The 207952-nt window shown below is 43.4% G+C and overlaps 1 protein-coding gene across 2 annotated transcripts; it reads left to right on the top strand.

The window, feature by feature from the left end:
• Positions 1–67160: 67160 nt before the first annotated feature.
• Positions 67161–207314, top strand: LOC134346686 (uncharacterized). Of its 2 annotated transcripts, XM_063048195.1 has the most exons (17): positions 67161–67282; positions 73327–73618; positions 98861–99121; positions 100163–100279; positions 103970–104071; positions 106979–107092; positions 117908–118009; positions 119451–119555; positions 124246–124359; positions 138661–138735; positions 144574–144687; positions 147830–147922; positions 160136–160243; positions 178850–178942; positions 182090–182185; positions 204540–204586; positions 205091–207314. In XM_063048195.1, the coding sequence occupies exons 3-17, from the start codon at positions 99112–99114 to the stop codon at positions 205166–205168; spliced, it is 1368 nt and encodes a 455-aa protein (XP_062904265.1). In that variant the 5' UTR covers positions 67161–67282; positions 73327–73618; positions 98861–99111; the 3' UTR covers positions 205169–207314. The 2 variants fall into 2 exon arrangements, with proteins under 2 accessions (XP_062904265.1, XP_062904266.1); XM_063048196.1 differs by lacking the exon at positions 119451–119555.
• Positions 207315–207952: the final 638 nt, after the last annotated feature.

The raw sequence follows: 207952 nt of genomic DNA, 5'->3' as shown, positions 1-207952 counted from the left end.
GCTTCAGAAGACAGTCCTGACTGCAATCTGGGACATCAAATGCAGGCTCCCACACACAGTTCAACTGCTTTGCCTGATGAAGACAACCACAATCAGGTTTATTGTCACGGTGTTATGAGATGAAATGTATTGTTTTGTGACAAGATCACTGTCTCTCAGATTCCTCGCCTCGGGATCATTCATTGCTGATCTCTACCACATCTCACACTTTACTCCTTGCTGCTGCCTGGCTGTAGACCTGGAGGGTCACCAAGGCCCCCTTGTACAACAAGCACCTCTTGTGGTTAATGTTCCCCACCAGAATGACAAGGTCTCTCTGAGTCCCTCTTCTTTCCCATCATTTCATGTGAAGCAGTAACACTTCCTTTTGCTTGTATTTGTTTGTGCTGTCGAGGCTGACTTCCCCTGTCGTAGCAGAGAGGTGAAATGCTGGCAGCTGAGAGAGATCAAACAGAACATCCCGATGTCACCATTTTCACTCCCGGCCATGGCATTGCTCTTCCATCACGTCGGTGTTACAGGAGTTACCCTTTGTACCCTCGCAGTGGTCAGTTGGAACTGGAGTTCCTCTGTTCACCTGTTTACTGGAATCTGTGCAATGAAATCACCAGGCTACAGTTTCAGGACAATAATCCTCATTCATACACGGATCGTTAACCCTGAGTATAATAATGAGGCCGGCATCATCCAACTCGGAGTGACACATCAGTGATGAGCATTTTCTTCATCAATCCACAAACATCGAACTATTACTCCTGGGCCATCCTGAGAAGGGTCACAGAGTCACACAGCACAGAAACTGGCCCTTGTTTCCCATCTACACTGATCCCATTTGTAATCATTGTGGGATCCGCATCAAATTTGTTATTTTCCTGCCTAGATTGTCTATTGTTCATCAAACTGAGGACAGTATGTAGACTCCACCCCACCTTTGTGTTGTTGTATCAGACTAAACCAATGAACCCAAGCCCAGAAATCCTTTCCATTTTGTACAAGTATTAAAACTGCTCTGGCTGTTACACTAATGCAGTGGGTGTGTGTGTATTTACATCAACACGGAATGGTGCACGAACTCTGTGCTGGTCTCCAGTTACTGCTCATCGCTAGTGGAGTTTGTGACTGTTGGATGCAGATCATCTTGTTTACCACGGGAATTCACAGCTGTCCTTTTAGTCGGTGTGTACATTCCACCACTGCTAAAGCTAAGGAGGCGCTCTGTGAACTCTATGGGGCTATTAGCGAACTGCAGAACGCACACCCTGATGGACTGTTTATTGTCGCCGGTGATTTTAACCATGCGAACCTTAAGTCAGTGCTCCCCAAATTCCATCAGTATGTGGACTTTGCAGTGAGAGGGGCAAATGCGTTAGATATTGTTTAGACAAACATTCCCAATGCGTACCGGGCGGAGCCCCGCCCCCACCTCGGTGACTCAGACCACATCTCTGTTATGCCAATCCCAGCATACAGACCACTCGTCAGACGCTCCAGACCAATTCAGAAGCAGGTGAAAACCAGGCCAGCAGGAGCCGTCTCTGCTCTTCAAGACTGCTTTGAGCACACTGACTGGCACACGTTCAGGGAGGCTGAAACCGATGGCGGCTCCACCAACTTAGAGGAGTACACGGCATCAGTGACTAGCTACATCAGCAAGTGCATTGATGATGTCACTGTGTCCGAGACCATCACTACACGCGCTAACCGGAAGCCATGGATGACCGCGGAGGTGCGTGCGCTGCTGAGGACCCGTGACTCCGCCTTCACAGCAGGCGACAAGGCAGCCCTAACAACAGCGAGGGCCAATCTGTCCCGGGCCATCACAGAGGCAAAGCGTGCACACGCCCAGCAAATCCACAGCCACTTACAGGATAGCGGCGACACGCGGTGCGTATGGAAGGGCATTCAGGACATCACCAACTACAGGAAAACATCGCCTGCCTGTGCTGGTGATGCCTCCTCCCAGATGCGTTGATCAACTTCTACGCTCGTTTCGAGGTGGTAAATGACGTGGTGGCGAGGAAGGCCACTCCTCCTCCAAATGACCAGGTGCTGTGTCTTACCGTGGCTGATGTGAGGAACACTCTATGCAGGGTCAACCCACGGAAGGCTACTGGACCAGACAATATTCCTGGCAGAGTGCTTAGAGGTTGTGCAGACCAGCTGGCAGATGTTCTCACTGACATATTCAACATCTCCCTGAGCAGTGCCGTCATTCCAACATGCTTCAAGGCCACCACCATCGTCCCCGTACCGAAGAAGTCTTCAGTGTCCTGTCACAATGACTACTGTCCCATTGCTTTCACATCCATCATCATGAAGTGTTTCGAGAGGCTCGTCATGAGGCAAATCGAGACCCTGCTGCCCCCCTCACTGGACCCCCTGCAGTTCGTGTATCTTCCCAACCACTCAATAGACGACGCCATCGCCACCACCCTCCACCTGGACAAAAAAGACACGTACGTTCGAATGCTGTTTAAAGACTTCAGTTCAGCATTCAACACAATCATTCCTCAGCACCTGATTGGAAAGCTGAGACTGCTGGGCCTGAACACCTCCCTCTGCAACTGGATTCTAGACTTCCTGACTGGGAGACCTCAGTCAGTCCAGATTGGGAGCAGCATCTCCAACACCATCACACTGAGCACGGGAGCCCCCCAGGGCTGTGTGCTCAGTCCACTGCTGTTCACTGTGCTGACCCACGACTGTGCAACAATACACAGCTCGAACCACATCATCAAGCTCGCCGATGGCACGACCGTGGTGGGTCTCATCAGCAAGAACGACGAATCAGCATACAGAGAGGAAGTGCAGCGACTAACTGACTGGTGCAGAGCCAACAACCTGTCTCTGAATGTGAACAAAAGAGATAGTTGTTGACTTCAGGAGAGCACGGAGCGACCACTCTCCACTGAACATTGATGGCTTCTCCGTTGAGATCGTTAGGAGAACCAAATTTCTTGGTGTTCACTTGGCGGAGAATCTCACCTGGTCTCTCAATACCAGCTCCTTAGCCAAGAAAGCCCAGCAGTGCCTCTGTTTCCTGCAAAGGCTGAGAAAAGTCCATCTCCCAACCCCCACCCTCACCACATTCTACAGAGGATGTATCGAGAGCATCCTGACCAGCTGCATCACTGCCTGGTTCGGAAATTGCACCGTCTCGGATCGAAAGACCCTGCAGCGGATAGTGAGGTCAGCTGAGCAGATCATCAGGGTCTCTCTTCCCGCTATTACATACATTTACACCACACGCTGTACCTGCAAAGCTAACAGCATTGTGAAGGACCCCACGCACCCCTCACACAAACTCTTCTCCCTCCTTCCATCTGGCAAAAAGTACCGAAGCATTCGGGCTCTCACGACCAGACTGTGCAACATCTTCTTCCCCCAAGCTATCAGACTCCTCAATACTGAGTCTAGACTGACATCTACATCATTTATTATTGCACTGTAATTTGTCCTCTCCTGTGCCTATTGTCTTGTTTATTAATTATTGTACTGTCCTGCACTGTTTTGTGCACTTTGTGTAGCCCTGTGCAGGTCTGTAGTCTAGTGTAGTTTTTACGTAGTCTGGTGTAGCCTTGTGCTGTCTCACATAGCCTAGTGTAGTTTTGTGTTGTTTCATGTAGCAACAGGGTCCTGGAGAAACGTTGTTTCATTTTTACTGTGTACTGTACCTGCAGTTTATGGTCGAAATGACAAAAAAAGCGACTTGACTTGACTCTCTTTAGAAATCCCATAAAGATTGTGATTTTCCCCAGTACCAATACCAGGTACAGCATTTCCTCACAAAATCCCTCCCATTTCTGTACAGTGAGCAGTGAAACTGCAAGAAAACTCTGTATGTATCATGGTCTGGTCCATGAAGTCCATATTCCTGTTCACGGTCCGACCATAGTTCCTTATTCCAGGGTTTCTGGTTTTCCCCAGTTTCTGTTGTAGGCACATGATTCTCATTTTGGGTCTGAGACATAAATACCTCTGCAAACAAGGGATTCCATGCTGGACTGTTCTGTTCCCCTCCCTGTTTTTCCCCCCTCGCCTGACTCTCTGCCTGCTCACTTAGCCTGGATACCCCGCCTGTATTGCTGAAGTTTTACTGCCAGAGCAAGACTGAAGCCTTGTTTGGTCAAGATTAGAAACTGTCTTTCATTGTGTGGAATTGTCTCTCTGTGTCTACGCCTTCGCTAGGTAGGTCTGGTCGTTTGCCGCTACCTAGTGTTAGGAACTGTCTCTGTGTCCTCGCCTTCAATAGGTGGATCTGGCTGTTTGCTGCCACCTTGTGTTGAGATCCATCTCTTCATGTTCAGTGTTCTGTGTATGAGTCCCGGACCTATGTCCTGTTCCCAAGGAGGGGTCTCAGCTCTGTGTTCCGTGCTTCTGTCTCTTCTATTCCAAGGCTCCGTGCTCCTGAAGGCCTTCGTCCAGTCCACGCCTAGTCCAGTCCTATCCAAGTCCGGTCCAGGTGCCTTTACCTGTCCTTGTGTCTCGCGCTACCCAGGAGTTCCTCACCCAAGCCATGTCCAGTCCTGTAGCCTCGTCTTGTCCTCGCCTAGTTCTGGAGTCCGAGCCCGAGTCAATTCCCAGTCTCTGGCTCGGAGTCCATACCCAAGCCTCGAAGTACCCTTGACCCAAGACCCCAAGCCTGTCTCCAAGCTCAAGCCTCAGGACCCCAGCCACGTCTGTCCTGTAGTCATATCATGTCCTTGCCTGGTTTTGGGGCCCGAGCCCGCGTCAAGACCAAGGTTCTGGGTCCTTGTCCAGTCTCTGGCTTGGAACCCAAGCCCAGGCTCCTAGTGCATAGTTCCTTGTCCGGGTTCCCTGTCTTATCCATGTCCAAGCCCAAGTCTGCGTTCTTGTGCCTGATCCTTGTCTGTATCCTGTCACGCCCCAACTCCAGTCAAGTCCTGTTCCTTGTACTTCAATGTCTGTCTCTTGCATTTGGGACCGTTCCCAACGCCCCCCATTATGACAGTATGAGTTTGAATGTTGTATTGGAGGGTGTTTTGGGGATATTTTAATCCTATACTGTATGTATATTTTGTATATTTTTATTTTAAACATTTTGCCTGATGTCTCTTTGTGATCATTACTGATTAAATAAACACTTCTGTTTTACTGTTGGTGATAATTCTTGCACAGAATCTGTCTAATTATGGGATATTTACAATGTCCGATTAACCTCCCACCTTTGGACTGTGGGAGGACAGCGGAGCATCCGAGGAAACCCACACAGTCACAGGGAGTGTGTACGAACTCCTTATAGACGGTGGGAATTGAACCTGGGTCACTGGTACCATAAAGCGTTCTGCTGACCAATACACTACCATGGTACAGAAAATGCTAGAAACAGTCCGCAGTTCAGACAGCATCTGTGGAAAGAGAAACAGAGAGCGTTTGAGAGGGTGAAATGGCAACGTGACGTTCAAGAGATAAACCGTGGTGAGGGGTTTAGTGTCAGTCGAGAAATTAAGTTAGTGTCTTCATTTGATGAAGCAGAAATTGATAGGTATTTCCTACATTTCGAGAAAGTGGCCCGTAATTGGAATTGCCCGAGGGATCAGTGGGCGGTGCTACTACAGAGTGTGATTAAGGGGAAGGCTCAGCAAGGATATGCAGCCCTGTCTCATGAAGACGCAGATGATTATGGTGAAGTGAAAGGTGCTGTGCTTAAGGTTTATGAGTTAGTCCCGGAGCCATACAGGCAAAGGTTTCCAGGGTTGAGGAAGCCTTGGAACGAAACGTATGTGGAGTTTGCCCATGAGAAACCGGTATACTTTCATCAGTGGCGTGCTTCAAAGAGGTGTTTGAGGATATCGACAACTTGAAAGAGTTGATATTGATTGAAGAGTTTAAAAATTGCGTCTCGGCTGAAATAAGGACGCACTTAGATGGGAAAGGGGCAGCGACACTGTCAGAGTCGGCTAAGTTAGCAGACGAGTATGCCTCAACTCATAAAGCTAAGTTTTTCCCCACTGAGAATAACCAACAAGGGAATAGAGATAATCCACCGGCTAGAGCAGAGAGTAAACCGGGAACTCGTGACAAAAGTAACGAGGAAGGGAAACAGTCAGGGCGAGGGGGAATTTCCCAGTTTCAAGTGTTATTCTTGTGGAAAACCAGGCCATGTGGCGTCTAATTGTTTTGCTATGAAAAGGGGAAAAGGAAAAGAGAAAGAGAAAACACCAAATGCCTGTGTTCAGACAGTTAAAACACCGCTGAAGTAGGGGGGGTGGGGGTGGTCTGACCGAGTTCAAGAGGGACTCGAGAGATTTATTTCAAAAGGATTTGTGTCTGTGAAGGAGGTGTCAACCCCAGTTCCAGTAAGAATCTGGAGAGATATTGGAGCTTTTCAGTCACTGATATTAAAGCGTGTTTTGGAATTTAGTGCTGAGACGGAGACTGGGGAAGTAAGTATTATCAAGGGCATTGGACAGGGAACTGAGACCGTGCCTTTGCATAAGATAATTTTGAAATGCGACTTGGTATCCAGACCAGTCTCAATAGTGGTACGATCTGAACTACCGATAGACCATGTTGATGTCTTACTCGGTAATGACCTTGCAGGTGGAGATGTTTACCCAGCAGTTCAGCTCACAAGTAAGCCTGCTGCGGCTGAGCACCGGCCCATAGATGCTGATGTGTATCTCGCATGAGCAGTGACCCGAAGCACGTCCAGAAAGGCTGCTACTGCTAATATTGTTTATCCGAGACTTTCCTACCATCCCTATACCAGCAGGACTTAGAGGGCAGTAAGGCTGAGGAGAGCAAGGAGAAAGGAAAGACTTGTCCTTATCGAGGAAGGAATTTATACAGGAACAGAATAAAGATCCTGAAATTGTGCCTTTAAAAGAGACAGCCTTCTCTGAGGATGAAGTTCAGAGAGAGACAGTGGGGTATTACCTTAAAAATGGGGTGCTGATGAGGAAGTGGAGACCAGCCACTGTGCCTACAAGTGAGGATTGGGCTATTAGAACATAGAATATAGGACATAGAATAGTACAGCACAGTACAGGCCCTTCGGCCCACAATGTTGTGCCGACTTTCAAACCCCGCCTCCCATACAAGCCCCCACCTTAAATTCCTCCATATACCTGTCTAGTCGTCTCACTAGCATATCTGCCTCCACCAGTGACTCAGGCAGTGCATTCCACACACCAACCACTCTCTGAGTAAAAACCTTCCTCTAATATCCCCCTTGAACCTCCCACCCCTTACCTTAAAGCCATGTCCTCCTGTATTGAACAGTGGTGCCCTGGGGAAGACGCGTTGGCTATCCACTATCTATTCCTCTTATCTTGTACACCTCTATCATGTTTCCTCTCATCCTCCTTCTCTCCAAGGAGTAAAGCCCTAGCTCCCTTAACCTCTGATCATAATGCATACTCTCTAAACCAGGCAGCATCCTGGTAAATCTCCACTGTACCCTTTCCAATGCTTCCACATCCTTCCTATAGTGAGGTGACCAGAACTGGACACAGTAGTCCAAGTGTGGCCCAACCGGAGTTTTATAAAGCTGCATCATTACATCGCAACTCTTAAACTCTATCCCTCGACTTATGAAAGATAACACCCCATAAGCTTTCTTAACTACCCTATCCACCTGTGAGGCAACTTTCAGGGATCTGCGGACATGTACCCCCAGATCCCTCTGCTCCTCCACACTACCAAGTATCCTGCCATTTATTTCGTACTCTGCCTTGGAGTTCGTCCTTCCAAAGTGTACCACCTCACACTTCTCCGGGTTGAACTCCATCTGCCACTTCTCAGCCAGCTTCTGCATCCTATCAATGTCTCTCTGCAATCTTTGACAATCCTCTACACTATCTACAACACCACCAACCTTTGTGTCATCTGCAAACTTGCCAACCCACCCTTCTACCCCCACATCCAGGTTGTTAATAAAAATCATGAAAAGTAGAGGTCCCAGAACAGATCCTTGTGGGACACCACTAGTCACAATCCTCCAATCTGAATGTACTCCCTCCACCACGACCCTCTGCCTTCTGCAGGCAAGCCAATTCTGAATCCACCTGGGCAAACTTCCCTGGATACCATGCCTTCTGACTTTCTGAATAAGCCTACCGTGAAGAAACATCAGTGCAGTGGCATGCACATCTGAATGGACTGCAGATAGGGAAAACCCCAGGTTATCAAATGTGCTTCCAGAAGCAACAACAAGCTAGTTTTTGTCTCTCCCAGTGTCTCCACACCTGCCTGTGTCATTGAACTCACCGCAGATTCTTCATTCCCGTGCCCTGATGTCTGGCCCATCTGGGAGATGGTTGGGTTGCATCGTATTGAGGAGGCTCGATACCAACCTGACCAACTTGGTACGGTGTAGAATGTTGGTCTGGATAAGTACCTCAGTCAGTACATTGTAGGCTGCTTTTTCTGGGACAACTACACTGACATGCTTTCGTTAAGTGTAGTAGTTTATGAAAGATCAGATAGTGTATTGGGGCCATAGAAAGCATTTGATAAATCCATGATAAGTTCAATTTCACAAAATGGAAGACATTGATAATTGGGTCAATGAATGAAAAAAAAGGTCACTCGCAGGAGGCAGAGGATAAGGATAACTTGCAAAGACACAAGTTGGTAGGATGTAAGTAATAGTGTCCTGCAAGAATTTCTGGGTCTGCAACTTTTCACATGCTGACTGACGTGATTAGATAGAGTCATCGAAGCAAGTTTTCCTAAGATGATAGTCAACAGGGTGGATGGTAATGTTACATCAGAGAGACTGAAAGATGACATAGGATTAGAAAATGTAGAATCTTCCAGTAGAGTTAAGAAACTTCAAAGGCAAAAAAGACACAGATAGGAGATAAATAAAGGCCTCTGAACAACAGCCAGGATGTAGGGTACAAATTACTGAGGGAGCGAGAAAAGACATGTAAAAAAGTTCATTATCTTGGGCATGGGGGATTTCAATACGCAGGTAGGTAGGGAAAATCAGATTGGTGCTGGATCCAAGGAGAAGGAATTTGTGGAATCCCTATGAGATTCAAGATTAAATTTAATTATCATTCAACCATACATGAATACCCACGAATACACCCAAACGAAACAGTGTTATTCAGGGTCAATATGCAAAACACAGTACCAACAGTCATACACAGCACAAGCCACATATAGCACATATATTATATCAGTAAAATACAGTCACAAAAAATATACAGTACCAGGTCCCTGAGACCATAAACATTGCAGCAGTCTGCAGCTGAACACAATACGGCTCGTCTTTGCCCAGCGAACACTGGAGCTGCGCCATACCGCCTTCGGCCCAACTCCAATACCTCTCTCCTGGATGGCTACAAACAGGCAACACCACAGCTAAAGGCCTAGTCCTCACTACAACTGAGGTCACACTGCTCCACTGCCATTAGTTCCACCAATAAACCAGTGAACCAGACTTGCAGCATTCCACATTACCAATGTCCAACAGGTCCTGCATTCACAAGAAAAGCGAATAAGACAATCACTCACTATGAGACTGCACAGCTCCTTCACACACCAACTCCGACTTCTCTCTGTAGCAGGCAGCAAAACAGTCCACACCAAGTCCAGCTTCTTCAGTTTCTCTGCCAATGAACAACTCACTGATGGGGTAGACATGTGGTGTTTTAAAAACACGAGAAAATCTGTAGATGCTGAAACTTTTGAAACTAAACCTCTAGCTGCCTCAATGACTCTCGCCCAGGGGCACTCACATCAACTGTGATAATCTGCTTTGAGAAACTGATCATGGCTAGAATCAACTCCTGCCCAAGCAAGGACCTGGGCCCACTCCAATTTGCCTATTGCCACAATCGGTTTACAGCAGATACAACCCCACTGGCTCTCCAGTTGCCTGGATCACCTGGACAATAGTAATACTTACATCAGGTTGCTGTTTGTTGACCACAGCCGGTGTTCAACACAATCATATCCTCAGCTCTAATCAAAAACTCCAAAACCTGGGCCCCTGGGCCTCTGTACCTCCCACTGCAATTGTATCCTTAACTTCCCCACCGGGAGTCCACAGTCTGTGTGGATCAGAAATAACATCTCCCCCTCACTGGCAACAACACTGGCGCACCTCAAGGATGCATACGTAGCCCACTGCCCTACGCACACTACACCTGTGACTGTGTGGCCAGGCACAGCTCAAACACCATTTATAAATTTGACAATGACGCAATTATTGTTGTCAAAATTTCAGATGATGACAAGAAGCCGTACTGGAGTGAGATAGTTCTGCTGGTTGAGTGGTGTTTCAGTAACAACCTTGCACTGAATGTCAGTAAGATCAAGGAATTGATTGTGGACTTCAGCAAGGGTAAGTCAAAGGAACACACACCAGTCCTCATCGAGCGATTGGAGGTGGAAAGGATAAGCAGTTTCAAGTTCATGGGTGTCAACATCTCCGGATATCTATCCTGGGCCCAACATATTGATGCAATTACAAAGAAGGCACAACAGTGGCTATATTTCATTAGGAGTTTGAGGACAATTGGTGTGTCGTCAGAGACACTTGCAAATTTCTACAGATGCACCCTGGAGAGAATTGTAAGTGTCTGCATCACTATGCGGTATGGAGTGGCCACTGCACAGGGTCAGAAAAAGCTGTGGAAAGTTGTAAACTCAGCCAGCTCCACCATGGGCACCAGCCTCCCCAGCATCCAGGGCTCTTTCAAATGGTGATGCCTCAAAAAGACAGCGTCTGTCATTGAGGACCACCATAATCATCAAAATACCCTCTTCTCATTACCACCATCAAGAGGAGGTACAGGAGCCTTAAGATACACACTCAGTATCTTAGGAACTGCTTCTTCTCTACCATCAGATTTCTGAATGGACATTGAACCAATGAACACATTCACAGTGTTTTCCCTCTCATTTTGCACTGCTTATTTACTTATTTTACACATTTTTTTTCTAATTTTATGACTATGTATTGCAATGTACTGCTACTGCAAACACAAAGTTCACAGCATATGCCAGTGATATTAAACCTGAGTCTGGTTCTTATTCGTGGACACTGAACTGGGGAGGGGTTCAGCTCCTTGTAGAAATGAAAGCTGGATAGATTCATTTTGTTGAAGTGAACCGTGTATTCAGAAAGAAGGGTAGGTGACGCCACTCGAACCTGCTCTGTCATTCCATGAGATTGATCACAACCAAGGACTCTGGCCCGGGATCTGCACTCCCTCACAGGCGGTCTGGGGAACAGGTTTGGCAATCACACTTGGTGCAGACAATTAGTGTTCCATGGCAGCAGTAGTTAACTTCCTTCCTCTTGTTTCAGTCTTGTTGAGATTTGATCAAAACCAGAGCAACATCAATGTTCCCAACTGGTTCTGGAAAAGAAAACAACCATTTAGACTGACACTGTTAGAAGTGATACTTAGTATTAAACTACTATTGCAAGTCAATGTCCTGGTTGGCCAAGCGTTTATTCTATTTCCCTTATTTCTGCACATTTCCTGTTGAAAGTCAGTGAGCTGTTTCATAAGATTCAAGTCCTAGGCCTCAATACCCCCTTGTGCAATTGGATCCTCGGTTTCCTCATTTGCAGACCCCAGTCGGTCCAAATTGGCAACAAAATTTCCTCCACAATCTCTACCAGTCCAGGTGTACCAGCAGGCTGTGTGATTAGCCCCCTGATCCACTCGCTTTACACTTGTATCCCTTGTGCAGAAAAGTCTAGAAAAAGTGGTGGATACAGTCTATCACCAGTATAGCACTCCCCACCACTGAACACATCGACATTGAGCACTGTCACAGGAAAGCAGCATCCATCATCAAGGACTCCATCATCTAGGCCATGCTCTTTTCTCACTGCTGCCATCTGGAAGAAGATTCAGGAGCCTCAAGACCCCCCAAACATCAGGCTATTGAACCAGAGGGGATAACTTCACTTGCCCCAGCACTGAACTGTTCCCACTCAACTGGACTCTCTTTCAAGGACTCTTCCATCTGATGTCCCTGATATTTGTTGCTTATTTATTTGGTAGTATTATTTTTGTTTCTTTTTTCTTTCTTTTTGTATTGCACAGTTCAGTCTTTGTTTTTTTGAAATTGGTTGATGTCCATCGTGTTAGGTGTGATCTTTCATTGATTCAAATCTGTTTCCTGTATTTACTGTGAACACCTGTGAGAGGAAACCTCGGGGTTGTATATGGTGGCAAATATTTACTTTGATAATAAACTTACTTTGAACTTTGATCAGCTTCAGCGTGTCTCTCGTTGTACTTGGGTCATAGCGGATGTTTACAGTATCTCATGCAACAAATAACCAGGACGGAGCATTCCAATGTTCTTTTAGCAACAAAAATTTCCACTTTTGTATTAAATGGCCTTTTCCTTTTTAGTGGACTCAGAGGTATTTGACGCCCTTTTTACTGGATATCTCTGGAAATGTAGCTTGTTAACCCCTCGCTAACAGCCGTGGGACTTTGCGGTGAGTGAAACCCACCTTTCAGGTTTTGTATGTCTAGGGTGTTTATGACTTTTGTCCCACCAAATCTGTGAGGTTGGGATGTCTCGCCCACCCAAACCCTGGTTTGTGTGAATTAATATCCTCGGCAAGAAATAACAAATCATACACTGCATACAATTATAAAGAAGTACATTTAAGAGTCTAACTTAAGCAAACATTTATTGAGGGAAAGAAAGAAAAAAACCAGAAAGGGCCCATTATACTTAAACAATCAAATATGCACACAAGTGGAGCTCATCTGTAACTCGTGTACTGGAACTTTGATCTGCATGAAAGCACACACGACCTTCTGAATGTTGTTCAACATCCATCTCGAACAAATGGGTTTCCCACGAGAGTACTGGTCCTTCTTCCTTGAAGCTATTCATCCACACAAAGCACCTTGTGCAACAGGGACTGCATCATCAGCCATCTTTCCTCCTGTCTTCTCCCAGCTCCCACCAAAAAGACCTCAACCCTCACCAATGTTCCTCACAAAACTTCTCCACTCAGCGTTCTCAAGAACCTTCTCCCAATTTCACCATCCTGATTGGCTGACACCACATTCCTAAGTTGAATCACAATGCCTCTTTACTCAGCTCAAACCCAAACAGGCTGAAAGTAGAACAGACTGCTCTTACAGAACTACCAAAGTGAAATACTTGCAGCATAGCAGTAAAAATCCTAACAAAAGCATTACATTCTCCTCCCGCCAAAAACAGTCATGTCCTCATGACTTTGAAACTTATCAACCCATCATTAATAACACCGTTTTCAAAGGAATTTCGTGATGTCAGGACGTCCAATCCATTTGTGAATGGTAGTGAAATATTTCACCAAGAGGATAGCTGCAAGCCTCTTTTCACCCGCTTCATTATAGACCAGCCTTGATACACTGAGAGGAACATATTGTCTCCGAAGCATCAGTCCGTTCCTTTACTGGGTCCCTCCGTAATTTTAATTCTTTTCTTCTCTTTTTGATTAACTGCTGATTTACTTTCTGAAGATCTTCCTGTCCTTTGCACTCCCTTCTTGAAATGTCCAACTTCTCCACAAGTGTAACAGGTCACTTCTCTCGTCAAGGGACCCCACTCAGTAGCTGCCCTCACCTTGATACGTCCCGCCAGTGAGTCTAGCTTCCTATCGGCTATGTCAGGCTTGGTGACAGCACCAACCGATATCATCCGAAATACCTCAGCCCTCAGATCTTTCCTGATGTCCTGCAAAACCCCTGCTTCTATGGTATCAGGGTTCGCTTCAGCAACAGAGGCTGCCACTGAGGACAGTGTCCCACTGATGGAAGCCTCCCACTCCTCCATTACGTTTTCCTCCTCTCTAACTTCTGTGAGTAACTCGGGAAAAGATGGCAGAGTCATTCGAATATGTAGAGCAATCATGTCATGTGACAGCACGCCCTTCACAACTTGCTCCATCCTCAAACAATTTCTCCCGGACAAGTTGAATACCCCCTTTGCAGCACAAACAGTGCGGCAGCTTCTCCAACTTGAAAATGTAGACAGACAATTACCCTCCTTCCCTCCTGAAATGTGTGCCTAAATTTCACCCGAAGGTCGGCTACACTTCCAGCAGAGCCGAAAGCATCTTCCACAAAATGCTGGAGGAACTCAGCAGGCCAGTCAGCATCCATGAAAGAGTACAGTCGACGTTTCTGGCTGAAACCAAACCGCCAACTGTACTCTTTTCCATAGATGCTGCCTGGCCTGCTGAGTTCCTCCAGCATTTTGTGTGTGTTGCTCGGATTTCCAGCATCTGCAGATTTTCACTTGTTTCCGAAAGCATCTTCCAGAGCTTGTAGGTAATTAGCTGACATGGCTCATGGATTTTCTTCTTTGAGGAACTTCACCATATCAGCTGCCGGCCCCTTCAAGCTCTCTGCCAGTCGCTGTCTTTCATATTATCTGAGCACTGCCACTCATCCAGTAACTGGGATGTCTGCTCAGCCCAAGCCACATATTCTTCTTCCCCATCGGGTGTGGGCTTGACTCCAGAAAACACTCCCAGCCTACAATAACTTTGGCCCTCCACAGATATACTTCTGCATTTATCAGCCAGTGATACAATAGCCAAAATGTGCTCAGTATTTAAATCAACAGCTGAAGGAATCAGTAGACCTCTCACATCAGACAACTCCTTCTCCTCACTCCACAGAAACGAGAGCAACTTTCATTTAAAGTCCCTGCTATCAGCTATGGGAAACACGAATTCCAATTGGGCACCCACGCCTCCTCTCTCCTCTTCTCTGAAAGTATGGACGGCCTCTCCCGGGACCCCAATGGTAACAGGCAGATCTATTCCTGTTATGTCAGCGCTGGTCTGAACTAACACCACATCTTTACCCTCCATTTGGTCAAATTGCTGCTCCATGATTGTAACTTTCCCTCATGCTCCAACAGTACTTAAAACCCTAATCAATATTCATCTGGGCTGCGAAAGCACACACGACCTTCCGAATGTCACTCAAAATCCATCTTGAACAAATAGGTCTCCCACAAGAGTACTGGTCCTTCCTCCTTGAAGTCATTCATCTGCACAAAGCCCCTTGTGCAACAGGGAAGGTATCCTCAGTCATCTTCACTCCTGCCTTCTCCCAGCATCCACCAAAAAAGACATCAACTCTCTCCAATGTTCCTCACAAAACTTCTCCACTCAGCATTCTCCAGAACCTTCTCCCAATTCCACCATCCTGATTGGCTGACACCACATTCCTAAGTTGAATCACAAAGCCTCTTTACTCAGCTCAAACCCAAACAGGCTGAAAGTAGAACAGATTGCTCTTACAGAACTACTAAAATGAAATACTTGCAGCATAGCAGCAAAAACCTTAACCAGGCCATTACATTGAAAAGAAACAATATAATTTGTTAATTTTCTCTGATATAGCTTCCACTCAATTCCAAGTGGCACAATGTTGTTCATTCACCTATATGGGACTTCATGAACAACAGCACGATTTCCCTTTCAAAAATCCCATATCAATTCTGCTGATTTTCCAAGCTTTTTAATATTGCATATTCCAGTATTTTCCCCAAATACTGATTTCAGGTTAACAGGGTTAGTATTTTCTTATTATTTTCTATCTTGCTCCTTTCATAAATGGTTTGCTTCCATCCATCTGCAGAAGACATATTAGAATAAATTAATTTTTAAATGATACTGAAAGGTTTCACTATCTTATTTATCCAGCTGTTTCAAATATCTTGGTTATAGTTCATAGACTCATTGGGTTTGAATTTCAGACCCACTAACTTCTTCAGTATTTCTTTATTCACAGTTATCCCCCCACCTCCCCGTGGATCCTATGTTTTCTATTTCTGTAGGTGTAGGACCCTACACTGGACCATCAGAAAACTGTCTCCAACACCATCAATGACCTCATCAATGCTGGCGAATTCCCACCCACTGCCAGCAAACTCATAGTTCCCTGACCCAAGATCCACAAACCAGACTGTCCTGGTAGGCTTACTCCTGTGTCGTGTCTTCAAATGTCAATTCCATTCTTACACCTTGGTTCAGTCCTTTCCCACCTACGTTCACAACATTGCTCATGCCCTCAATCTCCTCTGTCTGGCTCTGACCGTCTCATTTTCACCATGGATGTTCAGTCCCTATACACTACTATCCCCCAACAAGAAGTCTTCAAACTTCTCCACTTCTTTCTCAATAAAAGAACCAACTAGTCCTCCTCCATCTGGCAGAATTGGTCCTCAGCCTCAACAATATTTCCTTTGGTTACTCTCACTTTTTCCAGCCTTGGGTATCCGCATGGGAAGAAGCTATGCCTGCCTCTTCATTGCCTACGTAGAACAGTCTATGTTCCAAGCACTCCCTGATAATGCTCCCCAAATCTTCCTCTGCTACACTGACCACTGCATTGGTGCTGCTTCATGTACCCATGCTGAGCTCATCAATTTCATCAGCTTTGCCTCTAACTTCCACCCTGTCCTTAAATTCACTTGGTCCATTTCTAATACCTCCCTCCCCATCTCTGGAGACAAAATGTCAACTGACATCTTTAATAAACCTACTGATTCCCACTGTTTTTAACTATACCTCTCCCACTCTGTCTCTGGAGTGGACGGGATGGTGGGAAAGAGACCTGTCTTGCTGTTGTCTTATTTTCTTCTGTTGTTGCTGCTGCTTGTGTTATTGCGTGTTGTGCTGTTGTGCTGAACGTTGTAGACGTGCTATGTTTGCGTTAGAATGAGTGGCAACACTTGCAGGCTGCACTCAGCACATTCTTGTTATTACAAATTTAACTATATCTTTTGATGTTTAAGTGATAAATAAAATGAACCTGAATCTATTGTCACTATTGTAAGATGCTGAAGTTATGTCATGAGAGATTACTGACACTAGAAATGTAGTGTAATTGCTATACACTTTACAGTATCAGCGACATGGGTTCAATTCCCACCGCTGTACGTAAGGACTTTGCACATTCTCTCCATGACCACGTGGGTTTCCTCCAGGTGCTCTGGTTTCCTCCCAAAGTCCAAAGACATGCCGATTGGCAGATTAGTTGGTCTTTGTAAATTGTCGTATGATTAGGCTAGGGTTAAATCGTGGGTTGCAGGGCAGTACGTCTGGGCTAGAAAGGTCTGTTCCTTGCTCTATCCCAATAAATTTAAAATATCTGGATCAACACACACAAAATGCAGGAGGAACGGAGCAGCCGGACAGCATCTGCGGAGAGAAATGCACGGTTGATGTTTTGGGCTAAGACACTTCATCAGGACAGGGAAGGTAAGGGTAGCAGCTAGGATGAAAAGGGAGGGGGCTTGCAGGTGATAGGTGAATCAAGGTGAGAAGGGGAAGGCAGGAGGTAGGGACAATAAAGAGAGAGTAATGTGAGAAGCTGGGAGATGTCTACAAGACAATGAATCTCGGTGTAGAATATGGTGACAGAGACACCCAATGATAAATTTACATTTAACCTTGAACTTAGATAAACAAAGGGCTGAAGTAGAAGGAATCTGATAGTCAGTCATACTTTATAGATCCCGGGGGAAATTGGTTTTCGTTACAGTTGCACCATAAATAATTAAATAGTAATAAAACCATAAGTAGTTAAATAGTAATATGTAAATTATGCCAGGAAATAAGTCCAGGACCAGCTTATCGGCTCAGGGTGTCTGACCCTCCAAGGAGGAGTTGTAAAGTTCGATGGCCACAGGCAGGAATGACTTCCTATGACGCTCTGTGTTGCATCTCAGTGGAATGAGTCTCTGGCTGAATGTACTCCTGTGCCCAACCAGCACATTACGTAGTTGATGGGAGGCATTGTCCAAGATGGCATGCAACTTGGACAGTATCCTCTTTTCCGACACCACCGTCAGAGAGTCCAGTTCCATCCCCACAACATCACTGGCCTTACGAATGAGTTTGTTGATTCTGTTGGTGTCTGCTACACTCAGCTTGCTGCCCCAGCACACAACAGCAAACGTGATCGTACTGGCCACCACAGACTCGTAGAACATCCTCAGCATCGTCCAGCAGATGTTAAAGGACCTCAGTCTCCACCTCTGACTGTTCTTGCAGACAGCCTCAGTGACCAGTCCAGTTTATTGTCAATTCATATCCCCAGGTATCTGTAATCCTCCACCATGTCCACACTGACCCCCTGGATGGAAACAGGGGTCGCCGGTACCTTAGCTCTCCTCAACTCTATCACCAGCTCCTCAGTCTTTTTCACATTAAGCTGCAGATAATTCTGCTCACTGCATGTGACAAAGTTTCCTACCGTAGCCCTGTACTCAGCCTCATCTCCCTTGCTGATGCATCCAACAATGGCAGAGTCATCAGAAAACTTCTGAAGATGACAAGACTCTGTGCAGTAGTTGAAGTCCGAGGTGTAAATGGTGAAGAGAAAGGGAGACAAGACAGTCCCCTGTGGAGCCCCAGTGCTGCTGATCACTCTGTCAGACACACAGTGTTGCAAGCACACGTACTGTGGTCTGCCTGTCAGGTAATCAAGTATCCATGACACCAGGGAAGCATCCACCTGCATCGCTGTCAGCTTCTCCTCCAGCAGAGCAGGGCGGATGGTGTTGAACGCACTGGAGAAGACAAAAAACATGACCTTCACAGTGCTCAGGACATTAGACCCCAGGAGTAATGGGAAGGGGAAAGAGGTGGGGAACCAAAGGGAGGAAGATGAAGTGATAGACTGGTTGGGAGGGTGGGGAGAGGAAAGAAAGAGAGTAACAGGGCCACTGTTAACCATGTTTTTGGGTTTGCTTCTCCTTCTTTCGAATGTTAATATTTTATCACCTTTGTGTTTATTTGCATCCACTGCATCGTCTTAAACAGTCTTTTCCACAAACTCGTGTCGTACCCATCTAATATAATTGCTGCAGCAAGAGTCTAAAGTGATGTGTTGATGGCTTTTTTTTATGTTGTCTTCAGAAAACTGTTTTTCAGTTCTTTGTTAGCCTGAAGTTTTGTGCTAACTCTTTGGAACCATTAACTCCCTCCACCCCACCCCCACTGTGACTTGGAGTTATTTCCTTCCCTCAGCTACTGCTGTCTCAATTGTCACTCATTCCCAATAGGATCTCTATCGGGGTGTGGGGCTCTCTAGAATAATCCCCATAGGGTGATTGCTCCATTCCTATTTCTGACACAGCAGACGATCCCACCAGGACATCCACCAGCTGAGATACTCTCCCTGATTAGCAATGCCGCTCCCCCATCTCTTTTACTTCCTCCCTGTCTCCTTTTAAACTTCTGACTCCTGGAATATCCAGTAGCCTTTCCTGCCCTTGTGACAGCCAAGTTGCAAAATCATGGTACCATGTATGAACCTATGATCTAAGTTCACCTCCTTATCCCTGATACTTCTTGCATTAAAAAAGGCACAATTCAGTTTTGCTCTGTCAACTGCCTGTCCTTCCTCACCACTTCCCTATATCCTGTACCAACCTGTATACTAATTGCCCATCCTCTGACCCAGCCTTTCTCAACCTTTCTGCCCTGGGGAAACCCTTGAAATAATTTTCAGGTCTCAGGGAACTCCAGTATAAAAAATCATTACATCTACAGCTCATGGTACGTTAGCATGAACAGTAATTGGTAGATGCTTATTTACTTACTTATTGATTTACTTATTTATTATTATTATTATTTACTTCATTCATTTTTTCTTCTGTATTGTGTATTGCATTGAACTGCTGCTGCTAAGTTAACAAATTTCGCATCACATGCCAGTGATAATAAGGTGATAATAATTGGGAAGTTCTTAAAACCTTACAAAAGGAAATTAAGAAGGTCATTAAGAGGGAAAAGATTAACTATGAAAGGAAGCTAGCAAATAATATCAAAGAGGATACTAAGAGCTTTTTCAAGTATATAAAGAGTAAAAGACAGGTGAGAGTAGATATAGGACCGATATAAACTGATGCTGGAGAAATTGTAATGGGAGATAAGGAGATGGCGGAGGAACTGAACGAGTATTTTGCATCAGTCTTCATTGAGGAAGACATCAGCAGTATACCGGACACTCAAGAGTGGCAGGGAAGAGAAGTGCGCGCAGTCACAATTACGACAGAGAAAGTACTCAGGAAGCTGAATAGTCTAAAGGTAGATAAATCTCCCGGACCAGATGAAATGCACCCGCGTGTTCTGAAGGAAGTAGCTGTGGAGATTGCGGAGGCATTAGTAATGATCTTTCAAAAGTTGAAAGATTCTGGCATGGTTCCAGAGGACTGGAAGATTGCAAATGTCACTCCCCTATCTAAGAAGGGGGCAAGGAAGCAAAAAGGAAATTAAAGACTTGTTAGCTTGACATCGGTGGTTGGGAATTTGTTGGAGTCGATTGTCAACGATGAGGTTACAGAGTACCTGGAGGCATATGACAAGATAGGCAGAACTCAGCATGGATTCCTTCAAGGAAAATCCTGCCTGACAAACCTATTACAATTTTTTGAGGAAATTAGCAATAGGCTAGACAAGGGAGATGCAGTGGATGTTGTATATTTGGATTTTCAGAAGGCCTTTGACAAGGTGCCACACATGAGGCTACTTAACAAGATAAGAGCCCATGGAATTATGGAAAAGTTACATACGTGGATAGAGTGTTGGCTGATTGGCAGGAAAAAGAGAGTGGGAATAAAGGAATCCTATTCTGGTTGGCTGCCGGTTACCAGTGGTGTTCCACAGGGGTCCGTGTTGGGCCCGCTTCTTTTTACATTGTACATCATCAATCTGGATTGTGGAATAGATGGCTTTGTGGCTAAGTTTGCTAATGATACGAAGATAAGTGGAGGGGCCAGTAGTGCTGAGGAAATGGAGAGTCTGCAGAGAGACTTGGATAGATTGGAAGAATGGGCAAAGAAGTGGCAAATGAAGTACAATGTTGGAACGTGTATGGTTATGCACTTTGGCAGAGGAAATAAACGGGCAGACTATTATTTAAATGGGGAAAGGATTCAAAGTTCTGAGATGCAACGGGACTTGGGAGTCCTCGTACAGGATACCCTTAAGGTTAACCTCCAGGTTGAGTCGGTAGTGAAGAAAGTGAATGCAATGTGGCATTCATTTCTAGAGGAATAGAGTATAGGAGCAGGGATGTGATGTTGAGGCTTTATAAGGCGCTGGTGAGACCTCACTTGGAGTACTGTGGGCAGTTTTGGTCTCATTATTTAAGAAAGGATGTGCTGATGTTGGAGAGGATACAGAGAAGATTCAGTAGAATGATTCCGGGAATGAGAGGGTTAACATATGAGGAACGTTTGTCTGCTCTTGGACTGTATTCCTCGGAGTTTCGAAGAATGAGGGGAGACCTTATAGAAACATTTCGAATGTTGAAAGGCATGGACAGAGTGGATGTGGCAAAGTTGTTTCCCATGATGGGGGAGTCTAGTATGTGAGGGCATGACTTAAGGATTGAAGGACGCCCATTCAGAACAGAAATATGAAGAAATTTTTTAGTCAGCGTGTGGTGAATCTATTGAATTTGTTGCCACGGGCAGCAGTGGAGCCCAAGTTATTGGGTGTATTTAATGCAGAGATTGATAAGTATCTGAGTAGCCAGGGCATCAAAGGTTATGGTGAGAAGGCGGGGGAGTGGGACTAAATAGGAGAATGGATCAGCTCATGATAAAATGGCGGAGCAGACTCGATGGGCCGAATGGCCGACTTCTGCTGCTTTTTCTTGTCTTATGGTCTAATAAACCTGATTCTGATATAATAATCCAAAAATAATTATCAACGCTCTTTTGAGTAGGGAATACATTTTTAGCTTACATTTCTTGAAATTAAACAAGTAAAAGATTGCTCACACATGAATGGCAGGACACTCTTCTTACATAGAAATCCAGAACTTGTCCAGGAGCAGGTCAGTAAATCCCATCTTCAGTGCGTGATCAGACTGCATCACACAAAGTTCTTCCTCTTCTCTCAAAGACAAGTTCTAAGCTGAGCAGCAGATTCAGAGAAAGGGTCCCTCACCTAGTCATACACTTGTGTTGAAAGGAAGGAAAATTACTGTTCAATTTTGTTCTGCAGTTCTTTCAGGTGATTTTCAATAAGACTCGAAACTCTCTGATATGCATCCTCACTCTCAAGCCCAAGCAGCATTGGAAACATTTCAAGATTTCCTTTTGCAACATGATTTTTTCAAAGATTCAGTTTCCTTTTAAATCCAAGAATGTTGTTACCTGAAGTCAAAATATTTTCTCCAGAGCCTTGCCAGAGACCTGGTCAACGAGTTCATATGATGAAAAATGTTTGCTAATTCGGCCAGTTTCTGCAGCCATTCTTCATCTTCAAAGCACTTAGCAAGATCTGGCTGACTATTTTCACAGTTTTCATTTTAATAAAGGGAACTATAGGAAGACATGAGGGGTAGGTTGGCTGTGACAGGTTGGCAAAGTACTTCAAATGAATGTGAATGTAGACAGAAAATGGCTCAAACTCAAAGAAATAATACATGATTTGAAACAAATATACCTGCTTTCATGGCACAAAAACAACAGCAATATTGGTTCAATTCGAATTACAGGCGACATTAAGGTTGGATCTGGAACAAAAGAAAGGCAGTAAACCTGATGATTGGGAACATTAGAATTCATGGAGTCATAGAGCACGGCAGCACAAAAACAGGCCCTTCAGCCCATCTAGTATATGCTAACCTATTAATCTACTGAGTCCATTGACCTGCACCAGATCATAGCCCTCCATACCCCTCTCATCCATGTACCTATCCAAATGAGCCTTAGATGTCAAAATTGACCCTGCGTCCATCACTGGCAGCTCATTCCACACTCTCATCACCCTCTGAGAGAAGAAGCTTCTCATCATGAGCCTTTAAACATTTCACCTTTCACTCTTAACCCATGACCTCTAGTTGTTATCTCACCCAACCTCAGTGGAATAAGCAGCTTGCATTCACCCTATCTATGTACATTCTTCATAATTTTGTAAATATTTATCATATCTCCCCTCAATCTTCTACATTCTCGGGAATAAAGTACTAACCTAGTCAACCTTTCCCTATAACTCAGGTCCTCAAGATCCAGCAACATCCTTGTAAATCTCCTCAGCACTCTTTCAATCTTCTTTACATCTTTCCTAAAGGTAGGTGACAAAAACTGCACACAACCCTCCAAATTAGACCTCACCAATGTCTTATACAATTTCAACATAACTTCCCAACTCCTCTATTAATTTATGAATGCCAATATGCCAAAGCATTCTTTACAAACCTAATACCTCATCTACCTGTGATGTCACTTCCAAGGAACTATGGATCTGTAGACTGAGATCCCTCTGTTCTACCACACTGCCCTACTACTCACTGTGTAAGACCTACCCTGGTTGGTCCTTCCAAACTGCAACACCTTGTACTTGTCTGCATTAAATTCCATTTGCCATTTTCCAGATTCCACTGCAAACTTTGATAGTCTTCCTCGCAGTCCACTATACCCCCAAACTCAGCGTAAACACTAAATTTGCTGATCCAGTTAACCACATTATCATCCAGATAATTGACATTGATGACAAACAACAACTGACAAAGCACCGATCCCTGTGACATTCCCCTATTCACAAGCTTCTCGTCAGAGAGGCAACCATCTACTACCACACTCTTGCTTCTCCCACGAAGACGTCTAATCAAATTTACTACCTCATCTTGAATGTCGAGCAACCGAAACTTCTTGAACAACCTCCCCTGCTGCACCTTGCCAAAGGCCTTACTAACATCCATGAAAACAACATCCACTGCCTTGCTGTCATCAGCTTTCCTGGTAACTTACTCAAAAACTCTGTAGTTCGGTTTGGCACGAATTACCACATATAAAGTCATGTTGACTAGACCTAATCAGACCCTGTCTACCCAAATATATCTGGTCCCTTAGAATATCTTCTAATAATTTTCCCATTACTGATGTCAGGCTCACCAGCCTATAGTTTCCTGACTTTTTCGTAGAGCTCTTCTTAAACAACAGAACAACATTAGTTAACGTCCAATCCTCCAGCAACTAAGGATGTTTTAAATATCTCAGCTGAGGCCTTTGCACTTTCTGTACTAGTTTCTCACAAGTAGGCACATTATTGGCTGTGTGAATTTATCCACCTTAGTTTGCCTCAAGGCAGCAAACACTTCCTCCTCTGTAACCTGTGTAGAGTCCATTTACTCATTGCTGCATTGCCTCACATGTATAGACTCTGTGTCTCTGTGTCCATCTCCCAATACAGAAGGAAAAAAAATCCATTTCAGATCTCCCCCATCTCTTTTGGCTCCTCAAATAGATGACCACTCTGATGTCCCAGAGGACCAATTTTGTGTCTTTCTATCCACTTGCTCTCAACATATCTGCAGAATCTCTTAGGATTCTCATTCGTCATGTCTACTAGAGCAACCTCATGTCTTCTTTTAGCCCTGCAGATTATCTTCTTCATTGTTCTCTTGCATTTCTTATACTGCTCAAGTACCTCATTTGTTCCCGGTCCTATACCTGCTATGCACTTCCTCCTTTTTCTTAACCAGGGCCTCAATATCTCTTAATATTACCAAGGTTCCTAAACCTGTTGTCCTTGCCTTTTATTCTTTTAGGAACATACAAATATTGTACTCTCAAAATTTCACTTTTGAAGGCCTCCCTCTTACCAAGTACACCTTTGCCAGAAAGCAACCTGTCCCAATTCACATTGGCCAGATCCTTTCTAACACCATCAAAACTGGCCTTTCTCTAATTTAGTATCTCAACCCAAGGACCAGAGCTATCCTTTGCTATAGTTACCTTGAAACTGATGTCACTATGGTCACTAGATGTAATGTACTCCCCACACAAACTTCTGTCACCAGCCTTGTCTCATTCCATGATAGTAGATCTAGTACCACATTCTCTCTGGTTGGGACTTCTATGTATTCATTAAGGTAACTTCCCTGAACATAGTTGATAAACTCTTTCCCATCTTGTCCTTTCACATTATGGGAGTCTCAGTTAAAATGTGGCACATTAAAATCACCTACCATCACAACCTTATGTTTCTCGCAAAAGTCTGCGAATTCTCTACAAATCTGCTCCTGTAAACTGCTGGGTAGTCTGTAATATAATCCCATTATCGTGGTCATACATTTTTATTCCTCAGTTCTGCTTGCAGAGCCTCACTGGATGAGCTCTCCTGTCTATCCTGACTGAGCACTGTTGTGACATTTTCCTTCATGAGTAAAGCCACCCCTCCCACTTTAATCCCTCCTGTTCTATCACATCTAAAACAGTGGAAACCCAGAACATTGAGCTTGTTCCTTCTGCAAACAAGTCTCACTGAAAGTTACAATGTCATAATCCCACATGCTGATCCATGCCCTAAACTCATCTGCCTTTCTTACAATACTCCTGGTGTTGTAATATACACAGCTCACAACATTAGTCACTCCATCATCAACCTTTTGATTCCTGTAAGCTTAACAACATCTTTCTCCACAACCACTCCACTATCCATTCTGGCGCAGTGGTTCCCATTCCCCCTGCAGCTCCAGTATAACCCCTCCTGTGCAGCACTATCAAACCTTCCTGTGAGAATATTAATCCCCCTCCAGTGCAGGGGCAAACCATTCCTCCTGTAGAGGTCCAACCTTCCCCAGAAGAGAGCCCAATTTTCGAAAGTGGTCAATTCCTTAAAGGATCAGCAAACAATTGATAAAGAGAAAATAAAGTGTGTGTAAATCAGCATGAGGCAGAACAGGCTGACCCAATATGTGAAAAGGAAAAGAGTCGAAGGCAAAAATACATCCCCCCCACACACACGCACACACCATACCTTGCACTCAATGGCCACTTTATTAAGTACAGCAGGGGAACCCGGTGGGGTATTCTGCTGCTGTCACCATCCACTTCAAGTTACGACGTGTTCTGCATTCAGAGAAGCTCTTCTGCACAGTACTGTTGTAATGTGTGGTTATTCGAGTTACTGTCACCTTCCTGTCAGCTTGAACCAGTCTGGACATTCTCCTTTGACCTCTCTCATTACCAAGGCATTTCACCCAGAACCTCTGCTCACTGGATGTTTTATTTTTCCTGCCACCATTCTCAGTAGACTCTAGAAACTTTGTGAGTGAAAATCCGAGGAGATCAGCAGTTGCTGAGATACTCAAACCACCCCATCTGGCACCAACAATCATTCCATGATGGAAATCACTTTGATCATATTTTCTTCCCCTTTCTGAAGTTTGAACTGAACTTATTGGCCATGTCTGCAAGCTTTTATGAATTGAGTTGCTGCCACAAGATTGGCTGATTATATATTCGCATTAATGAGCAGGTGTGCAGGTGTATCTAATGTTGTGGCCACTGAGTATATCATGAGGAAGCAGAAAAGGACACATGGATTCAAACAAAGGCTTCATGTCCATCTACATGAAAGAGAAAAGTCCCTGAAATAGCAAACTGAGGATTGTCTGATGGAGAAATAGGTATCAATACTTCAAGAAGTTAATGAGACTGAAACTTGTCAAAGCCCATTGGGTACATGAACTACAATCAAAGGTTTGAAAGAGCTGGATAACTGAAATAGTGGATCCTCTGGGTATCATCTTAAAAAAACATATTCTAATATGTCTTCTGTAGATGGATGCAGGCAAACGTGGCCCATTTCAAACAGGAGCAAGATTGAAAATATGGAAGTTCTAAATCTGTTAACCTGAAATCAGTATTTGGGGAAAATCCTGGAATATTATACAATATTAGATTACTTCAAAACAGTCAGCATTGACATGGGATTCCTGAAAGGGAAACCATGCTGTGGTGTAAAAAGTCCCACAATAGGTGAGTGAACAAGATTTAGCCACTTGTAGTTGTGGGGTGGTCTATACCAGTGAAGGTTCAGAGATGAATGTTGTTACTTTTGTTTCTCAGAACCCTGTCAGTCCAGTAAAAATGAACAAACTATTTAATAGGTGAATGGAAATCTTCTTCACTCAGAGGACTGTAAACGTTTGGAATTCTCTGTCTTGGTAATTTATTGCATTAGAAATTGTGAATACTGAAACATAAGGTGTTTTATGAAAAGGTGGAATCTTGAACTCATAATCTACCTTGCTGTGACCTTTCACCTTACTCTCTATCTGCATTGCACTTTCTCTGTAACACTTTATTCTGCAATGTTATTGTAACACCTCAGTGCAGTGTAATTAATTGATCTGTATGAACAGTACATGAGACAAATCCTTTACTTTATTTGTGACAATAATAAACTCATTTACCAGTTTCATGTGAGGATGATCGGAACATCAGCTATGATCTTGTGGACTGACACAGCAGACTCCAATGGCATAAACTACCCTTATTTCTCAATACGTTGTTCGGTTCTGTAATCAGACTGAGTCTATCTTCCTTTCATTTTCACAGGTAGCTGAACCACTCCCTGGTTCAATGTTCAATCTTTGTGATTGGAAGCTGTTGTTAATTTTTCTCTCCATACATCCCCCAGTCTCAGTGCTCAGAGTGTAAAATCCAGGAATCTGAGACGCTGGAAACTTCCCTGAATTGTCTGGAAACTTCGGCTCCCACGTGGTGTTCGGACATGTTGTTCCTCGCTCTTCTCTTCACTCTGGGAGTGTTTCTCACGGAAGGTAAGGAGATGGTTTTACACTCAGTCAGGACACAGGAATGTTTTACACAGACACTCAGTCAGAACACAGGAATGTTTTACACAGACACTCAGTCAGAACACAGGAATGGTTTAGACAGACATCCAGATGGGACATCCCTACTCCGGCACTCAATACCACAGCCCCACTCAGGGACAAAACGGCACCCGCCCGTCATCTCCTCAACAGGCTATCCAGGCAGCCTCCTCCTGTACTGTCATGTGGAGGCTGGATACAGATCAGAGGTACAGCACCTCTCATTATTAGAACATTTGGAAGTTTTGACAAGAACACGGCAAGAATCGCCCCACTTACCAGATTCCTTGTCACATGATGTGTTGTACTAACTATTGAGTTTAGATTTGAACGTCTCCAAGTCACTACTATCAATGACATAACTAGGTAGTTTGTTCAATGTGTCTGCAACTCACTGTAAAAAGAAATGCTTCCTAATGTTAGTCTGAAATCTCCATTTAATCTCCACCGAGCCCTCACTGATGGATTAATTTTGAAGTACCAGCTAGCAGCTACCATACTCATACCCTTAATGATCTTGAACACTTCTATCATGTCTCCTCTCATTCTACATCTACTTAGGCTAAAAAGATTTAGTTCTTTCATTCCTTCTTCATAGCTTATACCCTGCAGATCTGGAAGGAGTTTCATCACCCTTCTCTGAACTCTCTCCAGTGCCTTCACATCCCTCACAAAATATGGAGACCAAAATTGTGCACCTTACCCAAGGTGTGGCCTCATAAGCACATTACACAGCCAAAGGAGAATGTCTCTGGACTTGAACTCCACTGAGCGCATTATATAGGCCAACGTTCTAGAAGCCTTCCTAATCGCTTCTGTGCTTTGTCTAGATGTTGATAGTGATGAGTCTACCAGGATGCCCAAATCCTCTCATACAGTGCACGTTCTAACTCAAGACCCCCATTGCACATTTCCACTCCCTATATGTATTTATTTATATTTATTTACACTACATTTCATCTGCCATTTATCTGCCCACATCCGGATTTTGTTTAGATCTAATTGTATTGATTCTGCTGCCTGAATGTTATCATGTTGTTATGTTCTGAATGTATTATGCCTTGGTAGTCTCCAGCCTGATGGCATGAATACTGATTTTTCTAACTTCTGGCCACTGCCCCACTGACCCTCTACCTCACCCACCAGCCACCATCTGTCTATCACCCACACATTCCTTCCTCTGGTTTCCCTCTCCCCTCCTTCCATTGATTCTGTCCTGTCCAGTCAGATTTTTCATCCCTTTGTCAGTTCCACTTATCACCTCCCTGCTTCTTACACCAGTCCCACTTTTCATAATCCCTCACCTGCTGATCACTCCTCCATACCTGGATCTACCTCCCACCTACCAGATTTTGCTCCACCCCTCCCACCCCACATTTTCTAGCTCACTCTCCCCACTTTCTTTCCACTCCTGAAGAAGGGTCTCAACCTGAAATGTCAACTGTCTATTTCCCTCCAGAGATGTTGTCTTACTCCAGGTTATGGGTACCTCACATCAGGCCATGGGGTCTTATCAACCTTAATGTTCTTCAAGAGACCCAGTACCATTTTTATCTCTATCTGAAAATGCCCTGGAATATTATCCCACTCCACACTGATCTTGCTGTCCTCCTCGTCCCTCTCCTTGGTACATGCTTCATCCTTCATCCTTATGGTGATGTTTTGCTGCAGCTTACAAAACTAATAGGTATTGCTTTTTATGAACTACCATTGCTGATACTTACTACCTGTGATCTCTCTTTAAGAAGTGTGCTTTTGAACTGTCTAAACAAACTAGCAATTTTATGATCTCCTGAAGGATTCTTAGTTGCTTAACTTAAGTCCATCACCCCTACTGGAGCATAGCTCACCAAAGTCCTCTGTCCTGGGCCAGTCATTCCAGTATTCCCCAGGTGTAGCCCATCAGATGTCTCTGTAGCAAAGATTTTTTCTCTCCCAGGGATAAGGTCTTTAGAGCTTTCGTTGCAGTTTCTGTAGCTCTGGGTTTTTTATGGGATTGGGCTGCTGGCCCCATGCCAAACTCCTCCTTTCTCAGCCCAAGCTTGGGAACATCCATGACAGTTTCCTGAAAGATTCAGCTCAGATTGATTGATTGGTTGATTTATCTTTTAATCAATTCATCAATTGATTGATTGATTAATTGAATTTGCACCTTTTGTCTTCTTTTGCACATTGGTTGTTTATGTGTTGGTATGTGTGTGGTTTTTCATTGATTCCACTGGTATTTCTTTGTTCTACTGTGAGTGCCTGCAAGAAAATGAATCTTAGGGCACAAACCAGTTTCTGGGCTGACTTTGTTTTCTTATAATTTTCATGTTTGTTCTTGTAAAAATGATGTTTATGTTTAATATATTTTCTCCTTGTGAACACTGCTTATACTATGTATCAGTGCTGATGTTGCAAGTAAGTATTTCATTGCAGCCGTGCACAGAGGTACGTGCACAGTTGACAGTCAAATGGGTGGGAGCTCAGAGTGTGGGTGAAGATATGAAACAACAAATGGCAGAAAGCATTGATAAGGACATGAGAAAACAGAAGCTGTTAAGGACAGGAAAAGAAAATAATAGGAACTGTATTTGGCCATCCACCCTGTGAAACGTACTGTCATTTATCTGACCATGGCTGATAGGCACCAAGCTTCATTTGATATTTTGCATATTCTTCAATTCCCTAATCACTCAAAATCATCTATTTCCTCTTTAAAAGGCAGAGTCTCCATTACCCTTTGGGGTTGAGTATTCCAGAGAGTCTCTGCCTTCTGTGAGAAGAAATTTCTGTGTACCTCAGTTTTAAATCAGTGGCCCCTAAACCGCCTGGCCTGCTGAGTTCCTCCAGCATTTTGTGTGTGTTGCTCAGATTTCCAGCACCGGCAGGTTTTAAAAACGCAAACACAAGAAAATCTGCGGATGCTGGAAATTCAAGCAACACACACAAACTGCTGGTGGATCGCAGCAGGCCAGGCAGCACCTATAGGAAGAAGTACAATCGACTTATTGGGTCGAGACCCTTCATCAGGACTAATGGAAAAAAGAGATAGTAAGAGATTTGAACGTGGGAGGGGAAGGGGGAGACCCAAAGTGATAGGAGAAGACAGGAGGGGGAGGGATGAAGCCAGGAGCTGGGGAGTTGATTGGCAAAAGGTATACAAGGCTGGAGAAGGGGGAGTATCATGGGACGGAAGGCCTTGGAAGAAAGAAAGGTGGAGGGGAGCACCAGAGGAAGTTGCAGAACAGGCAAGGAGTTATTGTGAGAGGGAAAGAGGGAGAGAAAAAAATTATATTTTTAAATTAGGGATGGTGTAAGAAGGGGAGAAGGGGCATTAACGGAAGTTAGAGAACTCAAGGTTCGTACCATCAGGTTGGAGGCTAACCAGACGGAATATAAAGTGTTGTTCCTCCAGCCTTAGTGTAGCTTCATCTCGACAGTAGAGGAGGCCATGGATTGACATATCGCAATGGGAATGGGACATGAAATTAAAATGTGTGGCCACGGGGAGATCCTGCTTCCTCTGGTGGACAGAGCGTAGGTGTTCAGTGAAACGGTCTCCCAATCTGCAGATTTTCTCTTGTTTGTGATTTTAACAGTATCACTCTTTGAGATTCTGTCACTAGAGGAAATAACTGAACATTTTCATTGACAAGCCCAATTCTTCTACCTCCAAAGAATACAAATGCTCTGTCCACAACTGGTACAATTTGATGATAAGATAAGCATCTCCTATCAGGAATTAGCCTAGTGAATTCCTTTTGGAATGCCTGCTATTCTGAAAATAGAGCCACAGTATGTGTGAAGGTGTTATTACAGCTAAGTTGTGTCTTTTGATATCGAATGGGCAAAACAAATTAGTGATAATAATACGGATCAATTCTACCGAAGGCCATATACCTTGGGGCAGCACGGTAGTCTAGTGGTTAGCACAACGCTTTACAGTACAGACGACCCAGGTTCAATTCCTGCCACTGCCTGTAAGGAGTTTGTACATTCTACCCGTGACTACATGGGTTTCCTCTGGGTCCTCTGGTTTCCTCCCACAGTCCACAGATACGCTGGTTGGTAGGTTAATTGGTCATTGTAAACTGTCCTGTGATTAGGTGAGGATTAAATCAGGGGATTGCTGGGATTGCTGGGCAGCGTGTCTGGAAGGGCCAATTTCACACTGTATCTCAAGAAATAAATAAACCCTTTGGGTGTTGCAAGGACATGGCTACGGGGGGAATCCAAGTGCTGGACACAGGCACGGAGGCAGGATCGAGAGGCGTTAGCACAGTCGCGACCGTGGAATAGGTATTCCATAGAGTCTTAACACAGAGACAATGTTCACGTAGAGAATCCAGGAAAATGATGCAGAACTTAGAAATGACAGTCCTAAAGAACCATGAAACAAGGTTACTCATACAAGAATCAACCAATGAACTGGCAGCTTCTACTTCTTCTTCTTCTATTTCCGGCAGTTTAGACGCATCTAGGTGTATTACTGCCCTCCGCAGGATGTATAATTAATTATAATTCTGCTTGCAAATGCTGTATGTGCTCATTAAATAGCATGCCGCAGATTGTTTTCCTTCTCAAATTTTGTCATGTGGTTTCCAAATAATGGCATTGCCTCAAATTACATTAATTTCATTCGAATCATTTGTAAAAGTAAAAGCTTCTTGCTTGAGAATATTCATTATCGCATGCTTAACATTTAAAATTGTTGTTTTCCAAGTCTATCTGTTATTTCCAAGTTTTCCTTTCCTTGAATCAAAACCTGAATACTGAGACCTTGAAATTCTTCCTCAGTTGATTCCATGTTTTCATTTTATAATGTGAATGCAGATAATTCACTTTGCAACGAATTCCTTTTTCCTTTTGTAACTTTGGAATAAGTTCCTCCATTTTTAATCTGTTTTCCATGTCACTGAATTTTGGCAACAAGCATCTTTTTCTGTAATCGTCTCCTTTAAATGCAGTACCGTTTCGTCCAATCTCTTTCCAACTCACAATTGTTCTCATTGAGTACTTCTATTTGTTGATGGAGGTCTGCACATTTACCCTGGGTTTCAACCATGTTTCTTGTAACATAAAATCTGAGGTTTTTCCTTAAATTCTGGTAAATATTTTGTAAATTCTTGACCATTTGCGATGACTCCTTTCATTCCCTTGTAATATATATATATATACAGCCGTTAATTTCCCGCCTCTCCTGCCTGTGAACTGTTTGATCCTCCATTCAGTGTATCTTTGACTGTTTCCCACCTAAGCCCTGTAATACCAAGATATTTTTCTGCAGAGTTGACTATAATTTTAATTTTTTTGGTTCTTCTGTCTGTTTGCACTGAACAGTTAATTGCATCTACCATAAATCAAGAATCAAGTTACCAAACGTTGGGGAATTCAATATTGAGTCCAGAAGGTTGCACTGTGTAACACTGTGCACTCATTGTAACAGGGCGGGAGGCTGTAGACATTGAGGTCAAAGTGGATGGAGTACTGAAGTGACAGGCAATAGGGGGGCCAGAATGGCTGCTCTCTGTGGATTGAACAGAGGTGATCCTAAAGGGATCACACTATGAGCTTTTGATTTTCCAGTGTCCAGCACTGAATGCAGTCACTCGATTGGGGGAGGTACAAGTGAATCACTGATTCACCTGAAAGACCACTTGTGCCTCTGAATGATGGGGATGGAAGTGGGGAAAATATACACTGCATACCCTGAGGGTGCAGAAGAAAATGTCATAAGATAGCAAGTGGTTGGTGAGATAAAAAAGCAGAAAATGCTTGAAATACTTAGCAAGTCAGGCAGCAGCTCCAAGAAGAGAAAGTTTCAGTTTGAAGACTGACTATTTCAAGCATTTTTTTTAAAGATTTCCAGCTTCTGCGGTACTATAGTATCTAAATGGTTAGTGTGAACAGAGGTAAGACAAGGAGTCAGAAAGGGACCAATATTTCTGAACTGCTGAAAGGAGGAAGAGAGGATGTGCCTGATGGAATTTTGCTGAAGCTGGAGGGAATTGTGAAGGATGTGGAGACCAGTGGGGTGGAAGATGAGGAGCAGGATAGTTTCTGTAGTTCTGTCTTCATGAGTCAAGCAACATTACACAGAGACCCAATTGTTTTCAGGCCGGAGGTGATTATAGGCAATTAGTTACTCCACTTGTGATGGCAGAAGGATTTTGAATAGGGAAATGCTTGCAGATTTTTCAAGGGTAGTGTAAGATTGTCCTTTACTGCTACCAGTCCTGATAAAGGGGAGTAGTAATAGAAACATAGAAAACCTACAGGATAATACAGGCCCTTTGGCCCACAAAGTTGTGTCGAACATGTCCCTACCTTAGAAATTACTAGGCTTACCCATTGCCCTCTATTTTTCTAAGCTCTATTTACCTATCCAAAAGTCTCTTAATAGACCCTATCGTATCCACCTCCACCACCGTTGCCGGCAGCCCATTCCACACACTCACCACTCTCTGCATAAAAAACTTACCTCTGACATCTCCTCTGTATCTACTCCCCAGCACCTTAAACCTGTGTCCTCTTGTGGCAACCATTTGAGCCCTGGGAAAAAGCCTCTGGCTATCCGCACGATCAATGCCTCTCATCATCTTATACACCTCTGTCAGGTCACCGTTCATCTCCGTCACTCCAAGGAGAAAAGGCCGAGTTCACTCAACCTGTTTTCATAAGGCATGTTCCCCAATCCAGGCAACATCCTTGTAAATCTCCTCTGTATCCTTTCTATGGCTTCCACATCCTTCCTGTAGTGAGGCGACCAGAGCTGAGCACAGTACTCCAAGTGGGGTCTGACCAGGGTCCTATATAGCTGCAACATTACCTCTGTTCCTAAATTCAATTCCACGATTAATGAAGGACAATACACTGTATGCCTTCTTAACCACAGAGTCAACCTGTGCAGCTGCTTTGAGTGTCTTATGGACTCGGATCCCAAGATCCCTCTGATCCTCTACACTGCCAAGAGTCTTACCATTAATACTATATTCTGCCCCACTCCTCCCTGTCTGATAGTGATTGGAAGTGTGGGGTGGAGACAATCGTGCTGTTGGTAGCACAGGCTCTCCTTGGTGTTATGTCAGCGGGAAATCTTCGGAAGGAAGCTCCTCATCATAACCATATCGAGTGGTCTTATCTGCTAAGTCATTCCAATCCCTACCTCCATATTCATCCACCTCCCCTCTTTCAGATCCAAAAGCACATATTAATTCTCTCTGTGCAGCAAGTTGGTCCCGCAGCTTTTGTATTTGCTTTAAACACTTTGCATAATCCCCGCTGTTGCTTTTCTTTTCATCTACTGATTTCTCTATCACATTTTTAGCTGCTTTTAAATCACTCCACTGTTTCTTTAATTCCTCCACCTGGCTCTTAGCTCCCTGAATGGCTTCCTCCTGTTTACTCTTTTCTTTACCCAGTTTCTCACACTTCATCAGAAACTGGTTCATACTCACCATCCGTCCTTCTCTGCATCTCTACCTCAGCTTTTCCTTAACGTTTTCTACCTCCTCACAAAGCCTTTAGATTTCCTGTTCCGATATATCTCACTCGGCGTCAGATTTGTGTCAACTTTCTATCAAATCCTCAGTCAGACAGGCTACTGCTACTGGCTTTTGTGATCGGTTAAATTCCTTGTCGAAACTTTACCCTGAGCGACTTTGAAAAGTGCTTCGCCAGTGGTTTTCCCTTCAGCGCTGGTGTGACGAGCATTCTCCCTGGGTCTCTGGAGAGGGTTAGCACAGCCAGTGCACTTGAAGTGTCTGCTTTTCTATTCATTCCTTAACAACTCAAATGTTGCATTTCAGTGTTATTGGCTACGGGTCATCTGACTGACCTTCACCACCTTCTTATTGGCTCTGATCCAAGCTGGCATCCATTTATTGCCTTTCTCTGTTCGGAAGAAAGTGTCCTGCCAAAGGGTTTCGGCCCAAAACATCGACCGTACTCTTTTCCTAGATGCTGCCTGGCCTGCTGAGTTGCTCCAGCATTTTGTGTGTGTTGCTGGGGTTTCCAGCATCTGCTGATTTTCTCTTGTTAGTGAACTATGTTGGCTACGAGCACAACCAACACAACCTCAGGATGTTCTGGGGCCGCCCACAAGGGTCACCACACATTCCGGAGCCAACACGGCATGTCCACGATGTCCAGCAGAACAACACAAACAACAACAACCACAACAGCATCAAAACAAAACTACATCAACAAAACAAGCCCCTTTCCCCCTTCCCACCCACTCACACACACCGGACTGGCTGTGTCTGGGTTTCCAATCTCCAGTCACTGTTCTGTACTCGCAGACACACAGACTATGAGTGTGTGAAAGAGAATAGACTGTGCAAATACAAAACAAAAGAAATAATAATAAATAAATAAACAGTGTTGGCACGTGGCGAAGTAGTTAAGGCGTTCATCTAGTGATCTGAGGTCGTTAGTTCGAGCCTTGGCTCAGGCAGCATGTGTGTCCTTGAGCAAGGCACTTAACCACACATTGATCTGTGACGACACCGGTGCCAAGCTGTATGGGTCCTAATGCCCTTCCCTTGGACAACATTGATGGTGTGGAGAGGAGAGACTTGCAGCATGGGCAACTGCTGGTCTTCCACACAACCTTGCCCAGGCCTGCGCTCTGGAAACCTTCCAAGGCGCAAATCCATGGCCTCATGAGACTAACGAATCCCTATTAAGCAATAACCATCGAAAACATGAGATGAAGAGTCCTTGAAGGTGTGTCTCTTGGTTATGAGAAAATCTGAAAAGACGGGGCAAGTAAAGTAGAGTAAAGTTATCCCCTTGGTTCAAGATCCTGATGGCTGAGGGGTAGTAACTGTTTCTGAAACTGGAGATGTGAGTCCTGAGGCTCCTGTGCCTTCTCTCTGATGGCATCAGCGAGAAGAGCCTGACTTGGGGGATGGAGGACCCTGATGATGGAAGCTACTTCATTGGTAAATTGAACAGAAAGCACTTGACCATTAGGAGTTCAAGGTTGGGGGAACATGAGTTTGACAAAACCACCACATTGGAGCACCACCAACAGTTTATCATGAATCATTCACCTTCACCTTTTGCTTTTTCCAAATCAACAGTTCAGTTCTTATGGAAAATCAAGAAGCCTTTCAGTTTGATTGTTGTATCTGGCATGATGGGAGAAAGCCAAGTTTCACACAGACATAGAACACAACAGTCCCTCATGTCCCTCCAATACGGCAATCTTGTCGTCAGGTTCTCAATTTTGTTCTCCAGTGACTGCACATTGGCTAACAAGATGCTGGTAGAAGAAACCTCATCCCTTTGATTTTCAGCCTTGCTTGGAGTCCCCCCCCAACAAACCCACCTCATTTCTGGCTGTACTGACGATCCCTCATCCGCTTAAAGGTGTCCGACCTGCCTGGTCTGCCGAGACCTTCAGACGATCATGCAATTGCACCCACGACTTTACACTCATGTCTGTGTTGCTACACACAGTTCCAATCTGTTGATCAAATGACAAGACATTGATTGGCCTTATTTCTAGTGGTGACAAGACAGCCTACGGAGGAGCGGTTAACACCCTGACACAGTGGTGCCAAGAATACAACCCCTCCCTCAATGTCCAAAACTCAAAAGACCTGATCGTGGATTACAGGAGAAATGGAGATAGGTTCACCCTGATCAACATCAATGGGACTACAGTTGTCAGGGTGAGTAGTTTCAAATTCCTCAGTATACACATCAATGGAGATCTCACCTGGACTGTACACGCTGGCTGTGTGGCAAACAAAGCATCCGGTCAGGATGCTCTCAATGGTGCCCCTGTAGAAGATCATGAGGATTTCGGGGCTCATGCTGAATGTCTTCAGTCACCTGAGGCTCTTCCACCTCAGGTGACTGAAGACGTTCAGCGTGAGCCCCGAAATCCTCATGATCTTCTACAGGGGCACCATTGAGAGCATCCTGACTGGCTGTATCACCACCTGGTACAGGAACTGCACCAACCTCAATTGCTGGGCACTGCAGAGAGTGGTACAGCCAGCCCAGTGCATCTGTGGATGTGAACTTCCCTCTATTGAGAACATTTACAACAGCAGGTGCAGAAAGAAGGCCTGGAAGATCATCTGGGACACCAGTCACCCCAACCATAAACTGTTTCAGCTGCTTCCATCTGGCAAACGCTACCACAGTATTAAAGGCAGGATCAACAGGCCATGGGACAGCTTCCTTCTACAAGCTATTAGACTTTTAAATTCACGTCTGTACGTCATAACGCAAAGATCTTTAGTCACTCACATTGTGGAATGGATGTAAGATTTTAAATAAATTCAAATTCAAATCTGTGGATCATTAAGTTGATTTAAATGTACATTGCTCAGAGGGAAATTACATGCTGCAGACTGCAGTTCTGTTATAAATGTATCAATCCATGTTGTTAACTGTTTGTTTCTATGTACAGACATTGACTGATCTCCTGGGCATTTCCAATATTTTCCACTACATCCCTCTCTCTTCATCTCCCCACTCTGTCTCTGTGTCTTCCCATCTCCCACCCCCTTGCTCTTTCAGCCTTCCTCTCTCCCATTTCTTTCTGCCCCGTAATCTCTCTGTGCTGTTCCCTCTATTCCCCTCCCTCTCACTCTCTCACAATCTATCTGCAGTTCTGCTGTTCCTCTCTGTGCATCTCTCTCTCTCTCTCTATCAATCTATCTGCTTCCCCTCCATCTCTCTCTGTCTCCCACCACCTCCCTCCCCACATTCCCCACCCTCTGCCATCAGCTGGAGCAGCTGAAGCTCTGAGTACTGGAGCTGATGTAACTGCAACCTGTAAGAACATCGGGAGGACATTGGGAGCAGGAGTAGCCCACTCGGACTCACAAGTCTACCCCTCCATTCAATACGATCTGTCCCAGGCCTCATCTCCTCATCTGTGTCTTTTGCACACCAGTTGAACACCCAAGTCTTTCACTGATATTGTTATGGTTATTATTCTCTGGATTTATTGGATATGCCCACTAGAAAATAAATCGCAGGGCTGTACATGGTGACACATATGTAATTTCATAATAAATTTACTTTGAACTTTAACTTTATAACAGAACTGTCAGATATGAACATTTCATTGGAACTGATTTTTCTTTTTGCCAAAATAAATGTAATGTTTCACACAGATCCAATCAAAACATTGCACAGTTGTAGCGAGACCACCTTTCTTTTGTTCTCCTTCTTTCTTACATTAAAGGTCATAATCATTTTGCTTTTTTTATTGTTGTATTTGAAACTTCACTTTATGTTTTGTTTCTGAGGGTGTCTGATCTCCCTCATCCTGAATATTCATTAGCCTCACTCCATTTTAAATTCCAATGTGGCTGTTCTTCTATCATATTCCAATTACTACATTGTTCTCACTCTGTAACTATTCTTTATCCTGCGTTAGGATTCCTTTGTCTTGCAATTTATTTTCCAACCTAAGTCCTTTCATTGTGGTCATTCATATAACTCTAACCAAGACTAACTGGAAACACAAGAGATTCTGCAGTTGCTGGAAATCCAGAGCAACTCATAGAAAATACTGGAGGAACTCAGCAGGTCAGGCAGAATCTACAGACATAAACCGTCAATGTTGGGGCGAGATCGTTCTTCAGGACTAATTGTGCCCCTTTACTCGTTCTTCATCCAGCCAAAACTATAAAATGATGAACTATATGGTTTCCCTGTTTTTGCACAGTAACAAATCCTCTGTCTATGCTAATAAGTTTTTCTCAATTGGATGAGTTTATGTTGTGTGATTTTTCTTTAATGGGGTCTCCATCCCTCTGAAGATAATGAGAAGAGGACATGTTCCAGGTGGTGAGGATCCTTAATGATGGGTGTCATCTACTTGAGACACTGCCTTTGGAAGTTGTCCTCGACGGTGGGGAGGGCTGTGTCCGTGATGGATCTGATTGAGTCGACAACTCTCTGCAGTCTCTTTCCCCTCATTCCCACTCATTCTTCCCATGCCTTCCCCGACATTCATAAGTTCATGGCTGGCATTTTACCTTCGTACCACTCTCCTGCACTAACCCCATGATTCTCTTCATATTAAAATCTTTCTCTTTCTTTTTTGAATCGATTATACTCGATGAAGCCTGTGTGTGAAGAAACTTGTCGTTTCTGTACAGTGTAGACAATGTCTTATTTTGAGGTTGTGGACACCCTTGAAAACGTAATCCTATTTTTAGCAGATTTAGTAAATCTTATTTTGATTATATTTTGTTGTTTTAAACTCTGGCAAGTACAGACCCATTCTGGTTAACCTCTCCCAATTCAACAAGCTTGAACAAACTTTCAAAAGTATGCACTCCAAAACTCAAGCCAACTTTCATAGTTTCACAACTGATCTTTAAAACTTAAAAATAAATATTCATAATACAACATATATACAAAAAGATTTGTTGGACAACGAGTATTGTAATTTATTTTTAAATACTTAGTATCATCTATTCAATGTATTCAGTAGTTTTAACTTCTCTTAAACAATAGCACCATCACAACTGATGTGGCCCTCGGTGATGTTCAATGTTCGAGGGGCTTCCCCACCCAACTCTGTCCCTCCACATGTGGTGGCAGAAGGAGTTTGGACTGTGATCTTTCCCCACAGACCCTTTGCATTGTCTGCACTGAGCCTCAGCACATACTCCCACAGCCTGGAATGTGTCAGTCAGAAGCATTCCCTTACAGAAGCATTGGTGAGGATCCCTACCACCCATCCCACAATCTCTGTCAGGAAGGAGGTACGGAAGCCTCAGGACTAGGACTGCCTGACTGGGTAACAGTTTTGTGGAGGAAGATTATGATTGAGAACTAAGGGTTAACAGAATCATGGGGATATTTTCTTTTGGTGGCATCTGTTAGTCTCGCGAGACCATGGATCTGCGCCTGGAAAGTCTTGCTTCAGTCTGTGTTAGAGCAGCGTCTGTTGTGGCTGTAGAGTCCCACACAGGAGTGACAGTCTCGGCTGCAGCGACTGTACTTGAAGGCGCTGTCCTCCAGTGTTTTCTTGGTGCTGTTTTTCCGACGAGTATGCTTTTCTTCAGCAGCAAGCCTCAGCTTCTCTTCTCCTCTTTTTAAACCTCTGCGTAGTTCCAGCCTTCAGTGAGAGCGATCGCTTGCAATGTCCTCCCACCTCTCGACGTTCATTTTCAGTGACTTCATGTCTCTCTTGCAAACCTCTTTGCGGTGAAGATGGGGCCGCCCTTGTGCTCTCTTGCCGGAGGACAGTTCCTTGTACAGCAGGTCTTTCGAGATCCTCCAGTCTGGCCTGCGGTGTACGTGGCCCAGCTAGCGGAGACGGCATTGTTGGAGCAGGGTGAAGAGGCTGGGTATCTGGGCATGGGCCAAGACCTCATTGTCGGTGACTCGGTCAGTCCACGTGATGTCCAGGATGTGTCTCAGGCTGCGAAGGTGGAAGGCGTTGAGACGCCGCTCTTGTCTGCAGTAGAGGCTCCAGGCCTCGCTGCCTTAAAGCAGTGTGCTGAGGACATAGGCCCTGTAGACTGCAACTTTGGTGTGCATTGTCAGCTTTCTGTTCTCCCAGACTCTCTTTATCAGCCTGGCGAATGTTGAGGTTGCTCGTCCGATCCGTCTATTGCTCTCGCAGTCTAGGGAGAGATGGTGGAGCCAAGGTATGTAAACTCATGAACTACCTCCAGCTTGTAGTTGTTGATGGTAATGGCAGGGGGGTGCTCAATGCCTTGGCCCAACACGTTGGTTTTCTTCAGGCTGATGGTCAAGCTGAAGTCCTGGCAGGCTCTTGAGAAGCTGTCCATGAGGCATTGCAGTTGCTTTTCAGAGTGTGTTGCCAGTGTAATTTGTAATTTTGTGTAATTTTGCTGTGCTGGACACCAACATATTCCATGCAGACCAAAGACAAGGATCCTTGCATCCGTCTCTATATCACAGCCATTAAAGAGGTGGAAGACCATCTCTTCCCCACCACAGCTGTCCTGGGGGCAGTGTACCATGGGGATTAGATACCATGTACCAGCCAAGCGGTGTCTCAGTGCGTGGTGAGTTCTGGTGATGAGGCATTCTGTGAGATGGTGCATACAGTTTGCTTGGGAAATTGACCCACAAATCCCTGCCCAGTAGTGTCTGTAGGACATTCCATACTGACCACCGCCTGATGGACTTGTGCTCAGAAGTGTTTCCTTGGAAGAACTCTTTCACTAAGGACAGGTCGTGCGGCAACGTCCAGTTGACTGTGAAGTTGTACGCCAACAGGACCAGACCAGTTCTCTGCAACATTATGGACAAATAAAACCTCAGCACAGGGTGACACTTGGTGTCCATATACTTTGCTTCTACACACACCCTGATGCAGCCACGGATGCGAACAGGTTACACCTGTGCCAAGTACCACAGCACTGACAGAACATCAGACCCTGACGGCTAATTTCTTTCTAGTTACTGACAGAGAACGCCATTTCCACAAAGTCAGTTTTTGTTTTATTATCCCAATCTGCTCCAGCTATTTTTGTTACGTGCTTCAGCAACTCCAAACAAGATGCCCGGCTCCTTCAGGTCGTCAGACCTGATGGTGATTGTGACATTAGATCAGTCCAGTGACCTCGCTCTGACCAATGATTGTGATTCAAATGGTCATAGATGCCGGTGAGTTTGTGAACTGACCATGGATCTGAGCACAATACAGTGACATCATGCATGTTGAATGAGGTTTAGAACTGGGTACGTCCATCGCCTGACAACAGCACCTCTCGACTACCTCGATTACCTCGACTATACCTCTTCCCACCCTGCCACATGCAAACTTGCCATTCCCTATTCCCAGTTCCTCCATCTCCACTGCATCTGCTCCCAGGATGAGGCTTTCTGTTCCAGGACATCTCAATGTCCTCTTTCTTTAAAGATTGTGGTTTCCCTTCTGCCATCATCTATGATGCCCTCACCCGCATCTTCTCCACTTCCTGCACTTTGGCCCTCACCCCATCCTCCCGTCACCACAACAGGGACAGAGTTCCCCTTGTCCTCACCTACCACCCCACCAGCCTCCAGATCCAGCACATTATCCACTACAACTTCCGCCACCTTCAACAGGACCCCACCACTAAGCACATCTTTCCCTCTCCACCCCTCTCCACTTTCCGCAGGGATCGTTCCCTCCGCAACTCCCTGGTCCACACGTCCCTCCCTACGGATCTCCCACCCGGCACTTAACCCTGCAAGCGTAAGTGCTACACCTGTCCCTACACCTCCTCTCTTGCCACCATTCAGGGCCCCAAACAGTCCTTCCAGGTGAGGCAACACTTCACTTGTGAGTCTGTTGGGGTCATCTATTGCATCTGGTGCTCCAGGTGTGGCCCCTCTACATCGGTGAAACCTGACACAGATTGGGGGTCCACTTCGTCGAGCACCTCCACTCCATCCTCCACAACAGACAGGATCTCCCGGTTGCCACCCATTTCAACTCTGCTTCACGTTCCCATTCAGATATGTCCATACATGGCCTCTTCTACTGCCATGATGAGGCTAAACTCAGGTTGGAGGAGCAACACCTCATATACCATCTGGGATGTCTCCAGCCCCTTGGTATGAACATCGAATTCTCCAACTTCCGGTAATTCCCTCCCCCTCTGTTCCCCTATCCCAGTTTCACTCTGCTCCCTCCCCCAGCTGCCTATCACCTCCCTCGTGGTTCCGCCTCCTTCTACTACCCATTGTGCTTTTCCCTATTCCTTCTTCACCTTCCCGCCTATTCCCTCCCTGCTTCCCCTCCCCCACACCTTTGTCTTTCAAATTACTGTTTTTTCAACTGGACCTACCTGCCTTCTCCTTCCCACCCTCCCCCACCTTCTTTATAGGGCCTCTGCCCCGTCCCTCTTCAGCCCTGATGAAGGGTTCTGGCCCGAGACGTTGACTGATCATTTCCACGGATGCTGCCCGACCTGCTGAGTTCCTCCAGCGTGTTGTGAGTGTTGCAATAGCAACTCTCTTTTCCCTTCGTTCTTCCTGATGGTTTCCCAAAGGTTTCTATACAGCACACAAACAGGGGAGAGTAAGCACCTGTGCCTGACACCAGAATTGATGGGGAAGCTCTCTGTTTCCCACCAGTGGATTTGAACTACACTACATATGTTTGTTTGGAGCAGTTTGATGCAAATCCTGACTTCGGGGAGCATTTCTGTTGTGATCCACCCTCCACCAGCAGATGAAGTCCTGAGTGATCGGCAACAGAGATCTCTGAGTTTTTGATCACAGTTTCTCCCCTTCCATTGTAAACACCTGGCCTATCTTCCAGTTCATCTGGATATGCAGGATGGTGCGAATCCAACAGGTCACGGTGCACAATTCCACAGAGAAAATTGCACCAAATGTTGCCTTCATCCTGGGACGTGTCCCCAGCACATCCTCATACAGCCTGAGAGAGCTGGCAGCATTCCTTACAGACGCCTCACTGTGCTGGAAGAGCAACAGGATTCAGACACATCTAAGGGAATCCTTCACCGAATTGATCTCCTAGCAGCACCGGCTATCTATCTCGCATGTGTATGTGTCCGGAGAACAGGGCAGACCCATCCGCCACAACACCAGTGACGGGTAGAACCTCAGCACATTGATACTCGGTGTCCACGTGCTTTAGATCCATACACAACTTGATGCAGCCACAGACCAAATATTGACACGTATTAGGAATTTGCTGTAAGCTCAAAAGCGTCCTAATGAAGAGTGTCAGCCCGAAATGTTGACTGTTTATTCATTTCCACAGAGACTGCCTGACCTGCTGAATTCCTCGATTGTTTTGTGTGTGTCGCTAGGAATTTGCTGTCGGTGTGCTGGCGTGATATGCAATGAAATATTTAATAACTATAAAGAATTATATAAAATAAATTTATAAGTTAAGGTACGGATAAGGAAGAAAATATGTATAAATACACAAATACCAGCATCTATTCACAATGTAAACAGCATTCAAAAACGTGGTTCAAAGTCTTTACAGTGCAGTATTGAGGTGGGGCTAATTTAAATGATTCATCAGATTAACTACTGGGGAGGAAACTTTTAAAATGGTGTGAAGTTTTTGTTTCAATTATCTCGAACCAGTGGGCAAATTGAATTGACTTTATTACTTACATCCTTCATATACATGAGGAGTAAAAATCTGTATGTTACGTCTCCGCCTAAGTGTGCAATTTATAGTAAGGAAAGGTACGTTGCATCCGGAATTCCTCTGGTTAGCGGACAATTTCCCTCCACGCCTCTCTGATATAGTGGGGAACCATGTACAAGGCAAGTTACAGCAGTGGTTTGTCATTGCCTTCTGCCGGGTGAGTTTCCAAAGAGATCACCAGCTCGTAACCCAGCACGGATGGAAAGCGTGCGGGAGAGCCGGCTGGATTTGAACTCGGGACCTTTCCTCCTGAAGTCCGGCACTGATGTCACAACGCCACCAGCCGGGTCGCAATTTATAGTAATTTATAATAAACAGTATGTACAACAGGACAGTCAATATAACAGAAATACAACTGTATCAGCATGAATTAATCAGACTGATAGCCTGGTGGAAGAAGCTGTCCCAGAGCCTGTTGGTCCTGGCTTTAATGCTGAGGTACCGTTTCCCGGATGGTAGGGGGTGATTCAGGTCTCCATTGATTCCTCGGGCCATTTTTACACACCTGTCTTTGTAAATGTCCTGAAGACTGGGATGTTCACATCTGCAGATGCACTGGGCTGTCCACACCACTCTCTGCAGAGTCCTGCAATTGAGGGAAGTACAGTTCCCATACCAGGCAGTGATGCAGCCAGTCAGGATGCTCTTAATTGTGCCCCTATAGAAATTTCTTAGGATTTGGGGTACCATACCAAACCTCCTCAACCGTGTGAGGTGAAAGAGGCACTGTTGTGCTTTTTTTTACCACACAGCCTGTATGTATAGACCACGTGAGATCTTTGGTGACGTGGATGCCAAAAAACTTAAAACTGTTCACCCTCTCAACCCCAGATCCACTGATGTCAATATGGGTTAGCCTGTCTCCATTCCTTCTGTAGTCCACAACCAGCTCCTTTGTTTCTGTGACATGGAACGAGGGGTTGTTTTCTTGACAGCACTGTCAGGGTTATGACTTCTTCTCTGTTGGCTACCTCATTATTATTTGAGATTAGGCCAATCAGTGTGGTATCGTCAGCAAATTTAATTAGCAGATTGGAGCCGTGGGTGGTGACACAAACATGGGTATTGTTACGTACCCCGTAACTGGGTTGCCAAACCAGCAGAAATGGATCACTCAGTTGGAGTCTGGAGTACTAGAACTAAGGAAGTTTTATTAAAGAAACAAGCAACACAGTAATCGAAAGGATAATAAATGCAACAGTTCAGCGATGATAAACACACATGTGCACAGAATTAAGATAACAGCATCAATCAAGCTCTATCGTTGTCTAGGGGTAAATGACCAAATTTCAAAGTGACTCAAAGTTCAGTCCAGTTTAGTAGTTCAGTTCGCAGTAATCGTTGCCATGGCGATGGACAACGTGGGGGGAGAGAGAGAAAGGGAACAGGAACAACTGATCATTCAGACACGGCTTCAATCACAGACCGGCGATATGGCTCACAAGCAACTTTTGGGCAGGTTCTTGGTGATGTCACCTGAGGTCACCGACTGTGACCCCTCCTCCAGATGCGGTCGATCCTCTGCAGTGAACCCGGCACCCAGGCAAGGGCGGACACACACCGGGTTCCCGCTGATCGTACCTTTCCACCCTGGCCGTTGTCTGGTACTTTCCACCGACTCGTGAGAAGTGTACCGCTTCCAGGGTCTCGTTACCTCGGGTGGCGTGTGTGTCCTGCCTTAACAAACCTGTCCCTTTTTATCCCCCTGCTGGGGTATCGCCTATCCATCACTTCAAACAGTTCAAGGTTCAAAGGGGGGAGCCGCTCCAGACAGCTCTCTGTCCCACGTCCCTTCATTACACATCTCCAGACGCTGCTCCATTGTTCCTTATCTCTCCTTCCCTTGAGGGCAGGTGGCAGACCACTTGCTGATGTCACTGATGCTAACCTAGGCCAGCAAACATCTTAATTTTATGTGTATTCTCGTCACAGTATCCAGAGAGTAAAGGAGGGGCTTAGTACACAGCCCTGAGGGCTCCTATGTTGAGTGTCAGAAGGGCACAGATGAGGGAGCCCACTCTGACCACCTGCTGGCGATCTGACAGGAAGTCCAGGATCCAGCTACACAAGGCAGGGTGAAGGTAGAGGTCTCTGAGCTTCCTGTCGAGCTTGGAGGGAATCATGGTGTTGAATGCTGAACTGTAGTCCAAGAACAGCATTCTCACATAAGCATCCTTCTTCTCCAGATGTGTGAGGACGGTGTGTAGACCTGTGGCTATTGCGTTGTCTGTAGATTGGTTGTGTCGGTGGGTGAATTGTAGGAGATCCAGTGTGGGTGGTAGCATCCTGCAGATGTAGTCCTCGACCAGTCCCTCAAAGTATTTGCTTATTAATGAGGTTAGAGGTTTTTCTTCAGCCCAGTGGGATAGGCTTTCAGGCTTTTGTATCTACTGCCCGAGGGGAGAGGAGAGAGGAGAGAGTATCTGGGGTAGATGAGTCTTTGGTTTTGTTGGCTGCTTTCCAGAGGCAGTGAGGAGAGTAAACAAAGTTCAGAAACTGTTGTTGAACATCGAGGTGTAGGTCTCTGGGCTCCTATACCTCCTCCCTGATGAGGGCTTGGCTGGGACTGTCGGTATCCTTGATGATGGAATTTGAAGAAGTTTCATTTTGATTGTTATGTAGAGTACTGTGCAAAAGCCTTGGGTATATTTATATCACTAGAATGCCTTTTACTTTTGCACAGTCCTGGAGTAATATGTATTGTTGTACTACTGCAGAAAACAAAAACTAATTTTGTGGCATTTGTGAGTGATGATAAACCTGATTCTGATATAGGATCTCTTTTGTTGACTGAGAGTGGGATGGGGGCAGGGAGAGGGAAGGGAGTGGAAACCCCTGAGAGAGATTCTGTAATGAACAGTGAACCAGTTGTTTGGAATGAAATGCCCTTGCCTGGTGTCTGAGGGCTGGGTATGTATGTAACTGTGCCATCCCTGCCCCTGGCAGGCCTTCTCTGCCACTTGTCCCATACCCTTCCTGCAGTGCTCTACCCTCACCATTCCCAACATCCTTTAATCCCACCAGATTTAAACACTCACTCTCTGCTCCTGTTGACAAATGCAGTACCGTGCAAAAGTCTGAGTCACCCTGGAATATCTGTGTCTGAGACTTTTGCACACTATTGTGTGTGTGTGTGTGTGTGTGTGTGTGTGTGTGTGTGTGTGGGGGGGGGGTTGTGTAGGTGTGGGTGGGAAAAAGGCTCTGAAGCTCATTCCCACCACTGCAAAGCAGGAAAAGACCTTTGTCTCACCACCAGTCCAGTGCAATATCCTTTAAAACTCGCCACTGACGGAATGCTTTAGAGCGACCAACTGACATATTGTAAGCAAATCTCATGGAAAGAACAGAATGTAGTCCTAATTCATATATTTATAGATCAATATATATTTAGTCTAAGAAAAAGACTTAACACCTCCCCTATTGAATGGATCTGGGATTGAGGGGGTGAACGGCTACACATCACCAAGGATCTCACGTGGTCTGTACGTACAGGCTGTGTGGGTAAAAAAGCACCTCAGACTGTTGAGGAAGTTTGATATGGGTCCCCAAATCCTAAAATCTTTCGACAAGGTCGGGTTTGGGAGCATCCTGACTGACTGTATTACTGCCTGGTATGCAAACTGTACTTCCCTCAATCTCAGGTCTCTGCAGAGAGTGGTGCGGACAGCCCAGCCCATCTGTAGATGTAAACTTCCCACTATTCAGGACATTTACAGAGACAGGTGTGTAAAAAGGGCCGGAAGGATCTTTGGGGACCCGAGTCATCACAACCACAAACTGTTCCAGCTGCAACCATCCAGGAAACAGTACCACAGCATAAAAGCCCGACCAACAGGCTCCAGGACAGCTTCTTCCAGCAGGCCATCAGACTGATTAATTCATGCTGATACAATTGTATTTCTATGTTATATTGACTGTCCTGTTGTACAAACAATTTATTACAAATTACTATAAATTGCACATTGCACATTTAGATGAAGACATAACATGAAGATTTTTACTCCTGATGTATGTGAAGGATGTAAGTAATAAAGTCAACTCAATTCTATTCTATTCAGTTTTGTACGAGAGATGTCCAGTCAAACTCTGACAATCAGGCACACTCGGGACATTGGTGTTGGACTGTCAGAATCAGAATCAGGTTTAATATCACCGACATATATTGTGAAATTTGTTGTTATGTGGCAGCAGTTCATTGCAGAACATAGTGATAAATCTGATGGTGGAGGGAAGACTACCAGACCTTCAGGATTATTGGGTGTTATTCAGTGTTAATGCCCCAACAGACTTTTTGCTTGAGATGTTTCACAGTATTACACATTCTCCACAGAATCTGGTCAGTGTCAGGGGAGATTGAAACCTGGAGAGCCTCGGGGATAGTGTGGGAATTGTTACCGGGTGAACCAGATCCCAAACCACTGGAATATCTGAATGGATGATTGTGAATGATTGGATTTTTATTTTACCTTTAGTGACCATTAGGACAGAGACTGCACAACAGTGTGTGTGTCCTTTCCTGATTAGTCCTGACATGCAGTGGGGAATGGGTTCATTTCCCAGGTTTTGGTACTTGGATCCTCCAGACCCTGGAAACTTTGCTCTTGGATCAGTAGGAGGCTTCACCTCCTGTTCAGTAACTGGATGTTGTCTGTCACTGGCCTTTTCCAGCTGCCATTCCCACCTCTGTGTTCAATGCACAAGGTAAGGAATTGAGACAAAGGATTAATGGATTTCAAAAGAATTTAGAGAATAAAGTTCAACGCTCAAAGTACATTTATTATCAAAGTATTTATGCAGTATACAACCCCCAGATTCATCTTCCCACAGCCAACCAGGAAACAAAGAAACACCATGGAACCCATTCAAAGAAAACATCAAGCACCCAAACGGCAAAAAATGAGCGAACAACACACAGAACATTAAACATCAAACCACAGAGCTTTGAAACATTCCAGGAATGTTCCATTTAGTTCAGTTCAGTTCAGTTCAGTGTAGTGTTGTTCGTTGACTGCAGGCAGCAGAGCTGCTCCGATCAAGATGACAAAAAAATAGCAATAAAATGAGAGCAACCAGAAACCAGGAATCCACATGACATGAACTGCAGATTGTAAACAAGTCCAGCCCACAAATTGTGCAGATCAAACCTTGCCCAAGGTCAAAGACTCCGGCACCTTCCTCCTGCAGCAGTGAGCGAGAGGGAGAGGAAGACCGGTCAAACACCAACAGATGTATCTGAACACCTGCTCGCCTTTTGCTCTCGTCTTCATTGATTTCAATCTTACTAGATGCTTTCATCTTGGCCTCCAGGCTGCACACTCCACTCCAAACTTCACCAAACTCCCTCAGAGACAGCAAAGTGCCAGATTGCACAGTCGGCCCAAAACACACCATCAAAATGTAGATCACAGCTTCCAATCCCATGCAGTTTACTAGAATCATATTTGAAAGAAGAAGGTGTAAAAGAATTAGTTTTGTGAACCATCTGAAGGACATTGTCGTTGGTCATGTTGTTTGCTAAAGCCATCTTATATGGTCAACCCAATGGCAAGAAACATAAAAAGGCAGAAAAAATAGCAAACATGAGGATTGGGAGTGGTTTCAGCAACTGAGGGGAAAAAATACAATGGGAAGGGAGAAATAGTACGAGATCGAGTTTGCGGTTTACATAAACTGAGTGTAAAAGCTCCTATAAACATGTGAAGAGAAAAGGATGAGAGAAGGTAAATGTGCATCCCTTGTGGTTAGAAGCAGGGAAATTGAAAGTGAAGGACAAAAAAATGGTTGAATGAAATGTATTTTCAGTTCTGCCATTACAATGAAAGATACAGGTACAAACATCTCCCTGGTGATGAATGTGAATGAATGGAATGGTGAGAGGGATGATACGAGTACACTTGACTCCTGTGAATTGCCCCCAGTGTGTAGTTGAGTGCTGGAATTTGGGAGAGTTGATGGGAAGTTGAGATGAATAATATGTACAATTGGTGTAAATGGCTGGTGGGCTGTTGGTGGAGATTTGCTGGGCTGAAGGTCAATGCTATGTCTCTCTATGACGATGACAAACTGTGATCACATTGTGAACTCCAAATGTGGGGCATGAATTTGCAGGAAGTGCAAGTTAGTCACTGCTTCACCTGGAAAGACAGTTTGGTTACGTGGGTGGTGGGAAGGCCAGAGGTTGAAGGACTGATGTTGCATTTGAAAACTGCAGATGCTGAAAATCTGAAAGAGAAACAGGAAATTCCAGAAAAGCTGCAACAGTTCAGGTAGTATCTGAGGAAAGAGACACAGTGACTGTTTTCTGTCGGCAAACCATCATCTGTAACTGTTCAGTGTTTCTGGAATTTTCTGTGTTCCAGTTTGGGCATTGCCTGTCCTGTGGTTGTATGGGGAAGCACCTCATGATACAGAAGTTTGGGTTGGGGTGGAAGAGTGGACGAGGGAATCACAAAGAGAGTGATCCCTTTGAAAAGCTGTAAGGAGATGGGATGGCAGTGTGGGTCTGCTGAAATCCTGGCATCAATTGTGAGGGATAAACTCATTAAAGCTGATGGAGGAGAAGGTGAGGACCGGGGACCTTTGTTCATGCTCTGTCCAGGAGGAGAACAGGGTGAAAACAGATGTGTGTGATTCAGTCAGGGGCTTTGCCTGCTGAGGGGAAGCCACTGTTTGGGAAGAAGGAAGACCTTTCTGAGGCAACTGCAGAATGGTCATCACTACAGCAAATGCAATGACGTGGAGAAACTGGGAGAATGGAATGGAGTCACTCACAACAAGAAGCGGGGAGTGAAGTACAGACAAGATGGGTGTTAGAATCTTGGCTTGTGTTAGCGGTGGTCAGTGATGGAGAGATCCAGGAAGGGAAGAGAAGAGACAGATGGACCAAGGGAAGATGAAGGGAAGGTGGAAATTGGCAACAAAAATGATGGAACTTCTGAGTTGACTAAGTGCAGGAAGCAGCACCAACAGATTTGTCAATGTACCAGAGAAGATGTTGTGGGAGTGAGATACTGATGTTCCAAGCACCACACAAGAGGATGATGAATGTTTTGGCCTAGGTGAGTGTCCATAATGAGGCCTTTGATATGGAGAATGCAGCTGAAAGAGAAAGTGTTCAATGTTAGGATGAATCTAATCTTCAGACCCTCCTGATATGAGACCAGTGCAGATGGATTGCACATCCATAGTGAAGATAAACTGACTGGGAACAAGGAATTGACAATATTCTGATAAAATTCAAAGATCAGTTTTACTTTGCTGATACTCAGTTTATATTAACTTTCAAGCCAATTTATTTATTTAGTGATACAGTGCAAAGTAGGCCCTTTGAGGTGCATCACCCCAGCAACCCCCAAAAACCTGAGTAGTCCTTACTTAATGACAGGACAATTTACAATGACCAATTAAATTACACGGTAGGTCTTTGGACTGTGGGAGGAAACCGGAGAACCTGAAGGAAATTCACGCATTCCACCGGGAGGATGTACAGAGACTCCTTACAGAACGGCGCAGGAATTGAACTCCAAATGCCGGAATGCCTCGAGCTGTAATGGCGTCATGCTGACCGCTACACCACTGTAGCACTTGCTGCATGCAACACCACAGGTAAAGTGGCTGCAGGGAAGATGTGTGAGAATCATGTGCAAGATGTTATGTGAAAAGTTTGGAAAATTTCTGTTATTCCAGTAAGGGCTGAATTGTCATTGTCATTGCATTGGCTTTCAGGAAGGCAGAGATTGGGGGTGTGAGACAGGGAGGGGTAGGCAGAACTGAACGATGGTACAGATGGTAAGACCAGTTTGTAGCCAACGGCTTTTGGAAGTTGTATTTGCAAATGATGGGGAAATGCCCACTTTCTCCTTCATGAGAACCATGGATTTTGAGTCCACATCATGGACAAACACCCAGTGAGGGGGGTGGGGCGCAATGAGTGAAGTTGCACAAAGCAGCTTGCAAAAGAAAACCCCAAGTGTAAGAAGTAAAGTATGATTAAGTCAGTGGACTAATGAGAGAGCGCGAGAGAGAGGAACGACCCATGATCAAACCAGTGGGCAGACAGATATAGACATTTGGTGCTGATGGGTAATCAAAGCAATACTGAAATTGTTTTCAGACAGAAACTGAAGAAATGAGATTCAAACTCATCAAGTGAGCAAATAACTCTCCTTGGTCGATTTGAGAAGGGACAGAAAATCCACACTGGTACAACATTTTGTGGGACAAAGCTATTGTAAAGAGAAATACCTCCACATCTATAGAGTGAGAGGGAACAGCCGTGAAGGGTTGATAGAAAGCCTCTGTGTCAGGGATGAGGAGATCAGATCTGGATAGTTAAACATTATGTATCTAACCTGTCATCGTGTCCCAACTAAAGTAAGGCCGTAACTAATTTGATTTGGTAGTCTTCAGCATTATTACCGAGAATACATGTATATTAAGAGATGAAAAAAGGAAGTTTTGAATATAAAATGTGTATTCTACTTCTGACTGTATCTGCCCAGAGTCTTCCTGCAGGACACAGGAAACAACCAGTGTCCATGGGTGGGCTTGTAATTAAAAGTCATTGGGTGATTTAAAATGAGTGAACATACCAATAATACACACAGTAGCTACTTCTGGAGGAACCTCATAAAGTGGACATTGAGAGTATGTTTGTGGTCTGCTGCAGATACAGCCAATCCACCGTTAGGTTTGATGTGTTGTGCTTTCTGAGACGCTCTTCTGCGTACTGCTGTTGTAACAAGCGGTTATTTGAGTTACTGTCACATTCTTGTCAGCTTGAACCAGTCTGGCCATTCTCCTCTGACCTCTCTCATTAACCCACAGAAATGCAACTCACTGGATATTTTTGTTTTTCACACCATTCTCTGTAAACTCCAGAGACTGTCATGCATGGAAAAAATAGTACATCAGAGTTTCTGAGATAGTCAAACCATCCTATCTGGCACCAACAATCATTGCACAGTCAAAGTCAATGAAATCACATCTGGTGTTAGGTTTGAACAAGGACTGATTGTCTGCATGTTTTTATGCATTGAGTTGCTGCCTGTGATTGTCTAATCAGATATTTGTGTTAATGATCAGGTGCAGGGGTCTATCTAATAAATGGCCACTGAGTGTATTATCCAAGATGGTGGTCAGTAATCAGTGAAATATCAGAAAGAGATTCTTGACAATTTGTTCTTCAGAAGTATCCTCATTACTGTACTTAAAATATTGTAAAAATATATTTTATTTCTATCAAGCTAAGGTTTTGAAGAAATATGCTTGAACAGTAGAAAGCAGAAAACCCTTCAGGGAGGCAGAGATAGAAAAACAGCAGCTGAAAGTACACTCTACCAAAGCTTTGTGAATCTAGATATATGCTAAAGAAATGTTTACAAAATCAGGATCTTATCTAACCAGCCCTGCCTCTAGGAAAAGAAAACCTGTTGATCCACCGCTTTTCGCCAGAATGGAAAGGGAATGAATCATCTCCCTTGTCTGATTTCACATTTTCCAGAACATTCCTACCCGGGACAGGGTGGGGGGAAAATCCCCTGAGTTTAGTGAAGGATGTACTGGTTGGTAAACAAGTGTAGGAACACACAAATTCCATAGTATAAGTAACAAATATTTCGAAGGTATCATTTGAACCAAAACTATATGAGAGATGTTCAGAGTCAGGAAAACAGACCCCTTTTCAAAGTTCCACAGATGGATAATCTGTGAAGTGAATGAAAGTGTAGATGGGTGGGTTAATAAGTTTGTTGATGATATGAAGACTAGTACCGCTGTGGGTAGCGTAGAAGACTGTCAGAGATTACAATAGGTCGTAGATCAGTTGCAGATATGGGGAGAGAAATGACAGATGGAATTTAACCCAGCCAAACATGAAGTGTTGTACCTTGGTAGATCAAATGTAAAGAAACAGTATACTGTTAGGGACAAGATCCTTGACATTTTTGATGAGCAGAGGGATCTTGGAGTCGAAGATCATAGCTCATTGGAAATGGCTCGACAGGTTGATGGGGTGGTTCAGAAGGTGTATGGCATGCTTGCCTTTGTTAGTCGAGGCACTAAGTTCAAAAGTCAGGAAGTTATGTTGCAGCTTTATAAAACTCTAGTCAGGCTGCATCTGGAGTAATGCAAATAGTTCTTATAGGAAGGAAGTCCAGGATTTGGAGACGGTACGGAAGAGGTTTACTGGGACGCTGTCTGGATTAGAGGGAATGTGCTGTAACGAGCGGCTGGTTAAACTTGGGTTGTTTTCTCTGGAGCAATGGAGGCTGAGGGGAAATCTGTCAGAGTTTTATAAGGATATCAGAGGCATAGATAGAGTAAACAGGGGATTTTTCTCAGGGTAGGAATGTCTAATACCAGAGGGCATGCATTTAAGGTGCAAGGGGATCATTTCAAAGGAGATAAAAGGACAAGTTTTTACACAGAGTGGTGGCTGCCTGGGGTGGTGGTAGATGCAGAAACATTAAAGACTTTTAAGGGACATTTCAATAGGCTCATGAATGTGAGGAAAATGGAAGGATATGGACAGTGTATGGAGATTAGTTTAGTTAGCCATTTGATTACAATTTAATTGGTTCAGCACAACATTGTGGGCCGAAGGGCCTGTTCCTGTACTATACTGTTCTGTGGATCACCCATGGTGGAAGTTGAGAGGAAAACGGGGTTCAGTGTTTCTGTTGAGGATGACAGCAGACAATAGATTATGACAGCAGCTCGTAAACTATCAGAAACCACGAGTGCACAACACACTGAATTAGTGACTATGACATGGACAGTTAGTGATTCAGAATAATTGGAGAGTCATAGAATCATTGAGCACTACACCACAGAAACAGGATCTCCAGCACATCTAGTCTGTGCTGAACTGGTATTCTGTCCAGTCCCATTGACCTGCACCTAGAACACAGCCCTCTTACCCTCCAATCCATGTACGTATCCAAACCTGTCTTAAACGTTCCAGTCAAACCCTCATCCACCACTTCTGCTGGCAGCTCGTCCCATGTTCACACCACCCACTGAGTGAAGAAGTTCACTTTCAGATTCCACTTAAATATTTCACCTTTCACCCTTAACCTATGGCCTTTCTCCTTACTGTCTGCATCACCCAGGACATGTCCTCTTCTCATTGCTACCATCAGGGAGAAGGTACAGGAAACTGAAGGTTCACACTCAACAATTTAGGAACAGCTTCTTCCCCTCTGTCATCAGACTTCTGAATAGTCATTGACCCCTTGAACACAACCTCACTACTTTTTTTTTGCTCTTTTAGCACTATTTATTTAATTTAGCTATATATACTGTAATTACTATATATAGTTACTGGCATTTAATTATTTTATTATATATTGCAATGTACTGTTGTCGCATAACTAAAATTTCATGACAAATACCAGTGATATTAAACCTGATTCTAATTCTGCTCTTCATTTTGTTTGTCACGTAACAAGTTATTCTGCATTGTTATTGTGATGAATTGCTCTAGTGTTAAATCTACTCTTCAATGGGAGGTCAGTGAAACCCTCTCTCACTGCCTCTCCTCTGTGATGTCTGCTGCTCCTCCGACTCTTCCACCATGTGCTCACCAAGACCCTCTACCACAACCACGTAACCTTTCTGGGAGCTTGTCTATGCCACCATCTTGTGCCACATGGCTTCCAGCACCGTTTTCAGGTCTCTAGGTCTGGACCCACTGAGGATTCCAGGTACTCGTGTTTAATTGACTGCTTCTCCCTCCACATTCCACACGTCACTCTTTCTGCCATGCAGAGATACCTGGAGACTCTGTCTCAGTGTCTGCCACAGCTCTGGGCCTTTCTCTCTTCAGCCTGTCATGGGCCTCTCTGAAGTTTTATCCTCCACAAGATCCATGTCTTCACCCGCCAGATCTTCACCTTCTACACATCCGGCAAAGGTTGAAAGATTAACCACTCTGCAGCCCTGTGTCTCTCACCTCTCCAGCTTCGCTGAACACCCCAAACCTCGTCTTTACTGTGACAACACCAGTTCTCTTCCCCTCTCCGATCCCAGCTCTGATCCTTGCAGCGTCTTCTCAATTTCCTCTGACATTCCCCTCTTTGAGGCAGAATGTTTTTTCCTCAGTGGGGGCCTCACCTTTGTACCCCTTCGCGTGCACCTCTGTGAGTTCCATGCCCACCACAGCATTGAGCTCTTCTTCCATCACTGCAATTCCCAAGCCAACTTCTTTGGCAAGGATTTCACACCCTGTGCTGATAATACCTTCCCTCATCTCCTATCTCTCATCAGTGAGGCCTCAGAGATCTCCGCTTCTTTCTTGACGAAGAGCCAACCAATCTTCCTCCACCACCATCCTCTTTTGTCTGGCAGATCTAGTCTTCACCTTCAAAATTTTTCAAAATTTGGCTCCTCCCTCTTTCTCCAAACTCGAGGTGTAGCCATAGGAACTCACATGGGCCCGAGCTCTGCCTGCCTCTTCGTTGGCTACGTAGAACAGTCCATGTTCAGCCTTCCCAGTTATACTGCCCAACTGTTCCTCTGCTACAATGACAACTGCATTGGAGCTACTTCATGCACCCATGCTGAGCTCGTCAATTTTATCAACTTTGCCTCTAACTTCCACCCTTCTCTTAAATTCAGTTGGTCCATCTCTGACATCTCTCTCCCCTTTCTCATTCTCTCTGTCTCCATCTCTGGAAATAAACTGTCAACGAACATCTTTTATAAACCTCTCATTTCTATTATTATGTTCACTAAGCTCTTCCCTAATAAAAATACTGTTCCCTTTTCTCTGTTTCTTCGCCTCCGCTGCATCAGTTTGTGATGCAGCACGAAGTTTCTAAAGAGCTCAAGAGAGTCAGTTTTCTTTCTGCTGGCTGAAATCAGCTCTGCCTCAATAAAAAGAAAGGAGGTGTATGTAAACACAGCTGCCATTGTAGGAGTGGTCATTGTAGGAGTGGGCCAGCGTTAGTGGTCCAGATTTGGCTCAACAGTCTTGGGCAAACATATTTAGAGGTTCTAAGTAAGTAAGCAAGAAAGTTTCTGGTAATAGTTTTATCGGTTAGTACACAGCTAATGTGCTGAGAATGGATCCGGAGTTGGTGTGTGTTACTTGTGTGATAGCTACATCTGCATGGAATGCACTGGGTTACATCTCCTTAGAGACTCTGTTAAAAAACTGGAACTGCAACTGGATGACCTTCAGCTCATATGGGAAAATGAGGAGGTGATAGACAGGAGATACAGGGAGATATTCACCCCTCAGGTACAAGATGCATGTACCTGGCTGACTGTCAGGAGAGGAAAAGGGAATAGGCAGTCAGTGCACAGTATCCCTGTGGCTGTTTCCCTCAATAATAAGTTTAATACTTTGGATACTGCTGAGCAGCGGCTGGGTCTTTGGCACTGAGTCTGTCTCTGTAGCTTCGAAGGGAATGAGGAGAAGAGGAGTGCAGTAATGACAGGGGATTCCATGATTAGAGGAGCAGAAAGCAGGTTCTGTGGATGTGAAAGAGAAACCCGGATGGTCTGTTGCCTCCCAGATCCCAGGGTTAGAGTTGTCTTGGATCGAGTCCACAGCATTCTAAAGGGGAGGGTGAATAGCTGTAAGATGTGGCACCTATTGGTACCAGCGACATAGGTAGGAAAAGGGAGGAGCTTCTGAAGAGAGAATCTAGGGAATTAGACAGTAAGCTGAAAAGCTGGACCATCAGGGTAGTAATCACTGGATTATTACCTGTACCACGTGCCAGTGAGGGTAAGAATAGGATGATCTGGCAGATGAATGTGCAGCTGAGGAATTGGTGCAGGGGGCAGGGTTTCAGATTTCTGGATCATTGGGATCTCTTCTGGGGAAGGAACCACCTGTACAAAAGGACAGGTTACACCTGAACCTGAAGGTCCAATATTCTTGCAGGCATGTTTGCTAGAGTTGTTGGGGAGGGTTTAAAGTAATTTGGCAATGGAATGGGAACTGAAGTGATAGGGCTGAGGTTGTGCAGTTGGTATACAACTGGTTGCAGTGTGCAGTGAGACCGTGAGGGCAGACAGGCAAATGACAGGGCAAAATTGCAGTCAGTGGGATGAATTAAATTGTTACAAGGGGCCAAAAACAAAAAGGGTGATGAAGGTATTATAATTCAATGTACACAATAGATGGAATAGGTAGTTGATCCTGTGGCGCAGTTAGAGATTGGCAGGTATGAAGTTGCAGGCATCTGAGTTGTGGCTGAAAGAAAATTGGAGTTGGGAGCTTGATATCCAAGTATACACATTGTATCGAAAAGATAGGCAAGTAGGCAGAGGGGTTGGGGTGGCTCAATTGGTAAAAATTAAATTAAATCCTTGGAAAGAGATCGACATCAGAAGACATAGAATCATTGTAGGTAGAGATAAAAAAACTGCAAGGGTTAAAAAAAACCCTGATGGGTATTATATACAGGCCTCCAAAAAATAGCCAGAAATAGTAGCCACAGTCTACAAATTACAAAGGAAAATAGAAAAGGCATGTAAAAAGGGAAATGTTGTGATAATCATGGGGGATTTAAATATGCAGGGAGATTGGGAAAATCAGATTGGAAGTTAGGTTTCAGCAGAGGGGCCATTGTGTGAGTGGGCCAGTGTTAGAGTGGAATTTGAGGCTTTGGCTCATTCAGGCTTGGGGGAGGATTAGTCCGTAGGTAATTTTTCTTTGCCATTTATTCTTTCATTCTTTCTTTTTGAAAATTTAGAGCAGTGGGGTTGCCAGACAGGGCAGTGGAATGCTCTTCTTGCAGGATACGGTAAGGCAGGGAGACCTTCAGTGTCCCGGACGACAAAACCTACAAGAAGTGTATCCGGCTGCAGCTTCTAATAGACTGTGTGAAGGAGTTGGAGCTGGAACTGGATGAACTCTGGATCATTCAGGAGGCTGAGATCACTTACAGACAGCACACACAGTCAGGTAGTTACACACACTGTGCAGGACACGGGTAAATGGGTGACTGTCAGGTGGAGAAGGTGATAGGCAGCCAGTGCAGAGTACCCCTGTGGCCTTTCCCCTCAACAGCAGGTAGGATGTGTTCGATACTGCTGAGGCGGGGTATCACCTAGCAGAGGAAAGCCAAAGCAGTCAGGTATCTGGTACTGAGTCTGGCTCTGTGCCTCAGAGGGGAAGAGGGAGAAAAGGCAAGTGGCAGTGATAGGGGATTCAAATTGATTGGGGTAACAGAAAGGAGCTTCTGTGGCTGAGAGTGAGATTCCCAGATGATATGTTGCCTCCTGGGTGCCAGGATCAGGGACATCTCTGATGATCCACAGTATTGTTAAGTGGGTGGGTGAGTGTCCAGAGGTCGTGGCCTACGTCAGTACCAATGACATGGGGAGGAGGGTGACGAGATCCAGCAAAGTGAGTCCAGGGAATTAGGTGCCCAGTTAAAGGACAGGATCTCCAGGGCTGTGATCTCAGCATTGCTACCCATACCATGTGCTAGTGAGGCCAGAAATAGGAGGATCATACAGTTTAACGTATGGCTGAGGAGATGGTGCAGGAAGGAGGGTTTCAGATTTTTTGATCATTGCGCTTGCTTTCTGGAAAGTGAGACTTGTACAGAAGGTATGGTTTTCACCCAAATTGGGAGACTAATATCCTAGTGGGAAGGGTTATTCGTGCTGCACAGGTGGGGGTGGGGTGGTGGTTGAGTGGTGGTGGAGTTTAAACTCGAGTTGCAGGGGATGTGAACCAAAGTGCCCAAACAGTCATGGAGTGGTTGTAGAGAAAGATGTTGTTCACCCTATGCACAAGGTCAGGTAATTGTAAGATTGAGTGTAGTAGGCAAATGTCCTGAGCTGTGTATGTTTCAATGTAAGGAGTATCGTAGGAAAGGTGGATGAGCTTAGGGCATGGATCAACCTGTGGAAGTATGACATTGTAGCCATTACTGAGATTTGTTTTCAGGAGGGAGGACTGGCAGCTCAGTGTTCTGGTGTTCCGTTGTTTTAGACATGATGGAGCAGGAGGGGTGGCATTACCAGTAAGGGAAAATGTCATGGCCGTGCTCAGTCAGGACAGATGGGAGAGCTCATCTCGTGCGGCTTTTTGGATAGAACTGAGGAATAAGAAAGGTTTCTTTGATCAGAACATCATGACCTTCCTGTTTGGTTTGAACCCGAAGTCATACCGACCCGAGATGTATATTGTTTATGAAAAGTGCCTTCTCACCACTGAGTCACGTGGCTGTTGTTGCTCCAGGAACGCTGAAGGCAAAGCATGGATGTTGTTTACATAGACTTTAGCGAGGCCTTTGAAATGGACCCACATGGGAGGCTGCTCAAGAAGGTTCAGTTGCTTGGCATTCAAAATGAGGTAGTAATTTGGATTGGACATTGGCTTCACAGGAGAAGAGAGAAGCCAAAGAGTGGAAGTAGATAGTTACCTCTCTGACTGGAGAGCCATGATTAATGGTGTGCCACAGGGATCACTGCTAGGTCCATTAGTTATTTGTCATCTAGATCAATGATCTGGATGATATTGTAGTAATCTGGATCAGCAAATTGAGCCACCCCAACCCCTCTGGTGGGGTTGTACAGATTGGATGGGTTGTACCTGAACTCGAGGGGGAGCAATATCCTTGCAGGTAGGTTTGCTAGCATGGTTCGGGAGGATTTAAACTAATTTGCGAGGGGGATGGGACCCAGAGCGATAGAGCAGTGAAAGAAGTGCATGGAGTAAAGCCAGATCTAACATACAGAGAGGCTTTGAGGAAAGAGAGGCAGAATAAATGGTGTAAAGACAGTAAGGTAGAAGGGCTGAAGTGTGTGTACCTCAATGCAAGAAGCATCAGGAACAAAGGTGATGAACTGAGAGCTTGGATACATACATGGAATTATGATGTAGTGACCATTACAGATACTTGGCTGGCACCAGGGCAGGAATGGATTCTCAAAATTCCTGGATTTCAGTGCTTTAAAAGGGATAGAGAGGCGGAGGAAGGGGAGGAGGGGTGGCATTACTGGTCAAGGATACTACTACAGCTACAGAAAGGGTGGGTAATGTAGCAGGATCCTCTTTTGAGTCAGTACGGGTGGAAGTCAGGAACAGGAATGGAGCAGTTACTCTATTGGGGGTATTCTATAAGCCCCCTGGTAGCAGCAGAGATACAAAGGAGCAGATTGGGAGGCAGATTGTTAAGAGTATCAAGGATGGATTCCTGTCACAGTATTTGAACAGGCCGACCAGGGGGAATGCCATATTAGATCTAGTACTAGGTAATGAACCGGGTCAGATCACAGTTCTCTCAGTGGGTGAGCATCTGGGGGACAGTGACCACCGCTCCCTGGCCTTTAGCATTATCATGGAAAAGGATAGAATCAGAGAACAGGAAAATTTTTAATTGAGGAAGGGCAAATTATGAGGCTCTAAGGCTAGAACTTGCGGGTGTGAATTGGGAAGATGTTTTTGCAGGGAAATGTACTATGGACATGTGGTCGATGTTTAGAGATCTCTTGCAGGGTGTTGGGGATAAATTTGTCCCGGTGAGGAAGATAAAGAATGGTAGGGTGAAGGAACCATGGGTGACAAGTGAGGTGGAAAATCTAGTCAGGTGGAAGAAGGCAGCATACATGAGGTTTAGGAAGATGGGTCTATTGAGGAATATAGGGAAGCAAGAAAGGAGCTTAAGAAGGGGCTGAGAAGAGCAAGAAGGGGGCATGAGAAGGCCTTGGCGAGGAGGGTAAAGGAAAACCTCAAGGCATTCTTCAATTATGTGAAGAAAAAAAGGATGACAGGAGTGAAGGTAGGACCGATATGAGATAAAGGTGGGAAGATGTGCCTGGAGACTGCAGAAGTGAACGAGATCCTCAATGAATACTTCTCTTTGGTATTCACTAATGAGAGGGAACTTGATGATGGTGAGGACAATATGAGTGAGGTTGATGTTCTGGAGCAGGTTGATATTAAGGGAGAGGAGGTGTTGGAGTTGTTAAAAATACATTAGGACGGATAAGTCCCCGGGGCCTGACGGAATATTCCCTGGGCTGCTCCATGAGGCGAGGGAAGAGATTGCTGAGCCTCAAGCTAGCATCTCTATGTCCTCGTTGTCCACGGGAATGGTAACAGAGGATTGGAGGGAGGCGAATGTTGTCCCGTTGTTCAAAAAAGGTAGTTGGGATAGTCCGGGTAATTATAGACCAGTGAGCCTTACATCTGTGGTGGAAAAGCTGTTGGAAAAGATTCTTAGAGATAGGATCTATGGGCATTTAGAGAATCATGGTCTGATCAGGGCCAGTCAGCATGGCTTTGTGAAGGGCAGATCATGTCTAACAAGCCTGATAGAGTTCTTTGAGGAGGTGGCCAGGCATATAGATGAGGGTAGTGCAGTGGATGTGATCTATATGGATTTTAGTAAGGCATTTGACAAGGTTCCACACAGTAGGCTTATTCAGAAAGTCAGACGGCATGGGATCCAGGGTAGCTTAGCCAGGTGGATTCAGAATTGGCTTGCCTGCAGAAGGCAGAGGGTCATGGTGGAGGGTGTACATTCAGATTGGAGGATTGTGACTAGTGGTGTCCCACAAGGATCTGTTCTGGGACCTCTACTTTTCATGATTTTTATTAATGACCTGGATGTGGGGGTAGAAGGGTGGGTTGGCAATTTTGCAGATGCCACAAAGGTTGGTGGTGTTTTGGATGGTGTGGAGGATTGTTGAAGATTGCAGAGAGACATTGATAGGATGCAGAAGTGGGCTGAGAAGTGACAGATGGAGTTCAACCCGGAGAAGTGTGAGGTGGTACACTTTGGAAGGAATGCACTGCCTGAGTCAGTGGTGGAGGCAGATACACTCGTGAAGTTTAAGAGGCTACTAGATAGGTATATGCAGGAATTTAAGGTGGAGGGTTATATGGGAGGCAGTGTTTGAGGGTTGGCACAACATTGTGGGCCGAAGGGCTTGTAATGTGCTGTACTATTCTATGTTCTATGTTAATTTCCTGGGCTATCTCTACTCCCTTACTTGAATAAGAGAACAACATCTGCAACCTTCCAATCCTCTGGATCCCCTCCTGTCCCTATTGGTGATGCAAAGATCATTGCCAGAGGCTCAGCAATCTCCTCCCACTGGGGTGTATCTGGGGTGTATCTTGTTCGGTCCCAGTGACTTATCTAACATGATGCTTTCCAAAAGCTCAGCACATCCTTTTTCTTAATGTCTATATGCTCAAGTTTTTCAGTCCACTGTAAGTCATCCCTACAATTGCCAAAGTCCTTTTCCGTAGTGAATACTGAAGCAAAGTATTCATTAAGTACCGCCGCTACCTCCACCGGTTCCATACACACTTTTTCAGTTTTACAATTGATTGGTCCTGTTCTCTCACATCTTATCCTCTTGCTCTTCACGTACCTGTAGAATGCCTTGGTGTTTTCCTTAATCCTGCTCACCAAGGCCTTCTCATGGCCCCTTCTAGCTCTTGTAATTTCACTCTTAAGCTCCTTCCTGCTCGCCTTATAATCTTCTAGATCTCTATCATTACCTATTTTTTTGAACTTTTTGTAAGCATTTATTCTTGACAAGATTTTCAACTACCTTTGTTCCTGTACCCTACTATACTTCCCCTGTCTCATTGGAATGTACCTATGCAGAACACCACACAAATATCCCCTGAACATTTGCCACATTTTGCCATATATTTCCGTGGGAACTTGGAAGAATAAATTGGAAACATGTTTCTGCCTGATAGCTTCATATTTTCCCTTACTCTAATTAAACGCTTTCCTAACTTGTCTGTTCCTATCCCTCTCCAATGCTATCGTAACGGAGATAGATTTGTGATCACTATCTCCAAAATGCTCTCCCACTGAGAGACCTGACACCTGTCCAGGTTCATATCTCAATACCAGATCAAGTACATACTGTGTCAGGAAATCTTCCTGAACACACCTAACGAACACTACCTCATCTAAACTCCTTGCTCCAGGAAGATGCCAATCAATATTTGGGAAATTAAAATCCCCCATCATGACAACCCTGTTAGACCATAAGATATAGGAGCAGATGTAGGCCATTCGGCCCATTGAATCTGCTCTGACATTCATTCATGGGCTGATCCAATTCTTCCAGTCATCCCCACTCCCCCGCCTTCTCCGCATACCTTTGATGCCCTGGCTAATCAAGAACCTATCTATCTCTGCCTTAAATATATCCAATGACTTGGCCTCCACAACTGCTCGTGGCAACATACTCCACAGATTTACCACCCTCTGACTAAAGTAATTTCTCCGCATCTTTGCACTAAATGGACGTCCTTCAATCCTGAAGTCGTGACCTTGACTCCCCTACCATGGGAAATCACTTTGCCATATCTAATCTGTTCAGGCCTTTTGACATTCAAAACTGTTATTACTGGATCGTTCCAGAATCTGTCTCCCTATCAATGTCCCTTCAATGTCACTGTTGCTATTGTGTGGTCGATAAATAACACCCAGCAGATCATTTACACCTTCCTGTTTCTAATTCCACCCATGACTTCCTCCTTTTCTGCAGTCGTAACACTATCTCTGATCAGCAATGCAACGCCCCCACCTCTTTAGCCTCCCTCTCTGTTCTTTCTGAAACACCTGGTACATGGAGCTTAGAAAAATAGAGGGCGATGGGTAAGCCTAGTAATTTCTAAAGTGGGGACATGTTTGGCACAACTTTGTGGGCCGAAGGGCTTGTATTGTGCTGTAGGTTTTCTATGTTTCTATGTTTCTATCTAAAGCCTGGCACTCTAAGTAGCCATTCCTGCCCCTGAGACATTTAAGTCTCTGTAATGGCCACAACATCATAGCTCCAAGTACTAATCTACGATCTAAACTCATCTGCTTTGTTCATGATTCTCCTTGCATTAAAATAGACACATCTCAAACCATCAGTCTGAGCGCATCCCTTCTCCATCACCTGCCTGTCCTCCCTCTCACACTGCATACAAGATTTCTGTATTTCTGAGCCACCGCCGCTTCCTCCGTCTCTGCAGATCAGTTCCCACCCCACAGCAATTCTAGTTTAAACTCTCCACAATAGTCTTAGCAAACCTCCATGCCGGGATATTGGTCCCCCTGGGATTCAAATGCAACCTGTCCTTTTTATACAGGTCAGGCCCGTCCCAAAAGAGGTCTCAATGATCCATAAATCTGAATCTCTGTAGCCTGCTCCAATCCCTCAGCCACACATTTATCCTCCACCTCCTTCTTTTCCAGATGCACTGTTGCGTGGCATAGGCAGTAATCCCAAGATTACTACCCTTGTGGTCCTGCTTCTCAGCTTCTTTCTTAACTCCCTGTAGTCTGTTTTTAAAACCTCCTCCCTTTTCCTACCTATGTCACTGTATGTACCACGACCTCTGGCTATTCATCTTCCCACTTCAGGATATCATGGATGCGATCAGAAACATCCTGGACCCTGGCACCTGGGAGGCAAACTAACATCTGTGTTTTTTTTCTGCGTCCTGTGGCAAAGAATTCAATGGATTCACCACTCTCTGGGTAAAGAAATTCCTCCTCATCTTCCTTCAATCCATGGTTGAAGAAGTTTGGTATGGATCTCCAAAACCTAAGGACTTTCTGCAGGGGCACAATTGAGAGCATCCTGACTGGCTGCATCACTGCCTAGTATGGGAACTGTACTTCCTTCAATCGCCAGAGTGAGTGGTGCGGACAGCCCAGCGCATCTGTAGATGTGGAGGGCAGGTAGTTCTGAGGAAATAGGGAGGCTACAGAAGGGCTTAGACAGGTTCGGAAAATGGGCAAAGAAATGGCAGATGGAATGTGTTGTCGGGAAGTGTATGGTCATGCACTTCAGTAGATGAAATGAAAGGGGTGACAATTTTCTAAATGGAGAGAAAATGCGAAAATCTGAGGCACCACAGGGATTTGAGAGACCTTGTGCAGGATTCCCTGAAGTTTAATTTGCAGGTTGAGTCTGTGGTGAGGAAGGCAAATGTGATGTTATCATTCATTTTGAGAGGACTAGAATATAAAAGCAAGGTTGTAATGTTCATAATCAGAACCGTGGGAATGATTGTACTAAACGCTGAGCTGAGGCCAATAAACAGCATCCTGACATAAGTATTACTATTGTCCAGGTGAACAACGCTACCCTGATCAAGTTGCCCTGCACAGCTTGGTCCTGAAACTGCAGTAAAATGTCCAATAAATCTGTTCATGTAATATTACTCCTCTGCTGTAGTTGTCTCACTTTCATCTGCTCTACAGTTTAAATGATTATATTTTCTTTTTATTCTAATCAGCTGAAAGTGAAGAAGTGGTTGGTGTCCTTGGTTCATCAGTTTTACTGGATCCTGAAATCACCGTTGATTCCAGCAAGAATGATATCCTTTGGACTTTCAAAGCCAGCAACAGAAGCGATGATGTTATTGTGGATCACATCCCAGGTGTCGCCACATTGGAACCAAGTGAACAGTTCAAGGACCGTTTACAATTCAACGCTTTGAGTGGTGCACTGACGATAAGCAGATTAAATGCCAGTGACCAAGGAGATTACACCTTCTCTGTTGATGGGAAAGAGTTGAAAATAATGGTGTTGCTTGTCTTTGGTAAGAAATTTCACATATTTGTGATGTAGTGTGTGATTTAGTAATGGCAGAATCTGCCATAGAAACTATGATCTGTGATTTTTATTTATATCAAAGTCTAAGTAGGATAATCTCTGCTGTGACTAATCAACTGAGTCATCGGAGAGACATTGAAGCTGGTGATATAAAAACAGCAGAATTTCTGCAGAGAATATGATTCTCCTCTCATCACACACAGTCTTACATTTTTAAACACAAATAAAGTGATAAATGAATAAACACAATTTCAGTCGCTATAATTACCAACCAACCTCTAACATTTTGAATATTTGTAGAATTATATATTTACAATAGTCATACATCCCAGCTAGCAGAATCCTTTTGGAAGCTTCAGAGCACAAACTCCAAACACCCAAAATACATCTCTTTTGTTAAAGTGCTGAAGGATGGCTCTATGAATATAGCACTGGCCAGAATATTAACTATGTATTGCATTGAACTGCTGCTGCTAAGTTAACAAATTTCACATCACATGCTGGTGATAATAAACCTGATTCTGATTCTGACAAAACAGACCTGTCTTGACCTATGCATCGTGACAGGGATACACTTTGACATTGCACTAATGCAGACAAAGGGCACTTAACAACTTCCCTGATCACACCCTGAGGATTTAAATGACCACCAATCAACATGATCATTCATGTATTGTCTTCCCCTGGGGCAGAATTAGAATGTCCAAAAAGCTTCAAAATCTGGGCCTCTGTACCTCCAATCTTGACTTCCTCACTGGGAGATCAGTCAAAGCAGATCAGAAATAACATCTCCACCTTGCTGACAATCAACACTGGAACGTGTCTAGAATGAATGCTTAGCCCACTGTTGGTGACAAGGAGGCATACAAGGGTGAGGTAGATCATCTGGTTGAATGGTGTGACAGCAACAACCTTACACTCAACGTAAGTAAGGCTAAGGAATTGATTGTGGACTTCAGGAAGGCAAAGTCCAGAGAACACTCCCCAGTCCTCATCAATGGATCAGCCATGGAGAGGGTGAACAGTTTCAAGTTCCTGTGTGTCAACACCACTGAAGATCTGTCCTGGCCCGACATAGTGATGCAATTACAAAGAAGGCACAACAGTGGCTATGTTTCATTACGAATTTGTGGAGTCTTGGTATGTCATCAAAGACTCGTGCAAGTTTCTACAAGCGTACGTGGAGAGCATTCTAACTGGTTGCATCGCCGTCCGGTATGGAGGGGCCACTGCTCAGGATCAGAAAAAGCAGCAGAAAGTTGGAAACTCAGCCAGCTCCATCATGGGCACTGACCTAGTATCAAGGATCCTTCAAAAGGTGATGCTTCAGAAAGATGGTATCCATCATTAAGGAGCCCCATCACCCAGGACATGCCCTCTTCTCAATGTTGCCATCAAGGAGGAGGTACAGGAGCCTGAAGATACACACTCAGCATTTCAGGAACTGTTTCTTCCCCTCTGCCATTAGCTTTCTCAATGGACAATGAATTCATGAACACTCCATCACCTTTTTTTTGCTCTCTTTTTGCACTATTTATTTAATTTATTTTTTAATATACACTTATTGTAATTTTTTGCTTTTTATTATGTATTATAATGTACTGCTGCTGTAAAAGAACAAATTTCATGACCTATGTCGGTGATATTAAACATGATTCTGATTTGATTCAATGATTATTTTCAGTCGCCTTAAACTGTCAGTTGAAGGTGGAGGGGCAGGTAGTGTTGAGGAAGCGGAGAGGCTGCGGGAAGACTTTGACAGATTTGGAGAGGTGTCAGATGGAATACAGTGTCAGGAATTGTATGGTCATGCACTTTGGTAGAAGGATTAAAAACATAGATTATGTGCTAAATGGGGGAAGAATGAAAAATCTGAAGTGCAGAGGGATTTGGGAGTCCTCAAGGATTCCTGAAAGGTAAGGTTGAATTGGTGGAGAGGGAAGTGGATGGGATGTTCACATTCATTTCAAGAGGACTAGAATATAAAAACAAGGATGTAATGCTGATGCTGTATAAATTACTGCTGAGGCCTCACTTGGAGTATTGTGATTAGTTTCGGGCCCCTTATATAAGAAAGGATGTGCTGACATTGGAGAGGGTTCAGAGGAGTTTCACAAGAATGATTGCTGGAATGAAAGAGTTATCATATGAGTAGTGATTGAAGTTTCTGAGCCTATACTCAGAGGAGTTTAGAAGAATGAAGGCGATCTCATTGAAACCTAATGAAAGTTGAAAGGCCAAGAGGGAGTGGATGTGATGAGGATGTTTGCTTTCGTGGGCGAATCGAAGACAGAGGGCACAGCCTCCAAAGAGAGGGATGTCCTTGACGGTTCAGGCTGAGTGACCTGGACAAGAAATCTAATTCAAGAACTAATCATAGAGACAAAATTGGCATGTTTGAATGTGATCAGTGTAAAGAGAACAGTGCGATGTGTCAACACCTTACAATAACTGGCCAAGGTCAAGGCCGATGTGACTTTTTACGGGAGTGTGGACAAGCTCACTCTGTAACTACCAGAGTTGTTTGTGATGGTGGCCCCATGGTCTGTCTGTGTGTTTGGGGGCAACGATTGTCATCCTTCTGCCTGGGAATTCTGTTACAGGGTGACACCTCCTCAATCACCCAAGTCAGAGAGGTGGTTGGTGGATGTGGCTGCTTGTGGCATGCATAATGTACTGAAACACTCTGCTCTGGTTAATTAACACGTACACCTCACCCGTGCGGAGCGAGAGACTGGCCATCCTCGAGCCGCTCCCACCACTGCCGGTGACGTCACAGCTGGTCATTCTGGTTGGTGACTTCAACTGCATCATCGATACAGCGGGTAGTGCCGACAGCAGGCTGGACAGCACCTCCAGATCCCTGATGAAAACAAGCTGCACAATGCCTTCAGCACCCCTTCAGAAGGATGGTGATGGTTTACTGACTGAGTTGTACTCGGCTACGTGGAACTGATGGGCCCAAACCTACTGGGAGTGTACAATGCAATACTTCCAGCTGGCAGCATGTCAGACTCCATGAGGAAGGGCATCATTCACCTCATATACAAACAAAATGGGTGAAGGGATGATATCAGAAATTGGAGACCCATTTGACTGTTAAATGTAAACTATGAGATCCTGTCCAAGTCCATCACCAATTGGGACAAGTTTGATCTGATTCACCTGACCAAACCAGTGCAGCATCTGGCAGTAAGATCAGCACAATCTCCATCAGCACAGGAGCACCACAGGGCTCTGTGCTTAGCCCCTTGCTCTGCTCGTTTTACACTGATGACTGTGTGGCCTAAGCACAGCTCTAATGCCACATTTAAGTTTGTTGACAACACCACTGTCGTAGGTTGAGTCAAATGTGATTAATCAGCCTCTACTTCCTCAGGGGTTGGCAAAGATTCAGCATGACATCTAAAACTCTGACAAACCTCTATAGACCTGTGGTGGAGAGTATATTGGCTAGTTGTGTCACAGCCTGCTATGGAAACACCAATGAATTTCAATGGTAAATTCTCCAAAAAGTATCAGGTACAGTCCAGTACATCATCAAGGAAAGCCCTCCCAACCACTCAGCACATCTATACAGAGTAATGTAGCAGCAAAGCAGCATTCATCATCAGGGACTCCCACCACCCAGGCTGTACCCTCTTCTCACTGCTGCCATCAGGATATATAATGTTAAATAATCTCCGAACATTTGAAAAAGAATAACGACCCTTTATAAAGCCTGTTTGATCTTTAAAAAGAACTTTACCCAAAATATTTTACAACCGATTGGCCATTATCTTTGACAGAATCTTAGCATCGACATTCAATGATGAAATAGGTCTATATAAGGCACAATCAGTAGGATCTTTATCCTTTTTAAGAATTAAAGAAATAGAAACCTCATAAAAAGTAGAGGGTAAATCACCTTTCACAAAAGAATCCTTAAACATTTCCAACATATACAGAGAAAGCAATTTTCCAAATTTTTAATAAAATTCTACAGGATAGCCATCAAGTCCAGGGGCCTGACCAGATTGCATCGAAAAAATAGCTTTATGAATTTCGGCTTCAGTAATTTGGGTATCAAGAGTTTTTTGATCCTCAACAGAAAAATGATCCTCAAACTTCACTTGCCCCATCATTGAAATGTTCCCACAACCAATGGACTTGCTTTTAAAGACTGTTTATCTCATGTTCTTGATATTTCTGCTTATATATTACTAATATTTTTGTATTTACACAGTTTGCTGTCTTTTGCACATTGGATGGGGGTGGTTATTCTTTGATTAATTTGTGTTTCTTGTAGTTACTGTGAATGCCCACAAGAGAGTAAATCTTATTGTTGTATATGGTTATGTATATAGCCTTGGGAAAAGTACACACTCAGGACAACAAATACTTTTTCGGGTTTTAATTCCTTTATCTGTTTTAGATGTTTAAGTGTCAGAAGAGGGTCGCAAAACAAAATCAATGAATTTACAACCAGTACTTGCCGTTACAATCTCAGTTTAACTTTGGATCCACACTCTTGTGTATGGACAGAATTGCGTATGCAGTATAAAAAACACCAGAACTAATACGGTACTAATACAGTAGTGCCAATCCTGAAGGAACACAATACAAACAACATTAGAATCCCACTCACCCTGCATCTTATACATAACAGCGAAAAATTTAAGTGAATACATCTCAACTAAGACGTACACACATGCTGAACTTCTGAACAGAGACTAAACATTAGGCTACGCGGTTGCGTGCACAATCAGTCCTGATACAATAAAGTTAGACAAAAAGTACACTTTGGCACAACTTTTACAAGATATTGCCTAGTAGTTAAATTACAGGAAGAATGACCTACTTGGCTGGTGAGGAACTTTGCCCAAGCCATGCGATCCAGTGTTGAGTCATTTACTCGAGAAAATCTAAAGCATCCACATGTAAAACTACCAATATTCTCGATTCACCAACAAGAATAAATGAATTCACATGGATATCATCAATTAATGCTCACCTTTCCTCACCATGCAGAGCACAGTCTGGGAGGAACCCAATTCCAATGCCCTACCACATCTTCAGCAGAAACAAAATGGTCTCCCCACCGTCCCACGCATGCGTAATGACATCACCATCTCCCTTAAAGGCACAGACAACTATTCTAGCATTACCTGGATGGATGCCTAAGTACACTTTTAATGATACTGAATAAGATCCAATGGTCACCCAGTTACACATGTATATACTTTGATAATAAATTTACTTTGTATTTTGAACTTTGAATAGTTGCCTGGACTGGACTGAGAAGATAAAACTGAAATTGGGACTGTGGGGAGGGCGCTCCCTATCAATATCTGGGAAGAACCTGGTCATCAGGTGTGAGGGGCTCTCAGGCTGCTTTACTTGGTGCAAATGTTGCCCATGCCCCACTCCTCCAGCTTGAGAATCACCCAAGTTGTTTTCAGGTTCATCTGGGGGTCCAAGGTGGAGTGGGTGAGGCACAGATCACAATGTACAAATCCCTGTATAACGGGAGCAAAAATTTACCCGATGTCACCCTCACCCTGATGACCAACTTCATGTGTGGCTGCATCAGGCTGTGTGTGGAACATGGGCACCAGGTACCACCATGTACTGAGGTTCTGCCTGTCCCAAACTGAGGGACGTTCCTGAAAAGAGGATGAATGAACCCCAGAGAAATCTGAAGGTGAGGCAATTCAACTTTCTGAGAGATGGAGAATAGAGAAATTTGAAGCCAGTGAATTGCCAGTTTTGGAGCCAGTGTAGATCAGCAGCACTGGGATCTGGCTTGAACAGATATAATGTTAGAGTCTTGATCAGCCAAAGTTGATGAGAGGTTTGAGGTGGGAGGCTGGGCCAGAAAGAATTTTCACAACATTCTTGTCCGAAAGACAAATTCCTGTCACCCGAGTAAAGAGTGGCACAATATCTATTCAGTAGTATGTTCTCATTTGCTGTAGTTTCACAAAGTTCCCTGTTTAAGTGTTTCACAGCCACCACATTTTAAATGAGTACAATTATTTTTATTGACAGATAAAGTTAAAGAAGAGGTTGGTCTCCTTGGCTCATCAGTTTTGCTGGATCCTGAACTCCAAAGTTAATCCCAGCAAGAGTGAAATAGTTTGGACCTTCATCAGCAGGAACATTTTGCATCATGTCCCAGGTCACAGCTCAGTGGAACTGAGTGACCAGTTCAAGTTTCGTCTGCACTTTGATACTTCTAATGGTGCTCTGACTGTGAATGGAGCAGAAGATGGTGACCAAGGAGATTACACCTTCATTGTGGATGGACAAGAGCTGAGAATAATACAACTATGCCTTGTTGGTAGGTAACTTTATGTTTCATAGAACGTAGAACAGTACAACACAGTTCAGGCCATTTGACCCACAATGTTAGGCCAAACTTTTAACCTGTTCCAAGATAAACCTAACCCATCCCTCCCTCATAGACATCCATTTTTCTTTCATCCGTGTGTTTATTCAGGATGTGATTGGGTACAGAATTCATCGTAGTTTTTGTGGTTGTATTTTCCAGTAGAGGCTAAGTTGGGTGACTCACCTGATAGAATAAACACAGAGGTGTCAGATATTGAATGCAGCCGTCATTCAACCCCCATCTCTGTGATGTAACTGTCATCCCAAGGAGGAGCCTGTTCAGGATTTGATCCACCATTCTTGGCTGCACTGGTGGGATGAGAGAAGAACTGTTTGTCAAACCTGAGGCTTAGGTTTTCTGTTGGAGAGAACAGAAGGAAATGGTTGTGAAGTGAAAGTGTGGATGGATGGAAAAGGTGGAGAAATGGAAAATGTAGCAAGAGAAGGGAGGGGAGGGAGGTACAAAATGCATTAGATTAGTGTGGGAAGGTTCAGATCATGCCCTTGTTTTTTTTTATCTTTAAATATTTTGGGTGTTTCTCAATCAAACAGATTTTGTTGCTTTAATCCAATTTTACTATTGAATAAGACTTTTTTTTTACAATTTTTAAGAGCCAAATTACTTCTTCTTTCTTTCTTTTCAATTTTTTTAAATATTATTATCCAAAATTAACAAAAGTACATTGAAGTAGGCAACACTTAGAATGTCTCAAGAGAAAAAAAAACATTATTTTAAAGATTGAAAAAAATTTTGGTGACAAAAAAGAGAGAAAAAACCTACTAAAGCAAAGAAAAGTGAGGAAAAAACCCCATTAGGTGTTCAACCCCAGAGCCATGCGTCATACAAAAAGCTTCTAAAGAGAAACATCAACCACCAGCAAGAAAAAAGATGTACCAAAAATTTACAATTAGACCATGGAGGAAATCTATCAATTAACTCAAATGATAGTAACGAGCAAATGAACCCCATCTTTTCTCAAAATGAAATATAGGGTCAAAGGTTCAACTTCTAATTTTCTCCAAACTAAAACATAGCATCACTTGAGAGAACCATTGTGACAAAATAGGAGCCGACGTATCCTTCCACTTCAACAAAATGGCCCTCCTAGCTATCAATGTAACAAATACAATAACATGTTGGTCAAACAAAGAGATACCATGGACATTTTGAGAAATTATTCCAAAAAGCACAGTTAATTTGTTAGGTTGTAAATTGATTTTACGTGCTTTAGAAATTGTAGAAAAAACTGACTTCCCAAACTGTTCCAGTATAGAACAAGACTAAAACATGTGTGTCAGTGTAGCTGTCTCAGTTTTACATCTATCACAACAAATCTCAACATTAGGAAACATTTTAGACAATCTCTCCTCTGTCAAATGGTGACAATATACAATTTTAAATGGAATCAGTGACTGACTAGCACAGACCGAAAAAGGGTTAACCAACTTCGGAATCCACGTCCAGTCTTCCGTCATAAAAGTCAAATTAAGTACCTTTTCTCAATCTTCTTTAATCTTAAATAAAGGACACTTATCCCATTGTAATAGTAAATTATAAATTCTTCCAATGGAACCCTTCATCAAAGGGTTCATACTCATAATAAACACTGATTCCATTTAAAATTGTATATTGTCACCATTTGACAGAGGAGAGATTGTCTAAAATGTTTCCTAATGTTGAGATTTGTTGTGATAGATGTAAAACTGAGACAGCTACACTGACACACATGTTTTAGTCTTGTTCTATACTGGAACAGTTTGGGAAGTCAGTTTTTTCTACAATTTCTAAAGCACGTAAAATCAATTTACAACCTAACAAATTAACTGTGCTTTTTGGAATAATTTCTCAAAATGTCCATGGTATCTCTTTGTTATTAGCCAGAGAAAGTGGCTCACCTGAGGACTGGGAGAAATTCAGAGTTCAGCAGAGGAGGACAAAGGGCTTAATTAGGAAGGGGAAAAAAGATTATGAGAGAAAACTGGCAGAGAACATAAAAACGGACTGTAAAAGCTTTTATAGATATGTAAAAAGGAAAAGACTGATAAAGACAAATGTAGGTCCCCTGCAAACAGAAACAGGTGAATTGATTATGGGGAGCAAGGACATGGCAGACCAATTGAATAATTACTTTGGTTCTGTCTTCACTAAGGAGGACATAAATAATCTTCCAGAAATAGTAAGGGACAGAGGGTCCAGTGAGATGGAGGAACTGAGCAAAATACATGTTAGTAGGGAAGTGGTGTTAGGTAAATTGAAGGGATTGAAGGCAGATAAATCCCCAGGGCCAGATGGTCTGCATCCCAGAGTGCTTAAGGAAGTGGCCCAAGAAATAGTGGATGCATTAGTGATAATTTTTCAAAACTCGTTAGATTCTGGACTAGTTCCTGAGGATTGGAGGGTGGCTAATGTAACCCCACTTTTTAAAAAAGGAGGGAGAGAGAAACCGGGGAATTATAGGCCGGTTAGCCTAACGTCGGTGGTGGGGAAACTGCTGGAGTCAGTTATCAAGGATGTGATAACAGCACATTTGGAAAGCGGTGAAATGATCGGACAAAGTCAGCATGGATTTGTGAAAGGAAAATCATGTCTGACGAATCTCATAGAATTTTTTGAGGATGTAACTAGTAGAGTGGATAGGGGAGAACCAGTGGATGTGGTATATTTGGATTTTCAAAAGGCTTTTGACAAGGTCCCACATAGGAGATTAGTGTGCAAACTTAAAGCACACGGTATTGGGGGTAAGGTATTGGTGTGGGTGGAGAATTGGTTAGCAGACAGGAAGCAAAGAGTGGGAATAAACGGGACCTTTTCAGAATGGCAGGCGGTGACTAGTGGGGTACCGCAAGGCTCAGTGCTGGGCCCCCAGTTGTTTACAATATATATTAATGACTTGGATGAGGGAATTAAATGCAGCATCTCCAAGTTTGCGGATGACACGAAGCTGGGTGGCAGTGTTAGCAGTGAGGAGGATGCTAAGAGGATGCAGGGTGACTTGGATAGGTTGGGTGAGTGGGCAAACTCATGGCAGATGCAATTTAATGTGGATAAATGTGAAGTTATCCACTTTGGTGGCAAAAATAGGAAAACAGATTATTATCTGAATGGTGGCCGATTAGGAAAAGGGGAGGTGCAACGAGACCTGGGTGTCATTATACACCAGTCATTGAAAGTGGGCATGCAGGTACAGCAGGCGGTGAAAAAGGCGAACGGTATGCTGGCATTTATAGCGAGAGGATTCGAGTACAGGAGCAGGGAGGTACTACTGCAGTTGTACAAGGCCTTGGTGAGACCACACCTGGAGTATTGTGTGCAGTTTTGGTCCCCTAATCTGAGGAAAGACATCCTTGCCATAGAGGGAGTACAAAGAAGGTTCACCAGATTGATTCCTGGGATGGCAGGTCTTTCATATGAAGAAAGACTGGATGAACTGGGCTTGTACTCATTGGAATTTAGAAGATTGAGGGGGGATCTGATTGAAACGTATAAGATCCTAAAGGGATTGGACAGGCTAGATGCAGGAAGATTGTTCCCGATGTTGGGGAGGTCTAGAACGAGGGGTCACAGTTTGAGGATAGAGGGGAAGCCTTTTAGGACCGAGGTTAGGAAAAACTTCTTCACACAGAGAGTGGTGAATCTGTGGAATTCTCTGCCACAGCAAACTGTTGAGGCCAGTTCATTAGCTATGTTTAAAAGGAAGTTAGATATGGCCCTTGTGGCTACAGGGGTCAGGGGGTATGGAGGGAAGGCTGGGTTCTGAGTTGGATGATCAGCCATGATCATAATAAATGGCGGTGCAGGCTCGAAGGGCCGAATGGCCTACTCCTGCACCTATTTTCTATGTTTCTATGTTTCTATAATAGTATCAGCCTCCAATATGTAAGGAAAATAACTTAAATATTTTTGTAAGAAATGTCTAACTTGAAGGTAGTGTAAAAAGTGTGAGTATGGAAGAGAATATTTATTTACTAACTAATTGTTCAAAAGACATCAATCTATCTTCTTTAAATAAATCCAAAAAATAATTTATGCCTTTATTTTTCCATAGTAAAAAAATTGGATCACTCAAAGAAGGCTTAAAAAAGTAATTTTGATAAATTAAACTACAAAGTTTAAATTTTTTTAAGATTAAAAAAATTACAGAACTGGAGCCAAGTTTGTAAAGAATGCTTAATCACAGGGTATAAATTTAAATTAGCAACTTTAGCTAATTGTATAGGTAAAGCAGCTCCCAATAACGAGGTTAAATAAAACTGTTTCACAGCTTTAATTTCCAAGTCTACCCAAATTGGCCGATCGTTCTTATCAACCCAGTGTAACCAAAAGGACATATATCGCACATTAACAGCCCAGTAATACATTCTTAAATTAGGCAAAGCAAGACTTCCATCCCTTTTCAACTTTTGTAAGTGACATTTACTAATTATTCCAAATAAAAGATAAAATAATAGAATCAATCCGATCAAAAACTTCTTAGTCAGAAAAACAGGGATATTCTGACATAAATACAAAAAGTTTGGTAAAATATTCATTTTGACTATATGGATGCAAGCAACAAGTGAAAATGTAAGTGGGTTCCTTCTACTAAATAAATACTTCATCGAATCTACCAAGGGAACAAAATTAGCTTTATAAAGATCCTTATATTTTTTAGTAATTATGTAAGGGGTTTCTTCCTTTGTGTTACAGTGCAGTCTAATTAAGTGGGCACGTGGCCAAGTGGTTAAGGCATTGGACTAGCGACCTGAAGGTTGTGAGTTTGAGAACCAGCCAAGGGAACGTGTTGTGTCCTTGAGCAAGGCACTTAATCAGACACTGCTCTGCGACAACACCAGTGCCAAGCTGTATGGGTCCTGATGCCCTTCCCTTGGACAACATTGGTGTCGTGGAGAGGGGATACTTGCAGCATGGGCAACTGCTAGCCTTCCATACAACCTTGCCCAGGCCTGTGCCCTGGAGAGTGAAGGCCATGCAGATCCATGGTCCCACAAGACTAACAGATGCCTTTACTTAGTCTAATTAAAATGGCTTCTTTGTTATATTATAATTGAATTGGCTTCTTTGTTATGTTAACTGCTGAGAAAGTCCTCTCGCTAGCAGTTTTTTTGGATTATGTTATTGATAAGAAGATGTTATAAACCAATTGGGATAGATGTTATTCTTTCTGTGTGTTTGTAAGATATTGTGATGCGTGAGTTTTTGGCCGAAGTCGAGAGAGAGAGAGAGACAGAGGATGGACCAGGTGCTGTGAGTCCGCTAACGCGGTCCGACTCCGAGCAGGAGTCCGAGGTCCAGGGTGTTTGGCGAGGAGAGGAGACGGAGACGGACACATGTGGAGCGTCTGGTCGACCACCTTTGTTGGTCCCAGGCGGCAGGTTGAGGTGGTCCGAGGGGTCACAGGGTGAAGAAGGAGGGTCCTGAGCTCCAACTGTTTGTGCACGAAGAGATTGAACTTTGATAAATGTGGCGCCTTTTATTTTCCTTTTATATTTTATTCTCCATTAATTATATAGTTCCAGTAATATCTATAAACTGTAAATCATTTAATTGTATCTGGTGTATTGTCTGTTATTTGGGTGGGGTGGGGTAAATCACACAGCAGCCACACAAACTATTACCCAGTTTGGCGGGGCTGAGGGCTGTTTCCCTAGACGACAGCAAGCTGAGCAACCCTGAGGCTGGCCGGGGGAGGGCTACATTGTGTGGGCTTTTGTCCGGGATTCTATCTAGTGGTATGCTGTGTGGTTGCCCTGTTTAAGTCAGTAATGTGTGTCTCTGTGGGTTATTTGCTGGTTATTGCTGCATGCGTGGTGGGTGAGGTCTTTGTTCGAGTTCAGACTAGTGTTGCCGAGTTGGGGGTGGAATTCGGGGCTGTCCATGCTGTTGGGAGAGAGAGGAAAGAGTGGTCTGATTTGGAGGTAGTGTCTGCAAATAAATGTTCTAGCTCTGGCAGGCTCTGCCTGGCGTTTGAGATAGTGTTCACCCCAAGAGGGGCGGAGGCATGCGAGATGTGGGCGGAGCAGATCTCTGAGTTTTTACATGAGTGGCAGTGCTCGGTTGAGGGAGAGCAACAGGGATTGGTTGAAAGTTTAAGTAGGCGGGCTGGTGACAATGTTAGAGCTGTCAGGTTCAATTACACTGTAGTGACAGCTGTCAGTTATTTAAAAGAGGGGGAAAAGTTTTCAGTGTGTCTTCTCTGGCTAGGAGGGCAGCTAAATTGCTTACAATGCCAGGGGGATCATTTCAGGGTATCAGCCCCTCCTTCAGTCGTCCAGCTGATCAGAGAGGTGTCGGGAAACTTAGTGGAGGCCAGTGGGGGAACGGCTTGGGGTCTCTGGGGGAGCACGTTCCCAGCAATGTACCAATGAATTTCTGAAAGGAAAAGACCCTATTCCTGAAGGCTTAGAGGGACCACGCCCCAGGGTGTCGTGACGGATAGAGGGAAGCGATGCTAAAGCCATCCTCGACCCCGGGGCGCAGGTCAAGTAGTTGTACAGTTCGTTTTACAGCTGGTGCCTGTAGCATTTACCCTTGACAACCGCAAGGGCACCGGAGATTTTGGGTACCAGTGCCAGTAATTATCCAGAAGACGATGATTGGTTAATGACCCTGAAGTTCATGGGGGCATTGTCTGGGCATCCAGCGTGTCGAGTTGCTTCTGAGGACGTCTGTAGCAGCCTTGAGCAGGTACCGAATTTAAACGAGACCCAGCGGTGGTACGGCCTGGGGAAAGTAGCTGAGGGGGAGACCCTCTCAGTAGATGCTCCGAACTACCACCAGGGCGGGGAGTTGACTGCTGAAGCCACCTCAGTGAGAGAGAGGTCGCGGCGACTGGACCCTGGCGCCGTAGAAGACGTAGGCAGCGTGTGTGCAGATTATGCGACGTGGTTTAATGTGCTGGATCTGAGGAGAGGATGTTGCTAGATCCCGAGGAGTGCGGCTGATGAGCAGCAGACGACCGTTATTACTTCCCTAGGATTCTTCCGATCCGAGAAGATGCTAAAGTGTATATCCGGAGCCCCTGCATCCTTCCCGCAGGGCATGAGGAAGACTGTGGGGGAAGTGAAGGTGTGTGGAGTTTTGGCATATGTGGATGACGGCCTAGAGCTTGGATTCGCCTGGGGGGACTATGAGGCGAGGTGAATGGCTGAGCCCGGGCGACAGAAGCGAAGTGTCAAATGTGGAGGAGTTTTTGGCTGGAGGAGTTTGGTGCAATGTGAGAAAAATGACCCAACATACCAGTTGAACTTCCTGGTGCTAGAACAGACGGTAGTGGACCTGGGGATGGAAACCCAGGTCGTCTTTCGGAATGAGACACAGGGGAGAGAGGGGATATGCACCGCTGAACTGAGTGCTCAGAAACGCAGGTCGGAGACGGAGTGCTGCTCTTGCGGGACGACCACTGCAGACTTGGAATTCACGCTCATCAAAGTGAAGGAGAAACGGAATTCCGAGCCGAAACTGCGGTCATGTACTGATGAATTAATCCAGCGCGACGAAACAATGAACCACCTCCGAAGGGATCAGCAGAAACTCAAGACGTTGATCCAGTAAAGATTGGAAGACTTACAAGTTGGGGAAGATCAAGGAAGTGTTCTGACTAAGGCCAACAGAAAACCGAGAGCCCAGGGAGGGGAGTTTGACTACACTCCCGAGGAGGTGAAGAAATGGAGGACAGATCTCGGAAAAGGGAGGCGGACGCTTGAAAGGAGCCGGAAGATGACTATCGACGGTTTAAATGAAGTGGAAAAACTGAAAGTTGACCTGGAAGAAGTCATCAGGAGGAAAAAAACTGGAGGCAGAACATCCTTTAACTGCTGCTTTTCAGGTTGGGGTGGAAGAAGCTGGTGGGGTAGCTGTGTCCCAGATTGAGATGGCCAAGAACAGTGAGTCAGAACTGCTGAGGCTGTGGTGAGAGTTGAAGGAGTCATCGAAGAAGCTGACGTCTCGACTGCAGGAGGCTGAAGGGGTAGCCCCGGATAAATGCTTCAGTTTGGAGAAACTCAAACTGCAGCTACCGATCGAGGGAATGAGGAAGAATACGGAATCGAAGGATGATGTGCTGGACATGTGGTGCATGCTGCCTTTTGCTAACTTCCTCGTGATTGAGGAAGAGACCTTTGTCCCTTCTCCCACTGAGTCAGGTGTAGTGGAGAGGGCTAGCTGTGGGCAGCCTGGGTTACAGCAGGACCCGGAAGGAAAAGAAGCGGGGCCCCGGACACAGGACTGGGGGCTCCGAGCTGTAGTGGTGGCATGAGTGACAGAGGAGTTGGCAAACAGACCCGAGGTATCCCTAGTAGTGTCTGAGCCTTTTGGGTTTAGGTGAGGGGGTACGGAGGTCTCGGAGGGTTAAGAAGCTCCCAGATAGGTTGGCCTATGTAGCGCCCGTGGGGCGGGCGGTAAGTCCACTGTTTGGGGAGCAATGTCACTGTGTGAATCTGGATTGAGTTTTTGTGTAGGTAGGACTGGTTGGCGAGTTATTTAGAAGTCATGAGGACATGACTTTATTTGGTGGGGGGAGGGTGTAAGGGGTTTCTTTTTTTTTGTCACTGCGTAGTCTTATTAAAATGGCTTCTTTGTTATGTTATAATTGAATTGGCTTCTTTGTTATGTTAACTGCTGAGAAAGTCCTCCAGCTAGCAGTTTGTTTGGAGTATGTTATTGATAAGAAGACGTTATGAACCAATTGGGATAGATATTATTCCTTCTGTGTGTTTGTAAGATATTGTGATGCGCGAGTTTTTGGCCGAAGGCGAGAGAGAGAGAGACAGAGGATGGACCAGGTGCTGTGAGTCCACTAATGGGGTCGGACTCCGAGCAGGAGTCCGGGGTCCAGGGTGTTTGGCGAGGAGACGGAGACGGACTCATATGGAGCGTCTGGTCGACCACCGTTGTTGGTCCCAGGCGGCAAGTCGAGGTGGTCCGAGGGGTCGCAGGGTGAAGAAGGAGGGTCCTGAGCTCCAACTGTTTGTGCACGAAGAGATTGAACTTTGATAAGTGTGGCGCCTTTTATTTTCCTTTTATATTTTATTCTCTATAATTATATAGTTCCAGAAATATCTATAAACTGTAATTCATTTAATCGTATCTGGTGTATTGTCTGTTATTTGGGCAAGGTGGGGTACATCACACAGCATCCACACAAACTATTACCCAGTTTGGCGGGGCCGAGGGCTGTTTCCCTAGACGACAGCGAGCTGAGCGACCCTGAGGCTGGCCAGGAGGGCTACAATTTTTACACCTAAATATCTAAAGGAATCTGTGGCTTTGAAAGGAGTATTCTCATATATAGTAACAGATTCATTTAAAGGAAACAGTTCACTTTTACTAAAATTTATTTTATATCCTGAACAATCTCCAAATTCATTTGATAATTTTAGCAAGGCAGGAATAGATTCCTCGGGATTGGATATATAGACCAGTAAATCGTCAGCGTAAAGAGAAATCTTATGAATGGTCTCATTCACAAAAACCCCTTAAATATCTTTAGCTTCACAAAGAGCAATAGCAAGGGGTTCTAATATTAAATTAAATAACAAAGGACTTAATGGACAACCTTGCCTTGTCCCCCGTGAAAGCTGAAAAAAGGGGATCCACAGTTATTAGTAATAACAGTAGCAATAGGAGTTTTATATATCATTCTAATCCAATTATTAAAATTGACACAAAGCCAAATTTCTCTAAAACATTAAATAAATATTTCTATTGGACTCGATCGAACACATTTTCAGCACCCAAAGAAACGACACATTGTGGAGTTTTAAAAGAGTATGAATATATAATGTTAAATAATCTCTGAACATTTGAAAAGGAATAACGACCCATTATAAAGCCTGTTTGATTTTTAAAAATAATTTTACCCAAAATATTCTCCAACTGATTGGCCATTATCTTTAACAAAATCTTAGCATCGACATTCCATAATGATATAGATCTATATGAGGCACAATTAGTAGGATCTTTATCCTTTTTAAGAATTAAAGAAATAGAAGCATCATAAAAAGTAGAGTGTAAATCACCTTTCACAAACGAATCCTTAAACATTTCCAACATATACGGAGAAAGCAATTTTCCAAATTTTAAATAAAATTCTACAGGATAGCCATCAAGTCCAGGGGCCTTACCAGAATGCATTGAAAAAATAGCTTTATGAATTTCAGCTTCAGTAATTTGGGCATCAAGAGTTTTTTGATCCTCAACAGAAATTTGAAGAAAAGCAATCATTTGTTAGAAAGCATTCATTTTAGAAGAATAACTATATGTTATAATTATGTGGTTTTTGTTAGTTTTTCAGTCTTGGTCTGTCCTGTGTTTTTGTGATATCACACCGGAGAAATATTGTATTATTTCTTAATGCATGCATTACTAAATGACAATAAAAGAGGACTGTGTGTCCTCATAATCTAATCTACTAGAAATTGAGATTTATAAAGATCAGTATAAAAATCTTGAAAAATCTTATAAATTTATTCCCAAGCCAGGGTACCATCTTTTCTACGGATTTTCAAAACTTGCCTTTTAGCTCTAGCCATTTTTAATTGAGATGCAAGCAGTTTGTTATTTTTATCTCCAAACATATAAAATTGGCTCTTTAGCTTAAGCAAGTAACCTTCAATAGGATAAATTAATAATAACTTATATTGTGATTGAAGTTCCACCCTTTGTTTGAATAAATCAATACTAGGGGAGATTGCATAAATTTTAACTAAGTCTTTAATTTGTTTTGAAATCTTATCTAATTCTATTTTAGTCTGTGTTTAAGCTTAGCTGAATAAGAAATGAACTGACCACGTAAAAATGCTTTAAATGTATCCCTTATGGTTAATTTGGATGTACTCCCTATATCATTAAAAAGAAAAAAATCTTTTATCTGGGTTTCAATGAAGCTGACAAAGTCAGAGTTCTGCAATAATGTCTGAGACAGGCGCCATGGTGGGTGGGCAAGATTGACATCATCAAATTCAAAAGACAAGCTCAGAGGCGCATGATCAGATATAGCAATAGCATCATATTCACAATTCTTAACACTAGGCAAGAAGCAAGGATCATCTATAATATAATCGATCCTCAAATATTTTTTATAAACATGTGAGAAAGAAATATTCTCTGTCATCAGGGTGTAAATATCTCCATAGTTCAATCAATCCAAAATCGGTCAAAAAAGAGTTAATAAGTGACGCAGAGCGATTTGGACGTCGCTGATTGGTTGAGATCTTGTCGATCAAAGGATTTAAACAACAGTTAAAATCCCCATCCATTATCAACATATATTCATTTAAATCAGGCAGTAAAGCAAATACCTTTTTTAAAAAAGGATCATCTAAGTTTGGACCGTACAAATTGACCAAAACAACCTTTCTGTTACAGATTACTCCTTTAACAATTAAAAATCTACCATTAGAATCTGACTTAATATCCTCTTGAGTAAATATATTGGATTTAATAAAGATGGACACTCCCTTTGTTTTACTCTGAGACGTGGAGTGAAATTGCAAACCTCTCTACCGTCCAAAAAATCTATTTTGATCTCCCACCCTGATATGTGTCTCTTGGGCAAAATTTATATCAGGTTGGAATCGGTTATTAATTTTAAAAGTCTTTTTTCATTTGATAGGATGATTACAACTACATACATTCCAACTTATTACATTAATCCGTTTAAATACCATACTATAATTTTATTCTACTTTACACATGCGCAGAGCACATATCAATACAGGATGATCAAAAATGGCAGCGATGAAGAATACAACCACATAAAAATTACGCATGCTCCAGAACCACCCAATGGGAAATAACCCCCAACTCTGACCCCACCTCCCTCCCCCCATAGCCTGAAAAAAAGCAGGCACCCTATGATAGAATACGAAGCCAAGGACTGCTCAGTCTGCTCAAAACAATTTTTTTAAAGATTCTCTCTCCCTCCCCCAGTTAAAAAAAAACGAAACCCACTGACCTTTTGAGAGGAACAACAAAGTCTCAACAAAGGAAGGTGTTTACATTGCAGCATCTACAAGCTATCCCATGTTTATATTTAATTTTTTTTAAACAAGAAAGAACCAAAAAAAGTTATCTCTTAAAAAGAAAAAAACAGTACCATCTTAATTTTAACATTAAATCCCTAAAAAAGCATTAAATTCAATTATAAGACACTATAATATTTTATTATATGAAAACATACTAATATATTGAAAAGAAATTTTTAAAAAAAGGATTTATTAAGATCTAAAATATATTATCTCGAAAAACCTAAGCATAGTGTTTAATAACAGATCAACACAGTTTGAAAGAAGCAAAACAGCAAAAAAAAGTTAATAGCATATTTAATCCAACTAAATTTTCAAAAATATTAACGAGTAATATTATATAAGTAATTGAACCCTCCCCTAAATATATATATAAAAAAAATATATATAGTCGGAAAAGCTACCAATTAATTAATTAAGAAAGAAAAAAAAACATCAACCAGATATTAGGTCAAAGGAACAAGTCCCTTTATCTTCCTTTTCTCAGTCAAATGTCCGAATAACCATTTAAACAGTCATGCTTGAACCATAGATCTTCTTTCCAAAAAAACCAATGATATGCAATAAATAACAAATCCCCTTATCTTCTGTTAATAGTCTCTCAACGAAATGCCCAAGTAACTTCATAGATCTTCTTTCCGAAATGCCAATAATATACAGATAACGTCTTCCAGGCAGTTCATATGGCAGTTGCTCTTTCTATAGTAGGCGGCTGTGATAATATGGTAGGAAATAAGGTATGAAAAAGCTTACCAAAGTAAGCAGTTAAATCTCCATCTTCAGCTCCTTCCTGCAGCCCAACAATTCGTATATTCCTTCAGCGAGACCTAGTTTCAAGGTCTATAATCTTATTTGGATATCTTTCCAAACGAGTTGTAGTTTCAAGCAATTTTCGCTTAGTTATCCTCAATACCTCTTCATGTGTAATAACTTGAGTTTCCAGGTCTTTAAGTTTTCCCAGAAATAACTTCATCTCATTACTTTTCTTTTCTAGTTGGTCTTTAATTGAACCATTCTGATCTTTAATCGAATTCAATGTCCGAACCATATCTTCATCTCATGGTGGCATTTCATCAGATCTTTCCATTTGCATCTTTCCTTTCCCATTGCCTGTATCACTAGGTTCAGACAAGTTCTTCCCACTCCTCATAGACATAGACATAGGCATAATATTCCCCTTCAAGAATCAGCAAATAAAAATTTTAAATTAGAAGTTTAAACTAGGGGGAAAAGAACAAAACTGGGAGCAGCACAAACTGGAATGCTGCTATTCCATTCACAGACAGACGCAGTCTCTCTTACTGTTTTCTTTGAAGAGAATACACTAGATGGCACTTCTAGACTTATTATTTGGGATGCATTCAAGGCTCATATTAGAGGCCAAATTATTTCCTTTACAGCAAGTATTAAGAAAAAAGCAAATAAGGAGAGAACTGATTTAGCAAATCAGCTGAAACATTTAGATCAAAAATATGCTTCTGATCCAGATCCTGTCTTATATAAAAGACGTGTGAAAGTTAAAACTAAATATGATCTGTTCTTAACTTACCCTGTTGAAACTCAACTTGTAAAAGATAAAAAAAGATAAAAGTCTATTTTTTGTTCATGGTGATAAAATGGGCAAACTTTTGGCTAATCAACTTAAAACTTTAACAGTTAAATGTCAAATTAAGGAAATCTCCAAAGCAAATGGTGATAAAACTTCTGATCAATTAGATTTAAGCAATAGTTTTAGAGAATTTTACTCTAAACTGTATAGTTCCTATTCCCCTGAAGCCAATTCTGCTATGAATAATTTTCTGGATCGTTTAAACATTCCCTCACTTTCTGAGGTTAATCGAAAATGGTTAGATCAACCTTTTTCTTCTGAGGAAATTGCCCGGGTTGTTCATTCTCTGAGATCGGAGAAGGTTCACAGTCCTGACGGATTTTCTGAAGAGCTCTACAAGGCTTTTGCTCATTTGCTTATTCCTCACTTGCTTTCTGCCCTTTCTGACTCTTAAATTAGGTAGGTTGCCACAATCTTTTTATGACGCCTCTATTTCACTTATTCTCAAAAACAATAAAGATCCTACTGGTTGCTCTTCCTACAGACCTATTTCTTTACTTAATGTTGACGCTAAAATTTTATCTAAACTTTTGGCTCATAGGATGAAAACATTCTGCTTTTTATTATCTCTGATGACCAGACCGGATTTATTAAAAATTGTTATTCTCATTTTAACATCCGTCATTTACTAAATGTTATTTATTCTCCCTCTAAAAAACTTTGGAATGCATGATTTCTTTTGATGCTGAGAAAGCTTTTGACTGGGTTGAATGGCATTATTTATTTAAAATATTAGAAAAATTTAAATTTGGGTCCAATTTTATTCAATGGATTAAATTACCTTATTTATCTCCCACTGCACAGGTTCTTACTAACTGTCAGAGTTCTAAACCATTTAATCTCCAATGTGGAACCAGACAAGGATGTCCTTTGAGTCCTTTGCTTTTTGATTTGGCTTCAGAGCCTTTAGCAATTGTGTTTCGTGAATCCGTTGATATCTCAGGTATTTTAAGGAGGGGTATCACTCATAAGTTGACGCTTTATGCTGATGATCTTTTGCTCTACATCTCTGTTGTGGAGTTCTGTCTACCCTCAATACTCTCTTTACTTTCTGAATTCAGTCAGTTCTCAGGATATAAACTTAATCTTCATAAGAGTGAATTTTTTCCTTTGAAAAATTTGGTATCAGTCAACTCTGACCTTCCTTTTAAAATTGTAAGAAATCAATTTACTTATTTGGGTATAACAATTACTAGGAATTATAAATTTCTTTTTCACGAAAACTTTATCACTCTTTTTGAATATGTTATAAAGGTACTATTAAATTTGTCTCCCCTTTCTTTATTGCTGATTGGACATATTAAATCTATTAAAATGAATATTTTGCCTAAATTTTTATACTTATTTCAAGCCCTACCTGTTTTTATTCCTAAATCCTTTTTTGACTCTTTAGATTCAATTATATCTTCTTACTTATGGAAGAATAAAACCCTCCCGATTAAACAAATTCCATCTTCAGAAAACTAAAAAAAAAATGGGGGATTAACCCTACCCAATTTTAGGTTTTACTACTGGGCAGTCAACAAACGCTACCTTACATTTTGTTTATACTACATTAATCGTGAAGACTGTCCGGTTTGGGTTTCTTCAGAAGTTAATTCTGTTGATAAATTTTCTATTATTTCTCTTCTTGGTTCTTCAATTCCTCTATCCTTAAGTAATTTAATCGATAATTATGTAGTTAAACATTCTCTGAGGATTTGGTTACAATTTAGAAAATTCTTTGGGTTATTTGGTTTTTGCACTATCTAGTCCCATTTTTTCTAATTTTTTTTTAAACCTTCTTTGATTGATGTAGTTTTAAAAACGTGGAATAAACTAGGCATTAAATGTTTGCAGGATCTGTTTGTGGAGATAGTCTTTCCTCATTTGATCAACTATCTATTAAATATAATCTTCGTAAAGCTCACTTTTTTAGATATTTACGAATTAGAGACGACTTGAATTCTCAACTTGATACATTTCCTAAGTGTCCAGATAAGAATTTAATTGATACAATTTTTACTTTTTCACAATAGATCTATTTCTAATATTTATAGTATGTTGTTGGCAATGAGAAACATTCCATTAGACAAAATTAAAAACCTCTGGGAACAAGACCTACAGATTTCAATTGATGAGGATACTTGGAATGAAATTTTTAAACTTGTTCACATCTCTTCGTTATGTGTGCGTCACTCTCTTTTACAATTTAAAGTGGTTCATAGAGCCTATATGACTAAAGATAAGCTCTCTCGTTTTCACTCAGATTTTTCTCCATACTGTAATAGGTGTAATGTCGAAGGGGCTTCTCTAATTCATATGTTTTGGTCCTGTCCGCGGCTTGATAAATTTTGGAAGGAAGTATTTCAAACTTTCTCGGAGCTTTTTAAAGTAAACTTTAAACCCAACCCTCTGACTGCCTTGTTTGGCATTGTTGGAGGAAATGATTTTACTCTTAAACTGAACGATTTGCATATTTTGGCTCTTATTTTTCTTTTAGCCAGACAAGTTTTGTTGCTTGAATGGAAAGATGCCGCTCCGCCTGCTCATGCACATTGGTAGATTAATGTTATGTCATGTTTAAATCTAGAGAAGATCAGGTGTTCTATTTCTATACCTAGACAAGATTTTTTCCCATTATGGGGAACTTTTTGGAACTACTTTCACAATTTGCGATTTGTTCAGCAATGATGATGGTTATTATATATTTGAATTTACGACTATATGTCAGAAATTTTTTTTTCTTTTAACCAAACAGCTGTTTTTGTCTCTCTCTTTTTTTGTTTTGTTATGGGGTTTTGATTTTGCTTCAGATTAGACTAAAATATACCTTTTCAATATTATGGTTAATTTATAGGGCATTCAATGTTTATGGTTAATTTATAGCTATGGGGCTTTTCAATCTTGTTTCTGTTTCCATAATATCATAATGTATTTTGTATTCATCTGTGCAAGTAATTAATAAAAATTTGAAAAAGTAAGATTAGTGTGGGAAATGGGGAAAGGGGCCTGACATGATGGTGAAAGAAACTTCAATAACAATGATAATAAATAAAAGAAGATTAAATTTATTTATGAAGCACTTTTCACACAGATGATGTAGTTCAAAGTTGTTTGCAATGAGATAAAAGTACAAATATGAAAAATAAAATAAAAATAAACGTAAATAAAAGACAAAACGATGTTCATCAAAAGCAAGGTTAAATAAAAAGATTTTAAGCTCTCATTTAAAAGTGTCAACTGAGTCTGCATCCCCTTTAGATTTAGGTATCAAATTCCACCACTTAGGGCATAGTTTAAAAAAGCTGACCTGCTCATTTTCTTCTGAGGAGATTTTTTTTTAATTTAAGAGGCTGGTGGAAGAAAACCTGAGAGCTTGCACAGGATAATGAAAGAAAAGTGATTTTGTGATGTACTCTGGTCACAAACCGTTAAGAGTTTTAAAAACAGGGAAGACAAGATTAATATTAACTTTAAAAGATGCAGAAAGATCCTGGAGCTGCCAAATTCCACCCCACCAAATTTTTATTTGTATGTTTATGTGGGATAAAACCATTGTCTGCACTGGGAAGTCAGCAATGTTACAAACCCCATTTCCAGAAAAGTTGGGATATTTTCCAAAATGCAATAAAAACAAAAATCTGTGATATGTTAATTCATGTGAACCTTTATTTAACTGACAAAAGTACAAAGAAAAGATTTTCAATAGTTTTACTGACCAACTTAATTGTATTTTGTAAATATACACAAATTTAGAATTTGATGGCTGCAACACATTCAACAAAAGTTGGGGCAGAGGTATGTTTACCATTGTGTTATATCACCTTTCCTTTTAATAACACTTTTTAATCGTTTTGGAACTGAGGATACTAATTGTAGTAGATCTGCAATTGGAAATTTTGTCCATTCTTGCTTGATATAAGACTTCAGCTGCTCAACAGTCCGTGGTCTCCGTTGTCTGATTCTCCTCTTCATGATGCGCCATACATTTTCAATAGGAGATAGATCTGGACTGGCAGCAGGCCATTTAAGCACATGCACTCTGTTTCTACCCGTGCAGAATGTAATCTGGCATTGTCCTGCTGAAATAAGCATGTATGTTCCGGGAAGAGACGTCGCACCATTATTCCCAGATCTCTCTGTTCTACAGCATTCTTCAATGCCCTACCATTTACCCTGTATGTCCTATTTTGATTAATCCTACTAAAATGCAGCACCTCACATTTTTCAGCATTAAACTCCATTTGCCATCTTTCAGCCCACTCTTCTAACTGGCCTAAATCTCTCTGCAAGCTTTGAAAACCTACTTCATTATCCACAACACCACCTATCTTAGTATCATCTGCATAGTTACTAATCCAATTTACCACCCCATCATCAAGATCATTAATATATATGACAAACAACATTGGACCCAGTACAGATCCCTGAGGCATACCGCTACACACCGTCCTCCAATCTGACACACAGTTATCCACCACCACTCTCTGTCATCCCCCATCCAGCTACTGCTGAATCCATTTTACTACTTCCATATTAATGCCTAACGATTGAACCTTCCTAACCAACCTTCCGTGTGGAACCTTGTCAAAGGCCTTACTGAAGTCCAAATAGACAACATCCACTGCTTTACCCTTGTCAAATTTCCTAGTAACTTCATGAAAAATTTCAATAAGATTTGTCAAACATGACCATCCACGCACAAATCCATGTTGACTGTTCCTAATCAGACCCTGTCTATCCAGATAATTACAAACCCCATTTCCAGAAAAGTTGGGATATTTTCCAAAATGCAATAAAAACAAAAATCTGTGATATGTTAATTCACGTGAACCTTTATTTAACTGACAAAAGTACAAAGAAAAGATTTTCAATAGTTTTACTGACCAACTTAATTGTATTTTGTAAATATACACAAATTTAGAATTTGATTCCTGCAACACACTCAACAAAAGTTGGGACAGAGTTAAAATAATATTGAAAAGTGCACAGAATATTCGAGTAACACCGGTTTGGAAGACTCCACGTTAAGTAGGCTAATTGGTAGCAGGTGAGGTATCATGACTGGGTATAAAAGTAGCGTCCATCAAAGGCTCAGTCTTTGCAAGCAAGGATGGGTCGTGGCTCACCCCTTTGTGCCAAAATTCGTGAGAGAATTGTTAGTCAGTTCAAAAGGAACATTTCTCAACGCAAGATTGCAGAGAATTTAGGTCTTTCAACATCTACAGTACATAATATTGTGAAAAGATTCAGAGACTTCTCAGTGCGTAAAGTGCAAGGTCGGAAACCACTGTTGAATGCGCGTGATCTTCGTGCCCTCAGGCAGCACTGCCTAAGGAACTGTCATGCTACTGTGACAATTATAGCCACCTGGGCTCGGGAGTACTTTGGAAAACCATTGTCACTCAACACAGTCCGTCGCTGCATCCAGAAATGCAACTTGAAACCGTATTACGTAAGGAGGAAGCCATGCATCAACTCTATGCAGAAACGCCGGCGAGTTCTCTGGGCCCAAGCTCATCTCAGATGGACCGAAAGACTGTGGAACGGTGTGCTGTGGGCAGATGAGTCCACATTTCAGCTAGTTTTCGGAAAAAATGGGCATCGAGTTCTCCGTGCCAAAGATGAAAACGACCATCCAGATTGTTATCAGCGAAGGGTGCAAAAGCCAGCATCTGTGATGGTATGGGGGTGCATCAGTGCCCAAGGCATGGGTGAATTGCATGTATGTGAAGGTACCATTGACTCTGAGGCGTATATTAGGATTTTAGAGAGACATATGTTGCCATCAAGGTGACGTCTCTTCCCAGGACGTCCATGCTTATTTCAGCAGGACAATGCCAGACCACATTCTGCACGGGCTACAACAGCATGGCTTTGTAGACACAGAGTGCATGTGCTTGACTGGCCTGCTGCCAGTCCAGATCTATCTCCTATTGAAAATGTATGGCACATCATGAAGAGGAGAATCAGACAACGGAGACCACGGACTGTTGAGCAGCTGAAGTCTTATATCAAGCAAGAATGGACAAAATTTCCAATTGCAGGTCTACTACAATTAGTACCCTCAGTTCCAAAATGATTAAAATGTGCTATTAAAAGGAAAGGTGATATAACACAACGGTAAACATGCCTCTACCCCAACTTTTGTTGAGTGTGTTGCAGCCATCAAATTCTAAATTTGTGTATATTTACAAAATACAATTAAGTTGGTCAGTAAAACTATTGAAAATCTTTTCTTTGTACTTTTGTCAGTTAAATAAAGGTTCACGTGAATTAACATATCACAGATTTGTTTTTATTGCATTTTGGAAAATATCCCAACTTTTCTGGAAATGGGGTTTGTATTATCAGAATCTTTTCCATTCTGTTTAATAATTCCAGGTACTGAGATAAGGACTAGAATTTTGGGAAACTGACCAGGGAGGAAGATGGAGGATATAAAAAGAATTAAGATTTGTGTTTCTGTTTATGGTTTTGAAATACATACAATGCTCACAATGATCATATTAATTTTGTTGTTTAAACCCTGCTTCTGACATAAACATTCGGGCCCTGGAGAAGGTGATCAATGAGAAATATTTCGAGCCTGAAAGATAAAAAGGCAACAAACCTGACAATGTTCTCTGAAGTAACAAGACCAGAATCTTATTGAAAAGACTGAGATGTCAGTGTATCGATGTTCCCTGTGCAGATGGGTCACTGGTGGGTCAAAATGCACTAAAGGAGTGTGAGGGAGGGGGTAATTCCACAGCCTATTAAATGTACACCTTCCCCTTCCTCCTGAGGTGCCGTGTCTAATTGTTTCCACGGCAGTGCCCGTTTCATTGATTTCAATGTCTATTCGTCATGACAAAAGTCTGTAAAGTATTTCCATGTGTGAGGCTGCTCTGTCCCACTGGGAAAACAGCAAGAGTTCTTGGAGCTGGTGGTAATTCTGGGATGAAAGGTGGTGATGAATCAACATTTAGGAGGGAGACTGAATATCAGTCTGAGTGGTGCCACAGCAATAACCTCCTCCTCAATGTCAGCAAGACCAAGCACCTGATTACTGACTTCAGGAGGAAACCAGAGGTCCATGAGCCATTCCCATCAGAGGATCAGAGTCGGAGAGGGTCAACAACTTTAAATTCCTTGGTGTTATCATTACAGAGGACTTGTGCTGGGCGCAGCAGTTAAGTGTAAAATGAAGAAGGCACAGCAGTGCTTCTACTTCCTTTGGAATTTGTGGAGATTCATGTGACACCTGAAAATATGACAGATGGGTGGTGGAGAGTATATTGACTGGTTGCGTCATAGCCTGGTATGGAAACACCAAAGCCCTTCAACAGAAAATCCTCCAAAAAATAGTGGATATGTCCCAGTCAATCATGGGTAAAACCCTCCCCACCATTGAGCACATCTACATGGAACGTTGTTGCAGGAAAGCAGTATCCATCATCAGGGACCCCCACCACCCAGGTTATGCTCTCTTCTCATTGCTGCTATCAGGATGAAGGTATGGGAGCCTCAGGATGCACACCACCACATTCAGAAACAGGTTTTACCCCTCAACCATCAGACTCTTGAATCAAAGTGGAGTGTAAGAAGATGGATGATTGGGAAGCTTTTAAAATCCAACAAAAGGCAACTGAAAAGCTACATGAAAGGAAAAGATGAGGGCAGACTAGCCAATAATATAAAGCAGGACACCAAAAGCTTTTTCAGTTATATAAAGAGTAAAAGGGAGGTGAGAGTTGATATTGGTCCACTGGAAAGTGATGCCGGTGAAGGAGACAAAGAAATGGCAGATGAACTTAATTGGTACTTTGTATCTGTCTTCACTGTGGAAGACACTAGCAGTGTGCCAGAGGTCCGTGAGTGTTACTGCTATTACAAAGGAAAAAGTGCGTGGCAAAGTGAAAGGTGTTAAGGTGGATAAATCACCTGGACCAGATGGACTACATCCCAGAGGCCTGAGAGAGGTTGCTGAAGAGATAACGGATGCATTGCTCATGATCTTTCAAGAATCACTTGATTCTGGCATGGTCCCAGAGGACCAGAAGATTGCAAATGTCACTCCACTCTCTAAGACCATAAGATATAGGAGCAGAAGTAGGCCATTTGGCCCCTTGAGTCTGCTCTGCCATTCAATCATGTGCTGATACAATTCTTCCAGTCATCCCCACTCTCCTGTCTTCTCCCCATATCCTTTGATGCCCTGATTAATAAAGAACCTAACTATCTCTGCCTTATATACACCCAGTGACTTGGCCTCCACAGTTGCTCATGGCACAAAATTCCACAAATTTACCACCATCTGACTAAAGTAATTAATCCGCATCTCTGTTCTAATAGGTCGTCCTTCAATTCTGGAGTTGTGCCCTTTGTCATGGACTCGCCTATCATGGGAAATAACTTTGCCATGTCTAATCTGGTCAGGCATTTTAACATTCAGAATGCTTCTATGAGATCCCCCTTATTCTCCTGAACTCCAGGGAATACAGCTCAAGAGCTGCCAGACGTTCCTCATACGGGAACCCTTTCATTCCTGGAATTGTTCCCGTGAGTCTTCTCTGAACCCTCTCCAATGTCAGTATATCCTTTCTAAAATAAGGAGCCTAAAACTGTGCAAAATACTCCAAGTGTGGTCTCATGAGTGCCTTATAGAGCCTCAACATCAAATCCCTGCTGTTGTATTCTTTACCTCCAGAAATGAATGCCAACATTGCACTTGTTTTCTTCACCACCGACTAAACCTGGAGGTTAAACTTTAGGGTATTCTGCACAAGAACTCCCAAGTCCCTTTGCATCTCTGCAATTTGAATTCTTTCCCCATCTAAATAATTGCCCGTTTATTTCTTCCACCAAAGTGCATGATCATACACTTTCCAACATTGTATTTCATTTGTCACTTCTTTGCCCGTTCCCGTAAACTATCTAAGTCTCTCTGCAGGCTCTCTGTTTCCTCAATACTACCTGCTCCTCGACCGATCTTTGTATCATCAGCAAATTTAGCCACAAATCGATTATCCCATAGTCCAGATCATTGACATACATCATAAAAAGCAGCGGTCTCAACACCAAACCCTGTGGAACTCCATTGGTAACCACAGCCAGCCAGAATAGGATCCCTTTATTCCCACTCTCTGTTATCTACTGATCAGCCAATGCTCCACCCATGCTAGTAACTTCCCTGTAATTCCATGGGCTTATATCTTGCTAAGCAGCCTCATAAGCAGCATCTTGTCAAAGGCCTTCTGAAAATCCAAGTACACCACATCTACTGCATCTCCTTTGTCTACCCTGCTTGTAATTTCCTCAAAAAATTGCAGTAGATTAGTCAGGCAGGATTTCCCTTTCTGAAAACCATGCTGGCTTTTGCCTATCTTGTCATATGCCTCTAGATACTCCGTAATCTCATCCCTAACAATCGATTCCAACAACTTCCCAACCACTGATGTCAGACTAACAGGTCTATAGTTTCCACTCTGCTGCCTGCCACCCTTCTTAAATAGCGGAGTAACATTTGCAATTTTCTAGTCATCCAGAACAATGCCAGAGTCTATCAATTCCATCAGGTGCAGGAGTTCTATCCACCCTCAGACCATTAAGCTTCCTGTGTACCTTCTCAGTTGTAATTTTCACTGCACATACTTCACTTCCCTGACACTCTTGAATGTTCGGTATACTGCAGATGTCTTCCACTGTGAAGACCGATGCAAAATACGCATTCAGTTCTTCTGCCATCTCAGCATCACTCATTACAATACCTTCAGCGTCATTTTCTATTGGTCCAATATCTCCCCTCAACTCCCTTTACCCTTCTATGTACTTAAAAGAGCTTTCAGTATCTTCTTTGATATTACTCGCCAGCTTACTTTCATAATTCATCTTTTCCTTCCTAATGACCTTCTTAGTTTCCTTCTGCAAGTTTTTAAGAGCTTTCCAATCCTCTATCTTCCCACTAGCTTTGGCTTCCTTGAATGCCCTCTGTTTTGCTTTTATTTTGGCTCTGACTTCACTGGTCAGCTACAGTAGTGTCCTTCATCCATTTATATTTGGAATATATCTGCCTTGCACTTTCCCCATTTTTCATTTTTCAAACTCTAGCCATTGCTGCTCTGCTGTCCTTCCTGCTAGTGCCCTTTCCAGACAATTTTGGCCAGTTCCCCTTCAGAAGGGAGCAAGAAGGCAAAAGAAACGATATTGTAGTCCAATTTGCCGAACCTCAGTGATTGGGAACGTGTTGGAGTCTATTATTAAGGATGAGGTTTTGAGGTATTTGGAGACTAATGGTAAAATAAGTCAAAGTCAGCATGGTTTCATGAAGGGATATCTTCCCTGACAATTTTGTTAGAGTTCTTCGAGGAAGTAACAAGCAATGTGGACAAAGGAGAGGCAGTGGATGTCATTTGCTTGGATTTTCAGAAGGCATTTGATAAGGTACCACAAATAAGGTTGTTTAACATGATAAAATCCTATGGTGTTACAGGAAAGATTCAGCAATGGATAGCAGAATGGCTGGGAGGCAGGAGGCAGTGAGTGGGAATAAAAGAGGCCTTTTCTGGTTGGCTGCTGGTGATGAGTGGCGTTCCTGGGGGTGGGAGGTCGGTATTGGGACTGCTTCTTTTCACATTGTTTGTCAGTAATTTAGATAATGGATTGATGGCTTTGTGACAAAGTTTGCAGATGATACAAAGATCGTTGGAGGGGTAGATCGTGCTGAAGAAGCAATGTGCAGCAGGACTTTGACAAATTGGAAGAATGGGCAAAAAAGTGGCAGATGGAATAGAGTGTTTGGAAATGTATGATAATGCATGTTGGTAAAAGGAGCAATAGTGCAGACTATTATCTAAACAGGGAGAAGGTTCAAACATCACTTCCTGAGCCTCTCATTCATCTGTACCATCATCCTATTCCTGCTCTGACTGGCACGTCTATGAACTTGCAAATGAACATCTAAAACAGAGATGAAACAATTTTGAGTTTTTGCTTCCACAGCTCTGAAGAAGATCGTTTGGAATCTTTCAATATTTTTGGAGCAGAGGTAGATAGAACCTGGATAAGCAGAGAGGTGAACTGCTATCGTGGGAGATGGGAATATCTACCATCAGGTTAGCTGTGATCTTGTGCAATGGCAAAGCAGAAGAAGAAGAAGAAGAAGAAGAAGAAGAAGAAGAAATGCATTTAACTCCTGGTGGAGTCATTGGGGCACTGTCATGACAAGCTTTTTGCACCGATCTTTTTGGTGATTGCTCATCATGTGGCATTTCTTTAGCATTTCTTTTACGAGTTTGAGTTGCTAGCTTGATGCTCAACCTAGCACAGATGGAAAGCATGCAAGGGAGCCGGCCGGATTCAAACTCGGGACCTGTCACCCCAAAATCCAGCGCTGATGCCACTACACCACCAGACGGCTAAATGACAGAGCAGGATCGAGGTTTAACTGGCTTTTATTTCCATTGTTGTGTAAATATTTGGTGTGCAGAACCGACTGTGCTTTTGTACCTTTGTACTATCTGGGGCAATGCCACATGGTAAGATTGCATTCTACATCAAGATAGGAATATCATGGTTTCATATTCTCTCCTTTAGATGAGCTGTCAGAAGGTTCCATATTTACCAACATCGAATCACTGGGTTTCACGGTCGAGCTCACCTGTGTTGTCCTTGGAGATTCGAATGTGTATCAGTGGCAAAGGAATGGAGGGGAAATCTCCCAGCGTCACCAACTAACAGACGAAAACAGAACACTTGTTATCCCAAGCGCTTCATCTGAAGACTGTGGAGTGTACACCTGCATCACAGCCAATCCTGTCAGCTCCATCCAGACAAACTACACCTTAATGTTGCGAGGTGAGCTTCATTCATGAATGACATTTTGCAGTTAATATTTGTGACCACCTACCACTGGGGAGGCTATTGAATGCAGCCAATGCAAATCAGTGCTGTAGCAGAGAGAGGCAAAAGCTGAATTAATTGGGTTGACAGAATCCCAGAATATTTATAGCAGAGAAAGAATCTATTCAGCCTTTTAAGAATGGATTAGTTCTATCACTGAGCAAACTACTGAATCCTATTGCTCTGTTCTTTCCCCACAGCTCGGTAAATTCTTTCTTTCAGATAATTATCCAGCCCTCTTGTGAAATTACAGTTGAATATCCCTTCACTATTCCTGATGAAGAATTCTAGATCCTGTCCAACTACTGTGTATAAAAAAAATCTCCCAAGATATTTTTTGTTCTTCTCCCAATCACGTTCATTCCCACTCACGACTGGTTCTAGAAAGTTTCACTATGCCTTTCTTCCTCTTTATACCTCTATTCATGAAGGCAAAGATCTTGCTATTGTTGAAATACTTTCTTAACACTTTCTGCAGATCTCTTGTTGGTGTAACCCTTTTAGAATTGGCTCCTTGAGTTTGTATGCTCTTCTCAATCTTCCGACTCTTGGGATGGATCAAGAGGCAGATAATGCACTTCACCGATCAATTAGAACAAACTGCCCACATGTGCATTTGTGTAGCAGCCCCTAACATCAGATGGAAAGTAGCACCAGACTGTGTGGTGACACTTGCAGTCTGCCCTGCCCTCAGCACATCCTCAGGTTGTGTTGGTTGTTAATGCAAACAATACATTTCATTGTATGTTGTGATGTACATCTGATAAATAAATGAATCTGAATAATCCATTCCTGACTGGTATAACGATGCATTGTGATTAATGTTTCTCAGAGTAGAGTCAGTCGGTGTCAGTCTGGGTCACAGATTGGTGAGATTAGACGGGAGTTGGAACATTCCCGTCTCAGCAGGAAATTATGGAACGTTATGGTTGTTGCATCATTTGTCATCCACTGCCCATGAGATGTTTAATGATTTGAATTTAATTTTAATTTCAGGGCTTTCCATCAAAGATGTTACAATGATTGCTGCATTGACTGCAGGACAGGTGATTTCTGCAGCATCTCTTCATTCAGCCATGTTACCAGACCAGTGGAGGTGGAAAACTCTCGGAGGTATCTGTCATTGATTAATTTGCTCTTGCATGAACTTTCAGACACCACCCAGTAAACCTGAATGAACTTGAACATAAACAAGGGAAAGTGTGGGAAATGAATTCACCACCGACAAATTCCCCCCACTTCTCCTCTGACCCTGTGACCTGTGGGATGCAATTGCCCATTTTTCCCAGTTTTGAGGTGCTTTGCAGTGACACGGAATACCTGAAACAATCCTGGAGACACCTCTGACCAAACTGCAGAAGATATTTGGGAGAAGTGGCCATGAGAGGAGCTGTCTTCATTCACTCGTGTCTGCTGCATTGTGTTGTCTCATCTCACTGTGTCACCAAGTCTGTTTAGAGGTGGGACTGAGGGAAAGATGCCCTTTCATCCTGATGGTGGCTGTGCCTTTGGAAACAGGGACCTCTTTCACATAGAGGGCAGAGTTGTGATGGGAGTTCTACTCCCCATCTAGTGTCGGGGGGTTTGAGCAGTTGTCTCTCAGACCTGCTGGTGAGTGTACAGTACATGTGGCTCTTTCTTTCGGACTCGGTGTCAATTTCTCTTGGGTGTTTGCAAAAGTTTATTTTGAAAGAACCTCTCTTTCCAACGCAGTTTTCCAGATGGGACACCTCTGTCTCCCAGAACCAAAGAAGATGCAGCACCTGCTTTATTACCTTTTCCCTTTCCCCATTCCTGGCACACATATATCCCCTCCAGGTAAAGCAGTGAGTGACTTGTACTTCCAATTCTGTGTCCTCACAGCAGTTTCCTGCTCAATGGAGAAACCATTACAGGTTGTATGACCACTTTGCAGAACACCGAGGGTAACAGTGAGCTTCCAGTTGCCCATCACTTTAGTTTTCTAGCCACACACATCAAAGTTGCTGGTGAACGCAGCAGACCAGGCAGCATCTCTAGGAAGAGGGACAGTCGACGTTTTGGGCCAAGACCCTTCGTCAGGACTAACTGAAAGAAGAGCTAGTAAGAGATTTGAAAGTGGGAGGGGGAGAAGGAGATCCAAAATGATAGGAGAAGACAGGAGGGGGAGGGATGGAGCCAAGAGCTGGACAGGTGATAGGCAAAAGGGGATACGAGAGGATCATGGGACAGGAGGTCTGGGAAGAAAGACAAGGGAGAGGGGGGGGACCCAGAGGATGGGCAAGGGGTATATTCAGAGGGACAGAGGGAGAAAAAGGAGAGAGAGAGAAATAATATTTCCTTTTCCTTCAAATCTCTGCACAAATGCTGCTGTATTGCAGAATACCTCCAGCATTTTCTATGATACACTCAGTGACAACTTTATCAGCTGCCTCCTGTACCTAACAAAGTGGCCACTGAGTGTGTATTCGTGGTCTTCTGCTGCTGTAGCCCATCCACTTCAAGGTTCGACATGTTGTCTGTCAAAGATATTCTGCTGCACACCACTGTTGTAACACGTGGTTATTTGAATTACTGTCACCTTCCTGTCAGCTTGATACAGTCTGGCCATTCTCTGACAAAACGTTTTCATCCTCAGAACTGTCACTCACTGGATGTTTTATTTTGCATTTTGGACCATTCTCTGTAAACTCTAGAGACTGTTGTGCATGACAATCTCAGCTGATCTGCAGTTTCTGAGATACCGAAACCACAATCATTCCACAGTCAAAGTCACTTGGATCACATTTCTGCCCTATTCTAGTGTTTGGTCTGAACAACAATTGAGCCTCATGACAATGTTTGCATGTTATTATACATTGAGTTACTGCCACATGCTTGGCTGATTAGATATTCACATTAATGAACAGGTGTACAGGTGTACCTAATAAAGTGGCCACTAAGTGTATTTCAGATTCTCAACACATGGGGTTTTCCAGTCACTATATTGTTTTGGACACATTCAAGACATTGTGTTCAGCTCCAGTCACCAGGCAACTGGATGGATTTGAATGACCAGACAGTGATGTTGCCATGGCTGAGCTGCAGGATTTTGTTTTTATTTAAATGCAGAGAGGTGACAATGGGAGATTTCAAAGTAGGAAGATCAATATCTGAGGAAAAGGAACCATTAACAATGTCAGTTAACATTTGCCCTGGAAGAGAAGTTGGAGTGAAGAGGATCAGTTGAGCAAGAAGGGGCAGGATTAGAACGGGGATGGTACATCAAAGTTGAAAGTACATTTATTATCAAAGTATGTGTACAATATACAACATTGAGATCCATCTCCTTACAGACAGCCAGAAAACAAAGACACACAATAGAACCCATTAAAAAGACTGTCAAATGCCCGATGTGTAGAAAAAAATCCAGACAATCAAATTAAACAGATAACATTCAGAACTGAAGTTGATGAAAGTGAGTCCACAGACACGAAGCCTGACACAGACACATGGTGGCTTTGTAGATAAACTGAAATTAAAACTGAGATGGGACAGAATCTCGTGAGAGAGAGATGCAATTTCAACACCAGGGCAACAGGAACATTTGTCAACATAGATCCAGTGGGCAAAGGGATGGGAGGGAACCACAGAGACAGGTGGACAGTCTCAGTCACACCCATCTATGGGCATCTAACATGTTGTTGGGCAAAATTACAGAGAGAAGAGCAAATCAGGGATTATTCTTGCACTTCAGGTTAATCTTTGAACAGATAATTTAGTGAAGGGGACGAAGACCGATGATGTTGAATCAGGTGCAGCTGGATCTGATGGTTTAGAACAGTTCTCACCAGGGACATTTACTGTTACACACATAAAAGTTGCTGGTGAACGCAGCAGGCCAGGCAGCACCTCTAGGAAGAGGTACAGTCAATGTTTCGGGCCGAGACCCTTCGTCAGGACTAACTGAAGGAAGAGATAGTAAGAGATTTGAAAGTTGGAGGGGGAGGGGGAGATCCAAAATGATAGGAGAAGACAGGAGGGGGAGGGATGGAGCCAAGAGCTGGACAGGAGATTGGCAAAGGGGATATGAGAGGATCATGGGACAGGAGGCCCAGGGAGAAAGAAAAGGGGGAGGGGGGGGAAAACCAGAGGATGGGCAAGGGGTATAGTGAGGGGGACAGAGGGAGGAAAAGGAGAGAGAGAAAAATAATGTGTGTGTATATAAATAAATAACGGATGGGGTACGAGGGGGAGGTGGGGTATTAGCAGAAGTTTGAGAAGTTAATGTTCATTATACACCTTGTCCATCCTCTGGTTCCCCCTAACCTTTTCTTTCTCCCTAGGCCTCCTGTCCCATGATCCTCTCATATCCCTTTTGCCAATCAACTGTCCAGCGCTTGGCTCCAACCCTTCCCCTCCTGTCTTCTCCTATGATTTCGGTTCTCCCCCTCCCACTTTCAAATCTCTTACTAGCTCTTCTTTCAGTTGGTCCTGACGAAGGGTCTCAGCCCGAAACGTCGACTGTACCTCTTCCTAGAGATGCTGCCTGGCCTGCTGCGTTCACCAGCAACTTTTATGTGTGTTTCTTGAAATTCCAGCGTCTGCGGATTTCCTCGTGTTTACATTTACTGTTATGTCTTTTACATTTGGGGAGATGCGATGGAGGGTTTGCCATTGGTAACAACTGGGGTGAGAGAGTAACAGTTAAAGTGGGGTTAAGGGTGGAATTGTGATTTCTCCCTGGGGTGCTAGCATTGGTTGATGACCAGAATGGCCTAGAGTGTCATAATCAATCTGCATTGATTGTTAACAGCTTTCATATTCCTTTTTATTTCTCCACAGGACGTTTGGGATATACATTTTATTTTCTAAGCCTGCAGATTTGTAATACTTTGTCACTTACAGCCATGTACACGGCGTTAATGTATTGGTTTGTGGTTGAAGGTACGTAATCAATACTCTTATGATTCACAATTGTTTCATTCACAATTATTTAATGTAGCTTCCTTGTACACAAATGTTAAGGAAAACAAGGTAATTATTATTCTGGAATGATGCAGCTAAATAATAATATTTTAATAATAATGATAATATTCACCAGAACTCTTGGACTGATGTGGAAACAGATCAACCCTAATCCCGAGGGGCTGCTGATGTGCCGGATTTGATTGAGGTTTAAATGCGTTCATACAATGATATCACAGTGTCAGCACACAGAGACCAGTAGTTTATTGTCTCTGGGTTAGTTTCCTGGAGTCTCTACCCAGTTCCCATCATGAGAGATTCCAGTGGAATGCTCAATATCACCCTCTCAGGACAAGATGAGGGGAGTAACTACAGGACCCACATCCCCCAAACCAGTGTGAGGGAAGTGTTGCATTTTCAGAAGTCTGGTCTTGGCCATTTAAACAAGTGATGGGGACTTCAGACGGTGTTACTGAGGCTACATTTACTCACTGAGAGGAGACCATGTCAGGTAGTCAGGAGCATCTCCAAGTTCCAGTCTAATGACACTGCAGTTTCCCGACAGGAGGATGTTGCACAGGGAATGACATCACCAGTGTTGTGGATGTGGAAACCCCACTAGGGTGTGAGGATGACCACTGTACACAGCACACTATTGAATTTCTGTGGAGGGCATTTCCACTCTGGAAAAAGTAAAACACTGAATCAAAACGGTGCTTTGTAAGGGAGTTTCTGTGGTAACGTTTCTCAGTCCCAACGTGTGGAAATAGCTTCCATCTACCATTAATATCTTGAAAACTCCAATTACACCTGAGTAAACTGCAGGGAATGCAGTCCTAGTCTGTGTAATCTCATAATTTAACACTCCAGTACACCTCTGCCTTTGGATGAGACATGAAACCAAGCAACCACTTATGTTCCCTGGGAGAATGTAACGGATCACCTGGTGCTATTTCCTAGAGCGAAACAAAGTTCTCACCAGTATCCAAGAAAACAATTCTCCCAACCAGCGTCACTAAAGCAGATTTAGCTTGGTCGTCAGGGGCAGAGGTGACAATGGCTGACAAATAGTGTACTGCAGTGATTGGTGCTCAGCCCCCTGTTGTTTGTCATTCACATTAACGATTTGAACAAAAATGTAGGTGACACGATTAGTAAGTCCATGAATAGCAGCAAAATTGGTGTGATAGTGGACAGTGAAGAAAGTTGTCTAAGTATAGAACAAGACCAAGATCATCTGTGTCAGTGGGCATAGGAATGGAGATGGTAATTAACTGAGGACAAGTACATAGTTCCCTGGAAGTGGTGACACAGACAGACAGGATTGTAAAGAAGGTGAATGTTGTGCTTGCCTTCATCGGTAGGGCATTGAGTACAAGGTTTGGACGTCACGTTACAACTGTACTATCTTTAGTCAGGCCACACCAGGAGTGATCTGTTCCAATCTTGTAGATATAAATAAATATTATGTAAATAAATATAATCATAGATGAATATTACATAATCAGAATTAGATTTATTAACACCAACATGTGTCATGAAATTTGTTAACTTAGCAGCGACAGTTCAATGCAATACATAATACACTGTATAGAAGAAAAAAATAATCATAAATAACTAAATCAATTACAGTATATATATATTTAATAGATTAAAAATTGTGTAAAAAAACAGAAATATTATATATTTAAAAAGTGAGGTTGTGTTCAAGGACTCAATGTCCATTGAGGATTCGAATGGCAGGGGGGAAGAAGCTGTTCCTGAATCGCTGAGTGTGTGCCTTCAGGCTTCTGTACCTCCTACCTGATGGTAACAGTGAGAAAAGGGCATGCCCTGGGTGCTGGAGGTCTTTAATAATGGACGCTGCCTTTCTGAGACACTGCTCCTTGAAGATGTCCTGGGTACTTTGTAGGCTGGTACCCAAGATGGAGCCGATTAAACTTACTACCCTTTGCAGCTTCTTTCGGTCCTGTGCAGTAGCCCCCACCCCTCCAATACCAGACAGTGATGCAGCCTGTCAGAATGTGATTAGACTAGAAAGAGTGCAGAAAAGATTTACCAAGATGGTGGGCAGAGTTGAAGTAGATTTTCCTTGTGGCTCCCATTCACAGAATTTGTCTGAATTGTTCAGTCTATGTACATCAGTGAATAGATATGCAGAGTGAAAGCAGCTGTCAGAAACACTCCTGTTTCCTTCCTCTGTTCTCCATCTGATGTTCCAACACAAACATCTGGAGTGATGGAGCTGGTGACAGTGACTGACATGTCTGAGTGTTCGATGAATGCCATGTACAGCTTTTTCCTCTCTGATGGACTGTTGACCACATCATGAAATGAGGGAAATTAGATTGCAATCACATTGCATGCAGCCAGTGAGGAATATCCACCAGTGAAGAATTGGCACCGAGCTCCAGTTATGAACAACAGATGCTACAGAAACTGGTCAGAATTGGAATGGAAATTTCAGCAACTTTATGTGAAATTTATGGGATTCTCCATCATCAACTGTTGTGGATGTTGGGAGAAAGAAACTATGGACCTTAATGAATTCCTTAAGGTCTGGCCGTTGGAATCAGGAGGAGCAGCCAGTGCAGAAATTGGCAGTAGGTGACATGAGAAGACTGGGCTGGAGTCCCACGTGGAAAATAGAGTGGGCAACGTGAAATAGTCATTCTTGCCTGAATTGCATTTCAGTGTCTTGTTAATCTATACAGGGTCTGCTGGTCTGGGTCTGCTCACAGGTTGGCACACTGGATGGGAATTGGCAATTCCCTTCACTGGGGCATAGTGTAAGAGTTTGGTTGTTGCAACCACTGGAGGTTTTCATTGACATTTCTCTGGAGCTTTGTTATATGTTTGCTTATTTGATTTATTTTTTAATTGCAGGCCTTTCAGCATTGGACTTTGCAGTGATTGGTGTGATGATCGTAGGATTGCAGTTTTCTTCAATTTATATCAATGAACTTCTGTATGTGACCAAGATCTGGGAATTATTGAAAGGTATCTGTCACTGTTTAATACACACTTGGATATAAATTTGCAAGCAAAGGAAATGTGACATCTTTTCAAAAAGAAAAACGTATCAAATTAAATCTTGTTTAATTTATCAATACCCTGCCCCAATGCAACCAGTCTATAATTGGGTGAAGTTGTCTTGCTCATTCCAGTTATGAGCTGATGTCTCGCAGTGACACAGAATGTGTGGAAATATTTGGGAGTTGTCTCTGAACTGACAAACCTTGGGTACATGTCCACAGATCCCTGAAAGTTGCCTCACAGGTAGATAGAGTTTAAGAGTCACGAGGTAATGATACAGCTCTATAAAACTCTGGTTAGGCCACACTTGGAGTAGATAGATAGATAGATATACTTTATTGATCCCAGGGGAAATTGAGTTTCGTTACAGCTGCCACAAACAATCAAACAACAAAATGCAAACTATGCCAGGTGGACTACTGTGTCCAGTTCTGGTCGCCTCACTATAGCAGGGGTCCCCAACCTTTTTTGCACTGCGGGCCAGTTTCATATTGACCATATTCTTGCGGACCGGCCGACCGGGCTGGGGGGCAGGTGGGTAGGGTTCCCAACGGACAAGAGTAGCAGTCAAATACATTGGGATTACCCCGAGAAAGACTACATTGACCCTGAAGCCTTGCACGGGCACCAGTGTGCATGTGCGCCTTGCGCATGCGCGCACGTGCCGATTATTTTTCTACAAATCGTTTTTGGCGATTCTGTTCGATGGGGGTGGGGGGGTGTTAATCACGACCGGAATATCGGTGATAAGTGGCTAATACACTCAATTTCGTTTCTAAATGGGTTTATCTAACGAATTTAATATTAAACCCACAGCGCATATTTTCCTCGCACGAATATAGAGGTAAGTCAATTATCGGGGAGGACAGGGGAGATTGAAGTAAGTGTTGAACGGACTTCCAGTAGAAGTGGCACAAGCAGGTTCGATATTATTATTTAAAGTTAAATTGGATAGGTATATGGACAGGAAAGGAATGGAGGGTTATTGGCTGAGTGCAGGTCAGTGGGACTAGGTGAGAGTAGCGTTCAGCACGGACTAGAAGGGCAGAGGTGTCCTGTATCCATGCTGTAATTGTTATATGGTTATATAAGTCAATAGCATCATAACATTTAAAGTAATGTTTGGATATTGAACACACAGCACATATTTTCCCCCTATGAACATATAAAATCATTGCAACACACCAATATCACTGAACCAGTGGGAGCCCTGGGCTTGTTTCCCTGCAACAAGATGGTGCCATTGAGGGGTGATGGGAGACAGCGATACTCGAACGGGGTTCCTTATGTCCAGTCTATTCTGCAATTTAGTTTTCGTTGCTGATCTCCTTCCCGCGCTGACATGGACACGTAATGACCTCGCATGCGTAATGGCCCAACAGTGGGCGTGACAGGGAATGAGGAAAGGTGCAGCGGACTCCTACCGCCAAATCATATCGTTTCCTCGCGGCCCGGTAGCGCATGCTCTGCAGCCCAATACCGGTCCGCGGCCCGGTGGTTGGGGACCGCTGCACTATAGGAAGAACGTGGAAGCATTGGAAAGGATACAGAGGAGACTTACCAGGATGCTGCCTGGTTTAGAGAGTATGGATTATGATCAGAGATTAAGGGAGCTAGGGCTTTACTCTTTGGAGAGAAGGAGGATGAGAGGAGACATGATAGAGGTATACAAGACATTAAGAGGAATAGATAGAGTGGATAGCCAGCGCCTCTTCCCCAGGGCACCACTGCTCAATACAAGAGGACATGGCTTTAAGGTAAGGGGAGGGAATTTCAAGGGGGATATTAGAGGAAGGTTTTTCACTCAGAGAGTGGTTGGTGCGTGGAATGCACTGCCTGAGTCAGTGGTGGAGGCAGATACACTAGTGAAATTTAAGAGGCTACTAGACAGGTATATGGAGGAATTTAAGGTGGGGGGGGGATTATATGGGAGACAGGGTTTAAGGCAACATTGTGGGCCAAAAAGCCTGTACTGTGCTGTACTATTCTATGTTCTATACTCCGGATGGGTCTTTAATAGAAGGGGCACTGAGAGGAGCTGAATCAATTCATTTGTTTCACATTGTGTTGAACTTCAGTGTAACACAAAATCAGTTTGGAGCTGAGGACCAAGGGAAAGTTTCCCCCCGATCCTGATAGTGGCAAGGTTGGGAAGGGGTAGGACTGTCACCCTTGTGTCTCACTTAGATACTTAGAACAACATTTTCATTCAACAGCAGCTTTCAGATCTGTGGCTTTTACCCCCAAGTTCCTTTCCAGCTTATAAAACATGAAAGTTTAAAAATTGTTATTCCTTTCTGTTGTCTTCATTCAGGAACTTCCACTTCACAAGCCCACTTCACAAATAAACTTTCAACACAGGTTATAGTTCAAGAATAGTGGCAAAACCTCCAGCTCCTGTCATTAATATAATGAAAAGTACCCCCTGACTGGCAGACCACAGTACGTGTGCTTGCAACACTGTGTGTCCGACAGAGTGATCAGCAGCACTGGGGCTCCACAGGGGACTGTCTTGTCACCCTTTCTCTTCACCATTTACACCTCGGACTTCAACTACTGCACAGAGTCTTGTCATCTTCAGAAGTTTTCTGATGACTCTGCCATAGTTGGATGCATCAGCAAGGGAGATGAGGCTGAGTACAGGGCTACGGTAGGAAACTTTGTCACATGGTGTGAGCAGAATTATCTGCAGCTTAAGTGAAAAAGACTAAGCAGCTGGTGGTAGACCTGAGGAGAACTAAGGTACCGGTGACCCCTGTTTCCATCCAGGGGGTCAGTGTGGACATGGTGGAGGATTACAAATACCTGGGGATACGAATTGACAATAAACTGGACTGGGCAAAGAACACTGAGGCTGTCTACAAGAAGGGTCAGAGCTGTCTCTATTTCCTGAGGAGACTGAGGTCCTTTAACATCTGCCGGACGATGCTGAGGATGTTCTGCGAGTCTGTGGTGGCCAGTGCGATCATGTTTGCTGTTGTGTGCTGGGGCAGCAGGCTGAGAGTAGCGGACACCAACAGAATCAACAAACTCATTCGTAAGGCCAGTGATGTTGTGGGGATGGAACTGGACTCTCTGACGGTGGTGTCTGAAAAGAGGATGCTGTCCAAGTTGCATGCCATCTTGGACAATGTCTCCTATCCACTACATAATGTACTGGTTGGGCACAGGAGTACATTCAGCCAGAGACTCATTCCACCGAGATGCAACACAGAGCGTCATAGGAAGTCATTCCTGCCTGTGGCCATCAAACTTTACAACTCCTTCCTTGGAGGGTCAGACACTCTGAGCCAATAGGCTGGTCCTGGACTTAATTCCTGGCATAATTTACATATTACTATTTAACTATTTATGGTTTTATTACTATTTAATTATTTATGGTGCAACTGTAACAAAAGAACAATTTCCCCCGGAATCAATGAAGTATGACTATGTGAAGCTCCAGAGGTAAATTGCAAAATAATATGTCAGCAAGTTGCAGGGAACAATAATGATGCAGGTGACCCTGGACTGAACATAGAGTTCGGTTTTAAAGAAGGAGTACAAGTGCAGAGTTTCAGACAGGGAAACTCAGAGTTTGGTTAAAGCAACCACACCAGTTGTGGAGTGATGAAGACCAGGAGTTCACAGGAGGAGAGAGACAGAGAAGTGAAGAAATTTCAAATGCACCTGGACTAAACTGTTGTAGAACTGGGTCAGGGAATGTGAGGTATAAAGATTTAGCAGGTTCTGAGAGCACAGATGAGATTTTAATCATTGGGCATTATAACAGGACACCTAAAACAAACATCCCTGAATCAGCTAAGATCAACATGGTTTAGTGAGAGGGATATCATGTTTGATCTATTTAATGGCCTCTTTTTACGGTGATAACGTGCTGTGGGTAAAGGTTGTTCTGCTGTGTTTAGATTTCCAGCGAACATTTACTATGATGTCATATCAAAGGTTATTGTGGAAAATGTAAAATTATGGTGAAGAAGGTTGTCTGACAAACTGGAAGAAGGCAGTCAGCATAACTGGGTCTTTTCTGGTTATCTGGATGTAAAAGTGGGGTGGCACTGTGTTTGGTTCTGGAAACAGATTTTCATAATTTTCTGTAATGTTCTTGCTGTGGGAGATGAGGTTACCAATGATATGGTGGTTAAATTTGACGCCAGCATAAGGAGGAAAGTAAATTATGATAAGGACATATGGAGCTTCCAAATGAATAGAGTTATGAGAATGGGCGAATCATCTGACAAATGGAGTGTAAGGTGGCAGAATGTGGAATTGTTCATTTTGTCAGGGAAAACGAAGGAGTGTATTATTGAAATGGGGAGAGGCTGCAGATGCAGAGGGAGCTGGGTTCACTGGGTATCACTAGCAACTGGGACAATTTCAGCTTCAGCAAGTAATTAGAGAAGGTAACAGAATGTCACGTTTATTGTAGAGTGAACTGACTGTAGAAGAGTTAAAATTATCTTCAGTTAAATAGGAGACGTTCAAGTTCAAGACCACACTTCCAACTCCTCAGCGGGAGGAGAAGATGGCAGCGCGCCATGCGTGCGCAGCTCTCTGGTGAAAAATGATGTCGTATCTGTTAAATAGGGGCCGTGGACAATTCTGATTTGATGGAGAATGGATGTGAAATCACAGAGGAACATCTGGAGAAATTTCTGAAGCGCCCGTCTGCTGCTGTCGTTACTGTGTGGTCGGGAATCTTTCTGAGAGTAGACCTCAATATCCCTGGCCTTGCCTGCTTTTGGCGACTCAGAAGGAGGTCGAATCCTTCAGCAGAGGATGTCAGTACTCGGTGTCAGAGAGCTGATCAGAGCTCAAAGTTTTCGGATGACACAGAGTCGGATTGTGGTCAGCATGGCAGGGAGAGTTTTTCTTCCTTCTCCCCTCTGCGTGAGATGTGGGACATTTGAGAAACTTTGAACTTTACTGTGCTCACAGACTTCTTCATCAAGTTATGGTATTGTTACACTGTTTGTAACTACATGTTATAGTTATGTGGTTTTGTCAGTTTTTTCAGTCTTGGTTTGTCCTGTGTTTTGTGATATCACACCGGAGGAAATAATGTATCATTTCTTAATGCATGCATTACTAAATGATAATAAAAGGGGACTACGTGTCTTCATAATCTAAGTTCGTTTATTGTCATCTGACTGTACATAATACAACCAAATAACACAAATATTCCTCCAGACCACGGTGCACCCACAAAACACACATCACTCACAGCACAGAAAACAAAATATTACCACAAATACATTAATAAAACATAATTCAGAGTGCATGTCGTGTGCAGCACAGGTAAACAGTAAACAGCTTGCTGAGGGTGAGCAGTTTCAAGTTGCTGGGTGTCAGCATCTCTGAGGATCTGTCCTGGGCCCAACATCTTCATACAATCACAAAGAAGGCACGACAGTGGCTATATTTCTTGAGGAATTTGATGACAACTGATATGTCACCAAAGACGCTCACAACTTTCTACAGATGTACTGTGAAGAGCTTTCTAACTGGTTGCTTCACCGTCTGGTGTGAGGGGTCATTGTACAGGATCGGAATAAGCTGCAGAAAGTTGTAAACTCAGTCAGCTCCATCATGGGCACCAGCCTCCCCAGCATCCAGGAAATTTTTTAAAGGATGCCTCAGAAAGACGGCATCGACCATTAAGGCTCCCCATCACCTAGGATATGCCCTCTTCATATTGCTAAGATCAAGGAGGAGGTAGAACATCTGAAGACACTGACGTGAAGTTCCAAACCAAACTCGAATCAACGATGGGATCCTCGACAGCTGTGGCAGGGTTTGAATGCTATCACCTCTTATAAAGTTAAATCAAGTGACATGGGAGACAGCAGAGCTTCACTTCCAGATGAGCTCAACGTCTTCTCTGCTCACATTGACTATCAGAACATGGAGGAACCATTGCAATCTCCCACATCCCCTGATGATCCGATGATCTGAAGTGCGGGTTGTCTTCAGAAGGGTGAATCCAAGGAAACCGTCTGGACTGGACTGGGTAACTGGCCACGTACTAAAATGCTGATCAACTGGCTGGTGTGTTCACTGAGATCTTTAACCTCTTGCTTTGGCAGTGTGTGGTACCACCTGCATCAAGCAGGCTTCATTTATATTGGTACTCAAGAAGATCGTGGTAACCTGCTTCAATGACTATCGCCCAGTTGCACTGAGGTACGTCGACAGTGATGACGTGTTTTGAGAGGTTGGTGATGAAACGTATCAGCTCCTGCCTGAGAGGTGACTTGGAGCCTCTCCAATTTGCCTTCCGGAGCAACAGGTCTACAGCAGATGTCGTCTCACTGGCTCTTCACTTAATCCTGGAACGTCTGGACAGCAAAGATGCAGACATCAAGACGTTCGTTATTATCTACAGCTCAGCATACAATACCATCATCCCCTCAAATCTAATCAACAAGCTACAAGACCTTGGCCTCAATACCACCCTGTGCAATTGGACCCTGAATTCCTTCACTTGTAAATCTCAGTCAGTTCTGATTGGCAACAACATCTCCTCCACGATCTCCATCAGCACAGGTGTACCACAGGGCTGTGAGCTTAGACTCTGCTCTACCTGCTTTACACTGATGACTGTGTGGCTGAGCACAGTTCCAATGCCACATTCAGGTTTGCTGACAACACCACTGTCACAGGCCAAATCAAAGTGTTGATGAATCAGCATACAGGAGGGAGACTGAAAATCCAGCTGAGTGGTGTCATGACAACAACCTCTCACTCAATGTCAGAAAGACCAAGGAATTGATTACAGACTTCAGGAGGTGGAAACCAGAGGTCCATGAGCCAGTCCTCATCAGAGGATCAGAGGCGGAGAGGGTCAGCAGTTTTAAATTCCTGGGTGCTACTATCTCAGAGGACCTGTCCTGGGCCCAGCATGTAAATGCAATTCTGAAGAAAGCCTAGCAGTGCCTGTACCATTTCCTCAGCAGTTGGCAGAGATTCAGCATGACATGTAAAACTTTAACAACTTCTATTTCTAACTTCTCAACTTCTATAGATGTGTAGTGGAGAGTATATTGATTGGCTGCATCATAGCCTGGTATGGAAATACTAATGACTTTGAACGGAAAACCCGACACAAAGTAACAGATTCATCGTGGGTAAAGCCCTCTGAACCATTGAGCACATCTACATGAAACACTATCGTAGGAAAGCAGCACCCATCATCAGGGATCCCACCAACCAGGTCATGCTCTCTTCTCACTGTGGCCATCAGGTAGAAGGTACAATAGCCTCAGGACTCGCACCACCAGGTTCAAGAACAGTTACTACCCCTCAACCACCAGGCTCTTGAACAAAAGAGGATAACTACACTCAACTTCACTTGTCCCTTCCTTGAAATGTTCCCACAACCAATGATCTCACTTTCAAGGACTCTGTCTCATTATCTCATGTACTTATTATTTATTTACATTTGCACAGTTGTTGTCTTCTACACTCTGGTTGATCATTCATTGATCTTGTTATAGTTACTATTCTAGAGATTTGCAGGGCAAGCACACAAGACAATGAATGTCAGGGTTGTATATGATGATATTTATGTACTTTGATAATAAAATTGACTTTGAACTTTGAACAATTGACACTCTGTCAAGACCCTCAGGATTTTCACGTAGAACAGTACAGCACAGGAACCGGCCCTGAGTCAGAGTATCTGCGCTGAACATGATACCAAATCAAACTCATCCCTTCTGTCTGAACATGATCCATATCCCTCCACTCCCTGTAGATTCTTCTTCCTGTCTGAATGCCTGTTAAATGCCTCCCCCACCCCTGACAGCCCGCTCCAGACACGTGGCACTCTGTAAAATAATTTGCCCTGCACATCTCCTCTAAACTTTTACCCATTAACCTTCAAGCTACAGCCTCTAGTTTTTGGCATTTCCACCCTGGGAAAAAGGCTGACTGTCTACCCTATCTACTCTTCTCATAATTTTGTAAACTTCTGTCAGGTACCCCCTCAGCCTCTGACACTCCAGTTAAAACAATCCGAGTTTGCCCGATCTCTCTTTATAGTTCATCCCCTCTAATCCAGGCAGCATCTTGGTAAAACTTTACTGCACCTTCTCCAAAGCCTCCACATCTTTCCTACAACTGGGCAAAGAAAACAGCACGCAATATCTGTACAATGTCGGCTGCTCCGGGACCTCTTAAGTGTTATTAATGTTCCCGCCTCAACCACAATAAACAAATTGAGTACTCCTTCTCTGAAATGCTTAGGGCCAGATTTTGTATTTTTTCATATTTTGGAATACATAATGAGATATTTTAGGATCGCCATCATTTCCGACTCTGAATTTATGTGCTACTGGTAAGCAGTCTTAGTCTTACACTTGTTCATCACTCATCTGTAGGTCACAGTAAAAATTATTACATAACACTAATATAATGAAACTATAATTTGTGCAGGGTAACAAAAGCAGCACAACAGTATCAGAGAATACCTGAATCAACAACAAACAATGGCAGGGTTTCAGTCTCCACCTACAATATCGTGCTTTGATAAAAACGTTACAGCACACTGTATTTGTATTTTTTTAGGTTTCGATTTCATGTTTAAAGGAAGTTTGGATAGGTACATGGATGGTAGGGGTATGGGGGCTATGTTCCAGGTGTAGGTCGATGGGAGTAGGCAGTTTAAATGGTTTGGCATGGACTAGATGGGCCAAACAGCCTGTTTCGGTCCTATACTTTTCTACGGCAACATCCTTATGCAAGTCTCCTGTGCACACTTTCCAGCTGATGGCTTCTCTCCTGTAGGAGGGAGACCAAAGCTTTTTCAGTACTGTAACAGGACTGGAAACCCAGACATTCAAACATCAAATTTCCCACTGACTTAGGAGACGCCAACAAGGATTTGTGAATAGGAAAAGTAGGCTGGTGATAGAGGAACTCAATTACAATGACAGTCGGAATCTTGAAGTTGGTTGTGGGGTGGCAGAGTGGTTAGAGGTTGATCTGTGAGAGGGGTAATTTGGAGGTTTAAAAGGTGAAAGATCAGTTCTGTCAAATTTGTTAACATTCAGTGCTGGAAGGGAAATTGGTAATGAATGGTAGGTATGCTTCATGGGTAAGTTTAATGTGGGGAGGTAGTGGGATAAAATCTAGACTGAGATAAAATTTCATGATGGGGCAACAAGGACAAAGAAAAAGGAGAGAGGCTGATGAAGAGTCTGACTCACAAGTCTCCATGGAGACAGGAGACTGATGAATAGTCAGACCCACAAGTCTCCATGGAGACAGGAGACTGATGAATAGTCTGACCCACAAGTCTCCATGGAGACAGGAGACTGATGACACTGGGATCAGGAACAGAAAACAAGTTACTGGAGGAACTCGGTGGGTCAGCAGCATCTGTGAAGGTAAAGGGGTTGCACACACAAAATGGTCCTGCCGAAGGGTTTCGGCCCGAAACATCAACTCTACTTTTTTCTGCCTGGCCTACTGAGTTCCTCCAGCATTTTGTGTGTATTCCTTGGATTTCCAGCATCTGCAGATTTTCTCTTGTCTGAGGTAAAGGGGTTGTGAACATTTCAGGCTGAGACCTGATCCAGCTTGTTTTATTTTCACACAAACATTCACAGTTTGGTTCATATTGTTGAAAAACATCAAGGTGATGACCTGGGGGATAACTTTGGATTCTAGTTCATCTTTAAACAGTTCAGTGGGCAAGAGCTGAATGTTTTGGTGATTGGTTAAACCAGTTTACCAGACAGGGTGCTCAGGCCTGTTAATCTTGAGTGTATAGTGATGGAAGTTGTGCCAATGGACAGCGTTTCAGTGAATGAGTTACAGTTATAATGGTGAAAAGGGGATTTGGTGATGTGAAGAGGGTTTGATTCAACACCTCAGTAACTCCTGCGATGTGGATGATAAGGTTGGGAATGTGAAAGTGCATTTGTGAGGAAATTGAGAGAAATTCTTTTTCAGTAATGTGGGTCTGAAGAGGGTGAGAATTTTGGTGGAGGGTGCAAAATACGAAACCAGCTCTTCCACCGCCCCCCCCTTTCTTGACAGCAACTGGAAATGAACAAAAGCCACTACAAGAGAGGTGTCCTTGGATCTTGTGCACTGCTCACCACTGGATATCCTGGACAACCTCTCCCCTTATCTGTATTAAATATCCCAGCATTTGGATAGTTCAGCCTGTACCCTTGAGCTGTTTAGTTTCAATGTTGGAATAAGCCGCTGCCTGACACTGTGAGCAGCTGTTCCAGTCCTCGGCATCAGAACAGGATTCACAGTCAAACAGTGTAACCTCAGTGTTACAGCTGGGGTTGGTTTTTGTTAACACTGGCAACTTGATGTCAGTCTCAGCCCTTGAGATCATGAGGGAATACAGCAGAGAATATCGACAGTGGGCTGTTGCCTTATCTGCTGGACATGTCCAGAGGGAAGCTGCAGTGTATCTGTTTCCACATGCACAGTCAGTGGCTGAGGGTTTATCTAAGTTATCAAATGTAAAACAAATCCTGGTAGCAGCCACAAACTGTGTTTTGTGTCTCTCTGAGCTCCCCATTTGCTGCAGTGGTGAGTGAACTCCTGAACCTCCTTCAATCCAAAGCTCTGACATCTGATCCATTTCAGAGTTGTTTGGATTGTTTGATGTTTAGGACATGCAATATCATCACCAATCGAAACAACCCTGAGTCAGGCTCTGTTACCTGGGACATTTGTCCATTGATGCATGTGTTAAATCGTTCATATTGTTTGGACATCAAATGTTTTAAATTTCTTTTTATTTTTGAAAAGGTTCTCAGATGACCAGAATTTGGAGGAAATTGAAAGCCATCTGTGATACTGTCCTCATCAATTGTTTCATCATTACTTGGATCGTCAGCGCTACGAGTTTTGGTATGTGGTCAAATAAACTTGTATTAAAATGATGAACTCAGTGCTCTGCAGGGTGGTTGGAATGCATTGAGTATCTCAGTCAGTACAATGTAAGATGTTTTATCAGGACCACCAGCATCTGCAGTCCTCAGCCCCACAACTGGGTGCAGGGAAACCTGCTGGAGGTTCAGACAGTAATGGCCAAACATCAACAGTTCAGAACCACCAGAAACACAGCACAGGTCAGTTGAACACATACAGGTCAGATAAATCACTGGGGGTCACATAGGTAAACCGGACTGAGTGATGGACCTTGGGTGATTCAGTGACTTTCCAGTGAAATTGTTGGACAGCCGCATAACCAATTGTTGTGGATGTCAGGAGAATCAAACCATGGACCATGTGGGACGGCTGTCTGCAGTGTAGTGCACTCCTCAAGGTGTAGCCATTGGAACACCAGAACATGCAGCCAGTGCAGAATATTGACAGCAAGAGACCAGGACAGATTAGACTGCAGGGAATAATTCTGGTCTGGAATAACAGGTCAGCATGTTGTTATCCTACATCGGAGGCCATGCAGAGTCAGTTGGTTCAGTCACGTAGGCAAAGTTAGCAAGTCTGGCCAGAGTTTACTACATTTCTGCCCTGTGGAGATAAGTGAAATAGTTTGGTTCTTTGCATCAATAGGCAGCTGTTATGGTCATTTACCTGATGAATTGTTACAGGTGTAAGGGGGTTTCGACTTTTATGTTACTGCAGAGGCTAATTAAAATGGCGTCTTCGTTATGTTAATCTGGGGAATGCGGCTTTGTTGTGTTAAACGCTGAGAAAGTTTGCGCTAGCAGCTTTTTTTTGCTTTAGAGTGTGATAAGAGAGTGCTATTAACCAATTGAGATAGTTGTTCTGGTTTTGGTGTATTTGAAGATACTGTATGCGCGCGGTTTTGGGGCAGAAGGTGGGAGAGCGAGACAGAGGATGGACGAGGTGCTGTGAGTCCGCTAACGGGTCGGACCCCGAGCGGGACGTTCGGCGAGGAGATGGAGACGGACTCGTGTGGAGCGTCTGGTCGACCACCGTTGTTGGTCCCAGGCGGCCGGTCGAGGTGGTCCGAGGGGGTCGCAGGGTGAAGAAGAAGGTCCTTGAGCTCCAACGGTTTTTGTGCACAAAGAGATTGAACTTTGATAAGTGTGGCGCCTTTTATTTTCCTTTTATATTTTATTCTCTTTTAATTATATAGTTCCAGTAATATCTATAAACTGTATATAATTTAATCGTATCTGATGTATTGTCTGTTATTTGGGCGGGGTGTGGTACATCACACAGCACCCACACAAACTAATTACCTAGTTTGTCGGGGCCGAGGGCTGTTTCCCTAGACGACAGCAAGCCGAGCGAACCTGAGGGTGGCCGGGGGGGGCGGGGCTACACAGGTTTACTCATTTAAGTTTGTTTTTAATTGCAGGCCTTTCCAATGCGGGAATTGTCAGTGTCGTCTTGTCAGTCGTACTGCCAATTGTGTTCATTTTAATTCTCGTGTGTCGGTACATAAAAGATTATTTGGACACAGGTATCTGTCATTGTATTTTCACACTTGTGTATCAACTCCAATCACATCTCCAAATAATTTGAGACTCATTTTAATAAAAAGATAGAAAGGAGAAAAAACTGAATAATCCTCACCCCCACCAACTCCTCTGGATTCCTGTGACTTGTGGGATGAAATTGTCTGACATTTTTCCCAGTTATGAAATTCTGGTTTACAGTTTCACCACAGCTGGAATGATTCTGGAGTCACCTCTGATCTGACTCCAGAGGGTCTTTAGAAAAAGTAGTCTCGAGAGGAACGTGTCTCAGCTCTCTGGTGTTTGATGCATGGCGTTGTCAAATTTCAGCATCATATCAGGTTGGTGTAAAATATCCCAATGATGGTGAGGTGAGTGAGTGAGTGTTTGGGGCCATTCTCATTCTTGATACAGTGGGGTGTGGGAAGGCCTCTCCTTCAGGCTGTTAATAATCTTGCTTGAGTATTGGATTAAATGTTCTTTTTTCAGACTGATACAGCAAAAAAGCACAACTACTTCCAAGGTCAGTACAGTCAACAAAGATGTCTTGATGCATTTAAACTAACTATCGCTGCTTAAAACTGACGGAAACAACTCTGATTGTGGATGGAAGCGCCCACAGAGGAAGTGTGGCTGTAGATCGGGGTTACAAGTGCGTTTAGGAAATGGGGTTTTAAACTCCCTATACTAACGATCTTGCTGGCGATTGTGCAGTCTCTGGTGAATAAAATCGATGAACCCAGAGCCAGGGTGCTGAATCAGAGGGACATTAGGACCACGTGTGTCTTTTGTTTCACGGAATCCTGGTTAACCCCTTCCATGCTAGATGCAGCGATTCAGATCGACGGGTTTACTATACACCATCAGGATAGATCTATAGAGTCTCTCAAAACCAGATATGGAGAAGTATGCCTCATGATCAACTCTTCTTGGTGAACAAATATATCAGTGTTGTCCCAATTCTGCTCACCAGACCTGGAATATCTAGCAGTTAAGTGCCATCCTTTTTACCCACCACGGGAGATCTCCACGGTCATTCTGGTAGCAGTTTACATTCCACCTCAGGCCAATGTCTATCAGTCTTTAGATGATCTGAGCAATGGGATCAACATGCACAAAACAGCTCATCCTAATGCCTTCACCATTGTTTTGTAAGATTTTAACCAGGCCAGTCTGAAAAAAATCACTAAGCAATTACCATCAACAGATCACTTGCAATACCAGAGGAAACAACACACTGGACCATTGTTACACCACCATCAAAAATGCCTACCATGCTATTCCACGCCCTCACTTCGGGAAGTCTGATCACCTGGCTGTACTTCTACTCCCTGAGTATAGGCAGGGACTGAAGACTGCAGTACCAGTAGTGAGGACCAGGAAGGTTTGGACAAGAGAAGCACAGGAGTGCCTACAGGACTGCTTTGAATCAGTGGACTGGACTGTATTCAGGGATTCATCTTTGAACCCGGATGAGTATGCTGCAGTTGTTACCAACTACATTAAAACCTGTGTGGGTGAGTGTGTTCCTACAAAGACATACTGCACATTCTCAAACCAAAAGCCGTGGGTGAACAGGAGGTACGTCGTCTGCTGAAGGCTAGATTTGTGCCATTTAAGACTGGTGATCCAGACCTGTACCAGAAAACCAGGTATGATTTGCTGAAGGTTATTTCAAGGGTAAAGAGACAATTTTGAACGAGGTTGGAGGCGACATCGGATCCACGACAACTCTGGCAGGGTTTGCAAGATATTACTTCCTACAAAGTGAAACCCAGTAGTATGAATGGCAGCAATGCTACACTACCAGATGAATTCAACGCCTTCTATGCATGCTTTGAAAGGGAGAACACAACTACAGCTGTGAAGATCCCTGCTGCACCTGGTGACCCTGTGATCTCTGTCTCAGAGGTGAATGTTCAGCTGTTTTTAAAGAGAGTGAACCCTCGCAAGTTGGAAGGTCCCAATGGAGTACCTGGTAAGGCTCTGTAAACCTGTGCCAACCAACTGGCGGGAGTATTCAAGGAAACTTTTAACCTCTCACTGCTACGGGCAGAAGTTCGTATTTGCTTCAAAAAGGCAACAATTATACCAGTGCCTTAGAAGAATAACGTGAGCTGTCTTAATAACTATCGCCCAGTAGCACTCACATCAACAGTGATGAAATGCTTTGAGAAGTTGGTCATGACTCAACTGAACTCCCGCCTCAGCAAGGACTTGAACCCATTGCAATTTGCCTATCACCACAATAGGTTAATGGCAGATGCAATCTCAATGGCTCTTCACATGGCTTTAGAACACCTGGACAACAGAAACACTTATGTCAGGATGCAGTTCATCGACTATACCTTGTCATTTAATACAAACATTCCCACAATCCTGATTGAGAAGTTGCAGAACCTGGGCTTCTGTACCTCCCTCTGCAATTGGATCCTCAACTTCCTAACCGGAAGACCACAATCTGTGCGGTTTGGTGATAATATCTCCTCCTCACTGACGATCAACACTGGTGCACTTCAGTGGTATGTGCTTAGCCCACTGCCCTACTCTCTGTATACACATGACTGTGTGGCCAGGCATAACTCAAATACCATCTATAAATTTGCTAATGGTACAACCATTGTTGGTAGAATCTCAGGTGGTGGTGAGAGGGCGTACAGGAGTGAGATATGCCAGCTAGTGGAGTGGTACCGCAGCAACAGCCTGGCACTCAATATCAGCAAGACGAAAGAGCTGATTGTGGACTTCAGGCAGGGTAAGACGAAGGAACACATACAATCCTCATAGAGGGATCAGAAGTGGATAGAGTGAGCAGCTTCAAGTTCCTGGGTATCAAGATCTCTGAGGATCTAACGTAGTCCCAACATATCGATGTACTTATAAAGAAGGCAAGACAGTGGCGATATTTTATTAGGAGTTTGAAGAGATTTGGTATGTCAACAAATACACTCAAAAACTTCTATAGAAGTACCATGGAGAACATTCTGACAGGCTGCATCACTGTCTGGTGTGGAGGGGCTACTGCACAGGACCGAACACAAAATAATCTGCAGATGCTGGGGAGGAGCAACACCTCATATACCGTCTAGGTAGTCTCCAGCCCCTTGGTATGAACATAGAATTCTCCAACTTCCAGTAATTCCCTCCCCTCCCTTCCCCTATCCCTATGTCACTCTGCTCCCTCCCCCAGCTGCCTATCACCTCCCTCATGGTTCTGTCTCCTTCTACTACCCTTTGTGTTTTCCCCTATTCCTTCTTCACCTTTCCTGCCTATCACCTCCCCGCTTCCCTTCCCCCACCCCTTTATCTTTCCCCTTACTGGTTTTTCACCTGGAACCTACCAGCCTTCTCCTTCCCACCCTCCCCCTACCTTCTTTATAGGGCCTCTGCCCCTTCCCTCTACAGTCTTGATGAAGGGTTCCGGCCTGAAACATCGACCAATCTTTTCCACGGATGCTGCCTGACCTGCTGAGTTCCTCCAGCATGTTGTGAGTGTTGCACAAGACCGAAAGAAGCTGCAGAGGTTTGTAAATTTAGTCAGCTCCATCTTGGTTACTTGTCAACAAAGTCCCCAGGACATTTTCAGGTGCACTGTCTCAGAAGGCAGCGTACATTATTAAGGACCCCAGCACCCAGGGCATGCCCTTTTCTCACTGCTACCATCAGGAAGGAGATACAGAAGTCTGAAGGCACACACTCAGCGATTCAGGAACAGCTTCTCCTCTCTGCCCTCCGATTCCTAAATGGACATTGAACCCTTGGACACTACCTGACTTTTTTAAAATATATAGTATTTCTGGTTTTCTGCATGATTCTCAATCTATTCAATATATGTTAACAAATTTCACGTCACATGTCGGTGATAATAAACCTGATTCTGATTTTTGTTTTCAACAACACATTCCAATCAATTAATGCAAAGGTAAAAGATGCTGTGAGATTACAGGTTCTGTTTCTCATGTGGAGAAGTTCACTCTTCCCCCTGCTCATAGGAGTTGGCTGAATTTTTCAGTTCCTGTGTGACGTCATTGAAACGATATGAAGAATGTAAAGAGCTGTCAGACACTCTCCTGTTCCTGGTATGATGCAACATCAGACCCTGATATCTGAAATAAAGTCGCTGGTGACAATAAGTCTGATGTGCAGGTGTCAGTCAACTGTCTGGGCATCAACCTGCCCTTCACAAGGAGACTCTCTCTCCTCGAATGTACCCTGACCAGATTGTGGATATCTGCCAGAGCTCCTCTGGCTAAATGAGTTGGAGAACTTTTGTGACAAAATGTGGAATCCAGCCAGAGGTTGAGAGCTTCAGTGACTTTCCAGTGAAATTGTGGGGTAACTCCATAACCAATTGTTGTGGAAGTTGGGAAAATCAATTCCTAGATCATGTGGATCAGTGTAGTACACTCCCAAAGGAGTGGCCATTGCAACACCAGAAGGAGCAGCTGGTGCAGAGTATTGGTAGGAGGTGACCTGGAAAGATTGGACAACTGATCGGGATTGTGAATTGTCTATTCCAGGTTTCCCACCTTACAGGACAGGCAGTCAATAAGGCAGGGCAGAGGTTGGCACATGCCCGTCCCTGCAAGATGAAAGTGGAACAGTTTGGTTGTTTGCAACATTGTGAAGCTGTTATGATCATTTCTCTGGTGAATTGTTACATGTTTTCTTATTTGAATTTATTTTCACTTGCAGGGTATTCCATCAAGGACACTTTAATTACAGCCTTGCGGTTCTTTGGCCTGATGTTGCCATTGGTGAATGTTATGCTTCTGTTTTACTTGATCTACAAGAAGATGTTTTATACAAGTATGTGACTTTGTGTAATTTACCTTTGTGTATAAGCTCCAGTCATCTCTCCAAGTAACTTGTGAATAATTTTAACAAAGACATTGTCTAGGTACCATATCCGATGCGGACTTTGGTGACCATGGTTTTCCATATAGATCTATTCTTCATTTTTTGGATGACTTCCATTTCCTCGATGTGTAGCCACCTGGCTATGCTTTTGATGTACATGAGCCGAGGTCTTCCTCTAGGTTTGCTCCCCTCAATCTTTCCAGAGAGTATGAGTTTTTCTAGTTCATCTTTCCCCATGATGCGTCCTAGGAATCTGAGTTGTCTTTCTCTTACTGTTGGTATGAGTGATCGAACTGCCTGGGCTCTTCTGAGAACTTCTTCATTTGATGTGTGTGTTGTCCATGATATTTTTAACATTCTCCTGTAGAACCATAATTCAGCTGCTTTTAGTCTCTTTTCCATTGCTGGAGAGATGGTCCAGCATTCACTTCCATAAGTCAGGATAGAATAAATGTAGCACTGCTGCATTCTGTTTTTAGTGTGCGTGCTCATCTTTCTGTCTGTTAATATGGTCTTCATTTTTTGGAAAGCTTCTTTCGCCATTGCTATTCTGTATTTGATATCTGTGTCGCACCTGCCATTACTTGTAATTAGGCTGCCAAGATATTTGAATTTGTTGACTTGTTTGATGTTTGTATTTCTAATCTTGATCGCACATTGTGGGATATTTGTCTTTCTGGAGAAAACCATGCTTTCTGTCTTCTTGGTGTTGATTGAGAGGCCTCTGCGATTACTTTCTGCTGCCACGATAGTGAGTAGTTCTTGAAGTTTTGTTTCTGAGTCAGCTATTAGTACAACGTCATCAGGATATCTGATATTATTTATATTATGGCCTCCAATTGTGAATTCTTTGATTTCTCAAGATATATTCACTCTACAGGTTGAATAAGTCTGGCGAAAAGACACAGCCTTGCCTGACTCCTCTCATGATATTCACATACTCACTCACTTCTCCTTCTATTCTGATGGATGCTGTCTGGTCCCAGTATAAGTTTCTTAAGAAATGTATATCTTTCCCATCTATGTCAAGATCTTGAAGCATTTCCAGAAGATCTTGCTGTCTGACAGTGTCAAAGGCTTTTGTATAGTCAATGAAACATAGGTAGATGTCTTTTTGTACCTGGATGGCTCGTTCACAGGTCATCTGTAGCATGAAAATTGCATTTCTGGTTCTAGTGTTTTCCACAAAGCCACATTGTTCTTTACTGATTTCTGGTTTTATACAGAGCCTTGCTCTCATCATGATTACTCTGAGAATAATTTTTGCCATGTGACACAGCAGGCTTATTGTACGATGTAACTCACATTCTGTTGCTCCCTCTTTCTTTGGAAGTGTGATGAACACTGATTTATTTAAATCATCAGGTATCTCCCCATGATCATAGATTTCATTTGCTATTTCTGTATTTTCTCTTTTCCAAAATCTTCTAAGGCCAGTATCATTTCAACAGCGATGTTGCTCTGTTATGTTTTGTTTTATTTACGGCTACTCGAATTTCTGATTTTAGAATGCTAGGTCCTTCAAGATTCTTCTTTTTATTCGGTTTTTCTCCTCTTTGGTCTTCAAAAAGTTCTTTTATATATTCTGTTCATCTGTTTAGGATTTCCTCTTTGTTCATATTTAAGCTGCCATCTTTTACCTTGATGCATCCACTTTCTGAGCAGGTAATTTCCCCGTTAGTTCTTTAATCTTATTGTGCATCAACTTTGTTCCAGGGTTATAGAAACATAGAAAATAGGTGCAGGAGTAGGCCATTCGGCCCTTCGAGCCTGCACCGCCATTTATTATGATCATGGCTGATCATCCAAATCAGAACCCCGCTCCAGCCTTCCCTCCATACCCCCTGACCCCCGTAACCACAAGGGCCATATCTAACTCCCTCTTAAATATAGCCAATGAACTGGCCTCAACTGTTTCCTGTGGCAGAGAATTCCACAGATTCACCACTCTCTGTGTGAAGAAGTTTTTCCTAATCTCGGTCCTAAAAGGCTTCCCCTTTATCCTCAAACTGTGGCCCCTCGTTCTGGACTTCCCCAACATCGGGAACAATCTTCCTGCATCTAGCCTGTCCATTCCCTTTAGGATCTTATACGTTTCAATCAGATCCCCCCTCAATCTTCTAAATTCCAACGAGTACAAGCCCAGTTCATCCAGTCTTTCTTCATATGAAAGTCCTGCCATCCCAGGAATCAATCTGGTGAACCTTCTTTGTACTCCCTCTATGGCAAGGATGTCTTTCCTCAGATTAGGGGACCAAAACTGCCCACAATACTCCAGGTGTGGTCTCACCAAGGCCTTGTACAACTGCAGTAGTACCTCCCTGCTCCTGTACTCGAATCCTCTCGCTATAAATGCCAGCATACCATTCGCCTTTTTCACCACCTGCTGTACCTGCATGCCCACTTTCAATGACTGGTGTATAATGACACCCAGGTCTCGTTGCACCTCCCCTTTTCCTAATCGGCCACCATCCAGATAATAATCTGTTATGGGTTTGTAGCATTTCTATCTCTGAGCATTTCTCATTTAGCCATCTGTCTTTAGCTTCTCTGCATTTTCTTTTTATTGTCTTATCAAGTTGTTTGTATTCATTGCTGTTTCTTAGTTTAACGGTCTGTTTTTGTTGCATCAATTGTATTATATCTTCAGTTATCTATTTCCTCTTACTTTTCCAGTCTTTTCGTGGGATGGTTTCTTTTGCAGCTACACCATGGATTCCTTCAGTATGTCCCAGGAAAGTTTGCCTCCTTCATCCTGCAGCAATTGAAAATGGTTTTTCACCTTAATCATGTATTCTGTTTTCAGATGAGGGTTGTTTTGTAGTTGTTGATAATTCAGTGGTTCTGATCTTTTTGGTTTCTTTAATTTTCTCATCTTTATTTTCATTTTGCAAATGACTGGTATGTGGTCGCTTCTGCTCCAGGGTAGCTTTTAGATTGAGTTATTAAGTTTTTGAATCTGTTATTGATTGTTATGTAGTCAATTTGATTTTTGTTGTTCCCATCTGGGCTTCTCCATGTCCATTTCCTTCTTGGATGTTGTTTAAACCAAGTGTTGGTGATTATCTGATTATTTGTTTTACATCATGATATAAGCTTTTCTCCTCTTCCATTTCTTTCTCCCAATCCCTGGTCTCCAACAATATGGTCTTCTCTTCCCTCACCAACTTTTGCATTGAAGTCACGCATGACTATGATGGCTTCTTGTGATCTGCATTCTTCTAGTGCTTTGTCTAGGGAGTGGTAGAAGGCATCAACTTCTTCCTCTGAGCTTTCAACAAAGATATTAATGAAATGAAAACTTGAAAAATCACCTCCCTTTCCCACAGAACCCACCCAGCCCAACACACTGTGACCTGTGGGATGAAACTACATCATTTTTCACCTACTTGTGAAGTGTTGCTTCACAGTGATACCATCCCTTACTTGTCTCCAGAGGGATCTTTAGAAGAAGTCGGGTTGAGAGGAAGCTATCTCAGCTGTCTGGTGATTGACACATGGTGTTGTTCAACTTCAAAATGAAATCAGCTGAGGAATGAGAGACAGAATCCCCTTTATCCCAGTGATGGTGAGGTGTTTGCATGATAGGTATCCCTCTGATCCTCGATAGAATTCAGTGTTTGGAGGCCTCTCACTGATCTTTCCTGGATATCTGCAATAGTTTTGTTTTCAATAGCACCTTCCAGATAGTCAGCACAAGGGTACACATTCCCCCTCTTCCTCTCCAAGTTGTAAACTATCCAAGGTTCAAAATATTAACATTCCTTCCACATGGCCCAATTCAAGCAAGGCCTGGCTAAGTTCACTTTGAGATCTAGAACCATAGAACACTACAGCACAGAAAACAGTCCATTCGGCCCTTCTAGTCTGTGCCAAAACTTTATTCCGCTAGTCCCATTGAACTGCACCCAGTCCATAACCCTCCAGACCTCTCCTATCTATGTATCTATCCAATTTATTCTTAAAACTTAAGAGTGAGCCTGCATTTACCACGTCAGATGGTAGCTCCTTCCACACTCCCACCACTCTCTGAGTGAAGAAGTTATCCCTAATGTTCCCCCTAAATCTTTCCCCTTTCACCCGAAAGCCATGTCCTCTCGTATTTCCCTCTCTTAATCTAAGTGGAAAGAGTCTGCTCACATTTACTCTGTCTATACTCCTCATAATTTTGTAAACCTCATTCTTCTACGCTCCAAGGAATAAAGTCCTAACCTGTTCAATCCTTCCCTGTAACTCAACTCCTGAAGACCTGGCAACATCATAGTAAATCTTCTCTGCACTCTTTCAATCTTACTGATATCCTTCCTATAGTTAGGTGGCCAGAACTGTACACAATATTCCAAATTTGGCCTCAGCAATGTCTTATACCACCTCACTATAACATCCCAACTCTTATACTCAATAATTTGATTTATGAATGCCAGGATGCCAAAAGCCTTCTTTACAACCCTGTCTACTTGTGATGCCACTTTCAGGGAATTATGTATCTGAACTCCCAGATCTCTTTGTTCCTCTGCACTCCTCAGTGCCCTACCATTTACTGCGTATGCCCTACCTTGATTTGTCCTTCCAAATTGCAACACCTCACACCTGTCTACATTAAATTCCATCTGCCATTTTCTGGCCCATTTTTCCAGTTGGTCCAGATCCCTCTGCAAGCTTTGAAAGCATTCCTCGCTGTCCACAATGCCTCCAATATTAGTGTCTTCAGCAAACTTGCTGATCCGATTTATCACATTATCATCTAGATCATTGATATAGACAACAAACAACAATGGACCCAGCACTGATCCCTGAGGCACACCACTAGTCACAGGCCTCCAGTCTGAGAAGCAATCATCCACTACCACTCTCTGTATTCTCCCACACAGCCAATTTCGAATCCAGTTTACAACCTCTCCATGGATACCTAGTGTCTGAACCTTCTGAACTAACCTTCCATGTGAGACCTTGTCAAAGGCCTTACTAAAGTCCATGTAAATAATATCCACAGCCTTTCCTTCATCTGCTTTCTTGGTAACCTCCTCGAAAAACTCTACAAGATTCGTTAAACACGATCTACCACGCACAAAGCCCTGCTGACTATCCTTCATCAGCCCTTGGCTGTCCAAATACACATATATCCGATCTCTCAGAACAACTTCCAATAATTTACCTACTCCTGATGTCAGGCTCACTGGCCTGTAATTACCTGGTTTACTTTTAAAGCCTTTTTTAAACAACAGAACAACATGAGCCACCCTCCAGTCCTTGGGCACTGCACCCGTGGCTAAGGACATTTTATACAGATATTTTTATTGAAGCAAAAAAAATGTATTTAATAAACAGATACACATAAGAAAAAAAACGAACAAAAAACAGACAAAATACTCCCTCTCACCCCCCACCCCCACCCACAACCCTGGTATGGTAACAATTTCTTCCTCGTTCACAATTAAAAAACAGCAAAAATAAAATTCAATCAAGTAAGGTATGAGGTCCTAATGTGTATTAATGAAGTATATATTACTACACTAAGCAGATAGTAGAAGCACCGGAAGACGGGTATCCATACTAATTCAGTAACCGAGGAGGTGTGGTGATGGTAATAAGGTCAAAAAGGAGCCCCATATTTTTTCATATGTTGCTGGTTTCCTCCTCACACTACACAAGATCTTTTCAGGTTTACTGCAGGATTTTAACTCATTTAACCACTGCCCGAGTGAGGGAGGAAATTCAGATTTCCAGTTTTGTCGGATACACTTTTTCCCAGCTGTAGTCGCGAGCAAAATAAAGTATTTTTTTTTGTAGTTCACATTAAAACCTTGTAGATCTCCCAAAATCCAGACCCTAGGATCAAATGAAATTTCGTTTTTTATAATATCTGAGGTTATTCTAACAATGTATTTCCAAAAGTCTTCCAGATAAGCACAGTTCCAAAGCATATGAAGTAAGTCTCCATCGCAAGATTTACATCTCTGACAATTAGGAGAGGCGTTATGGTATATCTTATGCAGTCTATGTGGAGTGTAGTAGGTCCTGTTAAAAATATTAAACTGTATTTGTCTATGTTTAGTTGAAATGAATACCGTTTGAGACATTTGAAGGATATTGCACCAATCAGCATCATTGTAATTGCATTCAAGATCTGATTCCCACTTATTTTTAATATCACTCTTAGTATAGATTGGCAAGTTACTGTTTAAAATAGTATAAAAAAATGACCTAAGACCCATTGTAATGTACAGGGCTTCACTAAGCAAGTGCTTTTCAAATGGGGATTCTACTGGAATTTGTGGATGGCCTGTATAACTGTTACGGACCCAGTGTCTAATCTGATAATATTTAAATAAATTATGATTTGGTAGATTAAATTTACCAGACAATTGTTGAAAACTAGCAAAGTTATCTTGGCTATATAAATCTTCAACTCTTTTTATACCACTATTAACCCAATTTTTACGAATTCCATCTGCAATCAGGTGGGGGATATTGGGGTTATTCCACAGAGGAGTTTTCCAAAATAATGAGGTATTTATACCAATAACTGCATGAGCTTCTTGCCATACTGCAACAGAATTTAAAAAAATTATAAGGTTCTTAGTAATATTTAAAAGTGCTTTCTTAGATGTTAAAAAAGGAAGAATTTTTAAGGGAACGTTTTTTAATTGATGTTGTTCAATAGGAAGCCATCTAGTCTCATTGTTCTCAGAGTGCAACCAACACCGTATTGGATGGAATTGAGCTGCAAAGTAATAACATTTAAAATTAGGAGGATCTAATCCTCCCTTGGTGTAAGGGGCCTGAAGGGTTGAGAGTTTGACTCCAGGGACTTTACCTTTCCATAAAAAGCTGGACATTGATTTGTTTAAATCATTAAATAGACTTTTGGGTATTTTAATTGGGACACATTGGAATAAATATAGAAATCTGGGGAGTATATTCATTTTAATTAAGTTCACTCTTCCAATTAAAGATAATGGCAGTTCCTTCCATTTCTGTAGATCTAATTTAACCCGATTCAATAATTTAATGTAATTATCTTTCAGGATTTTGTCTGTGGATCTCCTAATTTCTATGCCTAAATATTTAAATCCATTCCAGCACCATTGCAAGGGTTTGACTAGGTTCTTAATGTTATTATCCCGTATATTAAAAGACATGACTTCACTTTTTGAAAGGTTTAATTTATATCCAGAAGCAGCACTGTATTGCTGGAAACATTGTAGAAGGGAGGGTAATGACTTTTCCGGATCAGACAGGAAAGCTAGGAGATTCTCGGCGTAAAAGGGCTAGTTTGTGTTCATTTGAGCCAAATTTAATGCCGGTAATGGTGGGATTACATAGTACGAATAGCAATAGCCAACGGCTCAATAGCTATTAAGAACAGCAGCAGAGCACTTGGACAACCTTGGCGGACTCCTCTAGATAGCGGGAAGGTACCCGACAGGACTCCATTAGTTAGAATTTGAGCTTTAGGACTGGCAAAAAATGTTTCATTGTATTGAATAAATCTCTCTCCAAAATTCATTGCTTTAAAAGTTTGCAAAAGGAAGGTAGGTTCTATCCTGTCGAACACCTTCTCTGCATCCATCGACATTATCAACATGGGATCATTTTGTATATGAGCCTCTTCCATTATGTGAAAAAGTCTCCATACATTATCAGATCCACATCGATTTCTGACAAAACCTGTCTGATCAGCATTAATGATTTTAGGGATAATGTCAACTGTTCTTAATGCAATTAATTTTGATAAACTCTTGTAATCTGAATTCAAAAGACTAAGGGGCCGATAGGAAGTACATTTTTGACAGTCCTTCTCAGGTTTTGGCAGTAATATTATTGTAGCCCTTTCCAGAGACCTCGGCAAAGTTTTATTAATCAGTGCCTCCTTAAACATATTTGTTAAAGGGGATAGAAGCTTATCTGAAAAGGCTTTAAAGTATTCAATTGGAAAGCCATCTGGCCCCGGAGCTTTATTGTTCTGTAGAGACTTCATAGCACCAAGAACCTCTTCTTCAGATATATCAGAATCAAGATGATCTTTATCCTTAGGATCTAACTTAGGCAGATTTAATAAGTTCAAGAAACGTGTTGCTTTAGTATTTTCTATATCATGATCTGTCTTATATAGCATTTCATAAAACTTTCTGAATTCTTGATTTATGTCCTGTGGGTTAATGAGGGATCTGCCACCATCCATAACAACAGATTGGATAAATCTATCGGTCTCTTCCTTTTTTATTTGCCAGGCAAGTAACTTACTAGTTTTGTTTCCAAATTCGTAATAATGGCAGTTAGTTCTGGTCATATCTGCCTCAGCTTTACTTGTACATAAATTATTATATTGAATCCGTTTTAAAGTCAGCATATTAATTATTTCTTCACTTTTAGTAAAGTCATGTTCATGTTCAAGATTTCTAATCTCTTCCTCTAGGGATACAAGAGTTTTCCTTTTCTCTCTCATCTTATGTGTGCTATATGAAAGGACTTGTCCTCTCATGTATGCTGTTAAAGCCTCCCATATGTTAACGTAGGAAGAAGAACTTGAATTAGTTTCCATAAATAAATCAATGTGGCTGTTCATAAATCTGAGTAATTCGGGATCATTAATCATATATGTTTTAAATCTCCAACTATAAGATGATGACTGAGTAATATCCATCCTCCAAGTCATCTTTATTGGATTATGATCAGAGAGTATAGCTGGTAGGTAGGAGCATTCAATAACCCTGGATACCATACTTTGGGATATTAAAAACATACCAATTCTAGAATAGGAGCCATGGACATTTGAAAAGAAGGAAAAGTCCTTTACATTTGGATTAAGTTGACGCCAAATATCACAAAACCCCAGATCCCTCATGCCCTGATCCAGGACTGACGCTGCCCTTGAACGATTAAGAGATCTTGGTGTAGATTGATCTATAGCTGGTTCTAAAACCAAATTAAAGTCCCCACCAACCAGACAGTGGTCTAAAGCTGTCGTAAGTTTTGGTACCAAATCATTTAAAAAAACGGGATCGTCATGGTTGGGGCCATATACATTAATCAATGTGACCCTGTTCATATTTAGTTCACAATTAACTAAAGGAAGTCTACCGTTCTTGTCTTTTTCTGTTGATATTAATTTAAACCTCACATTTTTATTGACAAGTATAGCTACTCCCCTTGCTTTTGTGGTAAATGAAGAACAGTAAACATGTCCAATCCAATCCCTTTTTAATCTGTATATGTTCTGTATCAGAAAGGTGAGTCTCTTGTATAAACGCTATATCAGTGGAATGTCTCTTTAAATATGTAAGAATTTTTTTCTTCTTAATTGAAGAATTAATCCCCCTTATATTCAAGGAGATTATTTTAAGTTGACTAGCCATGCCTTAAAGAAAAAAAAATAATAGATACCTCAGAGCATAAAGATAGTGCAAGAACTGTAAGAATAAGAGTAGTTAAGAAACAGAACCATACCCGTATGAGACCCAACTGTTGACGCCCCCTAGACCAAACATCCCCGGTGGGCAGGCTACTCCCTCTAAAAATGCAAGGGTTCTCAACAGTTACAGAAAAATATAATGAGCATTAAACCATATTAATTAAGAAATCTAGGATTTACAGCCTCTAAACAAGTACAATCGAGGCCTAGGAGCATGCATACAATATCTGGCAAAGCCACTTGAACAGAACTCAGACTACAATATATAAAAAAAGGATCACCACAAATCAAAAACATCTGAAGGCACAAATGTGAGACGAAATGTCATCAAAAATTAAAGACACACACTTTCCACAATAGCCAGGTGGGAAAGTATCCATATTGCAAAACTTACTCGTGACCTCATATCAGTCACAGCAGTACATCCAATAATCACTTAAGTGAGAGTTACTCAATGTATGGAGTGCTTAAGCATCACAGTAACCCGTCCGTTGTGCATGGAGTGAGATGACTATCAGTCATTATTGTCGATAACTTTCAAAAACTCCATTACTGCATCAGGAGTAACAAACCACTTGGTGATTCCCTTATGCATAATCTGAAGTTTAGCTGGACAGTGCAGGGAATAATCAATGCCCCTTTCCCGTAGGGTCTTCTTAATCTCATTGAGGGTGTCCTTAAGACGTTGCAATCTCGGACTACAGTCAGGAAATATGTAAATCCTATTATTTTCATAGTGAGTCACTCCCTTTTGCCTGGCCAGACGCATAATCGTCTCCTTGTTCTTGAAATTGAGGAGCTTTGCGATTATAGATCTCGGCCTCCATGAGTCGTCACCACTGCTGGGGAATTTTCCCAGGCGGTGGGCTCTCTCGCAGGTGATGGGGGTAGGAAAGTTTTTGACGCCAAAAATTTGTGACAGGGTTCATTCCAAAACTCCAGCTGTGTCGCGACCTTCAGCTTTCTGAGGGAGATTCAGTATCCAAAATTATTGTTCCGCCTACTCCTGTTTTCCCGGTCGTCCACCTTGTCTTTCAACAATTGCACCTCTTTCTTCAATTTCTCGATGTGCATAGTGACTTCTATTATGTTATCTTCATTGGCGGATACATACCTCTCCATTTCCTTAACTTGGTCAGCTAGTGTTGATAATGCAGATTCTATTTTAATTAGCGAAGATTGGATGTTAATCATTTTAGTGTCAATTTGTGTTGATAGTTCTTCCTTGCTTTCCTGAATGGCCGTCATGACTGTCTTGAGGGAAGACCTCCCCCCTTTTCCAGAGTCAGCTGCCATCTTAATAAAATACGAGGGTCTGGTTGTTCCTTCATTTGACAATAAAATATCCTTCTTACTTCTAAGATTATACCTTGCCATGCACCACTAGCAAGTGAGATTTGTTTTAGAAATTTTAGGAATGCGGTTTTAACAATAACATAGCAAAATAAAGATAACTATTGAGATACACTCGGGGAGCTCACGCTAGCATGTCTTACCTTGTTGCTGCCCCACGTGATCCCCCCGGCTAAGAACATTTTAAATATTTCAGCCAGGGCCCTGCAATTTCTACACTAGTCTCTCTCAAGGTCCGAGGAAATATCATGTCAGGCCCGAGGGATTTTTTTTAGATTAGATTATGAAGACACGTAGTCCTCTTTTATTGTCATTTAGTAATGCATGCATTAAGAAATGATACATTATTTCCTCCTGTGTGATATCACAAAAACACAGGACAGACCAAGACTGAAAAAACTGACAAAACCACATAATTATAACATATAGTTACAAACAGTGCAACAATACCATAAATTAATGAAGAAGTGCATGAGCACAGTAAAGTTCAAAGTTTCTCAAATGTCCCACATCTCACGCAGATGGGAGAAGGAAGAAAAACTCTCCCTGACATGCCGAACACAATCCAACTCTGAGTCATCCGAAAACTTCGAGCTCTGATCAGCTCTCCAACACCGAGTACTGAGCGCCATCTCTGTCTGAATGATTCAACCTCCTTCTCGGTCACCAAAAGCAGGCAAGGCCGGGGATTTTGAGGCCCACCCTCCGAAAGATTCGCGACCACACAGTAACGACAGCAGCAAACAGGTGTTTCAGAAATTTCTCCAGATGTTCCTCTGTGCTTTCACGTCCATTCTCCATCAAATCAGAATTGTCCATGGCCCCTATTTAACAGATACGATATCTACCTTTATTCACTGTAAGGCAGCAAGCACCTCCTCCTCTTTAATCTCTATATGTTCCATGACACTACTGCTTGTTTCCTGTCCTTCCATATACACTATGCCAGTTTCCTGAGTAAATACTGATGCAAAAAAGCTGCTTAAGATCTCAAGCAACACACATCAAAGTTGCTTGTGAATGCAGCAGGCCAGGCAGCATCTCTAGGAAGAGGTACAGTCGATGTTTCGGGCCGAGACCCTTCGTCAGGCCTGCTGCATTCACCAGCAACTTTGATGTGTGTTGCTTGAATTTCCAGCATCTGCAGAATTCCTCCTGTTTGTGTGTTTAAGATCATCCCCATCTCCTAAGGCTCCACACTTAGACGACCACTCTGATCTTCTAGGGGACCAATTTTGTCCCTTACTATTCTTTTACTCTTAATATACTTGTAGAAACCCTTCGGGTTTACCTTCGCATTATCTGCCAAAGGAACCTCATGTCTTCTTTTTGCTTTCCTCATTTCCTTCTTTAGTATTTTCTTACATTTTCTATATTCTTCAAGTACCTCATTTGTTCCTAGTTGCCTATACTTTACACCTCTCTCTTTTTCTTAATCAGATCTCCAATATCCCTTGAAAACCAAGGTTCCCTGTGCCTGTTGACTTTGCCTTTAATCCTGGCAGGAACTCTGCACTCTCAAAATTTCGCCTTTGAAGGCCTTCCACTTACTGAACACATCCTTGCCAAAAAACAGCTTATCCCAATCCACTTTTCCTAGATCCTTTCTCATTTCCACAAAATTGGCCTTTTTCCAATTTAGAACCTTAACTCGAGGACCAGACCTATCTTTGTCCATAACCTACTTCACCATACAGACTAAAGTTGTCCAAGAATAGAATCAATGTTTGTACAATAAATGCCCCCTGCTGTTTCACAGGCAAATGACCAAATGAAGTCTGTCACCAAGCCAAGTAAAGCAAGATAAGGGCAGATGACCGCAGGTTTGGTCTGGCAGTGGGATATCAAAGAACAGCTTGAACGATTAAGGAAAGGTGGTGAGCTTTAGTGGGGTAAATTGAGAAATAAAGAACAATTTGCTGAAAGCACAAAGATTGAGCTTGCTGAGAAGGAGAGGATTAGAACAGAAATATAAAGGTTTATAGACTGCAGAGAGGAAGGAGGAAGCGAGTTGTAAAGTCAAAGTGGTTTCTGAAAGTATTGATGAGCATTGAGCTGTAATCTGAGTGAGAACCAGTGTAGGGCAACAAATCTGAGAAAATTACCAACACCAGGGAAGAAATACTGAGTCAATTGTTGGAGCTGACATCTGACAAGTTGGACATCCAGATGGACCTCATCCTGGGGTCTAAAAGAGGCAGCTAATAACATACTTCATTCAGCAATTTAAACGTTCTCCCTATTCTGAAAAGCTTCCATTAAATTGGACAATAGCAAACATGACTGCTTTAAACAAAGATACCAAGAAACGCCAGGAGAGTATGAGTGAGGGTGATGTGTGGATGTGAAACTTGGCAAGGAGATGGGGTAGAATATAAAGACAGATGAATCTAGAGACAGATCAATCTGGATTATACCTACAATACCAGTACTGAGGTGATGTGTAACATTTCGAAGGGTTGATCCTGTGGGCAGATTGAAGGAGCAGAAACAAATGTATGATCTCGATCACAACAGTCATGACAGCCTGATAAGTTGCTGCAAAAGTTAAAGGATGGAATTAAGGCATTATTTTTACATTCAGGATAAACTTTCAGCACGTCTACCTAAAATGTTCCAGCATGTGGACTGTTCAGCCTGCACCCGTGTGGAGTTCAGTTTTCAATTTGAACCAGAACACTGTCCGATGCCATTGAACAGCTGGAAACAGTGATGTTCTGATTCTCTGTATCAGAACAGACTGTACTGTCAGACATGGATCTCAGTCACTGGCAAAATGTTGTTAACTGCAGTCCTCCAGGTCACTGGGATAATTCAGCAGAACTGATTTACAGTGGCCTGATATCCCATCCACTGGATGTCTACACGGACAAACTACAGAGTACCTGTCATTTCCACATGGGATGCCTGTGGGTCAGTAAGTTATCAAATGTGGTGTTTCCAGAGGGAACCAGAAGATACTTTTGGTCCCTCCCTGGTCTCTCCACTTGTTGCCAGTGTGGGAGAGCTCTCGGAACCTCCTTCAGTCCAATGCTTGAATGTCTGGTCCAGTTCTGAGCTGGTTGATTGCTTCATGTTAGGACACTGAATATCACAATGAACCTGACCAAGCCCGGGTTCATCTCTGTTCACTGCAGCACTTCACTGATGCAAGTTCTGAATAAGTTGTGTAGACTTAGGGGGATTACTACCATCAGGGAGGAGGCACAGGAGCCTGAAGACACACATTCAGTGATTTAGGAACAGCTTCATCCCCTCTGCCATCAGATTTCTGAACGGTCCGTGAACCCATGAGGATGGCCTCACTATTTTTGCTCTCTTTTTCACAACTATATATCTCACTGTATTTTATAATATGTTTTATTTACTGCTTTGTACTGTTGCCACAAAGCAACAAATTTCATGACATATGTCAGTGATAATAAACCTGAGTCTGAATTCTGATTCTGAGAATTTCAAATGGTTTTAATTTCTTTTTTTAGGTTGGGTGTTCTTCCAAACTGGTTTCTTTAACCTGGTATTCTTACTTAGCATTTCTGTCAGCACTTTGATTCCAGGTAAGTGCTCGAACATTACTCTGTATTTACATGAAATGATGGACTTGGTACTGAGCAGAGGGATAGAATGAAGTGTCTCTGTCAGAACATTGTGAGCTGCTTCATCTGGACCACAAACACATACAGTCCTTGGCCCCACAGCTGAGAACTGGGAAACCTGCTGGAGGTTTAAAATAGCTGAATGTCCATTTTAGTTTAAATCTCTGTTCAGAACAACTGACCACACCGAATTTCAGACAATTATAGACAAATTATGCAAAATAAGATTGTATTTCTGAACATAATCTCAGGGCATGTCTTTCCTTTCTGGACTCAGTATTGAATTCAGTAACATTAGGTAACTTGCTTTCTCTGTTTATCTTTGTCAGAACTAGCCATTTCTGCCAGTCATCCACCTGACATTGCCTCATGTTTTTTCTCTCTCTATTAACAAGGCATGTCCTACAGCCCTGTTATTTGTGATGTGTGACACTGACAAAGAAGCTTTATGTGCTTCTAATTACATCAATAACGCAGTGTGTCAGAGATATTCCCTTTGGTCCACCCATCCCTGCCCCATCTTCTCTGTTATAGTCATAGAGCACAGAAGCAGGCTCTTTGGCCCATCTAGTTCATGCTGAGCAATTTAAGCTACCTACTTCAATCGAGCCGCACTGGGTCCATAGACCTCAGTACCCCGACCATCCACGTACCTCCCCAAACTTCTCTTACAGGCCGAAATCAAGCTTGCATGTATCACCTGAGCAGGCAGCTCGTTCCACACTCGCGCGACCCTTTGAGTGAAGACATTTCCCCTCGTGTTCCCCTTACTCCTTTCACCATTAACCCATGACCTCTAGTTGAAATTCCATCCAACCTGAATGAAAAAAGCTTGATATTTACCTGAAATATTGCCCTCATAACTTTGCATACATATATCAAATCTCCTGTTTTCTAGGCTCCAAGGAATAAAGTCCAAATCTTTTCAATTTTCAATCTTCAGAACCAGCAACATCCTTATAAAATTTCTCTGTACTCTCTCAACCTTATTTACAACTATCCTGTAGGTAGGAGACCAAGACTGCACACTGTACTCCAAATTATACCTCCCCAATGTCTTGTACAACTTCAACATAACATCTCATCTCCTGCACTCAATACTCTGATTTATGAAGGCCAATGTGCCAAAATCTTTCTTGATGACCCTATCAATCTGTGATACCACTTTCAATGAATTATGGATTTATATTCCCGGATTCCTTTCATCTACCAAACTCCATTATGTCCGGCTATTCACTGTGTTGATCCTACCAAAGTGCAATACCTCGCACTTGTGTGCATTAAATTCCATCTTCCACTTTTCAGTCTATTTTTCCAGCTGGTCCTGATCCCACTCCAAGCCATGATAGTCTTCCTCACTGTTCACTACACCCCCAATATTGCTGACATCTGCAAAGTTGCTGATTCAGTTAACCACATTATCATCCAGACAGATGATATAGATGACAAACAATGGACCCAACACCAGTTCCTCGGCACTCCACTGATCACAGGCCTCCAGTCAGACAGACAACCATCTACTACCTGTAGTCTGTATAGAGTCCATGAAATTGATGCCATTTTGCCTTGCTTCTATAGCCTCTGTGTCTGTCTGCTGAGTAAATACAGAAGTGAAATATGTATTTAAGATCTCCTTTATCACTTTTGGCTCCACACATGGACTACCATTCTGATCTTCCAGAGGACCAATTTTGTCACTTGAAATCCTTTTGCTCTGAACATATCTGTAGAATCCCTCAGAATTCAACTTCACCTTGTCTGCTAAAGCAACTTCAAGCCTTCTTTTAGCCCTCCTGATTTCTTTCTTAACTGTTCTCTCATTTCTTATACTCCATAAGCACCTCATTTGTTCTTACCTGCCTGTACCTGCAATGTACCTCTTTCTTTTTCTTAAACAAGGTCACAATATCTCTTCAAAACCAAGGTTCCCCACACCTGTTATCTTTACCTTTTATTCAGACAGGCATATACAAGCTTTGTATTCTCAAAATTTCATTTTTGAAGGCCTCCCACTTACCAAGTACACATTTGCCAGAAAACATCCTGTCCGAATCCACACTTACTAGATCTTCTCCTTTACCATCAAAATTGGCCTTTCTCTGATTTAGAATCTTAACCTGCAGACCAGACCTATCTTTCTGCAGATTTTCTTCAAAACTAATGACATTGTGATCACGAGATGCAAAGTGTTCTCCTACACACACTTCTGTCACCTTTCCTATCTCATTCCCTAACAGCAGATCAAGTATCACACACTCTTTCGTTGGGACTTCTAGTACTGATTAAGAAAATTTCCTGAACACATTTGATAAACTCTATCCAGTATGGTCCTTTGACACTATGGGAGTCCAAGTCAATATATTGAAAGTTAAAATCAGCAACTATAACAACCTTATATTTCTTACAACAGTCTGCGATCTCTCCATAAATTTGTTCCTCTAAATCTCACGGACCTTTGTATAATCTGTAATGTGCCTCATTAACGTGTTCACACTTTTCTTATTCCTCAGTTCCACCATAATGCCTCACTAGATGAGTTCTCCAGTCTGGCCTGGCTGAACACTGCCAGGATATTATCCTTGACTAGTAAATATCCCCTCCTCCTTTAATCCCTCTCACTCTGTTGTGTCTAAAACAACAGAACCCCAGAATATTGAGCTGCTAGTCCACCCCCTCCTGCAACCAAGTCTCCCTAATGGCTACAATACCATATTCCCAGGTGTTGATCCATGCTGTGAGCTCATCTGCCTTTCCTACGATACTTCGTGCATTGAAGTATACATAGTTCAGGACATCAGTAGCTCCATGCTGAACCTTTTGATTCCCGTCTGTCCCCACAACCTCTCCACTATCTGTTCTGACACTCTGGTTCCCATCCAGATGCAACTCCAGTTTAACAACTCCTCTCCAACCCCGTGCAGCACTCACAAACTTTCCCACTTGGATATTAGTCTCCCTCCAGTTCAGGTGCAAACTGTGACTTCTGTACAGGTTCCATTTTCCCTGAAGAGAGCCCAATGTTCCAAGAACCTGATGCCCTCCCTCCTACACCAACTCCTTCACCATGTGTTAGACTGTATAATCTTCATACTTCTGGCCTCGCTCACACGTGGCCTGAGTAGCAATCCTGAGATCACAACCCTAAAAGTTCTGCCCTTCAACTTAGCACCGAACTCCTGAACTCACTTTGCAGAATCTTTTCATTCTTCCTACCGACATGGACCACGACTTCTGGCTGTTCACCCTCCCACTTAAGAATGCTGAGGACTTAATCGAAGATGTCCTGGACCCAGGCACCCAGGAGGCAGCATAACATCTGGGAATCTCATTCTTGTCCACAGAACCTCCTTTCTGTTTCCTAACGAATGAATCCCCTATCACCACAGCTCACCCCTTCTTCCCCCTTCCCTCCTGAGTTACAGAGCCAGACTCAGTGCCAGAGACCTGACCGCTGTAACTTTCCTCTGCTAGGTCATCCCCCCAACAGTATCCAAGTGGTGTACCTGTTTTTGATGGGGATGGCCACAGGGGTACTCTGCACTGGCTGTTTAATCCCTTTCCCCATCCTGACTGTCACCCAATTTCCCGTGTTCTACACCTTGGGTGTAACTACTTCTCAATATGTCCTATCTGTCAACCGCTCAGCCTCCCGAATGATCTGGAGTTCTTCCAGTTCCTGCTCCAAATCCTTAACACAGAGTGTGAGAAGCTGTAGCTGGAAGCATTTCTCACAGGTGTAGTCGTCAGGGACACTGGAGGTCTCCCTGACTTCCCACATCCAGCAAGAGGAGTATTCCACTATCCTGCCTGGCATCTCTACTGTTTCTAACTGAGCAACCATAAAGAAGGAAAAACAATAAAATGTGGGGGGGGGGGTGAAGAAAACTCTACCTACAGATTTTTTTGTCTTCCTTGACTGAAGCCTCTCCTCACTGAAGCCTTGAAGAGCTAAAGCCTCAAAATCTCCACTCTAACTCTGACCACTCCAATGATGGCTGCTCCACTAGCCACTGTCTTACTCTAATTTGTTCATGCCAATCAATCCTGAACGCTGATTGAGTGCTGCCCAAAGTACCAAACTGCTATATGTCACTGCATTTTCAGCACAATGGGCAAACGGGAGTGAACTATGTCTTCTCAAGCGTCCAATCTCTCCGATAGGGCACTGCCCAAACGACTATCAAAAAGTCATTCTCCATATTCTGAGAGTGTCCAGGACCTGCAATATTAACTCTGTTTCACCTTCCACAGATGCTACACAAACTGCTGTGTGCTTCCAACATTTTTATTTTTTATTAAACACAGAGCTGATAGATTGCAAATAGTAAATATCTAAAAGCACCAGTGATCCATATCCCCATGGGAGAGCAGAGTTTCTAATTATTGATTAATATAATGTAATGAATGGATATTGAAATTTGTCAAAACTGGAGGAAAAGCAAGTTCCAATGAGGAAATTCCAACTGTATAATAGGATATCTATAGATTCAGTGAGTGGATGATAACTCAGCACATGGAGTTTAATACAGGAAAGAGTGAGTTGAAGCCCTTGAGTAAGAGGAATCAGACTGTAATGTCAATGGAAAGGAATTGTAAACGAGTGAATTGCAGAGGGATCAATATGATCTTGTAAAGGAATCATGAAAGATCTGGTGCAGCAAGTAATTAGGAACAGGAGTGACATATTAGACTTAATTGCAAGGGATTTTGAGTTTAGAGATGGGAAAGTACTGTTACAGTTGTGCAGAGTGTTGGAGACCCACTTAATACTGTGCACAGTTCTGGTCCCCTTTTTAAGAACAATTGTACTGACACTGTAGGCAGTCCAAGAGTGATCCATATGAATAATTCCTGGGATGAATGGGTTTTCCCACCACAAGCATTTGGGAGGTATTTAAAGAAGAGATGGATAAATATCTGAAAGATTGGGGAATTCATGATTGTGTGGGACTGGGACAGAAGAGGAAATGAGGCCTGGGGCAGATCAGCTCCAACTGTATTGAACGGTGCGGCAGGTTTAAGGAGCTGAGTGACCGACTCCCCTCTTATTTTCTTATGCTTATTATCTTCTTGCAAAAGAACAATGGATTATGGTCCTTAACACAAGAGATTCTGTAGATACTGGAAATCCAGAGAAACACACACAAAGTGCTGTAGGAATTCAGGAGGTCTGACAACATCTATAGAAAGGAATAAAGAGTTGATGTTTCGGGCTACCCTTCATCAGGACCAGAAAGAAAGGGGAAAGAGCCAGAATAGGAACATGGTGGGAGGGGAAAGAGTACAAGATGATAAGTGAAGCCATGTGGAGGGGGAGGTAGGTGGGTGGGGGAGGGGTTGAAGTGAGAAGCTGGGAGATAATAGGTGGAAAAGGCAAATGGCTGACAAATGAACCCAATCGGACAGGAGAGTGGTCCATGAGAGGAAGGGATTGAGGAGGGGCAGGGGCTTCCGATAGTGAACTCATCAAAATTCGGCCATCTCAACACCAGAAGGAGCACCCAATGCAGAATATTGACAGCAGGTAACAGGGAAATATTGACTGAGGAAGACTGAGTAAGTCAGTCTATTCTTGGCTGGCATAACATTTCAGTGGCTTGTTAACCCAGCACAGCAGGTAGAGTCAGTTGGTGCAGACCAGAAGTCACAGATTGACAAGACTGGGCAGTGATTAGCACATCTCTTCCCTGCAGGAGATAAGGGGAACAAAATGGTTCTAGCAACAATTGGCAGCTCTCTTGCTCATTTTTCTGGTGTATTCTTGCATGTTTGCTTATTTGAATGTATTTGTAATTGCAGGTTTGTACAGCAAGGACACTGTAACGATTGCTGCATCAATCACAATGCTGGTGTTGTTTCTAGTGGTTTTTATTTCATTTGTGATTCTTTGGTGGAAAACATTTTGGTATGAAGGTAAGTGTAATTGTCTACACTTGTGTTTAAACTTCAGTCATCTCTCCAAGGAAGTTGCAGTTAATTTTAAAAGAAAAATCACCTCCACCACTCTGTGTCCCTGAGACATGAGGGATGATATACCCTGTATTTTTGCCCAGTTGTGGAGTGATGTTTCACAGTGACACCACTGCTGGAACGATTCCAGAGTCACCTCTGACATGGTGTCTGAGATGGTACTTGAGGGTAAAATGTCTCAACTCAGTTGTGTTACACACATGATGTTGTCAAAGGTGCTGTGACTGGTGATGTAGAGGTGAGGAGTGAGGGACCACTCCTCACTGCACACACGTGGTCCTCCATGGAGAGAGTTAAGAGCACCAAGTTTCTGAGAGTGCACAAAATTGATGATCTTACCTGGTCCGTCATCACCACCTCTTTGGATAAGAAAGCACAGCAGCATCTCCATTCCTTGAGGAGATTGTGGCTAACCACCACCCCCATCCTCCATGATAACCAGTTTTTACAGGACCCCAATCGAGAGTGTCCTGACCAGCTGCATCTGTGTCTGGTATGGAAATTGCAAGGCATCTGACCGCAAGTCCCAACAAAGGATCACAAGTGTTGCTGAGATGATCACTGGGGTCTCTCTTTCACCCATTAGATATATTTATCAGGAGTGTTACATACGCAGGGCATTTAGCATTGTCAGTGATCCCTCACATCCATCCATTAATCTTTTTGATCCCCTACCATCAGGCAGGAGGTACTGTAGCATTTGGACAAGAACTGTTAGGATGAGAAACAGTTTCTTCGCCCAGGTTGTAAGACTATTGAACTTCCTGCCACCACCCAGGTCTCATCATGTATGGAGCACCAGTAGTGTTACACTGTTTACTTTTCAGTTGTATTATATGTGCATCTTGTTATTTGTTAATTTATTTGTGGTGATATTACTTTGTGTTATGCACGTGAGTTACATGTACTGTGTTGTGGACATTAATCCAGAGCAAAGTGGTCTCATTTAATGGTATACATGTATACATAGAAACATAGAAACATAGAAAATAGGTGTAGGAGTAGGCCATTCAGCCCTTCGAGCCTGCACCACCATTTATTATGATCATGGCTGATCATCCAACTCAGAACCCTGCACCAGCCTTCCCTCCATACCCCCTGATTCCCATAGCCACAAGGGCCATATCTAACTCCCTCTTAAATATAGACAATGAACTGGCCTCAACTGTTTCCTGTGGCAGAGAATACGGTTGAATGACAATAACTTGACCTTGAACTTGAAAGTTGCTCTTTAATCCTGATGAAGGGGAGGTGAGAGAGTGGTAAAGCTCCTCTTCATGACATGGATTTTAGCTAAGTTTTGTTAAAGTTCCTCATGGCGTACTCAAGAAACTAAATGTCCATGGGATCCAGGAAAAGATGGTGTTGGAATAAAAATTGGTTCAGAGGGAGGAAGCAAACAGTGAGGATCAATGGGAGTTTCAGTGTCTGGATGGACATGTGTGGTGAGTTAAGCAGGGCTCAGTAATAGGTCCCTTGCTGTTTAAGGTACATGTCAATGATTTGAACCTGAGTTGAGGAAAACGATCAAAAGTTTCCTGTTGATCACAATATTAGCAGTTAGGTTGACAGTGAAGAAGAAAGGTCTGGGTTACAGGAAGATATCACTGGTCTCCTTGGATACACAAAAGAGGCAAGTGGAATTCAGTCTGGAAATGTTTACAGCAGTGCTTTTGGAGAGGGCAAACTAGGCAAAGGAACAAACAGTAAATAGAAGACTAAGGCATGGAGAGGAACTGACAACTCTCAATGTTCACGTGCAAAGATCCCAGAAAGATGGGTTGCTAGGTTACCTGATTTCTGTAAATTACAGTAGCATAAGTGTGGTAGACTTGATGTGGATGTGGAGAGAAATGGTTTCAAGGAGAAGTAATCAGGAATGGACAGCTGAGTGAACTGGCATAGATGGGCTGAATGGCCTCCTTCCATGTGGGAAGGATAGTTGTGCACAGAGCTGGTGATGGGAGATGTGAAAGGGTGAGGAACAATACCTGAGGAGAGGGAACTATTCACAATGGCATTAACATTGGAACCAGGAGAGGAGGTTGGTGATGAACAGGATCTAACAGAAGGAAGGTTGAGCATGAAAAAGAAATGGATAGAATCCAGACTCAATGTAATTTCAACACCAGGACATCGAGGGACTTTTGGGAGGGTTGGTCCAGTGGGCAAAGGGAAGTAGGGAAACTACAGGGGCAGATGCACAGTCTGAATCCCAGCCATTCATGGGTTCAGTGCACATTGTTAGAATATTTCAGCATGGTGAATTGTGGAAACAGTGGTGAATTAGGGGTTCTCTTTGCATTTCTGCATAGTCTTTGAATAAACAATTATTGAAGGAGAGCAAGACCTGATGATACTGAATAGGGTGCAGCCAGATCTGACGATTGACGTTGAAAGCCACACTTTCACATCCGGCAGACATGTGTCATTTGTTCCCAATGGACTTCCTGGATAACCACTATCCTTATCCATGTTAAATGTCCCAGCATTTGGTCAGATCAGTCTGCACTCAAGTTCAGTTCAGTTTTTTCTTGGACCAGAACACTGTTTGAAGCCTTGAGCATCTGGGTGTGCTGATGGTTCAGTTCTCAGCAATAGAACAGGCTTCACAGTGGCACTTCAGTGCTGTAGCTGGGGCTTGGTATTGTCACCACAGGCAGGACCAGATCAACTGAAACCTTTACTATCTCTAGAATAATACAAAGCTGATTTGCAGTGGATTGTTACCGCATCTGCTGGAAATGTACACAGGGAGACTGCAATGTATCTGCCAATTCTGCATGTACAGACACTCGATAAGGGATTACAGAAATTATCAAATATGTGTTTGTGTTTTTCTGTTGTTTCCTGGATTCTCTGCTTGCTGTCAGTGTGAGAGAGATCCCCGGACTTCCTTCAGTCCAGTGTTCTCATTTCTGCTCCATTTCTGAACTGGTTGGGTTTCCCTGTGTTTAAGAAGCCTGACTGACTCAGGGTCCATATTCATTACCTAGAACACATTGTAAATCGATGCTTATGTGAAATAATTTGTATAGGTCTGTTACTGTGGCTTTCAAACTGATTAATTTTCATTTATCCAAAGGCGTGGTTAAATTCAGAAGATGGATGTCTGTCTATAACGTTGGTTTTCTCATTGTCATCATCATTGCTACAATTTCCTGGACAGCGTTTAAAGGTATGTGCTGAAATATTATTCTGTATTTTCATGTAAATGATGAACTCGGTTCTCTGGAGTTTGGTTGGAATGGAGAGAGTATCTCAGTCAGGATGTTGTGAACTGCTTTACCAGGACCACCAGCACCTGAAGTCCTCAGTCCCACAGCTGAAGTCCTTTCCCACAGGGAGATCTGCTGGAGGTTTAGACTTTAATGGCATTTCACTGATGCTCATGGAGGCAAAATAGAAAACCATAGAAACTACAGCTCAGAAACAGGTCTTTTGGCTCTTCTTGGCTGTGCCGAACCATTTTCTGCCTAGTCCCACTGACCTGCACACGGACCATATCCCTCCATACACCTCCCATCCATGTATCTGTCCAATTTATTCTTAAATGTTAAAAAAGAACCCACATTTACCACCTCGTCTGGCAGCTCATTCCCCACTCCCACCACTCTCTGTATGAAGAAGCCCCCCTAATGTTCCCTTTAAACTTTCCCCCTTCACCCTTAACCCATGTCCTCTGTTTTTTTTCTCCCCTTGTCTCAGTGGAAAAGCCTGCTTGCATTCACTATATCTATACCCATCATAATTTTATATACCTCTATCAAATCTCCCCTCATTCTTCTCCGCTCCAGGGAATAAAGTCCTAACCTATTCAACCTTTCTCTGTAACTGAGTTTCTCAAGTCCCGGCAACATCTTTGTAAACCTTCTCTGCACTCTTTGAACCTTATTAATATCCTTCCTGTAATTTGGTGACCAAAACTGAACACAATATTCCAGATTCGGCCTCACCAATGCCTTATACAACCTCATCATAAAGGCCAATGTACCAAAAGCTCTCTTTACGACCCTATCTACCTGTGATGCCACTTTTAGGGAATATTGTATCTGTATTCCCAGATCCTTCTGTTATACTGCACTCCTCAGTGCCTTACCATTTACCCTGTACATTCTACCTTGGTTTGTCCTTCCAACATGCAATACCTCACACTTGTCTGTATTAAACTCCATCTGCCATTTTTCAGCCCATTTTTCCAGCTGGTCCAAATCCCTCTGCAAGCTTTTGAAAACCTTCCTCACTGTCCACTACACCTCCAATCTTTGTAACATCAGCAAATTTGCTGATCCAGTTTACCACATTATCATCCAGATCATTGATATAGATGACAAATAACAATGGACCCAGCACTGATCCCTGTGGCACACCACTAGTCACAGGTCTCCACTCTGAGAAGCAATCCTCTACTACCACTCTTTGGCTTCTTCTATTGAACCAATGTCTAATCCATTTTACCACCTCTCCATGTACACCTAGCGACTGAATTTTCCTAACTAACCTCCCATGCGGGACCTTGTCAAAGGCCTTACTAAAGTCCAGGTAGACAATATCCACTGCCTTCCCTTCATCCACTTTCCTGGTAACCTCCTCGAAACACTCCAATAGATTGGTCAAACATGACCTATCACGCACAAAGCCATGTTGACTCTCCCTAATAAGTCCCTGTCTATCCAAATGCTTGTAGATTCTGTCTCTTCGTACTCCCTCCAATAACTTACCCACTACCGATGTCAAACTTACTGGCCTATAATTTCCCGGATTGCTTTTCGATCCTTTTTTAAACAGCGGAACAACATGAGCCACTCTCCAATCCTCCGGCACCTCACCCGTAGACACCAACATTTTAAATATATCTGCCAAGGCCCCTGCAATTTCAACACTAGTCTCCTTCAAGGTCCGAGGGAATACCCCGTCAGGTCCTGGGGATTTATCCACTTTAATTTGCCTCAAGATAGCAAGCACCTCCTCCTTTTCAAGCTGTACATTTTCCATGATCTCACTACTTGTTTCCCTTAATTCCATAGACTTCATGCCAGTTTCCTTAGTAAATACAGAAGCAAAAAACCCATTTAAGATCTCTCCCATTTCTTTTGGTTCAGCACATAGCCGACCACCCTGATCTTCAAGAGGACCAATTTTATCCCTTACAACCCTTTTACTCTTAATACACCTGTAAAAGCTCTTTGGATTATCCTTCACTTTGACTGCCAAGGCAAACCCATGTCTTCTTTTAGCCCTCCTGATTTCCTTCTTAAATATTTTCTTGCACTTTTTATACTCCTCAAGCACCTTATTTACTCCCTTTCCTATACATGTCATACAACTCTCTCTTCTTCTTTATCAGAGTTGCAATATCCCTTGAGAACCAAGGTTCCTTATTCCTATTCACTTTGCCTTTAATCCTGACAGGAACATACAAGCTCTGCACTCTCGAAACTTCTCCTTTGAAGGCTTCCCACCTACCGATCACATCCTTGCCAGAGAACAACCTGTCCCAATCCACACTTTTTAGATCCTTTCTCATTTCTTCCAATTTGGCCTTCTTCCAGTTTAGAACCTCAACCCTAGGACCAGATCTATATTTACCCATGATCAAGTTGAAACTAATGGTGTTATGATCACTGGAACCAAAGTGCTCCCCTACACACACTTCCGTCACTTGTCCTAACTCATTTCCTAATAGGAGATCTAATATCGCATCCCCTCTAGTTGGTACCTCTATATATTGATTTAGAAAACTTTCCTGAACACATTTTACAAACTTTAACCCATCTAGGCCCCTAACAGTATGGGAGTCCCAATCAACATGTGGAAAATTAAAATCCCCTGCCACCACAAATTTATGTTTCCTGCAGTTGCCTGCTATCTCTCTGCAGATTTGCTCCTCCAATTCTTGCTGACTATTGAGTGGTCTATAATACAATCCCACTAATGTGGCCATACCTTTCCTGTTTCTCAGCTCCACCCACAAGGACTCAGTAGACAAGCCCTCTAATCTGTCCTGCCTGAGCACTGCTGTAATATTTTCCCTGACAAGCAATGCTACTCCCCCACCTTTCATTCCTCTGCCTCTATCACATCTGAAACATCGGAACCCTGGAATATTAAGCTGCCAGTCCTGCCCCTCCTGTAGCCAAGTTTCACTAATTGCTATAACGTCATAATTCCACGTGTCAATCCACGCCCTCAACTCATCCGCCTTCCCCGCAATACTCCTAGCATTGAAGTATATACACCTCAGAAGATTTTTACCACCACTCACAACCTTTCTATTTGCTGCTTTGCTTGAACTTTTAACATCAATTATTTTCTCCCCAGCCCCCCTGTCAGCTCTGGCACTCTGGTTCCCATCCCCCTGCAAATCTAGTTTAAAGCCTCCCTAATAGCACTAACAAACCTCCCTGAAAGGATATTGGTCCCCCTGTAGTTCAAGTGTAACCCGTCTCTCTTGTACAGGTCCCACCTGCCCCAGAAGAGGTCCCAATGATCCTGAAATCTGAAACCCTGCCCCCTACACCAGTTCCTCAGCCACTTGCTCATCCTCCAGAGCATCCTATTCCTACCCTCACTGGCACCTAGCATCATAAATGTTGACCTTGAGCAGACAGTTTCCTCAATGGGACAAGGCAGAGTGTGGGGATAATTTGCAGCAGATCACATGGCTGATGTTGGGAGAATGTGACTAATGGTGTCCTGCAAGGATCTGCATTTAGATTACAACTTGTCTCAGATTGACTGAGGGGTGACAGGCTGCAAGACCACATTTCCCAATGAAGCAAGAAGTCAATAGGGATTAATAGATTTTGAATGAGCAAAACCAGGGATAAATGCCACTCTACAGCCAGACTAATTCATTTGGGAATCAGGATTCTGACAAGTCCTTCATAGGTCTTGGAAACAGAGAGCAATTTTGTGTCACAATCACAGGAAGGAGAAATTGGTCTTTAAGGATTCTAGTGTATGTTTACTGAGCAGAATTTGCAGAAACTAGGGCTGTGCTGAATGGATCTGAGACAGTTAAAGGGTGAAGTGTTAAATTTTACAAGACGACAAATTTTACAAGAAGAAGTGCTTTGACCAGCATCAGAATTCAGACATCAGAAGTTTGGAGAGGAGGGGACACCAATCTGGTTCATTTCTTGAGGATAAAAAAGACAACAGCAGTTCACAGTTTCGTGACCAGTCACCAATCAGTGTTTGGGATTGATTAGTAAGAGCAAATTAAAGGAAGGCAGGAACAAGCACAGTGTCCATCGTCTCAGTGGACATCGTCAGAATGGTGATCTTGAGACTTCAGCTCTTTGTGGCTTCCACAAAGGGAGGCTTCACTCAGTGAAAGCAATGGAAAGAAAAGCTTAAGTCTTTTTTTCCTTTGTCTTCTTTATTTCTGGCCGTTTAGAACAGCAGAGATACGTAGAAACATAGAAACATAGAAAATAGGTGCAGGAGTAGGCCATTCGGCCCTTCGAGCCTGCACCGCCATTTTATTATGATCATGGCTGATCATCCAACTCAGAATCCTGCACCAGCCTTCCCTCCATACCCCCTGATCCCTGTAGCCACAAGGGCCATATCTAACTCCCTCTTAAATATAGCCAATGAACTGGCCTCAACTGTTTCCTGTGGCAGAGAATTCCACAGATTCACCACTCTCTGTGTGAAGAAGTTTTTCCTAATCTCAGTCCTAAAAGGCTTCCCCTTTATCCTCAAACTGTGGCCCCTGGTTCTGGACTTCCCCAACATCAGGAACCCCTTTAGGATTTTATACGTTTCAATAAGATCCCCCCTCAATCTTCTAAATTCCAACGAGTACAAGCCTAGTTCATCCAGTCTTTCTTCATATGAAAGTCCTGCCACCCCAGGAATCCATCCGGTGAACCTTCTTTGTACTCCCTCTATGGCAAGGATGTCTTTCCTCAGATTAGGGGACCAAAACTGCACACAATACTCCAGGTGTGGTCTCACCAAGGCCTTGTACAACAGCAGTAGTACCTCCCTGCTTCTGTACTCGAATCCTCTCACCATAAATGCCAGCATACCATTCGCCTTTTTCACCGCCTGCTGTACCTGCATACCCACTTTCAATGACTGGTGTACAATGACACCCAGGTCTCGTTGCACCTCCCCCTTTCCTAATCGGCCACCATTCAGATAATAATCTGTTTTCCTATTTTCACCACCAAAGTGGATAACTTCACATTTATCCACATTAAATTGCATCTGCCATGAATTTGCCCACTCACCCAACCTATCCAAGTCACCCTGCATCCTCTTAGCATCCTCCTCACAGCTAACACTGCCACCCAGCTTCGTGTCATCCGCAGACTTGGAGATGCTGCATTTAATTCCCTCATCCAAGTCATTAATATATATTGTAAACAACTGGGGTCCCAGCACTGAGCCTTGCGGTACCCCACTAGTCACTGCCTGCCATTTTGAAAAGGTCGCGTTTATTCCCACGCTTTGCTTCCTGTCTGCTAACCAATTCTCTATCCACATCAATACCTTACCCCCAATACCTCCAATACGATGCCAGGCAGGATAGTGAAATGCTGCTTTTGTATGATGTGGGAAGGCAAGGAGACCTCCAAAGTCTCTGTCGACAACAGCTGTGAGAAGTGCATCTAGCTGCAGCTTCTAACAAATGGTGTTAAGGAATTGTAGCTGGCACTCCATGAATTCCAGATCATTTGTGAGGCTAAGGGGGAGATAGATAGGACATATTGGGAGGTAGTTACACCCAAGGTGCAGGACACAGGAAACTGGGTGACAGTCAGGAAGGGGAAAGAGGTTAAGGAACCAGTGTAGAGTACCCCTGTGGCCATCCCCTTCAAGAACAGGTATATCACTTTGGTGAGACCAATACAGAAGTAATGGTTTGTACCTGAACTGAAAAGGGAAGATTTGTTAATGCTTCATGGTGGGATTTAAACTCGAATTGCAGAGAGATGGGAACCAGGGTGCAGGACAGTCAGTGGAGGGGTGTGGAGGCAGATGTTGGTAAGTCCGCAGATGGAGATATAAATCAAAATATTGATTTATTTTGCAACTAGTGTCCTGAGCTGCAAATATTTCAATGCAAGAAGTACTGTAGGAAAGGAGGATAACAGTGGTGACTAGCAGTGTTCCACAGCGGTCTGTGTTGGGACCGATTCTTTTTACGTTATATGTCAATAAATTGGAATGATAGAATTGATGGCTTTGTTGCAAAGTTTGTAGATGATATGATGATAGATGGATGGCAGGTTGTTTTGAGGAAGTAGAGAGGCTACAGAAAGGCCTTAGAGAGATTAGGAGAATGGACACAGAAATGGTAGATGGAATACTGTGTTGGGAAGAGTATTATCATGAACTTCGCTGGAAGAAGTGAAGTGGATGACTGTTTCCTAAATGGAGAGAAAATACAAAATAAGAAGGTGCAATGGGGTTTGAGGGTGCCTGTGCATGATTCCCTAAAGGTTAATTTGCAGATTGAGTCTGTGATGAGGAAGACAAATGCAATGTTAGCATTTATTTCATGAGGACTATAATAGAAAAACAAGGATGTAATGTTAAAACTTTAGGAAGCATTGATGAGTACTGTGAGCAGATTTATAGAAACATAGAGACACAGAAAATAGGTGCAGGAGTAGGCCATTCGGCCCTTTGAGACTGCACCACCATTCAGTATGATCATGGCTGATCATCCAACTCAGAACCCTGTACCAGCCTTCTCTCCATACCCCCTGATCCCTTTAGTCATAAGGGCCATATCTAACTCCCTCTTAAATATAGCCAATGAACTGGCCTCAACTGTTTCCTGTGGCAGAGAATTCCACAGATTCTCCACTCTCTGTGTGAAGAAGTTTTTCCTCATCTCAGTCCTAAAAGGCTTCCCCTTTATCCTTAAACTGTGACCCCTCGTTCTGGACTTCCCCAACATCGGGAACAATCTTCCTGCATCTAGCCTGCCCAATCCCTTTAGAATTTCATACGTTTCAATAGGATGCCCCCTCAATCTTCTAAATTCCAGAGAGTATAAGCCTAGTCAATCCAGTCTTTCATCATATGAAAGTCCTGCCATCCCAGGAATCAATCTAGTGAACCTTCTTTGTACTCCCTCTATGGTAAGGATGTCTTTCCTCAGATTAGGGGACCAAAACTGCACACAATACTCCAGGTATGGTCTCACCAAGGCCTTGTACAACTGCAGTAGTACCTCCCTGCTCCTGTACTCGAATCCTCTTGCTATGAATGCCAACATACCATTCGCCTTTTTCACCGCCTGCTGTACCTGCATGCCCACTTTCAATGACTGGTGTATAATGACACCCAGGTCTCATTGCACCTCCCCCTTTCCTAATCGGCCACCATTCAGATAATAATCTGTTTTCCTGTTCTTGCCACCAAAGTGGATAACCTCACATTTATCCACATTAAATTGCATCTGCCATGAATTTGCCCACTCACCCAACCTATCCAAGTCACCCTGCATCCTCTTAGCATCCTCCTCACAGCTAACACTGCCGCCCAGCTTCATGTCATCCGCAAACTTGGAGATGCTGCATTTAATTCCCTCGTCTAAGTCATTAATATACATTGTAAACAACTGGGGTCCCAGCACTGAGCCTTGTGGTACCCCACTAGTCACTGCCTGCCATTCTGAGAAGGTCGCGTTTATTCCCACTCTTTGCTTCCTGTCTGCCAACCAATTCTCTATCCACATCAATACCATAACCCCAATACCGTGTGCTTTAAGTTTACACACTAATCTCCTGTGTGGAACCTTGTCAAAAGCCTTTTGAAAATCCAAATATACCACATCCACTGGTTCTCCCCTATCCACTCTACTAGTTACATCCTCAAAAAATTCTATAAGATTTGTCAGACATGATTTTCCTTTCACAAAACCATGCTGACTTTGTCCAATGATTTCACCGCTTTCCAAATGTGCTGTTATCACATCTTTGATAACTGACTCTAGCAGTTTCCCCACCACCGATGTCAGGCTAACCGGTCTATAATTCCCCAGTTTCTCTCTCCCTCCTTTTTCAAAATTTGGGCCCCTTATCTTAGAAAGGATGTGCTGAAACTGGAGAGGGTTCAAAGCAGATTAAGGAAAATGATTCCAGGATTGGATAGCTTGTCATATGAAGAATGTTTGATGGCTCTGGGCCTGTATTCACTGGAATTCAGAAGAATGACGAGTGACCTCATTGAAACCTATGGAATGGTGAAAGGCCTTGATGTAGTGGATAGGGAGAGGATCTTTCCTACGGTGGGAGAGTTGAAGACCAGAGGACACAGCCTCAGAACAGTGGGCCGTCCTTTTAGAACAGAGATGAGAAGGAATTTCTTCAGACAGAGAGTGGTGAATCTGTGGAAATCTTTGCCACATGCAGCTGTAGAGGCCAAGTCTTTGTGTATGGCATATTTCAAGAAGAGGATGTAGATTCTTGATTGGTCAGGGCATGAAGGGATACAGGGAGAAGGCAGGGATTGGGGCTGAGAGGAAAATTGGATCAGCCATGATGAAGTGGCAGAGTAGACTCGATGAGCCAAATGCCTAATTCTGCTCGTCAGTCTCATGGTCTTATGGTCTTAATAAAAGGTCACGGGGAGATAGAGAGTCCTGCTGCTGCTTGAGGGCACCTGGGACTGGGAAACTTGTGGCAGGAAATGTAATTGCAGAACATTGGTTTGTTCCAGTGTTTTCCAACTGGGAATCCCTTTTCCTGGGGTGAAAAAGGAGTAACAGACCCTGTACAAATGTAACCGGGCACTGTGGGTGCCGGTCACCCTCATGCCCATCATTTCCATGTCAGGGGCACGTGATGTCATTCCCTGTACAACACTCCCCTCTAGTGGAATTGCAGGGTAACTGCATCATGTGTTTTTTGCCACTCCTGTAACAATTGGTTTCACTATGGCAGCTCTGAACTTGGACACCTGCTGCTATTAATTACTGACCTTCATCCCTCAGGGCTCCCGAACACCCTGACAACAACCATTTGTTGTGGTCGTGGAACATATTAGTACCAACGTCATAGGTAGGAAAAGGGAAGAGGTCCTGAAAACAGACTACAGGGAGTAAGCAAGAAAGTTGCGTAGCAGGACCTTAAAGGTAGTAATCTCGAGATTACTGCTTGTGCCACATGACAGTGAGTACAGGAATAGAATGAGGTGGAGGATAAATGCGTGGCTGAGGGATTGGAGCAAGGGTCAGGGATTCAGATTTCTGGATCATTGGGACCTCTTTTGGGGCAGGTGTGACCTGTACAAAAAGGACGGGTTGCACTTGAATCTGAGGGGGACCAATATCCTGGTGGGGAGGTTTGCTACGGCTATTGGGGAGAGTTTAAGCTAGAATTGCTGGGGGGTGGGAACCAAACTGAAGAGACGGAGGAAATGAGACAGGGAAAGGATGGCAGGGTACGGGAATAGTGATGTACAAAGGCTGCTGTTGTAAATCTAGTCAAGAAGAAAAGAAGAGCTTCTGAAAGGTTCAAAAAACTAGGTAATGATAGAGATCTAGAAGATTATAAGGCCAGCAGGAAGGAGTTTAAGAATGAAATTAGGAGAGCCAGAGGGGCCATGAGAAGGTCTTGGTGGACAGGATTAAGGAAAACCCAAAGGCATTCTACAAGTATGTGAAAAGCAAGAGGATAAGACATAAGGGAATAGAACCAATCAAGTGTGATAGTGGAAAAGTGTGTATGGAACCGGAGGAGATAGCAAAGCTATTTAATGAATACTTTGCTTCAGTAGTCACTATGGAAAAGGATCTTGGCAATTGTAGGGATGACTTACATTGGACTGAAAAGCTTGAGCATGTAGATTTTAAGAAAGAGCTTGTAGATATTAAGAAAGAGGATGTGCTGGAGCTTTTGGAAAACATCAAGTTGGATAAGTCACCAGGACTTGACGAGATGTACTCCAGGCTACTGTGGGAGGCGAGGGAGGAGATTTCTGAGCCCCTGGCAATGATCTTTGCATCATCAATGGGGACAGGAGAGGTTCCAAAGGATTGGAGGGTTGCAGGTATTGTTCCCTTATTCAAGAAAGTGAGTAGAAATAGCCCAGGAAATTATAGACCAGTGAGTCTTACTTCAGTGGTTGGTAGGTTGATGGAAAAGATCCTGAGAGGCAGGATTTATGAACATTTGGAGAAACATGATATGATTAGGAATAGGCAGCATGGCTTTGTCAAAGGCCTGTGTCTTATGAGCCTGATTGAATTTTTTGAGGATTTGACTAAATACATTGATGATCGTAGAACAGTGGATGTAGTGTGTATGGATTTCAGCAAGACATTTAATAAGGTACCCCATGCAAGGCTTATTGAGAAAGTAAGGAGGCATGGGACCTAAGGGGACATTGTTGTGGATCCAGAATTGGCTTGCCCATAGAAGGCAAAGAGTGGTTGTAGACAGGTCAAATTCTGCATGGAGGACGGTCACCAGTGGAGTGCCTCGGGGATCTGTTCTGGGACCCTTGTCTTCGTGATTTTTATAAATGACCTGGATGAGGAAGTGGAGGGATGGGTTAGTAAATTTTCTGATGAAACAAAGGTTGTAATTGTTGTGGATAGTGTGGAGGGCTGTCGGAGGTTACAGCGGGACATTGATAGGATGCAAAACTGGGCTGAGAAGTAGCAGATAGAGTTCAACCCAGATAAGTGTGTGGTGATTCATTTTAGAAGGTCAAATATGATGGCAGAATATACTATTAACAGTAAGACCCTTGACAGTTTGGAGGATCAGAGGGATCTTGGGGTCCGAGTCCGTAGGACGCTCAAAGCTGCTGCGCAGGTTGATCTGTGGTTGAGAAGGCATACGGTGTATTGGCCTTCATCAATCATGAGGTTGAGTTCAGGAGGCGAGAGGTAATGTTGCAGCTATATAGGACCCTGGTCAGACCCCACTTGGTCACCTCACTACAGGAAGGATGTGGAAACTATAGAAAGGATGCAGAGGAGATTTACAAGGATGTTGCCTGGATTGGGGAGCATGCCTTATGAGAATATATTGAATGAACTCTGCCTTTTCTCCTTGGAGCAACAGAGGATGAGAGGTGAGCTGATCGAGGTGTACAAGATAATGAGAGGCATTCATCATGTGCATAGTTCGAGACTTTTTCCCCAGGGCTGAAATGGCTAGCACAAGAGGGCATAGTTTTAAATTGCTTGGAAGTAGGTAGAGTGGAGATGTCAGGGTAAGTTTTTTTACGCAGAGTGGTGAGTGCATGGAATGGGCTGCCGGCGATGGAGATGGATGTGGATACGATAGGGTCTTTGAAGAGACTCCTGGATAGGTACACGGAGCTTAGAAAAATTGAGGGCTATGGGTAACCCTAAGTAATTTCTATAATAAGGACTTGTTTAGCACAGCTTTGTGGGCTGAAAGGCCTGTATTGTTCTGTAGGATTTCCATGTTTCTATGTTTCTATTTGTTCTGCCAGTACTGATTTTCTTTCCACCTCCCTCCATTCCCTCCCGTGACTCTGCTGATTCTCTCTGTTTTAGTTTAGCCATTTGAGTGAGCGTGGTGTAGATTTCCCAGATCTGTATCTGGATCCCAGGGGTTCTGGTCTCAATCCCCATCCCCACAAAGTTTCCGTAACACTGGCTGTGTGGAGCTGTGTGATTTGTCAGCCATGAACAGTTCAAGGGTCTAAATTCAAAGATTAAAAGATTCAAAGATTCAAAAAACTTTATTGTCATTCTAACCATACATCAGCTCTGCAGGGCAGAATGAGACAGCGTTTCTCAGGGGCAGTGCAATCATAACATAAGAAACGCAACACTAAATAATAAACATAACAATAAATAGTAAAACACAACAGCCACATGTCAGTTAAAATCAGTTATAAGTGTCCAGTGCAAGTTAAAAGTGTCTAAAGCAGAGTCAGGCAGAGTCACCTGCTCAGGGAATTAAAACCTGAATCTGCTGGGAATTCTCAGCAAGTAGCAGGTGGAGCACGGACAAGAAACAGGTTGCAGGGAAATAGTGGGGTGGATGGGAATGGGGTTGATGAGATTTGCTCTGAGAACTGACAAAGTGTCAGTGACGTCCCTCTGTATCGTGAGGAAATATGAAACCAGCATCACTCATCAGCTTGTCGGTTTCTGTCACACTGCTTTTTGTTCAGCCTTGCTCAGTATAAACCACGTTCCACATTCCCTCCAACACTGACTGCACGAGATCATTGGCAGAGATCTGCTCTTGAACAGAGTGTGATGAAAGGTGCTGTGAAATTGGAGAAGTTCACTGCTGTCCCTCTTCACAGGAAATTAGCTGAGTTTTTCAGTTCATGTGGGCATCAGTCTTCTGTTCAAGAGGCAGCATTCCCTCCTCTTATGATCTTGATTTGGTTACAGATACAGTTATTCAAATATTTTTAACTGCAGGCCTCAGACCAGAGGATGTAGGAGTTGTTGTTACATCGATCGTGGGACTGGTGTTTTCTACAGCATATGCTATTATATTCATGTGCTGGTCAAGGAAAGGATCTCCAGGTACCTGTTATTGTCTAATTTACATTTCAGCAGAAATACCAAGTGACTCATGTTGACAAAATGAACTCATCCCACACACCCTCCCCCATCCCCACAGAGTCTCTGGATTCCTGTGGCATCCGGAATGCAATTGTCCTACATGATTGACAGGTTGAGATATGAAGTGGTGACACAGAATGTCTGGAGTTGTTCTGGAGTCAACTCTGACCCGAATACAGAGGGGGTTTTGGGAGAAGTGTCCCTGGGGAGGGATGGTCATTTTGTAGAGTCATGGAGTCACAGAAAAATACAACACAGAAGCAGGCCTGTCGGCCCATCTATTCCATACCAAACCATTACTCTCATTGACCTGCACCAGGACCACAGCCTTCCATATCCCTACCATCCATGAACCGATCCAACATTCTCTTCAACATTGAAATCGAGCATCTGTGCACCACTCATGCTGGCATCTTGTTCTACACTTTCAAGACCCTCATGTTCCCCTTAAACTTTTCACCTTTCACCCTTGACCCATGAAATCTGATTGTAGTCCCACCCAACCTCAGTGGAAAAGTCCTGTTTGCATTTAGTCTGTCTGTACCCCTAATAATTTTGTAAATCTCTAACAAATCTCCTCTCAATCTTCTACATTCCAGGGAATATAATCCTAACCTATTCAATCTTTCCATATAACTCAGGTCTTGCAGACCCAGCAACATTCTTGTAAATTCCCTTTACATTCTTTCAACCTTGCCTACATCTTTCCTGTAGGTTTGTGACCAAAACTCCATACAGTACTCCAAATTACACCTCGCCTATGTCTTATACAACTTCAACATAGCATCCCATCTCCAGTACTCAGCACTTTGATTTATGATGGCCAAAGAGCCAAATGCTTTCTTTATGATCCTTTCCACTTGTGACTCCACTTTCTATGAATTATGGACCTGTATTCCCAGATCACTTTGTTCTACCACACTCCTCAGTGCCCGACCGTTCACTGTGTAAGACCTACCCTGGATGGTCCATCCAAAGTGCAATACCTCACACTTGTCTGCATCAAATTCCATCTGACATTTTTTAGCCCATCTTAACCCTTCCTCATGTCACCTTACCAGGGATAGGGTCCCTCTTGTCCTCACCTACCATCCCACCAGCCTCTATGTCCAGCACGTAACTCTCTGGAACTTCTGCCATCTCCAACGGGATCCCACCACCAAGCACATCTTTCCTCCCCATCGTGCCCATTTTCTGCTTTCCACAGGGATCAGTCCCTATCAAACTCCCATGTCCATTCATCCCTCCCCACTGATCTCCCTCTTGGCACTTATCCTTGCAAGTGGAACAAGTGCTTCACCTGCCCCTACCCCTCCTCCCTCACTACTATTCAGGGTCCCAAACAGTCTTTCCAGGTGAGGCGACACTTCACCCGTGAGTCAGTTGGGGTCATATACTGTATCTGGTGCTCCCGGTGTGACCTCCGTTATATTGGTGAGACCTGACGTAGATTGGGAGCCCGTTTCACCGAGCATCTCCACTCCATCTGCCAGAAGTCAAGTCAAGTCACTTTTATTATCATTTCAACCATAACTGTTGGTACAGAACGTTTCCTCCAGGACCATGGTGCTACATGAAACAACACAAAACTACACTAGACTACAGACCTACACGGGACTACATAAAGTGCACAAAACAGTGCAAGACAGTATAATAATTACTAAACGACAATATGCACAGTAAAGGGCAAATTACAATATAATAATAAATAATGTAAATGTAAACAATGTTTTAGCAGGAATTGAGAAAGAAATGAGCAAAACTTGCAAAGGGAGTGGAGTAGTGTTCAGCTGAGTGTGTGTGTGTTCGTGTCAGACAGAGTCTGAGCATTGATGAGTCTGATAGCTTGGGGGAAGAAACTGTTACATAGTCTGGTCGTGAGAGCCTGAATGCTTCAGTACCTTTTGCCAGATGGCAGGAGGGAGAAGAGTTTGTGTGAGGGGTGCGTGGGGTCCTTCATAATACTGTTAGCTTTGCAGATGCAGTGTGTGGTGTAAAATGTCTGTGATGGAGGGAAGATAGACACCGATGATCCCTTCAGCTGACCTCACTATCCGCTGCAGAGTCTTACGATCCGAGACGGTGCAATTTCCGAACCAGGCAGTGATGCAGCTGCTTAGTATGCTCTCAGTACATCCTCTATAGAATGTGGTGAGGATGGGGGGTGGGAGATGGACTTTTCTCAGCCTTCGCAGAATGTAGAGACGCTGCTGGGCTTTCTTTGCTATGGAACTGGTGTTGAGGAACCAGGTGAGATTCTCCGCCAAGTGAACACCAAGAAATTTGGTGCTCTTAACGATCTCTACGGAGGAGACGTCAATGTTCAGCGGAGAGTGGTCGCTCCGTACTCTCCTGAAGTCAAAAACCATCTCTTTAGTTTTCTTCACATTCAGAGACAGGTTTTTGGCTCTGCACCAGTCCGTTAGTCGCTGCACCTCCTCTCTGTCTGCTGACTCATCATTCTTGCTGATGAGACCCACCATAGTCATGTCATCGGCGAACATAAAACCATATATAACCATATAATAATTACAGCATGGAAACAGGCCATCTTGTCCCTTCTAGTCCGTGCCAAACTCTTACTCTCACCTAGTCCCACCGACCTGCACTCGGCCCATAATCCTCCATTCCTTTCCTGTCCATATATCTATTCAATTTAACTTTAAACGACAACATCGAACCTGCCTCAACCACTTCTGCTGGAAGCTCATTCCACACAGCTACCACTCTCTGAGTAAAGAAGTTCCCCCTCATGCCATCCCTAAATTTTTGCCCTTTAACTCTCAACTCATGTCCTCTTGTTTGAATCTCACCCATTCTCAATGGAAAAAGCCTATCCACGTCAAATCTATCAATCCCCCTAATAATTTTAAACACCTCTATCAAGTCCCCCCTCAACCTTCTAAGCTCCAGAGAATAAAGACCTAACTTGTTCAACCTTTCTCTGTAACTTAGGAGATGAAACCCAGGCAACATTTTAGTAAATCTCCTCTGTACTCTCAATTTTATTGACATCTTTCCTATAATTCGGTGACCAGAACTGTACACAATACTCCAAATCTGGCCTTACCAATGCCTTATACAATTTCAACATTACATCCCAACTCCTATACTCAATGCTCTGATTAATAAAGGCCAGCATACCAAAAGCTTTCTTCACCACCCTATCCACGTGAGATTCCACCTTCAGGGAACTATGCACCATTATTCCTAGATCCCTCTGTTCTACAGCAAGCATTCTTCAATGCCCTACCATTTATCATGTATGTCCTATTTTGATTAGTCCTACTAAAATGCAGCACCTCACATTTTTCAGCATTAAACTCCATCTGCCATCTTTCAGCCCACTCTTCTAACTGGCCTAAATCTCTCTGCAAGCTTTGAAAACCTACTTCATTATCCACAACACCACCTATCTTAGTATCATCTGCATAGTTACTAATCCAATTTACCACCCCATCATCAAGATCATTAATATATATGACAAACAACATTGGACCCAGTACAGATCCCTGAGGCATACCACTACACACCGTCCTCCAATCTGACACACAGTTATCCACCACTACTCTCTGTCATCTCCCATCCAGCTACTGCTGAATCCATTTTACTACTTCCATATTAATGCCTAACGATTGAACCTTCCTAACTAACCTTCCGTGTGGAACCTTGTCAAAGGCCTTACTGAAGTCCAAATAGACAACATCCACTGCTTTACCCTCGTCAAATTTCCTAGTAACTTCATGAAAAATTTCAATAAGATTTTTCAAACATGACCATCCACGCACAAATCCATGTTGACTGTTCCTAATCAGACCCTGTCTATCCAGATAATTACAAACCCCATTTCCAGAAAAGTTGGGATATTTTCCAAAATGCAATAAAAACAAAAATCTGTGATATGTTAATTCACGTGAAAATTTATTTAACTGACAAAAGTATACAGAAAAGATTTTCAATAGTTTTACTGACCAACTTAATTGTATTTTGTAAATATACACAAATTTAGAATTTGATGGCTGCAACACACTCAACAAAAGTTGGGGCAGAGGTATGTTTACCATTGTGTTACATCACCTTTCCTTTTAATAACACTTTTTAATCGTTTTGGAACTGAGGATACTAATTGTAGTAGATCTGCAATTGGAAATTTTGTCCATTCTTGCTTGATATAAGACTTCAGCTGCTCAACAGTCCGTGGTCTCCGTAGTCTGATTCTCCTCTTCATGATGCGCCATATATTTTCAATAGGAGATAGATCTGGACTGGCAGCAGGCCATTTAAGCACATGCACTCTGTTTCTACAAAGCCACGCTGTTGTAGCCCATGCAGAATGTGGTCTGGCATTGTCCTGCTGTAATAAGCATGGACGTCCCAGGAAGAGACGTCGCCTTGATGGCAACATATGTCTCTCTAAAATCCTAATTTACGCCTCAGAGTCAATGGTACCTTCACATACCTGCAACTCACCCATGCCGTGGGCACTGATGCACCCCCATACCATCACAGATGCTGGCTTTTGCACCTTTCACTGATAACAATCCGGATGGTCGTTTTCATCTTTCGCATGGAGAACTCGACGCCCGTTTTTTCCGAAAACTAGCTGAAATGTGGACTCATCTGACCACAGCACACGGTTCCACAGTCTTTCGGTCCATCTGAGATGAGCTCGGGCCCAGAGAACTCGCTGGTGTTTCTGCATAGAGTTGATGTATGGCTTCCTCCTTGCGTAATACAGTTTCAAGTTGCATTTCTGGATGTAGTGACGGACTGTGTTGAGTGACAATGGTTTTCCGAAGTACTCCTGAGCCCAGGTGACTATAATTGTCACAGCAGCATGACGGTTTCTTAGGCAGTGCCGCCTGAGGGCTCGAAGATCACGCGCATTCAACAGTGGTTTCCGACCTTTCCCTTTACGCACTGAGATGTCTCTGAATTCTCTGAGTCTTTTCACAATATTATGTACTGTAGATGTTGAAAGACCTAAATTCTCTGCAATCTTGCATTGAGAAATGTTCCCTTTGAACTGACTAACACTTCTCTCATGAATTTTGGCACAAAGGGGTGAGCCACGACCCATCCTTGCTTGAAAAGACTGAGCCTTTGATGGACGCTACTTTTATACCCAGTCATGATACCTCACCTGCTACCAATTAGCCTGCTTAATGTGGAGTCTTCCAAACCGGTGTTACTTGAGTATTCTGTGCATTTTTCAATCTTATTTCAACTTTGTCCCAACTTTTGTTGAGTGTGTTGCAGCCATCAAATTCTAAATTTGTGTATATTTACAAAATACAATTAAGTTGGTCAGTAAAACTGTTGAAAATCTTTTCTTTGTACTTTTGTCAGTTAAGTAAAGGTTCACGTGAATTAACATATCACAGATTTTTGTTTATATTGCATTTTGGAAAATATCCCAACTTTTCTGGAAATGAGGTTTGTACATATACCATCTCTAAGAATACTTTCCATCAATTTACCCACCAGTGACATCAAACTCACAGGCTGATAATTGCTAGGTTTACTCTTAGAACCGTTTTTAAGCAATGGAACCACATGAGCAATATGCCGATCCTCTGGCACCATCCCTGTTTCTAATGATATTTGAAATATTTCTGTCAGAGCCCCTGCTATTTCCACACTAACTTCTCTCAAGGTCCTAGGGAATATCTTGTCTGGACCCAGGGACTTATCCACTTTTATATTCCTTAAAAGCACCAGTACTTCCTCTTCTTTAATCGTCATAGTTTTCATAACTACCCTTCTTGTTTCCTTTACCTTACACAATTCAATATCCTTCTCCTTAGTGAATACTGAAGAAATTGTTCAAAATCTCCCCCATCTCTTTTGGCTCCGCACATAGCCGTCTACTCTGATCCTCTAAGGGACCAATTTTATCTCTCACTATCCTTTTGCTATTAATATAACTGTAGAAACCCTTAGGATTTATTTTCACCTTACTTGCCAAAGCAGCCTCGTATCTTCTTTTAGCTTTTCTAATTTCTTTCTTAAGATTCTTTTTACATTCTTTATATTCCTCAAGCACCTCATTAACTCCAAGCTGCCTACATTTATTGCAGATCCCTCTCTTTTTCCGAACCAAGTTTCCTATATCCCTTGAAAACCATGGCTCTCTCAAACTTTTAACCTTTCCTTTCAACCTAACAGGAACATAAAGATCCTGCACCCTCAAAATTTCACCTTTAAATAACCTCCATTTCTCTACTACATCCTTCCCATAAAACAAATTGTCCCAATCCACTCCTTCTAAATCCTTTTGCATCTCCTCAAAGTTAGTCTTTCTCCAATCAAAATCTCAACCCTGGGTCCAGTCCTATCCTTCTCCATAATTATATTGAAACTAATGGCATTGTGATCACTGGACCCAAAGTACTCTCCAACACATACCTCCATCACCTGCCCTATCTCATTCCCTAACAGGAGATCCAACACTGCCCCTTCTCTAGTACCTCTATGTATTTCTGGAAAAAACTATCTTGCACACATTTGATAAACTCCAAACCATCCAGCCCTTTTACAGAATGGGTTTCCCAGTCTATGAGTGGAAAATTAAAATCTCCCACAATCACACCCTTGTGCTTACTACAAATATTTGCTATCTCCTTACAAATTTGCTCCTCCAGTTCTCGGTCCCCATTAGGTGGTCTATAATACACCCCTATAAGCATCACTACACCTTTCCTATTACTCAATTCCACCCAAATAGCCTCCCTGGATGAGTCCACTAATCTATCCTGCCAGAGGACCACTGTTATATTTTCTCTGACAAGCAATGCAACACCTCCCCCTCTTGCCCCTCCTATTCTATCACACCTGAAGCAACGAAATCCTGGAATATTTAGTTGTCAATCACACCCCTCCTGCAACCACGTTTCACTAATAGCTACAGCATCATATTTCCAGGTATCAATCCATGCTCTAAGCTCATCCACCTTTCTTACAATGCTCCTAGCATAAAAATAGATGCATTTAAGAAACTCTCCACATCTTACTCTCTGTTTATCCTTAGTGGAGCAAATACATTTTTTACCTTTTTCTTCCTTGTCCCCTACATCTTCGGTCTGAGTGCTCCTGATCTCTGTCCCCTGCCTATCCTCCCTCACACACTGTCTACTAGCTTTCTCTATTTGTGAACTAACCTCCTGTCTCCTAGTCTTGATGATGTGATGATATGAATCGAGTTGTGTGTTGTAGCACAGTCGTGGGTCAGCAGAGTGAACAGCAGTGGACTGAGCACACAGCCCTGCGGGGGGCCCCCGTGCTCACTGTGATGGTATTGGAGATGCTGCTTCCGATCTGGACTGACTGAGGTCTCCCAGTCAGGAAGTCAAAGATCCAGTTGCAGAGGGAGGCACAGCGACAGCTCACGGATACCTCCTCTTATTTACCCCTCGATCGTGACCCCGCTAAGGAGCACCAGGCCATTGTCTCCCACACCATCACTGACTTTATCCACTCAGGGGATCTCCCATCCACTGCTACCAACCTTATAGTTCCCACACCTCGCACTTCCCGTTTCTACCTCCTACCCAAGATCCACAAACCTGCCTGTCCTGGCTGACCTATTGTCTCAGCTTGCTCCTGCCCCACCGAACTCGTTTCTGCATACCTCGACATGGTTTTATCCCCCCTTGTTCAATCCCTTCCGACCTATGTTCGTGACACTTCTCACGCTCTTAAACTTTTCAATGATTTTAAGTTCCCTGACCCCCACCGCTTTATTTTCACCATGGATGTCCAGTCCCTATATACTTCCATCCCCCATCAGGAAGGTCTCAAAGCTCTATGCTTCTTTTTGGATTCCAGACCTAATCAGTTCCCCTCTACCACCACTCTGCTCCGTCTAGCGGAATTAGTCCTTACTCTTAATAATTTCTCCTTTGGCTCCTCCCACTTCCTCCAAACTAAAGGTGTAGCTGTGGGCACCCAAATGGGTCCCAGCTATGCCTGCCTTTTTGTTGGCTTTGTGGAACAATCTATGTTCCGTGCTTATTCTGGTATCTGTCCCCCACTTTTCCTTCGCTACATCGACGACTGAATTGGCGCTGCTTCCTGCACGCATGCTGAGCTCGTTGACTTTATTAACTTTGCCTCCAACTTTCACCCTGCCCTCAAGTTTACCTGGTCCATTTCCGACACCTCCCTCCCCTTTCTAGATCTTTCTGTCTCTGTCTCTGGAGACAGCTTATCCACTGATGTCTACTATAAGCCTACTGACTCTCACAGCTATCTGGACTATTCCTCTTCTCACCCTGTCTCTTGCAAAAACGCCATCCCCTTCTCGCAATTCCTCCGACTCCACCGCATCTGCTCTCAGGATGAGGCATTTCATTCTAGGACGAGGGAGATGTCCTCCTTTTTTAAAGAAAGGGGCTTCCCTTCCTCCACCATCAACTCTGCTCTCAAACGCATCTCCCCCATTTCACGCACATCTGCTCTCACTCCATCCTCCCGCCACCCCACTAGGAATAGGGTTCCCCTGGTCCTCACCTACCACCCCACCAGCCTCCGGGTCCAACATATTATTCTCTGTAACTTCTGCCACCTCCAACGGGATCCCACCACGAAACACATCTTTCCCTCCCCCCCCCCCCCCGGCTTTCCACAGGGATCGCTCCCTACGCGACTCCCTTGTTCATTCATCCCCCCCATCCCTCCCCACTGATCTCTGATCTCCCTGCTGGCACTTATCCTTGTCAGCGAAACAAGTGCTACACATGCCCTTACACTTCCTCCCTTACCACCATTCAGAGCCCCAGACAGTCCTTCCAGGTGAGGCGACACTTCACCTGTGAGTCGGCTGGGGTGATATACTGCATCCGGTGCTCCCGATGTGGCCTTCTATATATTGGCGAGACCTGACGCAGACTGGGAGACCACTTTGCTGAACACCTACGCTCTGTCTGCCAGAGAAAGCAGGATCTCCCAGTAGCCACACATTTTAATTCCACATCACATTCCCATTCTGACATGGCTATCCACGGTCTCCTCTACTGTAAAGATGAAGCCACACTCAGGTTGGAGGAACAACACCTTATATTCCGTCTGGGTAGCCTCCAATCTGATGGCATGAACATTGATTTCTCTAACTTCCGCTAATGCCCCACCGCCCCCTCGTACCCAATCCGCTATTTATTTATATACACACATTCTTTCTCTCACTCACCTTTTTCTCCCTCTGTCCCTCTGACTATACCCCTTGCCCATCCTCTGGTTCCCCCCCTCCCCCTTTTCCTTCTCCCTGGACCTCCTGTCCCATGATCCTCTCATATCCCCTTTGCCAATCACCTGTCCAGCTCTTGGCTCCATCCCTCCCCCTCCTATCTTCTCCTATCAATTTGGATCTCCCCCTCCCCCTCCCACTTTCAAATCTCTGACTAGCTCTTCCTTCAGTTAGTCCTGACGAAGGGTCTCGGCCTGAAACGTCGACTGTACCTCTTCCTAGAGATGCTGCATGGCCTGCTGCGTTCACCAGCAACTTTGATGTGTGTTGCAGAGGGAGGTGTTCAGGCCCAGTAGGCTCAGCTTTCCAATCAGCTGCAGAGGAATGATTGTGTTGAATGCTGAACTGAGATCTATGAACCGCATTCGAACATACGTCTGAAGCGGGATCTCCCAGTGGCCATCACTCAGATTGGAGGAACAATACCTTGTATTCCGTCTGGATAACCTCCAACTTGATGTCATGAACATCGATTTCTCAAACTTATGGTAATGTCCTCCACTCTCCTTCACCATTCCCCATCCCCTTTTCCCTCTCTCACCTTATCTCCTTGCCTGCCCATCACCTCCCTCTGGTGTTCCTCTCCCCTTTTTCCCTTCCATGGCCTTCTGTTCTCTCTATTGGACTCCCCGTTCTCCATCTCTTTCAGCAATCAACTTCCCAGCTCTTTACTTCATCCCTCCCCCTCCCAGTTTCACCTAACACCTTGTGTTTCTATCTCTCCTCCCCTTCTACTCCTCAGCTTTTTTTCTCCAGTCCTGCCGAAGATTCGCGGCATGAGACATCAACTGTATTTTTTTCCATAGATGCTGCCTGTCCTGCTGAGTTCCTCCGGCATTCTGTGTGTGTTGCTCGGTTTTCCAGCATCTGCAGCTTCTCTCTTGTTTACACCTGCAATGAACCTCCTTTTTTTTCATAACCAGGCCTCAGTATCTCTGGAAAACCAAGGTTCCCTACACCTGTTAACTTTACCTTTTATTCCGACAGTCACATACAAGGTTAGCACATTCCCACTTATGCTTTTGCCAGAAAACAGCCTGTCCAGTCCATACTTCCCAGATTCTTTCTGAAACCATGAAAGTTGGCCTTTCTCCAATTTAGAATCGCAGACTGTGAACCAGTCCCATCTTTTTGTAAAATTGCTTTGAATCTAATGGCATTGTGATCACTGGACGCAAAGTGTTCACCAACACAAACTTCTGTCACCTGCCCTGTCTCATTCCCTAAGAACAGATTAAATATTGCACATTCCCACATTGGGAATTCTACCTACTGACTTGGGAAACTTCCCTGAACACAGATGACAAACTCTATCCCATCAAGTCCTTTTACACAATGGAAGCCTCTGTCAATATGTGGAAAGTTAAAACCACCTTCTTTGCAAAAGTCAGCGATCTCTCTGCAACTTTGTTCCTCTAAATAAAGCTGCAGCATTTGCATACGGTAACGTTTACCACACCCCCATATCCTCATCCTCTGAGTCTGTACAGCATTCAGTGGTTAGGTCCTTTTCAGCTCGTTCCGCTGATTGCCTCTCTGTTCTTCTCCTACTGGGTGTAGGGTCCATGTCAGGCTTTCAGTCAACACGTACCTCCTGCCCTGGAGGTAAAAGGTGGTTCCAGTGGAGAATTTTGACAGGGCCATTCCTGGCTTCCGACTTCACCTGGAAAACTGGCACATTTGGCATCTGGCTGTCCGCTATGTAAGGCGTAGACACCCAGTTGTCAGCCAACTTCTGCTTCCTTCAAATAGATCAAATGCAGGACTTACAATACTCTTCAACCTCAGGGTTCATTCGGGGCCAATAGAACCGATCTCGGACCAATCTGTAGGTCTTGTTGTAAAAAAAATACTTCTTATAACGATGATTAGTGAGGCACAGAGAGTTATGTATTTGCTGACAAGTACCTTTATTGTTTAAACTAGCAAGTACATGAATTCATACACTGAAAACCTTGTGTGCACCCCCGCTAAGTACCCCTGACTCTCCTGAACAGTCAAAGAATAGCAAAGGTATTACCTGGGCAAAGGAGTCTACGCTGGCCAGGCGTTCCTCGTTGTCCCGATTCACTCATCACGTGTTTCACGCAGGGTTGCTCACGCTTGTATCTGCGATAGTTATTCTTCAAAGTTACCACTACCAGCACACACAAAGCATCCATAGAACCATAGAACCATAGAAACTACAGCACAGAAACAGGCCCTTTGGCCCTTCTTGGCTGTGCCGAACCATTTTCTGCCTAGTCCCACTGACCTGCACACGGATCATATCCCTCCATACACCTCCCATCCATGTATCTGTCCAATTTATTCTTAAATGTTAAAAAAGAACCCGCATTTACCACCTCGTCTGGCAGCTCATTCCATACTCCCACCACTCTCTGTGTGAAGAAGCCCCCCCTAATGTTCCCTTTAAACTTTTCCCCCCTCACCCTTAACCCATGTCCTCTGGTTTTTTTCTCCCCTTGCCTCAGTGGAAAAAGCCTGCTTGCATTCACTATATCTATACCCATCATAATTTTATATACCTCTATCAAATCTCCCCTCATTCTTCTACGCTCCAGGGAATAAAGTCCTAACCTATTCAACCTTTCTCTGTAACTGAGTTTCTCAAGTCCCGGCAACATCCTTGTAAACCTTCTCTGCACTCTTTCAACCTTATTTATATCCTTCCTGTAATTTGGTGACCAAAACTGAACACAATACTCCAGATTCGGCCTCACAAATGCCTTATACAACCTCATCATAACATTCCAGCTCTTATACTCAATACTTCGATTAATAAAGGCCGATGTACCAAAAGCTCTCTTTATGACCCTATCTACCTGTGACGACACTTTTAGGGAATTTTGTATCTGTATTCCCAGATCCCTCTGTTCCACTGCACTTCTCAGTGCCTTACCATTAACCCTGTATGTTCTACGTTGGTTTGTCCTTCCAACGTGCAATACCTCACACTTGTCAGTATTAAACTCCATCTGCCATTTTTCAGCCCATTTTTCCAGCTGGTCCAAGTCCCTCTGCAGGCTCTGAAAACCTTCCTCACTGTCTACTACACCTCCAATCTTTGTAACATCAGCAAACTTGCTGATCCAATTTACCACATTATCATCCAGATCATTGATATAGATGACAAATAACAATGGACCCAGCACTGATCCCTGTGGCACACCACTAGTCACAGGTCCCCACTCAGAGAAGCAATTCTCTACCACCACTCTCTGGCTTCTTCCATCGAGCATGTCTAATCCAATTTACCACCTCTCCATGTATACCTAGCGACTGAATTTTCCTAACTAACCTCCCATGCGGGACCTTGTCAAAGGCCTTACTAAAGTCCATGTAGACAATATCCACTGCCTTCCCTTCATCCACTTTCCTGGTAACCTCCTCGAAAAACTCCAATAGATTGGTCAAACATGACCTACCACGCACAAAGCCATGTTGACTCTCCCTAATAAGCCCCTGTCTATCCAAATGCTTGTAGATTCTGTCTCTTAGTACTCCCTCCAATAACTTACCTACTACTGACGTTAAACTCACTGGCCTATAATTTCCCGGATTACTTTTCGACCCATTTTTAAACAACGGAACAACATGAGCCACTCTCCAATCCTCCGGCACTTCACCCGTGGACAGCGACATTTTAAGTATTTCTGCCAGGGCCCCCGCAATTTCAACACGAGTCTCCTTCAAGGTCCGAGGGAACACTCTGTCAGGTCCCGGGGATTTATCCACTTTAATTTTCCTCAAGACAGCAAGCACCTCCTCCTTTTCAATCTGTACAGTTTCCATGGTCTCACTACTTGATTCCCTCAATTCCATAGATTTCATGCCAGCTTCCTTAGTAAATACAGACACAAAAAACCTATTTAAGTTTTCCCCCATTTCCTTTGGTTCCACACAAAGCCGACCACTCTGATCTTCAAGAGGACCAATTTTATCCCTTACAATCCTTTTGCTCTTAATATACTTGTAAAAGCTCTTTGGATTATCCTTCACTTTGACTGCCAAGGCAACCTCATGTCTTCTTTTTGCCCTCCTGATTTCTTTCTTAAGTATTTTCTTGCACTTCTTATACTCCTCAAGCACCTGATTTACCCCGTTTCCTATACATTTCATACAACTCCCTCTTCTTCTTTATCAGAGTTGCAATATCCCTTGAGAACCAAGGTTCCTTATTCTTATTCAATTTGCCTTTAATCCTGACAGGAACATACAAACTCTGCACTCTCAAAATTTCCCCTTTGAAGGCTTCCCACCTACCAATCACATCATTGCCAGAGAACAACCTGTCCCAATCCACGCTTTTTAGATCCTTTCTCATTTCTTCAAATTTGACCTTCTTCCAGTTCAGAACCTCAACCCTAGGACCAGATCTATCCTTGTCCATGATCAAATTGAAACTAATGGTGTTATGATCACTGGAACCGAAGTGCTCCCCTACACAGACTTCTGTCACTTGCCCTAATTTGTTTCCTAACAAGAGATCCAATATTGCATCCCCTCTGGTTGGTCCCTCTATATACTGATTTAGAAAACTTTCCTGAACACATTTTACAAACTCTAAAGCATCTAGACCCCTAACAGTATGGGAGTCCCAATCAATGTATGGAAAATTAAAATCCCCTACCACCACAACTTTATGTTTCCTGCAGTTGCCTGTTATCTTTCTGCAGGTTTGCTCTTCCAAGTCTCGTTGACTTTTGGGTGGTCTGTAATACAATCCCACTAATGTGGCCATACCTTTCCTGTTTCTCAGCTCCACCCATAAGGACTCAGTAGACAAGCCCTCTAATCTGTCCTGCCTGAGCACTGCTGTAATATTTTCCCTAACAAGCAATGCTACTCCCCCACCTTTCATTCCTCTGCCTCGATCACATCTGAAACATCGGAACCCTGGAATATTAAGCTGCCAGTCCTGCCCCTCCTGTAGCCAAGTTTCACTAATTGCTACAACATCATAATTCCACGTGTCAATCCACGCCCTCAACTCATCCGCCTTCCCCGCAATACTCCTAGCATTGAAATATATACACCTCAGAAGATTTTTACCACCACTCACAACCTTTCTATCAGCGGATTTGCTTAAACTTTCAATATCATTTATTTTCAACCCAGCCACACTGTCAGCTCTGGCACTCTGGTTCCCATCCCCCTACAAATCTAGTTTAAAGCCTCCCCAATAGCACTAACAAACCTCCCTGAAAGGATATTGGTCCCCCTGTGGTTCAAGTGTAAGTCTCTCTTGTACAGGTCCCACCTGCCCCAGAAGAGGTCCCAATGATCCTGAAATCTGAAACCCTGCTCCCTACACCAGTTCCTCAGCCACTTGTTCATCCTCCAGAGCATCCTATTCCTACCCTCACTGGCACCTAGCACAGGTAGCAATCCTGAGATTACCATCCTTGAGGTCCTGCTTTTCAACTTCCTACCAAGCTCTCTATACTCACTCTCCAGGACCTCTTCACTCTTCCTTGCTATGTCATTGGTACCGATGTGCACCACGACATCTGGCTGGTCACCCTCCCACTTCAGAATGTCATGCAATCGATCAGAGACGTCCTTGACCCTGGCACCTGGGAGGCAACAAACCATCCTGGATTCTCTGTCACGACCACAGAACCTTCTATCTGTACCTCTAACTATCGAGTCCCCCATCACTACCGCTCTCCTCTTTCTCCCCCTTCCCTTCTGCACTGCAGAGCCAGTCTCAGTGCCAGAGATCCGGCTACTGCAGCTAGTCCCAGGTAAGTCATCCCCCCCAACAGTATCCAATGCGGTATACTTGTTGTTGAGGGGAATGGCCACAGGGGAACCCTGCTCTGCCTGCCCTTTCCTCTTCCCTCGCCTGACAGTGACCCAATTTCCTGTCCTCTGCTCCTTTGGCGTAACTACCTCCCTGTAGCTACGATCTATAATCTCCTCATTCTCCTGAATGATCCGCAGGTCATCCAGCTCCTGCTCCAGTTCCCTAATGCGGTTTGTTAGAAGTTGCAGCTGGATGCACTTCTTGCAGGTGTTGTTGTCAGGGACACCAGAGGGCTCCCTGACTTCCCACATCCTGCAAGAGGAGCATTCCAACATCCTGCCTGGCATTCTCACTGCACTAAACAATCTGAACAAAAAACTTACCGGAACCTACCCTGGCCTCTACCTGTTCTCGCCGAAGCCTGTTGAGCCAAAGCCGCCCCACTCTGACTCAGTCCACTCCGACGATGGCCGCTACAACGATGGCCGCTGTATATGGTGGTCTGCTTTTTAAACCTTGGCGCGCTACGTCATGTGCCTGCGCAGTGCAGACCCTTCTCCCCGAGCAGTTTTTTTAAAAAAATGACTTTTTCAACTGGAATTCTTCCGCTCACTTCTTCAGCTACTTGCTTCGACTGAAACAAGAACCTGATGAAGGGTCTCGGCCTGAAACGTCGACTGCACCTCTTCCTACAGATGCTGCCTGGCCTGCTGCGTTCACCAGCAACTTTGATGACCGTTGAAATTTTCCCTTTTTAAGCCTTGGCACGCTACGTCACGCACTTACGCAGTGCAGACACTTCTCCCCGAGCAGTTTTTTTAAAAAAATGACTTTTTCAACCCGAATTCTTCCACTCACTTCTTCAGCTACTTGCTTTGACTGAAACAAGAACCGTTGAAATTTTCCCTTTTTAAACCTTGGCGCGCTACGTCACGCGCCTGCGCAGTGCAGACCCTTCTCCCCGAGCAGTTTTATATCAATTTTATATCAATTCCTTATCGATTCAAATATCGCATTCCAGTGTCATTGGCCACAGGTCATGTGTCTGTCCTTTAACATCTTGTGATTGGCTCTGCCCCAAGCCAGGATTGATTGCCCTCCTCCCATCAAGTGACAGTTGATAATTTATGGCTCTTCGTTCTCAATCAGCAACAAGCTCAAATCACTTCAGGCAGGCATCAACCCTAACATTCACAAACCTACATGTTATATCCAACCAAACAACATCTCAGAAATAACTTCTTATTTGGACATTATCTCCAGTCCAGCAGATTACCTGAAGTATCATTGTGTCTTCTTGAAAACATTGATCAAGCCCAGCATGTCAAGCTCACAAAATGGCAGTCTCCATCCCCAAGCATGCAGCAAGAACAAAGACAAATATTCTGTCTGCTTCCATTGTCCTTGATTAATTTTGAATTGACTGATTTTTAGATTGTCATTCTTTCTGGCCAACAGTTTTGTCAAACCCCAAGTAACCAGAATCATCATGAAGTGACTTCAACACAATCCTCTGATGCTTCTCAGGCAAAACCAACTAGGAACGCTGAGTCCTGTCTGGAGGAGATGTGACCCCGTATAAAACCTGTTTCCTCAACTCCAGTTTTTTCCATTCCTTCATCGGTAGGGGTATGGTAGGGTATTTCATCTTTTCAACTCGGGCCATATCCCCTTCTGTAACAGATGACCAAATGGCACCTATACAGGTGTTGTCTCACTGGGCTACTGCCAATTCCGCAAGACTCAAGGCAGGCAATTGTTTTGTATCCAGAGCTGTCAAGTTGTAATAAACTTGTGGAATGGCACAACCCGAAGCTCCCAAATGATCCACAGCTCTATCCTGCCACAGCCTTGCTGCTCATTTCCCTGTGGTAGAAAGCTGGCACAGTGCTTTAACACCAGAGGCAGGAACACTCTCCCACATGGGGCTGGTTTCGGTATGCAGGACATACGGCAACTGGTGTTTGAAAAACTCAGCACAGGTGCTTTAGTCAGCAGCTCTTTCAGCAGCTGAAAAGCATCTTCACATTTGGCATCCCATCTTTCTCCGAAAGGCTCCAAGGGGCAAAGATAAACATTACCTTCTCCTTTTGTTCTCCTCCCTTTATTCCCCAAGGGAGGGTAACCACACAGAAGCTGATTCAAAGGCTGGCTTACTTTGGAGTAATCCTTCACGAATCTCTGGTAGTATCCACAGAATCCATGAAATGAGTGCAGAGCTCCCATGTTCTTGGGCCTTGGCCATGTGGTCACCGCCTCGACCTTGGACAGATACATAGCTATTCCATCCTGAGAGATTACGTGCTGGACATAATTGACTGACTACTAGCAGAACTGGCATTTGTCGAGTGATAATTTTAAACCTTCAGTTTTCAGGCAGTCTGCCACCTTCATTAGTCTCATCTTGTGCTCCTTCAGTGTGGACTCGAACACTATGAGATCATTCATGTACACCAGTACCTCAAGCAAGTTCATGTTTCCAACGGTCTTCTCCATGGCATGTTGGAACATAGCTGTGCTCCTGATATGCCCTGGGGCAATCTTTCAAACTGAAAGAATCCAATTGGACATATGAATGTTGTCTTCTCCTTGTCAGCTTCACTAATTGGTATCTGATAATACCCACTCTTTAAGTCCAGCACATTGAACCATTTTGCTCCACTCAGGCAGGCCAGAGCATCCTCGATCCGTGGAACAGTATATTGGTCAGGGACTGTACGTCAGTTCAGTGTCCAATAGTCAACATGCATTTGTACCTTGACACATGAGGACTCCTTGATAATTCCAGCTTCCTTCAGTTTCAGCAGATGCTGAAATGTGCACAGTATTGGAGATCGTATCTTCCAAAATCTGGGTGTGTCCCTTACTCACAACACCAACTTCTCATCACTGATCACCAGTAGAACTTCCCATCCTGGACTGCTTTGAATCACGCCTTCCCGTCGGATCAAATCCTGCGGCTGCCTCTCCCGATCCTCTCCTCTCTCCATCTCCCGCCAAAAGACCAAGAACGCCACCAGTGTCCGTCACAAATCTCTCTCCGCCCAGCTTTCTCCGGAACCTTCTCCCAATTCCTCCATCCCGATGGCTGATTGGTAGGACCATGTCAATTGTACACTTGATCACTGGGATAATATGACAGAACTTATTTACAGTGGGGTCTTGTCGCATTTGCTCAGTGTGTACACAGAGAGACTGCAGTCTTCCTGCCATTTCCATCTTCACGGCCGGAGGATAATGGAAACATAGATTTTACAACATATTTCCAGAACTAACGACAAGGTCTTTAGCCTCTCTGGGGATCTGCACACACTGACAGTGGAGTGAACTCTCTGAACCTCCCTCACTGCATTGCTCTGACACCTGGTCCTTTTCCAACCTGGTGGGATTGTCTCATGTTTAGGACATTCATTATCACAGCCAACCTGACCAATCCCAATCCATGTCTCTTATCTGGAACACTTGTCCACTGAAACATATGTAGAACTGTTTGTGTTGATCTGTTACTTCAGTTTTGAAACAGTTTGAAACAGTTCTAATGTTGTTGTTCATTTCTCCCTGTGGACTCTAGAAGACAAGCAGTGGTGGTGGCGACTGAATATTTGTAACATTGTGGCTCTTGTCTTCATCCTCATTGCCCTCCTTTGCTGGATTGTGTCTAAAGGTATGTGCACAAATATTCTTAAATTACATTAAAATGGTGGCTATGGTTCTCAGTGCAGGAATGGAATGAGTATCTCAGTCAGTACATTGTGAACTGCTTTATATGGAACACCAGCACCTGCACTCCTCAGCCCCACAGTCTACAGCTGGGGACTGGGAGACCTGCTGGAGGTCTGACCCAATATAGACACTGTAGGTTATACAGGGTGTGTCCGGACTTCCAGAAGCTGCTTGATAAACTCCCAAAGGTGAACCTGATGGAACTGAAAGCATACTACTGACCAGAGTGGAGAATTGATGGTGGCAAATCTGTTGTGACTGCACCTTTTCATCAGGTTGAGTCCAGTGTTGAGATTTTAAACAATCACAAACAAGTTTCCAATAATATTATAACAGAGCAGCAATAAATCACAGAAGTTGATACAAATGAGAAAGAATTATGTCAATGGATTTTAATGCAGGTGAATACAAAGTCTTTTATTGGATTTAAAAAGGACAGGACTAATTAGTTTCTAAATGGTGATCCATTAACCCTGTGTGGTCTATGTTCATCAGACAATAACATGTCATGGACATGTACACAGTGTCAGCAAAGCAGCCAGTGGGATGTGGGTCTTTAGACCCAGAGTACCGGAGTACAGGGGAATAGGAGTTGTGCTACAGACATCAAAGCTCTGGTGAAACCACGTCTGCAGATCTGGACCACACGTCACAGGAAGGACGTATTGGTCTTTGAGGAGGGCAGTGGAAATTTGCTGGAATGTTAAGTTACATGCAGAGATTGCAGAAACCAGAGTGCACTAGACAGTTGAGGAGTGAAATAATTACAGTTTTCAGGATGTAAAAAGTGACTGACAGGTTGATTAGAAACTGTTTCTGCTGATCAAGGTGTTCAGGACTTGGAAACTTCAGTGCACCCAACCACCCCAACAACAGCCATTGATTCTGCTGGTGTTGTTTCGTTCCCCTGCACCCAGCTCCTTCAGCTGACTCTGCTGATCTCCAGATCTCCATTTCAGTGTGGTGTGGATTTCCCAGAGCCTCATCTGGACCCTGGGATTCCAGTCCCAGTCCCCACCCCACAAATATCAGTCACTTTATCCATGTGAAGTTGTCTCACAGGTCACCCTTGGTCCTTTTGAACAGCTCAGGCTCTCACTCACCTGCTCCTGTTCCAGGTCTGTGATCACGTGCTGACCACGAGAGCCTTCTGAGTGTGTGTCACTGGTCCAGCTATCACCAGTAAATGGAGCGTCCCACCAATCACCATCTCCGTGACTTTTAAATGCCTGTCACTGGGCTACAGCTTAATAATGACAAGATAGTAATGATATCACATATTAGGTGAATACGGGAAGACATTTTATTGTCACTGGGTCAGTATCCTGGAGTCCATAGCAGTGTTACCATGAGACAGCAGAGGTTCCCGAGGGAGACTCACCCCCACCATCTAAGGACAAGCATCTGAGGATATCGTCTGACAGATCGAGAGAATATGGCCGGTATAAGAGGGTGGAGAGAGAAGGTGCAGATCAAACTCTGGAAGGTGATGGGTGGATCCAGGTGAGGAGGGATAATGGTCAGATATAGGAGGGGAGAGTGGGGTTCACACCAGAATGGGAAAGTGATGGGCAGAGATGACAAAGGGCTGAAGGTGATTGAATCTGATCAGAGGGAAAAGTGGAACATGGAATAAATGGAATGGGGGGGAGGGCAGATGGAGGAGTGGGAGAGGGGAACCAGTCGGGGTGGTGTGTGTGTGTGTGTGTGATGGACAGATGGAGGAGTGGGAGAGGGGAACCAGTCGGGGTGGTGTGTGTGTGTGATGGACAGATGGAGGAGTGGGAGAGGGGAACCAGTCGGGGTGGTGTGTGTGTGTGTGTGTGTGTGATGGACAGATGGAGGAGTGGGAGAGGGGAACCAGTCGGGGTGGTGTGTGTGTGTGTGTGTGATGGACAGATGGAGGAGTGGGAGAGGGGAACCAGTCGGGGTGGTGTGTGTGTGTGATGGACAGATGGAGGAGTGGGAGAGGGGAACCAGTCGGGGTGGTGTGTGTGTGTGTGTGTGTGTGATGGACAGATGGAGGAGTGGGAGAGGGGAACCAGTCAGGGTGGTGTGTGTGTGTGTGTGTGTGTGTGTGTGATGGACAGATGGAGGAGTGGGAGAGGGGAACCAGTCGGGGTGGTGTGTGTGTGTGTGTGTGTGTGATGGACAGATGGAGGAGTGGGAGAGGGGAACCAGTCGGGGTGGTGTGTATGTGTGTGTGTGTGTGATGGACAGATGGAGGAGTGGGAGAGGGGAACCAGTCGGGGTGGTGTCTGTGTGTGATGGACAAATGGAGGAGTGGGAGAGGGGAACCAGTCGGGGTGGTGTCTGTGTGTGATGGACAAATGGAGGAGTGGGAGAGGGGAACCAGTCGGGCTGGTGTGTGTGTGATGGACGGGTGGAGTGGGTGGAGAAGGGGAAAGGGTTATCTGACTAATGGAGAATGAGGAGAGAGGGAAGGACTATCTGTGTTTAAGGAGGAGAAAGAAGGTGAGTTAGTGAAGGAGAGAGGAGGTATTGTTAGCATTTGCCTTTTGCAGTGTAATTAGTGCTGACTGTGTAGCTGCTATGGACGACATAACCTTGGATCTTGGTGTGTGGGGAATTTTACCGGTTTCACATGTTTACCTCTTTCTAGGAATTAGTTTTGTTTTTGCATTTAATAAATTAAATACATTTAAATGTACAAGAGAAAATCTGCAGATTCTGGAAATCCAAGGAACACACACATAATGCTGGAGGAACTCAGCAGGCCAGGCAGCATCTATGGAAAAGAGTACAGTCGACGTTTCTGGCCCAGACCCTTCAGCAGTCTTTTCTAATTGATTGTTGGTTTACTCTTTCTTTGTAGTTATACAATACATTGTCTCTATTGTATTTTTCTATTCTACTGTGAATTCCTGCAAGAAAGTGAAACTTAAGTTAGTAAATGGTGACATATACATATTTTCATAATAAATCTACTTTGTCGTATGATTAACTTGATGCTTTGCCTCATAACTCCCATTGGACATATGGCTGTGTTAAATGTACTTTTAAACTGGGAGTGGGTGTGGAGAATCAGTGTGAATTTACTCAGTGGGTTCACTTCTGTCCATTTCAGATCAAAGCTGCAAGACCAACATTCCAATCTGGATCATATTCACTATATCAGCAATCACATTTGTGATAGCACTATCCAGATTCTTCCCAGTTTGCAGTAAGTATCAAAATCAAAGCTTTTTCTAAAGAACTCAATCACTGAAAACTTTCCCTTGAGCTCACCATCACTTAAGCTTTTCAGGGAGCAGTTGAGAGGAATTCTCCAGCACGTTATCAAATCTGTCCTGGCTGGCTGCTGTCAGTCGGAAACAGTCTGGCTCAGATTTTGCTGGATTCTGTTGGAGGTTCTGCACAGAGGTGCTGGGATCTCTTAGTATATGAGCTGATGGGGTTTGGGACTCCTACTGGATTGTGGAAGTCCAGAAATTTCGATTTGAGTTTGAGTGATTTCCATCTGTGCCTGCATGGAAATTATTGGAGAGAATTCAAGTCATGGGAATTGTGTATAATTGGAGAGATCAGGATCTGATTATGGATTGTCAGTAATGCCCAGAGTCAGGAAAACTTTATCTCTCTAATCTGAGGAGATGGCAAAGAAGATTGCTGGACGCAATGTGAAAGATGTTCTTTATGTGGACTTTTGGAAAGCATTTGACATGGTCTCACATGAGAGGCTGAACCAGAAGGCTGACGCACCTGGGATCCAAGGTGATCCAGCTAAATTGATCCAAAATCAGCTTGGTGACAGAAGGCAGAGGTCGTGTTGGAAGAATGTTTTTTTCTGATTTGAAGTCTGAACCTACTTGTATACAGTAGTGAAAGGTTGTACGACTTCTGCACTTTGTGATATATACTAATGATCTAATTGTGAGTGTACGAGATACAAGTAGTAAGTTTACAGATGAATTAGTATTGGTGGTGTTGTAGATGGTGAGGAAAGTTGTCCGAGTCTACAAAAGGATATGAATCAAATGAAAAAGTTGGGCAGAACATTAGCAAATGGAACTTAATTCTGACAAGTACCAGGTCATCCATTTTGCAGAGTTGAAATAGGACTTGGACATCTGCAGTACATGGTAGAAATGTTGAACAGAGAGACTGAGGATTCCAAGTTCATAGCAAGACACACAAAATACTGGAGGAACTCAGCAGGCCAGGCAGCAACTATGGAAATTAATAAACAGTGGATGTCTTGGGCTGAGACCTTTAATCAGGACTGGAAAGAAGGGGGAAGAAGCCAGAAAAAGGAAGAGGGGAAGGGAAGGGAGAACAAGCTCGAAGGTGATATGTGAAGCCAGGTGGGTGCAGGAGGGGGATGAAGGACGATGCTGGGAGGTGCTGGGTAGAAAAGGCAAAGGGCTGGAGAAGGAATATGGTAGGAGAAGAGAGTGGAATGTGGAAGGAAGGGAAAGAAGAGAGGTAGCAGGCAGGTGAGGAGAGGGGGGCACAGTGGCAAATGAAAGAAGAAGGAAGGGGAGGGAGAAAAATTACTGGAAGTTGGAGAAATCGATATTCATACCATCAAGTTGGAGGCTACCAGATGGAATGGCAGGCAGTGACTAGTGGGGTACTGCAAGGCTCAGTGCTGGGACCCCAGTTGTTTACAATATATATTAATGACTTGGATGAGGGAATTAAATGCAGCATCTCCAAGTTTGCGGATGACACGAAGCTGGGCGGCAGTGTTAGCTGTGAGGAGGATGCTAAGAGGATGCAGGGTGACTTGGATAGGTTGGGTGAGTGGGCAAATTCATGACAGATGCAATTTAATGTGGATAAATGTGAAGTTATCCACTTTGGTGGCAAAAATAGGAAAACAGATTATTATCTGAATGGTAACACACATCAAAGTTGCTGGTGAACGCAGCAGGCCAGGCAGCATCTGTAGGAAGAGGTACAGTCCACGTTTCAGGCCCGGACCCTTCATCAGGACTAACTGAAGGAAGAGTGAGTAAGGGATTTGAAAGTTGAAGGGGGAGGGGAGATCCAAAATGATAGGAGAAGACAGGAGGGGGAGGGATAGAGCCAAGAGCTGGACAGGTGATAGGCAAAAGGGATACAAGAGGATCATGGGACAGGAGGTCCGGGAAGAAAGACGGGGGGGGGGAACCCAAAGGATGGGCAAGGGGTATATTCAGAGGGACAGAGGGAGAAAAAGGAGAGTGAGAGAAAGAATGTGTGTATAAAAATAAGTAACAGATGGGGTACGAGGGGGAGGGTGGGCCTTAGCGGAAGTTAGAGAAGTCGATGTTCATGCCATCAGGTTGGAGGCAACCCAGACGGAATATAAGGTATTGTTCCTCCAACCTGAGTGTGGCTTCATCTTTACAGTAGAGGAGGCCGTGGATAGACATGTCAGAATGGGAATGGGATGTGGAATTAAAATGTGTGGCCACTGGGAGATCCTGCTTTCTCTGGCGGACAGAGCATGAATTTCAGATTGCGGCCCCTGCCATTGATCTCGCCAGCTCCAACACCTCAGGGCATATTCAAAACCCGGACTCCAGCAACGACCATGAACACATTCAAAGCGATTGCGCAACCACCAACTGCGACTCCAGCCTTGAACCCCAGGCCGGGTCTTTATGTGTTGCTGTTGTGACTCCCGTCTCCCCTTCCCCCACCACCACTCGGCAGCCCCGTCTTCCTCAGATCCCACCGTCAGCTCCTGGGTCCTCAGAGGCTCCATATTCCCCTCACCCCAACCCTCCCCTCTCCATTGACCCACCCAGCCTCCCCCCTCCCCCCTCTGATCCCAGCTCTCAAGATTCCAGCCTTGAACCCCAGGCCGGGTTCTTTATGTGCTGCTATTGTGACTCCCGTCTCCACTTCCCCCACCAATACTCTGCAACCCCATCTCCTTCAGATCTCATCATCAGCTCCTGGGCCCTCAGAGGCTCCATCTTCCTCTCACCCCAACCCTCCCCTCTCCACTGACACCCCCCGCCTCCCCCCTCCCCCCTCTGATCCCAGCTCTCATTCGTGCCGGGTCTTTACCATCCCCTCCAACCTTCAACTGTCGGAGGCAGAACGCTCTGTCCTCATTAAGGGCCTCACGTTTGTCCCCCTTCGCCCACACCTCAGCGAGTTCCGTGTTCGCCATGATGCGGAACTTTTCTTCCGCCGTCTCCGCCTCCGAGCCAACTTCTTCGGCAAGGACTCTTCCACCCCCACCGATGACCCCTTCTCCCGTCTTCAACCCTCCTCTTCTTCATGGACACCCCGCTCTGGTCTTCTGCCTGCTCTGGATCTCTTTATTGCTAACTGCCGACGGGACATCAACCGTCTCGACTTCACCGCACCTTGTCCCCATTCCAACCTCACTCCTTCGGAACGCTCTGCTCTCCACTCCCTCCGCACTAATCCTAACCTTATTATTAAACCCGCCGATAAGTGGGGTGCTGTTGTAGTCTGGCGAACTGACCTCTACCTTGCCGAGGCACAGCGACAACTCGCGGATACCTCCTCTTATTTACCCTCGATCGTGACCCCACTAAGGAGCACCAGGCCATTGTCTCCCACACTATCAACGACTTTATCCGCTCAGGGGATCTCCCATCCACTGCTACCAACCTTATAGTTCCCACACCTCGCACTTCCCGTTTCTACCTCCTACCCAAGATCCACAAACCTGCCTGTCCTGGCCGACCTATTGTCTCAGCTTGCTCCTGCCGCACCGAACTCGTTTCTGCATACCTCGACACAGTTTTATCCCCCCTTGTTCAATCCCTTCCTACCTATGTTCGTGACACTTCTCACGCTCTTAAACTTTTCGATGATTTTAAGTTCCCTGGCCCCCACCGCTTTATTTTCACCATGGATGTCCAGTCCCTATATACTTCCATCCCCCATCAGGAAGGTCTCAAAGCTCTACGCTTCTTTTCTGATTCCAGGCCTAATCAGTTCCCCTCTACCACCACTCTGCTCCGTCTAGCGGAATTAGTCCTTACTCTTAATAATTTCTCCTTTGGCTCCTCCCACTTCCTCCAAACTAAAGGTGTAGCTATGGGCACCCGTATGGGTCCTAGCTATGCCTGCCTTTTTGTTGGCTTTGTGGAACAATCTATGTTCCGTGCCTATTCTGGTATCTGTCCCCCACTTTTCCTTCGCTACATCGACGACTGCATTGGCGCTGCTTCCTGCACGCATGCAGAACTCGTTGACTTTATTAACTTTGCCTCCAACTTTCACCCTGCCCTCAAGTTTACCTGGTCCATTTCCAACACCTCCCTCCCCTTTCTAGATCTTTCTGTCTCTGTCTCTGGAGACAGCTTATCCACCGGTGTCTACTATAAGCCTACTGACTCTCACAGCTATCTGGACTATTCCTCTTCTCACCCTGTCTCTTGCAAAAACGCCATCCCCTTCTCGCAATTCCTCCATTTCCACCGCATCTGCTCTCAGGATGAGGCTTTTCATTCTAGGACAAGAGAGATGTCTTCCTTTTTTAAAGAAAGGGGCTTCCCTTCCTCCACTATCAACTCTGCTCTTAAATGCATCTCCCCCATTTCACGTACATCTGCTCTCACTCCATCCTCCAGCCACCCCACTGGGAATAGGGTTCCCCTGGTCCTCACCTACCACCCCACCAGCCTCCGGGTCCAACATATTATTCTCCGTAACTTCCACCACCTCCAACGGGATCCCACCACTAAGCACATCTTTCCCTCCCCCCCCCTCTGCATTCCGCAGGGATCGCTCCCTATGCAACTCCCTTGTCCATTCGTCCCCCCCATCCCTCCCCACTGATCTCCCTCCTGGCACTTATCCCTGTAAGCGGAACAAGTGCTACACATGCCCTTACACTGCCTCCCTTACCACCATTCAGGGCCCCAAACAGTCCTTCCAGGTGAGGCAACACTTCACCTGTGAGTCGACTGGGGTGATATACTGCGTCCGGTGCTCCCGATGTGGCCTTTTATATATTGGTGAGACCCGACGCAGACTGGGAGACCGCTTTGCTGAACATCTACGCTCTGTCGCTCTGTCCGCCAGAGAAAGCAGGATCTCCCAGTGGCCACACATTTTAATTCCACATCCCATTCCCATTCTGACATGTCTATCCACGGCCTCCTCTACTGTAAAGATGAAGCCACACTCAGGTTGGAGGAACAACACCTTATATTCCGTCTGGGTTGCCTCCAACCTGATGGCATGAACATCGACTTCTCTAACTTCCGTTAAGGCCCCACCTCCCTCTCATACCCCATCTGTTACTTATTTTTGTACACACATTCTTTCTCTCACTCTCCTTTTTCTCCCTCTGTCCCTCTGAATATACCCCTGACCATCCTCTGGGTCCCCCCCCCCACCGTCTTTCTTCCCGGACCTCCTGTCCCATGATCCTCTCGTATCCCTTTTGCCTATCACCTGTCCAGCTCTTGGCTCTATCCCTCCCCCTCCTGTCTTCTCCTATCATTTTGGATCTCCCCTCCCCCTCCAACTTTCAAATCCCTTACTCACTCTTCCTTCAGTTAGTCCTGACGAAGGGTCTCGGCCTGAAATGTTGACTGTACCTCTTCCTACAGATGCTGCCTGGCCTGCTGTGTTCACCAGCAACTTTGATGTGTGTTGCTTGAATTTCCAGCATCTGCAGAATTCCTATTATCTGAATGCTGGCCGATTAGGAAAAGGGGAGGTGCAACGAGACCTGGGTGTCATTATACACCAGTCATTGAAAGTGGGCATTCATGTACACCAGGCGGTGAAAAAGGCGAATGGTATGCTGGCATTTATAGCGAGAGGATTCGAGTACAGGAGCAGGGAGGTACTACTGCAGTTGTACAAGGCCTTGGTGAGACCACACATGGAGTATTGTGTGCAGTTTTGGTCCCCTAATCTGAGGAAAGACATCCTTGCCATAGAGGGAGTACAAAGAAGGTTTACCAGATTGATTCCTGGGATGGCAGGACTTTCATATGAAGAAAGACTGGATGAACTAGGCTTGTACTTGTTGGAATTTAGAAGTTTGAGGGGGGATCTGATTGAAACATATAAAATCCTAAAGGGATTGGACAGGCTAGATGCAGGAAGATTGTTCCCGATGTTGGGGAAGTCCAGAACGAGGGGTCACAGTTTGAGGATAAAGGGGAAACCTTTTAGGACTGAGATTAGGAAAAACTTCTTCACACAGAGAGTGGTGAACCTGTGGAATTCTCTGCCGCAGGAAACAGTTGAGGCCAGTTCATTGGCTATATTTAAGAGGGAGTTAGATATGGCCCTTGTGGCTACGGCGATCAGGGGGTATGGAGGGAAGGCTGGTGCAGGGATCTGAGTTGGATGATCAGCCATGATCATAATAAATGGCGGTGCAGGCTCGAAGGGCCGAATGGCCTACTCCTGCACCTATTTTCTATGTTTCTATGTTTCAATGAATATGAGGTGTTGCTCCTCCAACCTGAGAGTTGCCTCATCATGGCAGTAGAGGAGACCATGGACTGACAAGTCAGAAGGGAGACTGGAATTAAAATGGTTGGCCACTGGGATGGCGGATGGTGCAGAGAATGATGTGCTGGATGCAGAGTCCCGTGTGGTGGGTGAAGACAAGAGGAACTCGGTCAGTGTTAAGGATGCAGAGTCCCGTGGGTGGTAGGTGAAGACAAGAGGAACTCGGTCCATGTTAAAGATGCAGAGTCCCGTGGGTGGGAGGTGAAGACAAGAGGAACTCGGTCAGTGTTAAGGATGCAGAGTCCCGTGGGTGGTAGGTGAAGACCAGAGGAACTCGGTAAGTGTTAAGGCACTGGGATGATGTGTGGAGGGTAGATACCTGCAAAATAGAGGAGATGTGAGTGACAGAAGTGTCAATTGTGGAGGAAGGGAAACCCTTTTCCTTGAAGATGTAGGACATCTCTGATTTCCCAGAAAAGAAAGCCTCACCATGGAAACAGAAGCGTAGGACACAAAGGAACTGATAGAAGGGACTGGCAGTTTTACAGGAGACAGGTTGGGAGGAGGTACAGTCAAGATAGCTGTGGGATTTGGTAGGTTTACAAAAGATATTAATAGACAGCTTATTCCCAGACATGGAGACAAAGAGATCAAGCAAGGAAAGGGAGAGAGATGAGTCAGAAATGGACAAAGTGAATTTAAGGGCAGGGTGGAAGCTGGACCATAGCTCCAAGTTCATAGATCTCCAAGAAGGAATATTGGTTGATAGTGTGGAGAAGAACATACATGGCATGCTGATCTTTATAATTTGGGACAACAAGCCAGGTTAGAAATAGAAAGATAAGGCAGATTAATTAATGGCTGAGGTGCTGGAGCAGGGGGTGAGGTTCAGGTTCTTGCGATTTCTTCTGGGGATGGAAGCAACCTGTACAAGAGGGACAGGTTACACTTAAACCAGAAAGGGGCCAATATCCTTGCAAAAACGTTTGGGGGTGGGATGGAACTCTGAGCAGGAACAACACATGGGATAAAACAGTAATTTGTAAGAGCAAGTTTTGTATTCAGGATAACGAGGATATCAGGATAAAGAGAAGGAAAAGAATACTCAGTCAAACTGCATTTAATTCACAGCATGAGGATTAAGAGGTAACATGAGTGAACTCAGAATGTGGATTGGCTCTGTGGACTGGGATGTTACAGTCATAACAGAAACATGGCTGAGAGAAGGGCAGGACTGGCAGCTCAGTGCTCCAGAATACAGATGCTACAGCCATGACAGTAGATAGAGGATTGGGAAGCTTTTAAAAACCTAGAGAGAGCAACTAAACAAATTAATTAGAAGAGAAAAGATGAAATATGAAAGCAAGCTAGCAAATAATATCGAAGTGGATAGTAAGAATCAAGTATGTTAAAAATAGAAGAAAAATGAGAGTGGCTGTAGGACCGTGAGAAAACGAGGCAAGGGAAATAATAATGGGGGACAAGGAGATAGCTGATGAACTAATTATTTTGCATCAGCCTTCACTGTGGAAGACACTAGCAGTATGCCTGATGTTGTAGTCTGTGAAGGAAGAGAAGTGGATGCAGTCACTATTTCATTTTCATTTTTAAAATCTTTTTATTGATATATAATCTTCTACAGCTATAAAATACAAAAGTTCAACCAATTAGTGTATATATATAATTAATAACGTGGAAGAAAAAAAACTTGTATATGCTAATAAAAAAAATTATATAAGAAAAAGAAGGAAAAAGAGAACCCCAACAAACAAAAAAAAACCATTAAGAACCAACTGCCGGAGCAATACGTCTTACTATCATCTACATAGATTAGATTAGATTAGATTATGAGCACACACAGTCCTCTTTTATTGTCATTTATTAATGCATGCATTAAGAAATGATACAATATTCCTCTGGTGTGATATCACAGAAACACAGGACGGACCAAGACTGAAGAACTGACAAAAACCACATAATTATAACATATAGTTATGACAGTGCAAGCAATACCATAACTTGATGAACAGGCCATTTAGCACGGTAAAAAAAAGTTCAAAGTCTCTCGAAAGTCCCACATCTCACGCAGATGGGAGAAGGAAGAAAACTCTTCCTGCCATACCTGACCACAGTCCGACTCTGAGTCGTCCAAAAACTTCGAGCTCTGACACCGAGCACCGAGCACCATCTTTGCCAAACGCTTCGACCCCAGCCCCAGCTGCCAGCAGCAGGCAAAGCCAAGGATTTTGGGCCACATTTATATAACATAAAATTGAAAGAAAGCCATATAAATTAATTCAAATTAAATGATAATATTTGGCAAAAGAGCCCCACTTTCTCTCAACATCGAATCGGGGATCAAAAGTTCTACTTCTAATTTTCTCCAAACCAAGACATAACATTACTTGGGAAAACCATTGAGTTGGTGTAGGAGCAGAGGTATCTTTCCACTTCAATAAAATAGCTCTTCTTGCCAACAATGTAATGAATGCAATTACATGTTGGTTTGAAAATGAAATACCCTGAATATGATGCGGAACTATTCCACATAGAACAGTCAATGTATTCGGTTGTAAATTAATTTTTAATGCTTTAGAGATTGTAGAAAATAAAGATTTCCAAAAAGATTTCAATGAGGGACATGACCAGGACATATGTGACAAGGTAGCTACTTCATTTTTGCACCTATCACAATAATTGTCTATATTAGGAAATACTTTGGATTGCCTCTCCTTTGTTAAATAATAACGGTAAACAATTTTAAATTGAATTGAACAATGATTGGCACATATCAAAGAAGAATTAACCATTTTCAGAACTTACAACCAATCTTTGTTAACAAAAGTCATATTAAGTTCTCTCTCCCAATCTTGTTTAATCTTAGTGAGAGGTTATCTTTTTGTAGTAAAAATAAATCATAAATTCTACCAATGGAACCTCTCACTAAAGGATTCATATTCAAAATAGTATCCAACAAATCAGATTCTTGCATATATGGAAACGTAGAAACATATTTTTGTAAAAAATGTCTAACTTGAAAATATTGCAAGAAATGTGTATGAGAGAGAGAATATTTGCTAATTAACTCTTCAAAAGACACCAATCAACCATCACTAAATAAATCTGCAAAAGAACAGATCCCCTTATTTCTCCATAAAAGAAAAATGGGATCAATAATTGAAGGTTTAAATAGCAAATTTCGAAATACAGGGCGAGACAATTTAAATTGTTTAAAATTAAAAGAGTTGTGAAACTGAAACCAAATCCGTAAGGACTGTTTAATAACAGGGTAGAAATTTAAATTGGGAATTTTAGCAAGTTGTAAAGGTAATGGAGCTCCTAATAATGAAGTTAAATGAAATTGTTTAATAGCTTTTAATTCCAAATCAACCCAAGCTGGTTTTTGGCTCTTATCGAGTCAATATACCCAAAAACATAGTTGTCGAATATTAACAGCCCAATAATACAATCTTAAATTAGGTAGTGCAAGTCCACCATTTTTTTGGATTTTTGTAAATGAAACTTATGAACTCTTGGTTTTTTATTATTCTAAATAAAGGATGAAATAGTAGAATCAATCAGATCAAAACATTTTTTAGTTAGAAAAATAGGTATATTTTGAAAAATATATAAAAATCTAGGTATAATCATCATTTTCACGGCATGAATACGACCTATTAAAAAAAGTGTTAGAAGATTCCATCTAGAAAATAATTGTTTCATAGACTCCAATGAAGGAACTACATTAGCTTTATAAAGATCTTTATATTTTTTTGTAATGGTAATACACAAATATTTAAAATAATTCACAAATCTAAATGGGATATCATTATATATAAAAACAGGAATATTTAAAGGGAACAATTCACTTTTGTTTAAATTAAATTTATATCCTGAAAATTTTCCAAAATCATTTAATAATTCCAAAACATTAGGAATAGATTCTTCAGGATTTGAAATATAAACCAAAAGATCATTTACATAAAGGGAGATCTTATGTATGGTCCTATTTATAGAAATTCCATGAATGTTTTTAGCTTCACGAATTGTTATAGCCAAAGGCTCCAGTACAAGATAAAATAATGAAGGACTTAATGAACACCCTTGTCGAGTACCTCGTGAAAGTGAAAAAAGGGAGACCTTAGATTATTAGTAATAACGGTCGCGATAGGGTTCTTATAGATCATTTGAATCCATTTATTAAAATTATTACCAAAGCCAAATTTCTCTATTACATTAAACAAATAAGTCTATTCAATTCTATGAAATGCCTTTTCTGCATCCACTGCATCCAGAGAAATAACACATTGGGGTGTTTTGGATAATGGTGAATATATAATGTTCATCAATCTCTGAACATTAGAAAAAGATTAACGGCCTCTAATAAAGCCTGTTTGATCCATACAGATAATTTTAGATAAAATGTTTTCCAAACGGTTGGCCATGATCTTAGAAAGAATTTTAGCATCCACATTTAATAACGAAATAGGTCTATATAATGGACATTCAGTAGGATCTTTATCTTTCTTAAGGATTAAAGAAACAGAAGCTTCATAAAAAGAAGAAAGTTAATTACCTTTCTCAAAAGATTCATGAAATATTTCCAAAAGGTATGGAGAAAGTAATTTTTCAAATTTTTTGTAAAATCCTACGGAATAACCATCGAGCCCAGGAGCTTTACCTGATTGCATTGACCATATAGCTTTCTGAATTTCATGTTCAACAATTGGAGCATCAAGGGTCTGTTGATCTTCAGCAGTAATTTGAGGAAATTTAATCTTATATAAAAAAAGCCTTCATTTTGGAAGGATCTGCAGGAAACTTAGATTTATAAAGATCGGAATAAAAATCCTGAAAAATATTATTAATATCTTCATAATTACTTACTATATCTCCATTATCTTTACAAATCTTTAAAATTTGTGTTTTCACTCTTGCAGCCCTTAATTGGGAAGCTAAGAGCCTATTATTTTTATCCCCCAAAATAAAAAAAACTGACTTTTTAATTTAAGCAAATATCCTTCAATAGGATAAGTTAATAATAAATTATATTGTGATTGTAATTCCACTCTTCTTTTAAACAAATCAACATTTGGAAAGATTGCATTGATATTATCTAAATCCTTAATTTGTTTATCAATTTTATCTAATTCCATTCTTGTCTGTTTCTTCAATTTAGCTTCATAAAAAATAATCTGACCATGTAAATAAGCTTTTACAGAGTCCCAAATTACTAACTTTGAGACATTTCCTGTATTATTAGAGAGAAAAAACAGTTTTATCCGAGTTTCAATAAACTCAACAAAATCTGAACTTTGTAACAAATGTTCTGGAAAACACCAAGGTGGTCTTGCAGAAACAGCAATTTTCAAATCAAATATTAAATTTAAGGGAGCATGATCAGAGATAACAATTGCATCATATTCACATTTCTGAGCATTAAATAAAAGTTGAGGGTCGGCTATAAAATAGTCGATTTTCGAATATTTATTATGAACATAATAAAAAAGGAATAAAATAAGGAATATTCTCTATCGCTAGGATGCATATGTCTCCAGACTTCAATTAAACCATAATCAATTAAAAAGGAATTAATAAGTGATGCAGAGCGATTAGGAATTTGAAGTCTAGATGATAATTTATCTAATAAAGGATTTAAGCAAGAATTAAAATCTCCACCCATTAATAACATATATTCATTTAAATCAGGTAATAGAGCGAAAATATCTTTAAAAATGAAGGATCATCAGCATTTGGTCCATATATATCAACCAAAACCATTTTCTTATTGTAAGTTGTTCCTTTAACAATCAAAAATCTACCATTATTATCAGATATAATATCCTCCTGATTAAAGGAAATATTAGAATCAATAAAAATGGAAACACCCCTAAATTTACTTTGAGAGTTTGCGTGAATCCTAGAGACCTTCCAAAATTTAAAAAAATCAATTTTTATCACATAACCTGACATGCATCTCTTGTGCAAAAATTATATCAGGTTGGAATCGATTAATAATTTTAAATGTTTTCCTATGCTTAATAGGATGATTCCAACCGTGGACATTCCAATTTAGTACATTTAACTGTTTATGTAACATCATGAAACTTTATATCTAAAGAAAACAATTAGACGCATGTCAGGATAAGGTAGTCATGAATGGCGGTGATAAGCGACAATAATAACAATTTGCGTATGCTCTGGAATTTCATAATGGGAATAAAAAATAGAAATAGAAAAAAGAAAATAACCCACCCAACTTACGTAGCCCAGAAATAAGTCAATATCTATTGGCGCAAGCCCCAAAGAATGCATAAGAAGCAATTCAGAACTCCACCTGCCTAAATAAAAGGTACAGATGAAAAAAGGTAATCTGTCTCCCTCTCCCGAATATACAACTCATTACAGTCAACATACAACCCATTCCAATTAAATTAGAAAAAACAGTTAACAGAAATAACCTTCAGGTTAGAAAGTAACCTTCATAACATTAGATAAGTCCAAAACAAATTCTTAAATTATTTGCTCAGAAGAAAAAACAGTCGCCATCTTTAACTTATTACATCTATCTATAAAACGTGAAAAAATCTGAATAGTAAGTTAAAAGTTCGTAACAAAAACATACAAAGCAAAAAAAAACAATTCGTTCATAAATGTAGCAAACAGAAAGAAATTCTAAATAATTTAAAGTTTCTACAGTCTTCCAACAGATCCCATATGATATTCTAAAACATAGAACATAGAACATAGAATTGTACAGCACAGTACAGGCCCTTCGGCCCACAATGTTGTGCCAACCCTCAAACCCTGCCTCCCATATAAGCCCCCACCTTAGATTCCTCCATATACCTGTCTAGTAGTCTCTTAAACTTCACTAGTGTATCTGCCTCCACCACTGACTCAGGCAGTGCATTCCACGCACCAACCACTCTCTGAGTAAAAAACCTTCCTTTAATATCCCCCTTGAACTTCCCACCCCTTACCTTGAAGCCATGTCCTCTTGTATTGAGCAGTGGTGCCCCGGGGAAGAGGCACTGGCTATCCACTCTATCTATTCCTCTTATTATCTTGTACACCTCTATCATGTCTCCTCTCATCCTCCTTCTCTCCAAAGAGTAAAGCCCTAACTCCCTTAATCTCTGATCATAAACCATACTCTCTAAACCAGACAGCATCCTGGTAAATCTTCTCTGTACCCTTTCCAATGCTTCCACATCCTTCCTATAGTGAGGTGACCAGAACTGGACACAATACTCCAAGTGTGGCCTAACCAGAGTTTTATAGAGCTGCATCATTACATCGCGACTCTTAAACTCTATCCCTCGACTTATGAAAGCTAACACCCCATAAACTTTCTTAACTACCCTATCCACCTGTGAGACAACTTTCAGGGATCTGTGGACATGTACCCCGAGATCCCTCTGCTCCTCCACACTACCAAGTATCCTGCCATTTACTTTGTACTCGGCCTTGGAGTTTGTCCTTCCAAAGTGTACCACCTCACGCTTCTCCGGGTTGAACTCCATCTGCCACTTCTCAGCCCACTTCTGCATCCTATCAATGTCTCTCTGCAATCTTTGACAATCCTCTACACTGTCTACAACACCACCAACCTTTGTGTCGTCTGCAAACTTGCCAACCCACCTTTCTACCCCCACATCCAGGTCGTTAATAAAAATCATGAAACGTAGAGGTCCCAGAACAGATCCTGTGGGACACCACTAGTCACAATCCTCCAATCTGAATGTACTCCCTCCACCACCACCCTCTGCCTTCTGCAGGCAAGCCAATTCTGAATCCACCTGGCCAAACTTCCCTGGATCCCATGCCTTCTAACTTTCTGAATAAGCCTACCGTGTCGAACCTTGTCAAATGCCTTACTAAAATCGATAAAGATCACATCCACTACACTACCCTCATCTATATGCCTGGTCACCTCCTCAAAGAACTCTATCAGGCTTGTTAGACACGATCTGCCCTTCACAAAGCCATGCTGTGTCCCTGATCAGACCATGATTCTCTAAATGCCTATAGATCCTATCTCTAAGAATCTTTTCCAACAGCTTTCCCACCACAGATGTAAGGTTCACTGGTCTATAATTACCCGGACTATCCCTGCTACCTTTTTTGAACAAGGGAACAACATTCACCTCCCTCCAATCCTCCGGTACCATTCCCGTGGACAATGAGGACCTAGCCAGAGGCTCAGCAATCTCTTCTCTCACCACGTGGAGCAGCCTGGGGAATATTCCATCAGGCCCCGGGGACTTATCTGTCCTAATGTGTTTTAACAACTCCAACACCTCCTCTCCCTTAATATCAGCATGCTCCAGAACATCAACCACACTCATATTGTCCTCACCATCAAGTTCCCGTGCAAAACCGTCCAAAACAGTCTATCTCAAAGATAAAGGTACATTTTAATACCAAGACTTTCTATAGTCCTCATCTTCTGATCTCATCATTTCTTATATCTCGAAACGATCAAACAATTGTAAGTCCTTTAAACATCAGGCTTCAGACTCATCAGGGAGAGTATTAATAAAACGCAATGCATCGGCTGGATCCTCAAAAATACAAACCCCAGAGTCTTTAGTGAAAAGCCTTAATTTAGCTGGATATTTAAGAAAAGGATGCATCTGTTTTTGAAAAGCCATACGCATCACGGCCGCAAATTCGGAACGTTTCTGAACAATTTCACGCGGAAAATCTTGAAAGAAACGAATCTCTGAGCCTTGAAATTTAAACAGTCTTTGTTTTCTTGCCAGTTTAATAATACGGTCTTTGTCTCGAAAATGAAGAAAACGCACAATAACACGTCTGTTTTTGCCTTGTCTCGAAGTTCCAACTCTATGAGCTATTTCAATGTCGGGCAATTGTGGAAAAGCCTCAGGAAATAGAAATTGAAACATTTTAGCAAAATAGTCCATTGTGTCGGCTAATTCTGATTTCTCTTTCAATCCAACAATTCAAATATTGTTCCGACGGGAACGAGCTTCCAAATCAACAATTCGTTGTTGAGCCTTTTCCAGACGAGAGGAAATATCAGCCGCATTGCGAGTTACTTCTTTAACATCCAAGCTCAAAGAATCAATTTTTCCTTCCAAAGGAAGAAGGCTTTCTTTTAGTTGAGTTAGTTCAGCGACGATAGAGCTCATTTGAGTCTCTAATCTATTAACCCAGGCTGGCTCTTCAGAAGCTTCGTCAGTTTTTTTAGGTTTACCATTACCTGCATCGGGATTCCTTTTAGTGCTTCTCAAGGTAGCCTTAACTATAATTATCACTTTGCAAGATCCGACTGAATAAAGTTAAAATTTCAAAGTTTAATTCGGGAAAGGGAGAAATTAAAAGCAGACAGAAAGACACTGTGTCTTACATGTCCACAGGCGGAAGGCAGAATCCTGCAATGCAGTCACTATTACAAGAGAGAAGGTACTCAAAAAGCTGAGAGGCCTAAAATTACATAAGTCACCTGGACCAGATGAACTGCACCCTAGTGTTAGACATTGTGTTGGCATTAGAAATTATCCTTCAAAAATCATTGCACTCTGGCATGGTGCCAGAGGACTGGAAAATTGCAAATGTCACTCCACTCCTCAAAACTTAGAAACATAGAAAACCTACAGCACAATACAGGCCCTTCGGCCCACAAAGTTGTGCCGAACATGCCCCTACCATAGAGATTTCTAGACTTCCCCATAGCCCTCTATTTTTCTAAGCTCCATGTACCTATCAAAAAGTCTCTTAAAATACCCTATCGTATCTGCCTCCACCACTGTTGCCGGCAGTGCATTCCACGCACTCACCACTCTCTGAGCAAAAAACTTACCCCTGACATCACCTCTGTACCTACTCCCCAGCACCTTAAACCTGTGTCCTCTTGTGGCAACCAGGAAGGAGGAAGGCAGAAGAAAGGAAATTATAGACCAGTTAGCCTGACCTCAGTGGTTGGGAAGATGTTAGAGTCAATAGTTAAGGATGAGGTGATGGATGAGTACTTGGTGCCACAGGGCAAGGTAGTACAAGGTCAGCATGGTTTCCTTCATGGAAAATCCTGCCTGCCAAACCTGTTGGAATTCTTTGAGGGGCTTACAAGTAGAATAGATAAAGTGAATGCTGTGGAAGTTCATTCTTTGGACTTTCAGAAGGCCTTTGACAAGGTGCCACACATGAGGCTGCTTACCAAGTTAAGAGCCCATGTTATTACAGGAAAGATACTAACATGATTAGAGCATTTGCTGATTGGTAGGAGGCAGTGAGTGGGAATAAAAAATCCTCTTCTGGTTGTCTGCCAGTGACTAGTGGTGTTTTGCAGGTGTCGGTGTTGGGACCACAACTTTTTATACTGTATATAAATTATTTAGATGATGGAATAGATTGCTTTGTTGCCAAATTTACAGATGATACGAAGATTGGTGGAGAGGCAAGTAGTTTTGAGGAAACAGGTAGAATGCAGAAGGACTTAGACAAATTAGGAGAATGGGCAAGAAAGTGGCAAATGAAATACTATGTTGGAAAATGCATGGTCATGCACTTTGGAAATAAATGTGCGGACTATTTTCTAAATGGGGAGAAAATCCAAAAATCTGAGATGCAAAGGGACTTGGGAGTCCTTGTGCAAAACACTCTCAAGGTTAACTAGCAGGTTGAGTCAGTGGTGAGGAAGACAAATGCCATGTTAATATTCATTTCAAGAGGTCTAGAATTCAAGAGTAAGGACGTGATGCTGAGGCTTTATAAGGCACTGCTGAGGCCTTAACTTGAGTATTGTAAACAGTTCTGGGCCCCTCATCTTAGAAAAGATGTGCTGGTATTGGAGAGGGTCCAGAGGAGGTTCACAAGGATGATTCCAGGAATGAAGGGGTTATCACACAAGGCATGTTTGATGGCTCCAGGTCTGTACTCACTGGAATTCAGAAGGATGAGGGGATCACATTGAAACCTTTCAAATGTTAGAAGGCCCAGACAGAGTAGATGTGGAAAGGATGTTTCCCATGGTGGGAGAGTCTAGGATGAGGGCACAGCCTCAGGATAAAGGGACGCCTTTTCAAAACAGAGATGCAGAGAAATTTCTTTAGCCAAAGGGTGGTGAATTTGTGGAATTTGTTGCCACATGCAGCTGTGGGGCCAGGTCGTTGGGTGTATTTAAGGCAGAGCTTGATAAGTTCTTGATTGGACATGGCATCAAATGTTATGAGGAGAAGGCCTGGAAATGGGGTTGTGGAGGAGAAAAGAAAAGGATGAGCCATGATTGAATGGCGGAGTAGACTCGATGGGCCAGATGGCCTAGTTCTGCTCCTATGTTTTATGGTCTTATGGACAGAGGTACAGATAAATGAGGAGGGGATGTTGCCTTTTGATCAGAGAGGACATAGCATCAGTGATTGGAGATGACATCTTTGGAGGTTTGTTCAGTGAAGCCATATGGGTAGAACATCATTTCAAACTCCTGGGAGTGCACATCACACACAATCTCTCATGGGCCCAGAACACATCCTACATGGGCAGGAAGGCTCACCAACGCCTTATTTTTTTGAGGAGTCTGAGGCTACGTCCACACTAGACCGGATAATTTTGAAAACACCGGTTTCACGTAAAAACGATAGGTGTCCGCACCATGTGTTTTTGAAAATACCTCCGTCCACATTAAAATAGATATTTGGGCAAATCTCCTCCTACTGGGCATGTGCAGGACACACAGAAAACAAGCGAAGAGGAAACGGTATACTTGCTGCGCGTTTGTCCAGTTACAGACTGGAAATCTTAAAAGGAAATTGCCAAACGAAAGACTTGGTGCACGTTTGTCCAGAAACATTTCCTACAGCCATAGTCTCTTCACCGATGAAAGGGACGACAGCTACAAGTAAATGCAATAAGGCTTGTTACTGGGCAAAAGTGAGAATTGCATCTATTGAATGTTTGCACAAGCAATACATTAATAAAGCACCTTGTTAAATGTATAAAACATGTCTGCATCGGTGTTATCTTGTATTTCCATACAATGTTAAATTAGGATGTTACACATCTATGGTCAGATATTGTTGTTGTGGTGTTGGAGGTTGCGTTCAAGAAAACGATGAAAAGCCGCGCTGTTGCCACCAATTGTTCCGGAATGTCATGACAGTGTTTTTAAAATTAGTTACCCCGTGCACACTACAACGGCCAACCGGCGTTTTCAGATTTAAACACTCTGGAGAGTGTTTTAGAAAAGTTCCATTTTTGGGGGAGGAAAATGGCGTTTCAGTGTAGATGGAGGGTCAAAACGAAGAGAAAAAGCTTTAGTTATGGATTTAGCAGGTTTAGTGTGGACGTAGGCTGAGAGAGTGAAACTTTGGAGATCCATCCTCATGTCATTCCACAGATGCACAGTAGAGGGCAGCCTAACAAGCTGCATCACTGCTTGGTACGGAAACTGCACTGCGGTGAACAGGAAGGCTCCACAATGGATAGTTAAAACTGACCAACCCATCACTGGCACCAGACTACCTGCCATCAGTGACATATTGTATGTAGAGTACGGTGTGGGAAAAGGATCAGTAACATCACGAAGGATCACACACACCCTGCTCATGGACTGTTTGTCCAACTCCCATCAGAGAGGAGGCTGCTTAGCATTTACAGCAAAACACACGAAATGCTTGAGGAACTCAGCAGGTCAGGCAGCAACTATGGAAATGAATGAACAGTCGACGCTTCGGGCTGAGACCCTTCTTCTGGGTTAAGAAGAAAGGGGGGAATGCCAGAGTGAGAAAGTGGGGGGAGGAGGAGGGGACGGAGGCTAGCTTGAAGGTGATAATTGAAGCTGGGTTGGTGGGAATGATAAAGGGCTAGGAAGAAGGAATCTTGTAGTCGAGGAAAGTGGACCTGAGGAGAAAGGGAAGGAGGAGGTAACCCAGGGAGAAGTGATAGTCACTTGAGAAGGTAAAAGGCCAGAGTGAAGAAGGGAGGGGAGGGAAAAAATTACCAGAAGAAATTGATATTCATGCCATAAGGTTGGAGGCTACTCAGATATAAGATCGTCCCTCCCACTAATCCCCTTCCCAGCACTTAACCCTGCAAACAGCCTAAATGCTACACCTGCCCATTCACCTCCTCCCTCACCTCCATTCCCCTCCTCCCTCACCTCCGTTCACCTCCTCCCTCACTGCCGTTCACCTCCTCCCTCACCTCCATTCCCCTCCTCCCTCACCTCCATTCACCTCCTCCCTCACCTCCATTCCCCTCCTCCCTCACCTCCATTCACCTCCTCCCTCACCTCCGTTCCCCTCCTCCCTCACCTCCATTCACCTCCTTCCTCACTGCCATTCCTTCCAGTGAGGCAACATTACACCTGTCAATCTGCTGGGGTTGTCTATTGTGTCCTGTGCTCCCAATGCGGCCTCCTGTGCATCAGTGAAACCCGATGTAAACTGGGGGATCCCTTCGTTGAGCACCTCTGCTCCATCCATCTACAGTGAAAATTCCCAGTGGCCCAACGTTTTAATTCTGATTCCCATTTCCAATCTGACGTGTCAGTCCATGGCCTCCTCTTGTCCCCAAGTCAGGGTCCAAAACACAGCTGGGCTAATTTTGTGTGAATTAGGCAGGATCAAACAGGGGATTAATTTGGATTATGTGAATTTTTGTGTGGATAAATTCTCAGGGCTTGTCTGAGTATATCATCAGACTGTATGGGAGCTAGAGAAGAAATCGTGGAGGTTTTTGAAGAGATATTTACTTCATTTTTAGCCACTGGTGAAATTCCCAAAGACTGGGTAGTGGCTACTGTCATTCCATTGTTTGAGAAGAGTAACAAGGAGAAGGCAAGGAATTACTTGAAGTAACTAAAAATGTAGGTGAGAGTAGGCCAGTGGATGTTGTCTACTTTGACCTTTGCAAAGTGTTCAGGATAACCCACATGGAATCCAGGGAGAGCAATTTGGGTGAATTTGAAGCAACACACATCAAAGTTGCTGGTGAACGCAGCAGGCCAGGCAGCATCTCTAGGAAGAGGTGCAGACGACGTTTCGGGCCCAGACCCTTTGTCAGGACTAACTGAAAGAAGAGATAGTAAGAGATTTGAAAGTGGGAGAGCGAGGGGGAGATCCGTAGTGATAGGAGAAAACAGGAGGGGGAGGGATAGAGCCAAGAGCTGGACAGTTGATTGGCAAAAGGAATACGAGAGGATCATGGGACAGGAGGCCTAGGTAGAAAGAAAAGGGGGAGGGAGGGAAAAACCCAGAGGATGGGCAAGGGGTATAGTGAGAGGGACAGAGGGAGAAAAAGGAGAGAGAGAAAAAGAATGTGTGTATATAAATAAATAACGGATGGGGTACGAGGGGGAGGTGGGGCATTAGCGGAAGTTAGAGAAGTCAATGTTCATGCCATCAGGTTGGAGGCTACCCAGACAGAATATAAGGTGTTGTTCTTCCAACCTGAGTGTGGCTTCATCTTTACAGTAGAGGAGGCCATGGATAGACATATCAGAATGGAAATGGTATATGGAATTAAAATGTGTGGCCACTGGGATTGAAAGTGGGAGGGGGAGGGGGATCTCCCCCTCCCCCTCCCACTTTCAAATCTCTTACTAGCTCTTCTTTCAGTTAGTCCTGACGAAGGGTCTCGGCCCGAAACGTCGACAGTACCTATTCCTAGAGATGCTGCCTGGCCTGCTGCGTTCACCAGTAACTTTGATGTGTGTTGCTTGAAATTCCAGCATCTGCAGATTTCCTCCTGTTTGTGTGGGTGAATTTGAAATTAGTTTTTAGGTAGGAATCAGAGGGTGGTTAAAGGTTTTCATCCTGAAATGGAGACCAGTGATTAGTGGTGTGCTTGATGGGTCAGTGTTGGGACCCTTGTTATTTGTTATTTATAGAATGATTAGGATGTGAATACACAAGGCTTGGTCGGCAAATATCTAGATGACACAAAATGAGGAGATGTTGAAGATAGTGAAGAAGGTGATGATGAGAGGCATTGATCATGTGGATAGTCAAGAGGCTTTTTCCCAGGGCTGAAATGGTTGCCACAAGAAGACACAGGTTTAAGGTGCTGGGGAGTAGGTACAGAGGAGATGTCAGGGGTAAGTTTTTTACGCAGAGAATAGTGAGTGCTTGGAATGGGCTGCCGGCAACGGTGGTGGAGGTGGATACGGTAGGGTCTTTCAAGAGACTTTTGGATAGGTACATGGGGGAGGGGGGCAGAGATTCAGGGTGAGAGGGGAAAGATTTCATAGGGACCTGAGGACCAACTTTTTCACACAGGGGTTGGTGGGTATATGGAATGACTGCCAGAGGAAGTGGTTGTGAGAATTACAATCTTTTCATGTAAGAAATACCTGGATCGGTACATTCAGGGACAGTACTTGGAGGGATAAAGGACAAATTCAGTAAATTGTTATGAGCTGGGAAAACAATGTGGTCAGCATGGACTCGTTGGGCTGAAGGGCCTGTACCCGTGCTGTATTCTCTATGATTCTACATTGCAACTTTACAAAACACTGGATAGGCCACACTGGGAGTACTGTGTGTAGTTCTGGTCACAACACTATAGGAAGGATGTGGTCGCACTGGAGAGAGTGCAGAGGAGATTCGCCAGGAAGTTGCTGGATTGGAGGAGTTTGGTTATGGGGAGAGATTGCATCGGCTGGGCTTGGTTTCCCTGGAGTGAAGACAGCTGAGGAGTGACCTTTATAAGTATACAAGGTTGTGAAAGGCATAGATGGGGCAGAGAGTGAAAATCATTTCCCGTGGTATGGCAGGGGTATCAAAAACAACTTTTGGGTTTAAGGTGAGAGGAAGGAGTTTTGAAGGAGATGTGTGGGGTTAGTTTATTAAACAGAGAATGATTGACATCTGGAACACACTGACAGAGGAGGACATGTTATGTCTAATATTACAAGAAGGATTTAGAAAGGCATTTATATAGACATGGTTTAGAAGGGTATGGACCTCAAGTGGACAAATGGGATTGGTGTCGATGGAAAAATACACAGCATGATGAGATGGGCCAAATGGCCTGTTTCTGTGCTGTACAAATCTGTGACTCAGCTGTGAATAAATGGTCGGTTAAGATAGCAACAAATAATTTTCAACAATGTATATTGTTCATCTAGAATTTATAAGGGATTATTTCTTTCATTACAGGCAGAAACAAAGGAGCTAATGAGAACAACCGTGCTGAAATAGAACAGGTATTTTGTTAACAAATTCCAGAAGTTTTCTTGTGTTTAAATAGTTTGTAAATTTTCTGTTATTTCTCCCTCTCTCAATTCACACATGTATAAACTCATTGGAATCTTCCTGCCGTATTTATAACGCCACTCTCTCTCATTTATTGACACATGGGTTAGTGGGAATCATGACTTCTGTTACTGTCGATAATATCTGGTTAAATTTAATTTAATGGACAGTATCCCGTAGTGTTTCATGACATTCTTGTTTGGACACTTATGCATATTTACCATTTCTCCCAGTCTGTGTCTGGTTCTGCAGAAAGTGGTTGTCTGTGTCTGACCCCTTTGTAACATAAGTTATGTCCAATTAGTCACCTCTGCCTCTCCCTCGTCCCACTCCCCTCCCCTGCCCTGTCCCACACCCCTCCCCCCACTCTGCCCGTCACTCTGTCCCATCTTTATCTCAGTGAACAAAGTGAAGATTTGTCATCATGTATAACAAACACATTCTGTCCATTTTAGGATCATGGAGAAGTGCAGGAATTACAAACTCTCAGCCCAGATCATGAAGCTGAACCTGAAAATCATCCGGTCAGTTAGAAGGGACATGACAGCCCTCAGTTCCAGCGGTGACTGTGAGGGCAGGTTCTGTGTCCCTGCTGTAGACTGGAGCCTGGAAAATCCTTCCCTCCAACAGTGGGAACATGGTGCTCTGCAGCTGTAACTTGTCTTACCCTGAGTGAGAACAATACTGCACTCATTTCAGCTCTCAGCTTCCGGTGAGAAATTCAATCCTTGATAATCTGGCAAAATTCTCATTGGCACCGGAATCATTTTAAGGAACCAGGAAAGAGCAGCCCAAAGGGGCTCGGCCCACAAGACCTTATGGATATATCTCAGATTTAGATCTCTTGAAGGTGCAATAACTACATAATATGTGCTTCAGAAGACAGTCCTGACTGCAATCTGGGACATCAAATTCAGGCTCCCACACACAGTTCAACTGCTTTGCCTGATGAAGACAACCACAATCAGATTTATTGTCACTGTGTTATGAGATGAAATTTGTTGTTCTGTGACAAGATCACTGCCTCTCAGATTCCTCGCCTCAGGATCATTCATTGCTGATCTCTACCACATCTCACACTTTACTCCTTGCTGCTGCCTGGCTGTAGACCTGGAGGGTCACCAAGGCCCCCTTGTACAACAAGCACCTCTTGTGGTTAATGTTCCCCACCAGAATGACAAGGTCTCTCTGAGTCCCTCTCCTTTCCCATCATTTCCAATCTGTTTGTGAAGCAGCAACACTTCCTATTGCTTGTATTTGTTTGTGCCATCGAGGCTGACTTCCCCTGTCATAGCAGAGAGGTGAAGTGCTGGCAGCTGAGAGAGATCAAACAGAACATCCCGATGTCACCATTTTCACTCCCGGCCATGGCATTGCTCTTCCATCATGTCGGTGTTACAGGAGTTACCCTTTGTACCCTCGCAGTAGTCAGCTGGAACTGGAGTTCCTCTGTTCACCTGTTTACTGGAATCTGTGCAATGAAATCACCAGGCTACAGTTTCAGGACAATAATCCCCATTCATACACGGATCGTTAACCCTGAGTATAATAATGAGGCCGGCATCATCCAACTCGGAGTGACACATCAGTGATGAGCATTTTCTTCATCAATCCACAAACATCGAACTATTACTCCTGGGCCATCCTGAGAAGGGTCACAGAGTCACACAGCACAGAAACAGGCCCTTCGGCCCACCAAATCCATGCTGACCTACACATGCCCATCTACACTGATCCCATTTGCAATCATTGTGGGATCTACGTCAAATCTGTCATTTTCCTGCCCAGATTGTCTGCCATTAGTCAAACTGAGGACAGTATGTATACGCCACCCCACCTTTGTGTTGTTGTGTCAGACTAAACCAGTGAATCCAAGCCCAGAAATACTTTCCATTTTATAAAAGTATTAAATTGCTCTGGCTATTACACTAATGCTGTCCTGAGAAATCCCATAAAGATTGTGATTTTCCCCAGTACTAATACCAGGTACATTTCTTCACAAAATCCCTCCCATTTCTGTACAGTGAGCAGTGAAACTGCAATAAAACTCTATGAGTTTGAATGTTGTATTGGAGGGTGATTTTGGGATATTTTAATTCCATGCTCTATGAACATTTTAAACATGTTGTCTGATGTCTCTTTATGTGCCATTGTTGATTAAATAAGCCACTTCAGTTTTGCTGTTGGTGATAATTCTTTAATAGTATCAGCCTAATTATGGGATAATTTACAATGTCCAACTAACCTCCCACCTTTGGACTGTGGGAGGACAGAGGAGCATCTGAGGAAACCCACACAGTCACAGGCAGTGTGTACGAACTCCTTACAGACAGTGGAGGGAATTGAATCCGGGTCACTGGTACCATAAAGTGTTGTGCTGACCAATACAGTACCATGGTACAGAAAATGCCGGAAACACTCAGCAGTTCAGGCAGCATCTGTGGAAAAAGAAACAGAATTAATGTTTCAGGTTGAGGACTCAGAACTGGGAAAGATTGAAATCAGGTTGGTTTTAAATTACAAGGAGGATGGAGGGGGTCAGTAAAACAAAGGGTCAGAGTTTTCGTGGGATACGTTGTAGATGAGTTCACTGGGATTGTAATGAATGAAGTTATTAGGGAGGTGGAACATGAACAAAGGAACATTAAACTCTGGAGTGAGGGAGATGGAGCACACACAAAGGGATGTAAAAGTTGTGAAATGTAGAGCTGTAGGAAATGCCCAGCAGGCCTGTTAATGGGGAGAGAAAAACTGAGTCAATGTTACAGATGGGTGAGCTGTAGCAGATCTGACGGTTCTGAGAGAATTAGAGACAACAGGCTGTCTGATGTTGAATATCGAGTCTGGGAGGCTGCAGTGTGATCAGAAGGAAGATTTTCATTTACAGTTGAGACAAAGTGAATTGAACCCACTGGCTGGAACCACACTTTACACAAAGGAAGGTGGGTGTGGTTGTTGGAGTTTAATTATCCCAGTCCCAGGACATTGCAACAGGAGTCCCTCAGGGCAGTGTTCCACAACCGGCCATCTTTAGCTGCTCTGTCAATGACCTTCACACTGTCATAAGGTCAGTTCTGTCGGGCAATGAAGCAGTTTGTGCCCGCATATATAACCCTTGGACCATACTGAGACCAAGGGTCTTGATTAGTAAGGGTGTCAAAGGTTACGGGGAGGAGGCGGGATAATGGGGTAGAGAGATTATGAAATCAGCCATGATAGAAGACTTGATGGGACTTGATGTAGCTGACCTGATGGGCTTAGTGGCCTAATTCTGCTCCTATACCTTAAGGTCCTGTGGTCTTATTTTCATCCTGAAA

Source organism: Mobula hypostoma, chromosome 5, assembly GCF_963921235.1.
Source record: "Mobula hypostoma chromosome 5, sMobHyp1.1, whole genome shotgun sequence".
NCBI lineage: Eukaryota > Metazoa > Chordata > Chondrichthyes > Myliobatiformes > Myliobatidae > Mobula > Mobula hypostoma.
The sequence above is the reverse complement of the archived record's forward strand: the minus strand, read 5'-3'. Positions and strand labels throughout refer to the sequence as shown.

What these genes read in the sequence shown, in the direction of transcription:
- LOC134346686 (XM_063048195.1), top strand. An exon ending in CAAGAAGATGTTTTATACAA is followed by an intron (nt 124,360 to 138,660) that starts GTATGTGACTTT and finishes TTCTTTTTTTAG; the next exon opens with GTTGGGTGTTCTTCCAAACT. An exon ending in TTGCTGGATTGTGTCTAAAG is followed by an intron (nt 178,943 to 182,089) that starts GTATGTGCACAA and finishes TGTCCATTTCAG; the next exon opens with ATCAAAGCTGCAAGACCAAC.